This window comes from Staurois parvus, unplaced genomic scaffold, assembly GCF_062004578.1.
Source record: "Staurois parvus isolate SC_StPar_1 unplaced genomic scaffold, SC_StPar_1.0 ptg000255l, whole genome shotgun sequence".
Classification (NCBI taxonomy): Eukaryota; Metazoa; Chordata; class Amphibia; order Anura; family Ranidae; genus Staurois; species Staurois parvus.
In genome coordinates, this window is record NW_028318051.1 from 1150901 (window position 1) to 1421832 (window position 270932).

General features: G+C 44.3%; 1 protein-coding gene, 1 long non-coding RNA gene and 3 pseudogenes across 2 annotated transcripts; 3 read left to right on the top strand and 2 right to left on the bottom strand.

Annotated features, from left to right (window-relative positions):
- Positions 1 to 10581: 10581 nt before the first annotated feature.
- On the bottom strand, positions 10582 to 10674 carry LOC149459514 (U2 spliceosomal RNA; annotated as a pseudogene).
- A 14254-nt stretch (positions 10675 to 24928) lies between these two features.
- LOC149459515 (U2 spliceosomal RNA) lies at positions 24929 to 25021 on the bottom strand (annotated as a pseudogene).
- A 32899-nt stretch (positions 25022 to 57920) lies between these two features.
- MMP24 (matrix metallopeptidase 24) lies at positions 57921 to 210537 on the top strand. The gene is made up of 9 exons (XM_089680995.1): positions 57921 to 58307; positions 172648 to 172796; positions 177278 to 177394; positions 180101 to 180405; positions 185425 to 185586; positions 199816 to 200027; positions 203397 to 203535; positions 204673 to 204939; positions 207675 to 210537. Exons 1-9 carry the CDS (start codon positions 58188 to 58190, stop codon positions 208010 to 208012), a joined length of 1809 nt encoding a protein of 602 aa, XP_089537121.1. The 5' UTR covers positions 57921 to 58187; the 3' UTR covers positions 208013 to 210537.
- On the top strand, positions 63346 to 78731 carry LOC149459517 (uncharacterized). The gene is made up of 2 exons (XR_016313262.1): positions 63346 to 63523; positions 78451 to 78731. It is a non-coding gene; the product is annotated as an uncharacterized LOC149459517 (long non-coding RNA).
- On the top strand, positions 84822 to 84958 carry LOC149459518 (U2 spliceosomal RNA; annotated as a pseudogene).
- Positions 210538 to 270932: the final 60395 nt, after the last annotated feature.

Below are 270932 nucleotides of genomic sequence, written 5' to 3' on the forward strand. Positions count from 1 at the left end.
AGCACAGTCACATGCATGGAATATTTTTTCACCTTTGATATTGTCTTTTTCACTTATGGCATATATTAGTTATGTTTGATTTAGACACCATTGTATGTGGCCAATTATTCTGTTTTCATGTATATATACTTTGTTTAGTATATCTGATTTATGCACTACATATTTAGGTTCTTAATGTGTGATATTTAGCTATTATAGTCATTTCGGTTGACATTATTTTTTCTATCCACTAGAGGGAGTTCACATATTTTTAATATATATCGTGGTCACTTTGATTTACTATTATACTTTATGGAGACACATGATTGTATTCATGAGATACAAGCGCTTCACTAATTTTATGTTTAAATAATCTAGTGCATTACCTTTGTAAACAATATATATTCACTCAGTGCAGAGAAAAAAAAAAAAATTTTTTTTGTGCAAAAACTATATATATATATATCTCGTGCACATATAAATTAACTGTGACCACTCCGTGAACACTGCAACACTGTGTATCCACCGACACCAATAGTATTACATACTATTACCCTCTGTATCAATATAATCAGCATTCAATCAGAGATCTTCTATTTCCTTCTCCAAAGCAATTTTTCCAAGGTCCTCAAAAGACAAGAAGGGTCTCAAGACTCATGTTCAAGGTATAGGTAAAAAGATTTAATAGCAACTTACATTAAAATTCCACATTTCCAGCTCCCAACATGGTTCCTATGCGAGTTCTGCCAAACAAATGCAGTAAACCATGTGTGAACAACCAAAAAAATGGCCGCGGCGACACTTCCGGTCTGCGTACGTGCGTCTCGACGTCACACCCCTAACGCGTTTCGTCACTTCCGGACTTCATCTGAAGGGATACGGACGTCCCACATCTCACTCCTTATAAATTAATGTCTCTTAATGATATGAGGCCACCGCCGCCATTTTACAAAAGGGAAACCAGGCAATACCGATTCCTCTGTCACTCTCATGGGTACACAGGACATAACATACATCGGTCTGATCAAATTACAATACCCAAAGAGTAACAGAGGACTACAAATTACTAATACATATAACAATTTACAGTATACAAATCTAAATATAACTCTATACATCCTTGCCTTAATATTAGCCGAAAATAATAAAATAAAACTTTACACCATATACTGACAGTATCTTACCTATACTCATCCCCATATTTAAAATCATTTTAATGAATACTCATAAAATAAATAATGTTAGTTATAAAATATTAATATTACTAATAGCCCCTCAGACATATATATATATATCGCTATGTATCCTAACCTTTCATAGCAATCTTATTACTTTTACTCCCTCCAGTGGTCATTCTCGAGAACTGATTGACATTATAAAATAACCCTTCCTAACCTTTCATTGCAATCTTAATACTTTACTCCCTCCAGTGGTCATTCTCATGAACTAATTAACATTAAAATAGAATATGTTTAATTTATTATTTGTTAACTATATTTTTAAGAAATCGGGAAAACCAACTCTTTTATATCTCAAACCTCTTTTTCACTTTAAATCATATATTTCTTTAATAAGATTATAACTCAATAATTCACTCCAAATTTCAAATATCCTATTGACTTATATCATTTTTTTTAAATGTTCTCTTATAATTAAAACATACCATTCTAAGAACCCAAACCTCTAAAAAATTCCAAAATCTAAAAAATCCCACAAAAACTAGTTTACAGCTCTCAACTGGTATAACTGAATATTCTAAAAATCTGAAATAAAACAATTTAAGTCAAGTTCTATATTAAGACCCCTTGGTTTTAGTGTATTCATCCTAAATATCCAAAAAGTCTCATTTTGAGACAATTTTTGGATTTTATTCCCACCCCTCCAATGTCCTTTAACAGTATCAATCCCACAGAATTTTAAAAGACTTGGATCTGAGTTATGAAATTCTTTGAAATGTCTCGAGACACTATGGTCTTTCTTGCCCTTAATAATATTTCTCACATGTTCTTCCAATCTAACAGATAAATTTCTTTTAGTCCTACCTATGTATTGGAAGTGGCATGGACATTCCAACAAGTATGTTACATAACGTGTGTCACATGTAATAAACCGCTTAATGGGAAATTCTTCTCCAGTTGTATGGGATCTAAAGGATGAAATCACCCTATCTTTTATCCCCGTACTTCTACATATTCTACACTTTTTGCATGGATAAAAACCTTTAAAATTGAACATCTCAAAAACTTTCTCTTTTGGTGGGGAAATCACGCCTTTCACTAAAGTACTCCTTAAATTATTCGCCTTTCTATAAATGAAGGAAGGTTTAGCTGGTAGCACTACACTCTCTCTCTCTCTCTCTCTCTCTCTCTCTCTCTCTCTCTCTCTCTCTCTCTCTCTCTCACTCAGGAAAAGTCTGCCATCTATTGGATGTGAGGAGCACTACACTCAGGATCATATCCCCCCTTATGTATTATACATGGTGATCATATCCCCCCTTATGTATTATACATGGTGATCATATCCCCCCTTATGTATTATACATGGAGGTCATATCCCCCTTATGTATTATACATGGTGATCATATCCCCTCTTATGTATTATACATGGAGATCATATCCCCCCCTTATGTATTATACATGGTGATCATATCCCCCCCTTATGTATTATACATGGAGATCATATCCCCCCTTATGTATTATACATGGCAATCATATCCCCCCCTTATGTATTATACATGGAGATCATATCCCCCCTTATGTATTATACATGGTGATCATATCCCCCTTATGTGTTATACATGGAGATCATATTCCCCTTATGTATTATACATGGAGATCATATCCCCCTTATGTATTATACATGGTGATCATATCCCCCCCCCCTTATGTATTATACATGGAGATCATATCCCCCCCTTATGTATTATACATGGAGATCATATCCCCCCTTATGTATTATACATGGAGATCATACCCCCCCTTATGTATTATACATGGAGATCATATCCCCCTTATGTATTATACATGGAGATCATATCCCCCCTTATGTATTATATATTTTTAACTCTGGAAAAAAGGCCTGGTGGACCCCTTTCCTTGTGGCTAGCCAAAGCCATCCAACAAGTACTAGGCCATGAAGCTCAATTAAAGAAAGACCCCCCAGGAACAGGGAAGGAAGGAACCTAAGGGCCATACATAGACTTCAGGGAAGCCCAAGGATCCACACCCTCCATCCAAGAGAGAAAAAAAAACCACACACATAAGTGACAGTTGACAAAACTGTGAGAAAAAAAAAAAAAAAAAATAAAAAAGTGGCCGTGCAACAGTGCACTTGCTAGGCCCTGAGGCCTGTAGCAAAAAAATTGCCCTGAACTTAGCCAAAAGGCCTAGCCCTAAAAGGCGCAATGCAGATAAAGTGTTTGGAACAGTGACCATGTACTCTTTTCACACATAGGATCCCACCCCTCTGTGTTATTTAGAGCACCCCTGGGGCGAACACTCCAAGGGGGGACTGCTCCGTGGACTCTCTGCTTCCCCGGCCCCTAATCAGACAAGGTAGACCCATTCACATCAGGAGTAATGGGCCCACCCGTTTTTTCCATTGGGAATTACTCCCAGGCCTAAACTGCCTGTGAGCGCCCCCGTTCTCTTCCAGCTGGTACTAACCTTTAGACCCCCCATCATACCAGCAGGGTTACTATACAGCCAGCCATCCTCACCAAAAGGCAAGAATGACGGCGGAGCACGCCTACTGGACACTGATAAGAACAGCTACTACATTTGGTCTTAGCTAAAAGACTGAGAAGTGGTTCTGCAAGAAGATGTTCAACGTAATGGAGCTGTGAGGATCTGTAGAGAGTGGATCGCAGCAGAGAATGATATCCAGCAAGTGAATGTGGTACTCAAAGAACTTCTCAGGGTGAACAAGTGGCTTCCTCAGAGTGTCCTGATAGCCTTGGGATTGTACAATGTGTAGCTAGTGTAGCGCACCCCCCCCCCCTCCCCTAAAGAGCCAATGGTGAAATTGGTCCTATTTTCCTCCTAGTCCACACAGAGCCAGGCACACAGCATTTCCTGCACTCTTCCACTGACTCTAAAGAACAGACTAGGGGGTTCTTTTTGGGGGTTTTTTGGTAACAGTGAACTTGGATAGGGATAGGGAGCATGGAATACCACAAAAAACTGTAGAACTGAATAAATTGAGGACTCCTCACTTTTGGTTGCACTGTAGAAAACAAGGAATTTCCTGCAGGATCTATATGCTGATGGCGACCTGAACTCTTTCCAGAGTTAAAAACTACACACAGGCACTACTCTTCAGCGGTGGGGTCATTTACTCACAGGATCATCCTTTGGCTCCTGAAGATATCTATGAGGCTCTTCCTAGTGAGGGAGGTGTAGACTCACACCACCAAAGGACAAGTAGACTATTTCCCACCAACTTCCTCTTGGCTCTATCCAGTTAGCTTCTCCAGACCCAACTTCATCCCCAGAACTGAACTTGTGAATAGTCCCCGCAGTTAAGCCTAGCTGGGATGTTGGTATCTTCCTAAAATCTTCTTCTAAGGTCCTGCACCAGGGGTAGAGCCCCTGTACGGGGGTTTCCCCCTGCAGGCCTGGACCCAGGAATTCTGCACTCTGCTGCTTAGGCCTCAGACTACATATAGTCTCTCTCAGCATCTACCGGGCCCACCTCCCCAGGGATTGGCTGGAACCCCAAAAATATTCAGGCTGCATGGCCTATTCTTCCTCCCACTATGGTTCTAGAATCCTCCAGAAGATGGGGAAGCAACAGAGCAGCAGCCTGTGAAACACCAAGCAACCATAATTAATCAACTCCTGCTCTTCTGATTACAGTGGAGCTAACTAAATTTACCTATCCGCCTACTTTTTTTGATTGAAAAGATACTTTTATTGCAGAAGCATCAAAAACAACATGATACGTGTAATCGGGGTACATCTCACCCTGTACTGCGACGCAGCGCACCACATGGCAATACAGTTCCAAGCATACAATAAATACATTCAGAAATAAATACATTCGCTCAGCGGTATGATGCCTGACGTGTTGTGCGTGGAGGATGAATCCCCAGACCACCACGTCATGCATAACGCCGCTTACCCCAAAAACTGTAACATTCTACTACACATTACGTTACCTAACAATACTAATGCATGCACAAAAACGAAGAACCGGATATTGCAATCAATCAATAGGCATCAGGTATGTGTGGGAAGGGGGAGGGGGGGGGGGAAACCACAGGCCCGAAGCTTTATTGAAAAGACAAAGACACGCAAGGGGAAGTAGGGGGAAGGGGGAAATCTTCAGACGTCCTCTTCCTCCTTAAAGTCCATCAAGGAATAGTCTCTGAGCAGACTGAGGATCAGTCTGCGGCAGTCCTCAATGGACATCCTCTCCCGCTGGTGGATGAGGCGCTTCCTGGCGCACCATAAAGCGTCCTTAAAGCAACACAGCACCCTCCAGGCGCTGTCAATGTCCTCCAGAGAGAAAGTTCCACAGAACAGTCCATTCAACACCCCAAAGTGAGTGATGGCTGTCTGCGGCACAAAGTCCTTGAGTTCAGGTTCCAGGGCCCCCAACAGGGCCTGAGCAAATGAGCACTCCCAGAAAACGTGGTAAGACGTTTCCTCATGGATGATGCAGAAGGGGCAGTGTCTGTATCTGCTCAGGTTCCTGGCATGCATAAATGTCCTGAGAGGCAACCCCCCTTGGATTGCCATCCATGCCAGGTCTTTGTGCCTGTTGGTAAGAATGTTGGAAGAAACATTCCTCCAGACCACCTTGCAGGTGTCTGAAGGCAGGCCTGGAACCGACTCCAAAATGTCGCTGGCTCGGATGAGCTTGTAGATTGTCTTTGGCTTCCACAAGTCAGGCTTGACTCCCTGCAGCCCTTGCTCCCTGATGAACTTGAAGGTGTCCAAGTAGTACCAAGGAGTGTCCCAGTTGTAGGGGATGGAACTATCCCAGGTGTCCCACCCCAGGGACCTCCAGAGAGGCAACAGGAAGAAGCGAGACATTGCGTTCCCGCCAGAGTCCATAGTCCGTCTTGGCAAAGTTCTGCGGATGCAGTTGCAAGCAAAGAACACCCTCAGCTGGGTGGCGATGTCGGGCACGCCCTTACCGCCCTTGAGGGGTTCCTTGAACATGACTGCCCGCTTCACTCTGTCCATCTTGGAGCCCCAGATGAAGTGAAACACCGCCCTGGTGATGGCCTTGCAGGTGTTGACCCGAGGGGGCCAGGCCTGGGCGAGGTACTGCAACACAGGGAGAATCTCGCTGCGGAGTACCAGTGTCTTCCCTTCGATGGTGAGGTCTCTGAGGCTCCAGAGTCCAAACTTTTGGCGCATCTTGGCCAGTCTCTCCTCCCAAGACTTCAGGGCTGCGCCCTCGGCACCAAACCAAACTCCCAAAACCTTCATGAAGTCTGTCTTGATGCCAAAGGGCATGGATGCAGAAGAAGGCAGGAACCACTTTCCGAAGAGCATGACTTCCGACTTCCCGCAGTTGACCTTTGCCCCCGAAGCTTGGCCGAAGTCCTCGCAGGTCTGGACGAGCAGGTCGATGGAGCGCTGGTTGGCACAGAACACCGTCACGTCGTCCATGTAGAGCGAGCACTTCACTTCCCGTCTGTCTGGTCCCGGTGCGGTGATTCCCCCGATCTCTGGATTCCATCTGATGCATTCGGCGAAGAGCTCTATACAGCAAACAAAAAGCAGAGGTGAGAGAGGACAGCCTTGTCTGACCCCGGAGAGGACCGGGAAGGGGTCAGTCTTCCAGCCGTTCACCTGCACGGAACTACAAATGTCGTTATACATGATGTCAACATATGAACAAAACATTTCCCCGAGACCAAACCTGCGCAGGGCTCTGCACATAAACCCATGGGAGACACGGTCAAAGGCCTTTTCCTGATCAAGACTGACCAGGGCCGCGTGCACACGGCGGTCCTTGATGTATTGGACCGTGTCCCGGACAAGCGCTAGGCTGTCCGCAATCCTGCGGCCAGGAATGCCACAAGTCTGATCCGGGTTGATGATCTGTCCGATGACAGCCTTCAGCCTGTTCGCCATGACTTTGGCGAGGATCTTGTAGTCCACGTTCAGGAGAGAGATGGGACGCCAATTTTTCAAATCACATCTCTCCCCCTTGCGCTTGTACAGGATCGTGATCATCCCCTCCCTCAACGAAGGAGGCATCTTGCCCTCCACCACCATCTCCTCGTACAGCTCGAGCAGGTCCGGGCCCACGAGGTCCCACAGCGCTACATAGAGCTCCGCTGGGAGACCGTCGCAGCCCGGGGTCCTGCCTTGCCTAAAGGATTTAGCGGCAGAGTGCAGTTCCTCCAACGTCAAGGGGGCGTTGGTGGCCGACAAACCTGCAGGATCAATAGCGTTAGAGATACCTGACAAGAACCTGTCGGCCGCTTCCGAGTTTGTTTCTTTGGGGGAGTAGAGGTCGGAGTAGTAGTCGCTGACCACTTCCATCACGGCCTCCTTCCCCTTCTGGAGCGTTCCAGTCTTGTCGCGCAGTTCCGACAGGGGTGTGTGTCCTGAGTGGAGTTTCCTGAAAAAGAAAGAGTTACACTTCTCACCTTTCTCGAGATGCTCCACCTTGGCACGGAAGACAATGTGCCTGGATTCTTCCTCAAAGTGCTTTTTCAAGCACTTCTTGGTGTCCTCCAGGTCTTGCCTCACGTCCCAGCCACAGTGATGAAGGTCCTGCAGGGACTGCAGCTGACGCTGCAGCCTCCTGAGTTCCTTCCTCCTGGCACACACTTGCTGGCGTCCCCTGGCCTGAAAGAAGCTGCGCAGCTTGACTTTCATGAACTCCCACCAGTCGCTTACCTTAGGAAAGAAAGACTTCTCCTCTCGCCAGGCACCGTAGGTTTCCCTGAGCTCCTCTAGCAGTTCCTCATCGTCCAGCAGGGTGCAATTCAGCTTCCAGGAGCCTGGGCCCGGGGCAAAGCCCTCTCCCAGATCACCTTGAAAGTGAATGGCCCTGTGGTCAGAGAAAAAGCAGGGAACCATGGAGAACCCGCGGTGCCTGACTGCCCTGGAGGTGAGCACAAAGTCAATCCTGGAGCGCACAGATCCATCGGGGCGGCTCCATGAGTAGTTCACGGAACCGCGCCCCACGGATCCCACTGCGTCTCGCAGGGAAGCCTCCGCAATCATCTCCCGGAGCAGCTTCGAGGTGGCGTCGAGTTTTGCGTACATGCTGGAGCTGCGCCCATCCTCCTCTATCGGACAGTTAAAATCACCGCCGATTACTACTGTTCTCGTTGTGGCGAGTTGCGTCCGCAGGGTTTGGAAAAGTTCCAGCCGCGCGTTCTTTTCCGGGGGGGCGTACACGTTGATGAGCCTAACGGGCTCCCCCGCCCACGAACCGTCTATGACCAGAAGGCGGCCACAGACGAGCTCATGGACGGAGTCAACAGTGAAACGTCCTCCCCTGATGAGAACCGCGACCCCTGCGGACTTGCAATCGCCACCCCCAGACCAGTAGGAGGGACCGTGGGTCCACTGGGAGGACAAATGAGTGTACCTCCTCAGAGGGGGAAGTGCGCACTCCTGAAGCATGTACACATCACTCTGCTGTGTGGAAAGAAAGGTCAGCACAGTCTGCCTCCTAGACACATCCTTGATGCTCCTCACATTAATGGAAAAGATAGATATCTCAGCCATCATGGGAAAGAGATGAAGGGGTTAGTCGGCAGGGGCTGTGCTTACCTCCCCTGGAGAGGGGGGGCGACCTCTGTGCCTTCTGCAGCCTGACAGGTGTCCTGGCCCAGACCAATCTGATTGAGGACCTCGTTGAGGACCTCATCGAAGTCGGTGGAGAGATCTGGGTCCGACTGGGTCAGAGCCATCTCTTCTTCCACCTCTTCTTCCTCCAGCGTGTCGAGGTCTTCCCCCACAGGGTCGGGACCTGCGACATTCTGGAGGACGGCAGGCCGCTTGGTGGCAGAGGAGGGGTCCTCCGCCGCCGGGCTGGCCTGCTCCTTCTTCCGCTTCCTGTACCCCGTCGCAGAGTTGCTGACAGGGGTGACAGGGGGAAGGGGCGGGAAGTCCTCCTGTGAGGACAGGTCAGGGGGGGGTGGAACTGGGCCCGGGGCAGGGGGACCAGGGGCAGGGGGGCCAGGGGGACCCGGGGCAGGTGGGCCAGGGGCAGGGGGACCAGGGGCAGGGGGACCAGGGGCAGGGGCGGGGGGACCAGGGGCAGGGGCAGGGGGGGCAGGGGGACCAGGGGCGGGGGGGCCAGGGGCAGGGGGGCCAGGGGGGGCAGGGGGACCAGGGGGACCAGGGGCCGGGGGACCAGGGGCAGGGGGACCTGGGGCAGGGGGGCCAGGGGCAGGGGGACCTGGGGCCTGGGGGGGGTTCCTCTTACCCGGGTCCTTTGGAGGTTTCTGTGGCGCTGGTTTGGTGGCAGGGCCCTTGCTCAGGGCCCCAGCGTACGTCCTGCTTCTTTCTGGGCAGTCTCTGTAGACGTGCTCTGACCGTCCACAGAGGTTGCAGGTTCTGGACCTCGGGCAATCCTTGGTCTCGTGACCTGCAAACCTACAGAACCTACAAGAAAGCACACTGCATTCCTTACCCTCGTGCCCCGGCTGGCCGCACCTGCGGCATGACTGGGGTAGGTCTGGGTAGTGTAGGAGTCCTGATGACGATCCCAGGGAGAAGCACTGTTGCAGGTGTTGGAGATCTCCAGCGGGACGATCTCTTAGTAGCCTGCAAAACACAGCCCACTTACCTGTCCAGAAGCCGTTGGTGTCTAGTATCCGGACTGGGTCCTTCAACACGACACAAAACCTTTGGAGGTAGGTGGCGATGTCTCTGCCGGGGACGTGAGGGTTCCTCATGGACACCGTGATCCGCCTTTCGTCCCTTTGAATGGGAGAGTTCGCAGCGAACTTTCGGAAGAGGGAGTCGGGTCCAGCGGTCTTCACTGCCTCCCAGTACCTTCTGCACACCTGTAGGGAGACAAAGGTGACAAGGAACATACCTTTCACAAAGGACTGCACCGACAGGGTCTCTGCCTTGCTGAATCCTTGTTCAAGGATCATTTTCTTCCCAAAGACTTCCGGGGTCATGTCCGGGATTCTGCCTTCCACCTCTTTCAGCCGCAGCACGACTGTCTGCTTCATCCAGGGCTCCAGGGGAGGGAGACCGTCTGCAGGGCCGGAGCGATCTGAGGTGGAGGTGGAGGCGGAGGGGGCTTCTCCCGGGGTCTTGGCGGGGGCGGCGGTGGTGGCGTTCTGTGGCTTCTTGGTGGTCTGTTTCTTCCCCATCTTGTCGCAGAGGAGTTCTCAGGAGGGCTTCCCAGAGATCTTGATCGGATTCCTTCTCCTTCTTCTTCCTCGGCGGCTTCACTCTCGCTTAGCCTTTGAAAAGGCTATTGAGCGTCTACTGCCCGGAGGTAGTAACGCAGAGTGAACAAGGGGGGGAAGATCACAAACTCGTTCTGTGTGGGGGCTAAGCCTCAAACCCAATAGCAGCAAGCAGGTGAAGCCGAATTTAATCGACGATCCTACAAGGCCGAGAAGAGGGTACCCCACACAGACCAAATGGCTGGGATAGATTCAAGTGGTTCTCAACGTCCTAGCTGGAAGCAGGGACACCCCTAAAGGCAAGGTCGATACTACACTTGATCTTAGCCAAAAGGCCGAGAAGCGATCCGCCTACTCTGCACTAGGAGGGTACTACATCAGGTAACATGCTTCAGAGTCCATAGCACTTTCTCACACTTGGTTAGGGACCAATACGAACGGGTCATTGAGAGCAGTGCTGTGTCCATGCAGCCACTGCACCCCAATAAACAGAAACGGAACTCCCTCCATTGGGGATGAACGCAACACCTATGCATCCTCGTGCTGATAAAACACTGCCCAGCAATGGGCATGAATTAAAATGCCCTGTGCGAACAAGGCCTTACAGTATAGTCATGTAAATGCATATGTTATTGGTGTCAGAATAGTAATTTCTCTCTCCAGCCCTATACAACAGCCGAAATAAAGATGGCACCAGTATCTGGCAGGTAAAACTGTTTCTATATATGTATTTCTACTTTGTATTAAGTGGTTTGGCTGAAATTGCTCTTAAAGCTTCCCTCCCACCACCACAAATCATTTCTATCAGCAAATGATATAGGAAATATAAAGTTCCAAGAAAAGGTATAATATCAATAGTATATGTAGCTATTATATTGCAGGCAAATATTTTATGAAAATAAAAATATAGAGAATTGAGAACATGCTAAATATTCCAGCTGTGAATGTTAGAAGCCATATTATCAGATACATGCTGTGCCGTTCCATTGTTGGGCATTTCTGACAGTTCCAAGTTGTGACTATGCTGTATTCCTTTTCATTTCAGAGTTCTTTAGCGTTATGTAACTAATACAGCCCACGTGGCGTTTCATAACATTCTGTGGCATGTGTCATCCCTGCTGGATGTTTTTATATGCTATTCTTTAGCACAATTACAATAGTTCTATAGCTTCATGCATGGATTTCTGTCTGGATTTTTTTAAACTGAAAGTTTTATTGTCTTTGGGGAACATTATTTAAATTAGTTTTTTTGCACATTTAGAAGTTTATCGATTGATGTTCAATATCATGTTTAATTATTGTATCAAAACATTAAAATATTTATATTACAAATAGATATTGAAGACACTGGGCTCCATTCACTAAAGAAGATCGCAGTATTTAGGTGTCCGGACCAGGGGCGGACTGACCATTCGAGCACTCGGGCACTGCTCGAGGGCCCGAGGTCAGTAGGGGGCCCCATTAAATGCACCTAGTACTTTTTAATAGGCTTTTTTGGGTGTGCTTTGATTTGAGCAAGGACACAGGGGCCCCATGATCCCCTATTGCCCGGGAGCCCCATGAATTGTCAGTCCACCCCTGGCCTGGACACATGTTCCATAAATATTGCATGCGATCCTTTAATTGTCAACTCACTATGCTATTTTGCGGTATTTTAATTTCAGTTAAACTGAATTCACAAAAGGAAAGAAATAAATGCGGTAATTAAGTAGTTGTCCAGAAAAGCGATAGTTAGGGAATGTGTATGATTTTAAAGGGTTGTTAAGAAGCCAGCTGGCTCCCGCTGTCTGACAGCCTCCTGCCGCCAAGAGTTGGACCATGTATTAATTGCTGCTTATTTGCTAAAAATGTCTTTGTTCCTTTTCCCTGCTTTGCAGGGTGACGACACAAAGAGATCACTCCCTCTGTACAGAGCCCTGTGTTGATTGTCAACACAGGGCTCTGGGCTGTGATTAGACCATGAATCACTGGCTGGGACCTGCTAATAAAATCTCATTGCGTCTAGTCGCAATGGGATCACAGATGCGCACCCTGTACCCAGGAGAGGTCAGCGACGTACAGGTACATTTCTGTGCCTGTAATGGCTACCTGTCCGCAGTGCATTGTGGGTGGGCGGTCCTTAAATGGTTAAAGTTTAAGAAGGCTCACAGTATAACTGTGACTGGCACTGGTTAAGTGTTCTTTTGTTGAAATTTTTAAATATAGCTGTGGCCTTGCCCTTTCCAGCCTGGCTACATGTCCTCTTTGGGCAAGGTTAGTGGTTAATGTAGTTGTGGCTTTAAGTCTATGCTCCTCATACAGTCACTGGGGTCTATTAGACCCCTAATGTCTCCATAAAGAGTACCTGTCGCCTGTCCACAGCTATCACATAACTGTTTGTTAACCCCTTTTGATAGCCATCAAGTAAAAATAAATAAAAAAAAAAAATCAAAGTTTTATAAAAATAAAATTATAATAAAATATATTAAAATTTAAAAAGAAATTGCCATAACCCTCATTGCACCACACACCTGCGCAAACACAAGCCTAGGGTGTGCACACGTATGTAAACCGTGGTTGCACCACGCACATAACATATCGCCACGAACGGCAGCAAAAGAACAATAATTCTAGCACAAAAGTTCCTAGTTGACTCTAAACTGATGAGCTGTAAAGGCTTTTAAAGCGCCACCTATGGGGATTTTTGGGCACCGTAGTTTTTGTCGATATTGCTGGAGCAGGCAGTTTTCGGCGATGCAACCTCATCTTTTATATTTTAACCAACAATGGGTATTATATTGTGTGTTTTTGCACTAAAATTCATTTTATTATATTTTGTCTTGAAAATCTGCGTGTAATAAACAGTTGCATGCAAATATCATGTGACATTAAAATTTGCAACTATCACCTTTTTCTTCTACTGGGCCTCTTCTCTCAAAAAATATATAAGGTTATGGGGGAGGGGTTAAGTAATTGTATTGCCAAAAATGTACATTTATGCGAAAAAAAAAATTGCTCTGGAGACGAACTGGTTAATATGCAACCCGGGGTTATATACTGAAACTGCATGATGCAAAATCAAGCACTGGTTAATATTGTAGGAGGAGTTTTCATTCTGCTCTGACTGTCCTAGGTATGGACTTTATTGTAGACCTCCCGGTGTCTCGGGGTCATACGGTCATCCTCATGATCGTCGATCGGTTTTCCAAGATGTGCCATAGCATTCCACTCAGGAAATTACCAACAGCGCAAGAACTGGCCACAGTCTTTTCCAGGGAGATTTTTCGCCTGCATGGGTTGCCTAAGGTGATTGTCTCGGACCGCGGGAGTCAGTTCGTGTCCAGATTCCGGCGCGCCTTCTGCTCCCAGTTGGGTATTAGTCTCTCCTTTTCTTCAGCCTACCACCATTAGAGCGTTCTAATCAGGCCTTAGAACAATTCCTTCGGTGTTATATTTCAGACCATCGGGACAATTGGGCCGATCTCCTGCCTTGGGCAGAGTTTGCCAGGAACTCGGCGGTCAACTCCTCCTCCGGGATGTCTCCCTTCATGGCCAACTATGGGTTCCAACCCGCGGTATTACCTGAGAGGTTCTCACCACAGGACAGGCTGTGGAGAACCATCTTGCTGCCCTTCGTTCTTCCTGGGGGCAGATCCAGAGGGCCTTGAGGGACTCAGCTCAGCGCCAGAAGTTCCAGGCTGATCGCAGACGGTTGCCCGCTCCTTCATACCAGGTCTGCGATCGGGTGTGGTTGTCTACTCGCAACCTCAATCTTCGGGTGCCCACGCCCAAACTAGCTCCCCGTTTTGTCGGTCCTTTCCGCATTCTCCGCAAAGTGAATCCGGTGGCCTATGCCCTTGCCCTTCTGCCTGGGATGCGGATCTCCAATATCTTTCATGTTTCCCTGTTGAAACCTCTGATCTGCAATCGCTTCACTACCTCTCTGCCTCGGCCCCGTCCTGTCCGGGTTGAAGGTCATGAGGAGTATGAGGTGAGCCGGATCCTGGACTCTCGATTGGTGCGCGGTCGATTACAGTTCCTGGTTCATTTGCGCGGTTATGGTCCCGAGGAGCGTTCCTGGATTCCTTCCGCGGATGTCCATGCTCCTGCCCTCCTCCGCGCTTTTCATACCCGCTTTCCTCAGAAACCTTTTGTTGAGCCGCGGAGGGGGAGGGGCCCTTGAGGAGGAGGTACTGTCAAGGTCCTACCTTTTCCCTGAGGTTATGTTACTCCATGTGCTGGCGTCCATCTTGGATTTCTGCTGTGCATGGTGGGAATCCTTTTATGCCTTCAGGTCTCTGAGGTCCATCCCCCAGAGGGTTGTGGCTGATGACATATAAGCCTGTGGTCCGCACATGCTCTTTGCACTTGTGTCTTGTGTCTTTGTGTTGCTATTACTCTGTTCTGACTCTCGTGACTCTCCTGGTATCTGATTCGGCTTGTGACTCGACTATTCTTTGTATTCTCCTTTGATCTGACCCTCTGTTGCTGAACCCGGCTCGTGACCTGTGATTCTCGTCTGCTGTCCTGTACTGTTTTGTCCTGTTGTTGTTGACCCGGCCTGTCTGACTACTCTTTTGTCTCTTCCACCAGCTACACGCCATTGGCGGCGGCCATTACCGCAGCTGAGGTGTCTCGGGGGCCGCGACCTGGTTCCTGGCTGCGTCAAGTCCATCCCCACCATCAGGGGCCCTGGTGAAGGGCAGCCTGGGACTTAGACTCCGTGCCCTGAGGGACTTCGGTCTGTGGGTGGTGGTTGTCGTCAGCCAGTGCGTTACATTGTTAGGCCTGCCTGTCCGTTCCTAGGCCCCTGCCCTGACAGTTTCAGTTTTATCTTTTTATTTTGTAGTTTTTTTATTATTCGCAATTGTTATAAAAGACCGGTACAGAACATTGTCACCTTATATCAGGAAGTACCTATACAATTACCTTCTTGGCAGGATCACCAGGTATTTATTTTATTGAAATCTGCAGATCTGAAGATATTGAAATTATTTCTGAAATGACCGCTTATATAGATAGTATATCTCTAATCTCTAGTGTAGGATAGTTTTGTGTGCATAATTAGAGGCTTGCTAGAAGCCTGGGAGTGAGTCAGCGAGGTTACTTCAGGTTAGGGCTGAAGGGCTCTGCAGGTCAGTTCTCTGATACCCCCCCTGCTCTAGAAACTTGGAGAAGTTTCTAGAAGCCAGTAGGCAGGGGTGAGGAGGGGCTGATCTGATACTTAGGGGAATCTAGCAAATCTCAAGGCAGGAGGCCTGGCATGGTGGCTAGGTCAGCCATTAAATATGAGAGAACCTGGTCAGCAGTGGAGTCATGTGGAAAATGGAGCGAGGAAGTGCTACTGGTGTGGAGCCTGGGAGGGGGGCCCCAGAGGAGGGGGGTCTGCCTACAGGCTGAAGCTGACCTCCACTGTCCCACAGTCTACCTGGGAAAGACAGCTTGTCAGCAGGGAAGGAACCAGCCCAGCGTAAGGCCTGAATGCATCATCAACCTTTAAAGCTACCAGAACAGGACAGTGTGTGTACTCCTACATCCTCTGGGCCAGTTCTTCCTGAGGACTACATTATTTGTGTGTCTTGGAATCCCTTGCTCTGGGATACTCTCAAGACAGCCAGGATGATGAGGTGATTTTCATCTGAGGTCTGAGGTGGTTCACCTAACCCCTTGGCACCAGCGCCTCCCGGCCCTTTAAGGGTTTCAGAAGCCGGGGGGTTTAGGGTCATGTGACCGTTGTGACACGCCATCACAGCAGTCATGTGATCGGGAAAGGTCCCGATCGAAAGAGGAGATCGGGACTTTTCCATGAGTACTGGACATGTGTGCTGGGAGCGCGTAGGGCGCACGTTCTCAGCACATATTTTTTTTTAATAGAATGCAAATGTGCGGCCGCTCGGAGTCTAGGCCCAGACGCTGGGAGGCCGCACATTTGCGTTCGGCCTGCGTGAAGAGGTTAAGGGGAACACGTGCTGCTTGCAAAGACTGTCTGCTAATCTGTCAGATGGAAGTGCCACTCCTGAAGGAGTAGAGAGCTAGGATCCATTTGTTCTTTGGGATTTCTGCTGGATCCTTGTCATTTTCATTGAAGAGGTTGTCCTCAAAGTTGTTCAGTTCCATTGGGCATCCCATATACCCAGTGGTGTATTTAGGTTTTGTGCTGCCCTTGGCAGGGGCGGACTGACCATTTGGAAACTCGGACACTGCCCGAGGGCCAGGGGTCAGTAGGGGGCCCCATGAGATGCCCCTGGTACCTTTTTCATAGGCTTTTTCGAGTTTGGGCAAGGACACAGGGGCCCCATGATCCCCTATTGCCCGGGGGCCACATGAGTTGTCAGTCTGCTCCTGGCCCTAGGCAACACAAAAATTGGTGCCCCCCTGCAGAAAGAGCCTGACATTGACCAAGAACACCCCTGCCCTCCACCCGAGCCTTCCACTACCATTGCCCCCATACACCAGCCACCATCCCCCATGGTGAGAGAGAGAAAGACTCTTACCTTCAGAGCTCCAGACATCCCCAGGAACAAGAGTCAGGCTGTGCATACACCGTCATGAAACCCACAGCATCTCTCGGAACCCACCAGGTCCCCATGCTGTGTGTGTCCATTCTTCCATCCCTTCTTCCAAGGGGCAGTGCTGCCCCACCCCCTCCTGAAAAATGCCACCCTAGACAAATGCCTTGTTTGCCTTAAAATATATCCCTGCATATACCCCTAGACCAGGGGTGGACTGACCATTCGAGCACTCGGGCCCTGCCTGAGGGCCCGAGGTCAGTAGGGGGCCCCATAAAATGCCCCTGGTACCTTTTATAGGATTTTTTGCATGTGCTTTGAGTGTGGGCAATGACACAGGGCCCCATGATCCCCTATTGCCCGGGGGCCCCATGAGTTGTCAGTTCGCCACTGCCCTAGACCCCATCCAAGCTGTTAACCCCTAATAAAGCAACAAAATAACCCAGTTCATGGACTGCTTACTGACTTTGGTTGAAAGTGTGGAATATGTGTGTTGCATGGCTGTGCAGAGCTTAGGGGGACCCAAAAATCCAGCGGCCCTCAAGAGGGTAGCGCTACATAAGATTTTAGCGATTGGGCTTACATGGACTTTAAGTCCATGTAAGGCTATGGAACAGCAAAAAGGTCTTCAATCTATAATATATAGAAGTAAACAAATAGGGGGGAGACCATTTTTCAGTTAGCAGTAATGGCCTGAATGAGTCACGCTCATATAATGTTCTTTTTTATTTTCCATCCTGGAAATACTTGATGTCCCTCTCTTTCACATTAATTTTCTGCTACTTACTGTATGTGTTGTGCAGAAGCCATTTTAGCATTTATTTTCATAATTATGCTTAATAATTTATACAAAGCTGTGTGGGTGTCCCCAGATAGGCTGAATGAAACTATTCAGTTCTCCAGCAGCCATGAGCTTGGTGTGAAGGATGCAGACGTCTGGTCAGTGTATCCTGGGATAACCTGTGTGCTGTCGGACCAGTGAAAGAAAATGCAATAAAGGGTGAACATCGGGAGGAGCGGGGCTGTTTTGAAGCAAATTGCTGTTGAATTCACTTAAAGCTGATGTAGCACTACCCCCTTAGGGATTGCTGAGTCATTTTTGGGTTCCCTGTCGATCTGGACCTCTCATTGAAAGCTCAACCTCTGCTGACACTACTGGTCTCTGGTGACCCAGATAAATCCCACCTGTAGAATGGACTCACACACAGAGTAGAATAAACCAAAATGAAGTTTATATCTCCTAGATAGTAAGCTCCCAGGATCAGGCCTCTCCTATCCCTCTTGTATTGAACTGTATTGTTGCTGTATTGTCTCCTGTTATATTGTAAAGCGCTGAGCAAACTGTTGGCGCTATATAAATCATCTATAATAATAATATTGGATTTGGAGGTAACTGAATCAAAAATAACAACACAATTCTGGTATTGGCAGCAAATCTGATCATTCTTTGCAACTGTGAGCAAAATAAACAATATGCACAATAAAACAACAGTATCTGTAGTCTTCTGGGACACGTGACAGGTCACAGAAGACTACGGGGCCATTCACAAAGCGCAGCGCTTCTCACGCATGCGCAGTGGGCACCCAGCTGTGAAGCTGTCACAGCCGGGTGCCCACACTGAAGATGCTGGCGCCAGGAAGAGAAGAATGCCGGTGAAACCAGCCGTGGTGAGGACACCGCTGAACCGAGGGACAGGTAAGTGTCTGTATTTTAAAAGTCAGCAGCTACAGTTTATTTTTTTTTTCAGCTACATGTATTTTTTTTTTTCAGGTGGAACTCCTGAGGACAGTGACTAACAGCTTCGTCCACCTTAAAAGCAGACTTTGCCAGCCAGCTACTCCGGCACCCGTGCCACTTCATGCCCTCACTCTCTCTGGCTGCACCTTCAGAAGCGTTGGGTAGGAGGTGCAAGAGAGGCCTCCACAACATTCCAGTTGTCACCAAGAACGTGATAGGTTTGTGGCAGCTGATGCCTCCTGGGATGGTTAACCCAGGAGTCTGCGGGAGTAGGGTTACACATCATTTTCCTCTAGGCGAGAATCAGGGCAGGGAGCAAGATGCATTGTAAACAGAAAATAAAAGGTAAATAAACATAAAAAATAATAAAACGATGAGCTTTGATAGATTTATGAAGGTCAGGGATTAGAATGAGGCATAATATAGTTTATGGTGAAAGTTCGGCTTAACTCATCTACAAATGTATGCACGTAATTTACAAAAAAACAAGCACTGCTACTGTAAATGATGCACACCTGAGATGAATTATCTACACCGCAGCAATTCCAAATCCAAATGATTCCAGCAGGGGAGCTTTAAATCTGCACAGGATTTATTAAAAGTAAAAGAAAGCTTTGTTGAAAACCACACATAACTAGTCAGAGGAGCAAAAGAGCTTACAGTCAGTTAAAGAGCAGCAGCCAAGGTGACCCTATTACTACACCAAAGCTGCCCAGCAATGATACACCTGTAAAGACAGTAAATACTTACTTTTCCTGCTGTTTGTGTCACTGAGGTCTTCTCTGATGTTGTGGAATCATCCCTCAAAATCCACTGAGAAACCAACACTTCTATCATTTGTCCTCCAGAGGATTTACCCTCCTTCCTGACCAGGCCGTTTTTTGCAAAACAGCATCTTTTGGTGATATTTGATCACCTCTGCATTTTTTATTTTTTGTGCTATAAACAAAAAAAGATCGACAATTTTGAAGAAAAAAAAACAATATTTTGAACTTTTTGCTATAAAACATATCCTGTAAAAAAATTTTAAAAAATCTAATTTCGTCATAAATTTAGGCCAAAATGTATTCTGTGACATGTATCTAAAAAATCCCAATATGTGTAAATTTTTTTGATTGAAAAGATACTTTTATTACAGAAGCATCAAAAACAACATGTTACTTGTAATCGGGGTACATCTCACCCTGTACTGCGACGCAGCGCACCACATTGCAATACAGTTCCAAGCATACAATAAATGCATTCAGAAATAAATACATTCGCTCAGCGGTATGATGCCTGACGTGATGTGCGTGGAGGACGAATCTCCAGATCACCACGTCATGCATACGCCGCTTACCCCAAAAACTGTAGCATCCTAATATACATTACGTTTCCTAATACTACTAATGCATGCAAAAACGAAAACCGGATATTACGATCAACAATAGGCATTACGATCAACAAGGGGGGGAAAGAACACAGGCCCGAAAAGACAAAGACACGCAAGGGGGAGTAGGGGGAAGGGGGAAATCTTCAGACATCCTCTTCCTCCTTAAAGTCCATCAAGGAATAGTCTCTGAGCAGACTGAGGATCAGTCTGCGGCAGTCCTCAATGGACATCCTCTCCCGCTGGTGGATGAGGCGCTTTCTGGCGCACCATAAAGCGTCCTTAAAACAGCACAGCACCCGCCAGGCGCCGTCAATGTCCTCCAGAGAAAAAGTCCCACAGAATAGTCCATTCAACACCCCAAAGTGAGTGATGGCTGTCTGTGGTACAAAGTCCTTGAGTTCAGGTTCCAGGGCCCCCAACAGGGCCTGAGCAAATGAGCACTCCCAGAAAACGTGGTGAGACGTTTCCTCGTGGATGATGCAGAAGGGGCAGTGTCTGTATCTGCTCAGGTTCCTGGCATGCATAAATGTCCTGAGAGGCAACCCCCCTTGGATTGCCATCCATGCCAGGTCTTTGTGCCTGTTGGTAAGGATGTTGGAAGAAACATTCCTCCAGACCACCTTGCAGGTGTCTGAAGGCAGGCCTGGAACCGACTCCAAAATGTCGCTGGCTCGGATGAGCTTGGAGCCCCAGATGAAGTGGAACACCGCCCTGGTGATGGCCTTACAGGTGTTGACCCGTGGGGGCCAGGCCTGGGCGAGGTACTGCAACACAGGGAGAATCTCGCTGCGGAGTACCAGTGTCTTCCCTTCGATGGAGAGGTCTCTGAGGCTCCATAGTCCAAACTTTTGACGCATCTTGGCCAGTCTCTCCTCCCAAGACTTCAGGGCTGCGCCCTCGGCACCAAACCAAACTCCCAAAATTTTCATGAAGTCTGTCTTGATGCCAAAGGGCATGGATGCAGAAGAAGGCAGGAACCACTTTCCGAAGAGCATGACTTCTGACTTCCCGCAGTTGACCTTTGCCCCCGAAGCTTGGCCGAAGTCCTCGCAGGTCTGGACGAGCAGGTCGATGGAGCGCTGGTTGGCACAGAACACCGTCACATCGTCCATGTAGAGCGAGCACTTCACTTCCCGTCTGTCTGGTCCCGGTGCGGTGATTCCCCCGATCTCTGGATTCCGTCTGATGCATTCGGCGAAGAGCTCTATACAGCAAACAAAAAGCAGAGGTGAGAGAGGACAGCCTTGTCTGACCCCGGAGAGGACCGGGAAGGGGTCAGTCTTCCAGCCGTTCACCTGCACGGAACTACAAATGTCGTTATACATCATATCCACAACCGAACAGAACATTTCCCCAAGACCAAACCTGCGCAGGGCTCTGCACATAAACCCATGGGAGACACGGTCAAAGGCCTTTTCCTGGTCAAGACTGACCAGGGCCGCGTGCACACGGCGGTCTTTGATGTACTGGACCGTGTCCCGGACAAGCGCTAGGCTGTCCGCAATCCTGCGGCCAGGAATGCCACAAGTCTGATCCGGGTGGATTATCTGTCCGATGACAGCCTTCAACCTGTTCGCCATAACTTTGGCGAGGATCTTGTAGTCCACATTCAAGAGAGAGATGGGATGCCAATTTTTCAAGTCACATCTCTCCCCCTTACGCTTGTACAGGATCGTGATCATCCCCTCCCTCAACGAAGGAGGCATCTTGCCCTCCACCACCATCTCCTCGAGCAGGTCCGAGCAGGTCCGGGCCCACGAGATCCCACAGCGCTACATAGAGCTCCGCTGGGAGACCGTCGCAGCCCGGGGTCCTGCCTCGCCTAAAGGATTTAGCGGCAGAGTGCAGTTCCTCCAACGTCAAGGGGGCGTTGTGGCCGACAAACCTGCAGGATCAATAGCATTAGAGATACCTGACAAGAACCTGTCGGCCGCTGCCGTGTCTGTTTCTTTGGGGGAGTAGAGGTCGGAGTAGTAGTCGCTGACCACTTCCATCACGGCCTCCTTCCCCTTCTGGAGTGTTCCAGTCTTGTCGCGCAGCTCAGACAGGGGAGTGTGTCCTGAGTGGAGTTTCCTGAAAAAGAAAGAGTTACACTTCTCACCTTTCTCTAGATGCTCCACCTTGGCACGGAAGACAATGTGCCTGGATTCTTCCTCAAAGTGCTTTTTCAAGCTCTTCTTGGTGTCCTCCAGGTCTTGCCTCACGTCCCAGCCACAGAGATGAAGGTCCTGCAGGGACTGCAGCTGACGCTGCAGCCTCCTGAGTTCCCTCCTCCTGGCACACACTTGCTGGCGTCCCCTGGCCTGAAAGAAGCTGTGCAGCTTGACTTTCACAAACTCCCACCAGTCGCTTACCTTGGGAAAGAAAGACTTCTCCCCTCGCCAGGCACCGTAGGTTTCCCTGAGCTCCTCTAGCAGTTCCTCATCGTCCAGCATGGTGCAATTCAGCTTCCAGGAGCCTGGGCCCGGGGCAAAGCCCTCTCCCAGATCGCCTTGAAAGTGAATGGCCCTGTGGTCAGAGAAAAAGCAGGGAACCATGGAGAACCCGCGGTGCCTGACTGCCCTGGAGGTGAGCACAAAGTCAATCCTGGAGCGCACAGATCCATCGGGGCGGCTCCATGAGTAGTTCACGGAACCGCGCCCCACGGATCCCACTGCGTCTCGCAGGGAAGCCTCCGCAATCACCTCCCGGAGCAGCTTCGAGGTGGCGTCGAGTTTTGCGTACATGCTGGAGCTGCACCCATCCTCCTCTATCGGACAGTTAAAATCACCGCCGATTACTACTGTTCTCGTTGTGACGAGTTGCGACCGCAGGGTTTGGAAAAGTTCCAGCCGCGCGTTCTTCTCCGGGGAGGCGTACACGTTGATGAGCCTAACGGGCTCCCCCGCCCACGAACCGTCTATGACTAGAAGGCGGCCACAGACGAGCTCATGGACGGAGTCAACAGTGAAACGTCCTCCCCTGATAAGAACCGCTACCCCTGCGGACTTGCAATCGCCACCCCCAGACCAGTAGGAGGGACCGTGGGTCCACTGGGAGGACAAATGAGTGTACCTCCTCAGAGGGGGAAGTGCGCACTCCTGAAGCATGTACACATCACTCTGCTGTGTGGAAAGAAAGGTCAGCACAGTCTGCCTCCTAGACACATCCTTGATGCTCCTCACATTAATGGAAAAGATAGAGATCTCAGCCATCATGGGAAAGAGATGAAGGGGTTAGTCGGCAGGGGCTGTGCTTACCTCCCCTGGGGAGGGGGGGCGACCTCTGTGGCCTGGCCAGGGTCCTGGCTCAGTCCGATCTGGTTGAGGACCTCGTTGAGGACCTCATCGAAGTCGGTGGAGAGATCTGGCCCCGACCGGGTCAGAGCCATCTCTTCTTCCACCTCTTCCTCTTCCTCCAGTGTGTCGAGGTCCTCCCCCACGGGGTCAGGGCCTGCGGCATTCTGGAGGACAGCAGGACGTTTGGTGGCGGAGGAGGGTTCCTCCGCCGCCGGGCTAGCCTGCTCCTTCTTCCGCTTCCTGATCCCCGCCGCAGAGCTGCTGACGGGGGTGGCAGGGGCGGGAAATCCTCCTGTGAGGACAGGTCAGGGGGGGTGGAACCGGGCCCGGGAGGGGTGGGGCAGGGGGGCCAGGGGCAGGAGGGGCAGGAGGGCCAGGGGCGGGGGGGCAGGAGGGGCAGGGGCGGGAGGGGCAGGAGGGCCAGGGGCGGGGGGGGCAGGAGGGCCAGGGGCGGGAGGGGCAGGAGGGCCAGGGGCGGGGGGACCAGGGTCCGGGGGGGTTGGGGTGGGGGGAGGGGGGTTTCTCTTCCCTGGGTCCTTTGGGGGTTTCTGTGGTGCTGGTTTGGTGGCAGAGCCCTTGCTCAGGGCCCCAGCATACGTCCTGCTTCTCTCTGGGCAGTCCCTGTAGACGTGCTCTGACCGTCCACAGAGGTTGCAGGTTTTGGACCTCGGGCAATCCTTGGTCTCGTGACCTGCAGACCAGCAGAACCTACATGAAAGCACATGGCAATCCTTACCCTCGTGCCCCGGCTGTCCGCACCTGAGGCATGACTGGGGTTGATCTGGGTAGTGTAGGAGTCCCGCTGACGCTCCCAGGGAAAAGCACTGTTGCAGGTGTTGGAGATCTCCAGCGGGACGATCTCTCAGCAATCTGCAAAACACAGACCACTTACCAGTCCAGAAGCCGTTGGCATCTAGTATCCGGACTGGGTCCTTCAACACGACGCAAAACCTTTGGAGGTAGGTGGCGATGTCTCTACCAGGGACGTGAGGGTTCCTCATGGACACCGTGATCCGCCTTTCGTCCCTTTGAATGGGAGAGTTTGCGATGAACTTGCGGAAGAGGGAGTCGGGTCCAGAGGTCTTCACTGCCTCCCAGTACCTTCTGCATACCTGTAGAGAAACAAAAGTTACGAAGAAAATACCTTTCATGAAGGATTGCACCAACAGGGTCTCTGCCTTGCTAAATCCTTGTTCAAGGATCATTTTCTTCCCGAAGACTTCCGGGGTCATGTCCGGGACTCTGCCTTCCACTTCTTTCAGCCGCAGCACGACTGTCTGCTTCATCCAGGGCTCCAGTGGAGGGAGACCGTCCTCAGGGCCGGAGCGATCTGAGGTGGAGGTGGAGGCGGAGGGGGCTTCTCCCGGGGTCTTGGCGGGGGCGGTGGTGGCGTTCTGTGGCTTCTTCGCGGTTTGCTTGTTCTTCCCCATCTTGTCGCAGAGGAGTTCTCAGGAGGGCTTCCCAGAGATCTTGATCGGATTCCTTCTCCTTCTTCTTCCTCGGCGGCTTCACTCTTGCTTAGCCTTTGAAAAGGCTATTGAGCGTCTACTGCCCGGAGGTAGTAACGCAGAGTGAACAAGGGGGGGGGGAGATCACAAACTCGTTCTGTGTGGGGGCTAAGCCTCGAACCCAATAGCAGCAAGCAGGTGAAGCCGAATTGAATCGACGATCCTACCAGGCCGAGAAGAGGGTACCCCACACAGACCAAATGGCTGGGATAGATGCAATTGGTTCTCAACGTCCTAGCTGGAAGCAGGGACACCCCTAAAGGCAAGGTCGATACTACACTTGATCTTAGCCAAAAGGCCGAGAAGCGATATGTGTAAATTGGTTTACGTGAAAGTTATAGCGTCTACAAATGGCGGTATATATACTGGGATTTTATATTTTATTTTTTTATATACTAGTAATGGCGCCAATCAGCGACTTATAGCGGAACTGCGGCGGGCATTCTGACACTGGGGGGGCAACCGACATCCCAATGACACTAATACAGTGATCAGTGCTAACAAAAAGCACTGACACTGTACTAACTGCACTGGGCAGGAAGGGGTTAACATCTGGGACGATCAAAGGGTTAACTGTGTGCTGTTTAACATTATGTGCTGTGTGTGTTTTACTAGGGAGACATGCTGCTTTGTTTTTTTCTGTGGTGCAGAGAAATACACAACAGCATGTTATTGCTGGCAGGAGAGAGACCTGTGTTATTTACATGCAGGTCTCTCCCCTGTCAATTTTACACGGTGATTGCTGGGTGCCGGTGGGGAATCTCCAGCTGGGACTCTGTGAATGACATCCGTAGCCGCCAATGGCGGCGCGGGTAGGGTGGTGTGCGCGCACCCTACCCGGAAATGCAAATCGCCAATATATAGGTGATTTTGCGCTGCCCTGCCGCCCTGTAGCAGTATTTCTGCAATAGGGCAGTGGGCAACTGGTTAGTTAAGAGCACTAAGTGTCATTTCTGTCTGTTGCTTCCTTCCTCTACTATCAGCATGAATCACTTCTGACAAGTGTTCCTAACACCAAGAGAAAATGGTGACAGGGGAGGGAGCTCCAGAAAATTGGGCCAGCTACTGTGGGGGATGTGGTGCCAATCACTGACTGTATTGATTCATAACTGAAGAATAGTAAACTGCGTTTACTATGTTTCAGTTTATGAATGAACAGCAGCCTCTGTTTACTATGCTTCGGTTTATGAATGAACAGCAGCCCCTGTTTACTATGCTTCGGTTTATGAATGAACAGCAGCCCCTGTTTACTATGCTTCGGTTTATGAATGAACAGCAGCCCCTGTTTACTATGCTTCGGTTTATGAATGAACAGCAGCCTCTGTTTACTATGCTTCAGTTTATGAATAAACAGCAGCTTCGGTTTACTATGCTTCGGTTTATGAATGAACAGCAGCCTCTGTACAGAGTCATTCCTGTCTCTTCATTCTATGTAGCTGAGGCTGCACAGATGGAGATTGCGAGCTGTGTCCTCAATCTCCTTTCTCTGTCTTAAAAGAGGAACATCAGAGTTCTGTTTAGACCCCTGTTATCTCACCAAAGCCCCCCTAACGGGGCTCCTAAAATAAAAAGTGATAAGAAAAAAATCAAATTGTAAAAATAAAAAGGTAAAAAAAATATATAAAAATAAAAAACTACTGACACCACTGGTGGAATTGTGGGGGGTGAGGGGCAAAGATGACAGGAAAGGGGGGCATGTCAAAGCATGTTCCACTGTGGGACTACAATAAAGGGCCCCATGACAGGAGTAAAGGACTCCATGATCTGTGGGAAGGGGTCAGGGGGCCCCTTCATGGTTAATTGTTCTGGGGCCCTGAAGGTTCTAGTTATGCCTCTGCTCTCTTCGTTCTACCAAACATACTACCACCTCATTCTGAGGACCTCTTCTTCAGATTCATTGCATCTCAGAGAGCAGCTAAAATATCAGCAGATCAAAATATCTACCAAAATCCCGATCCAATGCACCAACATATCTTCATTTTTAACAAAAAAGTATAATGAGTCAGGCAGAAGCTGCCTCGCACGGCATTAGTGTGTGAAAAGCATCGATTGCTTTCCATTCTACAACAAATACAAAGCCAGTTATGGTATTTTACATTTACATGAAACCATATTTTCTATTCAGGGGATGCAAGCCAAATACTAATACTAATACAATTTGATTTATAAAAAGTGATTCCCTGCTGATTACTTTCTTCAAGGCATTTTACGTTCCATTTTTCTTTGCTTGTGTGTTTGTTTTGTAAATGCATAGACGCCTCTCGGGCATTTTGCTCATACAATATTTTGCCCATAATTTTGGTTTGCATATCTAAACCTCAGTAGTGATGGGTCGGTCTTTGAGCTGAAAGTCTGCCTGTGGGTGTAATTTGCATAAACCCCTCAGGATGTAATGAATTATACTGAATTATAATGTCTGAGCTTGCTGTTTATAGCCTTTATTATCTTTGAAATTAATGAGTGGGTAATTAGGTGTTTAGACCCAAACAGGCTTTAAAGCCCAACTCTACGTTCAGCTAAAAAAGAAAAAAAAATGTGCTGGTAAAAAAAAAAAAAACAGATCTGGCTGCAATACTCACTCTGGTTCTTTCCTCCATGCACGCTCTCTTCCAGAACCTTCTGGGCCGAATGATGCCCAGCATCACTGGAGAAGAAATGCTTCCTTCTGCCTGCGGCAGACTGATGACATTATCTCAGCCAAGGAAAAGTCATTAAAGCAGACCCCAAAATGCAAAATAATTAAAGGCACGGCATTGTTGGTAAATTAACACCAGGGTTTCCGCTATATGGAGCCCAAGCAGCAGGAAGAATTAAGATTTGGACAGGAGTAGGAGGGGGAGGGGGGGGCTATTACAGGAACTGATCCCCTGTCTGTCTCTCCCTGCAGCAGCCCAAAACCAGCTTCTCTTCCCTCCCGCTCACCAGCTTTCAGCTGCTGCAGGGAGGGATATATATAGGTGATCAACACAGTGGCTAAATGGTTAGCCTTTCTGCCTGGCAGTACTCGGGTCATTGGTTCACATCCCAGCCACAGCACCACCTGCCTGGAGTTTGAATGTTCTCCCTGTGCCTACATGGGTTTCCTCCAGGTATTTCAGTTTCCTCCCACACTCCAAAGACATGCTGGTAGGTTAATTGGCTCGTGTCTAAATTGTCCCTAGTATGTGTATGTATGAATGTGAGTTAGGGTTCTTAGATTGTACGCCCCTTGAGGGTTAGGGACTGATGTGAATGTACAATATATATGTAAAGTGCTGTGTAAATTGACGGCGCTATATAAGAAAAATAAATCAGTTACTGTAATTGCCCCCCCCACCACCATTACGATCACCATCCTCTGCTGCCTGGGCCCCCCCGACGTGCTCCCCATCCATATCACTGTCGGTTTTCCTCTCCCCCTGGCTGCAGTGGCCACACAGGGCATGTTTCAGGATGAAAAATGGGGTAAGGGGCTGGTAAATATGTCATACTTACTGGTAACTTTCTTTTGTGAATAAACACAATGATTGATCTGTACCGATCACTCACTGTGTTCATTCATAACTGACGCTTTGTAAGCTGTGTTTACTATGTTTCCATTTGTGAATGAACAGGAACCTTTGTGCAGAGTTTTCTGTTTATTCCCTGTCCAGTGCAGCTGAGGCAGCAGAGATGAAGGAATTTATTTCCTTAGTCCATTTTTCTGTCTCAAAAGTGAGACATCAGGGGTCTGTTTAGACCCCTGATATTTCACTAAAGCGCCCCCCCCCCAACAGCATCTGCTGGAAAACGTAGGTTAAAAAAGTCTGTTTAGCCACGTTTGCATAACGCGTTTATGTGCGTTTGCGTTTAGAAGCGTTTTTTAAAGATAGGCACAGGAGAACCTCCTAAATGCCCAGAATGCTCTGAAAAGTGGTAAATTATTAACTATTTCAGACTGTTTCAGAGAAATACAGAGAGTAGAAGCAGAGACAGCAGTATGTGTTGACATGAGCTAGGCGTGAGTTGCTCATTAACATTTCTTTTGTTTCCAAGGGTGGGAAGGTGTCTGGTGGAGGGAGTCATTAAGGCCACCTGGAAGGGGGTCTTCATGAGGAATTTGAGGTGTGAATGGTCATTAACATATCTTTTGTTTCCAAGGGTGGGAGAGGTCTGAGGTGTGAATTGGTCATTACAATGTGTGACAAGCTTGGTAGGAACATCCTGTGTTCAGTGTTTTGTCCATCTGAGCACCTTGAAAATGCTTTGCATACCATTTTTAATGATAAAAAAAGGCTCTGGACAGCATTGGGAACTGGAAGAGTTAATAAAAAAAATTTCAAATGCAAACGCTTATAAATGCGATTGGCCTCATTTAGCCTAGTTTACAAGTGTTTTGTGTTTGAAAAGACGATAAAATCAACTTCTGAATGCAAAAAAACCGACTTTAAACTCAAATGCCTGTAAACGACTGTAAACGACAATGTATACATGGACACAGGAAAGCATTAGGGAGAGTTCAAGGGCAGCTGAAAAAAACGCTGAACAGCTCCTAAACGTGAGTTTATCAGCTGCAGTGTACATGGTAAAAGAAAACTAATGCAGCCACCACATCTAATGCTTGGTAAATGTTTGGATCGGGGGTTTAATACCACTTTAAAAAATACTCACCCATGCGTTGTGGTTTTCAGATATGATCAGAGTGTAAAAATAATTGGGTTATCGAACGATCGGGTTGAAGCATTCAGAACGTTGGCTGAGAACTGTGTTCAAATAAAAAGCCAGAGATTAAAAGCAGACATGAGCCTGAGGGGTATAAATAAACCTTCATTTTTTTTTTCTCATTACAGTACAGTCTGTTTAGTAAAATGTCTGAAGGCAAAGACCCCTTGTCAATTCTCCTGTTAATTATTAATAACCTTGGTGTAGACGTGGTGAGCAAAATCTAGCAGATGAAACTAAATTATGTAAGGGGGAAAAAAAAAGGAAAAGAAAAGTACAATGGTAAAGATGGCCTTGAATAAACCAGGACGATGCCTATAAATTAACATTCATTCCTCTGAAGACAGACAAATGAAACTTAGATAACTCAAGGGCGACTGTATGGGGAAAACAAAGATAGCCGAGTATAAAGTGTTCTGGAATTACTTTGCTATGGCAATCACTGGCAACATCCAGCAGAAAGATTTACATCCCAGACAAGGCAGGGAATGGAGATAAACACTACTGACATGAAATCAAACTCATCTTAACCACTTTATGTCCGGACATTTCACCCCCTTCCTGTCCAGGCCAATTTTCAGCTTTCAGCGCTGTCCCACTTTGAATGACAATTGCGCGGTCATGCAACACTGTACCCATATGAATTTTTTAGCAATGTTTTGAGACGGATAAAACTTTATTTTGGTGGTATTTATTCACTACTGGGATTTTTATTTTATTTTTTTGCTATATAAATGAAAAAGTCCAAACATTTTGAAAAAAATGTTTTTCTTATACAATGTTGCAAATAAATAATCTTTCTTCATAAATCTTGGCCAACATGGATTCAGTTATCTTTTTAGTGAAAAAAAAAATAACACAAATTAGTTTATAACCAAAAATTATAATTTAAAAAAAAATGTTTTTACATTTTTATTTTTTTTTTATAGTATTATTTATGTTTTTTTAACATACTTTCAGCCTAGCAGTACAGTGTCACCATAGTGACACTGTACTACTTGTAGGGGGTGATGAAGATTTTTTTTTTTCACACTGATTGCTTTTACACACATAAGGACTGTGAAAGCAATCATTTCTCCTTCTCTGTGGCTGCATTCTTGCAGCCATTGAGAAATACTATGTGAGCTGTGATTGGTCACAGCTTGTCACATGGTACAAGGCTGTTGTGAATAGCCTTGTACCATGTGATCTTTTTGATCATTCACAGATTTCACACGTAGTAAGCAATGATGTCAGAAGTGACATCTTGCTTACACCTATGCATGTGATCACTGATTGGCCAATCAGCTGGCCAGACGGCAAGTGGTTAACCACTTCAAGTCTGGACACTTTTACCCCCTTCCTGTCCAGGCCAATTTTCAGCTTTCAGCGCTGTCCCACTTTGAATGACAATTGCGCGGTCATGCAACACTGTACCCATATGAATTTTTTAGCATTATTTTGAGACAGATAAAACTTTATTTTGGTGGTATTTATTCACCACTGGGATTTTTATTTTTTTGCTATATAAATGAAAAAGTCCAAACATTTTGAAAAAAAATGTTTTTCTTATAAAATGTTGCAAATAAATAATCTTTCTTCATAAATCTTGGCCAACATGGATTCTATTATCTTTTTAGTAAAAAAAAATAACACAAAGTAGTTTATAACCAAAAATTATAATTAAAATTTTTTTTACATTTTTATTTTTTTTTTAATATTATTATTTATGGTTTTTTTTAACATACTGTCAGCCAAGCAGTGATGGGTGATGGGTGATGAAGATTTTTGTTTTTCACACTGATTGCTTTTACACACATAAGGACTGTAAAAGCAATCATTTCTCCTTCTATGTGGCTGCATTCTTGCAGCCATTGAGAAATACTGTGTGAGCTGTGATTGGTCACAGCTTGTCACATGGTACAAGGCTGTTGTGAATAGCCTTGTACCATGTGATCTCTGTGATCATTCACAGATTTCACACGTAGTAAGCAATGATGTCAGAAGTGACATCTTGCTTACACCTATGCATGTGATCACTGACTGGCCAGTGATCACATGATCGGGACCTCACGGGTCCCGTACAGCAATCGGTGTTCTGCTGTGCTGTTCCCAGGGTGCGTGCACAATCCAAAATGGTGGGCACATATCAGCCAAGGAGATTATTAAAATCACATTCCCATTGGTGCGATCACCACTTACACTGCAACGACTGTACAGGAGCTGGACACCACACAATGGTGTCACGATGGTGGATGGGCCACTGTAATAGTAAATAATATAGGCAAACTGCCAAACTTAAACAAGATCAAACTGCACAAGTCTCCAATCACCTTATTCCACAAAGCCACAAATATTAAAGAGGATATCCTCTCTTTTCAAAAAGCCTAATTAAATAAATATTGCACTATGTGAAACAATAAACTTCATACAACATACATATGCACTGTGAAGACCCTCATACCTATGAAAAGCGATCAAAAACAATAAAACAAATAAATAAATAGTATTGTGTAAATGTCACTAATCATATGCATACATATGAAAACACTCAAAACTGTGAAATCTGGTCAAATAAAAAAAACAGTGACATATTGTCCATGTAAACATATAATAAAGTCCATATGATAAAACTCCTCAATCAGCGATAACGCTGTGCAGGGGCGGACTGACAACTCATGGGGCCCCTGGGCAATAGGGGATCATGGGGCCCCTGTGTCCTTGCCCAAACTCAAAAAAGCCTATGAAAAAAGTTCTAGGGGCATCTCATGGGGCCCCCTACTGACCCCGGGCCCTTAGAAAGTGCCCGAGTTTACAAATGGTCAGTCTGCCTCTGACGCTGTGTATCAATGCTGTAGGTGCAATATCAGTAGTCTTCCTTCAGATATTCACCAACATATACACCACACTTCTATATTACCACTAGAGGGCAGGAAGGCCCAATGGATGGACACATCATCTACAAGTAGTTTATTGGAAAAATGATATATATATATACAGAGTGTATATGCAAAGAATTATAATAAAAAATACATTAAAATGTATATGTCGACTTTATGGAAAATTCCAATTTAAAGCGGAGCTCCACCAAAAAGGGGAAGTTCTTTAAGGACTGCTCCCCCGCTCCCCATTAATGATTGGCACCTTTGGGGGGTGGGGGGGGGAGCGGGTACCCGAATTTGACAGGTACCCGCTCCCACTTCCGGTCCAATCGCCTAGGCAAGCGGAAGTGGAAGGTGTCCTCCCTCCCTGTAGCCTTTTGGGACATGTGACTGGTCCCAGAAGACTACAGGACCATTCATGAAGCTACTCGCTACTCACGCATGCGCAGTGGGTACCCGGCTGTGAAGCCACAAGCTATCACAGCCGGGTGCCCACACTGAAGAGGTTGGCCTCCTGGAATACAGGACGGCCAGTGAAACGGGCTGCGGGGGACACATCACAGGACCGAGGGACAGGTAAATGGCTGTTTTTAAAAGTCAGCAGCTACAGTTTTTGTAGCTGCTGACTTTTATTTTTTGACAGCGTGAGTAGAACTCCATTTTATACTCAAAAATGTCCATAACACATATGTCCGAACAAGCAGTAACTTGAGTGAGAAAAAAAAGAGAAACGAAGCACAAAAATATAAAGAATATCTAACCAATTCCAGATTTACCTTAGCGTTGGAGGGTGATAGTTCTCATCACATGGGAACTTTGTCTTGGATCCCCATAAGGGATGTGGATCTCATGCCACTATCCTCTTATATACTTGTCCAGATATGAAAATGGAGGAGTTCTGCAACCACACTAGGGGTGGCGTCATATGCTTCCTTCATATAGTGTCATATCTGATCTTGCAATGGCCATATCCTAGCCCTCATTCCGGTCACATCCAAAGGGTGCAACCCACCCAATCTGCAATGCTAGGTGATAGAATATACAGTGGGGCAAAAAAGTATTTAGTCAGCCACCAATTGTACAAGTTCTCCCACTTAAAAAGATGAGAGAGGCCTGTAATTGGCATCATAGGTAGACCTCAACTATGAGACACAAAATGAGAAAAAAAAATCCAATCACATTGGCTGATTTGGAAAGAATTTATTTGCAAATTATGGTGGAAAATAAGTATTTGGTCACCTACAAACAAGCAAGATTTCTGGCTCTCACAGACCTGTACCTTCTTCTTTAAGAGGCTCCTCTGTCCTGCACTCATTACCTGTATCAATGGCACCTCTTTGAACTTGTTATCAGTATAAAAGACACCTGTCCACAACCTCAAACAGTCACACTCCAAACTCCACTATAGTGAAGACCAAAGAGCTGTCGAAGGACCCAGATGACAGATGCCAGCATCTGCCGGATTACATTGCTGGGAACACTGCAGGAGGTACATCGTGGGAGCGCAGGACAAGGTAAGTGATCGAGGGATCGTGGAGCAGCGCCGCATGGTATTGCCGAGTGTAGCTCGGGGTTACCGCTTGTGGTACTGAAACTTTACCCCGAGCTACACTCGGGAATACCGCAAGGGAGGTTAAGGTAAAAAACTTTCTGCCTTTAGAACCACTTTAAATAGGCTCTGCCTGATCGAATATGGCTGCCAGTCACATGAGGAGGCAGCATCCAATTGGACAGCTTCCCCAGTGACCCAGGAAACCATAGAGCAGTGGTTCTCAACCTTTCTAATGCCGCGACCCCTTAATACAGTTCCTCATGTTGTGGTGACCCCCAACCATAAAATTATTTTCGTTGCTACTTCATAACTGTAATTTTGCAGTGGGAGGAGTAGTGCCCCATCACTGATGTCAGTGGGATGAATAGTGTCCCATCGTTGGTGTCAGTGGGAGGAATAGTGCCCCATCGTTGGTGCCAGTGGGAGGAATAGTGCCCCATCGTTGGTGCCAGTGGGAGGAATAGTGCCCCATTGTTGGTGCCAGTGGGAGGAATAGTGCCCCATCGTTGGTGCCAGTGGGAGGAATAGTGCCCCATCGTTGGTGCCAGTGGGAGGAATAGTGCCCCATCGTTGGTGCCAGTGGGAGGAATAGTGCCCCATCGTTGGTGTCAGTGGGAGGAATAGTGCCCCATCGTTGGTGCCAGTGGGAGGAATAGTGCCCCATCGTTGGTGTCAGTGGGAGGAATAGTGCCCCATCGTTGGTGTCATTGGGAGGAATAGTGCCCCATCGTTGGTGTCAGTGGGGGGAATAGTGCCCCATCGTTGGTGTCAGTGGGAGGAATAGTGCCCCATCATTGGTGTCAGTGGGAGGAATAGTGCCCCATCATTAGTGTCAGTGGGAGGAATAGTGCCCCATCATTGGTGTCAGTGGGGGGAATAGTGCCCCATCATTGGTGTCAGTGGGGGGAATAGAGCCCCATCATTGGTGTCAGTGGGGGGAATAGAGCCCCATCATTGGTGTCAGTGGGGGGAATAGAGCCCCATCATTGGTGTCAGTGGGGGGAATAGTGCCCCATCATTGGTGTCAGTGGGGGGAATAGTGCCCCATCATTGGTGTCAGTGGGGGGAATAGTGCCCCATCATTGGTGTCAGTGGGAGAATAGTGCCCCATCATTGGTGTCAGTGGGGGGAATAGTGCCCCATCATTGGTGTCAGTGGGGGGAATAGTGCCCCATCATTGGTGTCAGTGGGGGGAATAGTGCCCCATCATTGGTGTCAGTGGGGGGAATAGTGCCCCATCATTGGTGTCAGTGGGGGGAATAGTGCCCCATCATTGGTGTCAGTGGGGGGCATAGTGCCCCATCATTGGTGTCAGTGGGAGGCATAGTGCCCCATCATTGATGTCAGTGTGGTGGAGGGGGAAATAGTGCCCCATCATTGGGGTCAGGGGGGGGAATAGCGCCCCATCATTGGTGTCAGTGGGGGGGGGGAAATAGTGTCCCATCGTTGGTGTTGGTGGGGGGAGGAATAGTGCCCCATCGTTGGTGTCAGTGGGGGGAGAAATAGTGCCCCATCGTTGGTGTCAGTGGGGGGAGGAATAGTGCCCCATCGTTGGTGTCAGTGGGGGGAGGAACAGTGCCCCATCGTTGGTGTCATTGGGAGGAATAGTGCCCCATCGTTAGTGTCAGTGGGGGGAATAGTGCCCCATCATTGGTGTCAGTGGGAGGAATAGTGCCCCATCATTGGTGTCAGTGGGAGGAATAGTGCCCCATCATTGGTGTCAGTGGGAGGAATAGTGCCCCATCATTGGTGTCAGTGGGGGGAATAGTGCCCCATCATTGGTGTCAGTGGGGGGAATAGAGCCCCATCATTGGTGTCAGTGGGGGGAATAGAGCCCCATCATTGGTGTCAGTGGGGGGAATAGAGCCCCATCATTGGTGTCAGTGGGGGGAATAGTGCCCCATCATTGGTGTCAGTGGGGGGAATAGTGCCCCATCATTGGTGTCAGTGGGGGGAATAGTGCCCCATCATTGGTGTCAGTGGGGGGAATAGTGCCCCATCATTGGTGTCAGTGGGGGGAATAGTGCCCCATCATTGGTGTCAGTGGGGGGAATAGTGCCCCATCATTGGTGTCAGTGGGGGGAATAGTGCCCCATCATTGGTGTCAGTGGGGGGAATAGTGCCCCATCATTGGTGTCAGTGGGGGGAATAGAGCCCCATCATTGGTGTCAGTGGGGGGAATAGTGCCCCATCATTGGTGTCAGTGGGGGGAATAGTGCCCCATCATTGGTGTCAGTGGGGGGAATAGTGCCCCATCATTGGTGTCAGTGGGGGGCATAGTGCCCCATCATTGGTGTCAGTGGGAGGCATAGTGCCCCATCATGATGTCAGTGTGGTGGAGGGGGAAATAGTGCCCCATCATTGGGGTCAGGGGGGGGAATAGTGCCCCATCATTGGTGTCAGTGGGGGGGGGAAATAGTGTCCCATCGTTGGTGTTGGTGGGGGGAGGAATAGTGCCCCATCGTTGATGTCAGTGGGGGGAGGAATAGTGCCCCATCGTTGGTGTCAGTGGGGGGAGGAATAGTGCCCCATCGTTGGTGTCAGTGGGGGGAGGAACAGTGCCCCATCGTTGGTGTCAGTGGGGGGAGGACCAGTGCCCCATCGTTAGTGTCAATGGGGGGAGGAATAGTGCCCCATCGTTGGTGTTGGTGGGGGGAGGAATAGTGCCCCATCGTTGGTGTCAGTGGTGGGAGAAATAGTGCCCCATCGTTGGTATTAGTGACACAAATGATTGGGCACTATTCCTCCCACTGACACCAATGATACTTACCTTGCTGACCCCTGCTCCAGCCTGGGCTCGCTCTCTCACTTACCTGTCAGCTGTCTTCCTTCTCTGGCCACTCTCCTCTTCACTTACTCCGGCAGCTCCCTCGATCTTCTTAGATCTACGCGCGCTGCCGCTCGGCTCCTCCTCTCCAAGCTCCACCTCCTCGCCGGTGATTGGCCGCCTGTGTGCCTCTCCTGAGCTACAGTTCCGGTGGCCAATCAGCGGCGAGGAGGCGCAGCTGTTGTGATCCCGGAGGTGTGGCCAGGTGACAGGGCAGCGTATCATCCCGCCCACACATCGACTGAGTCAGAGGAGTGGTGTCTCGGTTCCTAAGACCATCGGAAATATGTGCTTTCCGATGGTCTTAGGCGACCCCAGTGAAATGGTCGTTCGACCCCCAAAGGGGTCGCGAACCCCAGGTTGAGAACCACTGCCATAGAGGAACCATGTTCTTGTTGACTTCCCCTTCAAGGAACCTTCCCCGCCACTGCAAATGAGCGCCACCTATATTAGAGAACGTAGACCACACCTGCCTTCACACATGCTGCCAACGTTATATATTTACTTTCACCAAGTGTTAACTTGATGGTATTGCTCTCTCTTGTGTGAGGTTTTGCCCCTTGTGGCTTTGGTGGGGGACATTGGAGAACTACATGCCACTAACTTTATATAGTTGCTTTCACCATATGTTAGCCTGATGATGTCACTAGACATGTGGTTCGTTTCACTGAATCGCAATTTGGACAAAATATTCGTTATTCGGAGATTCAAATGTATTGAAATAGTCTGTGAAAGCTCTGTGACGTCTTCCGGGCTGCCTGATAAAGTGGACTCTGGAGCAGCCTTGGTGTCCCCATCCTTGTTTGGATCCCAAGGTTCCCCCACAAGTTCCAGTGCCTCAAGCAGGTAATTCCTGCAACCTGTACACCGTGCCCAGGCATTTACTTGCTTGCACACACTCTGGCATTTCGGCCATAGGTGGTGCAGCACCTCCTGGTTTCCTCAGCCTTAAATGGCAAAGTGTATGAAATTCAAGTGAACACTAGGAAACCAATTGAAAGCAGCTGGCACAAATGGTGAACCCGCTTCAACCACGAAAATAATATAAACATACAAAAGTGCAGTGATGGGTGTTAAGATCATAAACAATCAAACATGAACAACCACCATGTTATTCATGCTCGATTGTATATGACCTTAGCACTTTTATATGTTTATATTAATTGGCAAAGCCTCACCGGGCCCCTAGACGAAAGTACCTTGTCCTTTGGGCACTACTTCCGGTCCAGATAGCCTCTAAGGTGGTTGCTGAAGAAGCATGCTAATGTAGCCTCCAGATTCACTTTAACCGCATGGCATTCAGAACACTTCTTGTATAGTCTTCCATGCTGCAACAGCCATTCACTAGTCATTACATCATCTGAGCATGCGCGGTACATGCTTTTGATATATACTACAGTCTATGCCAAGTCATGTAGGTGGGGGACATGGGAGGAACCGTATGCCACCAACTAGTTACTTTCACCAACTCTTAGCCTTATAGCATTGCTCTCATTTGTATGAGTTAACGCCCCTTGTGGCCAGAGGCCATACTACAGAACTGGACCCCACCTCTAGAAGATGTCCTTGATATTTGTCCCACCACTGACTACAAAGTCTTTTTGAGAGACATTGGTCAGGCCAGTCAAGTTCCTCCTCCCAAAACTCACTCATCTATGTCTTTATGGACTTTGCGTTGTGCACTGATAGGCGCTCATGTTGGAACAGGAAGGGGCCAGACTGCAGACAGTTGGCGACTTCTGCGCACCATGCACTTCAGCATGCGCTGACCCCGCTCTCTCATTTTACGTGGCCTACCACTTGGTGGCACATGGGTCTGTGTATCCTTGTGATAACTGTTGTGATGACTCTCAGTTTGCATAGATAGAGGACTCCATAGATCTAGGTGTGTCCATGGAATACCCTCCTGAGGCCTCTTAGTTTGTACAGACACAGCATTCTGGAGATACAGCTTTGTCTTTGGATTACCTTTGTGATGACTTTCATTATGCATGGGCAGAGCAATTGGCAGATCCAGGTATGTCCATGAACTCTTTAATCCTCCCTTGAGTTGCTGTTGTTCCCAGTTGCTTCCACTTTGTTATAATCCCACTAACAGTTGAGTGTGGAATATTTAGTAGCCAGGAAATGTCACGGATGGACTTATTGCACAGGTGACAACCTATCACGGGACCACGCTTGGAGTCACTGAGCGCCTGAGAGCGACCCATTCTTTCACAAATGTTTGTAGAAGCGGTCTGCAGGCCTAGGTGTTTGATTTTAGACATCTGGGGCCATGGAGGTGATTGGAACACCTAAATCCAATGATTTGGAGGGGGGGCCCAATATTTTTGCCAATATAGTGTATATACACTACGTATAATTTAATTTAAAGTGGTTGTAAAGGCTCAAAGTTTTTTACCGTCATAATTTCTATGTTTGAAGATAAAGTACTCTTTGTGTGCAGCAGCTCTCTCAGCCCCTCCTAATACTTAGCTGAGCCCCATTGTAGTCCAGCAGTGTGCATGAGAGGTACTCTCCCTCCCATTGGCTCCCATTGCAGTCAATCACAGCCAGTGAGCCAATGAGGAGAAAAAGGGGGTGGGGAGTGGGTGTAAATGGACATGTAGAGCAGAGGATCAGAAGCAAGCCTGCTTGGGTGCCCCCATAGCAAGCTGCTTGCTCTGGAGGTACTCGGCAGGGGGGAGGGGCTAGGAGCCCCAGCGAGGGCCCTGAAAAGTAGAGGATCAAGGCTGCTCGGTGCAAAACCATTACACAGCGCAGGTAAGTAAAACATGTTTATAATTTTATTTTTATTGCTTTTAATATTGCTTTAATTAATTTCTCATAATAATAATATCATTGTTGTATTTCTAGCTAAAAAATGTTTTCCCTGATTAGTCCCCCTCCCTCAACATGTATAAAAAAAAAAATCCCAATTTTATACTTCCCTCTCCACGCTCCAACGATGTCCCGGCTTCCTCCATGGTCCAGCGCCAGCAGTCCGCTTTAAGTCGTCAGTTGATTTTGTTTTCCGGATAAATCTCAGTGTGGTCGTTCGGGGTTTTTGACTCAGATAACTCCATAGGTTGAGCTGGGTAAAAATAAGAAGCTGATATCTGGACAGATGAGGACTCCAGAGCCAAGATGAATGTGCGAGGCCTTTTCAGGCGCAACTCTTTACAGTTCTTACAGCGCCAGGATATAATTTTCATCAAAGGCAGAGAGGAAGATGAACGAATGGTCCGCACATTGACAGCTGATAAATGCAGGCTTCAGCTGAAATAGAAATTGAGTTCCAGCCGTTCAACTTCATTTCGATGGAGGTGGAAATTCAAAGCTTGTGATTTAGAAGCATTCACCTAATATCCTGAGCATTTCTCCTGAGGATGATATATTAAGGCCAGTGAAGTATTTATCGGGGATTTAGGATTTCAGTGAGCTGTTTTCTGCCTCAAGAGAAAATATCTGTTTTTAAAGGGCCAGGCCACCAGCAAGTGATATTTTAGTTCTGGGTGGAGCCCCTATCTTCTTGTGTGAAGGGATGACTGGCTGATGTCACTGAATTTAGCTCCGTGAAGCAATTACTGATTTTGTCTTTGAAATTTTGCTGCAATTAGCCTCCTATTTTACCATGCGGCACTGTTAAGTGATCATAGTGATCACATGTCTTTGTTTTACAAACACATTTGATACAGCAATCATGTCTTTTTTATTTATAAACAAAGCCATTCATCACCAGTGTATATTTCCATTTTAACAGATCCAGGACAGTTGATTGGAGCTTCCTTAAAGTGGAATCACATTCAAATACTAATTAAAGTGTTGCTAAACCCAGGACCCTGCATTCACTGTATTCGGTCTCCCACAGTAAGCTGCTAAATATCTTTTCTCATCAGCAGTATAGAACAGTTTTTTGCAGAGGCAGACTGACAACTCATGGGGCCCCCGGGCAATAGGGGATCATGGGGCCCCTGTGTCCTTGCCCAAACTCAAAAAAGCCTATGAAAAAGGTACCAGGGGCATCTCATGGGGCCCCCTACTGACCCCGGGCCCTCGGGCAGTGCCCGAGTTTCCAAATGGTCAGTCCGCCCCTGTTCTTGTGATTTCTATCAGTGTCCAGCAGAGCACTGGTTAAAGCTTATAGGAGTTTTCATTCTCCCTTGATTGTCGTATGAGGCTGCAGGTCCCTGGCCCTCTGTCTGGACAGTGCTGATTGGCCCTGTGCTGATCACAAGCACTCTTCCAAGAAAAAAAAAAACAATTCTGTAGCAATACACACCAAACTGAGCATGTGCAGCTTGCCCCCAAGGTGCTAACAGCAGATGGATTGGGGACAGTAGAAGAAGGGGAGGATCAGAGATGACAGGATCAAACATCCTTTTTACACAATGCAGAGGATTAACCCCTTAGGTTCCACAGTGAGTATAACAAGCATGTTTTACTGCATATACAGACTGATTTTACTGTTGTGGGTTTAGAAACACTTTAAACCTAAACCTACCTCCACCCCATTTTAAGACTATTCTATCTACCCTGTAAAAGAAAAGATTGCTATACTTACCTATTCTGAAGTTATACAGCTCCAGTTACATGGATGAGTCCCAGTGCCAGCTTCAGTGTAGATGAGAGACAGTGACAAAAGCTGCAGAGCCTTGGTAATGACGTCACCCATAGGCTTACTATAGGGCATCCGTTTTCGGCTGTCCCACCTCTACTCTGAAGCCGGGGCTGGGACCAAATCATGTGACCTGACTAGAAGGGCTTCACAATAGGTAAGTATAGACATCTTTCCTTTTACAGGGTAGACAGAATAGTCTTTTTTAATGGACTTCCACTTTAACCTAATTCCTAATTAAATGCCAACCCCTAAATCCACCAAAAACCACTTTAGATTCACCTTCCCTGCATTTCGTTGGATTGTGAAACTTCGCTGAAATGTTCTGATTTTCAACAAGATTGTAAAAAAGCAAAAACTCTGCATTTCGCTCATCTGCACTCTTACGTCTTGAATACTCCAACAATGAGATCCATGATTCCCAGCTGTTTCCTGGTTTCTGTCCACCTGAGTGTTTCAGTTGTTCCTTCCCACCTTTGTGTGTTCCAGCTCCTCCTGTTACATTATCCATAATATAAAACAAAAATCCAACAGGGAGAGCGGGAACCCCTCATAACCCCCTATAGCAGACATAAAGACCAAGGAATTCAGTGGAGGAATCTCACCAAAAAGGCCCAAGAGATAAGAAAAACTGTCAGGTGGGTCACCTCTCCAGCATCTACCATGTACTGAAGTATCAGGTTTGGATGGATTGTTCCTTTACATAGACCCTATCACTAAAAAAGTTTTCATTTACAGTATTCTAAAATAACGCCAGGCTTTTTAGCACAGACATAGAGGACATTATGTATGACACCTGGAGGTGTCATAAGACGACTTTTTACCCCTTGAAAATCTTCTTAAAAGTTGGGGGTCGTCTTATACGCCGGTACACGGCATACTGACACTTTAGGGGGGCGGTGCCGCCCCCCCCTTCCAAGGGACACTAAGTACAGGCCTGGGCAGGGGCTGCTGTCTCTTATCTGGCTCCGGTCCCACGATGATCCGGTCCAGGAAGCGCGGCTGCTCCTTCATTCGGTTCGGCCACTGGATGTTCGCGCGGCTGCTCGGCTCCGCCTCCTCACCGGTGATTGGCCGCCAGAACTGTAGCTCAGGAAAGGCACACAGGCGGCCAATCACCGGCGAGGAGGCGAAGCCGAGCGGCCCAGCGAAACTCGAGTGAAGGAGCGGCCGGTAAGTGTGCCGTCCAGAGGTGCTGCTGCAACCACATATGCTGGCTGCAGCAGCACCATACTGGAACAGGGGCCAGCAAGTGTCAGTGGGAGGAATAGTGCCCCATCATTGGTGTCACTGATACCAATGATGGGGCACTATTCCTCCCACTGACACCAACGATGGGGCACTTTTCCTCCCCCCCACTGACACCAACGATGGGGCACTATTCCTCCCCCCCACTGACACCAACGATGGGGCACTATTCCCCCCCCCACTGACACCAACGATGGGGCACTATTCCCCCCCCACTGACACCAACGATGGGGCACTATTCCCCCCCCCACTGACACCAACGATGGGGCACTATTCCTCCCCCCCACTGACACCAATGATGGGGCACTATTCCACCCCCCACTGACACCAATGATGGGGCACTATTCCTCCCACTAACACCAATGTTGGGACACTATTTCTCCCACTGACACCAATGATGGGGCACGATTCCTCCCACTGACACCAATGATGGGGCACTATTCCTCCCACTGACACCAATGATGGGGCACGATTCTTCCCACTGACACCAATGATGGGGCACGATTCCTCCCACTGACACCAATGATGGGGCACTATTCCTCCCACTGACACCAATGATGGGGCACGATTCCCCCCACTGACACCAATGATGGGGCACGATTCCCCCCACTGACACCAATGATGGGGCACGATTCCTCCCACTGACACCAATGATGGGGCACTATTCCTCCCACTGACACCAATGATGGAGCACGATTCCTCCCACTGACATCAATGATGGGGCGCTATTCCTCCCACTGACACCAATGATGGGGCGCTATTCCTCCCACTGACACCAATGATGGGGCGCTATTCCTCCCACTGACACCAATGATGGGACGCTATTCCTCCCACTGACACCAATGATGGGACGCTATTCCTCCCACTGACACCAATGATGGGACGCTATTCCTCCCACTGACACCAATGATGGGGCGCTATTCCTCCCACTGACACCAATGATGGGGCTCTATTCCTCCCACTGACACCAATGATGGGGCGCTATTCCTCCCACTGACACCAATAATGGGGCGCTATTCCTCCCACTGACACCAATGATGGGGCGCTATTCCTCCCACTGACACCAATGATGGGGCGCTATTCCTCCCACTGACACCAATGATGGGGCGCTATTCCTCCCACTGACACCAATGATGGGACACTATTCCTCCCACTGACACCAATGATGGGGCACGATTCTTCCCACTGGTGTGGATTGGAAGAGGGGTAGTCTTATACGGCGAGTATAGCCTAAACACTACATTTTAACAGGAAAAGTAGGGGGTCGTCTTATACACCGGCAAATACGGTAGTTGTTCTACCTATAGCAACCAGAAAATGTACAGTATGTTACCCCAACATTTCAGAATCCTGATATGTGTCTATTGTGCCATGTACTTGTATGAAAACGTATCCCCTTTGCATTGCTTCTGTAGCCGTCTTTTTTGATGGGTTAGGGGGTTATTGTGCTAAACCTGTAGGTAAATAAGAGAACCAGAACCTTTGCTAAGTGCAAATGTGGGCTTGATAATAAAGTTGGCAGTGCCTCCACCCAGGACAGGGCCTCTGTGAACAAAGGCACCAGCTAATTGGGCACCAACAATTTGCCATCTTTGCGTTACATCACTTCTGCTTTCAACAAGAAACATGTAGTCACCGTGGCACCTTCATATCATGTAGTGTTTCCATTTTTTGTCCCTGTACATAGTTAATAATAAAGATACCCCCAGATGAATGTTGTAGCAATGTTCATTTGCAAGAGCCCATGAGGATGATTGTGATTTGGCATCTGTCTTTGTGTCAAAGACCTAAAGACAAGATTAGCAGTGATGAAGAGATCCTTCAGCTGTTGTCCAACCAGCCTAGAACGCAGCTTCTCACCAGAAGAAACTGTGGTGTGGCACTGGAACTCCAAAACACCTATCTACTCTGCATCTTAGTCCATGATTACTAATCTGTCATACAACCAGACCTCTAAATACCAGAAGTGGACATATGATGCCTAACCTGGCTCTAGCCTATTGTCAGGATCCAGATCTGAACCTGCAAACTGCAATGTCTGACTGTATCTCTTCTTGAAGTGCCACCTGAGATGCTGGATAGCTTCTTGCTTGATCCCATGAACAACCTTACTTTGTAATTTGTTTCTGGTGAACCTTGAACTCCTTTCTCCTCCCATGAACTTCTTATTTCAGCCATGTCTCTGCATTTCTTGTTTGCCAGATTATTGTGCTCTTCTCCAGCCAATATCTTCTTGGTTCATGGAATACGGCTGTGATGACTCTTTGCATGAACACATCATTCTGCAGTTCCATTACACATGGGTCTGTTTACCCTTGTGATAACTGTTGTGATGACTCTCCGTTTGCATAGATAGAGGACTCCATAGATCTAGATGTGTCCATGGAATACCCTCCTGAGGACTCTCTTTGGATTACCTTTGTGATGACTTTCATTTTGCATGGGCAGAGCAATTGGCAGATCCAGGTATGTCCATGAACTCTTTAATCCTCCCTTGAGTTGCTGTTGTTCCCAGTTGCTTCCACTTTGTTATAATCCCACTAACAGTTGACCGTGGAATATTTAGTAGCCAGGAAATGTCACGGATGGACTTATTGCACAGGTGGCAACCTATCACGGGACCACGCTTGGAGTCACTGAGCTCCTGAGAGCGACCCATTCTTTCACCAATGTTTGTAGAAGCAGTCTGCACGCCTAGGTGATGATTTTATACACCTGTGTCCATGGAGGGATTGGGACACCTGAATCCAATGATTTGGAGGGCGGGGCCAATACTTTTGGCAATATAGTGTATCTGCAACTGCAGAATGCTGTGTCCATGCAAACTGAGAGTCACCACAAGGATAATCAATAGACACAAATGGAGTGACAGAATGCTGTATTCATGCAAACTAAGAGCCCTCTCAAGTGTAATCCAATGATACATCTGTATCTGCAGACAGCTGTGTTCATGAAAACTGAGAATTATCACAATGGCATTCCATAGACATTCCGTAGACACAGCTGTATCTGCACAATGCTGTGTGCTTTGTGGAAATTGTAGCTTTTTTCATGGCATCACAAAATTCTAAAATTGTCTATAGTACCTACTGGATATTTAAAAAGCATGTTCAAGTAAAAGCCATGCCATGAATATTTTATATAAAGATTCTGCGTTCTCTGCTCTGCCTTGAAATATCAAACTGACAATTATAATTTAAAAAGGAACAATGGTAATTTTCATACATATATATTTGAAAAAGCTCAGTTTTTTTTTTAATTTTTGATGTGTACGGACAGAGTTACCCTAGGTTCACATATGTGCGGGTGGTGCCGCTGCGGATCTGCATGAAAATCCGTGCAGCCGCACCACCCGCACAGAGAATTGCGGACCCGCAGGCAGGTGCGTTTAGTTCTAATGGCACGCCGCACGCACTGGGAAATGCAACCGGACTGGGAACCGAGGATCCCGTGCGGGCTGCATTTTCCAAAGCAATGCAGGGACATCTTTCCCTGCGTGTCACGGGCACTGGAGTCCATTCAAATGAATGGGCTCTAGTGCCCGTGCAAAACGTGGCCCGCATAGGTGTGAACCGAGGGTTAGACTCTTTGTTAGGTTTTCATCACTGTCTTTGTCCCCACTATTAAGATTCACGGTCTCTGTTTGTCCTTTTGGCCACTTTCACTGAGCTAGAAAGTGAGGGGAACTCCTTAAAAAGATATTAAACCCAAAACCAAAAATGTAAAATATTGCAGATTACCAATCATTAGATGTGGTGGCTGCATTCGTTTTCTGTCTTGGGGGCTTTTTTCCATCTGTTTTCACCTGATGATCCGGTCAGTAACACATCTCCTGTATTAGAGTGCCCCCACTCTGGATGAAGGAGCAACAGAGACACCTTTGGACAGCAGCATTGGTAGTCTGGATGGGAGTTTTGGATACATTAGCAGATTTAAATATACTAACAAATTGAAGCCAAACTCCAGGTAACACTTTATAAGCAGTTACAACAGTTTTTTTTCTTTTGGGATAAAGGTTTTACATACATGAATAAAAGTTAATCATAGAAAGCATCCCTGTCAGTGGTAAATGTTTGTCTCATCCCTGTAACTGCTACATCTGCAGGACAGCTTGTTCTGTTGAAAAACAACAGACTTACTGGCAGTATCACTGGGTGAGCATAAAACAAAGAAAGCCTAAAAAAGAAAACTAATACAGCCATCACATCTAAGAATTGGTAGGCTGCAATATATACATTTTTTGGTTTTGGGTTTAATATCGTTTTAAGGATTTCCCCTCACTTTCTAGCTCAGTGAAAGTGTTCTTGAGGAACAGTATGGAATCTCCAAGGCTAGGTTCACATTTGACCCTTGACCCTTTTTAGAACTGTGGATTTATGGAACCACATAGCACCATGTGACTCTCACACCTGAAAACAGGCCGCGTGGGGGTGACACTTTTCCCACTGCCCTATATTGAAAATACTGCTACAGGGCGGCAGGGCTGCAGAAAATCACGAATGTATACGTGATTTTGCATTTTTGGCGTCATTGGCGACCTCAGCTGTTAATCACTGGGTCCCGGCCGGTGATTTCCCGCCGGCCTGGTGATCACCAAGTATCACTGAAGGGGGAGAAACCTGTATGTAAACAATGTAGATCTCTTCCCTGTCAGCTCCTGCACACTGCTTTGTCTGGCTCTGCATAGCAGAGCCATACAAAGCAATGTGATTACAGTGAGACACACACAGCACACAGTTAACCTTTTGATCACCCCGGATATTAACCCTTTCCTGCCCAGTGTCAGTGCTTTCATCAGCACTGATCACTGTATTAGTGTCACTGCGGATGTCAGTGGCAGTTAGTCAGTTCCCCCCAGTGTCAGACTGTCTGCCGCAGTCCCGCAGTCCCGCTATAAGTTGCTGATCACCACCATTACTAGAATAAAAAAAAATAGAAAAAAAAAATCCCAGTATATATACCGCCATTTGTAGATGCTAAAACTTTCATGTAAACCAGTTAATTTACATGTATTGGGATTTTTTTTAGCAAAGACATGGAGCAGAATACATTTTGGCCTAAATTTATGATAAAATTTGATTTTTTACTGGACATGGTTAATAGCGAAAAGTAAAAAAAATACAGTTTTTTGCTCAAAATTGGTTGTCTTCTTTTGTTTTTAGTGTAAAAAATGCACAGGAGATCAAAGAAAGAAAGAAAGCTCCATTTGTGGGAAAAAAGGACATAAATTTAATTTGGGTGCAGCGTTGCATAACCGCGCATTTGTCATTTAAAATAAACCAGCGCCATAACACAAAAAATGGCCTGGTCAGGAAGGGGGGTAAATCCTCTGGAGGGCAAGTGGTTCAGAACAAATTGCACCCCCACATGTCTGCTAAAGAATAGCATCTTTTTAGCATGCGGGTTGCGAAACGCGTTCCCCAACCTGCATATGTGTGAACCTAGTCTTAGGGCTCAGTTCCCTTATGAGACTCCCCTTCGCATGTAATAATGGCACAGAGCCATCTATAGGCATGAAGATTAACTGCACCTACCTACAGCATTTGGGCACAGTGGTTTCGGCATTTTAAGGGTTAAACAGGCAGTAAAGAGGTGACATAACATGTCCTCATCATCTGTCAAACGCCAGGGGGCACCAGTATAGCTGCACATATGAAATATCAATTTCGGGATGGTCTTTAAAAATCCACGATAAAGAACACTATCTTTCTTGACATGTATTCAGGTCTGGAAGGGGTTGCTTGTCTTTCTCAACAAAACTGGAGTTTCACTTTAAAGTTAATTTACATTTGCTTAGCAAACATTTTTTTAAGAGTGCCTCCAAAATAATTTAGGGTGGAAAGCAATCTGCACTGAAGGCCATCTCTGGCACACCGGCCCGTCTCTTTTTTAGGAGGTAATTTAATTACTCCAGCTGTGTGTTTGGATCGATAACTCGCTCCAAGGCGAGGTATGTACAGTAAGTTGTGTAACCCTGGAGAATAACTTTGTGGATTACAATTTTCTCTACTTTGTTGCTGTCAATAAAGAAATCAATTTTAAGCAGTTTACCTGACACCCGGCTCCTCTGACCTCAGGGGGGGAAGGGGATGGGGGTCTCCAGGCAGCAAGTCAAATCAGTCAACTGCCAAGGGTTTTCCAAGCACCTGTAGCTGGGCTGTTGTCAGCAAGTCTGTTCAACATATTTAAAGGCTAGGTTCGCGCTTTCCACTGGGGGGCGTTGTGTTTACACACGGGGGTTATTGCACATTTGTTCCACACATTAGAGCGGTTGTAAATCCCTGAAATGAAAAATGAACAAAGCATATCCTTCTATATTGTATACTTGCGCCAATCCAAAGCACCAAGTGTGGCTTCTGTCTGCTCTCTCTTTCCTCTACTATCTGCTTGAGTCACTTCTGATAGTCTATGCAGACACCAGACAATCCCTGTAGACAGTCCCACCTCCCTCCCAGCACACAGCATTTGATTGACAGCCGTTGTCGTGCATGTTTCCCTATGAGACTGTTTAGAGGGGGGGGTATGCCATTCTCTCCACTGTGGTCTCAGATTACACTCAGTTCCCTGCTCTTTGCTGAGCATGGTGTGACATCAGACCCCACCCCCTGCCTTCTAGGGATGAGAAAGAGCCTTTGATCTGTGTGTTATAGAAGGCTGTAGAGGGCTGCAGATAAACATGTACAAGTTATGTTTCATCTCTGTGTATCAGCTGAGGCTAGTCACTTCAGTTGGTATACATAGGGGTTTCCTGCAGCCTCATATGACAATCAAGGGAGAATGAAAACTCCTATAAGCTTTAACCAGTGCTCTGCTGGACACTGATAGAAATCACAAGACCAGGGGCGGACTGAGCATTTGGAAACTCGGGCACTGCTCAAGGGCCCGGGGTCAGTAGGGGGCCCCATGAGATGCCTCTGGTACCTTTTTCATAGGCTTTTTTGAGTTTGGGCAAGGACACGGGGGCCCCATGATCCCCTATTGCCCGGGGGCCCCATGAGTTGTCAGTCCACCCCTGATAACCACCTTAACATACGATGAGTTAGGGAGCTGGTTTGCAATGAGTGGGCTGGTAGCGCAACTTCAACGTCCAAGAAACCAAAACAGTCAAAACACCAGACATGCACCTTTTCTGGCAGTGCACAACTGCCACCAAAGTATGTTGGGGTGCCATTAAGAATCAATGGCCCGTATTGCACCAATGCAAGTGATGTGCATTACTGTATGTTGCAGAAACACGTGTTAATGCATGCGCTTCCACAATGCAAAAGTGTGAACTAAGCCTGGAAATGTACGTGTAAGTTTGCATTTTCTATGCATTTGGTAACGTGCGTGTCTTGAGATTGGGGGGCCTCAACCCTGCCACACTAAGCACTGGCCGTCATGGTAAATCCATCCCTAGGTAGGCTTACAGCAAGAAATAGGGATCTTGAAACTGTTCAGGCAATAGATTAAAATTGTACTCCTTTCTCCAGCCAAATGCAAATTCCTGTTGATAGACGGACTCTAAAATACTGTAGATGTGACAGAGGCTGAGGACCACATAGAGGAATCTCAGCATCCTTAGAGCAAGGAAGATGGATAGCTGCTATGTACATGGCTACATCAACAGTCCATCCAAAAGCCTGGTCCTCTGGATGGAATGGGTGCACTAACTCTAACATATGCCAAGTTAGGGGATGACCGGGAACCTTTGTCATGGATGGCAAGCATCGTGGGGACAGTGTCACATTGGTTGCACATTGGTAGGTATGCGTTCTAAAAAGAGAGTGTTCTTGAAGGACATGATATATGGTGGTACACCTTGCAGTATCAACTTCCTTTGTAGCACTCAACTCAGAACTGCCAAGCAAGTTGGTTCTCGAGGACTTCCTTATGCCAGGGTCTCTGACTTCCACCATGTGTCACCGACTGCAGGTCCTACTCTGATTGATATCTGAATAGTGAAGTATCTTCACTCAGGACCACCAGCTCAAAATATATTTGTAGTATTGGCCCATCATACCATAGGCAAAGTTTCTCTTTCACGGGTAAGGTGGAAAACGTTATCACTGTCCCAGGTAATTCAGGAGTTTAGAAATAAATGTGCATGGTGGGGCCCCAGAGGGCGGTTGGCACGCTGGCATGCGATGGGTGGAGCTCCTCTAGGAAGGTCACGGGATCAGATTCTTCAGCTCCCTCAGGTAGACCGATAAAATGGAGGTTACATCTGAGTAGCCTGTGCTCCATGTTGTCTTGTTTCTGGGTAAGGGTGGAGGGTTGGCGCTGCATGTCATCTGTCATGGATTGAAGGGGAGGAAGTTCATCTTCCACTCTGCTGATTCTGGTGTGAGCCTCTATCACCCTTTCCTGGAGTTTTTGGAAGCCCTGGTGTAGCAGAGATATATCCACCTTCATCCCCTCTATCTTCTTAGTGAGGGAAGCCTGACAGGCTGAAATAGCATTGAGGACCTTGGCAGTACTTGGCAGTTGGATAATGGTTGGGTGCCATTATCCCACTGCGCGTCCTTCTCCTGCCAGCAGAATCTGTCCAGCTCTGCACTGACGTCTGAGGTCTTACAGAGGGTGAGATCTCACAGAGTCTGTAGGCAGAGTAACCTGGTGTTCTTTATGTAGCTATTGGCCAGTGGGTACTCACTGGGTGTGAAAACAGGATATGCGTGAGCGGAGCTCCGAGGATTTGCACCCTACACAATGCCACTCCAGTGGACAAGGTTTCTAATGCCTCCTCCATAGGTGGCTAAGGCATATAACCCATATACCCTACCCCATGTTGGCCAATGCAATGGTAAGATTTCTATAAGTGTGCTCAGGAAGTCAACACCTGCTAGCCATCAGCCATCCAAAGCATGCAAATCATGCATGTAAAACACAAAACATCATAAGACACAAAAAACTAATGTAAAAAAAAAAAAAAGAAGAAGCACAAAAAATAAATTGGTTCGAGTAGTGGACTGGTGTTATCAGACTCTCCTGTAAATGCTGCATCACCATGCTACAACAGTGTACATTAAATGCAGTTGCAGGGTGGCTATGATGTGGTCCCATTAGCTTGAAAGGGTCGTGTTCAGTGGCGTACTGCCCACTGAATGGGACAGGAGAATAATTTTTGCCTCTACATGTGTACACCCTATTTTTAGGGCCCCATCTGACTGCAAGTGTAAACTAGCCCTAAGGGTGGCAATAGATGGATCATTTTTTTCATTCAGCCAGCGGGCTACATGGAAAAAATCAACAGATTCCTCCATCCACACAATTGAGGTGGATAGAGGAATACTCCCCCATTATGACAGTGGGACTCTCTGCTATCAGAATACACTGATCACAAGAAAAAAAATTCAACAAGCCTATTTGACAGGAACCAGGTCACTAGATTGACTTCTGTGGAACGGGTGCGGCCCCATATGGATTGAAATTTGAATCTATGACCATGTAGGCAAGACGAAGCATGTCCTAGTTAGGTGCTGCTTACTGTAGGTGATGGGAGGTTACTGCCTTTCCTGGTTATTTTGTTTTTGTGGGTTATCTCTAGGTCCGAACCACTGGTCTTGTGATATAAAAAGGCAGCAGTGGCCCAGAACAGAGAGAGCCCTGGAGATTTGAGAGAGAGCCTGGGAGTTGGAGAGAGCCCTGGGGGTTGGAGAGAGAGTCCCAGAAGCTAGATAGAGAGCCCTAGGGATTGGCTAGACAACCCCAAGGATTAGAGAGAGAACCTCAGTGGTTGGAAAGAGCCTTGGGAGTTGTAGAGAGCCCCAGAGGTTGAGAAAGAGAGAGCCCCCGGGGTTGGGGAGAGAGACACCCAGGAGTTGGAGAAAGAGCCCTGGGGGTTGGAGAGACAGCCTCACGGTTGGAGAGGGAGAGAGCCTCAGAGGTTGGAGAGAGAAGAGCCCTGGGGGTTGGAGAGAGAGCCCCTGGGGTTGAAGAGACAGAAGACCTACTCCTTGGTCTTGGAGAACCGTAGTTCTAACTCTGAAGACCAGCATGAAGTTAGAAGTTACTGGAATCTGGGGTTTGCCCCAAAGACACCAGTCACTGGGGAATGCCACTAATGGACCTGATTATACGCATAAACTCTACCTTTGCAGGTATGCCAGGGCATCACTTCAGCTGGCACATTGCTACAGTTTTCGGTCACTAACATATTGGGGTATGAAGAGTCAACGCATCTATAGTCATCTCAATGCAAGTTCTAGAAGTGGTTGCCAAGGGCAATGGAGGTAAAGTCAGCAAGCTTCCTGTTGGAAACTTGTACCTGTTATAGGTGGAACTGCCTCTAGTTCTGAGGGAGATGTTGTCGGCACTCCCTACGCAGCATTCCATCTCCCATAGCAACCAGAGAAGAACTGCATTTCAGAGGTCCCCATCCTGTACAGACTGAGGTACAGAAATTCAAGAGTTAAATTCAAGTGCATGTTTCAAGCCCAAGCTATGTGCACGGTGGGGTTCTATGCTGCTACTGGGACCAGTAGTGGGAAAACGCTGGACAGGTGGCTGTGGTCAGTGCTCAGCACAGCCCGCCTAATTGTAAGCTACAGTGGGAAGATGTATATTTATACGGGAACCCGAGAGTTAACTGGGGAACAGTTATGGTGCAGATGTTCATGGTGTATGTTCATCTCTAAAAGCAGAGGCCTGCCTTCAGGTCGAGTATTCCCCCATGGTGGCCTCAGCCTTGTATAATATGTATAATGTATAACAGATAAGGGGGGATATGATCTCCATGTATAATACATAAGGGGGATATGATCTCCATGTATAATACATAAGGGGGGATATGATCTTCATGTATAATACATAAGGGGGGATATGATCTCCATGTATAATACATAAGGGGGGATATGATCTCCATGTATAATACATAAGGGGGGATATGATCTCCATGTATAATACATAAGGGGGGATATGATCTCCATGTATAATACATAAGGGGGGGATATGATCTCCATGTATAATACATAAGGGGGGATATGATCTTCATGTATAATACATAAGGGGGGATATGATCTCCATGTATAATACATAAGGGGGGGATATGATCACCATGTATAATACATAAGGGGGGATATGATCTCCATGTATAATACATAAGGGGGGATATGATCTCCATGTATAATACATAAGGGGGGATATGATCTCCATGTATAATACATCAGTGTTTCATATAGTGAACTCGGTGTAGAGCTATTCACCCTGAGGTCATCACAGAGGACAAGGGGGCACTCTTTACATCTGGAAAAGAGATTTAATCTCAAAACACAGAAAGGTTTCTTCACAGTGAGAGCTGTGAAAATGTGGAGTAGACTCCCTCAAGAGTTGGTTGTGGCCAGCTCAGTGGATTGCTGTAGGAAAGTCCTGGATTGTTTCTTTGATACACAGAATATAACTGGATATAACATTTATAGGTAAAGTAGATCCAGGGAATATCCGATTGCCTCTCGGGGGATCAGGAAGGAATTTTTTCCCTGTAGGAGCAAATTGGATCATGCTCTGCTGGGTTTTTTGCCTTCCTCTGGATCAACTGTGGGTGTAGGATTATAAAAAAAATTTTTTTTTTTAAATGGTTGAACTGGATGGACTTTTGTCTTTTTTCAGCCAGACTAACTATGTAACTTAAGTCGCAAACTAAAACCACAAATTTTGGATATGCATAAACTTTAAGAATGAACAGTATCGCTCTGCAACACACATAGCGCATTGCGAGTTTTAATACGCCTTTTTGATTGCGAGCGATTTGAGCGATCCTTTGAAAAGCTAAATTTTTTTTGTAAGTGTATGACTCATTATTAGTTATGTGATTTTTCTTCACGCAATAACACTTAACAAAACAGCAACATATGTGTTGCATATGAAATTCTTCCTGGAAAATGACATTTTAAAACAGATGAGGACTAAATGGTATCAGTAGGGTCTGAGTCACTCGAGATGAAGGCCAACATCATCACTGACTCCAAATATGGTTACTCACCGGAAATCAATAGAAACTAATAGCATTAACAAATTGTTTGGAGGATCCATCATACGTATCCACCATCAGGCTTATTTAATAAGGCAGACGAAGCGTGGTGGTGACGCACAAAGTGCAATAACGCAGGGTGGTGTTCAGCTTACTGGTGTCAGACTGGTGTCCCGGGCTTTATGGTCAACGGTGAAAAAAAAAAAGCATGAGAACAGACTGTTGGGTTGTAGGCAATTGTAACTCTTTTGACAGGTAAATTTGTCAGGTGATCATGAGCGTTTTGTTTAGTTTTCTGGCCAGAAATGTTATTTTCGGATATTCGGATGTATCAGGGGCAGACTGACAAATCATGGGGCCCCCGGGCAATAGAGGATCATGGGGCCCCTGTGTTCTTGCTCAAACTCAAAAAAGCCTATGAAAAAGGTACCAGGGGCATCTCATGGGGCCCCCTACTGACCCCGGGCCCTCGGGCAGTGCCCGAGTTTCCATATGGTCAGTCCGCCCCTGGGATGTATACAAGTCTCCAAATAGACAATGTCATGAATGTCAACAAATCTGAAAAAAAAAAATGTTATGATGAAATTAACAAATGCATTTGTTTCATTTGGAGGATGTCACATGATGCGATAGCATTTCAGGCCCATGGGATAATTAATTCAAATTGTGAATTTTTTCGATAATTCAAATTTGGATAACGTATGGATCCGAATTTCACTCCATTAGTTCAGGGGTCTCCAAACTGCGGCCCTCGGGCCAGATATGGCCCTTTGCTTGCCTTTATGCGGCCCTTGGGGCACTCCACTGATATAAGGCATTATCCCTTCCACTGACATCAAAGACAGGGTACTATTCCTCCCACTAACACCAACAATGGGGCACTATTCCTCCCACTGACACTAATGATGGGGTACTATTCCTCCCACTGACACTAATGATGGGGTACTATTCCTCCCACTGACACCAATGATGGGGCACAATTCCGTCCACTGACACCAATGATGGGGCACTATTCCTCCCACTGACACCAATGATGGGGCACTATTCCTCCCACTGACACTAATGATGGGGCACTATTCCTCCCACTGACACCAATGATGGGGCACTATTCCTCCCACTGACACTAATGATGGGGTACTATTCCTCCTACTGACACCAATGATGGGGCAGTACTCCTCCCACTGACACTAATGATGGGGTACTATTGCTCCCACTGACACTAATGATGGAGCACTATTCCTCCCACTGACACCAATGATGGGGCACTATTCCTTCCACTGACACCAGTTGTGGGGCACTATTCCTCCCACTGATACCAATGATGGGGCACTATTCCTCCTACTGACACCAATGATGGGGCACTATTCCTCTCACTGACACCAATGATTGGGGCACTATTCCTTCCACTGACACCAGTCATGGGGTACTATTACTCCCACTAATAACAATGATGGGCACTATTCCTTCCATTGACACCAATGATGGGGCACTATTCCTTCCACTGACACCAATGATAGGGTACTATTCCTTCCACTGACACTAGTTATGGGGCACTATTCCTCCCACTGACACCAATGATGGGGCACTATTCCTCTCACTGACACCAATGATTGGGACACTATTCCTTCCACTGACACCAGTCATGGTGTACTATTACTCCCACTGACACCAATGATGGGGCACTATTCCTTCCATTGACACCAATGATGGGGCACTATTCCTCCCACTGACACCAATGATGGGGCACTATTCCTCCCACTGACACCAATGATGGGGCACTATTCCTCCCACTGACACCAATGATAGGGTACTATTCCTTCCACTGACACCAATGATCAGGCACTATTCCTTCCACTGACACCAGTGATAGGGTACTATTCCTTCCACTGACACCAGTTATGGGGCACTATTCCTCTCACTAACACCATGATGGGGCACTATTCCTCCCACTGACACCAATGATGGGGTACTATTACTCCCACTGACACAAATGATGGGGCACTATTCCTCCCACTTACACCAACGATCAGGCACTATTCCTCCCATTGATACCAATTATGGGGTATTATTCCTCCCACTGACACCAATTATGGGGCACAATTCCTCCCACTGACACCAATTATGGGGCACTATACCTCCCACTGACACCAATTATGTAATGCAGTAAACCGGCCCTTTGTTTCAAAAGTTTGGAGACCCCTGCATTCGTTAATTCGGATGCACATGACACCAGTTAATATTGTCCAATCAGCTTGTGCCATTTCTCTTGGTGGGTTGGACTAGCGTCTGAAAATATAGAATCCTTCTGATTTGATAGTATATCAAATATATAGCAATCTTCCAGAAAAACTGCACAATTTTTTACGAAGACCAAAGAGGCGAAACAAGTTCAGGAAACGAATCGGGTCAACATAACGAATATGACATTGAAATATGAAATTGAACGAATGCACCTGAAACTAAATGAAGTTTTCCAGCACACTGGTGGGTTTTGAGAATATCGGAAAAAATAGAAATAAATGTCTATTGGATATGTAGCTCTACCCAGCGGCAAATGTACTGCGAGGAAAACCCTTGTCCATGGCAGCAATTTTCAGGGGGGGGGGGTGTCGACTCTGATGAGGCGGTATTGATGGGCACTGATAGATGGCACTGATGGGCATTGATAGATGGCACTGATGGGCACTGATTGGCATTGCTGGGGCTGTCCATAATCCTGATTATCAGTGTAAACAATGAAGTGACAGCCTTGCCGGTGATCAGTCTCCTTCCCTCACACAGACACCACGGGGTGAGGGGGGGGGAGGAAGGCCAATAACCGGCAAGTCTGTTCACATGTGATGAGCTGGATCACTAGATGCATTGCAACAGCTCCCATCTAGTGGTCCAGCATCAGGGTGCAGGCTGTCATCCTCATCCTTCCTAGTCTCTGACATTAGGACTGCTCCAGGTCGGTGTCTCCCCATCTAACCCCAAGGATCAGGATGACAGACTTGCAGCACTCACCCTTAAACCAAGCATCAGAAGGATGCAGCCTGGCACTGACCTCCAGGTCAGTGCCTCCCCAAGGATCAGGATGACAGTTTTGCAGCAGTGACAGCCCCCTGTAGTGGTTCAGCAGTAGAGGGATGTCAGGCTGTCATCCTCATCCTTCCTAGTCTATGATATTAGGACTGTTCCAGGTCAGTGTCTCCCCGTCTCACCCCAAGGATCAGGATGACAGCCTTGCAGCACTCACCCTTAAACCAAGATGAGCTGTAGCAGCCCCCCTCCCCCAGCAGAGACGTGCAGCCTGCCATCCTCATCCTTCCTATTCTCTGACACCAGGACATCTCAGTGCCCCCCCAGGGATGAGGATGACCCCCCTCCTCCAGTGGTCCAGGCTGGCCATTCTCCTCTCCTCTCCTCCTGCATCCCTCCAGCGGCCCCGCCCCCTCCTCCTCCCATTGGCCGGCGCGCAGTGACTCCTCTCCTGTTACTAAGGCTCCATCCTCCGCTCCGTAGTAGAGGGAGCGGTGTGATGTGACCCCTCCCCCTCGTCCTCCCCGCTCATTGTCCCGGGGATGGGCCCCTCACCTGGCCGCCCGATCTTCTCTCCGATGTCTTCAGGATAGCGGCCCCCCCTCCATCCTCATCCCCCCCCCCACCATAGAGAGGAGCCCCCTACTGGCCGGGGGGGGGCCCTGCCTCCGCTGTCTGGGTGTGAGCCGCCCGCCTGCCATGAAGCCCATGTAGGTGCAGCTGCCCGCAGAGCCCCCGTGATGGCTGGGACTGGCCCCCGGAGAGGAAGACCTGATGTGCTGGGACTGTGGCTCCGGACGTGTGTCCTGCACTTCTTGGTGGTGTCAGTGTTCGGGGAGGAGAGGACCTTCATAGTGGAGGTAGGTCATGGTGGGGCTCAGCACCCCAGACATACTCCATGCAGCCCCCCCACCCCCCACTATCACAGTTCTGCACCCCATCCTACCTGCCCCCCCCCCCCCACCAATGCAGACCCCCTGGACCCCCTATCCATGGCAGTGCCGGATGGCTGTGCGTTGTCTCCTAGGCCTGCAGTCTGATCTCCAGTACAGGGGCTGCCATTGGCTGGGCTCAGCATTTCTACACAGGATGGCGTGGCCCCCCGGAACCCTGCGCGGGGGGCTCCCTGCACACGCCATCTGCTAAACACACACCTGGCTGCTCCTCGCAGGCCTGACCTGCCGCAACCTTTCCACGCCGCTTCCATCCAATGCCATTCGCTTTTGTATCTCCCATCACATCAGGATCAGCAAAAAACTCCAAAGACAGCCAGGAGACAAATCCACCAATCAGACGTCAGCTTTCATGACATTAGGGCAGCTGGAATGGGAAATGGATTTCCATTGGTTGCTGAGGGCTATCGCATTCCGCCTATTGCTTTTCAGCTGTGTTACATAAAACACGCGTTATCGGCGCGTCGCGTGGAGGAATCAATGTTTTGTCCGATGTGCATTGTTAGTATTTATCGTCTTACTATTCATAGTAATAATACTGATAATATTAGGATTTAGAGTAATAGTGTTTTATATTATTAGTATTCATAACATGGGTATTTATAATATTACTGCCTGTATTAGTATTCATAACACGGGTATTTATAATATTACTGCCTGTATTAGTATTCATAACACGGGTATTTATAATATTACTGTCTGTATTAGTATTCATAACACGGGTATTTATAATATTACTGTTAGTATTCACAGAAATATTATTTATCATCTTACTATTTATAGTATCATTATCAATAATATTAGTATGTATAGTATTAGTGTCTATAATATTATTATTTATATTAGTATTGATAGTATTAGTGTTTAATAATATTTATAGTACTGATATTTATAATATTCATCTATGATTATACTAGTAATTATAGTATTGGTATTCATCAAATTAATATAGTATTATTATTTATATTAATATTTATAGTATTAGTGTTTTATATTAATAGTACTCATCACATAGGTATTTATAAAATTTGTATTTATAGTATTAGTGTTTTTTATTATTATTATTCATAAAATTATTATTTATATTAATATTGATAGTATTAGTGTTTATTAAGGTTCATAGTATTGATATTTATAATATGAAACTATAATTATACTAGTAATTATAGTATGGATGTTCAGATTAATATTTATAGTATTATTATTTATATTAGTATTTATAGTATTAATGTTTTATATTATTAGTGCTCATAACATAGGTATTTATAATATTCATATTTATAGTATTAGTGTTTTTTTATTATTAGCATTCATAAGATTATTATTTATATTAATATTGATAGTATTAGTGTTTATTATTATTCATAGTATTGATATTTATAATATTAATCTGTAATTCTACTACTAATTATAGTATTCATCAGATTAATATTTATAATATTATTATTTATATTAGTATTTATATTATTAGTGTTTTATATTAATAGTACTCATCACATAAGTATTTATAATATTCATATTTATAGTATTAATGGTTTTTATTATTAGTATTCATAAGATTAATATTTATATTAATATTGATAGTATTAGTGTTTATTAATATTCATAGTATTGATATTTATAATATTAATCTATAATTATACCAGTAATTATAGTACTGATATTCATCAGATTAATATGTATAGTATTAGTGTTATTATTAGTATTCATGGCTTAGGTATTCATAATATTTATATTTATATCATTTACATGTATAGTATTAGTGTTTATAAGATTAATATTTGGATCAATATTCATAGTGTTGATATTTATAATATTACTATTTATTATATAGTAATTATAGTATTAGTATTCATCAGGTTAAAATCTACAGCATTTATAGTATTAATATTTATATTATTAGTATTTATAGTATTAGATTTCATACTATTAGTATTTATAGTATAGATATTTATCATAATAATAGTTATAATATTAGCATTGATAGTATTAGTGTTTATATTATTAGTACTCATAGTATCCATGGTGTTTATACAATAATATTTATAATATTAATATTTATTATACTAGTAGTTATACTATTGGTGTCCATCAAATTAATATTTGTAGTGAGTATTTATAGTATTAATATTTATAACAGTATAAGTATTAGAATTCATAGCATTTAAAGGCAACGTGCCAAGCTGGCCATATACTTTCAACCAAATTGTACAATCTCTGTACAATGTTCTCTGGAGTTATCAGAACTCCCAATATGAGGACACTATGAGGACAATATGAGGACACTATGAGGACACACCTAAACAATCCACTCAATTTGTGTTCATTCAGACAGGCCCACACTCTACATAGTTGTTGGTAGATCTAAAAGAGATTGTACAGTGTATGGTCAGCTGAAAGATAGAAATACAAAGGGTGCCACTGCTGCTGACTTGTTTTTGCTCCAAAGCTGCAGGCTGTGCTGCCTAAAGACCAGGAATCTGCATCTCTTAAATCTGCAATGGCGGCTCCCATTGTTGTGTATGAACAGGTTCTCTTTAAATGCAGGTTCCTTGTATTAGGTAATGCTGAATTGTCATGATTGGTAAGTGGAGGACGAGAAGGAAGTTTTCTGGTGTAAAAAATACACAAAAGTGATAATTCACACTTCCATTGTTATGATTATAGCCATTGTATTTTAGAGTTTCCCCCAAATATAGGGATACACACTGGATGTCCTAGAATAAATACCTAATAGAACAGCAATACTAGTAATAATATTACTACTATCATTATTCTACTATACTATTATTATTATTATTAATAATAATAACATTAAAAGCAGTAATAATAATCATACTAATAATTTAAATAACAATAATTATTTATTAATCAATGCAAACCAATACAAATAAATAAATACATTATAATTATTTATAATGCATTTACTGATCCATAATACATTTTTTTATTGTGTTTTTTGCATTGGTTAATAAATGAAATAATATTATTAAAATAATAATAATACTTCTTATTATTATTATTATCCATAATAATAATGTTATTGTTGTTATCTAAGAATTATTAGTAGTATTATTATCATTATTATTAGTAGTAGTAATATTAGTAATATATTATTATTATTAATAATTATTATTATTATTATACAGTATTTATATGGCGCTAAAAGGTTTACTCAGCGCTGTACATTATAGCGGGGGACAGTACATGAGACAATACAGTAACAAAACAATACATGAGGGGGTCAAGGGCCCTGCTCAATAATAATAATATTATTGTTGTTATCTAAGAATTATTATTATTATTATTAGTAGTAGTAGTAGTAGTAGTAGTAATATTATTAATATATTATTATTATTATTACTGATAATAGAAACAATAATAAGAAAAAATAATAATAGTAATATTTTTAATATTTTATTATGATTATTATTATATAAGTATTACTATTAGTATAATAATAATAATAGCAGTAATAATAATCATATTAATAATTTAAATAACAATAATTATTTAGTAATCAATGAAAACCAATAAAAATAAATAAATAAATTATAATTATTTATAATGCATTTACTGATCCATAATACATTTTTTGATTGTGTTTGCATTGGTTAATAAATGAAATAATATTATTAAAATAATAAGAAGAATAATAATACTTCTTCTTCTTATTATTATTAATAATAATAATAATAATAATAATAATAATATTATTGTTGTTGTTATCTAAGAATTATTATTATTAGTAGTAGTAGTAATATTAGTAATATAATACTGTTATTATTATTACTGATGATAATAACAATAATAAGAAAAAATAATAATAGTAATATTTTTAATATTTTATTATTTTTATTATTATTATATAAGTATTATTATTAGTATAAAAAATAATAATAATTATAGAAGTTAATTAATAATAATAATAATAATAATAATAATAATAATAACATATTATTATTATTATTATTTTTATTGCTATATTATTATTAGTGTAGTGAGTATTTATTCTAGGACATCCAGATTATATGACTGATATAGTAATAATGTGTGAAGGGTAGTCGATTTTTGTTGGACTCTGGAAGATCCCAATATTTGCATACTAGTTATAAAAGTTGGACCCGCCCCTAACAGATTTTTTTATATATTATCTGAAAATATTATGTTATTTTTTTACATAATAATATATACAAACAATATTGTATATTATTATTATCCTAGTGTTAATAATAGTGGCAAAGATGGTAAGCGCATCGTAGCCCCCAAACCTCCCAGTGTCATCAAAGCTGAAATTATTTTATTTGGGGTTTTCAAGGCTACATATGTAGGATATCAGCAGCACGGTGGCTTAGTGGTTAGCACGTCTACCTTGCAGTAAATGTATCATGGGTTTGATTCCTGACCACGGCGCCTCCCGTATGGAGTTTGCATGTTCTCCCTGTGCCTGCATAGGTTTCCTCCGGGTGCTCCAGTTTCCTCCCACACTCCAAAGACATGCTGGTAGGTGAATTGGCTCCTGTCTAAATTGTCCCTAGTATGTGTATGTATGAATGTGAGTTAGGGACCTTAGATTGTACTCCCCTTGAGGGTTAGGGACTGATGTGAATGTACAATATATATGTAAAGTGCTGCGTAAATTGATGGCGCTATATAAGTACCTGAAATAAATAAATATTATTATATTATAGGTAAATATCCCCCCCCCCCATAGCAGTGACCCCCCCTATGTAGAGTGCGTGTGCTGTGTCTCCATGTGTGTGATGTAAATAAGCTGTGTCCACGTGACGTATTCTCTGGGCGAAGCTCCTAGCCCTCTGCCCCACTTCTCTGTGACAATGGGATCCGCCTGGAGCGGCACAGCTGACGTTCCTGCGATGTGTGGCATACAAATGTGCACGGGGCCCGGCACAGAAGCCTGATTGGCGGATGGCGCGGCGTGCCCCGGGCGCAGCGTGCCAGGACGAATTGCGTACACTGGGATCCTACGTGATGGAGCGTGCTTTGTTTTTGTGGCTCGGTCCCCGGGAACAGGCTGTACGCGGTGGCGGCTCGTTAGTCGGTCGTTGGGAAGGATCAGGCTCCGGTGACAAATATTTCGGGAACTGGAACTAGGACAGATTGTAAGGAAAGGGAAAAAACAAAAACTGAAAGTGCAGTGCGGCCTGCAGGATGGGGAGCGGGCGTTACCAAAAATAGATATTTCAACAGACGATGTATAAATAGACGGGAGCAGGAGCAGGGAAGGAGGAGGGGATCTGATTGGCTAAGACCTGCAATAGTCATGGATCAGCATCATTTGTTGCTAGACAAGCGCTGGGCGACGGTGACAGTGTGCTATAACAAGTCGTTGTTGTTGAGCAAAATAAATGATCGTTCGGTCACATTGTTTGTAATCCCCCAGCATGGCCTGCAGGGTTCATGTGAAAGCCAAACTCCAGGCGGCTCCTCTCCTCGACTGAAATGGCTTCCTCTGATTTCACCGCACACAGTGAGCTTCTCACCATGTGCATCAGAAAACGCAGCAAGTCAAATAGAGCTCCGTCTCATTTCCTGGCTGGCGGACGTCCAGCATCATCTAGCGCTTTCCCCCCCAGTCTGAATGTCCCTGCCCCACCCCTTTCAGTCATTGGATTTCAGTTCCTGCCCACATCTTCAGGCTGACCTCCGACCATCATGACAGTTTGGTCTTTGCAGAACTAAGACTGCTTCTTACAACCGGGGTGAGGGATCTTGAGAGAGGCACAGTGCTGTGATCTTTTCAGGAAGCTGTGTACAACAGCCCCTCCTGCCAGCCATGATCTGCCTGCATTGCATAGGGAAGAACAGAGACCCAGTTGTGATGTCACAGGGTCTATATTAAGGTAGTATCGGTATTCATTTACCGGTTTCATTAGCACAGGAGAAAGAAGGACTTGAGGAAGGTGAAATATAAGCTGTTCAAACTTCAAGCGGTATTAAACGAAGAATGTAATGGATTGCAGATAACCAATCATTAGATGTGGCGGCTGCATTTGTTTTCTTTTCTAGGCTTTTCCATCCCTCTGTTTTCACCAGGTGATCTGGCCAATAACACACCTCCTGCATGAGAGTGAGCCCACTCTGGATGAAGGAGCACAGGAAGCACCTTTGGACAGCAACAGTCTAAAGGAGGGGAGTGTTAGATGTACTAGCAGATTTACATACATTAACAAACTCCAGCTAACACTTTATAGCAGTTACAGCAACATATTTTTTTTCTTTTGGGATAGAGATTTTATATAAAGGTAACCATTGTAAGCCCCACTGTCAGTGGTAAATGGCTTGTTTCAACTGTCTAACTGCTACATCTGCAGGACAGCTTGTTCTGTGGAAAAACAATAGAATTACTGGCAGAATCACCAGGTGAAAATACAAAAAAAGAAACAAAAGACAATTGACGCAGCCTTCACATCTAGGATCTAGGATCACTCTGGATGAAGGGGCAACATAGACAGCTTTGGACAGCAGCATTGTCAGTGTATTGAGGGGGAGGGGAGTGTTAGATGTTCTAGCAGATTTAGATACACTAACAAGTTGAAGCCAAACTCCAGCTCACACTTTATAAACAGTTACAGCAATAGGTTTTACATAAATACATTTTCATTGCAAGCACTCGTGCCAATGGTTAATGGTTTTCCTCATCCCTCTAACTGCTACATCTGCTGGGCAGCTTGTTCTGTTGGAAAACAACAGACTTACTAGCTGGATCATCCAGTGAAAATAAAAGAAAGAAAGCCTAGAAAGGAAAATGAATGCAGCTATCACATCTCAGATTTGGTAAGCTGCAATGTAATACGTTTGCTTTTGGGTTTTATACTGCTTCTTGAACTGGTTCCCACATGGCCATCTTTCTGCAATAGGCTGAGCGGGACCTCTGTCATTGTGGAAGGATATCATATGACGTCCTCCCATTCTAGCCGCGCGATGTTAGCCCCCACGGGGCACACAGCGCGGTGATTGGTGGTGAGCTGTGTACCTCAGACACAGCGCATCACCGACCAGGGTAAAGAGCCAATGACGTTGGCTCTTTACCATGTGATCAGCTGTGTCCAATCACAGCTGATCACATGTAAATAAATGGCAATTATCGGCATTTCCTTTCCTCGGTGCTGCGATGACCGACTTTCCTGTGATAGGGACATTTACACTGATAAACAGAGCACTGATCATCAGTGCCCTGATGATCAGTGCAGCATATCAGTGCCCATCAGTGCAGCATATCGGTGCCCATCAGTGAAGTATATCGGTGCCCATAAGTGCAGCATATCAGTGCAGTGTATCGATGCCCATCAGTGCAGCGTATCGATGCCGCCCATCAGCGCACATCAATACAGCCTTATCAGTTCAGTTTCATCACTGTACATCTGTGCAGCCTTATCAGTGCCCATCAGTGCAGCCTCATCAGTGCGGCCTCATTAGTACTCATCAGTGCAACTTCATTAGTACTCATCAGTGTCTCTTCATCAGTGCCCATTAGTGAAGCTTATCAGTGCCACCTCAGTGGCCATCAGTGCCACCTCATCAGTGCTGTTTCATCACTGTCCATCTGTGCAGTCTTATCAGTGCCCATCAGTGCAGCCTCATCAGTGCGGCCTCATTGGTACTCATCAGTGCAGTCACATCAGTGCGGCTTCATTAGTGCTCATCAGTGCAGCCTCATCAGTGTCTCTTCATCAGTGCCCATTAGTGCAGCTTATCAGTGCGACCTCATCAGTGGCCATCAGTGCCACCTCATCAGTGCAGTTTCATCAGTGTCCATCTGTGCAGCCTTATCAGTGCCCATCAGTGCAGCCTCATCAGTGCGGCCTCATTAGTACTCATCAGTGCAGCCTCATCAGTGTCTCTTCATCAGTGCCCATTAGTGCAGCTTATCAGTGCCACCTCATCAGTGGCCATCAGTGCCACCTCATCAGTGCAGTTTCATCAGTGTCCATCTGTGCAGCCTTATCAGTGCCCATCAGTGCAGCCTCATCAGTGCGGCCTCATTAGTACTCATCAGTGCAGCCTCATCAGTGTCTCTTCATCAGTGCCCATTAGTGCAGCTTATCAGTGCCACCTCATCAGTGGCCATCAGTGCCACCTCATCAGTGCAGTTTCATCAGTGTCCATCTGTGCAGCCTTATCAGTGCCCATCAGTGCAGCCTTATCAGTGCGGCCTCATTAGTACTCATCAGTACAGCCACATCAGTGCGGCCTCATTAGTACTCATCAGTGCAGCCTCATCAGTGCAGCCTCATTAGTACTCATCAGTGCAGCCACATCAGTGCGGCTTCATTAGTACTCGTCAGTGCAGCCACATCAGTGCGGCTTCATTAGTACTCATCAGTGCAGCCACATCAGTGCGGCTTCATTAGTACTCATCAGTGCAGGCACATCAGTGCGGCTTCATTAGTACTCATCAGTGTAGCCTCATCAGTGTCTCTCAGTGCAGCCTATCAATGCCCATCATTGCAGCCTCATCAACGCACATCAGTAAAGGAGAAAAATTAGTTGCAACATTTTATGACAGAAACGAAGAAAATTTTTTTTTTTTATTTCTTTTAAATTTCAGTCTTTTTTAGTTTGTTTAGCAAAAAAAACCAAAACCCCGTGGTGATTAAATACCACTAAAAGAAAGCTCTATCTGTCTCAAACAAATGCTAAAAATCTAGTTTGGGTAAAGTGTTGCATGACCGCACAATTGTCATCAAAGTGCAACAGCTGAAAGCTGAAAATTGACCTGGGCAGGAAGGGGGTGCAAGTCCCTGGTACTGAAGTGGTTAAATATATATTTCTACAGTGTATATATAAAACATATATGTGTTAAGCGTTCACAGTAAAATATTGAGGCCATTGCATAATAAAATCTGTTGCTCATAGACTCTGGCAGCTCTCAGTCCCTTCTCATTGTGTCTGCAAATACTATTCTATTGTGTCTTATGCAGGCCATAGACGGGGAGAAAAGCAGATGGTTTTTTAACAAAAACACGAAAAATCGGTCGTTCAATAGGCCGACATTACCACCAACAGTAAAAAAATCAGCCGATTATCGTCCAGTCTACGGCCGGCATTTAATTACTTCTGTCCCTGCAGAGAGCTCCGCTATTATATTTGACATTAAAAAGTCTTGCGGTTGCAACAATGTATCCATTTTGGATACCGATGGTTTTTTTGGATACAAATAGATACATTGTTGCAACCGCAAGACTTTTTAATGTCAAATATAATAGCGGACTGGAATTCTTCTTCTTTCTCTTCTTCTTCCTCTCCTTCTTCTTCTTTCTCTTTTTCTTCTTCTTCTTTCTTTTCTTCTTCTTTCTCTTCTTCTTCCTCTTCTTCTTCTTTTTCTTTTTTTTCTTCTTCTTTCTCTTCTTCTTTCTCTTCTTCTGCTTCTTCTTCTTTCTCTTTTTCTTCTCCTTTCTCTTCTTCTTCTTTCTCTTTTTTTTCTCCTTTCTCTTCTTCTTCCTCTTTCTCTTCTTCTGCTTCTTCTTCTTTCTCTTCTTCTCTCGCTTTCTCTTCTCCTTCTTTCTCTTCTTCTTTCTCTTCTTCTTCTTTCTCTTCTTCTGCCTCTTCCTCTTCTTTCTCTTCTTCTTCTTTCTCTTCTTCTTCCTCTTCTTCTTCTTTCTTTTCTTCTTGTTTCTCTTCTTCCTCTTCCTCTTCTTTTCTTTTTCTTCTTCTTTTTCTTGCAGGTCACGGCTCATGCGCAGATTTTTATTGGCTGATTTTTTTCCAACTTTACCGATGAAAAAAATCTGACAAAATACAGAAAAACGGCCAACCAATTAACGGCCAATTTTCGACCCATCTGTGGCCTGCATTAAGCTGTGTTCCTATGATCCCCCCCCAGGCAGGCTGCCCGCAATCTGCCAACCTGGGGCTATCCTGATATTTATCTGAATTAAATGTACTATTACTAGGTGATAATATTATAGTATTGCATTGATATTGTTCACTTATCTCTTAGGGCTCATGTACACTGCAGCTGATAAACTCACGTTTAGTAGGTGTTCAGCGTTTTTTTCTGCAGTCCCTGAACTCTCCCTAATGTTTTCCTATGTGTTCATGTACACATCGTCCTTTACAGGCAGTAGAGTTTACAGTAGTTTTTTTGAATGCACCAAACTTGTGTTCAAGAGTAAATTTTACCGGCATTTCAAATGCCAATCGTTTGTAAACACAGTTAACCGCATTTATAAGCGTTTGCATTTAGAAGCGTTTTTTAACTTTTCCATATCCAGATGCTGTCTAGAGCCTTTTTTTCATCATCAGAAATGCAGGCAAAGCGTTTTCCATGTATTCAAATGGACCCGGTACACCGGCGTAGTCAGTTCCAGGTTTGGCGTGAAGGAAACAATGGTAGAACGTGCCGCATTATGCTCATGATGGGATCCATAGTGAATACAACCAGAAAAGACAGGTCATCTCCACACATACTGCTCTCTCTGCTTCTACTCTCTCTATTTCTCTCAAAATGTCTGAAATAGTTAATTTGTTACTATTTATTGGGCATTTTGGAAGATCTCCTGAGGTTATATTTTAAAAATGCTTCTAAACACACATAAACGTGGTATGCAAACGCAGCTAAACTGACATTTTTTAACCTACGTTTTCCAGCAGTCAGTTTCCATTGTTCAGAAGAGTTTTCCAAATGCCCCGTGTACATGGGCCCTAAAATGAATTCTTTAGAGACTGTAAAGTGTTACCAGAATATTAGTGGATACGTGATTGTATATATATATATATATATATATATATATATCTTTTGCTGTCAAACGCTTGGGTGCTGATTGGGTAAATAGCCACCAACAAGGAAGGTGGTATTGTGACCAACCTCTTCTCCCAAAATCTGGTCAGTAGCAAGCTGAGAGGGTATTTGCATAATAATCCCAGGTTTTAGAGCCCTGGTGCCCAACCTGCGGCCCGAGGTCCACATACAGCCCTTTGGTATATGATGTGTGGCCCTCTGGCCTCAGCAGCGTTGATTAGAGTAATATCATTGATCTGTCTCAGCCTCATGTAACATGTTCCCAGTTTTGTATTGTCTTGTGCAGAATGTAACAATGTTCCCAGTTTTGTATTGTCTTCTGCAGAATGTAACAATGTTCCCAGTTTTGTATTGTCTTCTGCAGAATGTAACAATGTTAACAGGTTTGTATTGTCTTGTGCAGAATGTAACAATGTTCCCAGTTTTGTATTGTCTTCTGCAGAATGTAACAATGTTCCCAGTTTTGTATTGTCTTCTGCAGAATGTAACAATGTTAACAGGTTTGTATTGTCTTCTGCAGAATGTAACAATGTTAACAGGTTTGTATTGTCTTCTGCAGAATGTAACAATGTTAACAGGTTTGTATTGTCTTCTGCAGAATGTAACAATGTTAACAGGTTTGTATTGTCTTCTGCAGAATGTAACAATGTTCCCAGTTTGTATTGTCTTCTGCAGAATGTAACAATGTTCCCAGTTTGTATTGTCTTCTGCAGAATGTAACAATGTTAACAGGTTTGTATTGTCTTCTGCAGAATGTAACAATGTTCCCAGTTTTGTATCGTCTTCTGCAGAATGTAACAATGTTACCAGTTTTGTATTGTCTTCTTCAGAATGTAACAATGTTACCAGTTTTGTATTGTCATTCTGTAGCCATAAATGTATCCTGTCCACACTCTCTGACCCTCATTTCCTCTATGAGGTCTGCAGTCTCTGACAGTCCTCTAAAGCGTTTTATATATTTTGAACATAATGTGTGGCCCTTTGGTGATGTCAGGGGCTGCATTTAAGGCCCCCTCTAGCTCATAAGTTGACAATCACTGTAAGTGCCATCTTGGGCCCCTGGGTAAAGTAATGCACTTTGGCCCCTGCCAGGGAGATGGCTACGGCAAACAGTGGGTGTGGGTACATTTTGGCATGGCTTTTTAGTCTGATTAGAAATTTTAGTCTGATTCTATACAAATATTTAAAACATTTTTTTTTACTTTTTTTTCCACTATGCAGTTTGGGGGTCTTTGGTGAGATATCAGGGGGTTAAACAGATCACTGATATCTCACCTTTGAGACAGAGAAAGAAATTGAGGACGCAGATATTTCAATTCCTTTCTCTGCAGCCTCAGCTGCACTACAGATGAAGGAACAGGGGACTGAGGCTCCTGTTAATTCATAAACTGAAGCATAGTAAACTGTATTTGCTTCAGTTTTGAATGAACCGAGCCAGTGATTGGTACCGATCACTGACTGTGTTCATTTAGAAAATGAAGGGGCCAGTAAATTACATATTTACTGGCCCCTTCCCTACTTTCCATCCTAAAGATCCGCTATGTGCTACACAGGGCTGCTATTAGAAATCATGGGGCCCCATACAGCCTGACAGGGCCCCCTTCCCCCCCAAAAAAAACACAGTTTACTGTGCTTCAGTTATGCTCACTACACCCCTCCTCGGGGGTGCATTGAAGTGTGAATAGAACGCACTGCCTACCAGCTACCCCCCCCCCCCACCAAGAGTGCCTGCCACCAACCCACACCATAGCAACCCCCCCCCCCGTAGAGAACAGCCTTCCACTAACACCCGTAAGACGCCCCCCCCCCCGTCAGCCGAGAGAACCTTCCACTAACACCCCACCCAGGCTGAGAGAACCACCCCCATACACCCGCCACCACCCCCCTAGCAAGAGAAAGATACTCACCTTTGCAGCTCTGGACATCCCCGGGACTGAGAGTCGGGTTCTACATACACTGTCCCGCAGCCTCTCTCAGATCCCACCTGGTCCCCATGCTGCATATGTTCCTTCTTCTGGGGAGCGGCACTGCGCCCCCTGAAAAATGCCACCCTATGCAACTGCCTTGTTTGCCTTGTGGTAAATGCGCTCCTGGTGGAGGGGTGCAATAGCGATTGGACAAGGTTCTCTAATGTATCTGATCACTAGTCTTCTCGACGAACAGTTGGGGTTTATGCCATCTAGTATCGAAAGAAATCTTAAAGTGAAACCATAGTGGTACAATTTATTTTACATTTTGTTTTATATCTGGGTTTTTTTTTAAATATTTGCCTTTAAAATATAGATTGGAAGACTGTGAGCAAGAAAGTAGTAGACAGGGCTTGCTTTTCCTGTTTGAGACTGGTAACCTCATGTGTGACAATTTGTTGAGTTCTGTCTGTAAACAATTGGCTTCTTCTATTAGCATAGCTGAAAAGATACAATGCTAATGGTGTGAAAAATAAGCTATAGCTCCAACTGCTGGCTAAATAGAAAACATATTAATATGTAATATTTAATATTTGCCAGCCCTTAATTAAGGACAAACAAGTGTTTTTTTTTGTAACTTGACCTTAAAGGAATAACATTTGTAAAAAAAAAAACTATATGTTTAAGGAATGCTGGTCTTCTTAAAAGAGAACCTGTCGTTTTCCCTTCTCAGGGCAAAATTACAGTCTCTTACTAGCTTCTGGGTGTGGTGGAGTGAAGACCTCCTCAGGGTGCAGTGCAAACCTGAAAACTGTCACCTAACAAGGAGGCCATCATCAAATCTACTTACACGGTAGCCCATCCCCCAACTCATTTATACTCATCTCCGTTGCGTTCCACCACTGCTCTTTTGCTCAAACCTTGTGTAGGATCTGCGTCGGATGGTGTTAAAGCTTACCTGTAATACCATCCAACGCAGATGCTACACAGGGTTTGAGCAAAGGAGCAGTGGTGGAACGCAACAGAGATGAGTATAAATGAGTTGGGGGATGAGCTGCAAAGTCACTTTTCCCCTAATGGAGTCTCTGATCTTATCAACATTAACCTAGTTTGAGAATCTTTTCATTGGGTCTCAATTTTCAGGGGATGGGTGGGGTGCTGCAATTGACTAGTTTTTTTCTTCTATTTTTTGCGTAAGTCCAAAAAAAAAAAAGAAGAAAACACTATGATGTCTCTAACACATTGCATTGCAACGTGTTTTGGTTTTTCGATGCATGTGATCCAGTTTCTGTGTAGAGTGTGTAATCCCATCTGTCCATCCATCCATGATAATGCATCCAGTGTGCGTGTAAGTGCACTTACAGTGACTCCTAGAAAAGGCCCTCGGCAATAAAATACGGTTCATACTTGCTCAGATTGTCACTGTGAAGATCTAAGGCCGCCAAAGACCCTCCAGCATCTAACACACATCTTGGTTTGTCAGATACCTGATTACCTTCTGGTGGTTGCTCCCACTGGCTGCTATGTCATTACTGTACCCTGTAGTGACATAGGAACTGGTAGATGAAACCATAGCATCCGACACATCCAGAAACATTAGATCCCAAGGTGTGACCCTACACAAGGCTCCACCATGCCTTTGATGTTGGACCTCCATGGATCTAAGGCTGTCAAAGACCCTCCAGCATCTAACACACGTCTTGGTATGTCAGATACCTGATTACCTTTGGTGGTTGCTCCCACTGGCTGCTATGTCATTACTGTGCCCTGTAGTGAGATAGGAACTGGAAGATGAAATCATAGCATCCGACACATCCAGAAATGTTGGATCCCAAGATGTGACCCTACACAAGCCTCCACCATGCCTCTGATGTTGGACCTCCATGGATCTAAGGCTGCCAAAGACCCTCCAGCATCTAGCACATGTCTTGGTGTGTCAGATACCTGATTACCTTCTGGTGGTTGCTCCCACTGGCTGCTATGTCATTACTGTGCCCTGTAGTGACATAGGAACTGGTAGATGAAAGCATAGCATCCGACACATCCAGAAACATTGGATCCCAAGATGTGACCCTACACAAGGCTCCACCATGTCTCTGATGTTGCACCTCCATGGCTTGCTCCAGCTGTCTGTGCAAAAGTGTTTAGTAAGGTGTAGTTGCACTCCGAATTCCAGTTCCAGTGAAATTTATTAGTATAAAACCAACTGCAAAAAATTCCTTCTAAGCCATACCAGCCACTGCGGCCCCTCACCCAATGAAAAAACACCTAAAACACGTAAAGAAAAATCCCAAATAATACTTACCTTGCACCCCAGATAGAGGTGCCATCACTGGCCTTTTTTGCTGGGTCCTGGGGAAGCTGTGGCCCTCAGTTCTCCAAGATCCCTCAAGAAGGGTCATCAAGAATGAGGATCCTAAATCTTGCAAATATTTGCTCTTGCACAATGATGGTGCAAGTTCTTGTGAGCTTTATGAACTTGAGTTTTGTCAGGATCCCATGGTGAGGTCTGTCGCCTACAACAAACAGTAAAAAGCTGGAGTGCAAGGCATCGTGCCAAAAGAATGCAGAATACCAAAAAAAGGACTCAGTATTTTTATTAGAGGCTCAGAGGCTATGGGCAGCATGATGGCTAAATTGTCAGCATGATAGCCTTGTTGCAATAGAGTCCTAGCTAAGCTTCTCACCAAGGAATGATTAGAGTTTGTATGTATTTTTTCCAGGACCTTTGGACTCATAATGTAGACATGGACTTGGAAATTGATAGTGTCTTTAAGGACAAGAACTGATTGTCTTAAAGTTAAACTCCAGTATTACTTTGTCCCATCTTCTTAGGGTTTGTGGAACGCTAACTTCTCCCATGGCCGTCCAACACAGTTAGCAAGGAGACTGCTAAATTGATAGGTGGCACTTTTCAGCTCCAAGTACTTTCCCGAGACAAGCACCAGCAGCAGGAAAGCGGGAGAGGAGCATGTCAGCTACCCTTCCCTCTTGATTTCTCTTGCCAGCCCTTGTTTTTGGAAAGTGCTTGGAGCCAAAGACAAGATTTGGCTGTCAAGGCAGCCGTCTCCTTGCTAGCTGCGTTGTCGGAAGTTTGTGGGAGGAGGGTGGACTGTTCTGTCCAATAATGTAGGTAGCCTTCCACAGAAGATGAGATAAAGTCCTACATGTACTACATGACATTATGCCACTAGATGAACGATGTCCAGAAAAAAAGATATATTGGGGGTAGGAGATATGGGAACGATAGAGTTAACCTTTAAACCTTAGTAAAGATAAAACTATAATGGTATGAATGCATAACAGAATAAATCATAAAATGTGCCATAGCTGAACATATTTTTCTCCTCCATCACTGTCTTGACGCATCCAGCCATCTGCACGTGACTATCGACCATAAAACCTACTCAGACCGTATCGATCCCAATTATGTAACCATATCTCCCACAACTGCCAGGGAAAGTTCGCTAGTAATGACGTGAAAATTAAGATACATCTTCTTTTTCGTTCTGGGGGTAAAATTTCCAAACAATGATAAGATGAAATCACCGATCGATGCATGACTTCAGCTGCCTAGTTCTTCAGCTTCAGATCGTAAAGTCATTTACCAGAAAAAATGACTGTTGACTAATGCATTAGATACATTTAACGTAAACATTATACGGCCTCTGTGCATTGGTCTGGTAATATTCATTACATTATGATGCAGATACACTTACACTACTGATTGCTGCTTTTGGCCCAGAGAGCCATCAGGCTTATGTTGCCAATAGTAGAATAGCATTATGTGCGCGTCTACAACTGCTGTGTGGCTCTGAACGCAGCTAAACCTGGCCAAAAAGGAGGCCGAAACAGGAAAGCTTGGTGTGGATATCCTGATGCTAGGATGTAGGAAATTCCCTCTTAGGTAAATTTAGTTTTTGGCTTGCTCTGTAATCAGAGAAGCAGTGATCGGTTGCCAGTGCAACCCAGGGCAAAGATGCCAAACTGTGCCCCCTACTTCCCATTCATGATGTGTGAAGGGACCCACTTAGAGGATACTAACCTGTACCTTTCCTGGCTCCCTCCTCACTGTTCCCAGTGTTGGGCTGACAAGAGTAGTGATGCTGCTGTCACTACTCCTGTCAGCCTTGTAACAGAAGGAGCTCAGCACAGGGTGCCCCAATCCCTTCAATAAACCATTGCATCCATGGCAGCCCCCCCCCCCCTTATGCCCACACCTTGTCCCGCCCCTGTTGGTTGCTTTTGGCTGCTTATGGTTTCACAGGCTGGGAGTATGTTTGTTTTTCCTTACCTCTGTGAGAATCTTTCAAAACTTAGGTTGGGAAATTCAAATGACTACCACCCTGAATATTTACTATGCCCTGGCCAATCCCTGGGTAGGTGTGCCCAGAAGGTGGTCTGGGAGGTGGTAAATAGCCTGATTCCTTGAGAAGATTGTCTTTTTCCCTGCCAGGGATGGACCTGTGAGCTTCAGGGGCCTGACTGCCTCTGAAGCACCTCCAGACTAAATGCTGAACTTCTCTATCAAGGGATCGAGCATAAGGAGCTGGCTGATTTAGGACTTCTGAGTAAAGATACTGACTAACTCCCCTGTAGAGATATATCTCATGATCCAAAGCTATGAGATTCTAACTAATCTGGGGCTATCTCACGGCCCCCAGCTATGAGACTTTACCTTTTCTGAAGTACCTCATGGTCCCCAGCTGTGAGAACCAGACCGTGTTACTTTTACAAGTGTCCTCTGCCAACTGATCTTTAAGCATTTTGGAGTATCCAGTTCTGCAAGCAATAAATCTTCCCCTTTAACATAAACTGTGCACTTTCCCCCCAACCCACTTGATTAGATTTCCCAGTGTTAGCCCTGTTTGCGGCTGCTAGTCAAGCTATGGCTTCTTTTGTTATTTTTCTGGTTCTGTTCAGCCGTTTTCTGATCCAGACACCACTTCCAGTTAGCATAGCCAGGTAAGAGACCTCATTTTTCTCTAATGCAGTAGTACAATGGAGCTTGATCAATGTATAGTGTCCCCTTTTGGCAGGTTGTTAAGCCAGTTCTAGCTGCGGAGGCTTCAAAACCCACCGCTCTACATCTATACCCTTTTGCTTAAGGGCCACATCAGGAAACACATATTCATTTGCTTATTGGGGGTCCCTTGGATTCCAGTGGTTATAGGCCAAGTTTGTTGGGAGTTATGCTGAACACTCAAGCTCCAAAATTGCCAGGGTAGTAGGCCACAAGGCATGTGATCTCACCTAGGAACCCATCTCACCATTGCCAAGTTGGCTGACCACCTTGTGTGTCCTACTTGTCCATGTGACATGTGTTACATGTTCCTAGACTTAACCTTCACTCCATAGGGATAAAGAAACTCAGTCAATATCTTCTTAAACTTCCGGATTTATCCTGCACTCCATAGTAGTAAAGAAACTCAAGCAACATCTTATTTACTGCATTGAGACATTTATAACACAGTCCATAGACAAACATTATTTCATATTGCATGGCTGGCCAAATTCAGATGTTTTGCCCATCAACGGGGTTTACATTTGTTAGTATCTTCCAACTTTCCTGGTGGGACCCATTCAGGAAAGAAAAGATGGCATTCCTTCAAAGGGGAAAGTAGACTCAATTGAGGCTCTAACTCTCCCATTAGGCCTCAGATCAGACCTCCTCTCTAAAACTATGCACGACTCTCCCTACTCTATTCTACAACCCTGATTCCACCCCAGCTACATACCCAAGACTTCCTACCTAGGCGGAGACATTGCCATAAGAAAATGACTGCATCCTATTCAGCTGATTGGACAGTAATAGACCATTAAGAAGACCATCAATCTGCCATGGCTGCTGTCCCCTCCTGTCAGCAACCCTCCAGTGTTAGACAGACAGCACTGATCGGCTCACAGTGCCACCCCTCACTCTGGTAGTCTGAGTGCTGCTGTGCAGAGCATTACAGGGAGCTAATATCCCCAACCCCGCCCTGCCCCTGCCTCTCCTCACTGGCTGTGATTGACAGCAGCAGGAGCCAATTGCTCCCTTTGCTGTCTCTGAGCCAGTGAGGAGGGAGAGACCTGAGAGAGCCAGTGCTCTCATGCACATCGTTGAATCAAGATCGGGCTCAGGTAAGGATATAAGGGGGGGCTGGGGGGAGAGCAGACCACAGAAGGTTTTTTCCTTGATGCATAGAATGCATTAAGGTAAAAAAACTAGCTTTACAACCACTTTAATAAAGGGTTTTACAACATATTGGTTACTTAAAGAGTCCCTGTCACCATTTAAAAAAAAAACTGGGTATAGGATTATAACTTTTTTTTTTTTTTATGGTTAAACTGGATGGGCTTTTTGTCTTTTTTTCAGCCAGACTAACTATATAACTACTGTATATAAAGGTGAACTTCGTTATTCATATTAGTTACATATATTTTTTTTTTCATGAATATGTAACAGGATAAAATTACAGAATATTATTAGCAGCTTCAGCTGATAACACTTTCAGCTTTAAATTTTTTCGGTGGGGATAAAAAAAGCAAGATGTCTCCATGCGGTATTTTGTTATAAATCTTTGCACAAATTTAATTTGTTCTTTTTATTTATTTCTTACTAGACCTTTCAAGACTTATCACATCTTGCACAGGCTGGGCATTTACTAAAACTGACTGAAAAGTTTCTATCGTAATTTTTATTTAAAAAAAAAAAAAAAAAAAATGTCAATAAAAACTCAAACTTTGACTGCCAAGACACGTCCTTTGAAGATAAAACTTAGTATTCAACTTTTTATATACGCGCACGCATGCGGCGGTTTGAAATCTACCATGTAGCTGCCCGACTAGATATATTTCGAAATTCTATCTGAGGTTTTATACATAATTTAGCATATTCTGTAAGGCCTGCAGCTCCGGCACTGCAAATCCCCTTAACGCTCTAGAAAGGGAAATGTCTGAACTTCAAATGATCCACCATCCTTGACATTAAAGTGGTGGACGAATTGTGAATGTGGCTTTCTGCTTGAAACATCTATTTTCACTGAATTTTTATCCATCGGGCGAGAAGGAAAAAAAATGCAGCTACATCAGGAGCCGTCTAATGGAATACAAGTAAAGCAGTAGAAGAAAATCGAAAAGATTAAAAGGCTGTAGCCCTTTAAATGTTATTTTTAGCTCCATATGTGTGAAGAAATCAGATTCATGTAAACAGTTTTATCGATGTATGTCAATGTCTTAAAGGGAATTATAATTTTTTTTTCAATATTTTTTTAGGCATATGTCTAAAAGAGACGGGATGTGTGTCAGAAGATTTCTTTGTAAATTAAAATATATTAATATAAAAAAAGAGCTTTGGTTGCAATACTTACCTTCTCTCCCATGCTGTCCCCCACAGACTCAGCATTCTGTCATTTAGGCTCCAATCCTGTTCTGGGACTGAATGACACCCAGCGTCACCCATCCCACTTATTGTGAGTCTAGGCTGTCAGGGACACACCCCTTGGGGGCAGGTCATCATGTTGGACTGGGATCACACTACTTCTGCATAGAAGATGCCTGAAGGCCGTCCAATGAAAATGGATAAGAGGAAGAACCTGCCATATCATGTGACTGGCAAGACGACTGCTAGACATAATGCTGTGTGTCAATATCTAATAAATCTAATTACCCCCATGACTAAGCCTTTTGGGTGTGACGAAACGCGTAGAGGTGAAGGCTTCGGGCTTAAGCTGCTTTCACTTTCCTTTACACGCAGGCTGTTTTCTGGAGCATGGCTGTTCATCCTCTTCTTTCTCCAGTGAATATCTTAAAGGGAAATATAATTTTTGTTCAATATTTTTTAGATTTTTGTGTAAAAGAGACAGGTTGTGTATTAAAACTCAACTCCAGATTTTTTTTTAATAAATTAAAATATAATCATATAAAAAAAAAGTAAAAAAAGAAAGCTTTTGCTGCAAAACTTCTCTCTCATGCTGTCCTCCAAAGACTCGTCGTTCTGTGATCTAGCGCCAATTTTTTTCTGGGGATGAATGACGGCCAGTGTCATCCAGCCCACTTATTGTGAATCTAGGCTGTCAGGGACACACCCCTTGGGGGTGGGTCATCACGCCGGACTTGGCTCACACTACTGCTGCACAGAAGACCACTTGTCTGTGGGGTGGACAGGTGTCTTAAAGAGCTACTAAGTTAGATTAATGAATGGAGTAGAGGTGGACTTTTTAAAGGCACAGTAACAGGTCTTTGAGAGACAGAATTCTTGCTGTTTCTTAGGTGCTCAAATACTTCTGTTCAGCAGTGCAACACAAATAAATTCTTTAAAAATCATACAATGTGATTTCCTGAATTTGTTTTTAAATTCTGTCTCTCAGAGTGGGAATGCACCTACAATGTGAATTTCAGACCCCTCCATGATTTCTAAGTGGGAGAACTTGCAAAATCACAGGGTGTTCTAATACTTCTGTTCCTCACTGTATATATTGCACATTCATATCAGTCCCTGACCCTCAAGGGACATACAGCCTAAGGTCCCTAACTCACATTCATACATACACGTACTAGGGACAATTTAGACAGGAGACAATTCACCTACCAGCATGTCTTTGGAGTGTGGAAGGAAACCCACGCAGGCACAGGGAGAACATGCAAACTCCAGGCAGGTGGTGCTGTGGTTGGGATTCGAACCAACAACCCTAGTACTGCCAGGTGGAAGTGCTAACCATTTAGCCACTGTGCTGCCCACTCTTGACTGAAAATACCTAGATATGTTGTATCCATAACTAACTGTGCTGGGGTAGCCTGCTTTGCAAACAAACACATTCTTTATAATCAAAATTTATCATCCAAGAAATATTCAGAAGGGCCGGTTTTTAGATCCTTGCTAATCACACTTCATAGAGCTTTTGTGTTTATTTCAAAAAAGTGGAATGGGGAATAGATGACTGAAATCATTTTCACCAGAACAGTTCCTATAGAAACTTGTCCTTTATTCTGAAATACAGTAAATCGAGGTTAATTGCTTCGGCGTTGGACTTCTCCCAATGGCGGATTCTGACTTTGTGATCGTCCCTTTTTTTTTTTTTTTCAACTTAAAGGTAAACTATAGGAAGATAATAAAAAAATCCACCAATGAAAACAGTTATATAATTATATAAAAAAAACATAAAATACACGTAGGCTAAATAGTTGAATTTCACTTGATTTCAGACATTTCTGCATGGCATTGTTTAACCCCTTGGCGCCGGTGCCTACCGGCCCTTTAAGGGTTTCAGAAGCCGAGAGGAGGGGTTTAGGGTCATGTGACCTCCTCTTTCGATCGAGAAAGGTCCCGATCGAAAGAGGAGATCAGGACATTTCCATGAGTACCGGACATGTGTGCTGGGAGCGCGCAGGGCACGCGCTCTCAGCACATATGTTTTCCTTAATTTCACGCAAATGTGCGGCCGCTCAGTGTCAAGGCCCAGATGCCGGGAGGCCGCACATTTGCGTGCGGCCGGCATTACGAGGTTAAGCGGGCAATACATGGGTACATACATACATCAAAAACATCATTCATTCTGTAACCCGATGTGGCCACCAATGATTTCGAAAATCGGTCGTTTTTCACAAATTTTCCAGCATGCCCAATAAACGAAATGGGGAGGAACCACAAAAATCGTCCAGTGCCATTGCCCCACTAACAGAGCGAAAATCGTCCGGTTATTTTTAGGTTCACTTTTCAAACAAAAAATCTTTCGAAAATCGACCCATGTATGGCCGGCCTTAGATTGAAAGAGGAAACGGCAGGGCTAGGGACCAATCAGGGGTCCTGTGTTGACATGTGATAAAAAGGAGCATGCTGACAGGAGGAGAGAACAATGAGTCAGCATCTCCAGCTTCTTCTTCATTAATTACAGGCTGAATTTCCAAACTGCAGTCAGGTTACCAACCACTCTGTGTTCACTAGCGAAGCTGTGTACATTTCAGGACTGGCTGGACAGGAATACAAATTCTTACGCAGATACTGTAAATTATTTGTATTGCAGCATTTTATTTGGGAATGGTTTACACCACGCCCACACATGAATCGCATGGGAATGCACTATGCTTTCCTGTGTGATTTACACCACATGCAAAACACGTTCCATTTGCAATCTGCAGCGGGTGTCAACACAAAGCTAACAACACCCCAACGCGGGTCACAAACACAGTGCATTCACCTGCTCTCGTTCACATAGTACTTTTGTACCATGCGATCCGGTTGCAGAACATTTTAAAAAGAAGTACATGCACTACTTTTTGTGCGGTGCGATTTCAGCTCATTCAAAATGAATGTGCAGAGGTTGCACCGCACAGAACCGCATGTGAATCATGTAGGAATTCATGGGTGTCAAACTGGTGGCCCTCCAGCTGTTGCCAAACTACAAGTCCCATGAGGCATTGCAAGATTGACAATTACAAGCATGACTCCCAAAGGCAGAGGCATGATGGGACTTGTAGTTTTGCAAAAGCTGGAGGGCCACCACTTTGAGACCCTTGCTATAGAGTATGAATTAGAAACAGACAGTCCAGAAGTAAACAGGTACAGCTGGGCTGTTTTATTAGAGGGCCTGGACCACTCTTTCTCCTTGTACAGGGTGACTGGTCTTGTGTCCGCCCTTCCTGTATTTTCTGCAGGCAGCCTTTAGTGGGTGGAGCCTGCTGGGCCCCTCCCACAGCTCTGCTCTCTGCACAGGCTATGTATGATGATGTCACTGCTACTTTTACAAGTCAATATCTGGGTTTGACAAGGCATTTGGTACAAACAAAGTGCATTTATACTCCTTGTGACTATTGCGGAATATATTTAAATGAAAGATTTTGTGTCTGGAGTTCAGCTTTTTCTTCCCACTTTTTCTCAGCTGCCCTCATCTGTTATCAGAACTCTGAAAAATATATGGCACAGCTGGATATGGGGCACAGGCGACACCTCGCTGCTTTTAAACAATTCAGTGTCTGAGCAGCCAATCATCTTCCCAACAGCAGCAGAGTGACTGGTGACCCACAAGCTGAGCTAAAAGTAGAGATGACTTGCTAGGAATAAAACATAACCTCCGTCAGCACCGCCTGCAGAGAGCTGTGAATGGGACCGCATGACGTGTCATCTGCTGCACACACAACCCTTCCAGGTGTTGGGAGTAACAGCTGGATCAGTAGACTGCCATCCGATGTGACTCACCCACACTGATATTTACTATCCTACTTCTATGAATGAACAAAAACTGCTTTTCCTGTAACTCTGCTGCAGGTCCATAAAGTAATTGTATGTGGGGCAGTGATAACAATGGGGGGGCACATGAAGAGACAGGGAAGGGCCACTTGTGAGATTCATGACCAAGTACGGCCCCAGGGGATATATGTTTGTACTCTTTTATTATAACTGTATTATAAAATCTATCTATCTATCTATTCATTTTCTATCTATCTATCTATCTATCTATCTATCTATCATCTATCTATCTATACATTATCTATCAATCTATCTATCTATCTATCTATCTATCTATCTATCTATCTATCTATCTATCCATTATCTATTATCTATCTATATATCTATCTCTCTATATGTTATCTATCTATCTATCTATCTATCTGTCATCTATCTATCTATTCATTATCTATCATCTATCTATCCATTATCTATCTATCTATCTATCTATCCATTATCTATCTATCTATCTATCTATCTATCTATCTATTTATTCATTATCTATCTATCTATCTATCTATCTATCTATCTATCTATTTATTCATTATCTATCTATCTATCTATCTATCTATCTATCTATCTATCTATCCATTATCTATCTATCTATCTATCTATCTATCTATCTATCTATCTATCTATCTCTCTATATGTTATCTATCTATCTATCCATTATCTATCTATCTATCTATCTATCTATCTATCTATCTATCTATCTCTACTACCTTTTATGCTTCTATTGAAAGGCTATGGTTGTATTTAGTCTTTCTCTTTTTTTATATCTATCCCCCCCGCCCTCTCTTTCTTCCTCTACTCTTATGCTTCCATGAAAGACTAAGAGATCATATAGTTTTCTCTCTTTCTTTCTTTCCTTCTTTCTTTCTTTCTTTCTTTCTTTCTTTCTTTCTTTCTTTCTTTCTTTCTTTTTCTTTTCTCTTCTTTATTCTTTTATATCTATCTGATCCCCTGCCCTCTCTTTCTTCCTCTAATATTATGCTTCCATGAAAGAATGTGACATCATATAGTTTTTTTCTCTTTAGCTCTATCTACCTCACTCCTTTTCTCTTTCCATGTGTAATATTATTTATTATGTTTTATTATACTCTTATATTCTTCATCTTTATTTTCTTTCTTTATCTATCTATCTATCTATCTATCTATCTATCTATCTATCTATCTATCTTTATCTACTACCTTCCTCTCTATACATCTAATATTATGCTTCTACGAAAGGCTATGGTTGTAGTTTAATTTAGTCTTTCTTTCTTTCTTTCTTTCTTTCTTTCTTTCTTTCTTTCTTTCTTTCTTTCTTTCTTTCTTTCTTTCTTTCCTTCCTTCCTTCCTTCCTTCCTTCCATCATACATCTATCTGTCTAATATTATGTTTCTATGAATAGACATTGGCTGTATTTATTCCAGAGATTCATGCACAATGCGGTGTGTAGAGGGTGTATTGAGCCGCTACAGCCCAGTATGAGCTCCACATTGTAGTAGTAAAAGGACAAAATGTGCAGCATAGCGAGTGAAGATCTTTCATAATGCCGGGTGAAGTGCCTGAATATTATTCATGCATTCTAACAGTCCTCAGACAGGTCACCAGCTGTGACAGCGGAGGCCGGCGATCCTGCCCTGGGTGATGGAGATTGTCCTTTTATATTCAGGTTTTTGACCCAGTCAATGACAGCAGATTTAATTAAACTCATGGCACAGCTCTGCGGCTCAGTGTGACATATCTGCTCATCTGGAGGTAAGGATGGTAAAAATATCAGAAGTTTTCTTTTCCTTTCATCAAGCTTTGAACCATTTATCACACTGTTTCAGACGCATTGTTCCAGGAAATCTTCTCGTCATATGGAATATGTGAAGGTTTCCAGCTGCTGGGCACAGTATAGCTCTGCATTAGGAGTTTAGTTTTGTTGGGTCAGGATACAAGGGTGAGGTTACCCCAAACATGTCCCTGTTCTTGGAAACAAGTGGAATCTTTGAAGTGATTATTCTATCCAGAGATTTCTGAACTGACATACAGTACGAAAATCCACTCAATTGCTATTTAAATCAACCATATTTCAGTGAGTCCGTCATGTGTGTGATGGGTGTGAATGCTTCCTGAATTATGAGCTGTGTGATTTCTCTTATGTAAATAACATCAGATTGTGCTTTAATACTCACCTTCAATCCATTTTGGAGCCTCTCAGGGTCCTCCTCGTCAAGATGACTCAGTGATGTCACTGCGAAGCCCCAAACATTTGCATGTGATCTATAAGACATTATAGATTTTTCACGTTAAATCTTTTAAATGCATGCTGATGACTTCCTTTCTTCTCTTCTGGTTTTGCATGGTGCCATCAATGGCATTCACTACAAGCATCACTTTTTTGTTTAAAGATTCAGGACTGTGCACCTCAACACAAGACTTGCTCTCCACCACTAGATATTACCAGTCTTCCAGGCTGAATGACGGCCAGTGTTATTCAACCCACTTTTTATGAGTCCAGGCTGTCATGGACTCCCCCTAGGAGTTTGTTGTCACACCAGCCTGGGTTTAGAGTCGCTTCTCGGCCTTTTGGCTAAGATCAAGTGTAGTATCTGTTCTTATCAGTGTCCAGTGGGGGTGCTCCCGACCATTCTAGCTTTGCGGGGATGGTTGTTGTATAGTACCCTCACTGGGTACTATACAACAACAATGGGGGTCCGGAAGGCTAGTACCAGAGGGACAGAAACCAGGGAGCGCCATGATTCGTTCTGGGGCCTTGGGAGTAATTCCTCTGGGAAGACTGGAAAGACCCAGTACCTCCTGATTTGGACGGATCTACCTTGGTCTGGCCAGGGGCTGGGGACGCAAAAAGTCCGCAAACTCAGTGCCCCCTGGGGAAGACGCTCTCAGGGGTGTCACTAGTAACACTTGGGTGTGGGACCCCACGGTGTGAAGATGACACATGGCCACTGTTTTTCACCTCTTTTTGCACAGTGCCCTAAGGACCAGGTCTTTTGGCTAAGTCCAGGGCAATTTTTGCTACGGGCCTCAGGGCCTGGTCTGTGCACAATTCGGCACGGTACCACTTTTTTATTTTTTCTTTACTTTACCTTTACCTTATTTATTATGCACTCCCACGTTTTGTCGCTTTTTACTTTACTTATGTGTGTGTTTTTTCCACAGATGGAGGGTGTGGGTCCTCGGGCCTACCCTGAAGTCTAGGGTGAGGATGTGTGGCCTTTTGGTTCCTTCCTCCCCAGATCCCTAGGGGGCTTTCTCTTCGGGAGAGCCCCCTTCCCTAGTACAGGATGTCCGGCTTCGGCTGGGCATAAGGAACGGTGGTCCACCAGGCCTTTTGGCCAGGAGGACCAAATGGGAACCTTGTCCCTGTCAGGAGCTTCGTGCCCCGGGGGATCAGGGTAACGGTCCAACCCTTCCGGGGGTAGGACAAACACACCCCTAAGTGCACTTTTTCGTGTGGTGTTCGCACTTGCACATTTTTTGTGATCACTTACGGGTTTTTCGTTGTAGTTTGCACGTTTGCGGACTTAAAAAAAAAAAAAAAAGCCTGAGTTTAGAGTAGTGGTCTCCAAACTGCAGCCTGGGAGCAGGCTGGGGCCCTTTGCTTGCCTGCATTTGGCCTTTGAGGCTCTATTAACACCAACAATGGGGTATAATTCCTGCCACTGACCTCACCAATGAAGCACTACTTCTCCAACAATGGGGCACTATCTCTCCCACTGACACCAATGACGGGGCATTATTCCTCCCCCTAATAATAAAGGTGAGGCACTGTTTACTCCCGCTGATGCCAGGACAATTTCTATTCCCACTGGCCATCGTCTGGCCCTCTTAAAATTTGAAGGACAGTAAACTGGCTGAACAATAATCACATGCCATTATGTGATTCAAACTGGATGGTGTAGCTTGGGCAGGGCCAGAGGGGTGGTTGCCCTAGGGCACAAAATCCTATTGGCAAAAAATTTCCATGAAGTGAGCAGTGAATCGCACTTCAGCACCAGCGACTGAGTGGGTAGCTCCCGGCAGTGAGGGCTATGTGCACCATGTCGAGTAGATCTGTGCCTGGAATGTCACTCGGGGTGCAGTGCATGTGGGCACGCTAGTACATAGGGGAACCACTACAGTCATAGGTCGGCAGAGGGACCTCTCTCAGGGTGTGAATATCTTTGAATGGGTGCAGAAGAATAATGACAGTGCTGGAACATGGTGGCATGGTAGGCTAGTTCCATTGCCCAGAGCATAGCTTGCACCTGTGTACTAGTGGGTATGTTATACAGGGTGAAGAGAGGTGATGGATGGTTCTCTGAGCAGACAGAGCATTCCGGAAGATGAGCAGGAGGACATGATGAACAAGAGGCCTCTGAGAGGGAAGCGTACAGGTTTTCAAAGTGCTGATTTTGCTCTTACATTGGAGAGGATCTCTGAGGTGTTATGGAAGAACAAACTGGCTCCATTTGTAGGGAGCGCAGCATGGATATGAGACACTCAGGTGTTACTCTGGAACCACAGGCAGGAACGGCTGGACTATAGCCCTGTGCCTGACTACTCAATTGGACAGGGCCAATGGGTACCTTGTCTTGGGGTGCTACCAACAGGACATCAGCTTCCAGTCTCTCCAGGGGAGGGCCACCGGAGACTCCACTATGAGTGGATGGGAAAGCCAAGCCTACAAGGGAACTCTGGTAAGGCACAGATTTTCCAACTATGTATATATATATATATATATATATATATATATATATATATATATATATATATATAGAGGTTGGACAAAATTATGGAAACACCAGGTAAAGTAATGATATCATTACCCAATATGGTGTTGCATCACCTTTGCAATCCAAGGGGGGGCTGAGTTCTCCTGGGAATTAACAAAGTCCTGGATAGTGGATAATGGAATGTAATACCACTCTTCATGCAAAAATCATTCCAGTTTTCACAGAGATGCCGGAGGTAGAAAGCGAACCTGAATCTTGTTCTTCAAAATTTATCACAGTGGCTCTATGATATTGAGATGCGGTGACTGCGACACCCAAGGAAGGTGCGACACTTTGCATGCTCGTCAAATCACGATGTGACAACACCAGCTGTGTGAATCAGTGCATTATCCTCTTGGTACATGGCGCTGTCTTCGGGAAACAATGTCTGCACTACGGGGTGCACATGGTCGTCCAACATTTGTACCTAGTCGCTGGCAGTATAATAAATCCAAAGATAGAGCAGCACTTATGGGTCTTGAGAGATGGATGCACAGGGATTAAGTTTTATTTTGATGTTTTGACAAGGACAAGGCGCAAACTCGTGTTTTGGTGGAAGGGACTCAAGCAGTGCTAATGGTTCACAAATTAGGGGGTGCAATGCCCCGGGCACTGGAAACCCACGCTACACCACTGGCCTTAAGAATAAGATTATATGGTGGTGCTAATTACCCCAGACCTTTGATTATTTGCTCACACCACCTAGAAAAGCTCAAAACGTCCTTTACGAAGTGAGATGAAGATATTATTTTCCTAGGCAGAGCTTATTCCATCTGTATGCATTTCATTTTTACAAAGTATTTCTGTCGCCTTCATTAGTCACACGGGTAAACAGTGAAAAACTAATATTCAGCCTCCAATCTTCCCATTAGAGATTATTATTGATTTCGCTGGATGGTGGAATGCATTATTGTCATATCTGAGTGGGTGACTGAAGACGTTGCTTATTATTCATAATTTGGTATTAACCCCTCTGCCACCGGAAAGGGCATGCGATTTTTATTCAGTAATGGGGTGAAGGAAGCATGTGCAGGGTGTTCATTTATATTGGTGTTAGTATATAATAGATTCTATGTTTCCCTCCATCGTCTTCTATATGTGTGTGCTGTGATCTCTTCTATTGTCCTCGGAGTAAGCATATCATTATTTCATGGCGCTCGTCTTTTGTGTCTTCACAATACCTTGCACAGCTCTGGAGGACTTTGTCTTGTGCCATCTGCAATAACTTTTGCATTATTAATCCCCTCTCTCTTACCTCCTCTTTGTCTCTCGGCTGTTAGTTTCCCATTTTCCTTCTGGTTCCAACCTGTTGTGGATCTGAGCATTCTGTTGTACAATCATAATCTGCCTTATAGGCTTTTTTCATTGCACTCCTTCCCCCAAAAATGTGAAACCCGAGCAGACTAAGCAGCACTGATATGCAAATTGTGACTTTTCATCAAAAGTCAACAGCTAAACTCTCATCTCCATTTCTAGCTACTCCCCCTGGTGGCTGATGTGTGCAGAAAGCAGAGACACATGATGATCTCAGTAAGGGTTCTTTCACATGGGTGGTCGGGGTGGTAAAAGCAGGAGGAAAATTGTCGTTTTACCACTTTCAAGACAACCACCTGAGTCTTAACAATACAGCCAGACAAAGTTATACACATATTTTGCTTTGCGGCTCCTGCATTTTTAAGTCAGGCTGCACAGTTTATAATATGTACAGTATACGGTCACCGTACATATAACAGTGTCAGTGAATATAAACCAATGTTCAATATGTTGGTTACTAATATAGGTCCATGCGCCCTATTTAGATCTTCATATAGTTCCCAGTACTTGGTGCTCCTTCAAGACTTTGTGTACAGCAAAGCAATTCATCCTCTTCGAATAAAGGCTAAGTCAATCAAATATAGTGCTCAAGGACAGCTATTATTCCTGTGATGTGAACTGGTGCCATTCCAAACTTAAAAAAGTGGTAAATATCCTCTGTAGTCTAATTATTATACAGTATTTATATAGCGCCAACAGTTTGCTCAGCGCTTTACATTACAATGGGAGACAGTACACGAGACAGCACAGTAACAATACAATTCGATACACGAGGGGTTCGAGGGCCCTGCTCCTTGGAGCTTACAATCTAGGAGGGAAGGGATAGTGGTACAGGAGGAAATAGCTGTGGGGGATGGAGTGGTAGGAAGAGTGGAGGAGGTCGGCAATTAGCTGAGGGCGGGGTAGACTTTCCTGAAGAGATGGGTTTTCAGGGTGCCCTAAAGGAGAGGAGGGTAGGTGATAATCTGACGGATTGGGGTAGGGAGTTCCAGAGGATGGGGGAGGCCCTGGAGACAGGCATGGAAGGAGGAGACCAGGGAACTAGAGAGTAGGAGGTCTTGCAAGGAGCGGAGAGTACGTTTTGGGTGGTATTTGGATATCAGGTCGTTGACGTAGTTTGGGGCAGTGTTATGAATAGCTTTGTATTATTAAGACACCTGTCAACCGATACACCTTACCAGAGGACAGGTAAGCTTGATCCAATAATCACTCCAGGCTCTTGCAACCAATGTTCCAAATCAGCGATGAGAATACTATCTCCTCATGGTAGTTCGGACCTTATCCAAGATGGCTGCCGTGGTGCTTTCAGCAACGTCTAACGTCACTTGTTGACGCGTTTCGTCATCACGACTTTATCAAAGGCTGCAGAGTTTAACCACTTAAGCTCAGTAAAATTTTAGTTCAGTCTGAGTTTATTGTAAATTTTTAGAAACAGAGAATACAAGGAAATACAGGTAAATTGAACAGATAACAAAGAAAGGTGGAATATTGTATACCATAGTCCAAAAAACTTTGTGTTGAAGTGAGAATACGATACATACAGGGTTTGTTGACATGAATTTACAAAATTAGAAGAGGATGTATAACACCTGAAATAGGTGAAGTATTGAATACATAGGTGAATGATTGTCGGGCTCTTGGCCCCAGAGGACCACATAAAAATCGGAAGTTATGGGAACACATCTCAGACTATAGAATAGGGATGATAATTGTAACAGGTAAAATGGTTATATTAAAGAGAGACGCGAAAAGAGAAAAGGAAAACAAGTAAAGAGCAGGAGAGGAAAGGGAAAAAATAAGCAATGGAGTACTCTCTGTCCACCATGGCTACACCAGAGAAGGGTCGGCGTCGCTAGCCACCCATGAATGGAATTTGGTAGAGTGTCGGAACATGGTCCTGGGGGGTCCAGATGGAAGAGAATAGATCCTCCTTTCCTATTTCCCGTGCCAACAGGCATTCCAAGTCATGTATAGGTTTCAGCTCATTGACCCATTCTCCCAGGGAGGTCAAAGTAGCTGGTTTCCAGTGGCGTGGGATGACTGCCCTGGCTGCGGCCACAAGGTATCTCAAGATATCTCGTTTCACTGATTTTAGGGGTCCAGGCATCATGGGGAGGGGGGCTGTCTCCGAGGAAGGGAGAATATATGTTGCCATCAACTTGCAGTACAGATCAAAAATGTATTGCCAGAGTTTCCAGATAGGGGACAAGTCCACCAAATGTGTAGCAGAGTACCTTGTGAGTGTTGGCAACATCAGCAAGTATCTGGGATGGATGGGTCGAACCGGTGAAGAATCGACGGGCATCTGTACCATCTAGTTATCAGCTTGAAGCCTTTTTCCTGAGCTTTGGTAGCTGGGGAGAGTGCATGGGTCAGGATGAAACATTTTTGCCAGTCCAGGGGGGAAATAGCTGTAGATCTACCTTCAAGACATGGGTATATGGAGGAAGATCGAGTGAGGATGCACAAAGAAGAATTGAGTATAGTTGGGAAACTACATGGGAGGGAGGTTCAGATTGGAGCAGGATGGATTCAAAGGCTGTTGGCAAAGTTAGAATGTCAGAAATAGAAAAAGAACGAACATAAGACGCTATTTGTTGTCTCTGTAACCAGGTGAATGAAGCTGGAGGGGGGAACATTACTGGGGTCATTGACATCAAGGATGGGTCTGCTCAAAGGTTTAGGGCTAATACCAGTGTGCAGAGGGTCCTTCAGAATTTCTAGTGTTAATATGTGGTTACACCCCTTTAGCACCTGATGGATAAATGCATGCACTAGCTGTTGGGAATTGAGCACAGGGATCTCTTGGTTGTTGGGGTTAACATCTAGGGGCAATCAAAGGGTTAAGTGTGTGCCTAGCTATGTGCTTGGTGTGCACTAGGCGGTGCTTTTACTATGGGAAGTGATGGATCGTGTTCTCAACTCTGCAAAGACACAAGATTCATGACTTCCCCGTCACAACAGAACTGTCTCTATGTAAACATAGACACAGCTTTGTTCTTCCTCCCTGATCAACGATCTGGGGCTTGTAGATCGGTTTGTGCTGTGACATTTTGCAGCAGAAGCGATCCTCCTGTGTGCACAACAATGTGTGCTACTGTTACTACTAGATGTTTTTGTTTTCTCTTGCTGCATTGCAAGGTGAAAAGGGGGAGGGGGGGGGCTTGGGTGCACGCCCCCTACCCGGAAATACTGGATCCTGTACGTGTAAAACTGCAGTAGGTGGTCAGCTACAGGTTAATGAGTTCAATGGGGCCACGCTGCACCCGCATGCAATGCACGTGATGGCGGTGGTACAGTTAAATCAGGCAGTGAGGATTTGATGCAACACCTCCTCGTCATCTGCAACCTCTTAGATTTCTTTTGGCGCCGCTCTTCATCACTTATTCACCTGGGCTGCTACCGAGGATCCTTTACACCTATTTATTACCTGTCAAATGGCCTTTTAACCTCTTCCCTACCGCACTATAGCTAAAAGACGGCTACAGCGCGGTTGTCCAATTCTGGGACGACGTCCATGGACGTCATTCCAGAACACGCCCCCTGCTCGCCCCCAGCGGTGCCTCCGGTTATCACTGTGTCTTACGGACACAGCTTATCACATGATACGGTAAATGGCCAATCACAGTGGCCTTTTACCACGTGATCAGCTGTGTCTAATGACACAGAAGATCACCAGTAAATACAGTTGCCGGTTATTGTCTGCAATTTCTTCAAGCTGTCACAGCGTGAGGAAAGTACTGCCGATAACCGGCATTTGTCAGAGTAGTGATCGCCATTAGTCATCAGGGTACTGAAGATCAGTGCCCATCAGTGTCGCCTACCTGTACCCATCAGTGCCACCCACCTGTGCCCTGCAGTGCCACCCACCTGTGCTCAGCAGTGCATAGCAGTGCCACCCACCTGTGCCCAGCAGTGTCACCCATCAGTGCTGCCCAGCAGTGCCCCCTATCAGTGAAGCACCATCAGTGCCAGCTCATCAGTGCTTCCTATCAGTGCCCATCAGTGCTGCCTATCCGTGTCAGCTCACCCAGCTCATCAGTGTTGCCTATCAGTGCTGCCTATTAGTGCAGCCTCATCAACACACATCAGTAAAGGAGACAAATTACCTGTTTGCAAAATTTTATAATAGAAACAAATAAAAACTTTTTTTTTCAAATTTTTTGATTTTTTTGTTTATAGCGCAAACAATAAAACACCCAGCAGCGAGTAAATACCAGCAAAAGAAAGCTCTATTTGTGTGAAAAAAATGATAGAAATGTCATATGGGAACAGTGTTGCATGACCGCGCAATTGTCATGCAAAGTGTGACAGCGCTGAAAGCTGAAAATTGGCCTGGGCAGGAAGGGGGTATCAGTGCCCGGTAGGCAAGTGGCTTAAAGAAATCTTAACTTGGATCGCTCTTCAGAGGGCACTGCAACTGTGAATGAGCCCTTAAGGGAGGCATGTCTTTGACATCCAGGCTACGACTGAAAGCCTGGCTTAACCTTTCCAATGCTACAAGAAGGACAAGATGATGGTGCCCAATGGCGGAGTAAGTGGGTTTTGGGGTCAGACCGGAGCAGAGTTTTGGTTCACTGATTATGAATTATTTATTATCCTTGGGTTATTTAAACACTTGTAAAGGAAAGAAATAAACAAATATGCTCAAAATATAAGAGTCGAGTGTATTCATCATTAAACATTTGTGTACTTTACCTATTTCTTCCAGATCTGTGCATTAATCCAGAGACATCCTGTAATAATGACTGCTCACTGCTGCATGTCCCATAGACTTTCATGCACAATCGTGTCCCCATTGACTTCAATGCAAAAACGTCCTTTAGTGTCTCCAGTGCAAAATCGTGTCTCATAGACTTTCATGCAAAGCCGCTTCCCATAGACTCTAATGCAAAAGCGCCCCCTAGTGACTTCAATACAAAATCGCCAGCCACATTAATGAAATTTATTTAAAATTTTAAAAACTGTCCGTTTCGGTTTCAGTTTTCGGCCAAGTGTATCTTGAATTTGCGGTTTTGGCAGCAGAATTTTCCTTTCGATGCACTACTAATTTATATTCCTTCCTGGCTATTGAGGGATATATGTAAAGTTTTTGTGCCTGGAGGACTGCTTTAGGGACTCAGTTAAGGGTAGTGTTTGGTTCAGGTGTTAAGGGGTTTATTTCAATGGCTATGATATACAGGGTTCAATGTTAACGTGGACCCCCCCAAACCTGTAAAGCACAGGTGCACGCAGTCATATGTTAAATAAACTTTATTTGTGTAAACTCACATTTACATTTCTTTAACGTCCTCCTTTTCTCAGTCACCGGTGATGTAGCCGGTATCTGCCAGCAGCCTCCTGGGAAGGCTATGCCACCAGTGGCTTCCAGGCAGCTCTCCTGTACAAACCTCTGTTTTGTTTCTATGTTCCATGGCTTCAGCAACGTGATTGTTGGGTGGTGTAATGATGCCAAAAGCCATGTGAATGTATAAACAGAAACAAAGTGCAGCAGATCTCACACAGTGAGCGCCCCATATTGACATGGACATCTTTGGTGTGGCCCACCAAAGATGTCCATGTCAATATGGCCCAGTATACATGGAAGAAGAAGCCAACCAGAGATTATGTCTGTTTTTAAATTGATGGCACAGGTTTCCTTTCGGGGGTAGAATGGGGCAAAGGCAGAAATAGGCAAGTAAGAATCAGTATATTTATGTATCTTCCTATATTAATGTAATTGATGGTGGAGGTTTAATATGAATTGGGAAGGAGAGGTAAAGGTAAAGGGTGGTAGGGTAAAAGTCTAAGGAGTGGTTTTAGGGGCTAGGTTAATGTTCTGGTTAGGATTTGCATGAGGGTGAGTGGGAAATGTGTTTGTATTAGGGCAGCTTTTGTCAACCTTTTTACCCAGAGGAACCCCTAAAATAATTCTCAGGTCTCAGGGAACCCTTCATAGGAGGTCAATGGGGAAAATGTCTTTACAATTGTGGTCAAGGGAAAGAATGTCCCCATTACAGTTATGGCTCTACCTAGTGGAATTGGAGCTCAAACTATGCAAGCACCATCATATAGGACAGGGGTCTTGAATAACATTTACGTAGGTCCAGTCAATAAAATGTTCTTCTGGCAGAGGTCCGAATCTCATGTTTGCACTATAACACATCACATTCCCTGGTTACATCACAGCTCCCCCCCATACATATGTATGCTTAGCCTAGCCTTCACATACATCACAGCTCCCTCTATACATCAGTATCCTCAGCCCCCCTTCACATCACCCCCCCCAACATCACAGCTCCCCCCCCATACATCAGTATGTTTAGCCTAGCCTTCACATCACAACCCCCCTGTACATCACAGCTCCCCCCCCCCATACATCAGTATGTTTAGCCTAGCCTTCACATCACAACCCCCTGTACATCACAGCTCCCTCTATACTTCAGTATCTTCAGCCCCCCTTCACATCACCCCCCCCAACATCACAGCTCCCCCCCCCATACATCAGTATGTTTAGCCTAGCCTTCACATCACAACCCCCCTGTACATCACAGCTCCCCCCAATACATCAGTATGTTTAGCCTAGCCTTCACATCACAACCCCCCTGTACATCACAGCTCCCCCCCCATACATCAGTATGTTTAGCCTAGCCTTCACATCACAACCCCCCTGTACATCACAGCTCCCTCTATACATCAGTATATTCAGCCCCCTTTCACATCACCCCCCCCAACATCACAGCTCCCCCCCCATACATCAGTATGTTTAGCCTAGCCTTCACATCACAACCCCCCTGTACATCACAGCTCCCTCTATCCATCAGTCTAAGAAAAGACTCCCTCTCCCTGTGCCCCCTGCCCTGCTGTGAGGATGACAGCGGCGGCTGGGGACTTGGGAGAGGACACACAGTTGCTAAGTGGCGGCCACGGTCCGAACCACAGTCTGCCATTTAGTGATCTCTGGGAGGTCAATCAGCTACAGCTCAAGGAACCCCTAGCAAACTCTGTAGGAACCCTGGTGCTCCACAGAATCCTGGTTGAGAATAGCTGTTTTAGGGATTAGGTTGAGTGTAAGTCCTCCATGCACACGGGGCGTTGTGATAACGCTGGCAATGTTAGCTTTGTAAAGTCACGTTAAAAACGTGAGTTTTTTTAGTGTTTTTGCATTAGCATCTAGTGGCGTTTAGCTGCGTTTTTCCACGTTTGCGGTTTTCTTTTAAAAAAAAAAAAAAATTTGGGGTAAAAAAAAGTCCAAAAACACCGGTTTGCAGTGTTTTACCACAATTTACTGTGTTTTGCCACATTTTTCAGCATTAGAGCGTTTTTGCAGCTAAAAAACTCCTCTAGAAACCTACTAGTCCTGGGGGGTTTTTTCCATCCAAAAAACGTCCCAGCCAAAAAACGTTGATTCCAGTCTATGTGTGCATGGACACATAGGATAACATGCTGGGGATGGACACATAGGATAACATGCCGGGGATGGACACATAGGATAACATGCTGGGGATGGACACATAGGATAACATGCCGGGGATGGACACATAGGAGAACATGCCGGGGATGGACACATAGGATAACATGCCGGGGATGGACACATAGGATAACATGCCGGGGATGGACACACAGGATAACATGCCGGGGATGGACACACAGGATAACATGCCGGGGATGGACACACAGGATAACATGCCGGGGATGAACACATAGGATAACATGCTGGGGATGGACACACATAGGATAACATGCTGGGGATGGACACACAGGATAACATGCCGGGGATGGACACACATAGGATAACATGCTGGGGATGGACACACAGGATAACATGCCGGGGATGGACACACAGGATAACATGCCGGGGATGGACACATAGGATAACATGCTGGGGATGGACACACATAGGATAACATGCCGGGGATGGACACATAGGATAACATGCCGGGGATGGACACACAGGATAACATGCTGGGGATGGACACATAGGATAACATGCCGGGGATGGACACACAGGATAACATGCTGGGGATGGACACATAGGATAACATGCCGGGGATGGACACACAGGATAACATGCCGGGGATGGAAACATAGGATAACATGTCGGGGATGGACACACAGGATAACATGCCGGGGATGGACACATAGGATAACATGTCGGGGATGGACACCTAGGATAACATGCTGGGGGGTTTACTAACTGTAGAAAAAAAACGTCAAAAGACAAAAACAGCCGCTGTAAAAACATCCGGTGTGCATGAGGACTGTGCATGAGTGACCCTGTCCCACAATCATAAAGAAGATTAACTTTGTAAAGAAGAGATAATATACTTACCTGCCCCACTGCCAGGGCATCTGATCTTTGCTCTCTTCAAGAGCCTCAGTGCCTTGGGGTGGGGGGTTGTTGATTGTTTAATGCCATGTGGTTGCATCCCATTGTTCTATTGTGTGTCTGGCTTGGGAGCAAACTATTATGGGATGTATGTGTTTATGTGTATTGGCTTGGTGGGGGGGTGTTCCCAGCAGCCCTCCCTCCTGATGGGACTGTCTGTTGGTGTGTCTCTTGTTACTAAAGGTAGATTACCCCGCCCTGTGTCATTAGGGGGGGGTTGTTCCCTTGAATGTATATATCTTGTATCTGTATTAAAATAAAGTAGTCTATTTCCTGGTTTACTTCAAGATTGGTGTTGTCAAGTCTTGTATGGTCTGCTGTGGTGTCTGTGGTCGGTGTTCGGATAGGGAAGCGGTATCCTCACGGAAGTACCCAAGCGCAGACTGGGTCGGTTCCGTTACACATATTTAAGGCACAAATTGTATGTTGTGATAACCTCCAGAATGAGAGCGCCATCAAGCCCTGGGATTCAGTAAAACCTGGCAAGCATGATCTGGAATTAATAAGCGCTGTGAGTCATTGCTGAATCCCACATTAACCCAACACACATGCCTTTGGTGAGCAGGTGCATTCGCTTGGTGCTGATGGCTTGAGCTGTTTTTTGCCCGTGGTGTTATGACTGGTGGGTCATGTCATTGCTTACGGCGAGAGGCACCAACGGCACGGAGAGCCACCACGTGCCAGGAGAGTGGCACTCACTAAATGTTAGGACTCTCTTAACCCTCATGCACACTTTTCGATAACGCTGGTAACGTTAGCTGTGTCAAGTCATGTTAAAAACGCGAGTTTTTCAGCTTTTTTTTAGCGTTTTTGCATTAGCGTTTAGCAGTGTTTTGCTGCGATGAGCGGCGTTTTTCCACGGTTGTGTTTTTTAGGTTTTTTTTGACCCCCCCAAATTTGTTGGGTCAAAAAAAGGCCAAAAACGCTTGTTTGCAGCGTTTTACTGCATTTTGCTGCGTTTTTCAGCGTTAGAGCGTTTTTACACCTAAAAAACTCATCTAGAAACCCACTAGTCCTGGGTTTTTTTTCCAGCCACAAAACGCCCCAGCCAAAAAACACTGATGACAGTCTATATGTGTATGGACACATAGGATAACATGCTGGGGGTTTACTGGCTGAAGAAAAAAAAGTCAAAAGCCAAAAACAGCCGCTGTAAAAACGTCCCGTGTGCAGGAGGACTTACAATCTTTTATGAAATGCAGTCAAAGGTGTCAAGATAAATGAGTGAATGGCGAATGCTGTCCAGAAAGCCCACATTAAAGGAAATTTCCATTTTCACCAAAATGTTGATATAACATAAAGTATATACATGATGCACATGTGATTTGTAATTACATTTTGTAATATGTTATTAAAAATATCAGTCGGTAGTTGAAATTGTTGTAGCAGTGCAGGTTTGTCTCCCAGGGATAGCTGTTTGGTCTTTTATTTAGTTGCAGTCTCTCCCTAGCAGAGGAGAAGCTCCAGACTGTGTGCCAGGCTGTAAAGCCAGCTATAGACAGATTGAGATTTGGCCTGTTCAGCAGATCGACCTCAGTACAACCAGCATGCCAGTGTGAAAGGGGCGATAGTTCAGGAATGAGCTCAGGAGTGTTACGTCCAAACCCATCTGAACTATCCCGCCTGTAAGAGCTGTGCAGTCCAGCAATAGGGAAGAGCCCAGGTATGTTTGAATCAGAGTCTGAACCCACCTGAGTTATCCCACCTGTAAGAGCTCTATAGTCTAACAAGAGGGCTGTGGCCAGGTATATTTGAATCAGAGTCTGAACCCACCTGAGCTATCCCACCTGTAAGAGCTCTATAGTCTAACAAGAGGGCTGTGGCCAGGTATATTTAGATCAGAGCCTGAATCCATCTGAGCTATCCTGCCTGTAAGAGCTCTGTAGTCCAGCAGTAATGATGAGTCCTGGTATGTTTGGTTTGTAGTTCGAACCCACCAGAGCTACCTGGAAGAGCTCGGTAGTCCAGCAGTAATTATGAGACCAGATATGTTTGGATCGAAGTTCAAACCCACCAGAACTAGCCCACCTGTAAGAACTCTGTAGTTGCTCAAGAGGGTTGAGCCCAGGTATATTTGGATCAGAGCCTGAATCCATCTGAGCTATCCTGCCTGTAAGAGCTCTGCAGTCCAGCAGTAATGATGAGACCAGATATGTTTGGATCGGAGTTCAAACCCACCTGAACTAGCCCACCTGTAAGAACTCTAGTCCAGCAGTAATGATGAGTCCAGGTATGTTTGGATCAGAGCCTGAATCCATTTGAGCTATCCCGCCTGTAAGAGCTCTGTAGTCCAGAAGTGATGATGAGCCCTGGAATGTTTGGTTCGGAGTCCGAACCCACCAGAGCTACCTGGAAGAGCTCTGTAGTCCAGCAGTAATGATGAGACCAGATATGTTTGGATCGGAGTTCAAACCCACCTGAACTAGCCAACCTGTAAGAACTCTGTAGTCGAGCAAGAGGGATGAGCCCAGGTATGTTTGGTTCAGAATCCGAACCCCTCTGAGCTAACCTGTAAGAACTCTGTAGTCCAGCAGTAATGATGAGCCCAGGTATGTTTGGTTCGGAGTCTGAACCCTCCTTAGCTACCTGTAAGAGCTCTGCAGTCCAGCAGTAATGATGAGACCAGATATGTTTGGATCGGAGTCCAAACCCGCCTGGGATATCTCACCTGTAAGCTCTGTAGTCCAGCAGTAGGGATGAGCCCAGGTGTGTTTGGATTGGAATCCGAACCCACCTGAGCAATCCCACCTTAAGAGCACTAAAGTCCAGCAGCAGGGATGATCCCAGGTATGTTTGGATCAGAGTCTCAACCTCCCTGAGCTATCTCACCTGTAAGAGCTTTGAGAGCTCTGTAGTCCAGTAGTAAGGATGAGCCCAGGAATGTTTGGGTCAGAATCTGAACCCACCTGAGCTATCCCACCTGTAAGAGATTTGTAGTCCAGCAGTAGGGATGAGCTCAGGTATGTTTGTATCAGAGTCTGAACCTACCTTAACTACCTTGTCTGTTAGAACTCTGTAGTCCAGCAGTAGAGATACACTCAGGCATGTTTGGATTGGATTCTGAACCCTGCTGAGTTATCCCACCTTGAAGTTGTCACTATACTGGGCCAATGGTAAGCAGCCAAGTCATTCCCTGCCCCACAGCCCATATACATGCCCCGTGGATACATCTGGCTTTAAGGTGGGGAATGCCTTGGCCACTTACCATTGGCTCTGTACCAGGGGTGGCGAACACGTGGCTCTCGAGCCGCGTGCGGCTCCCGGCCAAAATGAATGCGGCTCTGGAGCGGCCGGTCCGGTATTTCCACCGCGGCCGTGTCAGAATACCGGGCCGGCCGCTCAGCTCTGCAGCGGGACCTTATGGAGATGACTGCTGACCTTTGGGGAGGTGGGGAGCGGGTACCTGAATTTGACAGGTACCCGCTCTTACTTCTTTGTTCTTTGATCTTACCTGTTCCTCTATCCAGCGGCGCGCTGTCTTCCCGGCTTCTGTAGTGTGGGCGCTGGGCATGACAGCCGGGTGCCAAGTGCGCATGCGCAAGAAGCGGTGCTTTTTGTGAATGGTAAGGCGGTACCTGGGACACATGACAGATCCCAGAAGCCGCCGGACCAATTACAAAGCGCAAGTGCTTCTCGCTCATGCGCACTGGGCACCCGGCTGTCATGCCGAGCCCCATTACAGAAGCCGGGAAGACAGCGTGCGGCTGGATCGAGGAACAGGTAAGATCAAACAAAAACTCTGCGGAAGTAAGAGCGGGTACCTGTCAAATTCAGGTACCCGCTCCCCACCTCCCCAAAGGTCAGCAGTCATCTGTACTGTCCGCAGTCTCTGGTCATCCCTGTGCTGTCCGCAGTCTCTGGTCATCCCCTGTGCTGTCCGCAGTCTCTGGTCATCCCCTGTGCTGTCCGCAGTCTCTGGTCATCTCCTGTACTGTCCGCAGTCTCTGGTCATCCCTGTGCTGTCCGCAGTCTCTGGTCATCTCCTGTACTATGTCTGCAGTCTCTGGTCATCCCTGTACTGTGTCCGCAGTCTCTGGTCATCTCCTGTACTGTGTCCGCAGTCTCTGGTCATCCCTGTACTGTCCGCAGTCTCTGGTCATCTCCTGTACTGTCCGCAGTCTCTGGTCATCCCTGTGCTGTCCGCAGTCTCTGGTCATCCCTGTGCTGTCCGCAGTCTCTGGTCATCTCCTGTACTGTGTCTGCAGTCCATTAGTTCAGAATTTTTTGGTGTGGCTCTCTGACTTTCACAGTTTAAAATTTTGGCTCTTTGTGTCTAACTTGTTCGCCACCCCTGCTCTGTACAATGACAGCTTCCCGGTGGAATAGCTCAGGTGGCTTTGGACTCGGATCCAAATACATCTGAGCTGATCCCTATCCAGTGAGTGGGCCTGACAACGCTGCTTGGGAATTCAGTGCAGGCCCTTTGTTGTCAGCCCCTAACAGGAAGTTAAGAGCACCCTGGATTTCTGGCGGATCAGGTGTTTTTTCTGTACTTGCAGAAGTTTTAAAGTGATAGTACATGGGCAGGGGCGGACTGACAACTCATGGGGCCCCCGGGCAATAGAGGATCATGGGGCCCCTGTGTCCTTGCCCAAACTCAAAAAAGCCTATGAAAAAGGTACCAGGGGCATCTCATGGGGCCCCTACTGACTCCGGGCCCTCGGGCAGCGCCCGAGTTTCCAAATGGTCAGTCCGCCCCTGTACATGGGGAAATATTCATGTATCTACTAAATGTTGTTTTTCTTATAAGTCACCCTGACTTACCCTTTAAGCTGAACTTCATACACATTGCTCTGCCATTTGTCACCATCAGGATAACCACCCTGACAGATGACATACCATGGCCATTGGAGCATGTGCGCATGGTTATATAATGGCTGCAAAGAGGTCGCAGGAGATCAGCAACCCTGCGATAAAAAAAAAAAGGATTATAAAAATGTTTTTAAAAAACCACGGCAATTGTTTTTGATGCTTTAGCAAAAAAAAAAAATGTCACCCATGTTTAAATCGACTTTCCTGAGAACTCAGCGGTGTTGGCATGCCGTTAGAGGGGACTGTTGTACGTCTCGGATGCAGACACATTTTATTGCATATGTACAATGACTTCATCTCTGGAGATGCTTTGAACTGAGTTCTTAGAACCTGTCGGTGTGATTCATCCGCTGATTGCGCTTGTGACAGTCTGGGTTGAGCTGAGGATACGTTAGATCTAACATAAACATTGGTTTTTTTTTTAAATATTCTCTATTTGTGTCTCGCTACCTCTCCACCTAGACAGAACACAGGAAGAAACAAGCCAAGGACCTCACCATTCAAACTTAGATGCCATAATAATGATCAGAAAGGCTCATTCACATGGGCAGCCAGGGGGTGGTAAAAGCAGGCAGTTGAGCTGGGAGTAAGCAATACCCCATCATTGGTTTTAATGGGGGGAATAGTGCCCCATTGTTGGTACCAGTGGTAGGAATAGTGCCCCATCGTTGGTACCAGTGGGAGGAATAGTGCCCCATTGTTGGTATCAGTGGGAGGAATAGTGCCCCATCATTGGTATCAGTGGGAGGAATAGTGCCCCATCGTTGGTATCAGTGGTGGGAATAGTGCACTATTGTTGGGATCAGTGGGAGGAATAGTGCCCCATCATTGGTGTCTGTGGGAGGAATAGTGCCCCATCATTGGTGTCTGTGGGAGGAATAGTGCCCCATCATTGGTATCAGTGGGAGGAATAGTGCCCCATTGTTGGTACCAGTGGGAGGAATAGTGCCCCATCATTGGTGTACGTGGGAGGAATAGTGCCCCATCATTGGTATCAGTCGGAGGAATAGTGCCCCATTGTTGGTACCAGTGGGAGGAATAGTGTCCCATTGTTGGTATCAGTGGGAGGAATAGTGCCCCATCATTGGTGTCAGTGGGAGGAATAGTGCTCCATCATTGGTGTCAGTGGGAGGAATAGTGCCCCATTGTTGGAATCAGTGGGGGGAATAGTGCTCCATCGTTGGCGTCAGTGAGAGGAACCATGCCCCATCATTGGTGTCAGTGAGAGGAATAGCACCCCATCATTGGTGTCAGTAGGAGAAATCTTGCCCCATCTTTGGTGTCAGTGGGAGAAATCGTGCCCCATCATTGGTGTCAGTGGGAGGAATGGTGCCCCATCATTGGGATCAGTGGAAGGACTCGTGCCCCATCATTGGCATCAGTGGAAAGAATCATGGCTCATCATTAGTGTCAGTGGGAGAAATTGTGCCCCATCATTGGTGTCAGTGGGAGGAATAGTGCCCCATCATTGGTGCCAGTGGGAGGAATCATACCCCTTCATTGGTGTAAGTGAGAGAAATCGTGCCCCATCATTGGTGTCAGTGGGAGGAATAGTGCCCCATCATTGTATCAGTTGGAGGAATAGTACCCCATCATTGGTGTCAGTGGAAGGAATAGTGCCTCATCATTGGTGTCAGTGAAAGGAATCATGCCCCATCATTGGTGTAAGTGGGAGGAATGGTGTTCCATCATTGGTGTCAGTGGAAGAAATAATGCCCCATCATTGGTGTCAGTGGCTGGAACTGTGCCACATCATTGGTGTCGGTGGGAGGAATCATGCCCTAATATTGGTGTCAGTGGGAGGAATCGTGCCCCATGCATGCACTACTTTTTGTGCGATTTTCTTAGACATCTGTGTTAGATGTCTTGCAAATCTCACCTCAAACCGGCATGTCATCTGACTTTGAAATCATGCGACTTCACTGTAAGTCAGGATCGGTGTGACCGGGGTGTAAAAGTGGTTGTAAAAGTTTCTACTTTCTAAAACAAAAAAGATTATTCTCTCATTTTTTGGGGGGTTTGGAGAAATCTGCACAGCGCTGTTCGCTCCATTCGTAGCGCGGTGGGCGCAGTGAACTATTGAGGAAATAAAAATCTATTCACCTTGTTAAAGTCTTCTTCAGAGGAGTCGGAGAATTCATCTCCTAGGTATACCCATGACATCCCACAAATTGATCTTCTACATTTCCTGAGCAGCCAAGACAGCGACGGCTCAAATCCCGCACCATCAAATTTTCAGACGATGAAACTAAACCGCTCTTGGAAGGCGCTGAATAAACAACGATCGCTGCACTTCTAGATAAACAAAATCAATTTTGAAAAGGTTTGGACTCCATGGATTTGAGATTCCTAACTTATTGCTGATGGGGGAGAGTAGCCGTGACCGGCCTTATAGATCACCGCCATGTATTCCTCGGCTTCTTTTTTGTTTCTTTTATTTTCTCCTTTTTATATTTTTCTTGTCATTTCTGGGTAATGTTATTCTACATCGCTTTCTGCATACAGATATCGCAATATTTGTTAGGTGATAAAGGAACACTACACTATACTATTCGTCCTGCTGCGTTGCGGTTTGGCTGCAGTGCTGGTGTATCTGTGGTTTTCACGTATTTACTTGCGGTTTTAGCGGGAAAGCCCATACATTTTTTTTTTTAGGTTACACCTTTTTGGGGCTTTTTCTGAAAGCGCACCAAAGATGCAGCGTGCAGGACTTTTGGTGCACCTTAACCCCTTTGCACCTAAGGGTAAAACAAATGTTAAAGCCTAAGCACAATTTTGCAACTTTGACCTGTGTTAATAAACCCGTACATATCATCACAACTACTTTGTACATCCGGGTGGATTATACCGCAATTTTTTCAGGGCAAATTGGGCTTTTATTTGGTGGTAAATGGTAATAGATCTAAACCCCTATTCAATCAGCGCAACACAACGTAAAATAATATGATAGTGCACTAAATAGTTGTTGACTTCACAACACCTGTACCAAAATGAATAGCAATAAAGTGTAGAACAACAGACTAATATCTCATATAAAAATAAATATTGAACAATAATTAAAGTGATACTAAACCCAGGACCCTGCATTCACTATATCTGGTCTCCCTGGACCCTGCATTCACTATATCCAGTCTCCCCGGACCCTGCATTCACTGTATCCGCTCTCCCAGGACCCTGCATTCACTATATCCGGTCTCCCCAGACCCTGCATTCACTATATCCGGTCTCCCCAGACCCTGCATTCACTATATCTGATCTCCCCGGACCCCGCATTCACTATATCCGGTCTCCCCAGACCCTGCATTCACTATATTTGGTCTCCCTGGACCCTGCATTCACTATATCCAGTGCCCCCGGACATTGCATTCACTATATCCAGTCTCCCCGGACACTGTATTCATTATATCCGGTCTCCCCAGACCCTGCATTCACTATATCTGGCCCCCCCGGATCCTGCATTCACTATGTCTGGTCTCCCTGGACCCTGCATTCACTATATCTGGTCTCCCTGGACCCTGCATTCACTATATCCGGTCTCACCGGACCCTGCATTCACTATATCCGGTCTCACCGGACCCTGCATTCACTATATCCGGTCTACCCGGACCCTGCATTCATTATATCCGGTCTCCCCAGACCCTGCATTCACTATATCCAGTCTCCCCGGACACTGCATTCACTATATCCAGTCTCCCCGGATCCTACATTCACTATATCCAGTCTCCCCGGACCCTGCATTCTCTATATCCGGTCTCCCCAGACCCTGCATTCACTATATCTGCTCTCCCCGGACCCTGCATTCACTATATCTGGTCTCCCCGGACCCTGCATTCACTATATCCGGTCCCCCAGGACCCTGCATTTACTATATCCGGTCTTCCCGGACCCTGCATTCACTATATCTGGTCTCCCAGGACCCGACATTCACTATATCCGCTCTCCCTGGACCCTGCATTCACTATATCTGCTCTCCCTGGACCCTGCATTCACTATATCTGCTCTCCCCGGACCCTGCATTCACTATATCTGCTCTCCCCGGACCCGACATTCACTGTATCTGATCTCCCACAGTACACACAACATGGAAATGCAATAATTTTAGTAAATATAAACTGCTAAATTCCTTTTCTCATCAGCAGTTAGAGCAGTCTTGTGACTTCAGCAGAGTACTGGTTAAAGCTTGTAGAAGGAGTTTTCTTTCTATCCTAGGCTGATTTTCGCACAGTTAGTGGGTTAATTGGTCGGCCGTTTTTCAGGGTTTTGGCACATTTTTTTTATCAGTAAAGCTGGAAAAAAATCGGCCGATTGTTTTACCGATAAAAAATCTGCGCATGAGCCGTGACCTGCAAGAAGAAGAAAAATAAGAAGAAAAATAAGAAAAAGAAGAAGAATTCCAGTCCGCTATTATATTTTATATGAAAAGTATTGCGGTTGCAACAATGCATCTATTTGTATCCAAATAAAAACATCTGTATCCGAAACAGATACAAATGGATACATTGTTGCAACCGCAATACTTTTTCATGTCAAATATAATAGCGGAGCTCTCTGCAAGGGACAGAAGTAATTAAATGCTGGCCGTAGATCACCATTGGTGGTAACGTCGGCCTATTGAACGACCGATTTTTCTTTTTTCTTTTTTTTTTTAAACGGACGGTTTTCAACTCGTCTATGGCCTGCATTAGGCACTGGTTGACCTTGTCCCGGCACTGGCATCAATGAACTTTGGCTGCCCACGGCCCTGTTACCAGTTGGCCAGTTTCCCTTCTTTGGACCGCTTTTGGATGGTCCTGACCACTGTAGACCCAGAACATCCCACAAGAGCTTTGGTTTTGGAGTTGCTCTGACCCAGTCGACTAGACATTACAATTTGGCCCTTGTCAAAGTCGCTCAAAGCATACGCATGCCCATTTTTCTGCTTTCACATCAAATTCAGACACCACATGTTCACTTGCTGCCTAATATATCCCACCTACTTTCAGATACCATTGTAATGAGATAATCAATGTGATTCACACCACCTATCAGCGGTCATAATGTCCCTATTGGATTTTTCATCAGCTCTACATTAGAAAGATTATGGCAGGAGAAATGAGACTCCTCTGGTTGTAATACATACATAGTAGGTGGAAATGTAGCAGCATCTCTCTCCGACCAGACTGTCAATGTTAGGTGGACTGACCCTTTAACTGGAAGGAACGGATTATTTTGGTTTATCATTTTAGCTAATACAATGTTTGTGTTTGCCTGCATGCAGGAAACGTTTTATCTCCCTCCGCTGAATTCCTCCAATAATTACATGGAAAGGAAAATGTGTGAAGAGGTTTTATCACTCAGACAGCCAGCCTAGAGCCAGTTAAGGTTGCCATAAATATTATGCCTAATAGTTGTGGTTTATTATGAGCTGCTGAGATGATCATGATGCTTTAAACGTCTCATATTTAATGAGGAGTAGATGAGATATGAAACACTGATGGAGCCGTGAAGTTTATGGCTTTCCTTTTAAAGGGGCTTTCCGCTTTCAGCAGAAAGAGGTCAGCCCATGTAGTGGAGGGAGCAGTGAGCCATGGCAAGGAGATCTAAACCCTACCAGGATGACTTCTCGTTTGCTGAAGCACTGGTTGTCATAAACAATTGACTTTTTTTTCTAAAATAGTTTCTATATTATTTTGTTCATGCATTTTTTTCATCTGCTGATCTTCTCCAGCCTCTTTTAGACACTTGTGCACACCATTGCTCTGAAATCGGCTTCCTGATGGTGACAACATTGGACTGTGCAATTTATGGGAGAGCATATTACAATAGGTTTTTACGTGTGAATATCTGTATGTAACATACTGCAAGTGCCTGGCATTGGCATTGCCTGGTTGGTTGGATGGGATGAATAGGATAGATAGATCAATGGGTCTGTCACTCTGACACCTCTCTCACCCTGAGGTGGGAGGAACTACGGTTAGGTTTCCTATATTAAGGTGAGGAGTAAAGATAAAGTTTGATGAAGGGGGACTGTCACCTGTAATGCATTAGATGGTCACAGGATATCCATTTGAACTAGAGGGTACTCCACCACAGGATGGATCTTCAGCTCTTGGAGTAAAGATCAGGTTTACTCTGATAAAAGGGGACGGTTCCTCAAAACACGTCAAATGGTCACATGAAATCTATTTGAACTAGAGGGTACTCCACCATGGGATAGACCTTCAGCTCTTGGAGAGTGCTCCACCACAGGATAGATCTTCAGCTCTTGGAGTAAAGATCAGGTTTACTCTGATAAAGGGGGACTATCCCTCAAAACACATCAAATAGTCACACGAAATCCATTTGAACTAGAGGGTGCTCCACCACAGGATAGACCTTCAGCTCTTGGAGGAAGGATCAGGTTTGTGCTGATGAAGGGTAACTGTCCTTCTAAACACATTAGATGGTTACAGGATATTTATTTGTACTAGAGGGTGCTCCACCACAGGATAGACCTTCAGTTCTTAGAGTAAAAATCAGGTTTACTCTGATAAAGGGGGACTGTTCCTTAAAACATGTCAAATGGTCACACGAAATCCATTTGAACTAGAGGGTGCTCCACCACAGGATAGACCTTCATCTCTTGGAGAAAAGATCAGGTTTACTCCGATAAAGGGGGACTCTCCCTCAAAACACGTCAAATAGTCACACAAAATCCATTTGAACTAGAGGGTGCTCCACCACAGGATAGACCTTCAGCTCTTGGAGGAAGGACCAGGTTTGTGCTGATGAAGGGTAACTGCCCTTCTAAACACATTACATGGTCACAGGATATCGATTTGTACTAGAGGGTGCTCCACCACAGGATAGACCTTCAGCTCTTGGAGGAAGGATCAGGTTTGTGCTGATGAAGGGTAACTGTCCTTCTAAACACATTAGATGGTCACAGGATATCTATTTGTACTAGAGGGTGCTCCACCACAGGATAGACCTTCAGCTCTTGGAGTAAAGATCAGGTGTGCTCTGATGAAGGGGGACTGTCCCTCGAAACACGTTAGATGGTCACAGGATATCCATTAGAATTAGAGGGTACTTCACCACAGGATAGACCTTCAGTTTTATGTACAAAACTGTTATGGTTTTAATGCTTGTGAGTATATACTCATTTTTTCCTTTAACCACTTAAGCCCTGGAAGGTTTTATCCCCTTCATGATCAGGCCATTTTTTGCTTTTTAGAATTGCGCTACTTTAACTGGTAATTGCACGGTCATGCAACGCTGTACAAAAATGAAATTTATAAAATTATTGTACACAATTAGAGCTTTCTTTTTGATCACTACTGGGTTTTTTTTATTTTTTATTATATAAATGAAAACAGACAGAAAAGTTGGAAAAAAACAATATTTTTTATTTTCTGCTATAAAACATCCAATAAAAAAAATTTAAAAAATCAAATCAAACGCAAACTGCATAGGTGTGAGCCTAGCCTTAGAATGACGTCCAATGGCTTCTACAAGAACAACACTACTATGCCAACACGCGTTAATTTAAACTTGACCTCTGCTCTATAGCAGATTTACTGCCACAGGGCGGACGTTCTGTGCAAAATCATGTATATGAATGTAATTTTGCATTTCCGCCACAAAGGAGTGCTCGTTTGCCGCCGGAGTGCCGCTTCTGCTGTGATTGGACACAGCAGACGTCAATCAACAGTTGCTGGCCAATAAATGAGTGCCAGCACCCATTGATTGCCAAGAACCCTGACAAAACACAGCTCTGATTGTGTAAACAAAGCAACAGCAATCTGCTAGGTTTTATTCAGAAAACAAAATCTAGCAGATTGCCTAGTAAAAACAATACACAGTGAACACAAACACACTGGATAGGCACACAATTAACCCTTTGATTGCCCTAGATGTTTAACCCCTTCCCAGCCAGTGTCAATAATAAATGACAAGTATATTTTTATCACTGATCACTGTATTAGTGTCACTGGTTTCCACAAAGTGTCAGTTAGTGTAAAAATGCCTGTCGCAATATTGCAGTCGCACTATAGGTCGCTAATCACCGCCATTACTACTATTAAAAAAAAAAAAAAAACAGTATATATACTGCCATTTGTAGTCCCTATAACTTTTGCGCAAATCAATCAATATACGGTTATTGGGATTATTTTAACAAAAATAATTAGCAGAATACATTTTGGCCTAAATTTATGAAGAAATTTTATTTTAACATTTTTTTATTGGACATTTTATTTATTTCAGGTGCTTATATTGCACCGTCAATTTACGCAGCGCTTTACCCATATATTGTACATTCACATCAGTCCCTAACCCTCAAGGGGCTTACAATCTAAGGTCCCTAACTCACATTCATACATACACATATTAGAAACAATTTAGACAGGAGCCAATTCACCTACCAGCATATCTTTGGAATGTGGGAGGAAACCAGAGTACCCGGAGGAAACCCACACAGCCACAGGGAGAACATGCAAACTCCAGGCAGGAGGTGCCGGGGCTGGGATGTGAACCAACGACCCTAGTACTGCCAGGCAGAAGTGCTAACCATTTAGCCACTGTGCTGCCCAGGATATGTTTTATAAAAGAAAGTAAAAAAATATTTTATTTTTTTTTAAAGTCAGTGTTTTTACATTTATAGGGCAAAAATTAATAAACACAGGAGATGATCAAATACCACTACAAGAAAGCTTTTGTGTGGGAAAAAAAATGACACAGATTTCATTTATGTACAGCGTTGCTTGACCATGCAATTGTCAGTTAAAGTAACGCAGTGCGCTGTATTGCAAAAAAATGGCCTGGTCAGGAAGGGGGTTAAAGCAACAAACTTGGTCCACATGTTGTCACTGTCAGGAAGCAGACCCAGAGAAATGAAATCAGTGGAGTAATGTAGACGGGAAGTGGCTGCAAAGAGGCTGCAAGAGATCAACAGCACTGAAGTGTAATATAAGGAGAAAAAAAGATGAAAATAAGTATTTTATTTTTGAAAAATGGCAACTGTTAATGATACAAAGTGCTTCAGCATAATATACCCCATTCAGATAGTGTTCACATCTACTTTAATCCTTATAGTTTATTATAATTGGCACTTTTCTGTTCATGAATATTTATGAGGGTTAGGGATTAGGGGTTAGGGAATGTGAATGTACAATATATATGTAAAGCGCTGCGTAAACTGACGGCGCTGTATAAGTACCTGAAATAAATACATAAATAAATAATCAGCCACCCCTCCCCCTATCTTCAGCACTTGGTATATTGAATTTTACGTCCCTTTGTATTATCCTGTTGTCAGGATTGTTCATCTTTATTTTATTAATTGCATCATTGTGAGGATCTGTAGTAAGACGTAAAGCTGTGAACTTCTCTTCTGGAGGAATTGTCTCTGCATCCTATTATCTGCTGTGAAGCAGAGGTGCTCATCATTGCGAATTACATCACATTATGGAGAGGTGGGAGCAGCAATGTGTTCATAACAAACCTTGGAGAGCATATTGTGATCAGATCTGAACTCGGGGCAAAGAGCTGAATACAAGGTTACTATACACATAGGAGAACTCATCTACCTGCCCATAGATTCCTTCTTTTTAAGAATGTTTCAAACAGTTGTTTTGGCCACGCCTAATGTTTTTGCTATCTCTCTGATGGGTTTGTTTTGTTTTTTCAGCATAATGATGACTTGCTTCACTGATAGTGACAGCTCTTTGGATCTCATCTTGAGAGTTGACAGCAACAGATTCCAAATGCAAATAGCACACTTGAAATGAACTCTGGACCTTTTATCTGCTCATTGTAATTGGGATAATGAGGGAATAACACACACCTGGCCATGGAACGGCTGAGAAGCCAATTGTCCCATTACTTTTGGTCCCTTAAGAAGTGGGAGGCACATATGCAAACAGTTGTAATTCCTACACCGTTCACCTGATTTGGATGTAAATACCCTCAAATTAAAGCTGACAGTCTGCAGTTAAAGCACATCTTGTTCGTTTCATTTCAAATCCATTGTGGTGGTGTATAGAGCCAAACATGTTAGAATTGTGTCAATGTCCCAATATTTATGGACCTGACTGTAGCTGCTGATTTAATAGTGATATGCGCAGCAGTGAAAGGGTAAAAAAAAGTCCTATAAATGACTTGCAGGTGGTTTTTCGGATTACTGACAATAAGAACATGAAGAATTCTTTCCCTTCCAGTTCTTGGAGAACGGCGCACTTCACAATCCTCATCGTTCTCGCTATGTAATATCAGTAGGAAGACTACGCTGTCAGATTTATGACCAATCCATAACAGCCATGCACGTCTCTTGGCACGAGCTGCGCAGTTTCAGTTCACTCTCGCCTCCTGGCAGCAGACACGGCCCGTGGACCAGAGTCATAAGCTGGTAATTTAAAAGCTGCACTTTTAAATTGGTTGTTTTTGCTTGGCCGCTGTTCAAAATTTTTGTCACTTATATCGCACTTAACTGCGTGCACTTTGGCTTTTCCAAATTGCATCTGTGGCGTACTTAAAGCTGACCTGTTATTTTTTAGTGCACTTGTGAATGTATTAAAAGGGAAATGGGCAAAGAGTAATAACCCTATAGCAGCCAATCAGAATTCATCTTTTACGTATCTCACTGTTGGCTCTCCAACAGGGGGAGTGTTGAAAGGCGTGAACGCTATCTGATTCATCGTTTGGTATTTACCAGTATGCATCTGAAAGAGGTTAGGCTAAAGAAGGATTCCAGGCTTGGTATATGTTTACATAATTACATATGTTTTAGGTGCTCCTGTTGGGGACAAAAATGCTTGAAACTTGCAGCTCGAAAAAGTACATTAGCTTCTTTTTAGCTACAAGGCTCAAGCCTTTCTAGCCCCAATAGACTTCAATTGGAGCTCCTAAAAAATATGCAAATAAAGCTTGTGTAATTTTTAGAGCTACAAGCTTCAAGCGGCCTTTTGCTCAGGTGTGAATATACACATTTGGAAACCCTTGGATTTTATGTTGAGCATTTTAGAACTTCAGGTTACGAAACTCTCAGATGTAAATGGGAACTGACCCTCCGAAGTGCCTTTTTTGAAAGTGAAGACTGGTGTTCCACCGGTGGAGACCAGGTCCACTGCCAACCAGTCTTGTGCCGCCTCGCTTTATATGCTATTATACTGATGCAGTCTTCTGGAGCCTGAGAGGAACCCACAGCTGGAGAACCAATGGAAAGTGCCCTCATCACCCATGCAATGACGCAGACACCAAAAAAAAAAAACAACTCTCCCACTCTGTAGTCCGGAAGTCCAACCAGAAATAAAAACAAAATTAAAATGACCAGTGTAGCAATGTGTGTTTTAGTACATACCCAAGACAATTCTTTACATATTCTTTTAAATCACTTAAACCTTGGCTTGGACCAGGCATTCTCAAACAGGGTTCCGAAGTTTCCTCCAGAGGTTGCTCAGGGTTCTGTAAGTTCATTGGGTTCCTTGAGTTGTGGCTTATTAACCTCCTATTTGATGGTGCCTGCAAAGATTTGGGGCAAATGACACTTGCAGAGCCAGCCATAGTTTTTAAGCTGCCTGTATGGGTGACATTCCGACCACCCCTGCAAAGGGGGCACTATTCCCACTGACCACCAATAATTTGGTTTTACCAGAGGCTCCACTAGACCTGAAAATTATTTCAAGGATTCCTCTTGAGTAAATAGGTTGAGAAAGGTGGGCTTAGACTATGTGACCACCAAAGTGAAATTTTTTGCAGTCTGTAGTAGTTTGATAGAAGGTTGGTCTGATTATATAGTTACATCCAAAATTACATTTTTCTTTTCCAATAATTTTTTTGGTAATTTTTTAAGGAAATGTACAAAACAAGCACAAACTTTTATCAATTCAATAGCATATTCAAGTGAGCTTGAACAAGTCAGCTCATAACAGAGAAAGGTATAGACACACATAGGGTCCCATAATTGTATATCCAAATTAGGTAAAGGAAGTCACCATCTTGCCCCCATGCTATCAGGTAAGGTGGGGCACGGTTCCAGCATAAGACATGTAAATGCAATCCAGTAGAACAAGTCAAAAGATATAAAAAGAAAACTACTCCCAGATGCTGTTTTGCTCCCCGACTTTTGGTATGGTGTCCCAAGGAACTAGTCCGGGGATAGATATACAAGTCGTCAGAGTAGAAAGGAAGGAACAAATGGGACAGACTATGCAACCATGCTGCTCTGTACTACGTTGTAGGGCTATACGTGGACCTGAGAGATATTTGATCCAGGGCTTCCATGTTTTTTCAAACCAGTGTAGTTTATCATTCAGGATGGTTGAGAGTTTCTCATTAATCATTAGAGATGGTAGGGGACTTCCAGGATCGGGTTGCTGTAAAGCGTGCAGCTATGAACACGAAAGAGATCAATCTCCGTACATACAGCCATAATTGGCTGGTCCAAAAAAGCTTGTTGTTGAGTCTTTTTAAGATTTGTGCCCGTCAATGAGTATACAAAATTGTATACTTGAATCCGAAATCACAAACTTGCATTTTTACCAGGGCCATATACAGTATACTGTATATCAAACCTTAATGATGGAGTTCTTTTGCACAAGCCTTGTGTCATGTGATTATTTTGGTAAAAACTGGTTCAAATGCTCAGTTGGAGACAGCATACAGTCTGCTTTGTGTGTAGGACTTCTTTTTAATGACACAGGGCACCAAACATGAGAAAGTCCACAGGAAAAGCCAACACTCCGATATGTCAGCACAATTGGTTACCCTTTATACAAAATAGTGGAGCACAGCTAACTAAGACTCCAACGCGTTTCGGCAGTCAGGCTTTAATCATGGCTCAGCCATGATTAACCATTGGTGTTCCGCTGTGTCACTGGATCGCGGGGAGCGCACACAGGCAGTGAATGCGGTGGTCGTTTATAAACGGCGACCCGCTTCGTCACTGCTCCCATCCAGCCGTTTATGTACATGGGCCGGATGGGAGCAGTGACGAAGCGGGTCACCGTTTATAAATGGCCAGCGCATTCACTGCCTGTGCGCGCTCCCTGGGAGCGCATGGCACTGCGATCTGGTGACACAGCGGAACACCAATCACTGCACGGGACCTCTGTGTGAGATCCCGATTCATGTGATCCTTGATTGGCCAGAGTTCACATGAATATTAGTAAAAATGATGTCACTTCCTGACATCATTGCTTACTACTAGTGAAATCTGTGAATGATCACAGAGATCACATGGTACAGGGCTATTCACAACAGCCTTGTACCATGTGACAAGCTGTGACCAATCACAGATCTCACAGTATTTCTCAATGGCTGCAAGAATGCAGCCAGAGAGAAGGAGAAATGATTGCTTTTACAGCCTTTATGGGGGTAAAAGCAATCAGTGTAAAAAAAGAGAAAAAAAAATCTTCATCACCCCCCACAAGTAGTACAGTGTCACTATGGTGACACTGTACTGCTAGGGTGATGGTATGTTAAAAAAAAAAACATAAATAATAATATATAAAAAAAAAATAAAAATGTAAAAAAAATGTTGAAAAATTATAATTTTTGGTTATAAACTAATTTGTGTTATTTTCTTTTCTACTAAAATGATAGCTGAATACATTTTGGCCAGGATTTATGAAGAAAGATTATTTATTTGCAAAATATTATAAGAAAATCACTTTTTTTTTAAGATGCTTGGACATTTATATACCAAAAAAATAAAAATTCCAGTGGTGAATAAATACCACCAAAATAAAGTTTTATCTGTCAAAAAAAAAAAATCATATGGGTACAGTGTTGCATGACCGCGCAATTGTCATTCAAAGTGTGATAGCGCTGAAAGCTGAAAATTGGCCTGAACAAGAAGGGGGTGAAAGTGTCTGGACTTGAAGTGGTTAAGGCCTGACAGCCGAAACGCGTTGGGGTCTTTATTAGCTGTACTCCACTATTTTGTAATGGAGGGTAACCATTTGTGCTGACATATAGTGGTGACTTTTCCTGTGTGCTGCACAATGTTGGAGGTTATCGGAAACCATTTTCCCTGAGCACCTGGAACCTGGAGCTGTGGATGTTAGAGGGGTTGTAGCGCTGCTTCACTTGTTCATATAAACAAGAGAAAGGAGAGATCTTTTCACATTTTCAGGAATATAAAGAGTCATGTGACTCCTCTCAGCATTTCTCGAATGTCTTCCCCATACAATACTCTTGATTAGTTCAGACATACATTTCCAGAGATTGTTAGAGGAGAAAAATAAGGAAATATTTTAACAGTTTTTCAGATTTGGAGCATCTTATGGTAAAATGTTTTTGTGGCTTCTCTTTGGTTTTTTTTTTTGTAGAGCCACATTCTGCTAATCCTTAAATAATACGGTTGATCAGCAATGCATGGAAGATTGTTCCTATTCATTATTAATCAGCGTATGGCTTCTCATCTATAATTTATATATTCTTTATATATGTTCCAGCCTTTACATTATTATGTTTGTCAGGTTGGAATCATTTGGTCATTTAGGTGATAGCAATGGTGGTTTGTACAGTCATGGCCGAAATTGTTGGCACCCTTGATATTTTTCCTGAAAATCAAGTATTTCACACAAAAAAGGTATTGCATTAACACATGTTTTGCTATACACATGTTTATTCCCTTTGTATGTATTGGAACAAATATAAAACAGAGGCAGAAAAGCAAATATGACATAATGTCACACAAAACCCCAAAAATGGGCTGGACAAAAGTATTGGCACCCTTAACTTAATATTTGGTTGCACACCCTTTGGAAAACATAACTGAAATCAGTCGCTTCCTATAACCATCAATAAGCTTCTGACACCTCTCACCCGGAATTTTGGACCACTCTTCCTTTGCAAACAGCTCCAGGTCTCTCTTATTGGAAGGACACCTTTTCCCAACAGCAATTTTAAGATCTCTCCACAGGTGTTCAATGGGATTTAGATCTGGGCTCATTGCTGGCCACTTCAGAACTCTCCAGCGCTTCTTTGCCATCCATTTCTGAGTGCTTTTTGACGTATGTTTGGGGTCATTGTCCTGCTGGAAGACCCAGGATCTTGGACGCAAACCCAGCTTTCTGACACTGGGCCCTACAGTGCGACCCAAAATCCTTTGGTAATCCTCAGATTTCATGATGCCTTGCACACAGTCAAGGCACCCAGTGCCAGAGGCAGCAAAACAACCCCAAAACATCATTGAACCTCCACCATATTTTACCGTAGGTACTGTGTTTTGTTCTTTGTAGGCCTCATTCCGTTTTCGGTAAACAGTAGAATGATGTGCTTTACCGAAAAGCTCTATCTTGGTCTCATCTGTCCACAAGACGTTTTCCCAGAAGGCTTTTGGCTTACTCAAGTACATTTTGGCAAACTGTAGTCTTGCTTTTTTATGTCTCTGTGTCAGCAGTGGGGTCCTCCTGGGTCTCCTGCCATAGCGTTTCATTTCATTTAAATGTCGACGGATAGTTCGCGCTGACACTGATGCTCCCTGAGCCTGCAGGACAGCTTGAATGTCTTTGGAACATGTTTGGGGCTGCTTATCCACCATCCGGACTATTCTGCGTTGCAATCTTTCATCAATTTTCCTCATCCGTCCACGACCAGGGAGATTAGCTACAGTGCCATGGGTTGCAAACTTCTTGATAATGTTGCGCACTGTGGACAAAGGCAAATCTAGTTCTCTGGAGATGGACTTGTAACCTTGAGATTGTTGATATTTTGCCACAATTTTGGTTCTCAGGTCCTCAGACAGTTCTCGTCTCCTCTTTCTGTTGTCCATGCTTAGTGTGGCACAGACAGACACACAATGCAAAGGTTAAGTGAACGTCTCTCCTTTTTATCTGCTTTCAGGTGTGATTTCTATATTGCCCACACCTGTTACTTGCCCCAGGTGAGTTTACAGGAGCATCACATGCTTGTAACATTCTTATTTATCCGCAGTTGTGAAAGGGTGCCAATACTTTTGTCCAGCCCATTTTTGGAGGTTTGTGTGACATTATGTCGAATTTGCTTTCTTTCCTCCCTTTTTTTGTTTTGTCCCAATACACACAAAGGGAATAAACATGTGTATAGCAAAACATGTGTTAATGCAATACGTTTCGTGAGAAATACATGATTTCCTGGAGAAATATCAAGGGTGCCAACAATTTCGGCCATGACTGTATATAGTGGCTTGAGGTTTTATGTTCAGCCTCTGTTCTTAGCAGTACATGTTGGCTTCATCGCTCTGCTCTGCTGTGACAGTGAAGGGTCTTCGTATATTGCTGACATGTCTAAAGGCATTTATATCGGTGGCACAACCCCAGCGCTGCACAGCCCCTTCCTGCTAAGCCTGGCTGCTTTTACTGCAATGTCATAACAGGTAATGAAAGCTTCTGTACTACGACATGCATATGGAGCAAGTGTAGGAGCGAAGCATGAGAACACAGGAAAATAGTCTCTGCTGCGCCCGCTATTCAGACCTTATGATGCAAAACTGTGTTGCGGTGTTGGAGTCCCACTGTATGTGCTATTTGGTATGAAGTACTACTTGTTTTGGAGACAGAGGTATGTAGATAGTGAGCTGTGTACAGAGGTAAGTAGTTAGTGAGCTGTGTATAGTGGTAAGTAGTTAGTGAGCTGTGTATAGTGGTAAGTAGATAGTGAGCTGTGTACAGTGGTAAGTAGATAGTGAGCTGTGTACAGAGGTATGTAGATAGTGAGCTGTGTACAGAGGTAAGTAGTTAGTGAGCTGTGTACAGTGGCAAGTAGATAGTGAGCTGTGTACAGTGGTAAGTAGTTAGTGAGCTGTGTACAGTGGTAAGTAGATAGTGAGCTGTGTACAGAGATAAGTAGTTAGTGAGCTGTGTACAGAGGTAAGTAGTTAGTGAGCTGTGTACAGTGGTAAGTAGATAGTGAGCTGTGTACAGTGGTAAGTAGTTAGTGAGCTGTGTACAGTGGTAAGTAGTTAGTGAGCTGTGTACTGAGGTAAGTAGTTAGTGAGCTGTGTACAGAGGTAAGTAGTTAGTGAGCTGTGTATAGTGGTAAGTAGATAGTGAGCTGTGTATAGTGGTAAGTAGTTAGTGAGCTGTGGGCAGTGGTAAGTAGTTAGTGAGCTGTGTACTTTGGTAAGTAGTTAGTGAGCTGTGTACTTTGGTAAGTAGATAGGGAGCTGTGTACAGTGGTAAGTAGTTAGTGAGCTGTGGGCAGTGGTAAGTAGTGAGCTGTGTACAGTGGTAAGTAGTTAGTGAGCTGTGTACAGTGGTAAGTAGTTAGTGAGCTGTGTACAGTAGTAAGTAGTTAGTGAGCTGTGTATAGTGGTAAGTAGATAGTGAGCTGTGTATAGTGGTAAGTAGTTAGTGAGCTGTGGGCAGTGGTAAGTAGTGAGCTGCGCACAGTGGTAAGTAGTGAGCTGTGTACAGTGAGAGGTAAGTAGTTAGTGAGCTGTGTACAGTGAGAGGTAAGTAGTTAGTGAGCTGTGTACAGTGAGAGGTAAGTAGTTAGTGAGCTGTGTACAGTGAGAGGTAAGTAGTTAGTGAGCTGTGTACAGTGGTAAGTAGTTATTGAGCTGTGTACAGTGGTAAGTAGTTAGTGAGCTGTGTACAGTGGTAAGTAGTTAGTGAGCTGTGTACAGTGAGAGGTAAGTAGTTAGTGAGCTGTGTACAGTGAGAGGTAAGTAGTTAGTGAGCTGTGTACAGTGAGAGGTAAGTAGTTAGTGAGCTGTGTACAGTGAGAGGTAAGTAGTTAGTAAGCTGTGCACAGTGGTAAGTAGTTAGTGAGCTGTGTACAGTGAGAGGTAAGTAGTTAGTGAGCTGTGTACAGTGAGAGGTAAGTAGTTAGTGAGCTGTGTACAGTGAGAGGTAAGTAGTTAGTGAGCTGTGCACAGTGGTAAGTAGTTAGTGAGCTGTGTACAGTGAGAGGTAAGTAGTTAGTGAGCTGTGTACAGTGAGAGGTAAGTAGTTAATGAGCTGTGTACAGTGAGAGGTAAGTAGTTAGCGAGCTGTGTATGTACAGTAGAATAAAGCACTCTTTTAATGCCATTCTTCTGCTATCCCGGTGTGCTGCCATCCTCTTTAATTCCATGCGAGTGAGTCACATGGCAGTGACATAAAGCGTCAGATGACATCATAAATTACTTGGACTTCCATAATGCGCTTGTCAAGCGGTATGCGGAGAAGAGGAATGTAAGTCGGCATTGCCATATTTCATATCTAACAATAGCTGCATTATACAGCAGATTTGCATTAGAGCTGTGCGTGGCCTTAATGAACTCGCACTGACTTGCGTACACACGATCGGGGCTGACGTCAGTATGTCGGGGGAATATGCCAAAAAAAAAGTGTCATGCGATACTATCAATTTAGTACACGAGGTCTGTCTCTAAAGTGCTGCTAATGCAGAGCTGAAAATATGGATCATCGCTGCTCCTGGCTGCCTGTCGCAGGGGCTGGATCGCACTGAGGCTGGCTGGCAGCAAATAGACTTTGCAGCATATGTTCGGTGGAGCTCCACCTTTGTGGAAAAGTTGATACTGTAGCAACATAATAGTACATTTTTAAAATAGTAATCATTATCTTTTGTGGAAGTTATAATAAAATGGATCCAAGACTTGTATAATTACCCGTAAGGCAAGGATCACAGTTCTGCGACCTGCATTGTGCATGTAGGCACCCCAGAGTTTTTCTTCTCAGAGAATAGGTGCAGGAACTCCCCCGCTTTTGAGTCACCCCTTCTCTATGCCCCCTACCCACCCCTGAGCACCACCCCTTGCTTCCACCCCCTACCCACCCCTGAGCACCACCACTTGGTTTCACCCCCTACCCATTCCTGAGCACCGCTCCTTGGTTCCACCCCCTGCTCCCCCTGAGCACAACCCCTTGGCTTTACCCCTTGAGCACTGGCGCTTGGTTTCACCCCATACCCACCCCTGAGCACCGCTCCTTGGTTCCACCCCCTGCCCACCCCTGAGCACCACCTCTTGGTTCTACCCCTTGAGCACCACCCCTTGGTTCCACCTCCTACCCACCTCTGAGCACCACCCCTTGGTTCCACCCCCTACCCACCCCTGAGCACCACCCCTTGGTTCCACCCCCTACCCACCCCTGATCACTGCCACTTAGTTTCACCCTCTACCCATTCCTGAGCACCGCTCCTTGGTTCCACCCCCTGCCCCCCCCCGAGCACCACCCCTTGGTTTTACCCCTTGAGCACTGGCGCTTGGTTCCACCCCCTGCCCACCCCTGAGCACCACCCCTCGGTTCTACCCCTTGAGCACCACCCCTTGGTTCCACCTCCTACCCACCTCTGAGCACCACCCCTTGGTTCCACCCCCTACCCACCCCTGAGCACAACCCCTTGGTTCCACCTCCTGAGCACCGCCACTTGGTTCAACCCCCTACCCAACTCTGAGCACTGCCCCCGGGTTCCACCCTCTACCCACCTTCAAGCACCAGCCCTTTGTACCTCCCCCTACCTACCTCCAAGCACGGTCACTTGATTCCACACCCTACCCACCTCCCAGTACCGCTCCTTTTAGATAATACAGAACCAAGTATTATTTTGTGGTGCAAGTTATTTGTATGCAATTTGTTCATGATAACAGCAAAAGGCAGTAAAATAGATGCCCTCCAGCCACCCACAATAGATCCCCAAAGCAACAATAGATCCACCTCCAGAAACAATAGACCCTCCTATAACAATAGAATCACCCCAGTAACTATGGACTTCCCGCAACATAATACCACCCCAGCAATTGTAGATGCCACAGCAGCAACAGCCGATCTCCCAGCAGCCAGCATCTAATAGACCTCTTTCTAAACAGTAGATCCCTCCCAGAAACAACTGACCCCCACCAACAAAAATAGATTTCCCGCTAGCAACAACAGAACTCTCCAGTAACAATAGACCTTCGCATAAAAAGAGATCCCCTTCAGGTACAATAGATCCCCAGCAAGATGCATCAATAGACCCTCCAGCACCCCTTGCCATTACATACTGTACATTCAGTGCTGGAGGTGTCGGAACTGCGTACTCTCAAGTTCCTGCTGAAAAAAGCCTTGAGGCATCCAATTCCTTTTTTTAGTGGGTTGCCCTACATGGAGAAAAGCAGGGAAAAAAATTCCTGTCCCAGCCCCATGTGATGTGGCATGCGTGAAAGCGTAGCATGCTTGGCGGTGCATGGGGGTGCCATTAAGAACTAATAGCTCTGTTGCATGTTTGCTGAAGAGCAGTGCAGTTTGCCTGCGTGCAGGGAGCACACACACACAGTTTGGCGAGCGTTGCCAATCCGCAAAACTGTGAACCTAGCCTAAGAGTTGGAATGATGGTTAAAGCACAACTCCATCCACAAAAAACGGGATAAAACGAAGAGTAGATTATGAGATAAAATAACAAAACCAGCTTTTACTGCAATATTCACCTTCAGTCCAGAGATTTCCCTCAGTCTGATGGCCAGCATCTTTTAACCAACTTCCTCCTAGCCCAGGCCATCCCGGACAAGGCCCCAACCTGTGACTGGACAGTGAAAGGAGAAGCAGCACAGTGATGAGCTTAATGACATAAAATGGTGAAGGGCTAATAAATAATAAATATATATACATGTGCATAACACAAAAATGAAGTGATATGATCCTCCCTGGATCCAATGGTGAAAAATGAATATTAAATATTTAACCTCCCTGGAGGTATTCCCGAGTGTAGCTCAGGGTAAAGTTTCAGCACCAAAAGCGGTAACCCCGAGCTACACTAGGGAATACACTGCAGCGCTGCTCCGGGATCTCTTCTTCACTTACCTTGTCCTGCGCTCCCGCGATGTCCCCCCCTGCAGTGTCCCCTGTAATGTCCTCTGGCGGATGCCGGCATCTGTCTTCCGGGTTATGTTCCCTGCGACGTCGGGACGTACGGAGGACTGAACTGGCGGGAAATTTGAAAAATTGTAAAAGTGACATTCACTAAAATCACATAGTTTAACCTCCCTGGCGGTATTCCCGAGTGTAGCTCGGGGTAAGGTTTCAGTACCACAAGCGGTAACCCCGAGCTACACTCGGGAATACCATGCGGCGTTGCTCCACGATCCCTGTATCACTTACCTTGTCCTGCGCTCCCGCGATGTCCCTCCTGCAGTGTCCCCGACAATGTAATCCGGCGGATGCCGGCATCTGTCATCTAGGTTCCGTCCCCTGTGAGCGTCGGGACGTACGGGGGACGGAACGGTGGGAAATTCAAAAATGACAAAAAGTGACATTCACTAAAATCACTAAAATCACATAGTATTCCATTCCTGTATCAAACCATTTCACATACATTTTGTCCCTAATGCTTTGTCCTGTGCCCTGCCTGCATTTTTACTGTTCTTATTGCCTGGAAACTGAGAAACGTCCATGGGGTCCAAAAAGTGTCCCTTTAGGTCAAAATCGGTTTTAGACTGGCTAGAGAACAGCGATAGTAAATCAGAACCACTTGCAGAATTGAGTGATAATGATTTGTGGGGGAAATTCCTCATCAAACAGTGAAAACGATTTTGCAACTTTGCTCAGTGATGTGCGAACTTGGCGCTATATTTCACATTTCAGTGTTTTTGGTTTGATTATATTATTAAATTAAATTTATTATTATTATATTATTATTTTTATGATTATTTATTAAATTATAATTTATGATTTAGTGTTTCAAATTTTATCCTACCCGGGATGTTTACTAGACTCTTGTTCGGACAGATTTCAGTGAGTTATTCCTAAAAATTACAGCCTACAATAAAAAAAAAACATATTTCCATGCAAAATAATGGTACCGCTTTCAGCACCAAAAATCTGAAATAATCATACCGCCGAGGAGGTTAACATTCCTGTATCAAACCATTTCACATACATTTTGTCCCGAGTGCTTTGTCCTGCGCCCTGCCTGCATTTTTACTGTTCTTTCTGCCTGGAAACTGAGAAACGTCCATGGCGTCCAAAAAGCGTCCCTTTAGGTCAAAAGCGGTTTTAGACCAGCTAGAGAACAGCGATAGTAAATCAGAACCACTTGCAGAATTGAGTGATAATGATTCGTGGGGGAAATTCCTCATCAGACACTGAAAACGATTCTACGACTTTGCTCAGTGATGTGCGAACTTGGCGCTATATTTCACATTTCAGTGTTTTTGGTTTGATTATATTATTGAATTAAATGTATTATTATATTATTATTTTTTATGATTATTTATTATATTATAATTTATGATTTCGTGTTTCAAATTTTATCATCCCCGGGATGTTTACTAGACTCTTGTCCGGACAGATTTCAGTGAGTTATTCCTAAAAATTACAGGCCTACAATAAAAAATGACATATTTCCATGCAAAAAAATGTACCGCTTTGAGCACAGAAATATGGACATAGACAGACTGCTAGGGAGGTTAATATTCATTTTTCACCATTGGATCCAGGGAGGATCATTTCACTTTATTTTTGTGTTATGCACATGTATATGTATTTATTATTTATTAGCGCTACACCATTTTATGTCATTTTGCATTTTTACCTATTGGGTTTAGGATTGGGTGTGAGCAGCTTCGGTTTAGGGATCATCCATTGAAGCGCAGGAGGATTTATCATCACAATGATGAGCTTATCTCTCTTTCACTCTGCTCTCTCCTCCTAACAACATTCTTGTCAGAACATGGACTGATTGGCTCCTAGCGCTGCTTCTTCCTCTAATACTCCAGCCCTGCTGTATAGGGACTGTGAGAGGTTGATACCAGGTCAAAATCAGGTATGTAAGTTGACCAAAGATGGATCGAAATTCATCTAATTCAGCAGTGATCCGCCAGGATATTTGGATTTAGCTCACCTTTTCATTTTCATGAAGAGGAGGACCTACCCTTTAAGTATGGGGTGTGGTATTTTAGCGGTAGGGGCACTTTGCAAATGGATTGAGTCAAAAGCCAGCAATTTTGTGAAGTGCGCCTTCCAATCAGTGCAGTAAAACAATGAACATTTGCAGGGGACCTGTGGCTCAGAATACTGGAACAGAATGTGTTGTTGCTGATATGAGTAAGTACATTAAGTCATCCTCCCATAAGGCCGCGCTTCAGATGTTGAGTGGATTAGAAACTCGTGCCAAGATGGCACACAAACAATACGGGATCATGTTACATGCGCTGAGCTCTACAGACGACTCATCAAATTTAATAAAACACCAAAAATTCACTCAAACTCCCCTGTTTCATTGCCAGAGGGGGGAACAAAACAATTCTTCAATGGCTCATAAGTCTTAGGGTCACCATATATGATACAATCTGACCATACAATCTTTGTACAATTTAACAAAACGATGTAATGTGAGCACCCCTCTAAACCAGGGGGCTACAAATTTGCAAAGCCATTTATAACTCCGCCCCAAATGACATCACCGATCTTGTCTCTAAATATCACCCAAACCGTCCTCTCCGTTCCTCGCAAGACCTCCTACTCTCTAGCTCCCTTGTCTCCTCCTCCCATGCTCGTCTCCAGGACTTCTCCAGAGCTTCCCCCATCCTAGGAACTCTCTACCCCAATTTATCAGACTATCCCCTACTCTGCTCACTTTTAGGCAATCTCTGAGAACCTCTCTTTTCAGGGAAGCCTATCCTGCCCTCAGCTAATAATGCAATCTTCCACTCTTCCAACCAGTCCATCTCCCACAGTTACTACCTTTTGTACCACTAGCCCCTCCCTCCTAGATTGTAAGCTCCCAGGATCAGGCCCTCCTATCCCCCTTGCATTGAACTGTATTGTTGCTGTATTGTCTCCCATAAATCCTGTATAATAATAACAATGCATGAGATAGTGGCACGATAGTACAATTATTGGATTACATTAGTCGCCTCTTGACCGCCTATCAAACACTTCTGAAAAGTGACCCGATTGTGGATTGCATTTCAGAGGAGTAGCAGTGACTGTTGCAATTGTGAATGAGCGCGTAGACGTTATCATTTGGGCGGATCAGGAACACTTGCAATATCATGTACGAACAAAACGCACTGCTCTTTGGCAGATGCACGGGGGTGCCATTCTTAATGCACCCTCCCACACGCACTTTGGCAAACATGACATGTTTTCGCATGCACCAAATTGCATAGTGTTACGGCACCACGCGACTCTGTGTGGCGCGATTTAAAAAAAAAAGATTCAGGGAATTCATCTAAATACACTATATTGCCCCAAGTATTGTTCCGTCTGCCTTTCCACACACATGACCTTTAATGGCCCCCCAGTCTTAGTCCGTAGGGTTCAATATTGGGTTGGCCGGCCTTTCCACACACATGACCTTTAATGGCCTCCCAGTCTTAGTCCGTAGGGTTCAATATTGGGTTGGCCGGCCTTTCCAATCACATGACCTTTAATGGCCCCCCAGTCTTAGTCCGTAGGGTTCAATATTGGGTTGGCCTGCCTTTCCAATCACATGACCTTTAATGGCCCCCCAGTCTTAGTCCGTAGGGTTCAATATTGGGTTGGCCGGCCTTTCCAATCACATGACCTTTAATGGCATCCCAGTCTTAGTCCGTAGGGTTCAATACTGAGTTGGCCCCGCCCTTTGCAGCTATAACAGCTTCAACTCTTCTGGGAAGACCGTCCACAAGGTTTAGGAGGGTGTCTATGGGAAGGTTGGACCATTCTTCCAGAAGCACATTTGTGAGGTCAGGCACTGATGTCGGGGGAGGAGGCCTGGCTCGCAGTCTCCGCTCTAATTCATCCCCAAAGGTGTTCTATGGGGTTGAGGTCAGGACTCTGTGCAGGCCAGTCAAGTTCCTCCACCCCAAACTGGCTCCTCCATGTCTTTATGGACCTTGCTTTGTGCACTGGTGTGCAGTCATGGTGGGACAGGAAGGGGCCATCCCCAAACTCTTCCCACAAAGTTGGGACCATGAAATTGTCCAAAATGTCTTGGTATGCTGACGCCTTAAGAGTTCCCTTCACTGGAGCTAGGGGGCCAAGCCCAACCCCTGAGAAACAACCCAAAACCATAATCCCCCCTCCACCAAACTGTACACTTGGCACAATGCAGTCAGGCAAGTACCATTCTCCTGGCAACCGCCAAACCCAGACACGTCCATCAGATTGCCAGTGGGAATGTGGGAAATATGTGCTAGTAGGGTAGAGAGAGAGAAAGAGAAACGGAGAAAGGGAGAGAGGGGAGAGAGAATCATATATACACACGCTCTCTCATTGGGGGGGGGGCGCACAATTTGTATGTTGACTAAGGCATCTCAAAACCTAAATACACCACTGGGAACACCAGAATCCAATGATTTGGAGGGCTGGCCCTATACTTTTGGCAATATAGTAAATTTATCTGGTTGACTGGAGTTCGGCAGTGGTTGTAAACTCTTCCATATACCCAATGAAGTGACTGGTCTCAGGTGATCCACAGAGATTCATCCTACATAAGTTGTACCTGTTTATCTGCAGTATTCTTTCCTCTATAACTGTTCAAAGTGCTGAATTTCTACAGCTTGTCTGAGAGTTTAGAAAGCAGGTGGCGGGGAGCTGAGGTTACATTCTGAAGAGCTCAGTGAGATCTGATTGCAGAGAAGGGACACACCCCCTTCACACAGCACACAGAAACAGAGCTGAGGCTGTCAATCACAGGCTGTGTGCTGGAGCTCCATCCCCGTGAACATTTTTTTTCTTGGTGTCAGGAAAAACTGTCAGACGTGACTCATGCTGATAACAGAAGAAGGAGGCAGTGGACAGAAATGACACTTAGTGCTCTGGACTGAGACATGTACACACTACAGAGGGATAGGCTTTGTTCATATATCATGTCTGAGGTTTACAACCACTAGAAGGAAATGAATAAATTCGTTATTTGAACAGATTCAGAGAGAAGTCATAACACATAGCGTGGCACAATTATGATACAGTCACATGGCCATGGAAAGTGTGCCGTTCTTAGTTTTGCATTCATTACCGGCTTATGGCAATGATCATATGCCAACGAGATGACGTCTTCGTTGTTCCAAACACGTTTTAACATGTGTTACAGTGTGAAGTTCAAATTATCATTTTAATTTTTAGGAATGCACTGTAAATGCTGTATTGCTGGATATAAAGAAAGGGATTTAAAGCAGAACTCCGGGCAAGCAGCTAAATACTCAGATGAAATACCTATACAGGAGCTATTTTGCCTGCTACAGGATTTGTATTTGTATTCATCCAGGTCCAAGATTTACACTGCCAGACAGCACAGCCAGGTCGATGACCCAATTTTTCTCTGCTGCAGTTAAAACATAGAGATGGGTCAACCCCCCGCCCCCAGCCTGTAACTGGACAGTAAAGGAATAGGAGAAGACTAAACGGCCTATCCCTCTACTCTCCCCCCATCAGCATTGTTGGCAGTAAATTTACAGGATCCCACTTGAAGACCAAGCATTTTCTGCGACGTTTTGTTTGCAAGTTTAAATCTGTTTTTTTTTTTTTTGCTAGAAGATTACTTTTTTAGAATCCCCAAACATATTTTATATATATATATATATATATATATTTTTAAAATTACATTTTTTTTTTAGCAAAGACCCTAACCCTAGGTTCACACGTAAGCGTTTTCCGCAGCGTTTTTCAGAAATGTACAGCAATCCATTTAACATGATTACCTATGGGACAGGTTCACATCTCCACGTTTTCACTCGGTGCGTTTTTTGGAAAGGGTCAGGGACTTTTTTAAATGCAAAAAGTTGCGCTTTTGGTTCTATAGACTTCAATGGAGATGCTGCAGAAAAGCACCTAGTGCGTTTTGATGCGCTTTTGACACGTTTTTTATGCATTTTGCATTTTTAATCTGCCCAGGAACAAGAAAAACAAAAAAAGACACAAACCGCATCAAAAACACGGCAAAAACACAAAACGCACTGCAAAAAGCACTGCAGAAACGGATCAAATGCAAAACCTACGTCTAGGTTCACACATATGCGTTTTCCATTGTGTTTTGCGTGTTTCAGAAATGCACAGCAGTCCATTTAACGTGAGTTCCTATGGGACAGGTTCACATCTCCACATCTTTGCGTTTTCACACGGTGTGTTTTTTGGAAAGGGTCGGTGACTTTTTTAATCACAAAACGTTGTTTTTGGTTCAATAGACTTCAATGGAGATGCTGCAGAAATGCATTGATGCGTTTAACCCCTTCACAGCGGTGCCCTTTAAGAATTTCAGAAGCCAGTGACGCTGGACGGGGTTTAGGGTCATGTGACCGCCGTGACGTGCCATCACAGCGTCCACATGATCGGGAAAGGTCCTGATTAAAAGAGGAGATCAGGACCTTTCCGCGAGTACCGGACATGTGTTCTGGGAGCGCTCTCGGCACATATGTCCTTTTTTAATAGAACGCAAATGTGCGGCCGCTCGGCGTCTAGGCCCAGACGCCGGAAGGCCGCGCATTTGTGTTCGGCCGACGTGAAGAGGTTAATCTGCCCAGCAACAAGTTGGAAAAAAACACATGTAAAAAGCACTGCAGAAATGGATCAAACGCAAACTGCAGAGGTATGAACCTACCATGAGGGATGCAGACCCTGCCACTTTCCTCATTAGGAAAGCTGCAGGTGCAGCAGTGATTGATAATTAGGAACCACTTAGGAACCAATCCTTGCAATGTTTATAGATCACCCAAAGGGGAATGTTTGTTCTCAACAAAAGTGGAGTTACGCTTTAAAACAAGTGTACATGATATTCTTTTCAATCTATTTACTATTGTTAGCAGCATAAGTATTAAAAATCATCCATGTTGATTGAGGGAGTGAAGTTCCGCTTTATGTTGCCCAGTATATTTATTGTATTTAATGTGATTAGTATTCAGCGCCATCTAGCGGTCATGGTGCAGTATTTTCCTGAAATATTTCTTGTGCCGTGAAAATGTTAGGATTACGCACTCACCAGATGTGTAATCAAAGTTAGCTCATTAATGGAGAGTAGAGCTCCCCTGTTTCAGTTATATCACCCGCCATGGCTTGGATGGGATGTGGACTGAAGAAAAGAAGGGGCCGCTCGCTCCCCGCAGACCCCGTTGCCCCTGGTTACCATTAATGAGCTAATACCATCACAGAGCCCATTCTGGAGGACGGCTGAGTGGCGGCAGATGACCCAGGGGAAGTGAGTTTTTCTGACCAGACCTGGCTGTACATATCCTTAAGGGGACCTCTGGCTGACATTATACATACATACATATAATGGGCAGCATAGTGGCTAAATGGTTGGCACTTTCACCTGGCAGTACTAGGGTCGATGGTTTGAATCCCAGCCATGGCACCACCTGCCTGGAGTTTGCATGTTCTCCCTGTGCCTGTGTGGGTTTCCTCCAGGTACTCCGTTTCCTCCCACACTCCAAAGACATGCTGGTAGGTTAATTGGATCCTGTCTAAATTGTCCCTAGTATGTGTATGTATGAATGTGAGTTAGAGACTTTAGATTGTACACTCCTTGAGGGTTAAGGACTGATGTGACTGTACAATATATATGTAAAGTGCTGCGTAAATGGACGGCGCTATATAAGTACCTGAAATAAATACAAATGCGTACTTTGATTACGCATCTGGTGAGTGCGTAATCCTAACATATTCACGGCACACCACCTGGATGATTACTTGTTTGCAGCACTTACCTGAGACCATTTCGGATCTTCACTATTTATAATCTGTGGACCCTTATGCAATACTAATCAATATACAGATTCATCAGCACCATTGTGTGCTCACTTTATTAGCACCTTATTGTGATTATTTGCACCTTGCTTGCACTTTGCTCTAGCTATATCACACTTTTAATGAATGCATACCTGCAATAGTTGGTGTTGTTTTATATGTGGTCGGAGTTCAGCTTTAACCCAGCGTCAGTAGTTCGGTTATTTTTATCACGTGGCGGTACATTTTGTGCCTTGTTCTGCGATTGAACGCAACATGTATAATGCATGTAGAGTCCTTATTATACCTAATCCATGTGCTGGAGCGTTCCCTATTAATGCAATGAATATTTACTGAGCGACACGCATGCCTCCTGTTCCTATTGTCTGTGGATCTGGCAGAGAGGATTGAACAGGAAGGTCTGGTACAGTGTAAAGACAGACACGGCTACGGGGAGATGGCAGACATATGGGAGATTGTAAGGCTTGCAGGACATCTCACCTTATGTATGAAGGATTGCTCCATTCCTACCTGTCTGCTGGCCGTCAGGGAATATTTAAATCATCTCTAAACACCTCATTAACATGAGTTCAGGAGATCAGTATCACTTGCATACATTATGTAAATGAAGATAGTTGTCGGAGATAAAACGTAATAAAAGATAAGACGTATAGCAGAACATAATGGCGGGGACACTTAGGAGTCCTTCTGTAATGAGATATTTGGGGGGAGGGGGAATCCCCACGCATGCGCAGCGCTGTGTGTCGACTGCATGCGGATGTTGATTAATGTGGGTCCTGCGATAACTTTTTCTTTCTTGTTTTAAAGGGATAGTTCACCTTTACGAAAATTTATTTCAGGTACTTATATAGCACCATCAATTTATGCAGCACCAGGGGCAGACTGACCATTTGGAAACTCGGGCACTGCCCGAGGGCCCGGGGTCAGTAGGGGGCCCCATGAGATGCCCCTGGTACCTTTTTCATAGGCTTTTTTGAGTTTGGGTAAGAACACAGGGGCCCCATGATCCCCTATTGCCCGGGGGCCCCATGAGTTGTCAGTCCACCCCTGTGCAGCGCTTTACATATATATTGTACATTCACATCAGTCCCTAACCCTCAAGGGGCGTACAATCTAAGGTCCCTAACTCACATTCATACATACACATACTAGGGCCAATTTAGACAGGATCTAATTCACCTACCAGCATCTCTTTGGAGTGTTGGAGGAAACTGGAGTACCTGGAGGAAACCCACGCAAGCACAGAGAGAACATGCAAGCTCCAGGCAGGTGGTGCCGTGGTTGGGATACGAACAAACGACCCTAGTACTGCCAGGCGGAAGTGCTAACCATTTAGCCACTCTGCTGCCCACTGTCTCTATGTGCCTGCATAGGTTTCCTCTGGGTACTCCAGTTTTCTCCCATGACCCAAACACATGCTGGTAGGTGAATTGGCTTTTGTCTAAATTAGCCCTAGTATGTGTATCAGGGGCGGACTGACAACTCATGGGGCCCCCGGGCAATAGGGGATCATGGGGCTCCCAGCACGCATGTCTGGTACTCACGGAAATGTCCTGATCTCCTCTTTTGATCAGGACCTTTTCCGATCATGTGACCATCGTGATGGCATATCACGGTGGTCACATGACCCTAAACCCCGCCCTGCCTCCCGGCTTCTGAGACTTTAAAGGATCGGGAGGCGCCGGCGCCAAGGGGTTAAAGTGGTACTCACCTTGTAAAACAACGCATTCAGTTTAACCGCAATTGCTCCGTAGCCCTTTCCAGCCTTCTGGAGGTCCACAATTTTGTCTCTGGTGTCTTTTGACAACTCTTTGGTCTTGCCCATGGTAGTGGTTGGCATCTGACTGACTGTGGGGTGGACAGATGTCTTTAAAGAGCTCAGACAGGTGCTACTAAGTTAGATTAATGAGTGGAGTAGAGGTGGACTTTTTAAAGGCGCAGTAACAGGTCTTTGAGAGACAGAATTCTCGCTGTTTCTTAGGTGTTCAAATACTTATGTTCAGCAGTGCAACACAAATAAATTATTTAAAAATCATACAATGGGATTTCCTGAATTTTTTTTTAAATTCTGTCTCTCAGAGTGGGAATGTACCTACAATGTGAATTTCAGACCCCTCCATGATTTCTAAGTGAGAGAACTTGCAAAATCGCAGGGGGTACAAATACTTCGGTTCCTCGCTGTACATAAGGAGAGATATGATCTCCATGTATAATACATAAGGGGGGATATGATCACCATGTATAATACATGGGGGATATGATCTCCATGTATAATACATAAGGGGGGCTATGATCTCTATGTATAATACATAAGGGGGGATATGATCTCCATGTATAATACATAAGGGGGGGGGTATGATCTCCATGTATAATACATAAGGGGGGATATGATCTCCATGTATAATACATAAGGGGGATATGATCTCCATGTATAATACATAAGGGGGGATATGATCTCCATGTATAATAGATAAGGGGGATATGATCTCCATATATAATACATAAGGGGGATATGATCTCCATGTATAATACATAAGGGGGGATATGATCTCCATGTATAATACATAAGGGGGGATATGATCTCCATGTATAATACATAAGGGGGGATATGATCTCCATGTATAATACATAAGGGGGGGATATGATCTCCATGTATAATACATAAGGGGGGATATGATCTCCATGTATAATACATAAGGGGGGATATGATCACCATGTATAATACATAAGGGGGGATATGATCTCCATGTATAATACATAAGGGGGATATGATCTCCATGTATAATACATAAGGGGGATATGATCTCCATGTATAATACATAAGGGGGATATGATCTCCATGTATAATACATAAGGGGGGATATGATCTCCATGTATAATACATAAGGGGGATATGATCTCCATGTATAATACATAAGGGGGGGATATGATCTCCATGTATAATACATAAGGGGGGATATGATCACCATGTATAATACATAAGGGGGGATATGATCTCCATGTATAATACATAAGGGGGATATGATCTCCATGTATAATACATAAGGGGGATATGATCTCCATGTATAATACATAAGGGGGATATGATCTCCATGTATAATACATAAGGGGGGGATATGATCTCCATATATAATACATAAGGGGGGAAATGATCTCCATATATAATACATAAGGGGGATATGATCTCCATGTATAATACATAAGGGGGGGGATATGATCTCCATGTATAATACATAAGGGGGGATATGACCTCCATGTATAATACATAAGGGGGGATATGACCTCCATGTATAATACATAAGGGGGGATATGATCTCCATGTATAATACATAAGGGGGGATATGATCTCCATGTATAATACATAAGGGGGGATATGATCTCCATGTATAATACATAAGGGGGGATATGATCTCCATGTATAATACATAAGGGGGGATATGATCTCCATGTATAAATACATCAGTGGTTCATATAGTGAACTCGGTGTAGAGTTATTCACCCTGAGGTCATCACAGAGGACAAGGGGGCGCTCTTTACATCTGGAGGAAAATAAATGTAATCTCCAAACACGGAAAGGTTTCTTCACAGTAAGAGCTGTGAAAATGTGGAATAGACTCCCTCAAGAGTTGGTTGTGGCCAGCTCAGGGGATTGCTGTAGGAAAGTCCTGGATTCTTTCTTGCATACACAGAATATAACTGGATACTAACATTTATAGGTAAAGTTGATCCAGGGAATATCCGATTGCCTCTCCGGGGATCAGGAAGGAGTTTTTCCCCTGCAGGAGCAAATTGGATCATGCTTTGCTGGGTTTTTTTGCCTTCCTCTGGATCAACTGTGGGTACAGGATTATAACTTATTTTTTTTTCTTAATGTTTGAACTGGATGGACTTTTGTCTTTTTTCAGCCAGATCCTCTGTTCTCAGCTGCATAGAAAAGTGAGGGAAGAGAAACAGCGGTCTTCCCAGTGAATGGCTTTGCAGGGGGGTGGGCTTGTCAGCACAAGTGTGATCATTGGAGGACAGGCAGGCTGTTCTCCCAGCACAACCAGAAAATTGACCACATTGAGAAGGATGCGCTTAGTGTGGTCATTTTGAAATAGGAAAGCAGGGGGGATCACCAGGAATTTCATACAAAGGAAGCAATACAAAAAGTACAGGAGAATGTTTCATACAAGTACTTGGTACAGCAGGCACATATCAGGAATATGAAATGTTGGGGTAAATTCCATTCAAGTATATATTCCTAACTCAAAAAAGTCCAATCTATGGCCCTCAGCCTCCTTTAAATCTCCCATTAAACTGAATGGGTTGCCCTAAACATGACACACCGGAATGCGCAAAAATGCGCTGGCGCACCTGCCTGGGTGTGAACGTAGCGTTAGCATGTGCATTTTTTTTTACAGTTTTAACATATTGCCTGTATATCTAGTATACAATGAAGCCATTCTGAGTGTCCTTTCCCAGCTGGGATGACTGACAGCTGGATTTGCGTACTGTCAAGCAGGGACATAGCACCCCCCCCCCCCCCTCTGCAAACAACTTTGGCGGCTCGGTTGAGTCTGATTAGACAGGTGTTAATTTGATAGACACAGCGATGAAGGACTGGATGCCCGGTCTTTCCATCACATTTAATTGCCTCAGTTCCGCAGTTCCGCCGTTGCTGACAACCAAGGCTTAAACCGTATAGCCTTTCGAGTTCACTTGCTATTAAGATTCCCTGTAATCAAACAAGAACTGACACGACATCAGCGGACCATTAAGTGGCAATGATGCAATCCGCTCCCCTGCCCTGCATCCTAGTAACGTCCAAAGAAATGCCTCTACACTGATTAACAATTAATGATAATGCAGAGCCCTTCCCTGTGCGCTCCTACAGACAGATGTGAAGAAGGAGAAAAACAGAAGATATTTCTAGAGAGGGAAATAAATATTGCAAGAGGCAACTTATTTTAGTCCCTCACACACAGCCTGAGCATGCGTTTGCACTCCCCCTGCTCCTTCTTCCTTGCCTCTCTGCATCTTCCATTTACTCTACTGTGACGGGCGCTACAAAATGGCAACAAGGCGGCATGCTTTAGTACATAGGACCTCAGCATAAACTTAGGGGGTGCATGTGAAGGCTCCATGGGGTACATCTGTATGACTGGACGTGCTTGAGCATGCGTTCTCGCTCCTCCGTTTTTTTGCGTCTTGCTTCTGTTTATGTGCCAACCATTGCACTGTGACAGGTGCTACAAAATGGTAACAAGGCTGCTTGCTTTAGTACATAGGACTTCATGAAAACCCTAGGGGAAGACTTCATGGGGTACATCTGCTGGGCTGGACATGCCTGAGCATGCGTTCTCACTCCCCCTGTTTTTTTGCGTCTTGCTTCTGTTCATGTTCTAACCATTGCACTGTGACAGGCGCTACAAAATGGCAACAAAGCTGCATACTTTAGTACATAGGACCTCAGCATAAACTTAGGGGGTGCATGTGAAGGCTCCATGGGGTACATCTTTAGGACTGGACGTGCTTGAACATGCGTTCTCGCTCCCCCATTTTTTTGCGTCTTGCTTCTGTTCATGTGCCAACCATTGCACTGTGACAGGTGCTACAAAATGGTAACAAGGCTGCTTGCTTTAGTACATAGGACTTCAGGAAAACCCTAGGGGAAGACTTTATGGAGTACATCTGTTGGGCTGGACATGTGTTCTCGTTCCCCCATTTTTTTGCGTCTTCCTTCTCTTCATATTCCAACCATTGCACTGTGGCAGGCGCTACAAAATGGCAACAAGGCTGCATGCTTTAGTACATAGAACTTCAGGAAAACCCTAAGGGGTACACGTGAAGACTTCATGTGGTACATCTGCTGGGCTAGACATGCCTGAGCATGCGTCCTCATTCCCCCATTTTTTTGCTTCTGCATTCTGTTCATGTTCTAACCATTGCACTGTGACAGGCTCTACAAAATGGCAACAAGGCTGCATGCTTTAGTACATAGGACCTCATCATAAACTTAGGGGGTGCATGTAAAGACTTCATGGGGTACATCTGTTGGGCTGGACGTGCTTGAGCATGCGTTCTCGCTCCCCTGTTTTTTTGCGTCTTGCTCCTGGTCGTTTGCCAACCATCGCACTGTGATAGACGCTACAAAATGGCAACAAGGCTGCTTGCTTTAGTACATAGGACTTCAGCAAAACCCTAGGGGGTACACGTGAAGACTTCATGGGGTTCATCTGTTGGGCTGGACATGTGTTCTCGTTCCCCCATTTTTTTTGCGTCTTCATTCTGTTCACGTTCAAACCATTGCACTGTGACAGGCAATACAAAATGGCAACAAGGCTGCATGCTTTAGTAGATGGCACCTTAGCATAACCCTAGGGGGTACATATGAATGCTTCATGGGGTACATCTGTTGGACTAGATATGCCTGAGCATGCGTTCTCACTCCCTCATTTTTTGTGACTTGCGTCTCTTCTTACTCCAACCATTGCACTGTGGCAGGTAGTAAAAAATGGCAGCAAGGCTGCGTGCTTTAGTACATAGGACCTTAGCATAACTCTAGGCAATACATGTGAAAGCTTCATGGGGTACATCTGTTGGACTGGACATGCCTGAGCATGCGTTCTCACTCCCCCATTCCGTTTTTCATGTGTCTCTGACACCAATAATGGGACACTATTCCTCCCACTGACACCAAAAATGGAGCAATCTTTATTCCAGGTGACCCCAGGACATTCTCTACTCCTACTGCCCACAGTCTGCCCCCCCCCCCCCTAAAGTCTGAAGGACAGTAAACTGGCCCTTTGTTTAGAAAGTTTGAAGACCCCTGCTTTAGTACATAGGACCTCAGCATAACCCTGGTTGGGTACATGTGAAGGCTTTATGGGGTACATCTGTTGGACTGGTGATGCCAGAGCATGTATTCTCTCTCCTCTCCTGTTCTTTTTGTCTTTTATGTTTCAACTGCTGCACTGTGGCAGGCGGTACAAAATGGAAACAAGGCTGTGTGGTTTAATGCAGACGGCCTCAGCATAAACCTAGGTGGTACATATGAAGGGTTCAAGGGGTACATCTGTTGGGATGGACATGCCTGAGCATACATTCACATCCCCCCTTTTCTTTCTTCCTTGCCCTCTCTGCATTTTCTACTACTGTACTGCACTGTGACAGGTGGTGCAAAATGGCAACAAAGCTTCGTCGTTTAGTCCATAGGGCCTCAGCCTAACCATAGGGGGTACATTTGAAGGGTTTAAGGCGTCCATTTGTTGGACCAATAAAACACAATATATTAACATGAAAGTTTAAAGATTAGACCAATTATGCTGTCAGGCCCGTGGATAAGGGGGGATACCACCAGTCCTCCTGTACAGGGCCCAGCCCAGCATGGGGGCCCAGGCAGCTGGGTAAATTGGACATGGGCAGGGAGGATGATTGGCACTGTGAGGAGGAGGGGCAATTACTGGAACCGATCCCCTGTATGGATCTCTCTGCAGCCGCTGAAAGCTGTCTTCTTCTCTCCATCCTGCTGGGTTTCAGCTGCTGCTAAGACAGTCATACAGGGGATCAGTTCCAGTAATTGTCCCCTGCCACCACAACCATTGCCCTCCCTATACAACATAAGTTTCCCCCCTGCTGCCCAGGCCCCCCACTGCCGCAGTGCTGCCAGCTTCCCTCCTCTCCTTCCAGCCCCTTCCTTTACTGAATGAACATGATGAATGATCAGTATCGATCACTCACTGTGTTCATTCATACCCGAAGCATAGTAAACTCTTTTTTTTTTTAAGGTGGGGGCCCTGCCAGGTTGGCTGTATGGGGCCCCATGGTTTCTAACAGCAGCCCTGACTGTAGTGCCATTTCTTTTTCAACATTGCACTTGCATTGTGCTGTGATACTAAAGATGTAGCATGCATAATTTAGGTCCATTGTGTTAGGCATCCGACACTTTCGGGAGAGTCAGTTGCCTTTGTCCCCATCACAATCTGTTTTTCTATGCACCATGCACAGCTGCACAAGATTTTGCACTCTCCGGTTTTAGTAAATCTACCCCATTGACCATTGAGGCTGCAGTGCTGTAACCAAAGGAAGGTAAGAGACATGGGTTGAAGGAGAGTACTTCCATAACAGTGGAGTGATGGTTTGATGTGTTTGGAGCTCTGAAGAAGACGAATGGTCCCTTGAAACGCATCAGTACACCCTATCTGATGGTGATGCGTCTGGTGGTGATTGATTTATGTTACACCTGTGTTATTTCTCCTTTTGTGAGTATTATGGTATATATTTTTTTATTCAATAAACAGTTATTCAGTAATGCACTAGGCTGGTGGTTTTTTCTTACATTTACAGGTAAAGTTGATCCAGGGAATATCCGATTGCCTCTTGGGGGATCAGGAAGGGTTTTTTTCCCCTGCAGGACCAAATTGGGTCATGCTTTGCTGGGTTTTTTTGCCTTCCTTTGGATCAACTGTGGGTGTAGGATTATAACTTTTTTTTTTTAATGGGTGAACTGGATGGACTTTTGTCTTTTTTTTTGTCAGCCAGACTAACTATGTAACTATATTTCTAGCCCTGGTTTTCCCCTGAATTGAAGAGGGCAGCAAGGTTCCAGTGCATCCATTGGTGGTTTGAGAGGGTTGATGCAGTGTTACAGTGTTCCTTTTTGGGTGTTCAAGGTGGAAGATGAGTCCATTTGAGCCCCCTGATGTTTGAGCTGCCAGGAAGGTTAATGTGCCCATAGCGTGGACTTTTTGCACGTTTACTTGTGTTTGGAGACCTAACAGAGACTCTTTAAAGTCCAACTCTGAGCAAAGGAAAGAACTATCCTGCAGTGGCCCTACTACACAATGCAGGGGTAAATGGCTGTTGTTGCCTAGACTTAGAGGAATAGGGCTCCATCTGGGTTCCTCCAGTAGTATTAGTGGTCCCATGAAGCCCCCTCACTAAGGTGCTCCTGGCCACAGTTGCACTTCTGCCTACTGTACATACAGTGCATTTCGATACCTGGATCTTTGGATGTTGCTGCTCCTTTCTTTTTTTTTATGTTTATTATTGCTGTCTGTTTTCCCTGTTGGTGATATTCCTGTCTGGTGAAACTGTTGTCAGCAGAACAGGAAGTGAGTGATACTCAACCCAGAAAACTGAGGACATCATATGACATCATCATGGATTCACAGTTACCACTTGCAATGTAATGACATGGAGAGCCGCACCGATGTCATGAGGTCAGTGCCACTCTCTGCATCATTGAGGACCACCCAGTGCTGGAGAAGAGGCAAGGAGGACCCTGCATTTCACGTGATTGACCTGAAGACATATGAAAAGGATACGTAGAAAAAAAAATAAAAAATACGTCGGGTTGTATGGGGTTGGGGGGCACAGAGCTGGGCTTCAGGCCACGTTTACACTTATGAGACCCAGGAAAATGTGCAAAATTGCACATATTGTGACAGCGAATGAAAACACACAAGGGTAATAGCCCTCCATTGGACGCAATGATGCCACGGGACTGCACATAGTTGGGGTGCAGGAGGAAGAGAGCACTGGAGCTGGCCGGAACAGGGGGAAGGGAAGTGATGCAACTTCTTCAGCCCCCCTCTTTAGACCTTATTTAACCCTTGCAGTGCCGGGGAGGGGTTACCGCAAGGGTTTCTTTCTTCAGAAATAGAGTTGGGCTTTAAAAATCAACAACAACAAAAATTAGAAACTTAACACTTCAGCGCTCACAAATCGTAGGGACATTTGCCATTAAACCACATATAAGAAGGTCACTGGGCAACCTAAACTGGAAGGATCAAGTTTTGCACTCCTCCTCGTATCGGGGAATCCAGTACTGAATAAACAACAAGAAAGCACGGCTCTGAGGAAGGGGGCCAGTCCCCCGAAACTCGTCATCCACACATTTGATGTAGGTGGAGACAGTGGTGTTTTTAGGTTTTGTGCTGCCCTAGGCAACACAAAAATCCCCCCCACAGAGATAGCTTGACACCAACCAACACCACCACCCCTCTCCACCCCCTCAGCTGAGACAGCCTTCCATTACCACTGCCCTCCATACTCTGGACCCCCCCCCCACCCCCCAGCGAGAGAAAGGCACTCACCTTCACAGCTCCAGACATCCCCTGGAATGAGAGTCTGGCTCTGCATACACCGTCAAGCAGCCCGCAGCCTCTCTCAGATCCCACCTGGTCCCCATGCTGCATGTGTCCCTTCTTTTGTCCCTTCCTCTGGGGAGTGGTGCTGCCCCCCTGAAAAATGCCGCCCTAGGCAAATGCCTTGTTTGCCTTGTGGTAAATACACCCCTGGGTGGAGAGCGGACTTCCGGAAGTATGTGATTCATACTTTGTCGTGCCATTCCTCATATTTGGCTTGTGAGTATAATATGTTATCCTATACCCTTTAAAAAAAGTGCTGGAGATAATGCACTAGGCGTTTGCGCCCTCTTTCTTTCTTGTTGTTTGGGCTTTAAAAATGCACAAAATCCCATGCGTTTCATCAACAGCTTTAAAGTGTAGAAAATCCATCTTCAGTTTATTGGGGAAAAAAAAAAAAAACAACAGCAACAAATAAAAGGCCAAGTATAAAATTAAAGCAGCCATAAAAGAAAGAAAAAACATACAGTAAAGAAGAAAAACAATTATACTGGTAAAATACAATGTACTGATATACCGCCTGAACAGGTACTCTTGTCTGCGGCGGCGTACACGTTGAAGAAAAGTTTGCTGTGCTAACTTATAAATGAAGAGACCTCGGCTTTACTTTGCTCTAACAGACCATTAAATTGATGTATGTATATAGATTTTTTTTTTAAAAAGCTGTAAAAAATGCATACGAGAGACGATTTCGGTATAACTGCTCCTCTCCTCCGCAGATAGGCTCTGCCTCAGCTTTTTTTCCAGCTTCCTGCAGAGCTAATTTCTCCTGAATAATTTCTACAAACTGATAGTCCTATCAGCACCGCAGCATATTACCGCGACGTGGTATGAATTTACCCCGACATTAGCCGCCTGCCAAACTACCAGCCTTGTAAGACAACTGGAATTCTTTTTATTATCTAATATATTGGCAATATACTGTATATATATATATATATATATATATATATATATATATGTGTGTGTGAAATAATAGAAGGAGTATATGTCAGACTGTGGCTAACCTTCCGAATTTCAAGAGGATGTCTTCATTTTTCGCAGGCGTTGCATCAACCAGTTCATGGCATGGCCATGATGGTCAGAATTAGAGATGAGCGAATTATTAAAAAATTCGATTCGGCTGATTCGCCGAATTTGCGGAAGAAATTCGATTCGATGCGAATTTATTCGCTGCAAATTTAACTTATTTAAAGGGTTTCTAGGCTTCAGAGAGCCTTTATATTAGTGCAGAACACTGTACCTTTAATTTAAATGCCCTTGGAGTCTGCTGGGGAAGAGAAATAATACTGTCAGTCAGTATGACATGCAGATGAGTGCCGTCGATCTTAGAATCACCGCACACTTCACTCATTTGGGCAGTCACGGGGCACGACGAAGAAGAAGAAGAATGAGAAGAAGAAGAAGAAGAAGAATGAGAAGAAGAAGAAGAAGAAGAATGAAAAGAAGAAGAAGAATGAAAAGAAGAATGAGAAGAAGAATGAAAAGAAGAAGAAGAAGAATGAAAAGAAGAATGAAAAGAAGAAGAAGAAGAATGAAAAGAAGAAGAAGAATGAAAAGAAGAAGAAGAATGAAAAGAAGAAGAAGAATGAAAAGAAGAATGAAAAGAAGAAGAATGAAAAGAAGAAGAAGAAGAATGAAAAGAAGAATGAAAAGAAGAAGAAGAATGAAAAGAAGAAGAAGAAGAATGAAAAGAAGAAGAAGAAGAATGAAAAGAAGAAGAATGAGAAGAAGAATGAGAAGAAGAATGAAAAGAAGAATGAAAAGAAGAATGAGAAGAATGAAAAGAAGAATGAAAAGAAGAAGAAGAAGAATGAAAAGAAGAAGAAGAAGAATGAAAAGAAGAATGAAAAGAAGAAGAAGAAGAATGAAAAGAAGAAGAAGAAGAATGAAAAGAAGAATGAGAAGAAGAATGAAAAGAAGAAGAAGAAGAATGAAAAGAAGAAGAAGAATGAAAAGAAGAATGAAAAGAAGAATGAGAAGAATGAAAAGAAGAAGAAGAATGAAAAGAAGAAGAAGAAGAATGAAAAGAAGAATGAAAAGAAGAAGAAGAATGAAAAGAAGAAGAAGGAGAATGAAAAGAAGAAGAAGAAGAATGAAAAGAAGAAGAATGAAAAGAAGAAGAAGAAAAATGAAAAGAAGAATGAAAAGAAGAAGAAGAATGAAAAGAAGAAGAAGAAGAATGAAAAGAAGAAGAAGAAGAAGAATGAAAAGAAGAAGAATTCCAGTACAGCAAAAAGTGTATCTGCAGAGAGCTCCGCTATTTGTGACAGTTCTCTGACAGTTCCTTCACATTTACAGCGGTTGAAACATTGTATCTATTTGTTTCCGAATAAAAACATCTGTATCCTAAATGGAAACAAATAGATACAAAGTTTCAACCGCTGTAAATGTGAAGGAACTGTCAGAGAACTGTCAGAAATAGCGGAGCTCTCTGCAGGGACACTTTTTGCCGGCTGTAGAAGGGATGAAAATCGGCCGATCGGGAAAAATTCGATTCGCGCATCCGAAGTTTGCTAATATTTGGATTCGGTGCGAATCGAATTTTTCCTAATATTCGAAACGAATTCCACTTCGCCAAGTTCGATTCGCTCATCTCTAGTCAGAATCTCTCAGATTCTGAAAATCCCACCCACTGATACCGTTTCTGTACTCCCCCACCGCCTTGTTCGTCTCTTGGAACATTTGGGAAACCCCATTTACAGTAAGGGGTAGCAGGTGACCTTCTCGTATCTATCCAATCATGGCCACTTACTAGGCCTGAACACTTTCATGGGAGAAGTCTATTAATTCTCTGCAAGTAAGTCCTGTATGGACTCTTGGCTTTGACAGATGACTGCAGTGGCAAGTGAGCGCCACAAAAGTGGTGGGCTTGTAAGACAAACTATTGAGATGCCTTGCATGGTTAAATTGACAGATTTGCTTTAGAGGCTTGTTCATATGGTGCCCCACTGAAAGCGATCTGTGGTGGCACCCCTTCCTGGGCTTGGGGGATACCATCAGTTTTGGGAATGCGCTTTGGGTAGGGGACCCCTGTTTTTTGGGTTAAACCCTTTTAATGCACCACTCCCCCCAATGCTCAAGGACACGTGGGCTGGCATCAGCATAGTTGGGACGGGTGCATGTTCTCAACTGTTTTCCTTTAGGTGGTATGGCTGGTGTGTCAGCATAGTTAACTCTCATTGCTGCACTGGGAGTGAGATTTTTGTTTTTTTTACTTATTTATATAAAAAACAATCACCATAAGGACCGATTCACACCAGAATATTCTGGATGCATCTCTGTATGCACTTTGTTGATGCGTTCCAGTGCATTTTTATTTATTTTTTTATGCATTTTTTTAACCACTTCAAGTCCGGACACTTTCACCCCCTTCCTGCCCAGGCCAATTTTCAGCTTTCAGTACTATCACACTTTGAATAACAATTGCGCGGTCATGCAACACTGTACCCATATGAATTTTTTAGCATTTTTTGAGACAGATAAAGCTTTATTTTGGTGGTATTTATTCACCACTGGGATTTTTATTTTTTTTGCTATGTAAATGAAATGTCCAAACATTTAAAAAAAAAGTGTTTTGCTTATACAATTTTGCTAATAAATAGTATTTCATCATAAATCTTGTCCAAAATTTATTCCGTTATCTTTTTAGTAAAAAAAAAAATAACCCAAATGAGTTTATAACCAAAAATTATAATTTTTAAACTTTTTTTTACATTTTTTAAATTTTTTTATATTATTATTTGTTTTTGTTTTTTTTTTACATACTGTCACCCTAGCAGTACAGTGTCACCATGGTGACACTGTACTACTTGTGGGGGGGTGAAGATTTTTTTTTTACACTGATTGCTTTTATACCCATAAAGGTTGTAAAAGCAATCATTTCTCCTTCTCTCTAGCTGCATTCTTGCAGCCATTGAGAACTACTGTGTGAGCTGTGATTGGTCAGAGCTTGTCACATGGTACAAGGCTGTTGTGAATAGCCTTGTACCATGTGACCTCTGTGATTATTCACAGATTTCACACGTAGTAAGCAATGATGTCAGAAGTGACATCTTGCTTACTACTCTGCATGTGATCACTGATTGGCCAATGAGTGATCACATGATCGGGACCTCGTACAGAGGTCTCGTCCGACGATTGGTGTTCGGACACAGTGCGGTACTGCGCGCTCCCAGGGAACGCGCACAGATAGAAAATGCGGGTGCCATTTATGAACGGCAACCTTCCCCTGGAGTGCCACCGTCCTGCCATTTATGTACAGCAGGCAGACGGCAAGTGGTTAAAATATGTATGTGTTTTGATCCCCACTTTTTTTCTGAATTTCAGCTAAAGTGGAACTATACTCACCTCGCCTCCAGCAATGCAGTGTCCCCAAGCTCCCTGCCTGGCTGCTAACATCTTCAGGTGGCCGGTTTCGATCGGTGGCGCCTGCATTGGGAGCGGGAGGGGAGGGTGACGTCACTCCTGCGCATGAGCACCTACGCAGCTCACTGTACAAGGGTGGACAGGCAAGTAAGTAAGTAACTTTAATGCAGAAGAGACCAAACATGCCTCTTCTGCATTAAAATTCCTGACTGTTCGCCTATTTTTAACTTTAGCCTAAAGTTGCACCATGAGGACATGTACAATCTGGTGCTTTTTGTGATGCAGAAGTGTTCATACAGAAAAAATGCAACACGTTCTACTTTTGTTGACTGCACTGGAACACACTGCACTGGTGTCAATGAGGGCCATTGAAATCTATGTTAAATGCTGCCTCTGCATTTTTGGTGCAGAATAAAAACACATTGGACTGCATGTGCTGTGAAGCAGCCCTTAGGGTTCTTGCATATGGCACTGATGTATGAACATCAGATATTCCTGGCAGAAAAAAATGCGAGGATTGTCTGGATAGCCCATGTGCGTATTCGCATGTATGCGTACATGAGTAAAAATTCTTCTAGCTTTTTTTCATCAAGGGAGTTTGGAGTACCCAAGTGTGATGGGAGTCATTTGGGTGGGGGGCCCATGGAACCCAGCTCACTTTGAAGAGGTGGGGAGACCCCTGTCTCAGCTCCCCATATCCATATTATGTGTAAGTCACCCTGTGCCTGTTAGGGGTACAGGATGATCTGTCCTAACATTGGGGTGGGGGCTGTTGATTGTTTAATGCCATGAGTTTGCATCCCATTGTTCTATTGTGTGTTTTGCTTGGGAGCAAACTATTATGGGATGTATGTGTTTATGTGTATTAGCTTAGTGGGGGGTGTCTCCAGCAGCCCTCCCTCCTGATGGGACTGTCTGCTGGTGTGAAGTTTGAATACCTGTGTGTCTCTTGTTGCTAAGTATCGATTGCCCCGCCCTGTGTCATTATGCAGGGAGGGGGGACTGTCCCCTGAGTGTATAAAAAGCCAGTTCGAGTTTCAAATAAAGAGTTCCATCTTCAGACAGACTGGTGTCGTCTAGTTTTGTATGGTCAGCGGTGGTATCTGTGGTCGGTGTTCGAATGGGGAAGCCGTAGTCTAACGGAAGTACCCAAGCGCAGACTGGGTCTGTTCCGTTACACCAAGTATATGCACGTAAAATGCTGATTATCAATGCCGATTTTTTTTACTGATCTATATTTATGCATCTGTGTCCCATTAAAAACAATAGGCAGTGTTTGATCAGTAAAAAAAAATTTAAAAACTTGAATGCCTAATAAGTGTAATTTATAGGTGTAGCACCCTCCTCGTTAGGTTACTAGTAGGATTAGGTCAATTTAGTTTTTTTCGCCTGTTCTGTAGCCAGTGGAGCAGCATTTGATTGGGTTTGGCTGTTCTGGCTCCTGATGATTGCAGGATCAACTACGTCCCCCTGTTTCTAGTAGGTTCTAGAATACAGTGGGTTGGAAAAGGCGGACCTTTGGCTGAATATTCAGACAGCTTTAGCCAATCCCTGATCAAAGGGGGCCAGCAGGGGGCAGATGTGTGCATAAATAGTCTGGGGCCTTGTCTTGGTGGAGAAGACCCCAGTCTGAGGGCTGCTGCCCTTCTGAATAGACTAAATGAAGACTGCAGGAGTCTCAAGGAGGTCCCAGCTCAAGGACAGCTGGGGGGTGGGCTATATTTAAGTGCCTGAAAACAGTTCGGAGAAAGTCTGCTGAGAATCTGGCCTAGAGGCTCATAGTACAGGGTCTGGCTGGTACTAGAAGGAGGCATCCATGTTTACAGGGACACAGTGAGTGGAGGCCTGAGAGAGATATCTTGAAGAGACTGTGTTGCTACTTGACCTCAGAGAGACTGTTCCAGAGTTGATGGCTTCAGGCTGCTTTCATAGAGGAACTCCCCATATGTTACTATCTCCCGCTACAAGAGGTTCATTCTGCAGAATTTAGCCACTACCAGAGAGTATCTTCCACTTCAGTTTTCACTAAATTTGGAGTATCCCAAAGCTCACCTTACATCCCATTCAAGTTAAACCAGCATTAAACTTCAAAAATACACTTTTTGCCTGGTTATTGTGTTGAGAGACTTGAAAAATACATTGTGCCTGGCTGCTGTTCACCGAATAGGGAATAGAAACTGAGACAAAACTGCAAGACTGGCTTTGGGTCTGCTCCACATAGGCATCTGTGTCTAAGAGCCCTCCTTGCCTCTGGTCCAGAAACCGTGTAGAAACAAGGTTTCAGTACCTTGGAGAGCTACTGCTAGAACTTTCACCTACAAGTGTGATTCAAAGGTTACTGTACTCACCTGGTACACATTCACGCTATTGTAAATTGGGTGAATGTGATTGAGGAATACCAGGCATCTAATCACACTTGGGTCAATGCCAGTAAATAAGTCAATGTGCAAAATTCAAAGTAAATCTTTCATAAACAGATCCCCAGGTCTTCACAGTCCTAATTGCACACCTTGCTGGTACTGGGTTGGACCCACTTTTGCATTCAGAATTGCCTTAATTCTTTGTGGCATAGATTCATCAAGGTGTTGGAAACATTCCTCAAAGATTTTGGTCCATATTGACATGAGTTACTGTTGCCTTTCTGTCATCTTGAACCAGCCTGCCCATTCTCCTCTGACCTTTGACATCAACAAGGCATTTTTGTTCACACAACTGCCACTCACTGGATATTTTCTCTTTTTCAGACCATTCTCTGTAAACCCTAGAGATGGCTGTGTGTGAAAATCCCACTAGATCAGCAGTTTTTGAAATACTCATCAACAACCATGCCACGTTCAAAGTCACTTAAATCACCTTTCTTCCCAATTCTGATGCGCAGTTTGAAGTTCAGAAAATCGTCTTCGCCATGTCTAGATGCTTTGAGTTGATGCCAGGTGATTGGCTGATCAGCAATTTGCATTACCAAGCAATTGAACAGGTGTACCTAACAAAGTGGCCAGTGAGTGTAGACCACCCAACACAACTGTCACCATAGGAAATGGTTAAGACTATACAAATGGAAGCCATTAGTACAATTCCTATTGGACTTGTTGAGAGGTGCAGCACGGTGTGGTGGCAGAATTTACAGAGTCCAATTGCAATAAACTTGTATTGAGCAGAATGCCAAAGTTACAGGCACCCTAGCAGGAGAACACTGCTTAGGGAATCACTCACAGTTCCATGCAGTTGAAGAAGTAGCTGAGGAGAGATGCTGACTGTCAGGGCCTGGACTTGAACCTGGGACCTCTACTGTGTCAGGCAGTACTGCTTCTCACTGAGCTACCTGGGATGCTGGACAATGCTCTGCCTGATCTATTGGACAATCCTGCCTTGTTCCTTGTTTTCTGCTGAACCTTGAACTCCTTGTTCCTCCCATGAACTTCCTGATTAAACCATGTCTCTGCACTTCCTGGTTGCCAGATTATTGTGCCTTCTCCAGCCAGTATCTTGCTTTGTCTTTCCTGCTGCTGTCCATACCTTCGCTACCAACCTTTGGTTTGTTCCTTGACTATGATTCTGCCTCATCCCAACCTGCTACCGTTTGTTACCGACCCTTGGCTTGTTTACTGACTACGCTTCTGCTAGATCTCTACCTACCATATCTGCTACTGGATCCTGGCTTGCTCACTTCCTGGTGGGGTGATCCTGAGAACTGCGACCTGGTACAAACACGCAGCAAAATCCATCTCCCCCATCAGGAGCTCTAGTGCAGCGTTTTTCAACCACTGTGCCGCGGCACACTAGTGTGCCGTGAGATATTGTCTGGTGTGCCGTGGGAAAAATTCCAATTTCATCTGTAACATGTGGCTTCGGCTCACAAATAGACCAATCATTAGAATCTAATGATTCAGTGGTCGGCAAGCCGCGGCTCGCGAGCCACATGCGGCTCTTTACCCAGTCTAATGCGGCTCTTCTGTGTGCCGGGCGCCTGCTCCCCTCCCTCCTCTCGGTCGGCCGCTCCCCTGCCTCCTCTCGGTTGGCAGCCCCAAAAGTCCGCGCGGACCTTTTAATCCGGCTTGCGGATGTGGCTGTCAGGATGTGTGTAGGCGGGGCAGCGTGCCGAACGTGAGGGGAGGGGAGCTAGGCTCCTCTCACAGTCCGCCCTGAAGACCCGAACGGCGCGGGAAGACAGCGAGAGGAACGCAAAAGGTAAGTGAATTGACACGGGGGACTTGGCTTACTAGAAGGGGGGGGGGGGAATAGTACTGTGGGGGATGAAATACTATATGAGGGATGAATTACTTTATGAGGGATGAAATACTATATGGGGGGATGAAATACTATATGGGGGATGAATTACTATATCAGGGATGAATTACTATATGAGGGATGAAATACTATATGGGGGGATGAAATACTATATGGGGGGATGAAATACTATATGGGGGGATGAATTACTATATGAGGGATGAAATACTATATGGGGGGATGAAATACTATATGAGGGATGAAATACTATATGGGGGATGAATTACTATATGAGGGATGAATTACTGTATGAGGGATGAAATACTATATGGGGGGATGAAATACTATATGAGGGATGAAATACTATATGAGGGGATGAAATACTATATGGGGGGATGAAATACTATATGGGGGATGAAATACTATATGAGGGATGAAATACTATATGAGGGATGAAATACTATATGAGGGATGAATTACTATATGAGGGATGAAATACTATATGGGGGGATGAAATACTATATGGGGGGATGAAATACTATATGGGGGGATGAAATACTATATGAGGGATGAATTACTATATGAGGGATGAAATACTATATGGGGGGATGAAATACTATATGGGGGGATGAAATACTATATGAGGGATGAATTACTATATGGGGGGATGAAATACTATATGAGGGATGAATTACTATATGAGGGATGAAATACTATATGAGGGATGAAATACTATATGGGGGGATGAAATACTATATGAGGGATGAAATACTATATGGGGGGATGAAATACTATATGAGGGATGAAATACTATATGAGGGATGAATTACTATATGAGGGATGAAATACTATATGGGGGATGAAATACTATATGGGGGATGAAATACTATACGGGGGATGAAATACTATACGGGGGATGAAATACTATACGAGGGATGAAATACTATACGGGGGATGAATTGCTATGGGGGATGAATTACTATATGGGGGATGAATTACTATGGGGGATGAATTACTATATGGAGGATGAATTACTATATGGGGGATGAATTACTATATGGGGGATGAATTACTATGGGGGATGAATTACTATGGGGGATGAATTACACTATGGGGGATGAATTACACTATGGGGGATGAATTACTATATGGGGGATGAATTACTATGGGGGATGAATTACTATATGGGGGATGAATTACTATATGGGGGATTAATTACTATGGGGGATGAATTACTATATGGGGGATTAATTACTATGGGGGATGAATTACTATGGGGGATGAATTACTATATGGGGGATTAATTACTATGGGGGATGAATTACTATGGGGGATGAATTACTATATGGAGGATGAATTACTATGGGGGATGAATTACTATATGGGGGATTAATTACTATGGGGGATGAATTACTATATGGGGGATTAATTACTATGCTTACTATGGGGGAATATTACTATACTTACTATGGATGACACATACACATCATTCATCTACTCTTGGTCCGGCCCCCGGGTCCAATTATAAAATACTTTATTATTTCATAATAAAGTAATTATAAAATAATTTCTTTGTGTTTGATTCCTATTCAAGAGAATTACTTTATATATAGTCAATATAGGCACAGAGGTAAATTTTTTTAACATTTTCTAATGGTGGTGTGCCTCGTGATTTTTTTCATGAAAAAAGTGTGCCTTTGCACAAAAAAGGTTGAAAAACACTGCTCTAGTGAATACCGGTTAGTGCTTAGACCCTGCACCTCAGGTGAACTTGCGTCATTTCCCAGGGTGACCTGCTTGTTTACCTATCCTGTTGGTTGGTCTACTGCTATAGCTACTGGTCTCTGAACCTAGATTGTAAGCTCGAAAGAGCAGGGCCCTCGATCCCCTCATGTTTTGCATTGTATTGTTGTTGTTCTGTCACATGTTCTGTCCCCCTTTGTAATGTACAGCACTGAGCGAACTATTGGTGCTTTATAAATACTGTATTATAATAATAATAATAACCTGACCTCACACCGTGACACCGACAGCGTCTGTCTCAGAGGTAGGAGTGGCCTGGCCAGTTCTGTCCCAAGCTTGGAGATCTCATTACAGGATAGCAAGTCCTTAATCTGTGCCTTCTGATCTGGAACCTTTCCCTACCGCTAAGTACTTTCCCTAGCAAGCGTGGTCTCTCTCCCTATTCTAGCCACTTGCAAAAAAGAGCACTAAAACCCTGGACAGGGACTTGTAAAGACCGTGATAACCCAAGATGGCCACCAAGGGTCACATGGCTGCAGCACAGCCAACTGAAACACTGCTTCATTGACCCAGAAAACCATAGAGAAGCCATGCTTCCCTTGACTTCCTCTCCAGACTGTGGTACCACTCAGTTTGAGTGCCATCCACATTGAAGTAACTGCATAACCATTTCTGTGACTTCAGTTGGGCTGTAAACCGTCATCATTTTATATGACATAAATGTCCCTACCCAGTAGTGATGCCAGGTTGTACATAGTTCACAGCAGACAACAAAATACTTAGCTTTTCTATCTCCTGACATCTGGGACATCGGCTGTATAAGATGATCTGGAATCATTTACATCATATTGATATTGCAACAGATGGCCTATTCTGCTTTCTCACTTCACAGAGGGGCATGGGAAGAAAGGCGGCTGCGTCTTAACCAGGATTTTTATTTACTGCAATCTTACCCAGCCGTTGATACACCTAAATATATTGAGTCGTTCGGTATTTTTAGAAAGCCATTCAGTTAAAGCTTTGCTGACGTACATTCACTATGATTAACAAGACACTATAGTCTGGCACTTCTTTCCGCTTACATCTCCCCCCCCCCCCCAACGATTTCATAAGTAGGTCATGTTCTGAAATTCCTTTAGCTAGCAAAGTTCTAAGGTCTGGCATCCTAAGATGGAAAGATTGCTGGCACCAAGACATATCAGATCACCACATTCTGGTGTTTTTTTTGTTTTTTGTTTTTTTTTTACATTTTAATAGCTTTTTTAAAGAGTTAAATATAAAATATTGCACATAGATATTCCATAATAACTACAAGCTTCTGGATATGTGTCACCAGAACAATTTGTAGCTGTCCCTTCCAGTAGGTTCACTAGGGTGCTACTACTTTTGGGACACGGGCTCTAATTATGGTAGGTCAAAGACCCAAAAGCCTTAAATGTTGCATTGGACACATTTTTTTAAAGCACTCTGAATGCCAATCAAAGCATCTGTCACTAAATAAAATGGTAAGATTACAGTCCTGTTTACATGTTGCGTTTGCTTTGCGTCAAGAATTACACCCCATGTCACTTTCTTGGTACGTCAAAGCATCTCCAAAGCTTCCATAGAAGTCTTTTACAAGGCTCGCCAACAGCACCTGCAGCTTTTGGGAGACTTTTATTCAGCTTTAGCTTCGCTAAAGGATGCACTCTTAACCCAAAGAAGGCATCAGCAGTCACTTCAAATTCATGTGTATATATTCTGGGAGTGTCTGGTGCAGACATCACATCTGGTGTGCAGTGTGGAGGAGCAGGAAGGTGAGCGGGGTCCGGGCTTGAACTAGCAGACAGCACATGTGGTGTGCAACATGGGAACGCTATACTGGAAGGCGAGCAGGGACTGGAGGGAGAAGTCTGAGCGCCAGAGGATCAGCAGAGCTGGGGGATCAAAGCAGGAGAAACTAGCAATGTCACACATGGTGCACAGCATGGGAGCAATATAGCAGTAGATGAATTGGGACCAGAGAGAGAGGCGGATTAGCAAACCAAAGGATCAGTAGAGCTGGGGGTTACTACTGAGTGGGGGATCAGCAGAGCTGGAAGTTACTACTGAGTGGGGGATCAGCAAAGCTGGAGGTTACTACTGAGTGGGGGATCAGCAGAGCTGGAGGTTACTACTGAGTGAGGGATCAGCAGAGCTGGAGGTTACTACTGAGTGAGGGATCAGCAGAGCTGGAGGTTACTACTGAGTGAGGGATCAGCAGAGCTGGAGGTTACTACTGAGCAGGGGATCAGCAAAGCTGGCAATACTACTGAGTGGGGGATCAGCAGAGGTGGAGGTTACTACTGAGCAGGGGATCAGCAAAGCTGGCAATACTACTGAGTGGGGGATCAGCAGAGCTGGGGGTACTACTGAACAGGGGATCAACAAAGCTGGCAATACTACTGAGTGGGGCATCAGCAGAGTTGGGGGTACTACTGAACAGGGGATCAACAAAGCTGGCAATACTACTGAGTGGGGCATCAGCAGAGCTGGGGGTACTACTGAAAAGGGGATCAACAAAGCTGGCAATACTACTGAGTGGGGCATCAGCAGAGCTGGGGGTACTACTGAACTGGGGATCAACAAAACTGGCAATACTACTGAGTGGGGCATCAGCAGAGCTGGGGGTACTACTGAAAAGGGGATCAACAAAACTGGCAATACTACTGAGTGGGGCATCAGCAGAGCTGGGGGTACTACTGAACAGGGGATCAACAAAACTGGCAATACTACTGAGTGGGGCATCAGCAGAGCTGGGGGTACTACTGAACAGGGGATCAACAAAGCTGGCAATACCACTGAGTGGGGCATCAGCAGAGCTGGGGGTACTACTGAACAGGAGAACTGCTGAACAAGAGCACTAAGAAGCTGGGAATCTCTTGAACTAGTGTACCAGTGAGTTGGGGATCTGCTAAACAGGGGTACAAATGAGCTGGGGATCTGCTGTGTGGGGGTACTACTGACCTGGGGTTCAACTGGGCCCCTTTAAAACAAATATAAAATCAACACACATGCAGGGCATTTGCCAAGTTTCATTAAAGCTTCAAAAAAGCATCAGCGAAGCATCACAGAATCATCAAACACACATCCAAAGGGCATGTTAAAGCAGCAAGCACTTTAATGTGTGTTCAAGTTGAAGCAAGTGTAAATGAGCCCTAACTCTAGGTTCACTTCTTTCCAACATTCATGCTGACTCTGGGAAACATTTACTTATGAGAGGCCTCTCTCTAGCCCAGTGGTTCTCAACCTTCCTAATACCGTGACCCTTTAATACAGTTCCTCATGTTGTGGTGACCCCCAGCCATAAAATTCTTTACCCAGTAATTATAATTCATGAAGTGTCGTTTTACCTCCAATACTGCTGCTTTCAACACAGTAGCTGCTTTCAACACAGTAGCTGCTTTCTACACAGTAGCTGCTCTTTACACATTGGAAATATGTGTTTTCCGATGGTCTTAGGCGACCCCTGTGAAAGGGTTGTTCGACCCCCAAAGGGGTCACGACCCACAGGTTGAGAACCACTGCTCTAGCCAGTAGCTCCAGGCGAATGCTCCTAGGGTCCCAATTCACACCAAGCCTATCAAGACGTCAAGGCGCGAGGTTCTATGGCTTAGCACAAGAGAAGGGAGACCCAGATATTCCACACAGCAGCAGTGGTGGCTCCAGTCCCAGTCCCAGTCCAGCTGCCCCCTTCCCAGAGTCTAGTCTCTCCACACAGCCCACATTCACAGGTTGACCACTAAGTTCTTTAAAAGAAAGGGAGGTGCAGACCAATTGAGTTATTGTATAAAAGAAGTGGTAATATACTCACAAAGGATCAAATCTCAAGGGCATATCATATAAAGTACAGCAAGGTCCAATCACACTGGATGATATCCGTAATGGGATTCTTAGACCTCCAACTGTCTGTCGCATTACTGTTACCTTTCTATCATCTCAAACCAGCCTACCCATTCTCCTCTAACCTCAACAAGACATACAACTTCCACTCACTAGATATTTTCTCTTTTTTGGACCATTCTCTGTAAACCCTGGAGATGGTTGTGCGTGAAAATCCCAGTAGATCAGCAGTTTTTGAAATACTCAGACCAACCCGTCTGGCACCAACAACCATGCCACGTTCAAAGTCACTTAAATCCCCTTTCTTCCACATTCTGATGCTTGGTTTGACAGCAAGTCGTCTTCACCAGGTCTAGATGCCTAAATGCATTGAGTTGCTGCCATGTGATTGACTGATTAGCAATTTGTGTTACCATGCAATTGAACATGTGGACCTAAAGAAGAGGTCGGTGAGTGTAGAATAAATAAAGTGCAGAGCAAATACAAAAATTCCAAAGTGCAAGTGGTGCAACAAAATCATAAGCTGAATGAAAGTGAAAAAGGAATCATATAATAAACTTTCCAAGGCTTCCAAATACCGTATTTTTCGCTCCATAGGACGCACTTTTTTCCCCCAAAAAAAGGGGGGAAAATGTCAGTCTTATGGAGCAAATATAAAGCGGCCGGTCCGGTATTTCCGCCGCCACCATGTCAGAATAGCGGGCCGGCCACTCAGCTGTTCTCTGCGGCAGGAACTCACCTGTTCCTCGGTCCAGCGCTGTAGTCTTCCAGCGCCGGCTTCTTCCCGCCCCGGCATCTGTGACAGCCGGGTGCCCACTGCGCATGCGTGAGAAGCGCTGCGCTTTGTGAATGGTCCGGTGTCTTCTGGGACACACGACAGGTCCCAAAAGACGCCAGGCCATTCACAAAGCACAGCACTTCTCGCACATGCACAGTGAGCACCCGGCTGTCAAAGTCGGGTGCCCACAGTATAGGAAGGAGAACGCCGCGGAAGTGGGAACGGGTACCTGTCAAATTCAGGTACCCGCTTCCCCTCCCTCCCTAAAGGTCCGCAGTCTCTGGTCATGCCCTGTACTGTCTGCAGTCTCTGGTCATCCCCTGTACTGTCTGAAGTCTCTGGTCATCTCCTGCACTGTCTGCAGTCTCTGGTCATCTCCTGCACTGTCTGCAGTCTCTGGTCATCTGTACTGTCCGCAGTCTCTGGCCATCTCCTGTACCGTGTCCACAGTCTCTAGTCATCTCCTGTACTGTCTGCAGTCTCTGGTCATCTCCTGTACTGTCTTCAGTCTCTGGTCATCTCCTGTACTGTCCGCAGTCTCTGGTCATCTCCTGTACTGTCTGCAGTCTCTGGTCATCCCCTGTACTGTCTTCAGTCCCTGGTCATCTCCTGTACTGTCTTCAGTCTCTGGTCATCTCCTGTACTGTCTGAAGTCTCTGGTCATCTCCTGCACTGTCTGCAGTCTCTGGTCATCTCCTGCACTGTCTGCAGTCTCTGGTCATCTGTACTGTCCGCAGTCTCTGGCCATCTCCTGTACCGTGTCCACAGTCTCTAGTCATCTCCTGTACTGTCTGCAGTCTCTGGTCATCTCCTGTACTGTCTTCAGTCTCTGGTCATCTCCTGTACTGTCCGCAGTCTCTGGTCATCTCCTGTACTGTCTGCAGTCTCTGGTCATCCCCTGTACTGTCTTCAGTCCCTGGTCATCTCCTGTACTGTCTTCAGTCTCTGGTCATCTCCTGTACTGTCTGCAGTCTCTGGTCATCTGTACTGTCTGCAGTCTCTGGTCATCCCCTGTACTGTCTTCAGTCTCTGGTCATCTCCTGCACTGTCTGCAGTCTCTGTTCATCTCCTGTACTGTCTGCAGTCTCTGGTCATCCCCTATACTGTCTGCAGTCTCTGGTCATCCCCTATACTGTCTGCAGTCTCTGGTCATCCCCTATACTGCCCGCAGTCTCTGGTCATCCCCTGTACTGTCCGCAGTCTCTGGTCATCCCCTGTACTGTCCGCAGTCTCTGGTCATCCCCTGTACTGTGTCCACAGTCTCTGGTCATCCACTGTACTGTCCGCAGTCTCTGGGCATCTCCTGTACTGTGTCGACAGTCTCTGGTCCATCTCCTGTACTATGTCCGCAGTCTCTGGTCATCTCCTGTACTGTGTCTGCAGTCTCTGGTCATCTCCTGTACTGTGTCTGCAGTCTCGGGTCATCTCCTGTACTGTGTCTGTAGTCTCTAGTCATCTCCTGTACTATGTCCGCAGTCTCTGGTCCATCTCCTGTACTATATCCGCAGTCTTTGGTCATCTCTTGTACTGTCCGCAGTCTCTGGTCATCTCCTGTACTGTGTCCACAGTCTCTGGTCATCTCCTGTACTGTGTCCACAGTCTCTGGTCATCTCCTGTACTAAGTCCGCAGTCTTTGGTCATCTCTTGTACTGTCCGCAGTCTCTGGTCATCCCCTGTACCGTGTCTGCAGTCTCTGGTCATCCCCTGTACCGTGTCTGCAGTCTCTGGTCATCTCCTGTACTATGTCTGCAGTCCATTGGTTCAGAATATTTTTTTTCTTGTTTTTCTCCTCTAAAACCTCTTATGGTCTTATGGTCAGGTGCGTCTTATGGAGCGAAAAATACGGTAAATTTTGAGAAAAGCAGACCCGAGTGTCGCCGGGACAGAGAGATGCAGAACGTTCTTGCCGGCAGTCAATATTTTGACAATATTTGACTGCTGGTAAGTTATCCACGTAGGAAGAAATGACAAGATGAAATACCCAAGCGTGCCGCGCTGAAAATAAAGACAATTCCAGCGAGCCGCGCACCTACGTGAGTCGCCTAGCAACCCGACAAAACAGCGGAAGTTATTGCCATTCAAGAAAGTCTAGGTCAATGAACAGAACAAAGACTTCTACCTGAATGAAACAAAATGTTCTCACCAAGGAACAGAGGATATTAGAGGCAAACCAAATATATTGGGGAAAGGATGGTACCTTCAAAAATGATGAGTAGGGATAAGCGAAACTTGAGAATTTTCATTTCCCCAAAATATCACCTAAAATTACGAGATTTTGGCAAAATTTTACTTTTTTGGTTAACCACTTCCAGTCCGGACACTTTCACCCCCTTCCTGTCCAGGCCAATTTTCAGCTTTCACACTTTGAATGACAATTGAGCGGTCATGCAACACTGTACTCATAGTAGTTTTTTAGCATTTTTTTGAGACAGATAAAACTTTAATTTGGTGGTATTTATTCACCACTGGGATTTTTTTTTTTTTGCTATATAAATGAAAAAGTCCAAAAATTTTGAAAAAAAGTGTTTTTCTTATAAAAGTTTGCACATAAATAACCTTTCTTCATAAATCTTGGCCAAAAAAAATCCATTATCTTTTTAGTAAAAAAAATAACCCAAATTAGTTTAGAACCAAAAATTATAATTTTTTAAAAAAAATTTTTTAATTTTTATTCTATTTTTTTATATTATTATTTATGATTTTTTTTAACATACTGTCACCCTAGCAGTACGGTGTCACCAAAGTGACACTACTAATTGGGGGTGATGAAGATTTTTTTTTTTTTTACACTGATTGCTTTTACACCTATAAAGACTGTAAAAGCAATCATTTCTCCTTCTCTCTGGCTGCATTCTTGCAGCCATTGAGAACTACTGAGTGAGCTGTGATTGGTCACAGCTTGTCACATGGTACAAGGCTGTTGTGAATAGCCTTGTACCATGTGACCTCTGTGATCATTCACAGATTTCACACATAGCAAGCAATGATGTCAGAAGTGACATCTTGCTTACTACTATTCATGTGATCACTAATTGGCCAATCAGTGATCACATGATCGGGACCTCACACAGAGGTCCCGTACAGCAATCGGTGCCGCGCGCTCCCAGGGAGCGCGCACAATCCAAAATGGCGGGCGCCGTTTGTGAACGGCAACCTGCCCCTGCACTGCCTCCATCCAGCCGTTTATATACAGCGGTATGACGGGAAGTGGTTAAATGCATTGTAGCCAATAGGGAATTAAAGCCAAATACTAATTTGTTGATTACCCTGTGGTCCCACAGCGACTAGTGGTCTAGAGCTCTCCTACTTCTTCACATAAAAGGTGGTATCAAATAGTTTCAAGGCTAGTTTTCTAACACGTCAACAGCACAAGTCTGCACGCACAGTCACAGGGAGCACCGATCTTCATAAGTCAGTGTGCCAAAAGACATCGTCCTATGTACATCGGGAGTTGTGCAACTGGTGCTATTCTGAGTGCGTTACCCATCTGCTATTTCACTTTTAAAAAGTCCCTGACCCTTTCCAAAAATGCAGCAGCTCAAAAAAGCATAGATGTGAACATGTACCAAAGGATACCATGGTAAATGGACTGTAGTGCATTTTTGCAAAAAGTAAAAAGCACTAAAAAACGCATTGGTATGAACAGAGTCTAAAGGACAAATTTTTTTTTTCCTTAATGGTACTATTGTTGTGTATTGTGACTTGTTAAGAGCCTATTTCTGCAGACTGAGTGCTCTATACTTGTGCAGGCTGTGTGCTCCGTACTTGTGCTCCGTACTTGCGCAGGCTGCGTGTTCTGTACTTGCGCAGGCTGCGTGCTCCGTACTTGCACGGGCTGTCTGCTCCCTACTTGCGCGGGCTGTCTGCTCCATACTTGCACGGGCTGTATGCTTCGTACTTGCGCGGGCTGTGTGCTCCGTACTTGCGCCGGCTGTCTGCTCCCTACTTGCGAGGGCTATGTGCTCCATACTTGCACGGGCTGTGTGCTTCATACTTGGCAGGCTGTGTGCTTCATACTTGCGCGGGCTGTGTGCTCCGTACTTGCGCGGGCTGTGTGCTCCGTACTTGCGCGGGCTGTGTGCTCCATACTTGCACGGGCTTTCTGCTCCCTACTTGTGTGGGCTGTGTGCTCCTTACTTGCGCAGGCTTTCTGCTCCCTACTTGTGTGGGCTATGTGCTCCCTACTTGCGCAGGCTGTGTGCTCCGAACTTGCGCAGGCTGTGTGCTCCGTACTTGCGCAGGCTGTGTGCTCCGTACTTGCGCGGGCTGTGCTCTCCGTACTTGCGCGGGCTGTGCGCTCCGTACTTGCACGAGCTGTGTGTTCCTTCCTTGTGTGGGCTGAAACTGGAGTACCCGGAGGAAGCATATACAGGCACAGGGAGAACATGCAAACTCCAGGCAGGTGGTGCCATGGTTGGGATTTGAACCAATGACCCTAGTACTGCCTGGGGGAAGTGATAACCATTTAGCCACTGTGCTGCCCCCATTGACTATCAGGAGTCAAGCAGAATGGTTCCTGATAATAAGATAGCCATGTCAGTAAAACACTGTCAGTTTTTAGACTGTAGTGGCATCTGTAGTGTCATTTATTTAACCCCTCGCCCTCCAGAGGATTTTCCCCGCTTCCTGACCAGGCCATTTTTTGCGTTACGGTGCTGCGTTACTTTAATTGACAATTGCGCGTGTAACGGAACCGGAACCCAGACCGCACTGAGTTTTTCCGTTATAGCACAACTTCCCCTGTCCGAACACCATCCACGGACCACACCCTTGAAATCCCTCAGGAAACAGACAATACCCAGCTCTTACTAAAACAGGAAGCCAACTACTTTTATTGTACACAAACAACATGTTTTATACAGAGGGCGGGGAAAGACAACCAGGGACAGGAAACACATCATCAGCCCACCCTATCAGTGGGAAGGGCTACAGTATAGGCAGGAAACACCTCATCACCCCTCCCCATCCAACCAGACACAGAACAATGGGATGCAGCCATGCGGCAAAGGATATTGACCAACCCCCACACCAATACACAAACAGTACATCCCATAATAGTTGGCTGGACAGGAAGACACAGCACAATGGGGGGTAGCACATGGCAAACAGACAATGGACAGCCATGTGGCCTAGACAAAGGAACACACACTATACACAAGACTCAGACATTCACATACACACCCTGTACCCCTTAACAGGCACAGGGTGGGTTAAACATAATGAGGGGGACATGAGCTGACCAAGCGGTTCCCCCACCCCCAAAAGTCACTCCCGTCACAGCGGGGTCATGCAACGCTGTACATAAATTAAATTTGTGTCCTTTTTGCCCACAAATAGAGCTTTCTTTAGGTGGTATTTGATCGCCTCTGCGGTTTTTTATATTTTTGCCAGCAAACAAAAAAGATTGACAATTTTGAAAAAAAAAAAAACAATATTTTTGACTTTTTGCTATTAAACATGTCCAGTAAAAAAAAAATTAAAATCAAATTTCATCATAAATTTAGGCCAAAATGTATTCTGCTCCATGTCTTTGCTAAAAAAAAATCCCAATATGTGTAAATTAATTGGTTTACGTGAAAGTTATAGCGTTTACAAATGGCGGTATAGATACTGGAATTTTTTTTATAGTGGGACTGCGGCGGGCATTCTGACACTGGGGGTGGATCTGACTAACTGCCACTGACATCCCCAGTGTCACTAATACAATGATCAATGCTAATAAAAATCACTGACACTGTACTAATGGCACTGGGCAGGAACGTCTGGGTCGAAGGAAGGGTTAACTGTGTGTTACTGTGCAGAGCAATACAAAGCAGTGTGCTGGAGATGACAGGGGAGAGATCTGTATTGCTTACATACAGACCTCTCCTCTGTCACTGATCCTCGGCAATCGCTGGCTGCCGTCTGGGAATCTCCAGCTGGGACCCAGTGATCGACAGCTGCAGCCACCAATTCCCTACCCGGGAATAGAAAATCACGTATATATATACGTGATTTTGTGCAGCCCTGTCGCCCTGTAGCAGTAATTCTGCTATAGGCCGGTAGAGAAGCAGTTAATACTGTAATTGTCAGATACAGTTACATTATTAAAAAAAAATTAACATTTTGAACCTTTTTTTTTTTTTTACATTTTTATGCAGCCCTGCCGCCCTGTAGCAGTAGTTCTGCTATAGGCCGATAGGGAAGCAGTTAATACTGTAATTGTCAGATACAGTTACATTATTAAAAAAAATCAACATTTTGAACCTTTTTTTGAGCTTGTGTCAGCCTACAGTAAAGCAGAACGGGTTTTTATTAAAACATTGAGAGCTGTGAGAATGTGGAACAGACTCCCTCAAGAGGTGATTCTGGCCAGCTCAGTGGATTGCTTCAAAAAAGGTCTGGATTCTTTCTTGGATACACAGAATATAACTGGATATAACCAGGGAATATCCGATTGCCTCTCTGGGGATCAGGAAGGAATTTTTTTCCCTGCGGGAGTAAATTGGATCGTGCTTTGCTGGGTTTTTTTGCCTTCCTCTGGATCAACTGTGGGTGCAGAATTATAACTTTTTTTTTTTAATTGAACTGGAAGGACTTTAGTCTTTTTTCAGCCAGACTAACTATGTAACTATGTAGCCTTGGGGGCACTCTGCACATGCTCAGTTTGGTGTGTACTGCTAAAGAGGTTGTTTTTTTTCTTGGGAGGGTGCATGTGATGAGCACAGGACCAATCAGTGATGTCCAGACAGAGGGTCAGAGGTAATGCACTAGGAACTATGAATGAACTATGTAAGTGTAGCAAATAATATCTTTTTGTAATGCAAATTACTCATAGAGGGATTGTCAAGCTAACCAATGCATGATGACACTACCAATATTGGATCATTTCCCCCCCTTATGCATTATTCATGGAGATCATATCCCCCCTTATGTATTATACATGGAGATCATATCCCCCCCTTATGTATTATTCATGGAGATCATATCCCCCTTATGTATTATACATGGTGATCATATCCCCCCTTATGTATTATACATGGAGATCATATCCCCCCTTATGTATTATACATGGAGATCATATCCCCCCTTATGTATTATACATGGAGATCATATCCCCCCTTATGTATTATACATGGAGATCATATCCCCCCTTATGTATTATACATGGAGATCATATCCCCCCTTATGTATTATACATGGTGATCATATCCCCCCTTATGTATTATATATGGTGATCATATCCCCCTTATGTATTATACATGGAGACCATATCCCCCCTTATGTATTATACATGGAGATCATATCCCCCCTTATGTATTATACATGGTGATCATATCCCCCCTTATGTATTATACATGGTGATCATATCCCCCCTTATGTATTATACATGGTGATCATATCCCCCCTTATGTATTATACATGGTGATCATATCCCCCCTTATGTATTATACATGGAGATCATATCCCCCCTTATGTATTATACATGGTGATCATATCCCCCCTTATGTATTATACATGGAGATCATACCCCCCCTTATGTATTATACATGGAGATCATATCCCCCTTATGTATTATACATGGAGATCATATCCCCGCTTATGTATTATACATGGAGATCATATCCCCCCTTATGTATTATACATGGTGATCATATCCCCCCTTATGTATTATACATGGAGATCATATCCCCCTTATGTATTATACATGGAGATCATATCCCCCCTTATGTATTATACATGGAGATCATATCCCCCCTTATGTATTATACATGGAGATCATATTCCCCCTTATGTATTATACATGGAGATCATATCCCCCCTTATGTATTATACATGGAGATCATATCCCCCCTTATGTATTATACATGGAGATCATATCCCCCCTTATGTATTATACATGGAAATCATACCCCCCCCCCTTATGTATTATACATGGAGATCATATCCCCCCTTATGTATTATACATGGAGGTCATATCCCCCCTTATGTATTATACATGGAGGTCATATCCCCCCTTATGTATTATAAATGGAGATCATATCCCCCTTATGTATTATACATGGAGATCATATCCCCCCTTATGTATTATACATGGAGATCATATCCCCCCTTATGTATTATACATGGAGATCATATCCAGGAGTGGACTGACCATTTGGGCACTCGGGCACTGCCCGAGGGCCCGGGGTCAGTAGGGGGCCCCATGAGATGCCCCTATTTGAGTGTGGTGCCCCTGGTTTGAGTGTGGGCAAGGACACAGGGGCCCCATGATCCCCTATTGCCGGGGGGCCCCATGACTTGTCAGTCCGCTCCTGCTCTGGCCATGAACGGGTTAATACATGAAACACACAATAGCAATAAGCAGAGTTTATTGGACCTGTGCAGACCCCAGTGTGCCACAGCGGTATGGGTAAAGGGTGAATTCTGATTGGTAGCTGCTGTTATTGCCATTCACAGATGCGAATTGTCTGAAAATTGCCTTAATTGGATACATTAGATGAATGCCTCTCCTACGGCTTTGTTTTGTTTTTTTGTTTTTTTGTACTGAAGAAGCAGGGAAAAATGATTTATTGTATCTGCATTCGAGCGGGTCTTTTAATTATTGAAAGACTTAAAGTACAGCGTGCTCCCTGATTTATGGGCTTTCTTTAAAGTGTTTTTTAAGAGCATTTCACTTTAGCAAATTTGTACAGTAATTCACCGTTTCCCAGATGAAAAGGCGGCCAGGACGTTACACGGGATGAAATTTTCAGTTGTTTGCCAAACGGCAATGTCATTCTACAGATAGAGAGATAAAGGCAGGATGAGACTGAATAAAGGGAAACCTTCATTTGATTTCAGAAAGAGCACATTTGAGTTATTATAACATTTAGTCTAAAAGTCATTTTGACATTTTCGCTAGTTCACCGTTCCCCATTTTAATGAGTCTATGTCATATATGGATATGTAATTGTTCTTTCTGCTGGCCATCTGTTTGACATGGACTGCTAAGCATGCTTGTTATATTCACTGTAGAGCCTAAGGGGTTAATCTTCCACACTGTGCAAAAAGGCTGTTTGTTCCTGTCTTTTCTGATCCTCCCCTTCTTCTACTGTGTGAATGTACAATTTATATGTGTAAAGCGCTGCGTAAATTGACGGTGCTATATAAGTACCTGAAATAAATAAAAATAAATAATACTGTCCCCAATCCATCTCCTTATAGAACAGAGCCTTGGAGGAAAGATGCAAATGCTCAATTTGGTGTCTATTGCTAGAGAGTTTTTTTTTTCTTGGGAGAGTGCATGTGATCAACACAGAGTGAATCAGCACTGACTAAATAGAGGTCAAGGGTTCTCCATCCTCCTAGAGCAGAAAGAAAACTCCTCTTACAAGCTTTAACCAGTGCTCTGCTGGACATTGATAGAAGTCATATGACTGCTATATACTGCTGACGAGAAAAGGTATTTAGAGGTTTATATTTACTAAAATAATTGCATTTCCATGTTGTGTGTACTGTGGGAGACCAGATATAGTGAATGCAGGGTCTGGGGAGACCGGATATAGTGAATGCAGGGTCCTGGGAGACCAGATATAGTGAATGCAAGGTCCTGGGAGACCGGATATAGTGCATACAGTGTCCGGGGAGACCAGATTTAGTGAATGCAGGGTGCGGGGAGACCGGATATAGTGAATGCAGGGTCCGGGGAGACCGGATATAGTGAATGCAGGGTCTGGGGAGACCGGATATAGTGAATGCAGGGTCCAGGGAGACCGGATATAGTGAATGCAGGGTCCAGGGAGACCGGATATAGTGAATGCAGGGTCCGGGGAGACCAGATATAGTGAATGCAGGGTCCGGGGAGACCAGATATAGTGAATGCAGGGTCTGGGGAGACCAGATATAGTGAATGCAGGGTCCTGGGAGAGCGGATATAGTGAATGCCGGGTCCTGGGAGACCAGATGTAGTGAATGCAGGGTCCATGGAGACCGGATATAGTGAATGCCGGGTCCTGGGAGACCAGATATAGTGAATGCAGGGTCCTGGGTGTAGTAACACCTTAAGTATGCATGCTCGGCTTCCTACTAAGTAGTATTGCACATTGATTTGCTTTACTACTCATCTCAATGCAAGTCTATGATGTAGACCTGACTTTGCCTCAAGCAACTGACTCTTTATAAGGCCAACTTCAGGCTTCAAGACGAAAAGAAAATCCAAATCGGCACACACCAACAATGCCCGAGTGTCAAACTTTTTTTTTTAAACAATTGGCTTTTATTCAACTGAGTGTCAAACTAATGAAAGCGGCTTTAGCTCGGCTCCATCCAGGCCACGTCTCCAGTGCGTTTGGCCCCACCAATAGGGCTTAGTCATTGAGGCCCATGGACCCCATGGCTAAGCCTCATGAGCAAGGCCAAACGCATTAGATGTGTGGTCTGGATGGAGCCAGGTTGAAGTCGCTTTTATAAGTTTGATACTCAGTTGAATAAAAGCCAATTGTTTATAAAAAAAAAAGTTTGACACTTGGGCATTGTTGGTGTAAGACAATTTGTTTTGTTTTTTTTGTGCACCAAGCCAGGATGGGCTTTCTTCACGCCAGACCCTTTTGTAGGAGTCACTGTAGTTAGGGATAGGGGACATAGAGCGACATCCAAATTTTTCTCAGTCCAGGTTTCAAGAAAAGTAAAAACAATACCATCCCCAGCAATATTTAGAACAACAAAATAGCTCACACTGCAATATGTGATCCACCACCATTCCTTGTCCAGGTTGAAGAAGGTGACCCGGCATCAATCAGCTCACTTCCTGTGAGCCCAGGACATCAAAGAATCATCCCTGGGGGTTTATCACTGGGCTACCCTGGGCTCACAGGAGGATACTGCAGAAATCTGTGCCATGTAAGGAAATGTAATTACAGGACACCATTTTCTGCAACATTCAGAACTGCCCATGAAGCCAGACTGAACACCTATGGAAAAATGGTATGTATAGGACAATTCAAAAAAAAAAAAAAATAAATAAGAGCTCCATGCATGGTAAAGCAACAATTTCACTTTAATACCCCAAACCCATCAGTAAATCCTTGCCTTTTCTGCACTCGCCTAACACAATACAGCCACCAAGAAAGTTGAACGGAAACCCTGTGTAAGCTCTAGTCAGAGCTTACACAGCGCTTAGGACTGTGTCCCCTTCCTCATGTGACAACACTGGGTCAATCACCAGGGAGGGGACTGAGTCACATGCTCCTCCAATGGAAAAGCACTGGTTTTAAGCCACGTCAGACCTACCTCTTAGACTTGCACTGAGATGGCCCACAAAGTCAATATGCAATAATACCAGGAAGGAAACTGAGGCTCCTTACGTAATAGGCAAGTACAGCTGCTTCCATGCTACAATAATATATTTAGAAGCAACCAGTTAAGGTGTCACGTCAAAAAGTGATATATCCTATTCAGGTGACACTTTTACCGCCTTCTCATACTTCTCAATGATGATTGGTGGGAGTTCAGTTCATGGGTTCCCAGCTCTTCTCACCCAAAGCCAAAGGATGAGTCCACACTATGGCACTACTCAAAACTCTTCCTACTTCATTCAATCAATAAATATTGATCTGATGGTTAGATTTTGGATTTTACTCTGCCTCTGTCTATAATGCCCACCCTGATCTCTCTCAGACATAAGTTCCTTCTCCCACCCATAGCAGGCACTACCGTAGGTAGCCTGGTTTCAGTTTTCAGCTGCTGTGTGAAGCTTTACTAGGTATCTAGTAGGTAGAATAAATAATCATTTGGAGGGTTATAGAATATATCACAACACCTTGCCAAAGCAGTAAGAATAAAACAAAAAAAAACATAAAATATAACATGAAGTTCTGTCACACAGCGATGGGAAAAAGCGGTTGGATATCGTTCTGATCCCACTACACAGCTGAACACGCTCGCTTTCTGCCTATTTCTCTCCTGCGGGAATTGTGTAGCAACTGGAAGATATTTTTAGCCTGTTAGATACTTCACAGGTAGTTACTATTAATTTAGAAACAGCGGCACACTGAGTAGTTCCGGCCATTACAGGATTTTTCTTTTCCATTTTTTTAACTCTGTATTCTCAGAAGGTAGAGCAAAATTGTTCTACTACAAGCTGGATTAATTGTTTAAGGCTGCCCTTCTCAACCAAGGTTCTATGGTTCTTCCAGATATTGCTTGGGGTTGCTTGAGGTGGATTGACCTCCTGGCTGATGGTGCCCTCATAGTTCTGGCACCAATGCTGCTTGGAAGAGCCAGAGCCATGGGAACAGTGAATTTTCTCCTGTTGTTTCTCAAATTGAGCAGTGAGCAGAAATAGATTTGAACTCCGGCCTGATGGTGCCCTCATAGTCCTGGCACCAATGCCACTTGGCAGAGCCAGAGTTAGGAGACCATTTGATCCTCTCTTTTTGTTTCTCAAGTTCAGGAGTGAGTAGAGATGTTTGTATCTCCTGCCTGATGGTATCTTCTTAGTTCCAGCACCAATGCCACTTGGCAGAGCCAGAGGTATGAGACCATTTAAGCCTCTCTTTTTGTTTCTCAAGTTGAGAAGTGAGCAGAGATGTTTTGTTCTCCTGCCGGATGGTGCCCTAATAGTTCTGGCACAATTGCCACATGGCAGGCGTGATAACATTTGAGCCTCTTCTCTTGGTTCTCAAGTTGAGAAGTGAGCAGATAAGTTTTGATCTCCTGCCAGATGGTGCACTCATTGGCAGGCGTGATAACATTTGAGCCTCTTCATGACAATATTAAGCTTGTGATCTACCAGAACTCCCAGATCCTTCTCCACCATTGATTCCCCCAGATCCTTCTCCACCATTGATTCCCCCAGATCCTTCTCCTGGCTTACGTGTTTCGAGGGAGGTCCCTCACTTCTTCGGAGGTTTGGAAAAGAAGAAGAGGGGACCTCCCTCGAAACACGTAAGCCAGTTGAATCCAGGTTCAGGAGCGTTTGGAGTGGATTGAACGATAGCGAGACTTTGATGTGCCTTGTCTATATTTGGTTTGTGAATAGATTTATTTATACTTTTAAATAAACGGTTACTGGGATCATGCCCTAGGCTGGTGCTCCCTCTGTTGTTGGTTCTTTCAGTTTGACAACATTCCGTTCTTGGTTCCCAGTTGTGCGTCTTGTGTTGTCACCCTATCATTTGGTATCCTGATGGAGACTGGGTGACAACGCACTAAGCAGGCATAGTATACGGTTGCGTTGTGTTGTCACCTTCAGAAAACCCATCCTTAGAAATCCCTTGCAGCCAAGGCTGGAGAACATACGGACAGTAAGTAGCTGCAAAGAGGCTGTAGGAGATCAGCAGCACTAATGCAGGCCATAGACAGGTTGTAAATCGGCTGATTTTTTGACCGACAAAAGAAATCGGCCGATTTTCACACCGTTAGTGGGTTAATTGGTTGGCCGTTTTTCTGGGTTTTGGCGCTTTTTTTTTTATCGATCAAGTTGGAAAATTTGCGGCCGATTTTGACGATCGGACGATTTTCCCAGCAATGATGGGCAAATCGGCCGATCGTTTTATCGATAAAAAATCTGCACATGAGCCGTGACCTGCAAGAAGAAGAAAAAGAAGAAGAAGAAAAAGAAGAAGAAGAAAAAGAAGGATAAGAAAAATAAGAAGAAAAAGAAGACTAAGAAAAAGTAGAAAAGAAGAAAAAGAAGAATAAGAAAAAGAAGAAGAAAAGAAGAAAAAGAAGAAGAAAAGAAGAATAAGAAAAAGAAGGAGAAAAGAGGAATAAGAAAAATTAGAAGAAAAAGAAGAATAAGAAGAAAAAGAAGAAGAAGAAAAGAAGAGGAATGAGAAAAAGAAGAAGAAGGAGAAAAAGAAGCAGAAGAAAAAGAAGAATTCCAGTCCTCTATTATATTTGACATGAAAAAGTCTTGCGGTTGCAACAATGTATCTATTTGTATCCGAATAAAACCATCTGTATCTGAAATGGATACAAATAGATACATTGTTGCAACTGCAATACTTTTTCATGTCAAATATAATAGCGGAGCTCTCTGCAAGGGACAGAAGGAATTAAATGCCGGCCGTAGACGGGATGAAAATCAGCCGATTTTTTACCGTTGGTGGTAACATCGGCCGATCGAATGACCGAGTTTTTGTTTTTTTTTTTATAAAAAACGTCCGGTTTTCGACCCGTCTATGGCCTGCATAAGATGCAATGGTTCCTATTGGTCTGGCAGAAGCTTTTCTTCGAGGATTCTGTATCCCTACCATACTATCACACCGTTCTGCAGCTATCCGAAGGCACAGCAGGCTGAAGTATACTGTAATTATTTGTAAGAAGAGTAATGGAAACAGCCATTGCATTGAACTTTTCACCTCTGCCGTCTCTTTACGTGAAAAGCCTCTGGGTGGGAGGGCTAGACTCTGCGTCTTCCATGAATATGCAAATCCATTTCGCTGACACAGGGCTATATGACTGAATGAGAAAAATTACCAGGCTTTCTGCAGCCCAGCGGGAAGGAGAAGGGAAAACATGGGTAGGACGTCTTCACCCGGGTCAGTTCAAGGTGCTTTACAGGTCGTTAAAGCGGTATTAACCCCAAAAGCAAACATTTATCATATAGCAGCATACTAATGTGATGACTGCATTAGTTTTCATTTTTAGTCTTCCTTTCTTCTATTTTCATCTGATGATCCAGCTAGCAAGTCTGTTTTTTTTGGATCATGCTTTGCTGTTTTTTTTGCCTTCCTCTGGATCAACTGTGGGTGTAGGATTATAATTTTTTTTATGGTTGAACTAACTTTCTTGGATACACAGAATATAACTGGATATAACATTTATAGGTAAAGTTGATCCAGGGAATATCCGATTGCCTCTCGGAGGATCAGGAAGGAATATTTTCCCCTGCAGGAGCAAGCTGGATCATGCTTTCCTGTTTTTTTGCCTTCCTCTGGATCAACTGTGGGTGTAGGATTATAACTTTTTTTTTATAGTTAAACTGGATGGACTTTTGTCTTTTTTCAGCCAGACTAACTATGCAACTATGTAGCCTCGGGGGCACATGCTCAGTTTGGTGTGTACTGCTAATGAGATTTTGCTTGGGAGGGTGCATGTGATGAGCACAGGACCAATCAGCAATGTCCAGACATAGGGTCAGGGGTAATGCAGCCTCATAGGACAATCAGGAGAGAATTAAATCTCCTACTACATGCTTTAACCAGTGCTTTCCTGGACACTGATTTTTCCCCTGCAGGAACAAATTGGATCGTGCTTTGCTGGGTTTTTTGCCTTCCTCTGGATCAACTGTGGGTGTAGGATTATAACTTTTTTTTTATAGTTGAACTGGATGGATTTTTGTCTTTTTTCAGCCAGACTAACTATGCAACTATGTAGCCTCGGGGGCACTCTGCACATGCTCAGTTTGGTGTGTACTGCTAAAGAGTTTTTTTTTTTTTTGCTTGGGAGAGTGCATGTGATAAGCACAGACATTGGGTCAGGGGTAATGCAGCCTCATAGAACAATCAGGGGTGAGTGAAATCTCCTCCTACATGCTTTAATCAGTGCTTTGCTGGACACTGATTTTTCCCCTGCAGGAGCAAATTGGATCATGCTTTGCTGGGTTTTTTGCCTTCCTCTGGATCAACTGTGGGTGTAGGATTATAACTTTTATTTTAATGGTTGAACTGGATGGACTTTTGTCTTTTTTCAGCCAGACTAACTATGTATCTATGTAAGCTCTCCTGCAGATGTATCAGTTTACAGGGATGAGACAAACCATTTAACACTGGCACGGGTGCTTACAATGACCGGATTTTATTTATTTATAAAACCTTTATCCCAAAAGGAAAAAAAAATGTTTTCCGTAACTGATTATAAAGTGTGAGCTGGAGTTTGGATTCAGTTTGTTAGTGTAATTAAATCTGCTAGCACATCTAACACTCCCCCCAGTCTGATAATTCTGTTCTCTAAAGGTGCCCCCCGGGCTCCTTCATCCAGAGTGGGGGCACTCTAATACAGGAGGTGTGTTACTGGCCAGATCTCTAGGTGAAAAAAGAGGGGGAAAAGCCTAGAAAAAGAAAACGAATGCAGTTACCATATTTAATGCTTGGTAAGTTGCAATGTATTACATTTTTGGTTTTGGGTTTAAAACCTCTTTAACGTCTACCTAAACCCAATTACTAAAATCTCAAACAAGCTCCAAAATGTTAATGTAATATTAAGGGTACATATGCAGCCTCAACAAAATTCCCCAACAGCACCGAAGGGCCGTACATAAAATTCAGCGAATATTCAGTATCAAAGACAGCAGATATACAACAAGATAGAGTCCAAGACAAGAGATGGTCAGAGCCTGCAGGCATGATACATGAGATGGTCAGAGCCTGCAGACATGATACATGAGATGGTCAGAGCCAGCAGACATAATACATGAGATGGTCAGAGCCTGCAGACATGATACAGGAGATGGTCAGTGACTGCGGATTTGGTATATGAGATTGTCAGAAACTGCAGACATGATACAAGAGATGGTCACAGACTACAGAAATTATATAGGAGATAGTCAAAGACTGATGACATGGTACATGAGATGGTCAGAGACTGCAAATGTGATACAAAAGATGGTCAGAGACTGCAAACATGATACAAGAGATGGTCACAGACTGCAGACATGATACAAGAGGTGGTCAGATACTGCAAACATGATACAAGAGATGGTCAGAGACTGCAGACATGGTATCTAAGATGGTCAGAGACTGCAGACATGATACAAGAGATGGTCAGAGACTGCAGACATGATACAAGAGATGGTCAAATACTGCAAACATGATACAAGAGATGGTCAGAGACTGCAGACATGGTATCTAAGATGGTCAGAGACTGCAGACATGATACAAAATATGGTCAGAGACTGCAGACATGATACAAGAGATGATCAGAGGCTGTGGACACAGTATATGAGACGGTCAGAGACTGCAAACATGATACAAGAGATGGTCAGAGACTGCAAACATGATACAAGAGATGGTCAGAGACTGCAGACATGATACAAGAGATGGTCAGAGACTGCAAACATGATACAAGAGATGGTCAGAGACTGCAAACATCATACAAGAGATGGTCAGAGACTGCAAACATGATACAAGAGATGGTCAGAGACTGCAGACATGGTATATAAGATGGGCAGAGACTGCAGACATGATATAGGAGATAGTCAAAGACTGCAGACATGGTACATGAGATTGTCTGAAACTGCGGACATGATACAAGAGATGGTCAGAGACTGCCCACACCTTAAATAGCCTATGAAAAAGTCAATGAAAGGTATCTCATGGGGCCCCCTACTGACCTCGGGCCCTCGGGCAGTGCCCAAGTGCTCAAATGGTCAGTCCGCCCCTGGTTAAGTGTGAATTTCGGGCAGGTCTGCTTTGATGATGGGATTTTAGGAAAGTTTTGCCTCAAGGACGTCTTTCTGTTTTCTCTGCAGAGGTGGTTGAAGACATATGGCTATTTGCTCCCCTACGACATCCGAGTTTCAGCTTTACATTCAGGAACAGCTATGCAGTCAGCAATTGCAACGATGCAGCAGTTTTACCGGATCCCGGTGACGGGTGTCCTGGACCAAACCACAATTGAGTAAGTACTTCTCTAGCAAGGGTTTGTGTAGCTGTATATTTGACATAACTATGGTTGTTCAGGCATCAACGTTTCAACAGAGGTCCACAACACAGGTCCACAACAAAGGTCCACAACACAGGTTCACAACAAAGGTCCACAACACAGGTCCACAACACAGGTCCACAACAAAGGTCCACAACATAGGTCCACAACAAAGGTCCACAACAAAGGTCCACAACACAGGTCCACAACAAAGGTCCACAACACAGGTCCACAACAAAGGTCCACAACAAAAGTCAACAACACAGGTCCACAACAAAGGTCCACAACAAAGGTCCACAACACAGGTCCACAACAAAGGTCCACAACAAAGGTCCACAACACAGGTCCACAACACAGGTCCACAACACAGGTCCACAACAAAGGTCCACAACACAGGTCCACAACAAAGGTCCACAACACAGGTCCACAACACAGGTCCACAACACAGGTCCACAACAAAGGTCCACAACACAGGTCCACAACAAAGGTCCACAACACAGGTCCACAACACATTTCCACAACACAGGTCCACAACAAAGGTCCACAACACAGGTCCACAACAAAGGTCCACAACACAGGTCCACAACAAAGGTCCACAACACAGGTCCACAACAAAGGTCCACAACACGGGTCCACAACACGGGTCCACAACACGGGTCCACAACACAGGTCCACAACAAAGGTCCACAACACAGGTCCACAACAAAGGTCCACAACACAGGTCCACAACAAAGGTCCACAACACAGGTCCACAACACAGGTCCACAACAAAGTTCCACAACACAGTCCACAACACAGGTCCACAACACAGGTCCACAGCACAGGTCCACAACAAAGGTCCACAACAAAGTTCCACAACACAGTCCACAACACAGGTCCACAACAAAGTTCCACAACACAGGTCCACAACAGAGGTTGACCTGTTTTTTTTGGTGCATTGACATAAGATTTGAAAGCAGCAGAAACATGTATTGGACACTAATGCAAAGCTGAATTAAGGTGACCTTTTTCCTTAGATACCGATTGTCCTGGATTTTCCAGGATGGTCCTGCATTTTGGTCACCTGTCCCACCAATGTGTCCAGGGCCATGTCCTGTGATCGTTCCATCAACCTTGAGTACGTGAACATGCACAGGAACCCACAAAAGCATTAATTGTGGGACCAGGGCAGTGAGTGGGTAGTCCCTGCATATTTAGAGGTGAAGTCTTGGCAGGACCAACCCATAATGTAGGTGTGATGGACAGTCCCCGTACTTTGGACAAAGGCTAAAGGAGAAGGGTGTCACAAGCTTGCCCTAGTTTTCAGTATTTCACTTCAGTATTAGCAACTGGTTGAAATGTTGGAGAAGAATGGAAAAGATGCTGTTTTGGAGAAGGAAATACTGCTTTATCTAAAGCTGAAACATTTTTTTTCCATTTTGTATAGGTAAAAGATTGGACTAGGGAATGGTTAAACCCATTTCAGTTTATTTTTGGCCATCTGTGTCCTACTGTTGAGATTCTAATTCACGTCCTGTCTTGTAGACACAACAGAAAGGGAGTAAAAATCCAGGATGAGGAAAATCCCCTCTGAGACTATTGTCACCAGAACAAGTGTCCTCATTGGAAGGTTACTCCTCATATGCTTGTTCTGGAGACCCAATTCAAAACAATGGATTTCCCATTACTTTTAGTCTCTGTGACATTGGTCAACAGAACAAATAGAGACGGAGAGTCTCCTCAGTGGAGACACAGGCAGTAGTTAAAATCTTGCAGGGGTTCTAATTTTATTCACCCTAAAACTGGCTTTAGATACACTTTAGGAGACCCTTTTACTTTGCCCTAAATATATGTAAAGCACTGCATAAATTGACAAAGGTCCACAACACAGGTCCACAACACAGGTCCATAACAAAGTTCCACAACACAGTCCACAACAAAGGTCCCACTAAATATATGTAAAGCGCTGCGTAAATTGACGGCGCTATATAAGTACCTGAAATAAATAAATAAGAAAAGTTACTTTACTGTTTGAACCAACAACTCCATCAACTCCATAATAATGCCCATGGTTTGGGATTGAGACATCTAACAAACTCATAAACACTAGGTGTGATGGCCAAGTGTCTGCCAACTTTTGCTTATATAAGGATTCACTTACTAAAGGCAATTAGACTGTCCACTTTGCAAGAGCAGTTGCTCAGTAGCTTAATACATTTTGGGAAGCTTTGCTGACTTCCATCATCCAATCATGTGCAAGCAAAAATTATTTTTTTTTAATTTTCCTTGAACGTGATTGGGTATTCTTTGCAAAATGGAGTTTCACCTCATTTACTAAGCTTTGGAGCAAATGCCCTTGCAGAGTGCAACAGCATTTACTAAGTACACAGTCTGTTTGCATTTATTAAATCACCCCCTTAGTGTATATGGAACAGCATATGCAGAGCGAGATGTAAAACTTGTTTCCGTGGTGCAGGGCTTGTTAGCTACCAGATGCTTGCCCTCCATGGCCATGGCTTGGTAATGTCTCCCTTCTGCCAGAATGCTCATGACATGCCTCTACTCTCAACCGAACTTACAGGTTTCTGGACTAGAATTTATTCACTTATATTGACAAAGAGATGTCATTGCAGGGCCACAAACAGCATTATGTGTCTTCCTTCTACTGTTGGATGTTTTCTGGGAAATGTTTTCAGCACCAAATGACAAGTGCACTTTAGCATAGCGTAGTTGGTGTTAAGGCGTCGGAGGCGTTTCTTAACTTCCGTGAACTTGGCTGTCCGGGTTGAGTTCTGAAATATGGGTACATTGAGATTTTGGTTTTGTCCACAATGAGAACTTCCACCATGGTTCTGGCTTTAGCCAGGGTGACATCCCAAACCTTAAAGTTCAATAGTCTGAAGAGGAACGGTCTAGGAGGTTCACTGGGTTGAGGGGGTCTAGCCGGGACCCTGTGAGCCTGTTCCACAACAAACATCAGAAAGAAAGAGTCCCTGCCAAAGAGTTTGACCAGCCAATATTCAATAAAGGCAACAAGGTTTTTGCACTCAGCTTGTTCAGGGATGCCCACCACTAGTACTTTATTTCTTCTCACCCTGTTCTCCATGTCTTCTAGTCGGGCTGTGTGGCCAGAAACCAGGGTGTGCACATACCGAACATCCCTCTGTATTGGCTCCCAGTCATCCTCCAACGTGCTCACCCTGCAATCCAAGGCTGTTCAGCATATTTTGCCTGACCAAAGTCAGTTCAATCTTTACCCAGTTAATTTCAGATATAAGATCCAATATAACTGTAATACAGGAGGTAACGGCTTTCAGGATATCTCTAGGCATGCTTTCGGGATCATCTGGCACTTGATCCACCTGCAGGGAGCTGGGCTCTCTAATGGCCTGTGCACTCACTTTGTCCCAGGGAGAAGTTTCCGCTGGATCCTGGCACCAATCCTCAGCAGGTGAGTCCTCTCACGCAGCCGCATGTGGAGTATTGGCAGAGCCCGGAGCGGACTTACAAGGGGAGTCCTAGGCTGATGCCTTGGCAAAGAACGTTTGTGTCACCTTTCTAGCAGAGCGTGGTGAGAGGCCACCATCTTGGAAAGCTGGGTCCACTGTGGTCATAGTGTCCTTGCCCCACCAAGACATGAGCTGTCGGGACTGGAGTGGCGTCAACAGTTAGTGGAAACCGAGAGCTATCAGAGGGTATGAAGATCACTCAGTGTCACACAGGAGGATGATATGAGGATATATGTCCAGAGTCTTGGCAGGGAGAGCTATTCATGCTGCCTACTGTCAAACCACGCCCCAACACCATTTTAAAGGAGACCTAACAAAGTATATCTCTGGCAAAAAGGAGACTCCTGACTGATGTTTTCTCTTAGTGCTAGATTATGAAAGCAGTTCAAGCTGGGAAAGCCAAACTCCTGCAGTCACCGGGGAAAAAGGTGCAAACTGCCAAAGGTGCTCATTCGAAGCAATGCATGTATAAAATCAAAGAAGCTCCACACTCCCGTTCAGCCAACCTAGTGTAGAGTTAAAAACAGCCTCAGTCCATAAGTCTCTGGCAAAGCCCTATGCTAAAGCTCCAGTGGGCAGAGTGAAACATGTCAGGTGGCGTTGCTTTGGTGGAGACTCATGGCCTGAGGCCATTTTCAAGTTTACATAAGGTTGGCTGGACGGTAGTGCGGTGCCATTTTAAAGATGATTTGCAAGCACTCATGACCCCTAAAGACATGAAGAACATCTGATTATTGGGTTGTATGAGTATCCCAACCATCGCTTGTCATAAACAAGGCACAAATGTGCCTTTTTGCCTCTTATCTCAGGATCATGGACACCCCCTTAAATCAAGCTTCTGTTGATGATGACTCTGATGGTAGATCTGCATTGCTTGGTCATGTCAAATAACTGTGAAGTGCTTTTTTTCTGATTTGCAGATCAATGATAACCATGATACATTCTCTTTCTTCTGTAATGGTCATGCAGGTGGATGAAGAAGCCTCGCTGTGGGGTTCCTGACCTTCCTCATTTAAGCCATAGAAGAAGGAACAAAAGATATGCACTAACAGGACAGAAGTGGAGACAGAAACACATAACATACAGGTGTGCGCTGATGTTGGTCAGTTTGCTAATATTGTTTGATTGCATCTAGAGATGATAAGGCCTGAAAAAAAATGGGAAACATTGTGGGGAAAAAAAATAGGCATTTTTGCATTTTTCCAGTTAAAAAAAGAAGTGTGGAACATGTTCTTTTACAAAGATAAATAATATAACTATGACATGGTATTCAAACTATATAACATGGCGACCTTAATGAAAGATTTCTGAGACTTTATGTAAAGTCAAAAAGTATTGTAAGTTCTCTCAGCAGAAGACAATCAAATCCTGGAATACAATTCAAGTAACACTGTACTTCTTAATGCAGTTATCAAACAAGAGAAATATGCATTTCTGCCACTCAGGGGTACTGAAGGGGAAAGGCTCCAGTTTAGTTTTCTTGTGGGCTCCATCGGTACCTCCTACAGTTGGGTGATTGTTGGGATACAGTAGATGACAGTTTCTGTCCTCTCTCAGGCCTTAATTTACAGGTAAGAGGGTGAATTTGTCTGACAAATTAATTAATATTTATAACCTTTAAATGATTCATATGAATGTTCTCCACCTTCACAGCATAATGTTTACCTATAGTCTGCTCAGTAAATTGGTTTTTCTTTTCCTCCTCTCAGTAAAATGGTGAGACCAACATCTAGAGTTTGGAAACATTTCCACAGTGAAAATCTACAGAGGGCAAAGCTGCAATTTGCAGTGCGACAAAATGAATTTCAGTTTGTAAAACTATTCCACAATTAATATTTTTCAGTCTTTCTGATAATTTCCATTTTCCTATGGCTTCAAAATTTCCGTTTTCCTATGGCTTCAAAATTTCCATTGGATGTATTTGATGCTCTTGTGCAGTGGTCTCCAAACTGCTGCCCAAGGGCCAGATGAGACCTTTTGCTTGCTTTTATCCATCCCTTGGGGCACTCTTTCATCCAAAGATGGGGTATAATTCTCCCCCACTGACACCAATGAAGAGGCACAATTCCTCCCAATGACACCAATGATGGGGCAAAATTACTCCCACAGACACCAACAACTGTGCCCAATGACACCTATAACGGGGCAGTTCCTCCCACTGACATCAACGATGGGTCACTATTCTTCCCACTAATGATGGGGCACAATTCCTCCAAAAAACACCAACATTTTGGCCCAGTGACACCAGTAATGGGGCGCAATTCCTCCCACTGACACCAAAGATGGGACATTGTCTTTTTCCACTGACTTTGGGACCTTTTTTTGCTCCCCAGATGGACAGATGTGACCCTTTGCTTGTCTTCATCCGAGCCCTTGGGCACTCTTTCATCCACTGATAACAACAATGGGGCATAATTCTCCTCCATTGATATAAATGATGGGGCACAATTCCTCCTAATGACACCAACGATGGGGCACAATTCCTCCCAAAAACACCAACAAATGGCCCAATGACACCAATAATGAGACACATATGCTCCCACTGACACCAACGATGGGGCACAATAGCTCCCTCTGATACTAACGATGTGGCACAATTCTTCCCAAAAACACCAACAATTGGGCCCAATGACCAATAACGGGACACAGTTGCTTCCACTGACACCAATGATGGGGTACAATAGCTCCTTCTGACACTGACGATGGGGCACAATTCCTCCCAAAAACAGCAACAATTGGGCCCAATGACACCAGTGATAGGGCGCTATTCTGCCCACTGACACCAATAATGGGGCACTATTTCTCCCACTGACACCAACAATGAAGCATAATTCTTCCCACTGACACCAATGATGGGGCACTATTCCTCCCACTGACACCAACAATGAGGTATAATTCCTCCCACTGACATTAACGACGGGGCACAATTCCTCTAAAAGACACCAACAATTTGGCCCATTGACAAAAATGATGGGGCACACTACCTCCCAGTGACACCAAAGATGGGGCATTTTCTTTTCCCACTGACGTTGGAACCTTTTCTACTCCCAGTGTCCAAAGTTCAGCCCTCCTAAAGTCTGAAGGACAGTAAACTGGCCCTTTGTTTAGAAAGTTTGGAGACCCCTACTCATGACCATTAAACGTTCCAAAAAGACCTTTAAGTAAAACAAACTTTTGTATCAGGTATTCCTCATTACACATCCAAGGATTTACTGAGAGATATGTGGATATTATGACCCAGCATCCACCAGACATTGAAATATGGTAGAGTCCAGGGGCGGACTGACAACTCATGGGGCCCCCGGGCAATAGGGGATCATGGGACCCCTATGTCCTCACCCACACCCAACAAAGCCTATGAAAAAGCCAATGAAAGGTGGTACCAGGGGCATCTCATGGGGCCCCCTACTGACCCTGAGCCCTCGGGCAGTGCCCAAGTGCTCAAATGGTCAGTCCACCCCTGGTAGAGTCTCTCTTTTCTTGTCGTGGGATTGGTGTTTTTTTTTTTTTTCTTTTTCGTCCAGACCCGTTCATCTCTTACAGGCCATATAAGCAGCCACAATACAATTTCATTTTCATTTTCAAGTACCTGACTTTTAGAGATGTGCTGATTTATGAAGGTTATTATGATCTTGCCTTTGGGCTTTTATATGGTAATGTCAGAGTCACATGTATTCGCCAAAATACGTCTTTTTGATATTTTCCCATTTATTGTGTGATGGTTTTTCAACAAAAAAAAAAAAAATTCCTTTGATCTCCATAACTTTCTAATTACTTTGCCTGACTTTTCAGCATACACAACTACACTCCCAAGGTGGGGGAGCTGGACACTAGGAAAGCGATTCGTCAGGCCTTTGATGTGTGGCAGAAGGTGACTCCACTGACATTTGAAGAAATTCCGTACCATGAAATTAAAAACGAGCGGAAAGATGCAGACATTATGATTTTTTTCGCTTCTGGTTTTCACGGAGACAGTTCTCCATTCGATGGGGAGGGAGGATTTTTAGCACATGCCTACTTCCCTGGACCAGGAATTGGAGGAGACACTCACTTCGATTCGGATGAACCCTGGACCCTCGGGAACTCCAATCATGACGGTAAGCTTTTCAATATCCTCCCAAACCTACTGCAGTCTTTTCTGACACCTGGCATAGAGAGCATCAGAATTTGCAGGTGACTCATCCATTCCTAGAATCACTTGTGACAATTGGGAAATCAAGAATATGCAGCTGAATCCCATTTAACCACTTCCAGTCCAGACACTTTTACCCCCTTCCAGTCTGGACACTTTTACCCCCCTTCCAGTCCGGACACTTTTACCCCCTTCCAGTCCGGACACTTTTACCCCCCTTCCAGTCCGGACACTTTCACCCCCTTCCAGTCCGGACACTTTTACCCCCCTTCCAGTCCGGACACTTTCACCCCCTTCCAGTCCGGACACTTTCACCCCCTTCCAGTCCGGACACTTTCCACCCTCCTTCCAGTCCGGACACTTTCCACCCCCCTTCCAGTCCGGACACTTTCACCCCCTTCCAGTCCGGACACTTTCACCCCCTTCCAGTCCGGACACTTTCCACCCTCCTTCCAGTCCGGACACTTTTACCCTCTTCCTGCCCAGGCCAATTTTCAGCTTTCAGCGCTATCACACTTTGAATGACAATTGCGCTGTCATGCAACACTGTACCCATATGAATTTTTTTAGCATTTTTTGAGACAGATAAAGCTTTATTTTGGTGGTATTTATTCACTACTGGGATTTTTTATTTTTTTTGCTATGTAAATGAAAAAGTCCAAAAATTTTGAAAAAAAGTGTTTTTTCTTATAAAATTTAGCAAATAAATAGTATTTCATCATAAATCTTGGCCAAAAGTTATTCTGTTATCTTATTAGTAAAACAAAAATAACCCAAATTAGTTTATAACTAAAAATTATAATTTTTAAACATTTTTTTTTATTATTAATTTTTTTTGTTTTTTTTTTACATACTGTCACCCTTGCAGTACAGGACTGACAACTCATGGGGCCCCCGGGTAATAGGGGATCATGGGGCCCCTGTGTCCTTGCCCAAACCCAAAAAAGCCTATGAAAAAGGTACCAGGGGCATCTCATGGGGACCCCTACTGATCCTGGGCCCTCGGGCAGTGCCCGAGTTTCCAATGGTCAGTCCGCCCCTGTATGAGGGTTTTCATAGGGCATATGGATGATGTATGATATTTCAAGGTTAATTCGACCATATTTCACTGTTTTCTATGCACACTCATGACTAGTGTACTCACATAGTTTTATTTATTTAATTTTTTCAATTGTGATCGCTTTTCAGAGGTGTGAGGGTCTTCATATTGCTTATATATGTTGTGTAAAGGCTCACCTAGCGCAGTATCCATTCAAATTTAGTTCATTAAGAGAGGATATCTCTTTAATACTTGCAGCTTTGTGATATTAGTTGATTAGGGATATGCGCGGTTTTATCCTACAAACACAGACAAACAAGCAGCGCTTTCTTCAGAATAACAAAAGGTAGGAATTTTTGTTAAAATCCTCGCAATGTGCATAGATTTCCAGAGGGGAATGTTTTTTTTTTCTCAATAAAAGTGGAGTTATCCTTTACTTGCTACAGTTAAGTAATACAGCTTAGTCACCTCCCAGCCCCCAGTCTGTGATTGGACAATGAAGGAGCAGTGGACATTGTTATCACTCTGCTCTCTCCTTCAGTGAGCATGTTCCTTATCGGCAATTTCAGGGAACATGATTGCCTTGGAGTGCTGCCTCTTGCTAGGTATCCAGCATGTGCTGGATACCTAGCTTATGTATTATACATGGAGATCATATCCCCCCTTATATATTATACATGGAGATCATATCCCCCCTTATGTATTATACATGGAGATCATATCCCCCCCTTATGTATTATACATGGAGATCATATCCCCCCTTATGTATTATACATGGAGATCATATCCCCCCCTTATGTATTATACATGGAGATCATATCCCCCCTTATGTATTATACATGGTGATCATATCCCCCCTTATGTATTATACATGGAGATCATATCCCCCCTTATGTATTATACATGGTGATCATATCCCCCCTTATGTATTATACATGGAGATCATATCCCCCCTTATGTATTATACATGGTGATCATATCCCCCCTTATGTATTATACATGGTGATCATATCCCCCCTTATGTATTATACATGGAGATCATATCCCCCCTTATGTATTATACATGGAGATCATATCCCCCCTTATGTATTATACATGGAGATCATATCCCCCCTTATGTATTATACATGGAGATCATATCCCCCCTTATGTATTATACATGGAGATCATACCCCCCTTATGTATTATACATGGAGATCATATCCCCCCTTATGTATTATACATGGAGATCATATCCCCCCTTATGTATTATACATGGAGATCATATCCCCCCTTATGTATTATACATGGTGATCATATCCCCCCTTAATCTCCTCTTCTCAAGAGAGAATAAATTCAGTTCCTCTAATCTTTCCTCATAGCTGAGCTCCTCCATGCCTCTTATCAGTTTGGTTGCCCTTCTCTGTACTTTCTCCAGTTCCCCAATGTTCTTTTTGTGAATTGGTGCCCAAAACTGAACTGCATATTCCAGATGAGGCCTTACTGATGATTTGTTCCGGGGGAAATTATATCTCTCTCTCTGGAGTCTATACCTCTCCTAATACAAGAGAGGATTTTGCTCACTTTATAACCCGCAGCTTGGCATTGCATGCCATTTAGTTTGTGATCTACCAGATCCTTCTCCACCATTGATTCCCCCAGTTGTACCCCCCCTAGTATGTATGATGCATTTGTATTCCTAGCCCCCAAGTGCTTGAATTTACATTTATCAACATTAAACCTCTAGAAGGCTCTGTTCTATCAGCATATGAATTGGGGACAGTTGAAGAAGGGGAGCGTCAAAGAAGACAGGATCAAACAGCCTTTTTAAACAATGTGGGGTTATTCACCCATTTAGGTTCCACAGTGAGTGTAACAAGCTTGCTTTACTGCATATACAGACGGATTTTACTGTTGTGAGTTTAGTAACACTTTAGGCCTTGACAATAAAACCCGGAAGCTGATTGGTTCCTATGCAGAGCTGCACCTGGCTTTGAACTCTCCAGTTTTAGTAATTCCCCCCCATTGCCTCGCTTCTCCCGCTGCATCTCCATGCCGTATTATTTCATTATCTGTTTATCTGCAGGGATCTTTAATTAGTGACAATAACAATAATAGCTCCATTCTTCCTCTCTGCTGCAACTCCCAGACATCAAAATTTCATTGTTATGAGTAGAACTTATTGAAACTTATTGCACATTTCCTTTTTTTCCTCTCTGGGAAAATAAAACATCGAGACATAACTGATTCATAGAAACACTGACAAGTACAGCACTCACGGTAATCCTTCAGGTGCTCCTCACAAAGCTCTGACATTTCAGTAGACTGGAGCGTATTTATGAATCCTGGACCAATGGAAATATAAGTGCCTGGAGCCACTAATCAGAGATGAATTCTCTGTGGCGGTATCTGTAGACGCAGAGCTGTCAGCAGGAGTGCGAGTGTTTGATGGAGCTGCTGCCATGGCAGGACCAAATAAATGTATAGAGAAAGGAGATTGTTTAATATTAGATCTTAGTTTAAAGGATATGTTAGGTTTGTGTTCGAGACAAGGATTAGGGGTTTGGGGCCACTACACTTTTGATCCAGATGTCTCCAGTCAGAGCCCATGATGACGTCACAAGGGGGTGGAGTGACCCTGCCCTTTGTGACATCATCACGGTATTTAAAAGCTGTCAAAGTATGTCACATACAGCCAGCACAGTGGCTAAATGGTTAGCACTTCCACCTGGCAGTACTAGGGTTGTTGGTTCAAATCCCAACCACGGCACCACCTGCCTGGAGTTTGCATGTTCTCCCTGTGCCTGCATGGGTTTCCTCCAGGTAGAGTGATTTCCTCCCACACTCCAAAGACATGCTGGTAGGCTAATTGGATCCTCTCTAAATTGTCCCTAGTATGTGTATGTATGAATGTGAGTTAGGGACCTAAGATTGTACGCCCCTTGAGGGTTAGGGACTGATGTGAATGTACAATATATATGTAAAGTGACGGTACTATACAAGTACCTGAAATAAATCAATAAATCCCAGCGCAGCTGTCAGATGGCAGGAGCCAGCATCAAGAGCAGAGCACTTTTTTTTGGGTTGGCAGTGGCGGCGGGCATTGTGATTGACATTGGATCTACTTTGGGTGGGACATTTTTTAAGTTTATGTTCTTAATGAAGGACTTATCAAAGACTGTCTCCTGTCATTTTTCCTCTACACTTTTTTTTTGTGAATGGGTAGCAGTACCCCATACTCATTTACATGGGGGGGGCAACATCTTCCATATTCTGATAAGCCCCCTTCCCGCAGACGCCAACAACCACCGACCACGGTTGTGGGGAAGAGACCCTTCTCCCCATCGACATGGGGACAAGGTGCTTTTGGGGGGGGGGTGCCCCAAAGCACCTCCCCCCATGTTGAGGGCATGTGGCCTGGTATGGTTTGGTGGAAGGGGGGGTGCTCACTCATCCCCCCTTTCCTGACCTGCAGGGCTGCATGCTCAGATAAGGATCTGGTATGGATTTCGGGGGATTGTTCCCCTCAAAGTCCATACCAGACCCGAAGGGCTTGGAATGGATGGGGGGGACCCCACACATTTTTTTAAAAAAGTTGGGGAACCCACTGACAGCTAAAACATTAAAAAATGTTTTTAGTAGTTGTGTGGAATCTTACCACATACTCAGGCTTAGTGAATGGTCCCCTCTGTTCGAAGTTCACAGTCGAACTTTCGTTATGTTCGAACTGCACACTGCATAGGTGTTCCCAGTGCGGGGGGGGGGGGGGGGGAGATTTTCGCATGCAGGATGTAAACACTGTGATAGGTTGCCACTACCACGGAGAGGTAAGTTTGTAGCATGGTGGGAGGGGCTCTATACTAGATTTAAATAAAAAATGTACATCAGTGTTTGCTGAAGTGAAACTGTATCACATGCTAATGATTGACCAATGTCTCATCACCTGCATGTTCTTTACTACTGCAGGTAACGACCTTTTCCTCGTTGCTGTCCATGAACTTGGTCATGCCTTGGGTCTGGAACATTCTAATGACCCCAGCGCTATCATGGCGCCATTCTACCAGTATATGGAAACGCACAACTTTAAGCTTCCACAAGATGACTTACAGGGAATTCAGAAGATTTATGGTGAGTTTTTGCATACTGAACAACATATAAGACAGGAAGATGTTTTTTTCTTAAAAAGTAACAGCTCTACCAGGCCCATCAGGTGCATAGGACAGATCTCTTATTTGTGTTTGTGAATGACTACTGCTATTCAAAGCAAAACACTGTGTGGGGCACAGAAGGAGATAAAGAATTGACTCAACACATCCAAAGCTGTTTATAAGAGGGAAAAAGTAGTGATCATACAGAATTTATCATTTGCTATCAATTGTCAAACCTTGGTTTGTTTTGTGAGCTAACCTCTGAGGTCTAGGGATCTCTGATCAGTCAACTGTCTTCTGAAGTCTAGGGTTGTCTGATCAGTCAGCTGTCTTCGGAAGTCTAGGGTTGTCTGATCAGTCAACTGTGTTCTGAAGTCTAGGGTTGTCTGATCAGTCGACTGTCTTCTGAAGTCTAGGGTTGTCTGAGCAGTCGACTGTCTTCTGAAGTCTAGGGTTGTCTGATCAGTCGACTGTCTTCTGAAGTCTAGGGTTGTCTGATCAGTCGACTGTCTTCTGAAGTCTAGGGTTGTCTGATCAGTCGACTGTCTTCTGAAGTCTAGGGTTGTCTGATCAGTCGACTGTCTTCTGAAGTCTAGGGTTGTCTGATCAGTCAACTGTCTTCTGAAGTCTAGGGTTGTCTGAGCAGTCGACTGTTTTCTGAAGTCTACGTTTGTCTGATCAGTCGACTGTCTTATGAAGTCTAGGGTTGTCTGATCAGTCGACTGTCTTCTGAAGTCTAGGGTTGTCTGATCAGTCGACTGTCTTCTGAAGTCTAGGGTTGCCTGATCAGTCGACTGTCTTCTGAAGTCTAGGGTTGTCTGATCAGTCGACTGTCTTCTGAAGTCTAGGGTTGTCTGATCAGTCAACTGTCTTCTGAAGTCTAGGGTTGTCTGAGCAGTCGACTGTCTTCTGAAGTCTAGGGTTGTCTGATCAGTCGACTGTCTTCTTAAGTCTAGGGTTGGCTGATGAGTGGACTTTTTTCTGAAGTCTAGGGTTGTATGTTGAGTAAGCTGTCTTCTGAAGTCTAGGGTTGTCTGATCAGTCGACTTTCTTCTGAAGTCTAGGGTTGACTGATCAGTTGACTGTCTTCTGAAGTCTAGGGTTGTCTTATCAGTCGACTGTCTTCTGACATTTAGGGTTGTCTGATCAGTCAACTGTCTTTTGAAGTCTAGGGTTGACTGATCAGTCAACTGTCTTCTGAAGTCTAGGGTTGTCTTATCAGTCGACTGTCTTCTGAAGTCTATGGTTGGCTGATGAGTGGACTGTCTTCTGAAGTCTAGGGTTGTATGTTGAGTCAGCTGTCTTCTGAAGACTAGGGTTGTCTGATCAATGGACTGTCTTCTGAAGTCTAGGGTTGTCTGATGAGTCACATGTCTTTTGAAGGCTAGGGTTATCTGATCAGTTGACTGTCTTCTGAAGTATAAGGTTGGCTGATCAGTTGACTGTCTTCTGAAGTCTAGGGTTACATGATGAGTCCACTGTCTTTTGAATCCTAGGGTTGTCTAATTAGTCAACTATCTTATGAAGTAAAGCATTGTCTCATCAGTTAACCATCTTAAGCTTAGGGCTGCCTAAATAGTCAACTATCTTTTTCAAGCCTAGGGTTGTCTGATCAGTTGACTGTCTTCTCAAGCCTAATGTCTGATCTGTCAACTATCCTCTCAAACATAAGTTTGTCTGAGCTGTCAACTATCCTCTCAAACCTAAAGTTGTCTGATTAGTCAACTATCCCCTCAAACTTAGGGTTGTCTGATGAGTCAACTATCCTCTCAAGCTTATGACTATCTAATTAGTTGACTGTATTTTCAAACTTGGGGTTGTTAGATCCGTAGACTGTTTTCTGATGCCTAGGGCTATATGTTCAGTCTAGGGTGATCTAAAATCCCACAGGTTCCAGCCTAACTCATCCTTTTGATTTCTGACCAGATTATGAAAATCACATAATTTTTGTGATCTTTTAATAATTAGAAGGCTTTCCTGACATTTAACCTCAAGTTTCTTGTTTTGCATCTATCTGATTCTGTATCTCTTGACTTTTCTTTCATGTGGGCAAGAAAAGAATGGAAAATGGTTGTATTATAAAGAGGTTATTGTCTATTATGAGAAAGAGGACATAAAAAATTCCAGGAAAGAGAGGCTAGTAACTAATATGCTCACCTGCAATCTGTTGGGCCAAGTCATCTCCTGGCTTCCTATGTATATCAACAGCCAGATGTCCCTGTTAGAACTCTGTCCCTGTCTGCTTAGGCGTTTGGGGCATTTGGTGAAACTGTCAGTTGGTTTAAGTCTCCAAACACTGAAATATCAGATCTGGACAGTTTAACCCTTTAAGACAAAAGGCACATCCACATTATTTGCATATTGCAATCAGTGCTTGTCTTTTAATGTCACAACGTTGGACTTAGTCATCATTCTCCAGGGGCCAGCTCCTGTGAATCATTGGCATCTAGCCAACTTTGCAGTTCTTTTTTACACACGCGCATTATTGCATATTTTGTCATGTGTTAACATGTGTTGCATTAGTGCAGAATGGGCTGCTTTAACAGAAACACACATTAACACAACCACAGTCCACCAAAAAAGGTGCATGCATTTGGCAAAAATGCATGAATGCATTGGGGTGTCATTCAGAATGAATGGCAATGAAGAGCGCCAGTGCACATGATGAGCATTGCCCACACTACTACAGTGCAAATCTTTGATGCCATAGGATCATTAAACACTGTAGGTTACCCACCATAAGTGTGAGTATTGACTGTATGGGGTTTATTTACTAAAGCTGGAGAGTGCAAAATCAGACTCACTTCTGCATAGAAACCAATCAGCTTCCAGGTTTCATTGCCAAAGCTTCATTGAACAAGCTGAGGTTAGAAGCTGATTGGTTTCTATGCAGAAGGGAGTCTGATTTTAGACTCTCCAGCTTTAGTAAATAAACCCCTATAGGTCTAGGCATCTGGAGACAGTTAGAAATGTGCTCCGAATTCCTTATGATGCCTGTGTGAATCCCTGCCAGCCCTACTCTAGTACACTGTGCCTCCATAATTGGTACCATGACTGTTCTACCAGGTTGAGACAAGGGACAACTTCTCCAAAACTACTGGTGCACTTTATCAGTCACTCCTGTCAGCAGGCTTTCCGCTGCAGTCTTGGCTTTTAAGCTGATAACTGTGCTAATTTGAAAGCCCCAATAAAGTCTGACTGCCGTCTGAATGTGGCGGCTGCAGGTGACATTTTTCTACAGGGTTTAGTGTTACCAGAGCTGTCTGGGTGCCAGTTAATTGCCAGGCAGCTCTGACTCCAACAACTGCTGTCAGAAGCCCGGAATTAAAAATTTGATGTTCTGCAAACTTCTAGAGCGGAGCTGTGATTCTTCACTAAATTAAAGGAACTCTGACCTAATTTTTCAAGCTTTTCCCCTTATGAATTATTTATTAGGCTTATAAGGAAACATAACGGAATTTGTACAGAAAGGTAGTCTGTACAGTTTGTGACAACGCTTGACGTGTACAGCCCATTCCAAGCATCAGCCGTGTTCCTGCCATCTCTTCATAGAACACCTTGTTGCGCCGCTAAACTAGATTTAAAAAGCTGGAGAGAGGAAAGTGTAAGTTTTCCCCTGCAGAAACAATCAGGGTCTAGCTGCCACTTTTCCACCTTTGATGGCCAACAAATCTATTTTTCATTTGACTTATTTTTTTTTTTACTTATCAGTAAAATAGCAGCTACAGTCTGTTTTCTCCAATGTAGGTGGCACTTATCCGGAGCGGTACTGCAGCTGGAAGGGAAGTCAAGGGAAACTTAGTTTCTGTATGGTTTGCTCGATTCCCCACAGCAGCGTTCCGGTTGGCTATCCTGCATCCAGGTGACCCAGGTGGCCATCTTGGGTCACGCAGAGTCTTCTTAAGCCCCTGCCTCCATGTTTTGTGAAGTCGCTGGTGTAGAGAGAGCATACCCGTCTGTCAAGGACAGCACTAGCAGCAGGGAGATGTTCTGGAGGAGTAGGGAAAGCTCAGGGTCTACATCTGAACCTCAGCAAGCCCCCTTTTGCGTTGGACCCGCCAGACCACGTTCTACCCTCCTTGGCAAGTGCTGTCTTCCACTACCACTGACGCTCCACTACATAGACTGTAAGTTCCCAGTCGGGTGAGCTCCCCCACCAGGTTGTTGTACTATTTGCTCATTCTTCAATACATCAGTTACTGTACTTTGGGCCTTTGTGTGTTTACTGCCCCCCACCACGCTGCACCTACTAAACATCCGCCTTCACTGTGCTCCCCTGCCTCTCTATTCATCAATTCATCCTGTTATCTGGGTATGGGGGGAGCATGTCACCCCACTTCATTTACTCCCAGCTAGTTATATTCAAATTCAGGTCTAATTCAAATTTGACCCAAATTTCCAGCGTGGAAATTTGACCAAAATTGTTTTACTTTAAATTACAAAGTCAAAAGGGACCCATTTTTGATGACCACTTCTAGCCCGTTGGAAAGCTTCTACAAAACATAGTGGGGTCAATATAATGCAGGGAAAATTTAAAAGGACAGTACACTAATATAGTTATTTATTTATTTATTTTGCTGGTTTCGTTTTTTGGTGTTTTTTACTGTTACTGTTACCATATAGGTTTTTTTTTCTCAGAGAATAGGTGCAGGAACTCCCCCTTTCTGAATCACTCCTTGTCTTTGCCACCCTACCCACCTCCGAGCACTGTCTCTTGGGTCCACCCCCTACCCACCTCCTAGTACCACCCCTTTAGGAAAATACAGAACCAAGTACTGTTTTGTGGTGCTAAGTAATTTGTGTAGAATTTGTTAATGATAGCAAGAAAAATAGTAAAATAGATCCCCTGCAGCCAGCAACAATAGACCCACTCAGCAACAGTGGACCCTCCTGAAGAATAGACTCCCCCAACAACAATAGGCCCACCTGGCAACAATAGATCTTCCCACAACAATAGACTCCCTAGCAACATTGCCCCCCCCCCCCACAACAAAATACCACTTAGCACGAATAGATCCACCCCAGCCACATTAGATGAACCCCAGCAACAATAGACCCCCAGCAGCAGCAACAGATCTCACAGCAGCCAGCATCAATAGACCTCTCCCTCAACAGTAGAATCCTGCCAGCAGCAATTGACCCCCAGCAACATAAGCCCCCCCCCTCCCCCAGCAACAACAGAATCCCCAGCAGCAAAAATAGACATCCCCAGCAAAAATAAATCCCCTCCAGCGTCAGTAGACCCCATTCAGTGCTGGATGTTCCCGCGCGTTCCATCTGAAAAAAATATACAATACAATACAATCAATAGAATGCAATAGAAACATCAATGAAATACACAATTTTTCAAGGTTCTGTTTACAAGCACACATTGTGTTCATTCAGGAAAGGAAGGGGCTAGTCAGAGGCATCCCTAGGGTTGGTGTCACCCAATGCGATAACACCTGGTGACACCCCCTCCAACGATGCCCGCAGGATGGATCGGATCTGCGGATTGAGCATAAAGGATCAGAATCCGATCCATTATGCTCCCCAATCCACAGATCCGATCCATCCTGTGGGGATCGGCGGCTTGCTTTACAACTTACCTTTTCATGGAGAGGGTCCGATGTCACCCGGGGCGCCGCGCACCCCCCGCACCTGCCTCGGGACGCCACTGGGGCTAGTAAATTTGACATATTTACAGGACCCTTCTCCCACTCTCCATCCTGAAGGATTCTATTATGTACTTGCAGCTGCTGGTAGGAAGCAGAGGAGGGAGGCAGTGGCACTGCGGGGTGGGGGTACACAGGGGGGGCCTGGACAGCAGAGGGGAAACGTAAGGTGAACAGGGATGGTCATGGGTGCAGTGGGGGGCAATTACTGGAACCAATGCCCTGTATGGCTCTCTCTGCAGCAGCTGAAAGCCAGCGGGAGGGTGAGAAGAAGAAGCCAACTTTCAGCTACTGCAGAGGGAGCCATACAGGGGATCGGTTCCAGTAATTTCCCCCCACAATGAGCTGATCATCCTCCCTGTCCACATCTGATTCACCCATCTGCCTGGGCCCCCTTGCTGGCCTGGGCCCCGTACAGGAGGACTGGTGGTACCCCCTGATCCACAGCCCTGCACACCACTTACCCATGGTGACACATGCCTGTAGGTAAGTGATGTGCTGCTCTATGCTTATACATGCTAAAATGTCTTCATATAGAATTTATTGGGCAGCGCAGTGGCTAAATGGTTAGCACTTCCACCTGGCAGTACTCGGGTCGTCGGTTCAAATCCCAACCACAGCACCACCCGCCTGGAGTTTGCATGTTCTCCCTGTGCCTGCATGGGTTTCCTCTGGGTACTCCGGTCTCCTCCCACACTCCAAAGACATGCTGGTAGGTTAATTGGCTCCTGTCTATATTGGCCCTAGTATTTGTATGTATGAATGTGAGTTAGGGACCTTAGATTGTATGCCCCTTGAGGGTTAGGGACTGATGTGAATGTACAATATATATGTAAAGTGCGGCGTAAATTGACAGCATAATATAAGTGCCTGAAATAAATAAATCATTTACAACACCATAGCAAGACCAAGGCCCTTTAGACCAGACTGTTTAAGAAAACAGATGACATCCATCAGGTCTGTTGTGCTTTACAAATGCAAAAGGAAACATGTACTAACCGAATATAAAAGCTGCCACTGCCAACCTCTCCTTCTGAAAATGCCAGTGGCCTGGCTGTCATATCGATCCTCTGGCTTCAATGCACCCTGACTTTGTCCAAGTATGCAGATCATCTACCTAAAACGGATGCTTAGAAAAAAGTGATACAATTTACATGAAGATGATATCTTACACATGAATATCTAGAAATGTAGATGATATTTCCCGTCTGTTTGGGTTAGCGAGAGTTTCTTGTTGAAAAATGCAGCATAGGAAAGTGAGACCTCTAGTGGCCTTGCAAGAAATGACAGCGCAATTTGGACCTAATGCAGACCTGAGCTTGTAACCTTTTCTTTAGTGTACGCACTCGCAGACAACGCATGCAAAGATGCACTGAACCATTCGTTTACAATTTCCACCTATCTGTGTGTCTGTGGGACTTACTGCCAAATGTAGTAAGAACTCTGCCATGGTTCACAGCATGCAGTTCAGAGAACTAGTTCTAAAGACATGCTGGTAGGTTGGTGGGTTGAATTGGCTGCTGTCTAAATTGGCAATCTCAGCAATTGTTTAAGTGACTTTGTTGCTAAAAGTATGGGCAGCACAGTGGCTAAGTGGTTAGCACTTCTTCCTGGCAGCACTAGGGTCGTTGGTTCAAATCCCAACCACGGCACCACCTGCCTGGAGTTTGCATGTTCTCCCTGTGCCTGCATGGATTTCCTCTGCATACTCCAGTTTCTTCCCACACTCCAAAAACATGCTGGTAGGTTAATTGGCTTCTGTCTAAATTGTCCCTAGTATGTGTATATATCAATGTGAGTTAGGGACCTTAGATTGTACACCCCTTGAGGGTTAGGGACTGATGTGAATGTACAATATATATGTAAAGCGCTGCATAAATTGATGGTGCTATATAAGTACCTGAAATAAATAAATAACAAACATTGACGTAATTACATATCCTAGCAAACTTTTGATGTCGCCAGGTGGCGATCTCCATCTGTAGCACCTGTCAGTGCCACTGTGACAATACCATCAGTGAACCTGATCTGTCTCTCTAATCTAAGCATTGAAAGTGTGATCTCTGTAACGTACAGTTGTGATGAGATAGCGATAACTCCAATCTTAGTTGAATAACACAGGCAGTGACTTGATCAGATGACACCTTGTAGATCTTGTGAAGTTTATTACATAAACTGAGAGAATCTTACAACAATGAACATCGGATAGGTCAAAAGATCATAATGTGATCTGCTTCCATAAAACATGAGGCTAGAAGAGGAAATGCATTACTGGGAAAGGGGTGGGATATCTATACAGCAAGAACTAAACTAAAGGAAAGGAAGGAGCAGAGACAAAATACAAAGAACACTTAAAGGCATATGACAGTCATGTGAAACATGACAGAACCTGACATACAGTATGCTAGACTCAAGGGCAAGAGATCTGTTAGTACTGTATTAGAGATCAGTGCTTTGCACATGCTGTATGTTGTCAAGGGAGATCTGCATTCATTTTTTACCCTTAAAGCAGAACTACTGCCAATTTTATTTTTCCATGAAGTGGGGCTGTGCTTGAAATGCATGGGTTAACTGCTCATATTGTCCAGGGGCGCAAGAAAAAAACTATACTTACCTGATCCTTCAATCCTCTGGAGAACAGCGCTCCCCCGTGTCTAGCAGTGGACTGTTCCTGCTGTCCTGACATCCAGAGCCGGTCAATGGGCATGATGACGTTAGGAACAGTCCATGCACGAGACCGCTTGCTCGTGTGTGTATGGGGGGGGGGGGGGTTGGAGCGTAGGGGACTGGTCTTGCACTTGGAGGATTGGCAGATTAGGGCATTTTATCTCCTACTCCCTCACCCCTAGCCATAAATGAGCAGGTAAACCATGCGGTAAGGGCACATCTCCACCGCATGTGGAAAAATATTTTGCCCAGATTTCTGCTTTAGTTTTTCAGCTAACTGCTCTGTCCTCTTTCAGTCTTTTTCAGCATATCAGATCTCAGGGCCTTAGTGAAAAGTCTTGCTACTACTAAAGCAAGCAGTCAGGGTCTGGATCTGAACACGGGACCTCAGCTGTGTCTGGTGATGTCTGTTCTTGCTGAGCTACTGGGCAGCTGCTTGTCTGATCCATTGAACTGCTTTGTGACCAGGGGCGGACTGACAACTCATGGGGCCCCTGTGTCCTTACCCACACTCAATGCACACCCAAAAAAGCCTATAAAAAAGGTACCAGGGGCATTTAATGGGGCCCCCTACTGACCCTGGGTCCTCGGGCAGTACCCGAGTGCTCGAATGGTCAGTCTGCCCCTGTTTGTGCCTTGTTTCTGCGTAACTTCTTGCTCCTTGTATGTTTGTTTGCCACTTGTTTTTATGCATGCTTTGATATAATTTCTGCACTCCCTGTGTGCCCCCGCAAGGCGTGGGCAGGAGGAGTGGCTGCCCAGGGCACTGTGGTATCATGTGAGGTATGGGGGAGCTGTGGGGAGATTGGGGGGGGGCTGTTGGCAGCACAGTGGCTAAATGATTAGCACTCCCACCTGGCAGTACTAGGGTCGTTGGTTCGAATCCCAACCACGGCACCACCTGCCTGGAGTTTGCATGTTCTCCATGTGCCTGCGTGGGTTTCCTCCGGGTACTCCGGTTTCCTCCCACACACCAAAGACATGCTGGTAGGTTAATTGGCTCCTGTCTAAATTGTCCCTAGTATGTGTATGTATGAATGTAAGTTAGGGACCTTAGATTGTACGCCCCTTGAGGGTTAGGGACCTTAGATTGTTCTTTTCATTAAATTCTGTGCCCCTTCTTCTCAACGTACCTTTGCTCATTCCGGCCAAAAAGTTCAATTTTAACCTCATCGGTCCACAGAACTCGTTTCTAAAATGCATCAGGCTTGTCTATATGTTCATTTGCAAAGTTCAAACGATGATTTTTGTGGTGAGGACGTAGAAGAGGTTTTCTTCTGATGACTCTTCCATGAAGACCATATTTGTACAAGTATCTCTTTATAGTGGAATAGTGTACCACAACTCCAGTGTCTGCCAGATCTTTCTGGAGGGATCGTGCAGTCAAACGTGGGTTTTGAATTGTTTTTCTCACAATCCTGCGAGCTGTTCTGTCTGATATTTTTCTTGGTCTTCCAGATGTTGCTTTAACTTTCACTGTTCCTGATGACTGCCATTTCTTAATTACATTCCGAACAGAGGATATTGACATCTGAAAACGCTTTGCTATCTTCTTGTAGCTTTCTCCAGCTTTGTGAGCGTCAACTATTTTCAGTTTCAGTTTTCTAGACAACTGCTTAGAAGAACCCATGGTGCTGATTGTTGGGCAAGGTCAGATGAGTCTGGGCATTTAAAACCTTTGAGATTGACATCACCTGGTCTTCCCAGATGATGATTGAGAACAATTCATGACACTGGCAGGTCTCAGCTTTGCAAAGGGGGCAGTGCATGCTATAAATTCTGCAGGGTGCCCAAACTTTTGCAGACGCCATTTTTTAGTTTTCTGTTATTTTGAAAGTGTAAATGATGGAAATAAAATCTAACTTTTGTTGACATATTATAAAAATGTCTAATCTGTAATTTGATGCCTTTTGGAGATTTTTCCATCTTTCCTTGGCTTCTTTATGCACATTAATACACATTTTTAGCTGGGGTGCCCAAACTTTCGATCCCCACTGTATGTAAAGTGCTGCGTAAATTGACGGCACTAAATAAGTACCTGAAATAAATAAATATGTGTTGGGAGGGGTAATTTGGGTGGGGTGGCAGGGGGTAAGAGTTGTTTTAGGAGGGATAATTTGAGGGGGTGTGCTAGGAGTGGTGATTTGGGGGAATTTTTGTTGGGAAGGGGGATGGGAGAAGAGGATTTGAGCTAGGAGGGGGGATTTGGGGGGGGTTCTAGAAGAGGTGACATGGTAGGAGCAAAGATTTGTGATGGCAGGAGGATATCAGTGTGGGGGGGGGGCATTTGTACTGGGAGGGGGTATTTATGATTAGGGCATTCAGATTAGCACTCACTTATATTTTTTTTTGGGGGGGGGGGGTATTCTCTGGCACATAATGCTCATACTTCTTGAGGGGGGGGGGGGTGCAGTTTGGCCTGGTGGCCCTGGGCTGTAGAAGACCTTGTCCCGGCACTGGTCCCCACATTGTACAGCACTGTAGAAGATCAATACTAACAATGATAATAGTATTTGTAATTGACGTGTTCAGCAATTTATAGGGAGTAATAGTTCTTCAGGGATGCCATAGCTGAATGCACATGAAGCCTACTTGGAATACTGATATTGGGGAAGAAAGGTTTTTTTAGCGAGCAGCACTGCTTCCTAGTCCCCAGTACTTCTAGATTTGGGCAGCCTGGCACTTTCAGCAGTTGCATTGGTGGGCACACACAGCCGCATGCCTCGCATGTAATCCAACGTGACTGCCAACGCAGCCAGCCCTACCAACCCGTCTGACTCACTAATCAGGAACAAGACAACACACATTGTCCTGGCAGGGTTTTGTTTCTGCAGAAAATAGGCAGAAAAAAGGAAAAGTGAAATGGAAATTCACAGCACTGACAGCTCTTAACAAGACACTAAACTCTGGAATTTCTATTCAAGTTTGTATTCTTAACTCAAAAAAGTCCTTTCTTTTGCTCTCAGCTACCTCCAAATCTCCAAATTCCTTTGTTTTTGCTGCTGTGATCTGACTTCCTGTTAGAGGGTGGCTACGTTCATTCTCCATGTACAAGCATAGCCGCCCCTCTTGCTCACTCCCGAGATGGACTGTGGACTAAGGGATTTGTATTGTACATAGAACAATGTGCTTTACTGAAACAATTTAATGAAAAATAGATTACAGGACCAAGGAGTAGTGGATGTGCATGGATTATGTTTGGAGAATTGAAAGGGACTTGTAATGTCTTGTCTTACATACAAGACCTTTGCCAGGGCTACTATCCTCTGACATCACCTATCCTGGGCCAAGGTGGCGTTCTGGTGATGCAGCACAACTAATATCAATAAATTAAAGGGTCATTCCAGCCAAAAATGATATTTTAGATACAGTTGGAGCCCAGTGAGCTGTGATAGTCCCTGACTTCTTATATGTTTTGGCTACTCAAAAAAAAAAAAGATCTTCCCAGAATTCCCAACCTTGTTCCTTTCCTCCTGGGAGGTGTTGGTGTTCTAACCCACCTTTTGTTCTTTCCAGCTCCTCTTGTTTCATTTTTCATAATATAAAATAAATAAACATCCAGCAGGAATGTGGGAGGCCCCCATAATGGGTACAGAAGGTGTGCAGACCCATGAACTCACCACAGGAATGTTGGGAGCCCCTTGTAATGGGCAGAGAAGAGGTGCAGACCCGGGAACTCACCACAGGAATGTTGGGAGCCCTTCATAATAAGTCCAGAAGGCGTGTAGCCCAGGGAACTCACCACAGGAATGTTGGGAGCCCCTCTTGATGGCCACAGAAGGTGTGCAGACTCTAGAACCAACCAGAGGAATGTTGGGAGCCCCTCATGATGGGCACATAATGTTTGCAGACCTGGGAACCCACCACAGGAATGTTGGGAGACCCTCATGATGGGCACATAACATTTGCAGACCTGGGAACCCACCACAGAAATGTTGGGAGCTCCTCATGATGGGCACAGAAGGTATGCAGACATGGGAGCCTCTCATAATGGGCACAGGAGGTCTCAGTAACTCAGCACAGGAATGTTTGGAGCCCCTCATAATGTGTGCAAACCTGGGATCTCAGTGCAGAGGTTTCATCAATAGAATACAGATAGAAGAAAGATGGAGATAAAATAAACTCTCATGTTGTTTAAACATGTACAGAGAGAAGGTTGGTACGAAGTCACAAATATTGGGCTCCAAACGTTTACCAGCAAAAACTAAAATATAAATTCTGGGTGGACTAACACTTTAAGTGAATGTATATCTGAAACATTTTCTTGACTCCCTGTCCCGAAGAAGAAAGAAAATCTCTACGAAATGAGGGAAATTGCCCTTTTCGCTGTCACTAGAATAAGTGTCTTCATTGGAAAATGAGTAACAACTGTACAGTTTTAGATGTCCTATCACTTTCTGTCTTGGTGACATAGTCATCAGTACAAATAAAGAAGGTTAATATACCTATCTAGGACAGAAAAATAAAATAAAAGTAGAAGTAGGAGGTGCTGGATACAAATCTTTAGGTGGTAGGTGATAGATCTTTACTTTGTCTGGATAGCCTAGGTTTGGAAGTTCTCTACAATTTGTGAGACCTCCCTCGAAAATAGGGGATCACCAGGCTTGAGAAGTCTATATATAGTTGAGCCAGAAGACCCACCGAATAGATGTGTTGAGAGTCCTGAAATATAATTTATTGATTCCAAAAATGGCCAATAAAGAGCAAATGACAGCCAACATGTTTGGGGCCAAACAGCCCCCCTTCATTAGGGTTAAGGAATTAAGTCTCAGAGTAGAGCCTGGGTAAATCAGTCAGAAGCGGGAGGATAAACAGTAAGTATGTGTCTTTGTTAAGCAGATGTGGGTTTTAGGACACAGGAACACACTTATTTGAGTCCAGTAGCTACTGGGGCAATGACGAAACGCGTTGTAAGTCATTTGATGTATTTAGTAAATTACATTTCTGGACTCTAACGCATTTGCTTGGAACTTCGCCTGGGTCAGGTATAGCAATTGTCTCAGAGCTGAGAGCTTGGGTAAATCAGTCATAAACAGGAGGATAAATAGTATGTGTCTGTGTTAAGCAGCGGTGGGTTCGAAGACACTGACACACACTTTATATATTATAGCTTTGAGTCCAGTAGCTACTGTGACATTTGACGAAATGCGTTGGGGTCATTTGATGTACTTAGTAAATTAAATGTTTTTTACTTTTTCTGGGCCATATATAGCAAGAAAAAACTTGACAGGGGTTGCAATCTTTCCATAGTCTATAAAAAAAAAATTATTGCACATCCGATGGGGAAACCCCTCCTACAATAGAATTCAAAGCCTTCCTCCATACTATATTTTAAATTTTAAATCAGTCATAAACAGGAGGATAAATAGTAAGTATGTGTCTGTGTTAAGCAGGGGTGGATTCGAAGACATTAACACACACTTTATATATTATAGCTTTGAGTCCAGTAGCTACTGGGACAACTAACGAAACGCGTTGGAGTCATTTGATGTATTTAGTAAATTACATTTTTGGACTTTTTCTGGGCCAATCATAGCAAGCACAAACTTGACAGGGGGTTGCAATCTTTCCATAGTCTATAAAAAATGATTGCACATCCGATGGGGAAACCCCTCCTACAATGAAATTCAAAGCCTTCCTCCATACTATATTTTACATTTTAAATCAGTCAGAAACAGGAGGATAAATAGTAAGTATGTGTCTGTGTTCAGCAGTGGTGGGTTCGAAGACACTGACACACACTGTTTATATTATAGCTTTGAGTCCAGTAGCTACTGGGACAACTGACGAAACGCGTTGGATGTTGCAGAATCGATGGGGAAACCCCTCCTACAATGAAATTCAAAGCCTTCCTCCATACTATATTTTACATTTTTTTTTTTTTCAAGGTCCCCCTGCGGAAACACTAGAGCCTACTCGACCGCTGCCTACACTTCCACCACGCAGGATACAGTCGACGTCCGAAAGAAAGCACGAGAGGCAGCCAAGACCCCGCCCCCCATCTGGAGAAAAGCCTGCCCACCCAGGCAACAGGCCGAATATATGTGATGGGAACTTTAATACCGTGGCTTTGTTCAGAGGCGAGATGTTTGTCTTTAAGGTATTGCCGTCTCGAATGTTTCATATTACATAATTGCGTCTCATACCACCCGAACAGTTACTCATGGAGCTCATGGAAAGCAAGTTATTAGAATATATTTGCATAATGATATAATTACAGCGCTGCTATTCATCTGGTATTGTAAGGCTGCTCTTTCCCTTAGTAATTACACATAGGAGGTGTATCGGTGTCAGTGCCAAGAACATCCTACTCTCTAGTGTCCGTGGGCCTGGCTCCAGAAGTCTCTGAGTCACCTCTTATATTTACAAGTTTAGATTCTCAGCATTACACTGAAGAGAGCTTACTTAACCACTTACCCTCCAGAGGATTTACCCCCCTTCCTGACCAGGCCATTTTTTGCGTTACGGCACTGCATTACTTTTACTGACAATTGCGCGGTCATGCAATGCTGCACCCAAATTAAATTTACGTCCTTTTTTCCCACGAAATGAGCTTTCTTTTGGTGGTATTTGATCGCCTGTGCGGTTTTTATTTTGTTGCGCCGACAAGACCGACAATTTTGACTTTTTGCTATTAAACATGTCCAGTAAAAAAATGTTAAAAATCAAATTTCGTCATAAATTTAGGCCAAAATGTATTCTGCTCCATGTCTTTGCTACAAAAATACCCAATACGTGTAAATGAATTGGTTTACGTGAAAGTTATAGCGTTTACAAATGGCGGTATATATATTACGATTTTAGTTTTTATTTTTTTATACTAGTAATGTCAGCGATCAGCGACTTATTGCGGAACTGCGGCGGGCATTCTGACACTGGGGGGAACTAACTGCCACTGACATCCCCAGTGACACTAATACAGTGACCAGTGCTAATAAAAAGCACTGACGCTGTACTAATGACACTGGGCAGGAAGGGGTTAACATCTGGGGTGATCAAAGGGTTAACTGTGTGCTGTGTGTGTTTTACTAGGGAAATATGCTGCTGTGTATTTCTCTGCTGTGCAGAGAAATACACAGCAGCATGTGCTTGCTGGCAGGAGAGAGACCTGTGCTGTTTACACACAGGTCTCTCCCCTGTCAGTTTTACTTGGCGATCGTCGGGTTCCAGCGGGGAATATCTGGCTGGGACCCAGTGATTGACATCCGTAGCCGCCAATGGCAGCGTGGGTAGGGTGCCCGCACACCCCCTACCTGGAAATGCAGATCACGTATACAGTCATGGCCGAAATTGTTGGCACCCTTGATATTTCTCCAGGAAATCATGTATTTCTCACGAAACGTATTGCATTTACACATGTTTTGCTATACACATGTTTATTCCCTTTGTGTGTATTGGGACAAAACAAAAAAAGGGAGGAAAGAAAGCAAATTCGACATAATGTCACACAAACCTCCAAAAATGGGCTGGACAAAAGTATTGGCACCCTTTCACAACTGCGGATAAATAAGAATGTTACAAGCATGTGATGCTCCTGTAAACTCACCTGGGGCAAGTAACAGGTGTGGGCAATATAGAAATCACACCTGAAAGCAGATAAAAAGGAGAGACGTTCACTTAACCTTTGCATTGTGTGTCTGTCTGTGCCACACTAAGCATGGACAACAGAAAGAGGAGACGAGAACTGTCTGAGGACCTGAGAACCAAAATTGTGGCAAAATATCAACAATCTCAAGGTTACAAGTCCATCTCCAGAGAACTAGATTTGCCTTTGTCCACAGTGCGCAACATTATCAAGAAGTTTGCAACCCATGGCACTGTAGCTAATCTCCCTGGTCGTGGACGGATGAGGAAAATTGATGAAAGATTGCAACGCAGAATAGTCCGGATGGTGGATAAGCAGCCCCAAACATGTTCCAAAGACATTCAAGCTGTCCTGCAGGCTCAGGGAGCATCAGTGTCAGCGCGAACTATCCGTCGACATTTAAATGAAATGAAACGCTATGGCAGGAGACCCAGGAGGACCCCACTGCTGACACAGAGACATAAAAAAGCAAGACTACAGTTTGCCAAAATGTACTTGAGTAAGCCAAAAGCCTTCTGGGAAAACGTCTTGTGGACAGATGAGACCAAGATAGAGCTTTTCGGTAAAGCACATCATTCTACTGTTTACCGAAAACGGAATGAGGCCTACAAAGAACAAAACACAGTACCTACGGTAAAATATGGTGGAGGTTCAATGATGTTTTGGGGTTGTTTTGCTGCCTCTGGCACTGGGTGCCTTGACTGTGTGCAAGGCATCATGAAATCTGAGGATTACCAAAGGATTTTGGGTCGCACTGTAGGGCCCAGTGTCAGAAAGCTGGGTTTGCGTCCAAGATCCTGGGTCTTCCAGCAGGACAATGACCCCAAACATACGTCAAAAAGCACTCAGAAATGGATGGCAAAGAAGCGCTGGAGAGTTCTGAAGTGGCCAGCAATGAGCCCAGATCTAAATCCCATTGAACACCTGTGGAGAGATCTTAAAATTGCTGTTGGGAAAAGGTGTCCTTCCAATAAGAGAGACCTGGAGCTGTTTGCAAAGGAAGAGTGGTCCAAAATTCCGGGTGAGAGGTGTCAGAAGCTTATTGATGGTTATAGGAAGCGACTGATTTCAGTTATGTTTTCCAAAGGGTGTGCAACCAAATATTAAGTTAAGGGTGCCAATACTTTTGTCCAGCCCATTTTTGGGGTTTTGTGTGACATTATGTCATATTTGCTTTTCTGCCTCTGTTTTATATTTGTTCCAATACATACAAAGGGAATAAACATGTGTATAGCAAAACATGTGTTAATGCAATACCTTTTTTGTGTGAAATACTTGATTTTCAGGAAAAATATCAAGGGTGCCAACAATTTCGGCCATGACTGTATATACGCAGCCCTGCCGCCCTGTAGCAGTACTTCTACTATAGGGCCGTGGGCAAGCGGTTAAAGTATATGTGAATCACCCACCTTATAAAACAACCCATTCTGTTTAAAACTGAAATGAAAGGTAAAACATTTGTACATAGAAATTAGAAATACTTTTTTTCCCTTTTCGTATAAGTGATCACATTCCCTCTGTTCTCAGCTGCATTAGAGCTGGGGGAGAAGAAACAGCAGCACACTGGTGTTCCCAGTGAATGACTGTGTGTGTGTCTGTGTTAGGGAAGGGGGGGACGCCGTTTCAGGACAAGTCTGATCATTGGAGGAGAGCAGGCTGAGCCTGCCAGAAAACTGACCATGCTGTGCTCTCATGCCTAGTGTGGTCAGTTTTTAATAGGAAAGCAGAAGGACTGGGAGGAACACCAGGGATTTCACACAAAGTATGCAATACAAAGAGAGCAGGATACTTTTTCATACATGTACATGGTACAACAGGCACATATCAGGGATAGGAAATGTTGGGTTTTCACATTCTTTAAGACATTTTACTTTCCTTTTTCAGGATCGGTGGTTCTGGCGGCTTCGTAATAATAAAGTCCAGGAAGGATACCCAATGCAGATTGAACAGTTCTGGAAAGGGTTGCCACCTAAAATAGATGCAGCGTATGAACGGTCAGATGGCAAATTTGTCTTCTTCAAAGGTATTCTTTTGTTTTTTTCCCTTAGAATGTGTATCAGAGTGTCCCTGTGCTTCTACATACTATCTGTACAATTGGTGAAGTGTAGCTCCAGGCAGACATACAAATACATATAAAAACATACACTATATTGCCAAAAGTATTAGGCCCCCCCTCCAAATCATGTGATTCAGCTGTTCCAATCCCCTCCATGGACACAGGTGTATAGAATCATCCCCTAGGCATGCAGACTGCTTCTACAAACATTTGTGAAAGAATGGGTCGCTCTCAGGAGCTCAGTGACTCCAAGCGTGGTCCCGTGATAGGGGGTCACCTGTGTAATAAGCGGCAGATGCAGAGGTGTAAAGCACACCGCCACTGGACTCTAGAGCAGTGGAGACGTGTTCTCTGGAGTGACCAATCATGCTTCTCTGTCTGGCAATCCAATGGACGTGTCTGTGTTTGGTGGTTGCCAGGAGAACGGTACTTGCCTGACCGCATTGTGCCAAGTGTAAAGTTTAGTGGAGGGGGGATTATGGTTGAGTTGTTTTTCAGGGGTTGGACTTGGCCCCCTAGTTCCAGTGAAGGGAACTCTTAAGACATCAGCATACCAAGACATTTTGGACAATTTCATGCTCCCAACTTTGTGGGAAGAGTTTGGGGATGGCCCCTTCCTGTTCCAACATGATTGCGCACCAGTGCACAAAGCAAAGTCCATAAAGACATGGAGGAGCCAGTTTGGGGTGGAGGAACTTGACTGGCCTGCACAGAGTCCTGACCTCAACCCCATAGAACAGCTTTGGGGATGAATTAGAGCGGAGACTGTGAGCCAGGCCTCCTCTCCCGACATCAGTGCCTGACCTCACAAATGTGCTTCTGGAAGAATGGTCCAACCTTCCCATAGACACCCTCCTAAACCTGATTGGCCAAAGCATTGCACTAGACCAGGTGCATGGCTTTGGCTAATCACAATGCAGTCTCAGGGTGCAGTGCATTGTGGGGCGTGGGGGGCGAACACATGAACGGCTGATGTTCGATTCGAAGTTCAAGACCAACCCTACTATCAACTAAATGGCACACTTGTTGCCCGTGTGAACGAACAGGAGGTGGGAAATGTTACGTAGAAATGCTTTGTGAAAACATTTTCTCTGTTTATCATAGGAGACAAATATTGGGTCTTTAAGGAAGTCACGGCGGAGCCAGGTTATCCACACAGCTTGGTAGAGTTGGGAAGTTGTCTGCCGCGGGAAGGAATCGACACAGCTCTGCGATGGGAGTCGGTTGGCAAGACCTACTTCTTCAAGGGGGACCGCTACTGGAGATACAACGAAGAAAAGAAAACGGCCGATCCCGGATACCCAAAATCTATAACGGTTTGGAAAGGAATCCCAGAAGCACCACAAGGAGCCTTTGTGAGCAAAGAAGGAAGTAAGTAGAGATTTTACTGTGGTGATATTTGAAATCATTGGTGGCCAACGTACTGGATGTGGTGGGCCTTGAGTGGAACTGAGATGGTCTGAGGCTACAGATATGGTACAAGAGATGGTCAGAGACTGCAGGCATTGAACAGGAGATGGTCAGAGACTGCAGGCATTGAACAGGAGACGGTCAGAGACTGTAGGCATTGAACAGGAGACGGTCAGACTGCAGGCATTAGACAGAAGACGGTCAGACTGCAGGCATTGAACAGGAGATGGTCAGACTGCAGGCATTAGACAGAAGACGGTCAGACTGCAGGCATTGGACAGGAGGCGGTCAGACTGCAGGCACTGGACAGGAGATGGTCAGAGACTGCAGGCATTGAACAGGAGATGGTCAGAGACTGCAGGCATTGAACAGGAGATGGTCAGAGACTGTAGGCATTGAACAGGAGACGGTCAGAGACTGCAGGCATTGAACAGGAGACGGTAAGAGACTGCAGGCATTGAACAGGAGACGGTCAGAGACTGTAGGCATTGAACAGGAGATGGTCAGAGACTGTAGGCATTGAAAAGGAGACGGTCAGAGACTGCAGGCATTGAACAGGAGACGGTGAGAGACTGCAGGCATTGAACAGGAGATGGTGAGAGACTGCAGGCATTGAACAGGAGATGGTCAGAGACTGTAGGCATTGAACAGGAGATGCTCAGAGACTGCAGGCATTGAACAGGAGACGCTCAGAGACTGCAGGCATTGAACAGGAGACGCTCAGAGACTGCATGCATTGAACAGGAGACGGTCAGAGACTGCATGCATTGAACAGGAGACGGTCAGAGACTGCATGCATTGAACAGGAGACGGTCAGAGACTGCATGCATTGAACAGGAGACGGTCAGAGACTGCAGGCATTGAACAGGAGATGGTCAGAGACTGCAGGCATTGAAAAGGAGATGGTCAGAGACTGGAGGCATTGTGTCATATGTAGGCTGGAGATGTTTGTTCATAAAAAGACTTCTCCAGCTTACAGGTGATTACTATGATTGGCTGCCATTATGATCATGTGATCAGGAACCCTTCTGATTGGTTCCTGATCAGTAATTGGGGGGCCCTTCAGTTGTCAGAGACCTGGTTCCCTGCTGGAACATAGATTAACGTTCTCATGGCATAAGGAACTTACCTAAGAAGGTTGATCTACAGGTCAATGATGTTTTGTGGTTGAAGACCCTCTGATATGTAACATTTCGGCCTCATACACACTGGCCATATAAAAACACCAGTAGCACTAGCTGTAGAATGTCGTGTTAAACACACAAGTATTGTCACGGTTTTTAGCATTTTGGATTAGCGTTTTTCAGCTTTTGTGTTTTTTACCATTTTTGATCAAAACTATACTCTCACAAAATCTTGAGGCTCAAAAACACTCAAACGTTGGATAGCCACATTTTACAGCGTTTTGCAGCATTAGAGTGCTTTTACAGCTAAAAAAAACTCCTCTTCAAACGCAGTAGTTCTGAGGCTTTTTTCCAGTCTGAAAATGCCCCTGCCAAAAACCACTGAGAAATGCCTGTGTGTGCATGGACGCATAGGATTAAATGCTGGGGAGTGTACTGCCTGTAGAAAAAAAACAGCTGATGCCCAAAACAGCTGCTGTAGAAAGGCCCTGTGTGCATGAGGCCTTGTATGGCCCACTATGTCCAGCAGACTTCGCAAGAAGAAAGCAAAACTCATTCTTCTAAGCAGCAGTGACTACATTTTTCGCATGAAGAAATGGAGATGGTCAGAGACTGCAGGCTTTGAACAGGAGATGGTCAGAGACTGCAGGCATTGAACAGGAGATTGTCAGAGACTGCAGGCATTGACCGGGAGATGGTCAGAGAATGCAGGTATTGAACAGGAGATGGTCAAAGACTGCAGGCATTGAACGGGAGACGTTCATAGACTGCAGGCATTGAACGGGAGACGGTCATAAACTGCAGGCATTGAACGGGAGACGGTCAGAGACTGTAGGCATTGAACAGGAGATGGTCAGAGACTGTAGGCATTGAACAGGAGACGGTCAGAGACTGTAGGCATTGAACAGGCGATGGTCAGAGACTGTAGGCATTGAACAGAAGACGGTCAGAGACTGTAGGCATTGAACAGGAGACGGTCAGAGACTGTAGGCATTGAAAAGGAGACGGTCAGAGACTGTAGGCATTGAACTGGAGACGGTCAGAGACTGTAGGCATTGAACAGGAGACGGTCAGAGACTGTAGGCATTGAACAGGAGACGGTCAGAGACTGTAGGCATTGAACAGGAGACGGTCAGAGACTGTAGGCATTGAACAGGAGACGGTCAGAGACTGTAGGCATTGAACAGGAGACGGTCAGAGACTGTAGGCATTGAACAGGAGATGGTCAGAGACTGGGAAACAGAGCCGAGGTTGTTGATCTGCTGAAGGTCCCTCTCCTGTCACCATTTCTCTCTTGGTGTCAGGAAAACTTGTCAGAAGTGATTCATACTGATATCAGAAGGAGGAAGCAGCAGACAGAAATGACACTTAGTGCCCTGGATTGAGACAAGCACACACTATAAAGGGATGTGCTTTGTTCATATTTCATGTCTGAGGTTTATAACCACTTTAAGCCGAGCATTGAAGCAAAACTGAAAGAAGTTTATTTTAATAATATTATTAAAATGTATAAAATTGCCTGGATTTGGGCTTTCATGCACCGCATAATCCTAAACGCTTTGTCCTTCATAGCTTACACATATTTCTACAAAGGAAAGGAATACTGGAAGTTCGATAATCAAAAGCTTTTAGTGGAATTGGGTTACCCGAGGTCGATTGTCAAAGACTGGATGGGCTGCAACCAAAAAGAAGTGGACAACAGCAAAGACCGCCACCTACCGCACGACGATGTGGATATTATGGTGACAATAAATGACGTTCCCAGCACCGTCAACGCCATAGCGGTGGTCATCCCCTGTATCTTGTCCCTGTGCATCTTGGTCTTGGTATATACTATTTTCCAGTTTAAGAACAAGGGGGTGCAACAAAACGTGACCTATTACAAACGGCCGGTGCAAGAATGGGTATGACAAGATCTGGAACGTTCGTGTTTTCTTTTTAGTTTTCACGAGGGCTAAAAAGATTCTGGGATCCCAAGTCCATTGATCGGACTGGCAACAGACTTTTGTATTTCTCACTGTGGATCCCGGCTTTTCCAGTAAGGAAAGACTTCAAGGATTACAAAGATGGCCTTACACAATGGAGCCTCTTTCATTCTTACTGCCTCATACCTTTTCTAGTGTGCCATTTCCGGGGTTTACTTTGTGAGCACCGGCCGAACTTGCTTGGAGGTTTTCTTCACAAAAAAAAAAAATGAAAAAAAAAAAAAGACGGAAAAAACTGGCTGATGACTTAAAAACCAGCTTTCTCCATCGAAGTCATCTACATTGAGACTTGTTTCTTACGACAATTTGAGCACAAAAATAAAGAAGACGAAGCACACCTATTTCTCCGAGAAGGCAAAAGAATCGCGGCTGGAAAGTCTTTACAGAACCGTTGTTCCTTGGATGGGCTCGCCAATTAATGCACAGAAACATTTTTTTTTCCAATCCCTGCTGGTCAGAATTATTACATACAAAAAGTTGTTAAATATAGATTATTGAATTTTTTGGCATTCTCTGCCTGCATTAATGAATCGTTGTAAACGTTTTAAAAGGATGTCGTTCTCGGCCTGCTGGTTTCACGTGGCGCCGAGAGCAGAGTTTGAAAGAAATACCTGTTCATCCAACGGCGATATTTGGTAAATGTTGTACTCATGTAGAAAAAAAAATAAATGGAAAGATTAATAAAAACAAAACATGACATTACAAAATTGTTTTGTTGAATGTCACGTGTTAAGGATATGCTTCTTAGTATGGAATAGCTTTTCATCTCTAAATGAAACAGCTTTGATTTTTTTTTTTACGACTCTTAATATATAAGGGTAACTATTTATTTCTGATTGTGGACAATCAGGATAAATATTAATAATAGATTTTGTGATTTTTTTTTTTTTTTAATTATTATGTTTAAAGAAGACCTTGAAAGATTGCTGAATTTGTTGGTCCCATAAAGCTTTGAGTTTATGTGCTTGCCACATTTTAATTAATTTTAATAAAACAAACAGTCTGTATCGGTCCGATATTAGATGGACACGGAGTCTGTTATGTGTTAGAAAAAAAATATTTATTTCTGCATATTCTCCAGTATTTTATGATATTTATTTATTGCAAAACAATTGAATTGCAGATTTAGCATAATGTGCATGTATACTGTTTTTTCGCAAGTATACTTTTTAATTGTCAATATACACAAATACAGTTATATGATGTAACTGTATGAACATTGATAGTTTTTTTTTGTTTAATTTTTGCATTTGTTTCTTAATTTACACAGAAACTTGTCATTTCTCAAAATTGCATTTTTGGATGTAAAATAAAAAAAAGTGAGCAGGTAGGAAGCTGTAGCTAGAGATGGGAAGGTCCTGGAATAAAAAACGGAAAAATTTGGAAAAAAGCAAGTTTTTTTCCGATTCTTTTTTTTCAAAGTAATTTTTAAAATTAAAAAAAAAATGATGTGGGGAATATGTTCTTTTACAATAATAAACATTGTATCTATGACATGGTATTCAAACTGCAGTATATAACATATACCAGGGGCGGACTAACCATTTGGAAACTCAGGCACTGCCCGAGGGCCCGGGATCAGTAGGGGGCCCCATGAGATGCCCCTGGTACCTTTTTTTTATAGGCTTTTTTGAGTTTGGGCAAGGACACAGGGGCCCCATGATCCCCTTTTGCCCGGGGGCCTCATGATGTGTCAGTCCATCCCTGCATGAAACCCTTAATGAAAGATTTCTGAGACTTATGTAAAGTCTTAAATTATAATAAAAATAGTTTTCCGAAAAAAAAATTATTAAATTATTTCAAGTTTTCTCAGCTGAAGACAAGCAAATCCTGGAATACAATTCAAGTACCACTGTACTTCTCAATACAGTTCTCCAGTTTACATTGCATTTCACGTTTCCAGTGTAACAAAATGACCTGGATATTTTTTTTTTCAATTTTTCAAAAATTCCAATTTTTTTCCAAAAGAAAAAAGGTTTTTTTTCCCATGGCTTAAAAATTTCCAGAAAATTTTCATCTCTAGCCGTAGCTAAAGCCGCCATAAAATATAGCTTTATATTTAATAAATAAGAGAAATAAATGCAGCAATAAGCTTAGCTGTAAATATTTACATTTCTCTGAAGAAACTTGTCTCTTGAAACAGCTGGAGGGTTGCCTCTTAAGTAACAGTCTCCCTAACCTTACCGAAAGAACTTTTTATTTTACGATTGGACGTCTCTATTTTTTTGAAAGCTGAGATGGCCAGTAACAAAGCAGTATCTAGTTTTGTTAATTATGGGAGGACTTGCCCCTGTTTTAAGAAACACAAACAGCTGAAAGAGAACAGGAGAAACAGAGAAACCTTTAATTGTTTTAATTTACTGATCACCATTTGATTCTATATGATTCCTGAATGCGAGTGTTTGAAATAAAAAATGTAGAAAGAATATTAACACAGAGGCATACCAAAATGTTCCGCGTAAAGATTGTTTCTGCCTTTCTGAGCTATTTCTATATGTAGGACTGAAGAGGTTACAGAAAATGATGCTTTCTTGAATACAGTGTTGCTTATTATATATCTCTATTTAAAAACATTTTTCTTTTGAAAATACATTCGAAGGGACGGTTTAAGGGTCGGTTCACACTGCCATGACTTGAAAGTTGTGCGACTTTGCATCGCACTTTTATTTGACTTCAATGTAACTTTGAGGCTATGCATCTTTGGCTAAAAACCCTGTGAAGTCGAATACTGTCGCATCAAAGTCACATCGATTGAAACAATCCTTGCGACTTTTGTGATTTTAACATTGCAGCACTGTAGTTGCACCAAAAATGCAGAAAAAATGCAGAAAAGCAGCGCAGGAATGTCTTTTCAACTGCGACTTGAGTATGTAATGAATATGTTTTGACTTATCATGTGACTTTATGTGACGCAAGTGTACGATCCAAACGCAATGGGTGGGTGCTGCAGCGAAAGGAACAGAATCAGCAAGGGAGGATCACCAGCACACCGAGGATCACCAATATTGTTCAAAAAGTTTTAACACCCCTGGCGGTATTCCCGAGTGTAGCTCGGGGTAAAGTCTCAGTAGCACAAGCGGTAACCCCGAGCTACACTCGGGAATACACTGCAGCGTTGCTCCGGGATCTCTTCTTCACTTACTTTGTCCTGCGCTCCCGCGATGTCCCCCCTGCAGTGTCCCCGGCCATCTCCTCTGGCTGATGCCGGCATCTGTCTTCTGGGTTCCGTTCCCTGCGAGGGTCAGGACGTACGGGGGACAGAACGGCGGGAAATTAAAAAATGTCAAAAAGTGACATTCACTAAATACACTAAAATCACATAGTAAAACATTCCTGTATCAAACAATTTCACATACATTTTGTCCCGAGTGCTTTGTCCGGCGCCCTGCCTGCATTTTTACTGTTCTTTCTGCCTGGAAACTGAGAAACGCCCATGGCGTCCAAAAAGTGTCCCTTTAGGTCAAAAGCGGTTTTAGACCGGCTAGAGAACAGCGATAGTAAATCAGAACCACTTGCAGAATTGAGTGATAATGATTCGTGGGGGAAATTCCTCATCAGACACTGAAAACGATTCTGCGACTTTGCTCAGCGATGTGCGAACTTAGCGCTATATTTCACATTTCAGTGTTTTTGGTTTGATTATATTATTGAATTACATTTATTATTATTATATTATTATTTTTTATGAATATTTATTATATTATGATTTATGATTTTGTGTTTCAAATTGTATCATACCCGGGATGTTTACTAGACTCTTGTTCGGACAGATTTCAGTGAGTTATTCCTAAAAATTACAGGCCTACAATAAAAAAACGACATATTTCCATGCAAAAAAAGTGCCGATTTGAGCACAGAAATACTGACATATTCAAACCGCTAGGGAGGTTAATGAACCAATATTGGTGATCCTCGGTGTGCTGGTGATATTCTTGCTTTATGTGTCGCAAGTCGCATCAAGTAGCACGATAAGTTGCATCAGTGTGAACCAGGGCTAACCCGGAACTCTAGAACTTGATCATTTTAACTGAGAAAGTGTTTAATCCTGTACAAGGCTATAGCCAGACCACCAACAGTGCAAACAGCAAAGTCCGACCCAGGGGCGGACTGACAACTCATGGGGCCCCCGGGCAATAGGGGATCATGGGGCCCCTCTGTCCTTGCCCACACTCAAAAAAAGCCTATAAAAGGTACCAGAGGCATTTCATGGGGCCCCCTACTGACCCCAGGCCCTCGGGCAGTGCCCGAGTTTTCGAATAGTCAGTCCGCCCCTGGTCCGACCCCAGTCAACCATATTTAAGTGACGGCATTCTGGGGTCCTTTGTGGACGGGCTTTGTTGTTGAGCAAGTACAGCTTGATTTTCAAGTGCATTTTGGTTGCATTTGAAATCAGGTTGGGATGCGTCTGAGTTCATTGACAGGCGCTTTTGACTTTGTTCTGCTTCAAGCTGCTTCTACACTCCCATTGACTTGCATGGGGAGAGAAGCAGTTGCAGACAAAAGCCCAGGCACCACGTAAAGCATTGAAATGACAGGAAAAGTGCAATAGGTTCAGAATAAATCTACCCTTTTGATAAAGTTGAGTCCTCAGACAAGCAGCAAATACACATAGGAAATACATATAGAGGATACGTTTCACCTGCCCAAGAATTTGTATTTCTGTTCATCCAGTCCTGAGATTTACACATCTCTGCTAGCCTGGTGACCTAACTTTTCTCTACTGCAGTTATGCTATACAGTTTAGTCACTTTTCTGCCCCTGTCAATGATGGGTCAATAAAGGAGCAGCTGCAGGCTGATGAGGTCGTTCTTTCTACCCCTCAGCATGATCCTTGTCAGCTGATTGGATCATAGCGCTGGTCCTTGCTTGGAATGCTATATTGCTCCTCATGTCTGATGTCCGTAAAGCAGCCTTTCTCAACCCTTTTCCTCAGAGGAACCCTTGAGGTTTCAGGGAACACCTGTTAAAATGATTACACCTAAAGCCCAGGAAACATTGGCTATACCACAAAGGTGTTCAGGGAGACAAGGGCTCCCTTAAACTAGTGGTGAGTGAGAAGAGCGTTCTGTTACACTGAGGTCAGTGGGAAGAATGCCCATTAATATGGTGGTCTGTCTAGTGCAGTGCTTTTCAACTGGGATGCTGCGGCACCCTAGGGTAGAGGAGTCCTTAGGGGTGCCGCAGCAACAGCCTGATTTGAGCAGTCCACTGTTAACTCCTGAGATAGAGGAGGCAGTGAGCTCAGCCTGAACCTCCTCCCGGCTCTCTCCTCCTCTCTGTACTATTAAAGACAAGACAGAAAGCCAAGCTGGCCGCCCGGCCGCATCCTACCAACCAATGACGTCATGTCAGGTGGCCAGCTTGGCCTTCTGTTTTGCCAGCAATAGTACAGAGAGGAGGAGAGAGCCAGGAGGAGGTTCGGGCTGAGCTCTCTGCTTCCTCTGTACATGGAAGTTAACAGTGCTCTCTCCCTCCTCTATCTCTGGGGAAAGGAAAGCACAACCCACACCTTCTGCCTCTCTCCTCTTCTCTGCTGCTATCACTACTGCTCCACTCCTGTAGGGACAGAATCTGTGCTGTGCCGGTACTGGGGGAGGGGGAGTGTTGTGCTAGGATGGGGATTGGGGGGGGTTGTGCAAGGAGGGGGGATTTGAGGGGGAAGGGGCACGGAGGAAGGTTTTGGGGAGGTTTTGCTAGGAAAGGGGATTTGAGGGGTGCTAGGAGGAATGATTGGGGGCAGTTGTACAGGGAGGGGGGATTTGTGTGGTTGTGCTAGGAGGGAGGAATAGTGGGTGATTTGTGCTAGGAGGGCGATTTAGGGGGAGAAGGTTTACAACCTACAGACATCAATTTAACACGTGGGTGCCATTAATTCTTCAAAATGCAACGTGCTGGGGCACACAAAAAAGCGAGTCTGGTTGGATGCACGTCCGGGTGTAAGCGACACCGGCACTGTGCCTAAAGTGTGCCTTGGCTGAAAAAAGGTTGAAAAATACTGGTTTAGTGCCCCCATACTTGTCGGGACAGTGGGAAGAATGTTCCCTACATTAGTAGTCATTGGAAAGAATGACCCCCCCTTCCCCTCTCCTCCCCCCTCCCCACAGACAACTAGCAAAAGTTTCAGGGATCACTTACATGAGAAACAAGAGTGGAAACATCAATGGCCCCATGCTTTTAGCACTGCCAGATGGCAATGCTGCCAGGGCACCATTGGCCAGGAGGTTAATCCATCTCTGCTCACGAAACCCCGAGCAATCTATGGAGGACCCATGATGTTCCATAGAACCCTAGGTGAGAAAGGCAGCCTTTCAGTTTGATTTCTGTAGGGCACAGGCTTGTGGGTTTCAATGCTGAGCGGCCATGTATATATGTCCCTAGGTCAGTGTTTCTCAACTCCAGTCCTCATGGACCCCCAACAGGTCATGTTTTCAGGATTTCCCTCAGATGAAACAGCTGTGGTAATTACTAAGGCAGTGAAACTGATCAAATCACCTGTGCAAAATAATGGAAATCCTGAAAACATGACCTGTTGGGGGTCCATAAGGACTGGAGTTGAGAAACACTGCCCTAGGTAAACATTATACTGTGCTGAGAGAGCGGTCCCTGCTTGCTCCCAGCACAGTAACCAGCGGGTACTGGAAAGCTCCCAATGAATACTTGCAATCGGGAGTTTTACGATCATGTGACTGCCAATCACAGTGGTCACATCATCAGAATTCCTGCCTCCACCTCCAGTCATTTAGAGCCTGTTAAAGGGCCGAGAGGTGGCAGCAGGAAGGGGTTAAAGGAGTCAATGGAGTTGTGTTAAAGGCAAATAGACTGTGCACTTTGCTAGTGCATTTTCTCCAGAGCTTAGTAAATGAGGTAAAGCTTTACTTTACAAAGAATACCCAATCACATTCAAGGAAAATGAAAAAAATGCACATGATTGGATGATCTAAGTCAGCAGAGCTCCACCTCATTTACAAAGCTCTGGAGCAAGCAACTGTGCTTGCAAAGTGCACAGTCTATTTGCCTTTAGTAAATCGAACCCCAATGTTAAAAGATCACTGATCCTTTAAAGATGTAAAAAGACAAGCATTAATTGTATCTCAAATGAACCAACAATCATTTTAGAAAAAATAAAAGTCACTCAGTGTTATGCAGGGCGTTCTTTTCTCAGAAAATAGGTGCAGGAACTCAACCACGACCCCAAAAAGACCCCTCCCCCCAAACACCTCCTCCAAACCACATCAAACTGTGGGTGCGGTCAAGTTTTCCTAACAGTGGGGGGGTATTAAATACCGGGAGTTCATTACGTATAGAGTTTGAGGGGAAGGGGGTTTATACACAGAGTGCAGAGTTCAGGGGTGCGCTACATACAAAGTGCAGAGTTCAGGGGTGCGCTGCCTGCAGGGTGCAGAGTTCTGGGGTGCGCTATGTACAAAGTGCAGCGTTCAGGTGTGCGCTGCTTACAGAGTGCAGAGTTCTGGGGTGCGCTATGTACAAAGTGCAGCGTTCAGGTGTGCGCTGCTTACAGAGTGCAGAGTTCTGGGGTGCGCTACACACAGAGTGCAGAGTTCTGGGGTGCGCTATGTACAAAGTGCAGAGTTCAGGGGTGCGCTGTACACAGAGTACAGAGTTCAGCCTTCTTCTACAGCTGCTTATCTCTGCATCCCCCCATTCACATATCACTTTCACCCCTCTTACACTCTGACTTCTGCATGCAATCCCCCCCCCTCCCCTCCACTGCCCCCATCTTCTCCCCCCCTCCTTGAAGGCTCCATCATCTTCCATATGTCTTACTTTTGTTGCTGTATTAAGCTGAAGCACCCTGCTGGCTCTAGTACCTCCCCACACACTGTAGGTGGCTCCACTTCCCTCACTTGCAGGGAGATCATCCAGTGGGGGTGTCCGCATCCACACTGCACCCCGGGCACCGGCATCTCCCTTGTCCCACTCCTGCACTCAGTGGGAGCCTCTCAAGAGAACAGATCTGTGGGAGCTATTGGGAGACAAACTGTCACTTGTAAACAGAGAAGCCGGACCTCTGTGTTTACAAGTGATAGTGCTGAGCAGAGAGCCAGAGTTCCACCAAGTTCCAGTAGAAAAAAAGCCCAGCTCTAATGCCATTTTCTTATTCCAGCCTTTCTCAACCTTTTTACCCTAGAGCACGGGTGTCAAACTGGTGGCCCTCCAGCTGTTGCCAAACTACAAATCCCATGACGATGCAATAGGAAGAAGGGTCAGCCGCACACCAGAGGATAGATGAATCTAGTGTGTATTTATTGATCCATAGGACACACAAAACACCAGGACATGTTAACGTGTTTCACACGATCTCGTGCTTAATCATAACCAATGATTCATCTATCCTCCGGTGTGCGGCTGACCCTTCTTCCTATTGCATCGTGTGTGATCATCGCCTGAGCGGTATACCTTTTGTTCTTTGGATACAAGTCCCATGAGGCATTGCAACATTGACAGTTACAAGCATGATTCCCAAAGGTAGAGGCATGATAAGACTTGTAGTTTCGCAACAGCTGGAGGGCCACCAGTTTGACACCCCTGCCCTAGAGGAACCCTGAAAATAATTTAGTCTTGAGGAACCCAAGCTAAAACCAGTTCATTTGGGGTCAATGGGAAATAAAGCCTCCTACATTGGTGGTCAGTAGAAAGTATGCTCCCTTTACAGTGGTGGTCAGAATGCAATCTAAAAATTATTTTTGGTGTCATGATACTGGCTTGGCAAGTGGTGTTGGTCCTGGACCTCTGCTGACACCATCAGATGGGATGTCAATCAGCCAAAGCTCAAGGAACCCCTGGCAACCTCTTGAAGAACCCTAGGGTTCCATGGAACCCTGGTTAGGAATGGCTGCCTTATGCCTTTAACTGTCATTTACATGTGCTGAATTCTGGATCTTGGGTGAGGTCTTTCCTCGGCATGTCCTAGCTAAGGTGGTCTGAACTAGGTAAAAAATGAAGGTCAGCTCTGGTACTATAATAGTGTATAATAGTATGCTCATGTTAGCTGTGTCAGCTGTATGATGTAGACGAGGGGGGAGGCATAGACACGCCATTTTCCACATATTATCTTCTCCTTTACAAATCTAAACGTAAATGTTATTTGCATTTTGTGATTTTAACGGCCCTTCGTTTACAGCCAATATCATGATTTTCAGTGGGATTAAAGTTGAGCTTAATAGAAGTTTTCTTGATAAATGATTAACTCGCAGAAAAAAAAATATCATTTGTATGTCTTACCTAATGTTCTATTTCTCCTTAATGAATGAAAATAATGGACCAGTGGGTGTAAGACTGGACTGACATGGTTGTATTATGTATTTCTTACAATGTATACACTGTTTTTTTTAAGAAGAAATATTAAATATTCAATTCAATCCAATGATTCACTTCAATAAAGCTTTGCCGCCCGCCAGCCAATCATTTTCATACTAAGCGGGATTATGAGCCGTGGAGTTATCTGGCTAGATTGGGGGGATCTGTTCTTTTTCTGCTTTTTTTTTTTCCTTAGCGTTTCGGCAAAAAAAAAAAAAAGATTAAAGCGGTTGGAGAGATTATATTTCATTACTTTAATTCTAACAAAAAATAGAAGATTTGGCTTTTACTTTACCTGAAGTGTAGAAAAAGCTTGTGAACTAAAACTGAACTCCAGGCACTCACTGTTCTGATATTTACACAGCACATTGGACTGACGGTGCAGGGGACCTGATTTTTCTTGGCTGCAGTTTCATTTTCACTTACAGGTCTTCTCTGCATTCTGTGACTGGACAGTGTTAGGAGAAGCAGCACATTGACGTATGCTCCTCCCCATCACTCTGCTCCCTACTCCTATCAGCAGGCTTCTTGCACTGCAACATACTTGACTGGCTTTTTGTGCTGCTTCTCTCTTCCTCACTCTGAGATCTGCTGTACAGGGGAATGCAGGAGGCTGATGCTAAGTCAAATTCAGAGACTTAAAGTACTTGTATTTGAAAAAATGCATGTAGGGCTCATTTATACTTGCTTCGACTTTAACACACCGACCGCTTCAACATGCTTTTTTATGTGTTTTGGATGATTCAGTGATGCTTTCATATTGCTTCGTTGATGCTTTTTGACGCATTAATGAAGCTTGGCAAATGCCCTGTGTGTGTTGATTTTCTATTTGTTTTAAAGGGGCCCAGTAGAATCCCGGCTCATTGGAACGCCCGCTCAGCAGATCCCCAACTCATTAGTATCTCTGTTCAGCAGATCCCCCGCTCAGTAGTAACCCGCAGCTCTGCTGATCCCCTGCTCAGTAGTAACCCCCAACTCTGCTGATTCCCCAATCAGTACTAACCCCCCAGCCCTTCTGATCTCCCACTCGGTAGTAACCTCCAGCTCTGCTGATCCCCTGCTCAGTAGTAACCCCCAACTCTGCTGATTCCCCAATCAGTACTAACCCCCCAGCCCTTCTGATCTCCCACTCGGTAGTAACCTCCAGCTCTGCTGATCCCCTGCTCAGTAGTAACCCCCAACTCTGCTGATTCCCCAATCAGTACTAACCCCCCAGCCCTTCTGATCTCCCACTCGGTAGTAACCTCCAGCTCTGCTGATCCTCTGCTCAGTAGTAACCCCCCAGCTCTGCTGATCCCCTGCTCAGTACTAACCCCCCAGCCCTGCTGATCCCCTGCTCAGTAGTAACCTCCAGCTCTGCTGATCCCCTGCTAAGTAGTAACCCCCAAGCTCTGCTGATCCTCTGCTCACTAGTTACCACCAGCTCTGCTGATCCCATGCTCAGTAGTAACCCCCGAGCTCTGCTGATCCCCTGCTCACTAGTATCCCCCAGCTCTGCTGGTCCTCTGCTCACTAGTAACCCCCAGCTCTGCTGATCCCCTGCTCGTTACTAACCCCCCAGCCCTGCTGATCCCCCACTCAGTAGTAACCTCCAGCTCTGCTGATCCCCTGCTAAGTAGTAACCCCCATGTTCTGCTGATCCTCTGCTCACTAGTAACCTCCAGCTCTGCTAAACCCCTGCTAAGTAGTAACCCCCATGTTCTGCTGATCCTCTGCTCACTAGTAACCCCCAGCTCTGCTGATCCCCTGCTCAGTAGTAACCACCAGTTCTGTTGATCTCCTCTCAGTATTTACCCCCAGCTCTGCTGATACTCTGGTTTGCTGATCCTCCTTTCTCCCCTGTTCCCACCCACCTCCTGCAATATTATTCCCACACTGCACACCGCGTGTGACATTGATAATTTCTCCTACTCCAGTCCCCAAGCTTTACTGATCCTCTACTGCTCAGTCCTCTTTCTTTGGTCCCTGCTCACTTTCTGCTATAGCTATAGCATTCCCATGTTGCACACCATGCAACATGGTGTGCAACAGTTGCTCAGCTTCTGTCCAGACCCCGCTCACATTCCTGCTGCTCCATGCTGCACACCAGATGTGCCATCTGCACCAGACACTTCCAGAATATATTCCCATGAACCGGAAGTGACTGCTGATGACATTTTTCCTGTTCGCTTGTTGGTTTCACAGTGCATCCTGGGATATCTCATACCTCCAAAACAAAGCAAAGCTAATGCTGAATAAACGCCCCTCAAAAGTTGCAGGTGCTGTTAGCAAGCTTTGTCATAGGCTTCTATGGAGGCTCCGGAGACAAATTGAAGCACCAAGAAAGTGACACGGGGTATAATTTTTGAAGCAAAGTAAAGCAAACGCAACATGTAAACAGGGCTGTAAGCTTACCATTTACTTTAGTGACAGGGGCTTTGATTGGCATTCAGAGTGCTTTAAAAAGCGTGTCCAATGCCACATATTGAAGCAAGTGTAAATGAGCCATTAATGATGTATTAAAGTGGAATTCCTGCCTAACCATTACTATTCTTAAAAATGTCCCCTCCCCTCTCCTGCTACCTATTCTGCCCATCCAATGAAAAAGAGATCTGTGTACTTACCACTTTTCAGCTCGCTCCAGCCCAGTCTTGTAATCCTGCAGCTCTGGCTCCCCGAAGCTGGGAACTCCAGGAGTGGTATTGTCACCCATAGGCTACCATAGCCCAGCCGTTGTTGGTGCTCCTTCTTCTCCCCTGCTGCTGGCTGTCCACTGACACAGAGGAGCTAGAGCTGTGGGATCATGTGAGCAGACCAGAGCAGGCTGAAAAGAGATAAGTATACAGATCTTTTTTTTTTTTTTACATAGGGTGGGCAGGATAGGTAGCAAGAGGGGGAGGGGACATTTTCAGGAATAGTTCCGATTAGGCAGAAATTTTACTTCAATGAATACAAAGCTGCATTATTTTGTGTCTTTTATATATGCCTGGAATTCAGTTTTAGAGACTTTGCTAGACATGTAGCACCATAAGGACATCTTGGATGGTCAAGAATCTTCAGAATTCCATCAGAGCCCATAGAAAACTCTTAGCTATGGGGAGTACAGACACATCTGCTTCTGCAACTACAATGCAAAGGTGGGAAAGGTGGTCTCTATAAAAAGAAAGTTGGTCTTGGACAGGGGCAGACTGACAACTCATGGGGCCCCTGGGCAATAGGGGATCATGGGGCCCCTTGTCCTTGCCCAAACTCAAAAAAGCCTATGAAAAAGGTACCAGGGACATCTCATGGGGCCCCCTACTGACCCAGGCCCCTGGGCAGTGCCCGAGTTTCCAAATGGTCAGTCTGCCCCTGGTTTTGGATTAGGAACTTTGTGGAACATCAGTAGTTGTATGGGAACTATCAATGTAACCATAAAAGTGACAGTTTGCTCCTTAGAGCTTGCTTTTTTTTTGGTATGAAGCCTGCTAAGCCTAGTAGAGGCTCTTACAGCAGATAAGAAACCAGGAAAGGGTTGTGAAGTGCAAATGTATTCTACCAATGTATGCTACTTGGCACCTGCCTTCATGCCCACGCTTGCTATGCTACATGCTAAAGGTCCCGAGTACGTAGCTTCAGTATCGAACCAGATTTCTGATAATTGACTTCCGTTTTCGAACCACCTGAAACCATTAACTAACAATTATCTGATATTCAAGATATTTCAGATATTCAAGAGGGAAAGGCTACGTAATGACCATGTCTGCTTATGTCTATAGTGGACCTTTCTCTTGATGAAGCACCAAATCCAGAAGTTTTGGTCATTTTATTATCCATATTGATCATATGATGTACACCTGCCCAAGCATGTTCACGGAGAGCCAGGTCATAAAAACACTCCTTATTTTATACTTTGAAGGACAAGCAACTTCACAAACATAACCTCTACCTGCTCTTTTTTCATGCATTGAGAGCTGTTATCATAGGTTCAAGTCTGTGTTAACTCTACTTTGTCTATACTCTGCACTGTATTGTGTATAGCAGAGGTCTCCAAACTTTCTAAAAAAAAAGGGCCACTTTACTATCCCTCAGACTTTAGGAGGGCCAAACTAAGGGCAATAAAAGTATAAAATGCCTAGGGAGTAAAATAAAAAAAAAAAAAAAAAAGCCCCTGTGGTCAGTAAGAGGAGGAATAGGGCCCCACCATTGGTATTAGTGGGAAAACGTGCCCGTTATTGAAGTCAGTGGAAGGAGTAGTGCCCCATTGTTGGTGTCAGTGAAGTGAATAGTGTCCCATCATTGTTGTAAGTGGGAGGGATAGTTCCCCATTGTTGGTGTCACTGGAAGGAATAGTGCCCCATCATTGGTGGGATGGGTACACTGTAGACATAAAGGGATGGACATGATCAGCAACAATACTCAGGTAGGCCGTGGCATTTAAACGGTGCTCAATTGCTACTAAGGGACCCAAAGTGTGCCAAGAAAAGGTCCCTCACACCATTACACCACCATCAGCCTGAACCGTTGATACAAGGCAGGATGGATCCATGCTTTCATGTTGTTTACACCAAATTCTGACCCGACCATCTGAATGTCGCAGCTGAAATCGAGATTCATCAGACCAGGCAACATTTTTCCAATCCTCTATTGTTTCAATTTTGGTGAGCCTGTGCGAATTGTAGCCTCCGTTTCCTGTTCTTAGCTGACAGGAGAGGCACTCGTTGTGGTCTTGTGCTGCTGTAGCCCAGTTACTTCAAGGTTCAACTTGTGCATTCAGAGATGGTTTTCTGCATACCTTGGTTGTAATGAGTGGTTATTTGAGTTACTATTGCCTTTCTATCATCTCGAACCCATCTGCTCTGACCTCTGACATCAGCTAGCCATTTTCATCCACACAACTGCCGCTTACTGGATATTTTCTCTTTTTCGGACCATTCTCTGTAAACCCTAGAGATGGTTGTGGTGAAAATCCCAGTAGATCAGCAGTTTTTTAAATACTCAGACAAGCCTGTCTGGCACCAACAACCATGCCACGTTCAAAGTTACCTATATCCCCTTTCTTCCCCATTCTGATGCTCAGTTTGAACTTCAGCAAGTCGTCTTCACCACATCTAGATGTCTAAATGCAATGAGTTGCTGCCATGTGATTGGCTGATTAGCAATTTGTGTTACCAAGCAATTAGGTGGACCTAATAAAGTAGCCGGTGAGTGTGGTAACATGACAGCGAGCTTTACCGCCATGCTTCCACATATATGGATACAGTTGCCATAGCTTTTTGTTGCTGGGAACAAACTAAGTCATGCAACTCCAGAGCTGTGACTGCACTGTCACCAATTGGGAGCTGGTAGTATGGGCTTCTGATCAAGTGACCTGAGTGACAGCCTATCACAGTGATCACATGGTCAAAAAGCCAAAGAAATGTCTTCTGTATTAAGAACCCCTTAAAGAGCCTGAAGGATCCAGTGGTCAGGGATCATTGATGTATTATAACCACCCAATACAGTATGTGTGAAGGCTAAAAGGTGGGCTTTAAAGCCCACATGCCACACATATACATCGCTGGTCGACATGTTCATTATGTGTGGTCAGAGTGCTCATTGTGCCCTCCACCCAAAGACGGAGCCGTGGCAGACATCTCTCGGTTCAAGCTACCAATCAGTAGCTGGTGGGACCATCTTCTGACCATGTGGTCACTGTTATAATGATCATACACCCTTACCTGATCCTTACCGCCCCATGGGCATTCAGAACTATTTAAATGCATGCTGGGGTGGGCAGGAAGGGGTTATTGAATACAGAACTGCAATAAATCATGTCTTTCATATATGTTTAGCTTTAAAACTTCAGTGGTATGCAGCTCTGATAGTGTGAACTTGCTCCAGGCGTATGTGAAGGGTGCCAATCATGCCGATTCCACCTCTTCTGTTAACCATGAAAAGTAATTAAAACATGAATGGACTATAGCAGGCAATATGATATCTGCTTTATGTGCAGAGCCCACATTTTTACAGCGCTCTATAGGTGCGCAGATAAAAAAAAAAAGAGTTGGCAGCATGCCATCTGAGCGCAAGAGAGTCTTGTGGCTTCTCTAAAAAAGTCACTTCACAAACACCCTTTCATTTCAGCTTCTGGATTTGACTGTGCTTCACATTGACCACCAAAGATAATAAAAATTTGTATATTGTTTGAGATTTCAGCATCAACCTTAAAAAAAAAAAGATGTTGCTAAATATATTATTCCAATGGTTGTCAAGGACCTTGTTGTTTGATGGTCAGTCATAAAGTCAGTGTAATCCATATATAAGGTGGACAGATCTGTTCAGTCTGATTGGTTGGCCTTTGGTATACCCCAAGCCCCTTAACCTCTTGGCGTCTGGGCTTGACACCGAGCGGCCGCCCATTTGCGTGCAATTAAGAAAAACATGTGCTGAGAGCGCACGCCCTGCACGATCCCAGCACATATGTCTGGTACTCACGGAAAGGTCCCGATCTACTCCTTCAATTGGGACCTTTCCCGATCATGTGACCGCCGTGACGGCAAATCATGGCAGTCACATGACCCTAAAACCCCACCCCGCCTCCCAGCTTCTGAAACCCTTAAAGGGCCGAGAGGCGCCGGCACCAAAGGGTTAATAGTAGTGTTGGCCATCATTGGTAATTAAACTGAACACACTTAAATATGTCCATGCATGGAGCATGGTGTCTGGCCGGTTATCAGCTGGAATTTCAGGAGTATCAGGTAGAGTGCAGGATTGCTGATCCAACCCAAGAAGGAGCTTGTGAAAATGTAGGCATAGGCTCCGCTCTTGGTGAAAAAAAGGGGGAGAGAACAATGTTCTTGGACAACTTGCCAGCCAGCTTGCTAACAACCGAATTAACCTGTCTAACAGTATGCGTTTATAACAGGGGTTTAGTTAGCACACATTTGCAAATACATACGTAAGCCACAGAGCCACGACACGGCACCCTGATCATCTGTGGTCCTAACTCTAAAATTTATGAGTCCCCATAGTAGAGGCACATGCATTTAATGGATAGATCAAGGGCAGGTGGACCTGAGGGAGCCACCCCTCTTAAAGGCAAAGGAGTGCACTGGACCCCAGCATGTAGCACAATGGCAACCAGGGCCCTAGTGCACCCACGTACCAAAAACTCAAACATGCATAAAAGTGGCCACCCGCCCAAGTCTATAACTGGCTTATGAAGCAAAGACACATAAACAGGCATCAGATAGTGAAAAAAAGGGGGAGAGAACAATGTTCTTGGACAACTTGCCAGCCAGCTTGCTAACAACCGAATTAACCTGTCTAACAGTATGCGTTTATAACAGGGGTTTAGTTAGCACACATTTGCAAATACATACGTAAGCCACAGAGCCACGACACGGCACCCTGATCATCTGTGGTCCTAACTCTAAAATTTATGCATGTTTGAGTTTTTGGTACGTGGGTGCACTAGGGCCCTGGTTGCCATTGTGCTACATGCTGGGGTCCAGTGCACTCCTTTGCCTTTAAGAGGGGTGGCTCCCTCAGGTCCACCTGCCCTTGATCTATCCATTAAATGCATGTGCCTCTACTATGGGGACTCATAAATTTTAGAGTTAGGACCACAGATGATCAGGGTGCCGTGTCGTGGCTCTGTGGCTTACGTATGTATTTGCAAATGTGTGCTAACTAAACCCCTGTTATAAACGCATACTGTTAGACAGGTTAATTCGGTTGTTAGCAAGCTGGCTGGCAAGTTGTCCAAGAACATTGTTCTCTCCCCCTTTTTTTCACTATGTGATGCCTGTTTATGTGTCCTTGCTTCATAAGCCAGTTATAGACTTGGGCGGGTGGCCACTTTTATGCATAGGCTCCGCTCTTTCCCTACTTCCCTATATTATTTGAACGGTTGTCAAGGACCTTGTTGTTTGATGGTTAGTCATAAAGTCAGTGTAATCCATATATAAGGTGGAATTAACTGTTCAGTCTGTTCGGTTGGCCTTTGGTATACCCCAATTCCAAATTCAGGGTTTGGGTTAGGTGCAGCATGGTGTGGTGGCAGTTGTGATGCCAAGGCCCAGATGCACAAAAAGCTTTGTATTAAGAAAATTGTAGAAAAGTTACAACAGCCCAGTGGGGTGGGAGGCCCTTTCGGGAACTCACAGTCAGTGCAGCAAAGAGTCAGTGGTAGTAGGCCTGATCTGAAGAAAATGCTTGCCAAGGGAGATGGAATGCAGAATGGCTGGTCCAACCCAAGAGGGAACTTGTGAAAGTGTAGGTGTGGGCCCTGCTCTTTCCCTACTCCTTTGGAATCTTTCCCTAAGGCATGTGCCTAGCCACTTCACAAATGTAGACCAAAACCTGTGGGAAGGCACGTAAAAAGACTCTGCTGATCCAAGGTGGCCACCCAGATCACCTGGATGCTTTCCCTCCTCATCTGGAACCTTTCCCTACTACTAATACTGTCTCTGACAGACAGGCAACCTGTCCCCACACTACCCACATGCTAGAATGCATGCCAAACCCAGGATCCAGGGTCTTAAATAGACTCTGCCACACCCAAGGTGGCCACCAGACTCACATGGGTGGCCAGCATCCAACCGGATCGCTGCCCCAGTGACCACGGAAACCATACAGAAACTATGTTCCTCTCGTTTTCCTCTCCCTCTGAGACGCCATTGCAGTTGAGCACCACCTGTAGTGGAGAAAGTGGACTGCACCTGCCTACCAGCCTACAAGGACTCTTGATGAGTGCCTATAACAGGTCCTGCTGATTGTATTAACCCCCGACACCAATAGATCATGGCTGCAGGGACAGGGGAGGATCAGAGGACAGAGCAGAGGACGTAAAAGTTGAATTCCAGGCTTGGCATATTTTTACCCAGGCACATTGGTCCAGCTTGGCCCAATGTAACTATATATACAGTATATACCATACCTGTCCACCCAGGTCATCTGGATGCTTTTCCTCTTCGTCTGGAACCTTTCCCTTCCACTAATACTGTCTCTGACAGACTAACAACCTGTCCCCTCACAGGCTAGAATGCATGCCAAACCCAAGATCTAGGGTCTTAAATAGACTCTGCCACACCTAAGATGGCTGCCAGAGTCACATCCAACCAGAACGCTGCTCCATGGGACCGAGAAAACCATAGATAAACCAGGTTTCTCTGGACTTCCTCTCCAGATGCAGTACCGCTCCGGTTGAGCGCCACCTACAGTGGAGGAAACAGGGGCAGAAATATGAGATCTGCCGTTCAGAAGCCCTAAATATATTTAATAATACATTTTCATCAATGTTATGATGTCAATTGAGAAGGCTTGACTTTTAGGCCACCATTTTGGAATTAAGAAACATTTTTAATAATATAATATTTATGGCATTCTTGATTTTCTGTGTATTTAATGTCAGACAATGCACAGTAGTGCAATGCATGATGGGACTGGATTTATATATCTGTATGTAATGCAGATTCCCTTCAGTGCTGCTTACATACAGTGGCTAAAATAAGTATTGAACGCGTCAGTAGATATATTTCTAAAGGTGCTATTGACATTAAATGTTCACCACATGTCGGTAACAACCCATGCAATCCATACATACAAAGAAGCCAAAACAAATAAGCACAGAAATTTCATTATGTATAATAAAATGGAATGACACAGGGAAAAAGTATTGAGCACATGAAAAAAAGGAGGTGCAAAAAGGCATGGAAAGCCAAGACACCAGCTGAAATCTATCAGCAGTTAGAAAGCAATCCTGCCCCTTGTCAGAGCAAACTAATATCAGCTGGTTCAGCCTCAACTGATGGCCTATAAAAAGGTGTCTCATTACCAAGGTGTCACACAAGAAACATCTCATGACGGGTAAAAGTAAAGAGCTCTCTCAAGACCTTCACAACCTTATTGTTGCAAAACATACTGATGGCATTGGTCTTGTCCCTACCCTGACCTGTGGCTGGATGGGTCATGGAGGTGAATAGAGAATCAGCACACTAATGAACTAATCTCTCTGCCGCTCTGGTCTCTCCTCCTATCAGCATACTCTTTGCAATCCATCACACCTGATTCTGCTGCTTCTCCCTCTTCTTATTTTGAGCTTTGCTGTACAGTGACAGCAAGAGATTCCATGTGAAATTCAGTTTCCTTTGCAGTTTGCATGAAAATAAATCAATTTAAGGATATATTACCAAATACCTGCCAAAGGATTTGTATTACTGTCCATCCTGTCTTGAGATTTACACAGCACATCCCATTTTGGCAGGGACATGATTTTTCTTTGCTTTTAGTATCACTGACAGGTCTCGTCCCTCCCCTAGCCTGTCATTGGACAGTTATTGAGAAGCAGCACACTGATGAATGTATCATTCTGTCACTCTTCCTTCTCCTCCTATCAGTACGTTCCTGGTGCTGCATCTCCTTCTCCATGTCGTAGCTCTGCTACTGACAGGTGGACTTCTATGGACATCCTTACCTTTCCTCCTTTAGTTCCAGGCATCATCCTAGTATCTTTATTTTCAGCCAGCAATTTCTATCCCTAGTGGCTGCCTAGCCGCAGGATTGCTTTTACAGGCAGCGGGAGGGGATGCCCCACCACGCCCCACCACCACCACCCACTGACACCTCTCCAGGCTCTCCCGTGTGATTGGGGAGCCTGGTATCCGACCTGGCAGTGCCGCCGGGTGATCATAAAGCTGGCTGCAGACCAGATGGTCCCCAGTCATCTCTATGATGCTGGGAGGCCGGATGCAACGTTATGACGTCACTCCTGGTTCTGGCAGTGTTTACATCTGCCAAAACTGGAAGGTCATGACGTCACTGCAAGTTCTGGCAAATGTAAACACTGCCTTTTTTTTCTGGGATGCAGAGATTGTTTTTATTATCTCACACTTTTCAGGGTAGAGGAGATATCTAGGGTCTTATTGATCAGAGATGCCTCTAAAAAGAGGACCTGTCATGCCTTATTTCTATCACAAGGGATGTTTGCATTTCTTGTGATAGGAATATAAGCGCTAAAAGAAATAAAGGAACAGTGTAAAAATAGACAGAAAAATATACAATTATAAAAATATAATAATTTAAAAAAATATATATATATATACAGTATTTATAATAATAAAATTTCAAGTGCCCCCCTGCCCTCCCATATTCGTGCGCAGAATCGCGCCCGCATATGTAAATGGTATTCACACCACACATAAGAGGTATTGCCGCGAACGTTATAGTGAGAGCAATAATTCTAGCGCTAGACCTCCTCTGTAACTGTAAACTGATAACCTGTTAAAATGTTGGAGATTTTATGGAGCTTTTTAAGTACTCTAGTTTGGCGCCATTCCACAAGCGTGTGCAATTTTAAAGCATGACCTGTTATCTATTCACTAGGTGTACCATCATCTTTCATATTTTACCAAAAAGCCGGGTTATATGTTGTGGGTTTTTTTGCATTAAAATTCATCAGTGTATTTTTTCCCAAAAAAAATTGCATTTGAAAAATCACTGCGTAAATACCGTGCAACAGAAAATATTGCAACACCCACCATTTTATTCTTTCTGCTTAAAAATATATAATGTTTGGGGGTTCTGAGTAATTTTCTAGCAAAAAAAATATTTTTTTTTACATGTAGGAGAGAAATGTCAGAATTTGTCCAATAAAAATGACATGTAATGATGTATTAACCATCTCCTGTCCGGCAGTTGTATATAAATGGCTGGACGGTGGCCATTTATAAATGGCCTCTCCACACCCTGCTTGTGTGCGCTCCCTGGGACCGTGCAGCATTGCGATCCAGTGCCCGCTGTGTCCTCCGGATACAGTGGAACACTGATCGTCGTACGGGACCTCTGTGCGAGGTCCCGATCATGTGATCACTGATTGGCCAATCAGTGATCACATGCAGAGTAGTAAGCAAGATGTCATTGCTTACTACATGTGAAATCTGTGAATGATCACAGAGATCACATGGTACAGGGCTATTCACAACAGCCTTGTACCATGTGACAAGTTGTGACCAATCACAGCTCACACAGTAGTTCTCAATGGCTGCAAGAATGCAGACAGAGAGAAAGAGAAATGATTGCTTTTACATCCTTTATGGGTGTAAAAGCAATCAGTGTAAAAAAAAATAAAAATCTTCATCACCTCCCACAAGTAGTACAGTGTCACCATGGTGAAACTGTACTGCTAGGGTGACAGTATGTAAAAAAAATAAAAATAAATAAATAATAATAATATAAAAGAAAGAAAAAAATGTCAAAAAAAATGTTTAAAAATTATAATTTTTGGTTATAAACTAATTTGGGTTATTTTCTTTTTACTAAAACTATAACAGAATAAATTTTGGCCAGGATTTGTGATGAAATATTATTTATTTGCAAAATTTTATAAGAAAAGCACTTTTTTAAAAAATTTTTGGACATTTTTCATTTACATAGCAAAACAAATAAAAATCTCAGCGGTGAATAAATACCACCAAAATAAAGCTTTATCTGTCTAAAAAAAATGATAAAAAATTCATATGGGTACAGTGTTGCATGACCGCGCAATTGTCATTCAAAGTGTGATAGCGCTGAAAGCTGAAAATTGGCCTGGACAGGAAGGGGGTGAAAGTGTCTGGACTGGAAGTGGTTAATGAACACAAAGCTGCACGTGTGTCTCTTTCATCCGCCCGGAGTTCAGCTTTAACGTCTGTCGAATTTTATCAGATATTTTGTTATTTCCCGCTAATTGTTGTGTAACTTTAATCCTCCTCCGCAATAATAACAAAGTGCGTATTGGATTTTGTCGTATTGATTTACGCCAGGAAGTGGGCTGAGCCCGCAATTTCCTGCATAACTGTGATAAACCTTTTAGAAAACCAACTCATCAGATGCAACAGATCCATTTGAAGAAGGAAATCGCTGTGCCTGATATGCAGGCTGATTTGCTGGAATTCTATTTATTGGTTATTTATGGTAATTAAACGCGGATTTCATCGATGATTCATACACTGTGATGCTGCACAATTGTTTTAGGGCCGGTTCACACTATAGAAACGCAATCCAGATTCTTTGCATGTGCATTTTTTACATGTTTTTGGCTTGTTCTGGTGCGTTCCAGTGCGTGTTTTATGCATTCCAGTTCATTTTTCCCCCTTTTTCTTCAATTTAATTAGGGTCATGCGCATTCCAGTGCGTTTTTGTGCATTCCGGTGCAGTTTTGATGCATTTTCCATGTTCCAGTACAGTTCTGTGCAGAAAAAATGCAGCCTGTTCTTTTTTTTCTGCAACCAGAATGCACTGGAACTGCAAGCACTGATGTGAACTATGACACTGACAACCAAATCGCATATTCAGTGCGTATTGGATACAGAAAAAAGCAACTGAAGCGCATGGAGTGTGAACTGGTCCTTAAAAAGTCTTTATTTGCTAGTTAATGTTTTATTTTATAAGTTGAGAAACTGCTAAGGGGACATTTCATATGAACAATCGCTAAGAGATCACTTACTTGTTGATGTAGCTCTGGTTCACACTGCCGTGATTTCAGGTGCAATTTGGAAATTGAAATCGTACCTGAAATCGGATCTAATGAATGTGAATGTGAGTGTCTTAACGTACGCGATTTGCTGTAGCGCAATTTTAAAAGTAGTTCTTGTATTATTTTTTCTGCAGCTTGTTGCGAATTCACATACATAGACTACAATAGAAATCACACTGCAAAACGCAATGGAAAACGCAAGAAATCGTTGGAAATCTTCACAAGTTGCAAACAAATCCTCAGAAAACATGGTGAAATTGCAAACAAAATGTGCAATTTTAAATCGCATCTAGTGTGAACCAAGCCATAGTCACCAGTCACACCACTGCGATTTGTGTGCAATTTCAGGTGCCATTTGTGAAGACTTCATTGCTACTTGTGAATATTTTCAATGATTTCTTGCAATTTGCATTATATTCTATGTATGTGAAATCACAACAAAACTGCAGAAAAAATAATGCAAGAACTACTTTAGAAATTGCGCTGCAGCAAATCGCACGTGTTAAGACACCGACATTCACATTCATTAGATATGATTTCAGGAGGGAGTTTCAGCATCATCCTGGCCAACCTATCAGTGGTAGCAGAAATGACCAAAAGGCCGTATTCACATGCACCCCAACCTATACATTGTACACCCCTGTGAAGGGCCATCTTCAACGGCACAGAATACATAGGTGTTCCATTCAAACCCAGCATATCCCAAACAGAAAATGAGAGGAAATCCCTTTAGGGCCGGTTCACACTATAGAAATACAGTCCAGATGCGTTCCGGACGCATTTCCACACGATCGTTATTGATGCTTTCTGGTGTGTCTTTGATTCGCTTTTTGACACGTTCCAGTTCATTTTTCCCCTCTTTTTCTTCAATTTAAATTGGGTAAATGTGCGTTACAGTGCGGTTTTGGCGCGTTCCGATGCGTTTTACCACGTTTCAATACAGTTCTGTACAGAAAAAATGCAGCTTGTTCTACTTTTTTTTCATCCAGAATGCACTGGAACTGCAAGCACCGATGTGAACTATGACACTGTCAACCACATAACCTACTTTCTGTGCGTTTTGGATGCAGACAAAAAGCAACTGATACGCATGGAGTGTGAACTGGCCTTTAAAGTGAGGGAATTCCTGCAACTAGTGTCTGCATTGGAAGATTTCCCCCCTATTCCTGTTCTGGTAACAACTCATAAGTCTAGGTTCACACCTATGCAGGTTGTGTTTCAGCATTGAGTTTTGCTTTGCGTTTTTGCTGTGTTTGCATTATTTTTTCATTTTTTAAAATTTTCTTGATGATAGGCAGATTTGAAATGCAAAACGCATCAAAAACACCGCAAAAATGCAAAACATGCTTTTCTGCAGCATTCCCATTGAAGTCTATAGAACCGAAAACGCAAAGTTTTGCATTCAAAAAAGTCCCTGACTCTTTCCAGAAAATGCAGCGGGTGAAAACGCAGAGATGTAAACGGGTCCCATAAGAAATCATGTTAAATGGACTGTACTGCATTTCTGCAAAACGCTGCAGAAAACGCTTAGATGCAGGGGCGGACTGACCATTTGGGAACTCGGGCACTGCCCGAGGGCCCGGGGTCAGTAGGGGGCCCCATGAGATGCCCCTGGTACCTTTTTCATAGGCTTTTTTGAGTTTGGACAAGGACACAGGGGCCCCATGATCCCTTATTGCCAGGGGGCCCCATGAGTTGTCAGTCCGCCCCTGGTTGCATTGCAACTTTTTGTTTACTTGGAATTTAATCGATTCTAGAGAGACTACTATGGTGTTTGGAGTGCGCAGATGTTTTTATAGTATACATTATTCAGTCCAATTCAATGTCTCTGGAAGTTTCACATATTAGAGGAATAAACCATTGTTTTGCTCGGTTTCATTTTACAGCAATGAAGCTTTTGTTGTGTGCAATGTATCTAATTACAGAAGTAATGTGTAATATGGCGGAGTATCAGGTTGTGGTAGGATGTAAAACATTTATTGATGGAAATAAACTTGGCAAACTTTTGCTCTGTGTTATTTTTTTAAATGCTAAATGTTGAAGTACGAGATGACGTCGAGACTGATGGAGGTTCACATGGCTTGCAAAAAACTGTTTGGGCTTCAATAATGATAAGTGTCAGTCTACCTAAAATGTATACACTATATTGCCAAAAGTATTGCCCCATCTCCAGGGGCGGACTGACAACTCATGGGGCCCCCGGGCAATAGGGGATCATGGGGCCCCTGTGTCCTTGCCCAAACTCAAAAAAGCCTATGAAAAAGGTACCAGGGGCATCTCATGGGGCCCCCTACTGACCCCGGGCCCTCGGCAGTGCCCGCGTTTCCAAACGGTCAGTCCGCCCCTGCCCACCTCCAAATCATGTGATTCAGGTGTTCCAATCCCCTCCATGGCCACAGGTGTATAAAATCATCACCTAGGCATGCAGACTGCTTCTACAAACATTGGTGAAAGAATGGGACGCTCTCAGGAGCTCAGTGACTCCAAGCGTGGTCCCGTGATAGGTTGTCACCTGTGCAATAAGTCCATCCGTGACATTTCCTGGCTACTAAATATTCCACGCTCAACTGTTAGTGGGATTATAACAAAGTGGAAGCAACTGGGAACAACAGCAACTCAGCCACCAAGTGGTAGGCCACGTCACATCACAGAGCGGGGTCAGCGCATGCTGAAGCGCACAGTGCGCAGAAGTCACCAACTGTCTGCAGAGTCAATAGCTAAAGATCTCCAAACTTGGTGTGGCCTTCAGATGAGCCCAACAACAGTGTGTAGAGAGCTTCATGGAATGGGTTTCCATGGCCGAGCAGCTGCATCCAAGCCTTACATCACCAAGTGCAATGCAAAGCGTCGGATGCCGTGGTGTAAAGCACGCAGCCACTGGACTCTAGAGCAGTGGAGACATGTTCTCTGAAGTGACCAATCACACTTCTCTGTCTGGCAATTCAATTTACGTGTCTGGTTTGGTGGTTGCCAGGAGAACGGTATTTGCCTGACTGCATTGTGCCAAGTGTAAAGTTTGGTGGAGGGGGGATTATGGTGTGGGGTTGTTTTTCAGGGGTTGGGCTTGGCCCCCTAATTCAAGTGAAGGGAACTCTTAAGGCATCAACATACCAAGACATTTTGGACAATTTCATACTCCCAACTTTGTGGGAAGAGTTTGGGGATGGCCCCTTCCTGTTCCAACATGACTGCACATCAGTGCACAAAGCAAGGTCCATAAAGACATGGAGGAGCCAGTTTGGGGTGGAGGAACTTGACTGGCCTGCTCAGAGTCCTGACCTCAACTTCATAGAGCACCTTTGGGATGAATTAGAATGGAGACTGTGAGCCAGGCCTCCTCCCACGACATCAGCCTGACCTGACAAATGTGCTTCTGGAAGAATGGTCCAACCTTCCCATAGACACCCTCCTAAACCTTGTGGACGGCCTTCCCAGAAGAGTTGAAGCTGTTATAGCTGCAAAGGGGGGAGCCAACTCAATATTGAACCCTACGGACTAAGTCTGGGGGTCCATTAAAGTTCATGTGTGTGGAAAGGCAGGCCGACCAATACTTTTGGCAATATAGTGTATATGTATATATACACGGGCAGGGGTGGAATGACAACTCATGGGGCCCCCAGGCAATAGGGGATCATGGGGCCCCTGTGTCCTTGCCCAAACTCAAAAAAGCCTATGAAAAAGGTACCTGGGGCATCTCATGGTGCCCCCTACTGACCCCGGGCCCTGGGGCAGTGCCCGAGTTTCTAAATGGTCAGTCTGCCCCTGTACACGGGTAAGACTAAAAAAATGTAAACACTCTATGATTTTCAGGTGTGAAAGTGACGCCATGTTTTGCGTTGAAATGAAAATTGCTTCCGCTGTGTGATGAGACACCTAGCTAACAGGTGGGAAGCCTCACTTTCGTCATTCACTGTGTGTGCTGCTAGTAATACGGAGTCATGTGAGAGCTTACTGAGCTTCAAAGAGGGAAAATTGTTGGTTCCGCTTAACTGGTGCCTCTGTGACTGAAGTTGCCAAGTTATTTGGCGTGTGGCGAGGTCCAGTATCGAAGTTTATGGCGATCTATACAGTTTCCAGGAAATCATCGTCTGATAAGTATAAGTGTGGTCAACATGGAAAACTGACTGAAAGAGACAAAAGGACATTATGAAGGATTGTGACCCGGAATAAAAAAAGAACGGCTGCAAAAGTGGCTGCAGAGCTCAATCTCAGTCTTCACTGGACTCAGTCTTCATGGAGCTAAGATTGAGCTCTGCAGTCACATTTGCAGCCGTTGTTCTCTTATTCCGGGTCACAATCCTGCGCAATCCTTGAGCAGGCTAGATACTGAGCCATGGAGAGCAAAAAAGGACTGTCAAAAGACCTGCGTAACAAGGTAATGGAACTTTATAAGATAGAAAAGGATATAAATATATGTCCAAAGCCTTGAATATGCCAATCAGTACTGCTCAATCAATTATTAAGAAGTGGAAAATTGCGGGATCTCATGAGGCCAAGCCAGGTACAGGTAAAGCAAGAAAGATTACAGCGACAACTGCCAGACGTTACAAAGAAAACCCACAGGTGACTTTGGGAGAAATACCTTCTGTTCTGAAGGAGCACAATACGACGATACTGGAACAAAAATAAGCTGCATGGTCGAGTTGCCAGAAAGAAGCCTTTAGTGCACCAATGCCACAAAAAAGGCCGGTTACAAAATGCCTGACAACACCTTGACACGCCTCACCAAGCTTTGTTGTGGCAAGGTTGCACCATGTGCAATAAATCAATATCAGTGCAAAAAAAATTGTGTAAAGAGATACAAATAGGGGGGTTTCATTTTTGTCCAATTGTTTTCTAAACCAGTGCGTTTCGGGGGATGTACTCTGCCCCCTTCATCAGGGCTGAAATGTAACTAAAAAATAATAAATATCTTTAATACACACCAATGAAACCCACAATTAAAGAATCAAAACCCTGTAAGGACATTGTAAATGAAAAAGAAAGTGTATAATATGGAACACGATAGGTACAGTATATAACTACTAATGATTGGGAACCTGCTGGGCTGTTCCTGATCACCTGATCACTGTGGTATCTTCTAATTGGCTATCGCAGTGATCGATGATTGTACAGCTCCTGCCATGTTGTTTTCTCCTCTTGAATGGAGAAAAGAACACACTGTATACATATGGCCCTTTTCAGACAGGGCAGATCCATCAGTGTGATCCGCATGCTCAGTGGGGGATCACTCCGTGGGAAAAAAAGGACTTAAATTTCATTTGGGTGCAGCGTTGCTTGACTGCGCAATTTTCAGTTTAAGTAACGCAGCGCCGTGAAGAAAAAAATGGCCGGGTCAAGGAAGAGGGGAAATCCTATGGAGGGCAGTTTATGTAACGCAGCACCGTAATGCAAAAAATGGCCTGGTCAAGAAAGGGGGGAAATCCTCTGGAGGTCAAGGGGTTAAGACAAAAGATGTTAATTAGTTCGGACAACTGTATGAGTTGTTTTTTCTAAACTAAAACCTCGGTGTTCAGGTTTAATTGAAGTGTTGGCACTTTGAAATCAATAAGTTGGTTTTGTGTTGCAGTTTGGGCACTCGGGCGCAAAAAAGGTTCGCTACCACTGTCCTATTCTAACTAGTTACTATGAAAAAAGTGCAGGAACATGCAGTTTCTCTACAGTCCAGTAGGGGGCAGCATTGAATAATATAAATAGTATATTACACATTATACTGCACAGGAGAGAACTCTGAACTAACAAGCTGCATGTTGATCACATTTTGATATACAGTTGCAAGAAAAAGTATGTGGATTACGTGGAGTTTTGCATGAATTGGGCATAAAATGTGCTCTGAACGTCATCTAAGTCACAACAATAGAAGAACACAGTCTGCTGAACATAATACTACACAAACATTAGATGTTGCCATGGTTTAATTGCAGATAACATGTAAACATTCACAGTGCAGGGAGGAAAAAGTATGTGAGGCCCTAGCTTAATGACTTCTCCCAGAGCTAATTGGAGCCAGGAGTGAGCCAACCTTGACTCCAATCAGTGTGATGATATTGGATGTGTTGCTGACAGCTGTCCTGCCCTTAAAAAACAGACACCTGTTTTGCGTTTACTGGTTTCAAGAAGCACTGTCTGATGTGAACCATGCCTCGCAGAAAAGAGCTCTCAGAAGACCTACGATCAAGAATTGTTGACTTGCATGAATCTGGAAAGGGTTACAAAAGTATCTCCAAAAGTCCACGTAATCCCAAGGGGTTCACATACTTTTTCTTGCAACTGTAAACCTAGACTATTATTATTATTATTCAGGATTTATATGGCGCCAGCAGTTTGCTCAGCACTTTACAATATAACAACTAAAGGAATATTGAAGCTGAAAACCAGACCGATATAAATGATACAGAAATTGCGGCTGCCAATAAAGTATGAAATAACCCTTTCCTTTGCCAATGGTTACAAGTGTTGCCAAATACACCAAATACAAACTATTCGACTTATAAACGATTCTCCAGTGCACGATTAGTGAGCAAAATCTCTGCTCCAGTCTGTCTCCAGTTATTCCCCTGTTGGATGCTGGATGTCTGAAACAACGCAATTTGACAGCTAGCAGCGAGAACCTGTGCACACTAGTAGTTGTCAAACTGGGAGCATAGAATATGGATAAATGAATACAAAGGACACCACTCCAAGCAGCCTTCTGGTTCGCTTACCAACCCCAGCGCTTTGGCTCTCATCTTGAGAGTTGACAGCAACAGATTCCAAATGCAAATAGCACATTTTAAATGAACTCTGGACCTTTTATCTGCTCATTGTAATTGGGATAATGAGGGAATAACACACACCTCGCCATGGAACAGCTGAGAAGCCAATTGTCCCATTACTTTTGGTCCCTTAACAAGTGGGAGGCGCATATGCAAACTGTTGTAATTCCTACAACGTTCACCTGATTTGGATGTAAATACCCTCAAATTAAAGCTGACAGTCTGCAGTTAAAGCACATATTGTTTGTTTCATTTCTAATCCATTGTGGTGGTGTATAGAGCCAAAAATGTTAGAATTGTGTCGATGTCCCAATATTTATGGACCTGACTGTACTCAGCAGGCATCTATTCACATCCTCATATAAATGTTTTGTTTTGTAGTATTGTACAATAAATTGATTGCTTATTGTCACGCCCTAAATGTGAGATATGAATACTTCCAGAAATAATGAACTTATTACAACTTCAAAATAAATCAATAATAGAATGTGAAAAAAATATCATAATATTAGTAATTTAAAAAAAAAATGAATAGTGTCCAAAAAAAGTCTATATAAATTCGATAAAACTTGATTAGTCAAACAATATTGCAGATGGATTCTTGCTGGAATATAAATACTTGTATGCGCTCACCTTCCATTAAGCCCACTGCTGGGCTAACACAGCTTTATGGTGTTTATCCTTGATGGATAGCTTTAGAGACTCCCTTGGATACTCCTGATGGTTGATTATGGATGATTGTGGGTCTGTGGGTTAGCTTTTTCTCATGGCAATAAAAAGTGCTCCATCTCCTTGTATTGTTCCTCATTGGTATAGTGGGAAAGACAAAGGTACATGGTGCCTTATCGTTTTTTAAAAGAACAATTTTATTCACAACTTCTTCTTATACACTCACAAGTATTCAGTATAAAAAGCGCTGAGTTAAAATCAGTGAAACCGCTAAATGCGTTTGTGACAGGTCTCCTGCATGGTTCCTCACATAGATTTATACTCGCCGTGAAGTCGGGTTGCTGTGGTGACGTCAAAGCCCCTCCCCAACGCGTTGTGCCACAGGGACACGTGGCTTCGTCCGGGTGATGTGATGCTTTCCTGCTGGTCTCATAGCATTGGGTCCTAGATGTGCAGGATCACGGTGTTCCATATAAATTCACATTAAACACTTTAGAGACATTATTGTTTAGACTGCTTTGTTTAGTTTGGTTCTTGTTTAGTTGTGCTTAAAAAAATGCAAAGTGCATTGCAAGCTGGTAGTTTTGGCACTTTATTCTGATTGAACATTGGATAAGCTCTTGTTACCCTTTAATTAAAAAAAAACGTATAAACTCTGATCACTGTCCAGGATACAATGAATGGAATCATGTAGGATCGGCAACAAGGTGCAGATGGAAAAGTGGAAGCTTTATTTGAATGCAGAATATAAAATAGTTCCAGATCACAACCAACACTAACGCGTTTCAGTCAAACAAGACCTTACTTGTTGAAATGACTATAGGGTGTTGGGTCACTCAGCACAGATTCAGAGTCTGTTTTGCATGGTTTACATTAGAATATTTGGTATGTAAAGCATGGACAGTTCTAGGGTGGTGCGGGTGGGGGGGCTATGCCCCCCCAGATTTTAATTGTGTCCCCCAAAGCAACCGCCCCCCTCCACCACAAACACTCTACCTGTCTGCTGAACCATACTGCAGATAGCTGCCTTCTCCTTGCAGATTTATAAATGTACAAGACGATGTACTGCCCTGTTTAATCGATGAACTGGTCAGTTTTTTCTCTTTGATTTCCGGGGTGTCTTTGAATTCAGTCCTCTGTAGGTTGATCATTTTCATTTCCATCAAACAATGGGGCATCCTTACGTTCCTAACACATTACCCCGTCCATATCAGTATAGGTAATCAGCATGAGATTTTTTCCTCATTGAGATCTGATTTGTTTTCAAAGTGTTCCTTTCATTTTTTGAGCCGTGTATTTTAAGCCTTGCTGTGTGAATGGGGGATATGTAACAATGTATAATGTGATCACCTAAAACAGTTAAAGGAACATCTGTTAAAGCGAATGCACTGCATTCAAAGACAGGTTCTCTTTAAGCATACTGCCTACACATACAATGGCACCATTGATTTCTTTCCAGTGTTTTTGCGATAAACACCTCACTTTTCAAAGGTTCAAGTGATATTTTCTGCTGATCATTAAATTCCACCGGTACAATAGTCACATCTTTGTGAAGCTATCTGTCTTATCTATCTATTTTGTTTCCACCAAAATTTTCCGATACCAGCAACTGAACCATCGTTGGCATCACAGGTACGGTCTCATGTGGTGACACCCTGGAAATACTGACCACGCACTGGGCCACATACTCTGAAAGTATCTGATAGAAAGGATAATAACTCATAATTGTTTCTTTAGTGCATGTTAGAAAATAAACTGAGAAATTGGATACCTTACGATGGACAACACAAACTCTTTTGTGGTTCTTGGTTCAGGAGCTCCAGCAGAAGACTCTGAACAAAATTGCAGATCCATGGGAGTATCCAATGAAAAAAAAGAATCCAAGAGGCGCTGGGACTTTCATGTTCATTTGTACAAGGTAGTGAGAAGGCAAAAACATTTGAAGAGCTCACTGGATTAGGCTAGGCTGCTCTCAACAGACAAGGCTACCCTCCAGAATAAAAATGCATACATGGAAAGAACTCAAAACCAAAAGAATAAAAGAGTCTGGATTAATTTATTGGGATTGGGATTGGGATTGCGATTGCGGCCCAACGTTTCATGGGTCAAAGGAACTTCCCCTTCATCAGGGCTTCAGGTAAGATGAGAACCTCGAATGAATTCACAATAAAGCTATCCTGTGTGAATCTGTGCACAGAAACTAATTCTTCCAATCCAGGGCTCAAAAATGTTTTTGGGAAAATTTGTCGTTGCTCGGTAGCTGTATTTTTTTTTTTTACAAATGTAGGTCTAAACCAGTGGTCTCCAAACTGCAGTCCAGGAGCCAGATGAGGCTCTTTGCTTTCTTTGTAAGGCCCTTGGGGTACTATTTCATCCACTGGTACAAACAATGGGGCAAAATTCTCCGCCACTGAAACCACTGAAGGGGCACTATTCCTCCCATGACACCTAAGATAGGGCACAATTTCTCCCAATGATACCAACAATGGAGCACATTTTCTCCCAAGAACACCAATGATGGGGCTCAATGACACCAATGATGGGGCGCAAATTCTTTCAATGACACCAACGATGGGGAACAATTCCACCTAATGACACCAATGATGGAGCTTTGTTTTCTCCCACTGACATAGGAACCTTCTCTACTCTTAATGTCGAGAGTCCAGCCCCCATAAAGTCTGAAGGACAGTAAACTGGCCCTTTGTTTAGAAGGTTTGGAGACCGCTGGTGTAAACTAAATAAACAGTACTGCTCTAATGCTCCAGAAGGTAAGTCCTGTGGCTGGTGGTGACACTGTGATTGAGCCTCACATGGACGAGATGCATTAGGTGGGGTTCTTCTGTAGGTGGAGAATTGAGCTGAAGCCTATTCTCATCATTTTTCACTGTTGAAGTTTTTCAGTTTGCGAAGTCTGTGTGCTGCTGGGTGCCATTTTCTTTTATTTGTTCCACCTTTTTAATTTTTTTAACTCATGACATTTTTCATTAAGTAGGGGACAAAAAGTCCCCTGTGTAATGATTTTTTGGTGACAGATTCTCTTTAATGAGACTTCAAGGGTCCCATGTCTCATCTGTCCTTCAATGAAACAAATGCAGTGCAGATCACACTTTGTTAGATTCTTTTCCAGCGACATAGAGACCCGAAAGTGCTGTTTTCTGGGTCAGGAACAGGTGGGGGAGGAACGGGTGCTCACTGGTCTCCCTGCCCTCTACCCCGTGGCACCTGCCACGCCCATCCTGGGTCTGCTGATGTTTGCATGGAGTCAAGGAAACATGGGGGGGGGGGGGGACAATGTAACTGGTGTGAAGCAATCCAGTGTCAGATTTTTACAAGCTCCTAGTGGTTGTATGTGAAAACCCCTTACTGCCAACTCTTTACAATGTACTTCAGTGGCAGTAAAAGGGTTAAAGAGACCCTGTCACCAGACATTCATTGTAACAAAATCTTCACATTAGATTTTTCTGCATGTGCATGTAGGCAGGTGCAGCCTCTTTCCTCCACTGCAGGTGGCACTCAACTGCACTGCAGACGGAAAGGAAGTCAAGGTGAACTTACTACTTTGTGGCTTTCCGGGTCACTGTCCCACATGACCCTGGGGGCCATCTTGGGACAGGAAGTCTCTATTTAAGAATTTTGCTCTGTTTGGTGCCCATTTTACGAGTGAACAGTGCAAGGAAATTTTACCCATCTGTCAGGGAAAGTGAATAGCAGTAAGGAAAGGTCCTGGATGAGTAGGGGAAGGATAGGGACAAGCTATCCTTCCTATACTTCCCATTAGGCTCGGGTAGGCTCAGAGACAGACGCTGTAGGTGCATCAGAACCTGTTACAATTTGCCTTACTACACGAAACTGTGAGTGTTCCCAGCTGGTTGACTTCCCGCTGGGCTATTTGTATCTTTGAGCCGTTTCTTCAATACAAGTTTTGTCAGTTGCAATGAGGCTCAATTTGTTCACGAGCTGCACCCACCCACATGAATGTTACGCATTTTATGCATGTTAATTCGCTGTAAAAGCTTCACTTGTGTAGACATTCACAAGCCCTGAGACTACCATCAGGTGCCGCCATCTTGGATGTAACGTCAGCAGCCCCAGAAGATTCAGAGCAGTCAATTAAATGACACTTTATAGTATCCACCTTCACTCCTCTCCCAGCAGCTACATAACAAAATGTTGCAAAAGTTCTCTTTTCTTTATTTTCTTTATTTTTGCTCCTTTTTTTGTAGATCTGATCTAACTGACTTTGGTTTCCATTCACAAATTGGAATTCTGGGTCAGCATATACAAGGCACGGTGGGTTTGTGGTTATGAAGACCTTATGTGCCTGTTATAATTTTAAGTGCTCTATATACTATTTTTAGACCTGTTAGAGGTTTTCAGCCTGCTAATACTGTTACCTGTTTTTTTTATAGCACGCTGAAGATATGCGCATCCCCTTCCTGTGGTCACCCATTGTGAGAATAAAGCTTTGTAAAAACAGTCCTTTCTGTCTACTATTAATAAAAGTGGAGTAAAAATATAGAGAGTGTAGTAACATGGTTACAAACCCACTACGATTACCCCATCATTTAAAATGATTTCAAAAGTCATTTTTGGTCTTTTTAATTGCACAGCTTTCATTAAAATAAAACCTGGTGATCCTGCCATGAAGATCCTGGCACTTCCTGTTATAAGATGACAATGCTCTTGACCTGTCTCTCAATTCCTCTCTTGTGTTGTCACCTTGTCACATGCTTCACCGGTGCAGACTACAAGTAGCTGTGCTGAAACACCATAAGCAGTCATGATGCACCATTGTTATCAGGAAGCCAATGACTCTAGGTTCACACTTATGTGGATTTCAGTGCATTTTTCAGTTTGCAGAAACACACTATAGTTCATCGGACACGATTTCCAATGGATCTAGGTCACATCTGTGTGTTTTGAGCCAGTGCGGATTTTTGAAAGGGTCAGGGACTTTTTCCCGCAGCAAATTACAGTTTGTGTGTAATAGCCTTCAATGGAACCACACCAAAAATGCAACTATTGCATTTTTTTAATGCATTTTGCGTGTTGTGCTTTGTGTGACTTTAAGCTGGTTGTTAAGGAGTTGGTGCCTCCCAGTGTCCTTAACAACCAGTAAACAACTGGGTTGTTAAGGAGTGGGTGGTCGCAGTGTCTTTAACAACCAATGAGTCATCAGCTGTCAGCAGGGTAAACAAACTTATTGCCGGTGATTTAAAAAATTGGGAAAAGAACAGCACGGGACCCCCCATAATACATGCAAGGCCCTTCAGGTCTGGTATGGATTTTATGGGGAACCCCAAATAAAATTTTAAAAAAAATTGTTGGGGTCCCCCACAAAATCCATACCAGAGCCTTATCCAAGAAGCATGCAGGCTGGAAGGTCAGGAAAGGGGAGTGGACAAGTGAGTGTTCCCCCCCCAAAGCACCTTGTCCCCATGTTGATGAGCACAACCCTGAAGCAGCCTTTAAGAAGGGGGCCCTGGGATACTGTCCCCCCTCCCTTGTGAATGAGTATGGGGTACATAGCATACTCCTACTCATTCACCATAAAAGTGTCAAAAGTAAAAAAAACCCAACATCAGTTTTTGACCTTTATTAAAAAAGCAAAAAAAAATTGTCCACCCCAAACTAGATCCAATCCAAACTCAAAAACGCCTATGAAAAAGGTATCAGGGGCATCTCATGGGGCCCCCTACTGACCCCGGGCCCTCGGGCAGTGCCCGAGTTTCCAAATGGTCAGTCCGCCCCTGTTTTATACACACATATAATATAGGTTTATACTTTGTATTTGTTCATTTATGAGACAGGGGGTTGTGCTGCAGCAGCTACTTATATCTTATATACAGCAGCTACTTGTTGTTTTTTAATTTAATTAAAATTTTTGATTCACAGTCACTGTGATTTTGTCACTTTGCATTAGTACCCCTACACATTCACTAAAAAAAGTGTCAAAAGTGAATAAAAACTTTATGACAGTTTTTGACAAGTTCTGTATTGAAAAAGTAAAAAAAATGCTGCCGCCCCAAAGGAAAACAAAAGAGCTCCATTATGTTGGGTCAATGATACCACAAGGGTAGCTCCCCCTCTTGGCTTATATAGGAGTCGTCAGACAGCAGAGCTTTTTTTTTTTTTACTGGCAGTAGGGTGAAAAAATTAAAAAAAAAAATGTCCCCCTGAAACTAGTCACATTGGATCTAGTTCATGGGGGACAATGTTTTTTTACTTTTTTAGTAAAGGACAAAAACTGATGTTGAGTTTCTTTCACTTTTGACACTTTTATGGTGAATGAGTAGGAGTATGCTATGTAGCCCATACTCATTCACAAGGGGGGGGGGGAAGGATCTCGGGGCCCCCTTGTTAAAGCCTGCTCATCAACATGGGAATAAGGTGCCCCAAAGCACCCCCCATTGTGAAGGCATATGACCTGGTATGGTTCGGGGGGGGGGCTTGCTCGTGCACCCCCTCTTTTCTGACCTGCCAGGCTGCATGCTTGGATAAAGGTCTAGTATGGATTGTAAGGGGACCCCACGCCGCTTTTTAAAAAAATATTGGCCCCTTACAATCAATACTAGACCCGAAGGGTATGGTTTGGGGGGGAACCCAACGCTGTGTTTTTTCCGGTGCCGGCAATAGGTTTGTTTATATACAGCTATCAGCGTGGAACCCCGTTCACAGCTGATGACTCATTGGTTGTTAAGGACGCTGTGGCCGCCCGCTCCTTAACAACAATGTTGTTTACTGGTTACTAAGGACGCTGGAGGCCACCCGCTCCTTGACAACCAGTCATACAAAACACAAAATTCATAAAAATGCAAAAAAATAAATAACGCATCAAAAATGGGTGTGAAAAAAATGCACAATCCACCTGGAAAATGCATCAACCGCAAACTGCATAGATGAAAACCTATGAGATGTAGCCAGTGTTGGAACGAGTGTATGTAGAAAGGGAATTGGCTAAAAGAGGCTGCAGGATATCAGTAGCACTGGGATGTCAACCAATGCCTTTTAAAACAGAAGTGACTTTAAAATTATTTAGATATAATGCAAAAAATGTGCCTACAGCAAATTATTAGGCTTCATGTACACTGCTGCTCCTTAACATGAGTTTAGGAGCTTTTGGTATTGAACTCAACTCAATAAAAACATATGTGTCCATTCACACATAGGCTTTTACCACAGTTTAGGGGTAGCAGAATATAGGGGCAGTTAAAATATTCCTCTCCTGAACGCAGAAGAATCGCAATCAGGAGAGGAAGGTTTTGGCCAAAAAATGCTTAAAACGTGTGTAAATGCGTCTAAACACTAGACGTACTTAGGTGTTAATTCATGTCATTGGAAAATACTTTGGCAAATCAAATGAATAAATGTCATACCGCTAAACGCGGTACCACATTTACACGCGTTTTTGCCGCATTTAGCGTTTTTCTGCTGCCAGAAGAGCTAAACGTCTAGGGGAGTTCATGTGTACATGGGGCCCTTTTGTGTGATTTTATATAAAATAATGGTTTTGGGTTCATTTTATTTTTTTATTCAATACATTTTTTACTGATATTTTGTCTGTATGTAAATGAGGGGTGTTGAAGTCAAAACGGGACCAGGGGCGGACTGGCCATTTGGAAACTCGGGCACTGCCCGGGGTCAGTAGGGGGCCCCATGAGATGCCCCTGGTACCTTTCATATGCTTTTTTAAATTTGGGCAAGGACTCAGGGGCCCCATGATCCCCTATTGCCCAGGGGCCCCATGAGTTCTCAGTCCACCCCTGAACGGGACTTTTAATTTTACAGGTATAAAAAGGGATTCCAGCATGGCATACTACATGCAGTAGTAAGTAGCAAGTAGGGATGATCTATATGTTTGAGTTGAACATACGTTCGACTCGAATATTGGATGTTCGTGTGTTCGTGAACACACAAACATCTGGGGCATTCGGCGGGCCCACACTCCCTACAATGCTATGCTATGCGCTCTTCTGTCGCATTGTAATTGGCCAAAGTATTTCATCTGATAATTCTGTTGCAGGTGGTCCATTGTTGTCAGGGAGATCTATTGTTGGTGAGATGGGTCTATTGTAGCTGAGGGGGAGTTATTGTTGCTGACTGCAGGAAATCTATTTTACTGCTTTTCTTCTTATCGATAAATTCCATACAGACTAAAATGATAATTGGTTCTGTATTCTTTAAAAGGGCTGTAATGGAAGGCGGGTATGGGGTGGAACAAAGGAACAGTGCTCGGAGGTGGGTAGGGGGTGGAACAAAGGAACAGTGTTCAGAGGTGGGTAGGGGGTGGAACCAAGGAACAGTGCTCGGAGGTGGGTAGGGGGTGGAACCAAGGGACGGTGCTCAGAGGTGAGTAGGGGGTGGAACCAAGGGACAGTGCTTGGAGGTGGGTAGTGCATGGAACCAAGGGACAGTGCTTGGAGGTGGGTAGGGGGTGGAACCAAGGGACAGTGCTTGGAGGTGGGTAGGGGGTGGAGACAAGAGGTGACTTAGAAAGGGAAAGTTCCTGTATCTATTCTCTAAGAAAAAAAGTCCTGCACATTACATTATAGCTGTACTAAAGTGAGAGCCCAAATATTAGGCTGTTTGTCTCTAAATGGAAGGGGAGGAGTCACTGTTTTGACTCCTTCATGCATGTATACAATTGTGGGTTCCTAGACCACGGGTCTCCGAACTTTGTAAACAGTTTACTGTCTCTCAGAAATTGCCCCATCATTGATATCAGTGGAAGGAATAGTGCCCCATCTTTGATATCAGAGAGAGGAATATTGCCCCATCCATTGGTGTCAGTGGGAGGAATAGTGCCCCATCGTTGGTGTCAGTGGGAGGAATAGTGCCCCATCATTGATATCAGTGGGAGGAATAGTGCCCCATCATTGGTGTCAGTGGGAAGAATAGTACCCCATCATTGATATCAATGGGAGGAATAGTGCCCCCTCATTGGTGTCAGTGGGAAGAATAGTGCCCCATCATTGGTGTCAGTGGGAGGAATAGTGCCCCATTATTGGTGTCAGTAGGAGGAATAGCACCCTATTATTGGTGTTAGTGGGAGGAATATTGCCCCATTATTGGTGTCAGTGGGAGGAATAGTGCCCCATCATTGGCATCAGTGGGAGGAATAGTGCCCCATCTATGATATCAATGGGAGGAATAGTGCCTTCGTCATTGGTGTCAGTAGGAGGAATAGCACCCCATTATTGGTATTAGTGGGAGGAACAGTGCCCAATTGTTCGTCTCAGTGGAAGGAATAGCGCCTCATCATTGGTGTCAGTGGGAGGAATAGTGCCCCATTATTGTTGTCAGTAGGAGGAATGGCACCCCTTTATTGGTGTTAGTGGGAGGAATAGTGCCTGATATCAGTGGTAGGAACAGTGCCCCAAGGACCAAAAAAAGGCAAACAAAGTGCTGCAGTTTGGAAATCACTGTGCTAGACCCACAAATTATCTATAAACTCTGTAAACAAGAAAATAAAATCTATTAATTTATCTTAATAATTGAAAAAAAAACAATTATTTCATTTTAATTGTTATAGTCCTACCCATAAAAAACAAAAATATACAACAAAACAAATATATATTCCCTTGAAGTAAGTCAACATTGATGTTTTTACAGGTTTGCTGTCTGTTGCTGTATCGACACAAGAGCTCTTTCCTCTCTTAGCGCCCCCACTAGAGTGGACAGGAAGCAGCTTGTAGACTGATTGTGTTTCAGGGCCAGGGGTCTGCTGTGTTTTGGAAATGTGGTCACCGCACTGACTTCATCCTGCGCACCACATCACACAGGGCGAGCGCTTTCTCAGAACACAGAAGGTTGCAGCTCTTTGTGGCTGTACTGCCATCACACCTTCAAAATATGTTTGTGTTATCTGGCTTTTCTGAAATACAACCATACAGGTATATCATGTATCCTTCATTAGTATACTCTGCAACTGGGTCTTATAGGGACTGTATTGGTTTGGGATCATTTGATCTGTTGATCAATCTTTTATTTATTTTTTATTATTATTCTTATTATATATGGATTTCAGCTTTCCCAATTCATGTAATGCCGACACTCTCCATGATGCTGAGATCAAGGCTCTGTGGGGGCCAAACCATCTCTTCCAGGACTCCACGTTCTTCTTCTAGCTCAAGATAATTCTTTGTGATTTTGGCTTTAACCCACTTTGACTGATCTCATTGATACAAACCGGAATGCAGCTCTTTGCTAGCCTTTATCTGGCCCTCGAGGCACTATTCCTCCCACCGATATGAGGCACTGTTCATTCCACTGATATCAACAGTGGGGCATAATTCATGCCACTGACACTAATGATGGGGGCACTATTCCTCCCACTAATATTAATGATGGGGGCACTATTCCTCCCACTGATATTAATGATGGGGGCACTATTCCTCCCACTAATATCAATGATAGGGGCACTATTCCACCCATTAATATCAATGATGGGGGCACTATTCCACCCACTAATATCAATGATGGGGGTACTATTCCACCCACTAATATCAATGATGGGGGTACTATTCCACCCGATAACATCAATGATGGGGCACTATTCCTCCCACTAATATCAATGATGGGGTACTATTCCACCCACTAACATCAATGATGGGGGCACTATTCCACCCACTAATATCAATGATAGGGGCTCTATTTTGCCCACTAATATCAATGATGGGGGCACTGTTCCACCCACTAATATCAATGATGGGGCACTATTCCTCCCACTGATACCAATGATGGGGACACTATTCCACCCACTAATATCAATGATGGTGGCTCTATTCCAACCACTAATATCAATGATGGGGGCTCTATTCCACCCACTAATATCAATGATGGGGGCACTATTCCAACCCAGGGTCGGACTGACCATTTGGAAACTCGGGCACTGCCCGAGGGCCTGGGGTCAATAGGGGGCCACATGAGATGCCCCTGATACATTTTTCATAGGCTTTTTTGAGTTTGGACAAGGACACAGGGGCCCCATGATCCCCTATTGCCCGGGTGCCCCATGAGTTGTCAGTCCGCCCCTGTTCCACCCACTAATATCAATGATGGGGGCACTATTCCACCCACTAACATCAATGATGGGGGCACTATTCCACCCACAAACATCAATGATGGGGGCACTATTCCACCCACTAATATCAATGATGGGGGCACTATTCCACCCACTATTCCTAAGGAAGCGAGGAGACCCCCTACTGGGAAGAGGGATAACTCCATCCATCCCCAGGAAAGAGGGATAATCTCATTAATTTACCCCTAAGTCCAGTTAAAGGGTCACAAGTCTTTTATGACCTCACTTAATGCTTTGGTCATATATACGCCAGGTGAGAGCACAGCTGGTGAAGCTGTACACTATTTTTATGATTGATGGACTGCATGCTAATTACTTCGTATCACTATTATATTATAAATATACACATATTTTATTTTATTTTACTATAATATCGCTTGTTAAACCATTTTACAGTAGCAATCATTCACTATATTTATTTATTAACAATTTGTTTACACCATAGTAGCTCACAAGACCCCAAGACTCACTATCCTTCCCACTGATACCAGTGATGGGGTACTGTTCCTTCCAGCAATACCAATGATGGGCTACTATATCTCCTCCTCCTGCTGACCACAGGCGCTATGTAACTGACTACTAACCCTGAAGAAAGGTTCATTCTCACTGATTCTGGGTCCAGGACATTTTTGACCGCCATTGGTCACAATCCTGCCCTCCTAAAGTCTGCATGATAGTAAACTGGCTCTTTGTTTGAAACGTTTGGAGTCCCCTGTATGACAGCAACAGGATTACTGAACAACCAGTTCTTGAATTCTGCACAAACAGAAGCTCATACTAAGTCGTCATTCAATATGAGGTGTTAACTTTCCATGCTGAATAATTAAAGAAAGCTTCACACAGGATAACAAAAAAAGAAAAAAAAACCTTGTGCTAGCCTGTCCACCCACGTCTCATAGTTTCACAACTTTTGCTTAGAATCTTGCTTAACGTGAAGACTTTACAGGCATTAGATAGACGGGGAGAACTGAACTTAAAGCTAAACCCCACCTTTCTTAACAGGTTACACCCATAATTTAGGATGCAACATGGAGATATCCAGTTTTGTGATTTACACTGCTCTGCCACAGTACAGCCCTGTCAGGTAAAGTAGGGGACCTGATTTTGATCTTCTGCAGTTTAACAAAATGTACAGGTGTAGGGATCTGCTGCCCCCTACTGTCTGTATTTGTAAGTGGCTGTACTTGATAATTACCCCCTGAGTTAGTTACATAGTCTGGCTGAAAAAAGACAAAAGTCCATCCAGTTCAACCATAAAAAAACCAAAAAAACAGGCAGGTACTTCTTGATCCTGCAAGCTGAGTCAGAAACACTGAGTGGAGGACTGTGATGGTTTATAAAGGGTGTTTCCAGAAAGCAGTGACAGGACTGAGCCACATGATATTATACACATAGGAGCTGCTGATGTGTTTCACCCAGACCAGAAGCAGAGACTATTAGTCAAGTATTCCTATGTTTTAATAAATGAATTGCAGCTGCCCATAACTTCTTGAGTGGGTATATGAATCTTTGTGACAGATGTATCTCTGCCCTACTTTTATTTTCTCGTCAGATAACTAGGTCAGTAATGGTGCTTGTGTATAGTTGTCACCTTCCAGTATATTGGTAGGTAAACCTGTTTATTGTGATAGAGTTTATAAGCAGCTTATGTTTTTTTATTTAACCCTGTCCCTTCTGGTCTGGAATTCTATAGCCAGAGCTCGATAGCCAGCATAGGCTAGAGCCAGTACTCAGGTTCCATGAAAGAGCTTATGGTGCCGCTAAAGGTGTTGTGATGGCAAAGGAAGTCCGGTATCTCACAGTATTAAATGGTTGCTGGCTGCCAAAAGCTTTATCCAGAAAACAATCGAGCAATTGGGGAGAAAGAGACGCCACACACTGCCAGCTTCTCTAATAGGAATAGATGTGAAGAGATGTGAAGGGCCTCAGCTTATCACTCCTCCTGAAGACACGCCACTGACGCGTTTCACCCCAACCTCCGAGGCTTAAAGTAGTTGTAAAGGCTGAAGTTTTTTCACCTTCATGCATCCCCACCCAGGGCTACTGATACCCCACCCAAAAAAAAACAGTTTACTATGCTTCAGTTATGAATGAACACAATGAGTTATTGGTACCGCTCACTCATTGTGTAATTCAGGAAATCATTTCCCCCACTCTCCATCCTGAATGACCCTATTATGGGATTGAAGCTGCTGGTGGGAAGGAGAGGAGGGAAGCCAACAGCACTAGGGCACACAGGGGGAAACATATGGACCACAGGGAGGGTGATGGGTGTGGGGAGGGGGCAATTACTGGAACCGATCCCCTGTATGGTTCTCTCTGCAGCAGCTGAAAGCCAGTGGGAGGGAGAGGAGAAGAAGCCAACTTTTGTCTGCTGCAGAGAGAGCCATACAGGGGATCGGTTCTAGTAATTGCCCCCCCCCCCCCGCTCCGCTGTGGCAATCACCCTTCCTGCCCACATCAAATTCACCCAGCTGCCTGGGCCCTGTACAGGAGGACTGGTGGTACCCTCTTATCCACGGCCCTGTCCCCACCCATTGCTAGCTGGAAGCTCCGAATTACATTTGATGCGTGCTATAGAAATCTGTACAAAGTTAAGTAGTTAGTCTAGCTAAAAAAAGACAAAAGTCCTTCTAGTTCAACCATAACTGTAGAGAAGAGAATACGGCAGATAAACAGGTACAACTCCTGAGGCCAGTCACTTCACTGGGTATATGGAAGGGCTTACAACCACTTTAAGGCTCCTTTTACACAAGCGGCAGTGGGGGACAATGATATATGTGAGCGATAACTTTTCAGAGGCTGATGGAAGGAGGTCTGCAGGCATTCAGGAGATGATCCTGGCCCCTCTTGATTTTTTTTTGTAATGGTCAAACAGTAATTTTGCATTGTGAGTCAGTGCCATAATTGTGACGGACTCAGCATACAGTGTTAAAATGACTGCACCAGGGGCGGACTGACCATTTGGAAACTCAGGCACTGCTCGAGGGCCCGGGTCAGTAGGGGGCCCCATGAGATGCCCCTGGTACCTTTTTCATAGGCTTTTTTGAGTTTGGGCAAGGACACAGGGGCCCCATGATCCCCTATTGCCCGGGGCCCCCCATGAGTTGTCAGTCCACCCCTGGACTGCACTGTGAAGGAACATAGTAATGCCTTGGCAATGAGTGCTTATCCAGGTGGCACCATATTGGCTTGTAGGTGGGTGGCCAAGGAGCAGTAAGAACATGAATACACCACCTGTTTTTACCACCCCTTGGCCACCTGTGTGAAAGGAGCCTTTTGCTGTATGATAACAGAAACCTCCACAGCAAACATGCTTTCAGGGGCTGTGTGTACCTTTATATAGACCATAGAGGCGCCTGAAATTAAGGATCAGAAAAACAGCCAGTTTTGAAACAGTATGAGGATGTTCTAATATAACTCATTTTTGAGGTCAGTGGTGGTCTGTCCATATAGACTTCATCAACAGGAAGTCACCGCAGAACTGAAACGAAAAAGAGAATTGTGAACAAAGAAGCTTGCGGCTGATCATGCTGGAGGCTAAAAAAAGTGTTTTAGCTAAAGTTTAGGTCTGGAAATTTTTTTTTTACATAGTTACATTGGTCCAATACAAGTACAGTCATGGCCAAAAGTATTGTCCCCCCTGCACTTCTGTCAGATGACGCACCACTTCACCCAGAAAACTGCTGCAATTACAAATGTTTCGTCATTCTCATGTTTATTTCTTTGGTTTGTGTTGGTATGACACAAAAAAAGCGGAAAGACAAAAAGCCAAATCTAATACATTCCACCCAAAACTGCAAAAATGAACTGAACACAATTATTGGTACCTTCTCAAAATTATAGGAAATAATTGTATTCCAAGTTTGTGATAATTTGTAATAAAACTCACCTGTATCAATTAACAGACAATATAGAAATCACAACCAGCTAAAAGGGTGAAAAACTGACTCAACCTTTCTGTTGTGTGTCTCTGTGTGCCACATGGAGCATGGAGAAGAGAAAGAGCAGCCAAGAATTGTCTGAGGATTGGAGAACAAAAATAGTGGAAAAGCACGGACAATCTCAAAGTTACAAGTCCATTTCCAGAGATCTTAATGTTCCTGTGTCCACTGTGCGCAACATTGTCAAGAAGTTTCCAGTCTGTGGTACTGTAGCTAATCTTCCTGGACGTGGATGAAAGAGAAAAATTGATCAAAGATTACAATGAAGGATTGTTCTAATGGTGGATAAAGAACCTCGATCAACTACCAGACATATTCAAGCTGACCGTCAGGCACAGGGTACACCTGTTTCCGCTCGCACTATACATCACCATCTGAATGAATAGGGACGCTATGGTAGGAGACTCAGGAGGCCTCCACTGCTGACCCAGAGACATAAAAAAGCCAGATTGGAGTTTGCCAAAACTTACCTGAGGAAGCCAACATCCTTTTGGAGAATGTGCTGTGGACAGACGAAACAAAATGAAAGCTTTTTGGTAAAGCCCATCATTCTACTGTTTTCAGAAAAAGCAATGAGGCCTTTAAAGAGTCTACAGTCCCTACAGTCACACATGGTGGGGGGTCACTGATGTTTTGTGGTTGCTTTACTGCTTCAGGCACTGGATGTCCTGGCTGTGTGCATTGCATTATGAAATCTGAAGACTACCAAAGAATTCTGGGGTGCAATGTAGGGCCCGGTGTCAGAAAGTTGGGTCTCCATCAGAGGTCATGGGTCGTCCAGCAGGACAATGACCCAAAGCACACGTCAGAAAGCCCCTAGAAATGGTTTCAGCAAATTGCTGGAGAGGACTGAACTGACCAGCAATGGATATATACACTATATTTCCAAAAGTATTGGCCCAGCTCTCCAAATCATGTGATTCAGGTGTTCCAATCCCCTCCATGGCCACAGATGTATAAAATCATCACCTAGGCATGCAGACTGCTTCTACAAACATTGGTGAAAGAATGGGTCGCTCTCAGGAGCTCAGTGACTCCAAGCGTGGTCCCGTGATAGGTTGTCACCTGTGCAATAAGTGCATCTGTGACATTTCCTGGCTACTAAATATTCCACGCTCAACTGTTAGTGGTATTATAACAAAGTGGAAGCAACTGGGAACAACAGCAACTCAGCCACCAAGTGGTAGGCCACGTCACATGACAGAGCGGGGTCAGCGCATGCTGAAGCGCACAGTGCGCAGAAGTCACCAACTGTCTGCAGAGTCAATAGCTAAAGACCTCCAAACTTGGTGTGGCCTTCAGATTAGCACAACAACAGTGCATAGAGAGCTCCATGGAATGGGTTTCCATGGCCGAGCAGCTGCATCCAAGCCTTACATCACCAAGTGCAATGCAAAGCGTCGGATGCCGTGGTGTAAAGCATGCCGCTACTGGACTCTAGAGCAGAGGAGACGTGTTCTCTGGAGTGATCAATCACGCTTTCTATCTGGCAATCCGATGGACGTGTCTGGGTTTGGCGGTTGCCAGGAGAACGGTACTTATCGAACTGCATAGTGTAAAGTTTGGTGGAGGGGGGATTATGGTGTGGGGTTGTTTTTCAGGAGCTGGGCTTGGCCTCCTAGTTCCAGTGAATGGAACTCTTAAGGCATCAGCATACCAAGACATTTTGGACAATTTCATGCTCCCAACTTTGTGGGAAGAGTTTGGGGATGGCCCCTTCCTGTTCCAACATGACTGCACACCAGTGCACAAAGCAAGGTCCATATAGACATGGAGGAGCCAGTTTGGGGTGGAGGAACTTGACTGGCCTGCACAGAGTCCTGACCTCAACCCCATAGAACACCTTTGGGATGGATTAGAGCGGAGACTGCGCGCCAGGCCTCCTCCCCCGACATCAGTGCCTGACCTCACAAATGTGCTTCTGGAAGAATGATCCAACCTTCCCATAGACACCCTCCTAAACCTTGTGGACGGCCTTCCCAGAAGAGTTGAAGCTGTTATAGCTGCAAAGGGCGGGGCCAACTCTATATTGAACCCTACAGATATATATATAATCTATATATACTGTATATACTGTATTTAGCTGGTATTCTGGAGCTCAGCATTGATAAGTCCATAATATGAGAGGAGATCTAGTACTTTTTTTTAATATTGTCGTTTCACCGACTTTTAATGCAGGGTATGCCGTTCCAGCCTCTTCTTATCAGTGACTCACACAGCATAGGGACATTCATCTAAGACCTCCTGACACCTCCTCCCACAAAAGGAAGAACGCTCTTTCTTCTTCTCATTGTGTCATGGCACATTAACCTACGAGCCATGGTGATCACACACAAGCTCAGATCCCAGGGTGGAAATATTAAATATCGGCAGAAATATATTTGAGTCACATATCACGGAGGACATTTTCAACAAGAGATCCTTTTTATCTGCATAAGCTACGGCGATAAATGGCTCGCCACATTAGACTGGCTCTAAAAAAGAAAGTGATGACCGAAAAAAGGAAAAAAAAAAGTATATTGTTACATAGTGACCTTTATATTCCTTCCCTCATGGAAGAAAAATATATTTTAAACATATTTTAAAAATATTCTTCCCAAATATATTGGCATATATTTGAAATACTACAATTTTGGCCATATTCAATATATATATACTGTATGTTGAAATGCGTTTTTATTACAAAATATTTGAAAAATATTTTTAAAAATACATTTTTAAATGTATTGTATGTCTTTAAAAACACAATTTTTGGAATGCATTTACAAACATATGTAAAACTATATGTTAAAATCACTTTTTTATATGTAAAAAAAAATCTGAAGAATATATTTAAAAAAATATATTTTTAAAAATAGTTTTCATATATTTTGTAATTTTGTAATATATAAAAAAAGCATTTCTACAATTTTGGCCGTATTCAATATATTTCAAAATATATCTATATATATATATATATATATATATATATATATATATATATACACACACACATATATATATACACATATATATATATATATAAATATATACTGTATTTTGAAATGCGTTTTTATATATTACAAAATATATGAAAAATATTTTTTTAAATATATTTTTTTTAAATATATTCTTCAGATATTTTTTAACATATAAAAAAGTAATTTTACACATTGTACATGCATTCCAAAAATGTAGATTAAAATGTATTTTCAAAGACATACAGTTTATTTGAAAATGTATTTTTAAAAATATTTTTCATATATTATGTAATATATATAAAAAGTATTTCAACATACAGTATATATATATATATATATATATATATATATATATAGAAAAGTATTATGAAATATATTGAATATGGCCAAAATTGTAGTATTTGAAATATATGTCAATATATTTGGGAAGAGTATTTTTAAAATATATTTTTCTTCCATGTGCATTTCCCTGTACTAAAATCTCAAGTGAGTGCCATGAGATTAAATTTGATTCGGACAGTTCTAACGTTTTCGGATGATAATCTAACTGTGCGCACAAATCAGATCAAAAAATGGTTAGACAATTTTATTTAATTCACTCCAAATTAGAGCAAGTCAACGGACGACTGAAAATTAAATAATGTGTATGATGGAAAAATGACCAACTCTCCAGCATCTGAGTACATCACCCAAAAATCATACCAACAATTTGTCAGCACTTAAGGTGGGATGCCATTGCTGGCCTTCTTGTATAAATGTTAGTTTCCTGGCTTTTTTGCTGACCATCTGCCATCAGAATGTTCCAGAATTGCCAACCTGGAAAAAAAACTGCTACTAAAAATCCATTGATGAAGTCCATTTACAGAATGGGAGCTGTTTTATCTGTCCAAGGATCTGTATTACTGTCCATCCATTCCTGAGATTTACTCAGCTCTGTCAGACAGCAGAGGCTGAAGTTAAGCAATGCAGCTTGGTCAACAATCCATCCCCAGCCTGTAATTGGACAGAGAAGGAGCAGCAGGAGACCGATGAGCTCATCAAAATGCTCTCTCCTGTCAGCATGTATGCAGCTCACCTGATTGTCTATAAGGCTAGGTTCACACCAATGCAGGCTGCGTTTGAGCCGTTCCAGCATTGTCTTTTGTATTTTTGCACTTGTGTTTTTGCCATGTTTTTGATGTGGTTTCTTTTTCATTTTTCAAAAATTTTCTTGTTGCTAGGCAGATTTAAAACACAGCGCATGCTTTTCTGCAGCATTTCCATTGAAGTCCGTAGAACCAAAAATGCAACTTTTTGCGTTCAAAAAAGTCCCTGACCCTTTCCAAAAAATGCACCAGGAGAAAACGCGCAGATGTGACTGTGTCCCATAGGAAATCATGCTAAATGGACTGTAGTGCGTTTCTGCAAAAAGCAGAACGCTGCAGGATCAGGGTTGGGTTCCTGGTTCCATTGCACACACGATCTCAAGGAGTTGTAGGTAAATTCAAGTAGTAGCTGCATTTCCAACAGATTTCATTTTTTTAATGTATTCACTTGTGTTGCTAAGGCTGTATTTATTTTTTTTCATATATACTTTGTATATAGATTTTAAAAATGCACTATAAAATACAAAAATGTGAAAAGTTGTTTTTTTTATTACTTTAGCCATTTATCCATTGGAGAAAAATAAATAAATAAATAAAATAATAATAGCTAAAAAATAAAATCAAATTTATATATATATATATATATATATAAAAATATATGTGTATATCTATATATATATGTATATATCTATATCTAGAGAGGGGGCGCTCTTTACGTCTGGAGGAAAGGAAATTTAATCTCCAAACACAGAAAGGTTTCTTGACAGTAAGAGCTGTGAAAATGTGGAATAGACTCCCTCAAGAGTTGGTTGTGGCCAGCTCAGTGGATTGCTGTAGGAAAGTCCTGGATTCTTTCTTGGATACACAGAATATAACTGGATATAACATTTATAGGTAAAGTTGATCCAGGGAATATCTGATTGCCTCTCGGGGGATCAGGAAGGAATTTTTTTCCCCTGCAGGAGCAAAGTGGATCATGCTTTGCTGGGGTTTTTTTTGCCTTCCTCTGGATCAACTGTGGATGTTGGATTATAAATATATATATTTTTTTTACTGGTTGAACTGGATGGACTTTTATCATTTTTCAGCCAGACTAACTATGTAACCTATAAAATAAGGACTATACAATTAGGAGGGCTACAGAGCCCCTCCCCCCTTCTGACAACCACTCACCAGTATGTAATGGCGTGGTTCTCTGGTAAAGAAATGATCCAATACTATAGGTTGAGCAACACCAGGAAAGAGTAGGGAGTGTTGATCTAGAGACCAGAATAAATTAACCCCCCCCCCCTTCCAGGGGTACTTCAGACAGATAATTAACTATAAACATACAAAAAAAAACCCGGTATATTACACTATGTTTTGATCATGATACTACTTCTGCCTTTACCTCGAACAGGGGCAGACTGACTATTTGGAAACTCGGGCACTGCCCGAGGGCCCGGGGTCAGTAGGGGGCCCCATGAGATGCCCCTGGTACCTTTTTCGTAGGCTTTTTTGAGTTTGGGCAAGGACACAGGGGCCCCATGATCCCCTATTGCCCGGGGGCCCCATGAGTTGACAGTCCGCCCCTGAGCTCGAACCACATGTGAAAACAAAAAATATTGTATTATTATATTATTGAGAACCACATTTAAGAAGTAGCTTGAGAGTTGGTTATAATTTTCCCCTTATTTTTACCTCCCGTCTGTTCTCTAAATGCACTGCTAGGTCATCAGTGTTCCACAGTAACAGTGCTTTGCTGGGGGTTTTTTTGCCTTCCTCTGGATCAACTGTGGGTGTAGGACTATAACTTTTTTTTTTCTATGGTTGAACTGGATGGACTTTTGTCTTTTTTCAGCCAGACTAACTATGTAACGATGTAACTAAGTAAAGTAAACCACTGAAAAAGCAGCAGAGGCAAAGTATAGACAAGCAAAGTGATTTCTGCAAAATGATTTTCAAAGCGATGTTACAATTTCTGGCTGAAAATGTAACACATTAGAAAACTCCAGTTTTTCTCGTTGAGTTGATTAGACAAATTTTTGCTTGAAAAAAAAAAAGTTTACTCTTCCTTTATTAGGAGGATACAGTTTTTGTAAGCTGTATTGAGGGAAGTTTATTTAATTTAGTGTTCCTCGAATTACTTTGTGTATTGTATTGTTTTTAAATTTTTTCATGATTATCTGTTTTTTTTTCTTTCTGTAAAAAAATGTGAAATAATGAGGCTAATGAGTCTCAAATTTCTGGCTCATGAACAGGTGCAGGCTGGCTGAGAGGAGCTTCCCTAACCCTCAGGAGCTATTAAAAGCCTTCAAGGTATTAAAAAAACATTTAAAATCATTCTTGAAGTGTATCTGTGGAAACATTTTTCAGTTTTGGCTAGAGTAGGGCAGGGGCGGACTGACCATTTGGAAATTCGGGCACTGCCCGAGGACCCGGGGTCAGTAGGGGGCCCCATGAGATGCCCCTGGTACCTTTTTCATAGGCTTTTTTGAGTTTGGGCAAGGACACAGGGGCCCCATGATCCCCTATTGCCCGGGGGCCCCATGAGTTGTCAGTCCGCCCCTGGAGTAGGGTTTATGTTGGCTTACATCCAATCCATTGACAGTGCCAAACAAACATGCAGAGTCAAGGGATATTAACCATTCAGCCGGGGTTCACTGACGCGGTCCAGAATTTGCAGCGTTTTCTGTGCGAATTCCACACCGCTTCAGAATCGCACCCCGTTCATCTAATTTTTTTTATGGTTGAACTGGATGGACTTTTGTCTTTTTTCAGCCAGACTAACTATATATTTTTCACTATATATTTTCATGCGAACTGCTGCGGTAACAACACCCTGAAATCAGTCCACAAAACGCGGTGCAATGTGCAAAATCGGATTGCATAGGTGTGAATACCCATGTGATCCGATTCTAATGCGGACCAAAAAAAAGAATCCTGTATGTTTTTGGCGCGGTTGCGGTGCAATTAGAGCCATACAAAATGGACTTCTCCAATCGCACCACACACAAATTACATATGATTTGCACAGGAATGCGGTGCGGTTCCTGTGCGAATCACATGCGATATACAGAGCCGCATGTATGTGAACCCAGGCTCACACTCAGGAAGGTTTAATTCATGACCCGACTTTTTTTTGCTATTTGGCACTGCGCTACTTTAACTGACAATTGCACGGTCATGCATAGGGGCGGACTGACAACTCATGGGGCCCCCCGGGCAATTTGGGATCATGGGGCCCCTGTGTCCTTGCCCAAACTCAAAAAAGCCTATGAAAAAGGTACCAGGGGCATCTCATGGGGCCCCCTACTGACCCCGGGCCCTCGGGCAGTGCCCGAGTTTCCAAATGCTCAGTCCGCCCCTGGTCATGCAACACTGTAACCGTATGAAATTTACAGTGTATATCATTTTTTCTCACAAATAGAGCTTTCTTTCTTTTGGTGATATTATTATTATTAATAATAATAATAATAATAATTTGTTTATTATTATTTAATATTTTTTAAGGGTTAGAGCAGCAGTTCTCAACCTGGGGGTCGAACGACCATTTCCCAGGGGTCGCCTAAGACCATCGGAAAACATATTTCCGATGGTCTTAGGAACCGAGACACCGCTGCTCTGTCTCGCGATCTGTGGGCGGGATGATATGCTGCCCCTGTAACCTGGCCACACCTCCGGGATCACTCAACAGCTCCGCCTCCTCGCCGCTGATTGGCCACCGGAACTGTAGCTCAGGAGAGGCACACAGGCGGCCAATCACCGGCGAGGAGGTGGAGCTTGGAGAGGAGGAGCCGAGCGGCAGAGCGCGCAGATCGAAGAAGATCGAGGGAGCTGCAGGACCGAGTGAAGAGGAGAGCGGCCAGAGAAGGAAGACAGCTGACAGGTAAGTGCAAATTTTGCTTCTGCAGGCTGTAGATGGGAGAGGGAGAGAGCGAGCCCAGGCTGGAGCAGGGGTCAGCAAGGTAAGTATCATTGGTGTCAGTGGGAGGAATAGTGCCCCATCATTTGTGTCACTAATACCAACGATGGGGCACTATTCCTCCCCCCACTGACACCAACGATGGGGCACTATTCCTCCCCCCACTGACACCAACGATGGGGCACTATTCCTCCCCCCACTGACACCAATGATAGGCACTATTCCTCCCCCCACTGACACCAATGATGGGGCACTATTCCTCCCACTGACACCAACGATGAGGCACTATTCCTCCCACTGACACCAACGATGGGGCACTATTCCTCCCCCCACTGACACCAACGATGGGGCACTATTCCTCCCCCCGCTGACACCAACGATGGGGCACTATTCCTCCCCCCGCTGACACCAACGATGGGGCACTATTCCTCCCCCCTCTGACACCAACGATGGGGCACTATTCCTCCCCCCACTGACACCAACGATGGGGCACTATTCCTCCCCCCGCTGACACCAACGATGGGGCACTATTCCTCCCCCCGCTGACACCAACGATGGGGCACTATTCCTCCCCCCTCTGACACCAACGATGGGGCACTATTCCTCCCCCCTCTGACACCAACGATGGGGCACTATTCCTCCCCCCACTGACACCAACGATGGGGCACTATTCCTCCCCCCACTGACACCAACGATGGGGCACTATTCCTCCCCCCACTGACACCAACGATGGGGCACTATTCCTCCCCCCACTGACACCAACGATGGGGCACTATTCCTCCCCCCACTGACACCAACGATGGGGCACTATTCCTCCCCCCACTGACACCAACGATGGGGCACTATTCCTCCCCCCACTGACACCAATGATAGGCACTATTCCTCCCCCCACTGACACCAATGATGCGGCACTATTCCCCCCACTGACACCAACGATGGGGCACTATTCCTCCCACTGGCACCAATGATAGGCACTATTCCTCCCCCTACTGACACCAATGATAGGCACTATTCCTCCCCCCACTGACACCGATAGGCACTATTCCTCCCCCCACTGACACCAACGATGGGGCACTATTCCTCCCCCCACTGACACCAACGATGGGGCACTATTCCTCCCCCCACTGACACCAACGATGGGGCACTATTCCTCCCCCCACTGACACCAACGATGGGGCACTATTCCTCCCCCCACTGACACCAACGATGGGGCACTATTCCTCCCCCCACTGACACCAACGATGGGGCACTATTCCTCCCCCCACTGACACCAACGATGGGGCACTATTCCTCCCCCCACTGACACCAACGATGGGGCACTATTCCTCCCCCCACTGACACCAACGATGGGGCACTATTCCTCCCCCCACTGACACCAACGATGGGGCACTATTCCTCCCCCCACTGACACCAACGATGGGGCACTATTCCTCCCCCCACTGACACCAATGATAGGCACTATTCCTCCCCCCACTGACACCAACGATGGGGCACTATTCCTCCCCCCACTGACACCAATGATAGGCACTATTCCTCCCCCCACTGACACCAACGATGGGGCACTATTCCTCCCCCCACTGACACCAATGATAGGCACTATTCCTCCCACTGACACCAATGATGGGGCACTATTCCTCCCACTGATACCAATGATGAGGCACTATTCCTCCCACTGATACCAATGATGGGGCACTATTCCCCCCACTGACACCAATGATGGGGCACTATTCCTCCCACTGACACCAATGATGGGGCACTATTCCTCCCACTGATACCAATGATGGGGCACTATTCCTCCCACTGACACCAATGATGGGGCACTATTCCTCCCACTGACACCAATGATGGGGCACTATTCCTCCCACTGACACCAATGATGGGGCACTATTCCTCCCACTGACACCAATGATGGGGCACTATTCCTCCCACTGACACCAATGATGGGGCACTATTCCCCCCACTGACACCAATGATGGGGCACTATTCCCCCCACTGACACCAATGATGGGGCACTATTCCCCCCACTGACACCAATGATGGGGCACTATTCCTCCCACTGACACCAATGATGGGGCACTATTCCTCCCACTGACACCAATGGCGGGACACTATTCCTCCCACTGACACCAATGGCGGGACACTATTCCTCCCACTGACACCAATGGCGGGACACTATTCCTCCCACTGACACCAATGATGGGGCACTATTCCTCCCACTGACACCAATGATGGGACACTATTCCTCCCACTGACACCGATGATGGGGCGCTATTCCTCCCACTGCAAAATTACAGTTCTGAAGTAGCAACGAAAATAATTTTATGGTTGGGGGTCACCACAACATGAGGAACTGTATTAAGGGGTCGTGGCATTAGAAAGGTTGAGAACCACTGGGTTAGAGGGTTAAGGTTAGAGGTTAATTATTGTTTTTATTGTTATTATTGCATAGTATTTATTTATGATTATTTTTATTTACTTGTGTATTTATTCAGCATTTATTTATTCATTTATTATTATCACCCTAAAAAATAATTTTGAGAACACCCATGCGATGCGATTCAGGTGTAGATTTAAAAAAGGGTCCTGCACCTTTTCGGTGCCAATGCGAAATTTTCTAAGACTCCATTCACTTGCGAGTTTTTCACACAGCATTTTTAGTCATTTTTGAGCTTTGACAATTGAGAAAAATATAATCTGTTGAATAATTAGTTTCTAGATTTGTCTGCTTCAGCTTCTCCATCAGCTTTTATTTATTTATTTTTAATTATTATTATTAATAATAATCATAATAATAATAATAACAAAATGTATGGCTCAAATCGCAGCGCACAGACATTTGCATGTAATTCACACAGCAATGTGGTGCGATTCCTGTGTCCTTCACTGCATAGTGTGAACCCCGGGCTGAAAGAATAAAAGAATAAAAAAAAAAAAAAAAACCAAGCACTTTATATTAAATAATGATCACACGTTTTCTGTTTCAGAGAACTGCTACATGGGAAGTACATACCTCCACCTCATTGGTCATCCATCCCGTGTTAGAGTATGAATGAAGAGAATGACAGTTAGTTCATTTTACAGATCTGACTTCATATATAGTCTGATTTTGTTTTGTGTCTTTTCTCTCCATTTCAGTCTTTCTGTCACTGTAGGTTTTTTTTTACTCATAAATCGAAACTCTTTCCTTTATGAAACAGAGGCCATTTCATTTCATTTCTTCTCAGTTTAGTAGGGTATACCTATAGGGACTTTCCAATCCAGTATAGAGATGTCTGAGTTGCAGGTGAGACTGATTTTGTTTATTTTTATCTTAAAATTATAAATTTAATTCAGCTTGTATCCATATAAAACTGGTCTAAAACTTATTTAAATTATTACTAAACCCCCAACAGTACAATCAGTCTGTAGATGCAGTAAAGCATGCTTGTTATACTCACTGTGGAACCTAAGGGGTTAATCCTCTGTATTGTGGAAAAAGACGGTTTGATCCTGTCTTCTCTGATCCTCCCCTTCTTCTACTGTCCCCAATCCATCTGCTGATAGAACAGAGCCCTAGGAATCACTCTGCACATGCTCAGTTTGGTGTGTATTGCTGAAGTTTTCTATTTTGAGGGGGAAGGTGCATGTGATCAGCACAGGGCCAATCAGCACTGTCAAAACAGAGGGTCAGGGGTCATGCAGCCTCGAAGGACAGTCATAGGAGGATGAAAACTCCTCCTACAAGATTAACCAGTGTTCAGCCACAAGACTGTTCTAACTGCTGATGAGAAAAGGTATTTAGCAGTTTATATTTACTAAAATAATTGCATTTCCATGTTGTGTGTACTGTGGGAGACCAGATATAGTGAATGCAGGGTCCGGGGAGACAGGATATAGTGAATGCAGGGTCCAAGGACACTGGATATAGTGAATGCAGGGTCCGGGGAGACCAGATATAGTGAATGCAGGGTCCGGGGAGAGCGGATATAGTGAATACAGGGTCCTGGGAGAGCGGATATAGTGAATGCAGGGTCCGGGGAGAGCGGATATAGTGAATGCAGGGTCCGGGGAGAGAGGATATAGTGAATGCAGGGTCCAGGGAGAGCGGATATAGTGAATGCAGGGCCCGGGGAGACCGGATATAGTAAATGTGGGGTGCGGGGAGAGCGGATATAGTGAATGCGGGGTCCAGGGAGACCGGATATAGTGAATGCAGGGTCTGGGGAGAGCGGATATAGTGAATGCAGGGTCCTGGGGACCAGATATAGTGAATGCAGGGTCCGGGGAGAGCGGATATAGTGAATGCAGGGTCCGGGGAGACCAGATATAGTGAATGCAGGGTCGGGGGAGACCAGATATAGTGAATGCAGGGTCCTGGTGACCAGATATAGTGAATGCAGGGTCCTGGGAGACTGGATATAGTGAAAGCAGGGTTCAGGAGACCAGATATAGTGAATGCAGGGGCCGGGGAGACCGGATATAGTGAATGCAGGGTCTGGGGAGAGCGGATATAGTGAATGCAGGTTCCGGGGAGTCCAGATATATTATTATTATTGTTATTATTATTATTATTATACAGGATTTATATAGCGCCAACAGTTTGCGCAGCACTTTAAAATATAAGGGAGACAGTACAATTACAATACATTTCAGTACAGAAGGAATAGGAGGGCCCGGCTCGTGGAGCGTACAATCTAAAGGAAGGGGGAGGTGATACAAAAGGTGATACCTCCACAAGATCATCCCTTGCAGCTGATTCTAGTACAGTTCTTAGGTGGAGGTGCTTATGCTTCCCTGAAGAAGTGAGTTTTCAAAGATCGCCTTAAGGCAGACAGGGTGGGGGCTGACTGGACATACTGTGGTAGGGAGTTCCAGAGGATGGAAGAGGCTCTGGAGAAGTCCGGGAGGTGAATGTGGGAGGAGGTGATGAGGGAGCTAGAGAGGAGGATATCATGGGAGGAGCGGAGTGGGCGATTTGGGCGGTATCTGTGGATGGGGTTGGCTGATATAGTGAATGCGGGGTCCGGGGAGACCAGATATAGTGACTGCAGGGTCTGAGGAGACCAGATATAGTGAATGCAGGGTCCAGGGAGAGCGGATATAGTGAATGCAGGGTCCAGGGAGAGCGGATATAGTGAATGCAGGGTCTGAGGAGAGCGGATATAGTGAATGCAGGGTCCAGGGAGACCAGATATAGTGAATGCAGGGTCCGGGGAGACCAGATATAGTGAATGCAGGGTCCGGGGAGACCAGATATAGTGAATGCGGGGTCCAGGGAGAAAGTTACTTCAAGGGCTCTTCTAAGTTGAGAAAGGCTGATCCAAGGTAATGGAACATACATGCATGCAGACGGGGGGGGCAACCCTCCACCACTACCAGGTCTGCCATGTCCACACACACCTCAGATCCAGACCACTAGGGACTTGACCAGATGGAATCATAGGAAGAAACCGATAGGGTCCATAGAAGTGGATCCAGAGCGGCACAGGGCACAGAGGGGATATAATGACCAGAGATGAATCCTAACAATACAAATTCATTTATTGGCTACATAATAATAAACCATAATTGAGATTATTTTAAATACCAATAAGTATAGATATGTTTGTTTCCTGGTTTCCGTCAAATATATACACTCACCGGCCACTTTATTAGGTCCACCTTGCTAGTGCCAAGAAAATCTCCCCCACACCATTACACCACCAGCCTGAACTGCTGATACAAGGCAGGATGGATCCATGCTTTCATGTTGTTTACACCAAATTCTGACCCTACCATCTAAATGTCGCAGCAACCAGTCTGCCCATTCTCCTCTGACTTCTGACATCAACAAGGCCACACAACTGCCGCTCACTGGATATTTTATCTTTTTTGGACCATTCTCTGTAAACCCTAGAGATGGTTGTGTGTGAAAATCCCAGTAGATCAGCAGTTTTTGAAATACTCAGACCAGCCCGTCTGGCACCAACAGCCATGCCACGTTCAAAGTCACTTAAATCCCCTTTTCTTCCCCATTCTGATGCTCGGTTTGAACTTCAGCAAGTCGTCTTTGCCACGTCTAGATGCCTAAATGTATTGAGTTGCTGCCATGTGATTGGCTGATTAGCAATTTGTGTTACCAAGAAATTGAACATGTGGACCTAATAGTTACATAGTTACATAGTTAGTCTGGCAGGAAAAAGACAAAAGTCCATCCAGTTCAACCATTAAAAAAAAAAAAAAAAAGTTATGATCCTACACCCACAGTTGATCCAGAGGAAGGCAAAAAAAACCCCAGCAAAGCATGATCCAATTTGCTCCTACAGGGGAAAAAATTCCTCCCTGATTCCTCCGAGAGGCAATCGGATATTCCCTGGATCAACTAATAAAGGTGCCGGTGAGTGTATATATTATATGTGCACCATACATTTTATTTCATGCGGTGCGCTTGCTCAGATTCATACGTTTCTGTTTTTAATTTTCTCTTAAGTCATCTATGAAGTGAAGCCGATTTTAATTTTAATAACTGAAACATCAGCATTTTTTTTTCTCTGTCGTTGGCGAATTTTGCTGTTCAAAAAAAAAAAAGATAAGCTCTGTACAGTGGTACAAGAACAATATTTGTTGTATAAATGTTTAGACTAGTCGTCAACCGAAAATGTTAGACTCATAGCTACGTAAAAAATGCTAAATGAAATCAATGACTCACATAAACTGTCAGCTTTTGACCCTTTTTAAAAGCGCATTCTGTTAAAAAAGCAGAGTACGGGTCCGGTAATGTCTTCTAGTCATTTATTACTTTTTTTATTGGAACGAGTTTCTTTTCAAAAACGTGTTCGTTATTGGGCAATAAATACTTTTCTAATATATAAGTACCTGAAGTAAATAAAATAAAAGTAAAAATCTATATTGTGGTTTACACAGTCGTTAGAATTTGTTTCTTGTTGATGCTTGTCGCATCTTCCCGATATGTTTCAACAGCTTCCCACACGCTGGCTTACATATCTATTATGCTTTGTTGTTGCTGCACAAGCTTCAGGCAGGAAGGTTTGAAGTTATATTGTTTTTAGATCCTTCTGTTGTTGATATTTAAAGTATTAAGAAGCCTTCTGTTAAGGTTGTTTCTCATGTAACAGATAAAACAAAATGCTTATAAATTAAATATAAATGTATTTCTTATACTTCTTATGTAATATATATATATATATACTGTATTTTTTTTTTCTCACACATATCAGCTTTCTTTTTTATCCTTTTGAAACATAATTCCCTTAAAAAAAAAAAAAAAAAATATATATATATATATATATATATATATATATATATATAGTATATAGACAGTATTTTTTCTTCCTTGCACATAGTAGCTTCCTTTTTATCCTTTTGAAATCTAATCCCTTTGAAAAAAAAAAAAAATATATATATATATATATATATATATATAATAATAGTAATAATTATATATATATATATATGTATATATACACACAGTATATATATATATATATATATATATATATATATATATATATATATATATACAGTATATTTTTTCCTCTTGCACATAGCAGCTACCTTTGTTGTCCTTTTGAAATATTGATGTGGTGACAAAATAGTGTCGTGTGCAATACATATTTTACCTGCTGTGTATATATATATATATATATATATATATATATATATATATAAATATATAATATTTTTTATATATACATATCTATATATATATAGATATATATATGTGTGTGTATATATTTTTGTTTATTTTTTTCTGCACATAGCAGCTTCTTTTTTTATCCTTTTCAAATATTTATACCAGTGTAGATACGATGGTTTGTACAATACTGAGAATGACACAAAGCTAAAACAAATAATTTGTACTTGTTTTTTTTTCAGATAAGATGACTGTTGGTTTTGAAATTCACCAAGCTGGCAGTCCTCGAGCATAAGTAAATTCATTGACGAAAAAAATAAACTGAATATTTGCACAGAAAATGACATGCACTTCCCTAATAGGCTTCCCTAATAATCCAAATTAGTTCAAGACGGTAATATGATAGGAATATAAATAAAAATAAATAAATCAAGTTGTAACATTTTAGGACAAAGTAAAACAGTAATTGTTTTATTTTTTATAGAACTGTGTAACGAGCAAATTGCTAAGTGAGTTTTTCACCAGAAGTAAACTTTGTATTTTAATTTTTTTTTAACAGGGTTCCTTTAAAGTTTGCTTGAGCAAAACAAACATTTAAACAGTTGTAATATACTGTACATATGAGAACATTTGCTAAAGGTTTGTAAATGTACATACTCTAGTTATCCACCCACTCCTCCTGTGTCAACCACTGCATAGCACTGTGTAGAGGGGGTACCAACAATTTTTAAAACCTGTCATTCTATAAACTTTAGTTCTCAGAACTAATTAACTTGCCTCTTCCATCCGTTAGCTCACAAAGGGGAAAAACTGGCAGCTTGATTTTTGCTTTCATCAAATCAGTATATATATATTGCACAGAAAGTAATGCAAAAGTGGACATAGCATTTATTATTGACTTACATAGTTTTTTTCAGATTTCCCATGTTGGTAGAGTAAATGTTCCCCTATACAGTACAAAGATATTACTCAACAAAGTCTCCATCACAAGTGATGCATTTGTGCCATCGTTGAACACAACTCTTGAATACTATTTTGCAAAAATTCAGGTGTTCACTGTTGTACCCACTTCTTCACACCCACTTTCTCATCTTTGTTCCTGAAATCTGAAATCAATGTTCCTGTAGACTGTTCTTCATTGGACCGAACAAGTGGAAGATGGATAGAGCTAAATCTGGGCTGTATGGTGGATAGGGAACCATTGACCAGCTGAATTTGTCAATCACCAATTGTGCCTTCATTGACTTCAAATGCTTCCAACAAATCAGAGCAGACTTCTACCCTTCTCACCTTCAATTCGGGTGTCAACTGCCGAGGTACCTACTTTGCACACACTTTCTGATATACAACGTCTTCTCTATAGCATTTTGTCCACATTGTCTTCAATGCTGGTTCCTCCTTTAGATGTCTTCATTCATCTGTGCGAATTGCCCTTGTCAATGGTGCAACCTTGTCGTCAATGCTGGTTTCTCCTTCTTTAGACTTCTTCATTTATCTGTGGAGATTGCCCTTGTCAATGGTGTCACAGTGTCTTCAATGCTGGTTTCTCCTTCTTTAGACTTCTTCATTCATCTGTGGAGATTGCCCTTGTCAATGGTGTCACATTGTCTTCAATGGTGGTTTCGCCTTCTTTAGACTTCTTCATTCATCTGTGGAGATTACCCTTGTCAATGGTGTCACAGTGTCTTCAGCGCTGGTTTCTCCTTCTTTAGACTTCTTCATTCATCTGTGGAGATTGCCCTTGTCAATGGTGTCACATTGTCTTCAACGCTGGTTTCTCCTTCTTTAGACTTCTTCATTCATCTGTGGAAATTGCCCTTGTCAATGGTGTCACATTGTCTTCAACGCTGGTTTCTCCTTCTTTAGACTTCTTCATTCATCTGTGGAGATTGCCCTTGTCAATGGTGTCACATTGTCTTCAACGCTGGTTTCTCCTTCTTTAGACTTCTTCATTCATCTGTGGAAATTGCCCTTGTCAATGGTGTCACATTGTCTTCAACGCTGGTTTCTCCTTCTTTAGACTTCTTCATTCATCTGTGGAAATTGCCCTTGTCAATGG

Coding starts and splice junctions, on each gene's coding strand:
- MMP24 (XM_089680995.1), top strand. CDS start 58,188: ATGGCTGGGACTGGCCCCCGGAGAGGAAGACCTGATGTGCTGGGACTG. Junction 177,395..180,100: donor CAGAAACACATAACATACAG/GTGTGCGCTGAT, acceptor CTGACTTTTCAG/CATACACAACTACACTCCCA. Junction 203,536..204,672: donor CAAATTTGTCTTCTTCAAAG/GTATTCTTTTGT, acceptor TGTTTATCATAG/GAGACAAATATTGGGTCTTT.